At 35.9% G+C, this 288358-nt stretch overlaps 3 protein-coding genes across 4 annotated transcripts; 2 read left to right on the forward strand and 1 right to left on the reverse strand.

The window, feature by feature from the left end:
- The first annotated feature begins 20975 nt into the window (after positions 1–20975).
- Positions 20976–133784, forward strand: LOC149086485 (uncharacterized). The gene is made up of 55 exons (XM_089255922.1): positions 20976–21279; positions 54350–54377; positions 63149–63230; positions 64754–64860; positions 66338–66553; positions 67932–68030; positions 69432–69562; positions 69767–69977; positions 70280–70422; positions 71353–71557; positions 71915–72084; positions 74582–74753; positions 75493–75672; positions 78580–78945; positions 79557–79733; positions 80478–80585; positions 81158–81252; positions 81517–81738; positions 82265–82427; positions 82539–82730; positions 83283–83462; positions 85689–85913; positions 86102–86293; positions 86455–86595; positions 89879–89979; positions 90227–90427; positions 92039–92240; positions 92722–92973; positions 95263–95721; positions 99060–99271; positions 99362–99623; positions 100352–100510; positions 102145–102315; positions 103772–103936; positions 106112–106306; positions 107925–108200; positions 109115–109677; positions 110028–110221; positions 110834–111213; positions 112015–112180; positions 114293–114541; positions 114660–114860; positions 115459–115703; positions 115837–115932; positions 116387–116599; positions 116851–117118; positions 117222–117412; positions 117708–117881; positions 118702–118863; positions 118973–119131; positions 119334–119630; positions 120779–120980; positions 128114–128316; positions 128629–128742; positions 132350–133784. The coding sequence occupies exons 1-55, from the start codon at positions 21199–21201 to the stop codon at positions 132373–132375; spliced, it is 10644 nt and encodes a 3547-aa protein (XP_089112048.1). The 5' UTR covers positions 20976–21198; the 3' UTR covers positions 132376–133784.
- Positions 133785–134283: 499 nt separating this feature from the next.
- Positions 134284–158857, reverse strand: LOC149086486 (outer mitochondrial transmembrane helix translocase-like). The gene is made up of 10 exons (XM_089255935.1): positions 158581–158857; positions 155652–155693; positions 152015–152192; positions 150432–150500; positions 145858–145946; positions 143468–143510; positions 140005–140201; positions 139034–139084; positions 136353–136498; positions 134284–135331 (listed from the first exon to the last, which is right to left on the reverse strand). Exons 1-10 carry the CDS (start codon positions 158740–158742, stop codon positions 135187–135189), a joined length of 1122 nt encoding a protein of 373 aa, XP_089112061.1. The 5' UTR covers positions 158743–158857; the 3' UTR covers positions 134284–135186.
- Positions 158858–171123: 12266 nt separating this feature from the next.
- On the forward strand, positions 171124–210251 carry LOC149086487 (phosphatidylinositol 3,4,5-trisphosphate 3-phosphatase and dual-specificity protein phosphatase PTEN-like). Of its 2 annotated transcripts, none has more exons than XM_089255941.1 (11): positions 171124–171687; positions 176398–176484; positions 177868–177952; positions 178082–178126; positions 180148–180322; positions 184714–184821; positions 188345–188480; positions 194249–194412; positions 196745–196962; positions 200289–200403; positions 206700–210251. In XM_089255941.1, exons 2-11 carry the CDS (start codon positions 176406–176408, stop codon positions 206904–206906), a joined length of 1332 nt encoding a protein of 443 aa, XP_089112067.1. In that variant the 5' UTR covers positions 171124–171687; positions 176398–176405; the 3' UTR covers positions 206907–210251. The 2 variants fall into 2 exon arrangements, with proteins under 2 accessions (XP_089112067.1, XP_089112066.1); XM_089255940.1 differs by having other exon boundaries at positions 171124–171282; positions 206700–207156.
- The last annotated feature ends 78107 nt before the right edge of the window (positions 210252–288358 follow it).

Here is a 288358-nt window from a genome sequence, read left to right on the forward strand (position 1 = left end):
GGGGTACATTCTGATGGTATATCTTTAAATGACATAAGATTTTATAAGTGGTTTTTTTCAAAAAGTCTCATAAAAGTGGCCAGAATATATATATATTTTTCATATGAAGTATCTTAGTCATTTAAAGTTATATATAAAAGCCAAAACTTCTCATTCTTACAACATTTTCTAACCTTTGGCTACATTCTGATGCTCTATCTTTAGCAAATTCATGAATAAGGATTGCATCACACATCTAAATGTAGTGGTGTATTACATATCTCACAGGGTTTCTTTTTCTATTCACAAAGAAGCAGCAACAGTAGTGACACCATCATGCTAGGGGCAGGTGGTCCTATAATCCAATAAAGACACCAGCTGTCCTTAAAGGACAAAGACTAGTGTACTAGTTGTTACATTACCTCACATACATTTTCATTCCCATAAGAAGTAGCACATCTACTGTATATCTCCCAGTCTTAATATTCAATAGTTGTTGTTTTATACTTTCACACACACACTGTTAAGCCCAGTTAATCAAGGTTCTACTGTATAGTAGTAACAGATTTATTAAAAATAATCAGCTATATACAGGGTGATTATAATTTAAGTTTTGATTCCAAAACTATACAATAAGTACTGATCGGAATGACCTGAAAATTTGCAGGGATACTCCTGAAGCAATGGACGTTTCTTTTGCAAAAGAAAAAAGTGCAAAATGTGCAAGTAGATGATGCTGTACTTGGCCAGCAGTATAATCTATTTTGTGCAACCACATCATTTCGGCACTTCCACAGCATCAGTGTGTGGATAGAACTTCTATCAAGATGCACATTGCAATACCAGCAAAGCAGCTGCTGAAGACCCATTTTGACAGGATGCACCTTAACCCTTGTAACTACTGGCTGTGGGGGTACCTCAAAATGTTATAAACAGTGGTCAGATTGCAAACTTTGATGAATTGTAATCTCCAGCACATTCCCTATATGTTAGAAGTTCCTCATTCCTCAGGAATATGAACGGGGGAAAGGGGGCGCGTTTGGTTTAATAAAGCTGAATTGCAAGCACATCCACATTATGACCATGGCATATTCCGATTCTGCTGTTGAACAAGAATTTTTGTGCTTTCAACCTCGTAGCCAGAACACGCAGTGGACAACATATTTAACATTTTTTGAGTAAGTTGTAGTTATTTGTTCAATTACTTCATTTTTTTTGTGATGTTTCCGTGAATTATGGACTCGTGCAATGCTATAATTAAGTTATAATTTTGCCTTGACTGGCTATCGTTTCCATTCTGCGAGCAAATTTCCCACTTTTTGCAAAATAGCTTCGTAATTAAGTATACTGAAAGTAACTGGAGAAAAACCTTTATATATTATGTGATTAATAATAACATTAAAAGAATTTTCAAACACACAGTAATCCATTGAGTTAAGCAAAAAATAATTAAATGGCAAAAGTTGGTTTTTGTTAAAATTTAATAAATATTTATTGATTAATTAGCATGGGAATTGTGTTAATTACATTAATAATCATTTTATTTTTGATAATTATTGGAAGTTTGAATGATTTTTCAGAAATTTCATTGTTTTTAATGTTAATATTATTTAAAACAAAAAAACCGGTTTAAACCAAAAAAACCTGGTTTAAACCAAAAAAACCCGGTTTTTTGGTTTTTTTCAAAAAAACCGGTTTTTTTACCAACCCTGCTTAGTTACAACACCAGTGTTTGGGATATTCAAGAAGTCTTTTATAATTTAGTCTGCAGGAATTTGTTGAAGTTTGAACCATCTCTTTTTATATATAACATATTTTAATGAGTGAAATTCTTAGTCGTATAATATTTTCAAGCGTTAAAATCATTTCAATACTTTATATAAATGGAATCGTGTGGCCGGAAAATTTATGGTTTTCTGGAAAAGTAGAACTTGTCAAACTTCTATAACAGTATTAACAATAATTAAATCATTAAATTATTTTTTAACATTGAAATCTGTATGATTGTTTTGCTTTCTTTTAGCATGTGATGATTTAGCAGTATATAGATATCTGTCTTTTGTTGAAATGTTCGATTTTTCTTGCATTTGAAGAGTTTTTCAGCTGTGTAATTTTAATTACACAGAAATTCGCAATATTATATCTTGTGTGTGTGTGTATATATATATATATATATAATGTGTGCGTGTGTTTTTTTTTTTTTTTTTGTCTTATTTGTGAAATAACTATATGTCATATGTCTAACTTTTGTTATGATGCGTTAAAGTTTAATATTCGTTCTTTGTTTTTAATGTTTGAGATTTGATTCTAGTGTGACAAGTTGTTAAGTGAGCTTAGATATTTTCTTTTAAAATGGTTGTAAAAAAAAATAAAAAATTATTCGGGTGGGCCTCGCATATAAATAAAAGTGTGAAGTGAGAGTTTTCATAGAAAACTATAAATTTTACCTTTTGTAGCTCTTTTAAAATGTTTTGAGTCTTTGGAATGGCATTTTTGTGAACAAAATGCAAAGTAATAAAGTATCAGTTGTATTTTATGAAAATTTTCTGCTGTGTCTGTTGATTTCTGTTTCATTTCCAGAGAGATTATTCTTGCAAACACACATGATGATGGCATTACATCTTATGTGAAATAGTAGTTATCTTATCGATGAGAGACTTGATCTGGAAAATGAATTTTGATGAAAAATACCCGAATGTGTGCATAATGTTTGAGATAAAATAATATGATGTGAATTTTATCTCTTTCTGCTTTTTACCCCCAATTAACTTGAAGATGATGTCAAGGATCAGGTGTGTGTGCACATGTTGCCAGTGACCTCAGAAATAAAACAAGCCTTAACTAGGTTCGATCCGATCCGTCTGATCTTAAAGGTCCAAAGGCGTGTTTTTTTGTTTTTTTTTGCTCAAGTTGTCATGTTCTATATACATATATGCAGAGGAAAAGATCGTATGTAGATTATAATTAGGAGAAAGCGCGCGCAAAGAATGGGGGGAGTGAAGAATCTGGCTGTAGTGGATGCCATTGACCCGTCGCATTTTTGTTACCGAGAATGAGGAAGAAGTGCTTTGACGAAGTTTTAATTTATACATGGTTTTTTTCTTCCCTTATTTCGTTATACGGGTTGAAAAAATCATTGCACTGGTGGAATCCAATCGCCAGAGTTATAAATTACCTTAGAGGAGGTACATAGGAGTACTTCTACTCCTCTTCTAAGGTTATAACCCCCCTTCACTGTATATTCGATATTGTTCGGAACCGGGAACATCATGATTATTACGTCATATTTATATACTGTATATGAATCTAAAACAAAGGTGATTGATCGCGATTTTTTTTTCGCGAAGGGGTGGGGGCTTTTTGCGGGGAAAAATATCTCGCACCTTTATTTCATAAGGCTAACGGATGGCCTTTGGTTCAATGCATTCTATGTTTCATCTTGAGAACACCCAACGTGAAAGAAACATTGGGGAAGGGGGTCGCTAGTCTTGGGTAGTGGTTTCCGAAGTGTGAGAGTCACGATCCTTAATGAACTAGGGAGACATAGAAAGAACTATACAGGGTGTTGTTAATGGATCGGCAAACTCAGGGTTGTTAGTAGGCATAAAGAGGAAGAAAAATTGCAATAGAACATGATATCGCAAACCACGCTGAGAGAGGGTGAAAAACGCATGCAAGCCTGAGGTCCAGAGGAGATAAAAGGTGTATGTTAGTTGATCGCTGAATGCGTTCGTGGGTTCGCTCACCATATCTGACGTAAGCAGCGTCGCGAAACGCATGCTGGGGTAGGATCACGCGTTGCGGACGACGTAAATTATGCGACAGACATCAGAAGCATACCTGGTATCTTCGAGCGCGTCCAGGAGTCGTTTTTACGTCGTTGTAGACTGCAATAACGTCAGCGGCCGCACTTTCAACAACTCTTGTAATAATTAATCAAATAATACTTTTTGTCGTTCCAGCGTGACGTAAAAACCTGCATGCGTTTTTCGCGATTGTCACCCTCTCAACGTGGTTTGCGACACCATGTTCCATTGCGATTTTTGTTCCTCTTGATGTCTGCTGATAACCCTCTGAGTTTGTCGGTCCATTAACAAAACACCCTGTATAGAAAGGAATTGGGTGAAGCATTTTTGGCAAAAACTAATTCTGAAGAGTCACATGCCATTATGTCTGAAAAGAAAAGTGTTTAATCAGTGTGTGCTACCAGCATTGGCGTACGCAAAGGGGGTTAAACCCTTCCCCCCCCCCCCAAAGCCAAGATTATAGATATTATTTCGTAGGAAAAAATGTAAACCTCCCCCTTTTTGAGAAGAAAAAAAATATTGAAACCCCGTGAGAAAATTCTGCATATGTCTATGGCCACCAGCAGTGACTTATGTAACTGAAACACGGACACTCACAAGCAAGACGATACAAAGGCTACAGACAACACAAAGAAGCATGGAAAGATGTATGCTAGGCATCACAAGAAGAGACAGAAAACGAATCACTTGGATAAGGAACCACACAAAGGTATATGATCATGGAAAGAATTAAACGTTTGAAATGGGCTGGACATATTGCAAGAAGACAGGACAACAGATGGACCACAAGTATTCTACAGTGGTACCCCCGTGGTGTTAAACGTCCGATAAGGCGTCCCCACGAAAGATGGATCGACGAGATCAGAAAAGTGGCTGGAGTCAACTGGATTTGGTAAAAGCATCAGCAAAATGGAAAAATTTAGAGGAGACCTTCATCCAGCAGTGGATTGAAAATGGTTGTTGATGATGATATAGAAAGGAAAGTTGCGTCTGGTGTATAGGTTAGCGCGCTTGCTCGGCATGCAAGATGATCCGGGTTCGATTACCGGAGGAAACAGCTGACTTTTCTTTCCTAAGGTTCGAGTCGGCGTGACAACCAGAAAAATCTATTCTCAAGTTTCTGAGATCTGTTCATTCAGGAAATTGAGCGTGAGTTTCAGGATGCTGTGATGGTGTATGAACTATGTACAGGTGCATACAGCACTGCAATATACTAAGAATAAATTTCTATAAATTACGGAGGTTTTCTTCTCTAATTTTTAAGCTATAGCTTCAATCATTTTTTCACAAGGAAGAAAAAGGAAAAAAAACTAATTCACTAATGGTGGGACTTTTTCCTACATGAGGGGAAAAAGAGAAAGAAATAGCTTTATATTGCACAAGCCTAGTAACGGACATGAAGAGCATTATACTTGCGTAGTCGCGTTAAATATGGCCGTTAGACTTGGAAAATGAGAGAGAGAGAGCTAATGATCCAAACGCCCTACAACCGCAAAGTGTGTGTTTTTGTCGCTTTTTCTTTCCTTCACAAAAGACTCTCCTAAATTCAAGGTGAGAGTTCAATGGCCGAAGCCAACATGTTCGTCTTTCATTTATTCGGTTTTTACGCGCGTCAAATTGTAAGGATTCGTCAAAAAAAACTATTAAAATTAATGGAAATTATCACAAGGAGGAATTCAGTATTTTATTAGTGTTTAAAAGATGTATTTTCAAACTTAAAAATTTGAAGTTTTTCCAAGTAGCAGCCGCTAGAGGAAACGTTCTCCAAACGCAAAAAGAACAAACGACTTTTATGATTTTACGTCACAAAAGGTCCAAAAAAAATGCGGTTACAATTTGTGAGCTAATTTTGTTGGACTTTCCAAATCGTACTATTAAAGCAAGTTTCTACAGTGCTTAGCCCTTTATCAGTGGCGTAGCCGGGAAGGGGTGCGGGGTAGCAGAGGAAGCGATGACTCTCCTAATAAAAATTTCACTTACATTGGCGCCTATTCTTAGTGATTTTTGTTCTATCTCTCAAAAAAAAAAAAAATAATTAAAAATATTGAACACTTCATTTTCTTTCTTCATCAACTAAAAGAATGAATATCGAAATGGTAAATAGGAAATATAAAACCCCTTCATATGTCCGTCTTGAAATTTCACTGTGATTGATTGGGTTTGCATTATTCATTTCAGAGAAAAGGGCGGAAAGATTTTTCTTCTCACCGTTTTTTAAAATTGTTTTCAAGTTCTTCGCCTAAGAGCACGTGCTATCTATGGGCACCTTGGCTAAAGTTTGAGCTCCTAGAAATACCACCCTAACTGAACACACGGTGAGGCAACCATGAGGTACGGAAGTGCATAATAGGGGCCATTCCATTTTTGACCCCCCCCCCCCGTCAGCAAAATTTCGTCAGCAGCTTAGAATATTTCATATCTTCAAAAAAATGTAGTTGATGACGTAAGAAAACTTCAAACGCCCCAGCCCCTTGTCATCAAAGGTCAACAAATCCAAAACCCTCCTCGATGTTGAGGTAATACTTGAATTGTTTTGTTCTACACAGCACATATTCAAGCAATGAGACAAAGAAGAGAAAAAGAGGCCATTCAACGAGGTACGGGAGTTGAACAAAATTGTTTGTTTTCACCTCGATCGGCTGATTGGTCCGTTTTCCGTTTTTTTTCTTCCCTCTTCTGTGGAGGGAGATCCCACATTTCAGAACCCCTCAGGCCATATTCCCTATTCTCTTCCTCTTTTGGTGCTTTGGCTAGAGTTCCTATACCACCTTATCTGTAGGCGCAGTGAAAAAGTAAATAAATGTAAAAAATATATATTGTATAACTATAAATTTTAAAAAAACGTTCGGGCAGTTTTGGAAATGAGTCTCAAAAGTTTTAGAGAAGAGAAGCAAGCAAAAAAAACGAAAAGCTCATAAATTAATACGTGGACGAGGAGGGAAGACATGATGCGTTTTCCAGATGAGTTGTCATCTCCTCCGAAAATCCTTCCACGTTCATTGCCACACGTTCAATCGAGTGCAGAAAGAACTTATGAACCGAATATATTCTCAGAAAGCAAACGAAGATTTCGTTGTTCGGACTTTTTTTCGCTCGAATAACTTTTTCCGTTTAGGCTTGCGACAAAGAAGAATAAACATCGATGGATCGGATAGAAATTTAATGTTTCAAAGGAAAGAAAAGAATTCCTGAATCTCACGATGAGACGATCCCCAGAGAAAAATTCGCGACGCGGCGAGATTCTCTAGGAATGAAATAGATGCTTTGAACCGTGGAATCTTCGAATTAGAATTGCCGTGTTATGGAATCGAAACAAATTCTAATTCGGGAACATCTTTCTACCGAACGACAAATTTTTGAATAAAATAGTAGGAAAGAAATAAGTAAGCATTTTTCTAGTGAAAAATGAAAAAGAAGTACTAAGAATGCAGGAGAATTGAGTCGAAAAATGTGGAACCGAAATCATTGCCCGTAAAACTGGATTGAATAAGAATTAAAGTGTCCCCACCCCTATTCCTTCTTATATAATGCGGTCAATCGATTGTTTAAACTTTTGAATGTGGGAGACAAACAAGGGTAATGCTTAATCTTTGAATTCGGTTTGAGGCACAGCATTAAAGTGGCGTCCAGTCAGTTTTTCTCGCATGCACTTACTTACAACCAAGAAACATTGAAAACGATATGATTGGACCAAGCTTAAGTTTTTTTCCTTGCCGCTGAAACGAGTTTCATTTATTTCTCGTTTTGATATCGCAACTTGAAGATATTTTAATGTTTTAAGTTTTTTTTTCCACTTTATTTACGTATTGACTCATACTTATTCCAGCTTATGCTCAGAAAGGCGCGTTAACTTCTTTCTTTTTCTCATTTTAAATCAATTTTGAATGTTTCCGCTGCTGCAGTAAAAAAGCCCTGAAAAGAAACATTCTTTCCATACAATTGTTATTGATATTATTATCTCGACCCATTTATAGTTAAACGCTAGTTACAGTATGAAAATTGGTTCGACTCAATTATATAACATGAAAATTCAAGCATTTATCATCTTCACTTCAAAATATAGAAGACAGGTGGCATCACAAGCAGAACACAATACAAGTTCAACTGTGACTATAAATACCGTTAGGAGTCACTCAGAACACACATTCTGGCATATACCGATTCGTTAGAAATCCCGCAGAGTAATGTACAGTTAAAAGTAGTAGCAGAGTAATCAGCCTCAATTATTACTTAGCATCGAAATAAATAATTTATTCCTGCAAAATAAAGGAGGGGGAGTGATAGTAATAACAATAACCAAGCAATATAGTCTATTGCGGTCTCAAGTTTAAAGTCCACTTAAAAAAAGACTAGTCAAGTATTAGTATAATTTAGCAGAAACGGAGGGAATGAGACAAGTCAGAAACAATGAAGATCATGTTGAGCGTTTATAAATATCTGAATGCAATCAAGTTTTGCGTTTACAAGTAAGCAGTGTACATTATACCTCCATACAGAACAGGCAGACAGATGGTTCTTGCAGGGGTGGGGCTGACAGAGCTCTAGCTCGAGGGCCCGGGACGATTCTTACAAATTTTTGCTTTTCACACTATAGATTCACTATAAAGGGTCGTGAAAAGTCTGATCTCGGAGCCCGCGAGAGATCCTAGTCTAGAGGCCCTATTGCAGAATTCAGGGCCATGGGCACACTCTAGCAACATTACACTATACTTACAAAACATTCATTCAGGCATCTCCCATTTTCACTTCCAATTTGAAAGATAGGTAGCAGCGCTTTGAACACAAACCACGTACACCAAAGGCATCATAAAAATATGTTAGACACACACACAACACTTTCAGGCATGAACCGATTCGTTAGAAATTCCTCAGAGTTATGTTTACGAAGTGCGAGTACAGTTTAAATGCGTAGTTTGAAAATAAAATATTACAAATTTTTTTGTGACAGCATGGTACAGTAGATTCTCGCTAATCCAGTGAATATCAGGCCAAGGTGCGCCGGATTACTGCAAGTAAATCGAAAAAGTCCATTTAAATCAGTGATTCCCAACTTTGTTTCTTCCCGCTCCCCCAGAGCAGTGCGACTTGCCTTCCCGCACCCCTTGGATAATACGTTTTTTACGTGTTACAAAACCTGCGATCATGTCGCCGTTTCTGTGGTACCCCTGTCAGGAAAGTTTTCTGACAAGGACGAACTGGGTATTGAACTCGCGATGGTTTTTTATGTGTGTGTTACAAAATTCGGGTTTTTTTTTTCTGTAATTGATTACATTAATTGTCCAATAATTAATTTCTATGAATTCTTTTACTTATTGTTTAATGTCTTTTCGGCTATGGCTAATATTTAATTTTAGCTGCATTTTTTTTAAAGTTAATTCGAAAACGAAACTAAAAGAAGTTATTTTTTTTTAACACTTGGGAAAAAAGATTCATTGAATTCTCCGGAATCGATTTCAGCCGCAACAACTATAAATTAATGTTTCTTTGACGCTCGACTGAATTTTTTGACGTTTTTCTTGAGTCGTGTGTTCACGGCAGTATCAAATCTAAGCACAACATACTAATAACACGAAGTACCAATGTAAACAAACCGCTAAATAGTTTAGGTAAATAATGGTATTTTTTTCTCAACCAAAATGGAAAACAAGTACGACCGCTAATCCAAAAAGATTCGTAATGAAACATTCGTATGAAACATTTCTGCCAGCAGAAGGCAGAAGATTAGGCGTCAAAATATTGTAACGATTCATATTTTTTTGCGAATTAAAAAATTAAATTTTTATCACCATTTTAATTTTCCTCAATAATCAGTCAACATGTTGTAAATTTTTTTCCATCTCGCACCCCCAAAAATGCTCTCCTGAACCCCTAGGGGTGCGCACGATCCCGGTTGGGAACTACTGATTTAAATAATATAAACTTTTGCGGGGGCGCGGTAGCCCAGGTCGATAGATGATCACCTAGAGTACCAAAACTTTCCTGATACAGGGGTACCACAGAAACCGTAACATGACCGCAGAAGGAGTCCCACGTCCAGGGGTTAGCGCATTAACCTCTCGATGAGAATAAAAAAAACTTGCCGTGGAACCGGCAATAAATTGTAGGTCCGGTCTAATTACCTCTCGTGTGCAGAAAATGACAGTGGTGCGACAAAAATGATCAAATAAACTTTTGCGTACAGACACAGTTATATGTTTTCGTCTTCTATTCTCGAAGAAAACCCTCCAAAAAACGCAAGATTACTGGATGGGCCAGGTTAACGCACAGCCGGATTATCGAGAATCTACTGTACATTCATCATCGCACGATGTGTTAATTTTGAACCATACAAGTACCTCATAAACATTCTTCTGAGAAATGTTAGTATTTTTCATGATACGAGTATACCACGAATATGTTGAACTTCAATGAAATTCATTAACTTTAACTTCAATATGTGAATTCCGACTCGCTCGAAGGCACTGTGGTTCACAAAAGTTCAGAGAACCTTTCTATTCCTCCAATAAAGTGAAAGTCCACTACGTTCTTCCGCCTCCGTAATTCAAATATGTATTTCGATTATGAAACGATACGACTATCAAACTAACTGAAACGAAGATTAACCGGGCCATAACTAGGAGTCGGGGTCATTTTTGTCAGAGGACGAATGTTATTTTGCCCCCCCCCCTCCACTGTAATGATTTTATGACGGTATTTTTAATTGTTCCCCTAAAATTTGCGGCCTTCTCAAGATTGCAGCTCCGGGCAACTGACTCTTCCTTCCCTAGTTCTGGTTCTGTTAACGTATACGTCATTTTGTTTTCACGCATCTTTATTTTGTTTCGTTTCAATCTGGGCAATATGAATGAGGGTGTGGCTTTGGTAGGCCACGTCTGAGGCTATTAATGAGAAGCCCACATCGTCGTAGTCCTTAAAGTTCAACTCGACAAGTTTTCCGAATCAGTGCAAGGACGTCGAACTCGATTGGGCGGTTTTTTGAGTGGGAAACATCTCATAGGAGAGAGCAAAGAGAGATGAGAAGAAGCCCGTGCATGGAAATGAGTTAATGACGTGCATCAAGGCCAACTCGTTTTTGTTTTCATTTCTTCTATTTTTTTAAAGAAGTCAACCTGCTGCTTATCCTTTATCAGCTGTCGCCTATGCAAAACACGCGTGAAAGTACCAGTTTTTAAAAGCGCTTGTCACAGGATAAGATTTAGTGACTGATAGACGAATCCTCGCATATTCGATCCGAAGGCAACTTGAATTCGGAAGCAGGTCCCGACCCTGGGTAACGACAACATTAAAAGGCGATTCGAATGAATTACGAGCATAAATGATCAACCACTGGACATTAAAATTAAAACTGATTCGTAGCGAACGAGACACGCGGCACTCGATTCTAAAAATAAAAGCCAACGGGATTTCGTACGAATCTAGCAATATTCCTTCTCGTACGTTGGTTATTAAGAGAGTGTTGTCTGGATGGATGGCTCGAGGCTCATCGATGTGGTAATCAGGCACAGTGACGAATTTATTATAAATTCCGTTTAACCGTTATCTGAATGGCGCTTTTTTAAGGTCGCGACACACATTCGCTATTTGTTGCGGTCAGTGACGAGTCCATTGGAGTTGAAGCGTCGGTCGTTTCGATATCCTTCTCGTCTCGTTTCAAACGAGCGTTTGTGGCGATTTTTTTTCTTTTCTTTTTTTGCTCTTTTGACCACAATATACTTTTGTTCGTTATCCAAATTCCGATGAGTTTTTCAAATGCTATTCCGAACGATAGTCAAACTTCCATTAGTCGAGTTTTCGATATCTCTTAATAATTTTAGCCATATTTTCAGAAAACAGAAGCACTCTATCTCGAATTTTCGATAACTCGAAGTATGTCATATTGATGACCGAAGGCACGTTGAGATATTGAAGTTCGATTACTACTGCTACTTTCCCACACATTCCTCTGTGGAATTTCTAACGAATCGCCAGAATGTGTGTTCTGAGTTTATCTGTGATCGCTAAGGTATTTATGTTGTCAGAGTTGTGCTTGTTTCGTGCTCTTGCAGTGCTGCCATCTGACTTACACCATTTTTAAATGAAGATGGTAAATGCTTGAATTTTTCATGTTGTGTAAATATCATGTACAACATGATATCTGCCAATATCTCATCCACCATGTGTGTGCAAAGTGTGACGGCAGTATTTCCGCCTTTTTTTAACGATTAGACGCCACTTCGAACAAACGGAAATCTAGTTTTGTCACTCAAAGATGGGGTACGATGAGACCGCTTGGATATTTCAGGCATCTTAGGTAAGGCGCATTAGAAAAGGAAAATGACGCTAATGGGGGAAGAAAACTTACAAGTTATTGCTTCTGTTTCGAAAATTCTGGAAGATAAGCATTGTCTTGAAAAGTTAAGTGTGAGAGTTGATTCTTTTTTCTTTCTACCGTTAAATGGGTAGAGATTCAGTCAACGTTCCATCTAGCTTTTAAATCCTTCGATATTGAGCTATGAGGAGTGAAACCTTCATATTTCATGAATTGTGGTGAAGAATGCACGTCAATAATGAAATAAGCGTTATAAATGCGTAATAACCGAATTTTTGGATTCGTTTATAACAAATGTGTGCGTAGTACTTAAATATGTATTATATATGATGCGGCCACTTAGAAAAGTGAGAGAGAAAAGCCGAAATAATGGGCTCTCAAAATTCAAAGAAAGAGAGCGAGAGTGGACGTAATCGCAGAGTTCGTGACACGGTTGGTCATCTGTAGACGCAATAACCCAAATTCTCTTTTGCAGCGTTATAAAGAGACGAACGTGCACTTGGCTGCTTCACAATAATGCCGAATCTGTGCCATGTTCCCCCCTCTTTCTCGTTCAAACACACACACACACACACGATACGTACGTAAAGCCTTCGCGAAAATCAACTATTTTTATTCTCACGTACCCCGTTTTTACCTTTCACGCAGCACAGAAAAACTCCAATGATGACTCTTTCTGGATTATTTTCTCTCACACATGAATCGAACTTTCTTTTTTCAAATATCACACAAAACAAACAACTTTCAGTCTCCATGACAAAAATCTCCATGAATTTCTCTAAATTGGCGTCTTTAAGCATGAGTCGTAAAACAGTTATATTACATTGTATTCATTTTTCGAATTTCCCTGCCCTATTCTATTCATTCATTCATTTGAATGGTAAACATTTGTTTCGAGAACCCAAAAAGACTTATTTTCCATACAAGAAAGCATCAGAACTTGCACTGGATCAAGTTAGGTATCATATTGTAGTACATTTATTAACGCAAGATTCCTCGAAAGACTGGTTATGTTTTTGGATATGCTGATTACAAGGAAGAAAATTCATCTCTGCACTCGAAACCCGGTCTCTACGAGGGATCTATCAACAAAGCAATGGAAACAGATAGAACATTTCTCCCTTAGAGCGTATATATATGTTGAAAGGCTCAGTACATAGACATACATCCGTACATATATATATACGCTTCAAGGGAGAAATATTCTAGCTGTTTCCATAGCTTCGTTGGTAGAGCACTCGTCTGGTAAATGAGAGACCAGGGTTCGAGTGCGGGGAGGGAAGATGAATTTTCTTCCTTGTAATCAGCATCTCCAAAAATATAACCAGTCTTTCGAGGAATCTTGTATTAACAAGTGGAGAGGACACATTTCTACATACATTTACTAACGTTGTTTTTTTCTCGCAAGAAAAGTTTGTTACAAACTATTCGTTGTGGAATCCGCGTGTCATTGTTTAATTTTTAATTCCGCTTTAAATTTTCAATAAGAAGTTCACTAAAAATAGTGTTGTTTGTAATTTGTTTTTCGAGAAGTAGTTTTTAACTCTTACAAAAACTTGAAGCCTCCTTAAAACCCTCTTATTTCGGCAATGACGAGCCCAGATAAGTTCCCGCTTCTCCCAAGAACATGTTTTTCCCAACCCGTCAGATCAACTGCCTGTGGGCGAAGTCAGCTTCAGTGACGTATTTACAGAGAGGGGTGTGGGAGCAAGCTAAGTCCCGGAGCGCCAAGTTCGGAGGGGCGGCAAATTTGAGGAATGATCTGTCAGAAAATTATTAGAATGGGAGAAGGCTGGCAAAATTTATATAGCCCACCATAGATCCGCCTTTACCTAGAGAGTGAAGGACTAGGTCAGTGAATGATCAAAAGAGTGCCCTAGAGCAGTGGTTCTCAACTTTTGGAAGCCCGCGGCCCGGTAATAAAGTTTTGTGTAATTTCACTTACACAAAATAGTGAAAGGCCCGGTCATACACACAACTAACGAGAAATTAATGGGAAAAATTAAACTGCGAATCACTCTCGGCCCGATGTGACTAATGTTAGGGGTCGGTACTGGGCCGCGGGCCGGCGGTTGAAAAACACTGCCCTAGAGCGTGTGCAAGCATGTGAATGACTAAATGAGTGACCTAGAGAGTGTGTGAGCATGGGAATGACCAAAAGAGTGACTTAGAGACACTGGTGCAGTAGTTCCGGGGGGGAGGGGCAAGTGGGTTATAGTGCAAGTCAGCGAATTCGAAGAATGAGTGGTGAAGAAAATGACTCTGGGGTGGGAGAAGGGCGACAAAATTCACGTAGCCCACAGGCGGCAAAACCATAAATCCGCCTCAAGTTAGCTTTTGTTGACATTTTGATAACAGAAGGAGAGGGGGGGGGGTGTTTGAAATATATACTTTTTTCCTCCTTCCGTTTGTGTTGGTACAGGAATGTGATATGCGTACAGTATACATAATAGAAAAGATAGAGCACCTTTTCCCTCGGAATATTTTTCTCGGAATTCACAAAATCCGAAAAAAAGTCTTTCTGAAAAAAATATGTCATTTCACGCAGGGTTTTGTTATTTCATCTGTGCCAGTTATAACGGGAGTTCGAGTGGTTTGGTGGTAAGATGTTCGTGTACCACCGTGAAGCTTGCCTTCGGGTCCTGGGTTCGAACGAGGGGAAGAATATAGATAAGATATTTTCCATAACGACCAGCGATAAATGTAGCCTTCATTTACAACCCAACTAGCTAACGGCAGTAAATTGCAATATATCGATATGGCCGTAGTTGGTGTGTAGTGAAGTACGGTTATAATGAGTATCAATGAAGTTTATAAAACCGTGGAAAAGGGTAACGGCCGTGCTGTTTAAACTTTTATCCCTCGTGGTTCTTTTGCCTTAATCAACGTCTATATCTGCGCAACCCACCCCCAATAACATAGCAAAGAATAACTTCAAAGCAGACCCCTCACAAATCAATATCAACGTGACTCCCCTGACAATGGTTGTGGCACCCCTTAGAATCACTCGCGGCGCACGTTTTGAGAACCACTGGGTAAAGGAATTGGAATTCTCGCGAATAACAATATCATTTGCGAATGAAGTCTTTCATGGTCGTTGCATGATGAGAAGATATTCTATGCTTTTAATATGTTGGTACAGAGTGTCCCACAATCGACTGACGGTTTTCAAAATGGGAATAACAAGAAAACTGTGACAGATATTTGAGTCATTCTTGCCGAATATAAATGTGCTAAGAGTCAGCCGTTTCAGATACGTCATTCATGTTGCACAGATATGTGTATAATTATTGAAATAATAATAATAATTTTTTATACGGGCACCCAGTGACCAAAACCCAATAAGAAAGTTGTTGCCCTGTCTTTCCTGATGCCAAAAAAAAAAAACAAAAAAAAAAAACCTCACGTTTCTAAGTGCAATATTCGCAGAGATATTTGAATTCCAAAAGCAGAGGAAAGTTGAGAAAGAACCCAATAAAAACTTGCGGACAACGCTTTTTCCTCAGAGATTAGTTATTTGCTGCGTCCTTTCCCAGCTCTCCTCCGTTTTTGAATTCAAATATCTCTGCGAATATTGCATTTGGAAAAATGGAATTGTTTTGTTGGTGTCAGAAAAGACAGGACAACTTTCAAATTGGATTTTTGGCCACAGGGTGCCCGTATAAAAAGTTATTTTTTTTTCATTTTAATTATTGAACAACCCCTTGCAACATGAATGATGTATCTGACTTCTACGCGTTATTTGGATCCTTTCAAAATTGGAAGAATGCTTCTAGGATCAACGGCTCGCCAGTAAAATGCCACACGCTATAGTACCTATGCATCCCGTATATGCATCGTGAGTGACGCATCTGACACCATAACTGAATGGACATAAGATTTAACTAAAGATTATTAGAGCATATATATATATATATATATATATATACAGTCGAATCCCGTTATAACGAACGCCAAGAGACCGGAAGAATCACTTCGTTATAAAGGAATTCCAGGTTACCTAACATTGTTTTTATATAAACTTATTTGGGGGATTAGAAAAGTGTTCATTAAAACGAGATTTTCGCTATAATGGTATTCGTTAAAACGAGATTCGACTGTATATAGTCGAATCCCGTTATAACGAACTCAAAGTGACCGGAGAAATCACTTCGTTGCAACGAAATTTTGTTACAAAGGAATTCCAGGTTTTTGCATTGTTCCTATATAAACTTATCTGGGGGATTAGAAAAGTGTTCGTTAAAAAAGGATTTTCGCTATAACGGTATTCATTAAAACAGGATTCGATTGCACACACGCACCGAGTATGTCTAGAGGAGTCGTGGTCCAGTGGAATTCGAATTCCGCAACGTTTCGTCCTTATCTGCCGTTGACATCTTCAGTGGTGGCGGGTAGCTACTATCTCGTTGACTGCTCTATTCTCTGCACAGCCAAGGAGAGCACAGCGACTTCACGTCCGAGATCACCGAAGACGTCCTTCACAAAACGTCTGGAAGTTTAAATTCCACTGGACCACGGCTTCTTAGCCCGCAACCATTATCTAATCGTAGAAAATTTTATTTTGTTGCGTTTTCAGGGCTTTTATCATCCAGAAAAATAAGTAAAACGAGTAGAATATGCTCGTCTTTACATTTCGGCTCTTACGTTCTTCCCACGAAGAAACTGTAGTAGAATCATTTATTTATTACATATCATTATGATCGCGTAATAAGCCAGTCTATACAGGCACCTATAAATAAAGAAACGGCGCTGAACTTGAAAAACGGGAAGAATTGTTCACGCGCTGCTGAGTGTCATGTGACGAATGAAAAATATGGCTGTCGAATAATCCAGGAAGTTGTTATAGAGTGAGATTGGGATGGAGAGTATATTGCTCATCACCACGAATCCCTCGTTCGTTCATTCGTTCGTTCGCATAAAATTGGAAAAGAAGTAAGTTACTGGGACCCCACACACATCTCGGAGCCGAAACAACAATACGGTAATGTCACGTACATTGCTTGTGTGTGTGTGAGAGAGTGCGCAACTGACCGTATGACAACAAGCAGTCGGGTCTTTTAGTCGAGGAATGGATCTGCCCCGCAGATAATGAAACCGGAACTGTTGGTCAATTGCGAGAAAAGCCAATATTTTTCTCATCGCGGTTTTTCATTTTCCGGGTCATTTATCGCAAATACGCAAGGGGTAGTGGGTAACGGAATTCTCAATCAGTAACTTCATCAATGTTCGAATGACTGCAAAAATAAGAATGACTTTTGAAGGACACTGCGTTCAATCGAATTTTGGGTACTCGACTCAATAATATCATTTTCGGTTCAACGACATCACTTGTTGTTGGTGTAGTTCTTCTTCATCTTGGGGGGGGGGGGGAATGGAGTAACTTTGAGCAATTCAAATAGTTTAATTGCGGTGTGAACTAGGCCCTCGTGAGCACAAATTAAGGCACGAGTACCGAGCACTCTTGAGTGCTCCAGTCAACGACAAATTCAGGATTGCTCGTTTTACTTCTGCGAATGCTTTCATTAAGGTATTTACGGTTGTGGGGGGGGGGGGGGGGTTAGAGGGATATAGTAACACACCTTCTAGAGCAAGCTACCTCTGCTTTAGAAGGTTGGCTATAGTCTAGGACGACTAGTTCAGAGGGGTGGCAAATTTGAGGAATAAGCGGCTAAGAAAATTAGCAGAATGGAATGAGGAGGGCGAAATTTGTACAACCCTCGATAAATCCGCCTCTACCCAGACAGCAAGGGACTGGATCAGTGAGCGGCCAAAAGAGTGACATCTAGGGAGTTTGCAAGCATTTGAATGAGCAAAAGAGTGACTTGGAGCAAGCATATGAATGACCAAACGAATGACCCACACAGCGAGGGACCAGATCAGTGAGTGACCAAAACAGTGTGCAAGCATGAGAATGACCAACAGTGGCTTAGAGATACAGGTATACTTGCAGAGGGGGGGGGGGCAGGAGGCCGAGCAGTTTATAGCACAGGGTGGCGAATTCGAGGAAAGAGAAGTGAAGAAAATTAGAATAGAATGGAAGAAGGGGGGAGGGGCAGCAAAATTCTCATAGCCCACAGGCGGCAAAACCATAAATGCGCCTCTATATGCTTTGGTCTTTCCACTCAACTCATAACGTTTGGACAATTAGCAAGTTTTCGGCATTTTCAAGCGATACTCTCGACCGAACATGCACTAGATGAGTCGATAAATTGTATCGGTTTCGAATACCGGGGAGCGATAGATATTACGAATTATTGAGTCCTCGTAAAAAGGACGTTTAGAGAAAGAAATAGGAAACAAAAGTCTGTACGAGAGGTGAACGAAACGAAATTCGAAAAGTTGTCGAACCACCGGTTGGTTACTCATTCGTGAAAGTGGTCGATGAATAAATATGTACATCAATGTCGTAGGCGAAAATGTTCTCGTCGACAAAGAAAACCCGATTAGAGACGGAAAAGGGGGAGCGTCGACTCGTTTTCATCTCGCCCACACATTCATTCCTGATATCAAATATGTAAATACCTTGACGCGAAACTTGAAGGTTATTTTTTCAATACATGCGTTAATATATAATTAATAAACTCGGATGCGAAAGTCGAGAGTTTCGATAGTGTTATTTGCACTCGAGGATATTTTCCAGAAACAGAGAAGTAAACAATTAATCGATAATTCATTGAGCGACGAGTGGCAAATGAGATGCTCAACTCATCAGCGAATCACGAATGGACTGATGTCAAAAGACGATAATTAACGGATCGCGTTACACGTAAAGCGATGCATCCCCTTGGTGCAGCAATTAATTATTCGGTGAATCGATTCGATCGGATTTTGCCATTCAAATCCATCGATGGTTTTCCTTTTTTGAATTAAACGTGAGCTTCGTTGATTTTGCCAACATTTTGCCTTTTTCGTTGGGAAAGATTTTGAAATATCAAATCGGCAATCGCTAATTACAAGTTGATTAGGCTTACAAATGAAGTGAATGAGTTGCTGAATGGGGTATTTCTCATCGATTAATTCCGTTTTGCTCAACTTCTTTCTCGGCATTCACGAAATATCTCACCTAACTTGATTCTTTGTATTTCGGCAATTACGAGATATTTCTCCCAGCCAAAACCCTTTGAGCGGTATATATATATATATATATATATTGATAAGACATCTCGCCTCCTTTAAAGCCTTTCATTTTAGCATTGACAATCCAGATATTTTGTGAAGTTGATGTGTTAATGGGACATTCCCTCCCTCCTCCCAGTGTGCACCTGCTGAAAATCGGAAGAAAGCTCATTTCATTAATAAAAAGGTGTGGTATTTTGAAGGGGGTTTAGTAATTTCTGCTATGCTAGTTTATGGGTTAAACCCCTCTTCTTTCGGCAATGACGAGCCCAGATACTTTTGTGACTTCGTTTCTCCTGCGAATAGAAATAGGTTTTAGCAGAGCCGGCGTTAGGCATGAGGTGACGAGGCGGCTACCTAGGGCGGCATTTTTTTTATGATAGATTTATTATGACGGTGTGTTCACTCTTGTGTATGCCTATTTTTAAAATTTTTACACATCGAAATAATTTCGAAGAGAAAGCACGAGTGGATAAATAAGCGCAGGTAAATGCAACAGTTTTAAATGCTCTATTCAACTGTTCTGCTCTCTTCATCTCAACAAACCTCCTTTCTTGCACTTCCCTATCTCTAGAGAAGCTCGTTTCTCTGAAAAAGAATTAGGTTCCTTCTTTTTTTTGTTAACAATCTTTTCACTCTTTCTCAACATTTTTCCAATTGACTTTCCTTTCTTAAGTTGAATCCCCCGCTACAAGCTTGGATTGTTCTCAGGATATTTCTTTCATTAATTCTGAAATTGTGATCTCATTAAATATGAAACTTCATTAACTCTGTGAATATTTCTTTCGTTAATTCTCAGAATATTTCTTTCGTTAATTCTCAGAATATCTCTTCCATTGATTCTGTGAATATTTGTTTCAAAAATTTTGAAAAATGTTTTTTATCAATTATGAAAATTCTGTTTTCCCTCTCATTAATTTTTTTAATTATTCCTTTCAATATGTATGAAATATTTTCCCTCATTAATTCTTAAGTTACTTCTTTCAATGGTTCTGAAATTATTTCTAATTAAGTTCTGAAATGTTTTCTTGAAGAAAATTTGAAATTATATTTAATTATAGTTAATTTCTTTCGCCAATGTATTTTGACACGTATTTTCATTGAGTGTTTTTTCCCATCATTTCTGTAATTCTAATTTTTTTGCATTGATTTCTAAATTCTGCAACTATGTAAGCTTTTTCGTTGGTGGGCCAGTGCAAAAAGTTTCGCGGGCCAGATGTGGCCTGCGGACTATGCATTGAAGACCCCTGATTGAACCAAATCTCATACCAGGCGATTAGTTCACGCGTAATCCACTTTATGATCCTTTGAAATTGCTACGAGTCTTTTTTAGAAGGTACATAATAACCGACTGCTAATGACAATGTGACCGACCAGGTGTTCGAGTTGACGCAACTTTATTAAGGTTTCCTTATACGTAATAATTTACTCGTTTGAGCTTGCTGACCCATATTTCCTGTAGACACGAAGACCGAAAAGAAAACCGAAAGGATGCCCCCTATCCTCTACACGGGTTCGGGAAAGGAAATGAATTGTTCAACTTTTAACAAGAGTTTCTATACTTGGAGAGAGAGCACTGGCATTTAATATAATATACGTAACATTGACAGCTGAAGAAGGGCGGCGGGAACACAGGTGTACGTAAATATAAAAAAAAAACACTCAAGCAGGCAGTGAATAAGAGAGAGAGAGAACCTGTAAGACAGGTTTATGTGCTCACAGCCCCGTCTTCTTCCTCCTCCAGAGGTTTGGTTTCTTCTCTTTGTACGATTTTACTTGATTGAAGAAGGAACGATCTGAGGATCAGTCATTGTACTTTTGACGTCGGATGCTCGGTGACTGCAGTTTTGTTTGTCGTAGCAAATACGGAATTACATACGGTGCAAATTATTTGGTGTTATGCAGCGCTGACCGGAATCGGACGCGGACGACGCGTGTGTGTTTGACGGCCCCGGATATCCTAGAATTCACTTCCAAACAGAAAAAGACATGCTTTCTCCTTCGCGGAGTTATTGGATCCCGTTGTTGTTGCTGGAAGTATTCATCTGGACCTCGGCGGACGCGGCCAAAGTAAGATTCATTTCGCTCTTCTCGACTGAGTTAGTTGATTTATATTTGTATCCGTTATAACTCAACACACATTTACGTACGCGACCGAGTCATCGACGCAGCTATAAAGTTATTGGAAATATTTAGTGTGTGAGTGTGAAGAGAGGGGGGGGGGGTTACGCCTATGGGGTCATCTGATCTCATTGCATCCAAAAATGTTCCTGAAGGCAAAAGCTTTTCCTTGAAGGAAAAAAAAAACAGAATTTTTCCAATAGAATGTGTGTATTTTTGGTATTTTATGGTTGTGAGAATGAAATTTAATTTCTAAAGACGTCTGTTTCATTACAAAAACCAATTATGCATACGCATACCCCCTGTCTGTAGGAGTCAATTCGAATAATGTCGTCACAGTGCGCGAAATAAGGAAGGCAGGGCCGCGTCTACAGTGGTGTCGACGAAAGCTTGATCGAGGGCTGTGTTAAGAGCATCATGGGCCCCCGGGTCAAGCAGTGCCGTCTTAAGGCATGGGCCCAAGCGAAGAGGGGGGCCTCACAAAAATAAGATCTGGTTGAAATTTTCGAGAATTTGTTGGGTAGGGCCTCTGAAAAATCAATTGGTCCGGGGGCCCATGATACTCTTAAGACGGCCCTGGGGTCAAGTTGTTTTCTGAGGCCCTACCTTGTAAATTCTAGAAAATTTCAACCGGATTTCATTTTTGTGAGGCCCCTCTTCTCTTTAGGCCCCCGAACCGTGCCCGGGTGGGCCCATGCGTTAAGATGGCACTGGCTTGCTTACCCGGAATGCAAGAGGACCTGGGCTCGAGTCCAGGCGAAGACCAGATGACTTTTCTTTGCGAGTTCACCTCGGCATAAAATCCAGAAAGAATTGGTTTCCTTGAAGGTCGGCAAAGTTTAATTGTTTGCCTGAATTATGATCGGTTTTCGGGACTCGCATCTCCATTAAAGTGGTAGTACGGTATTTATATTTATGACTTTTTCCATTCACCATCCGTTTTAAATGTTGAATGGGCGATTACTTGGCAAGCAGTGTTTTCTTACAGCATGGGCCAACCCGGTATGGCCGGGTACACCAACGTGTCAACTTGCAATTAACGTATACCTATTTTTTTTTTAAATTTTGTGTCACAAAGACATCTTCCTACGCACCACACAGTATAACATAGGGCCATATATAATGGTACAATCAGCATATTTACCGTGGAAAACAAAAAAATATTATAATACTTTGTACGAAAGAGAAAAATGGTTTTCAAAGAAAATAAAACAATAATAATGATAAAAAATAAATAAAAAGAATAAAAGTAAACAGAAAAAGAAAAGATTGAAAAAATAATAAAAAATAGAAAAATAATAATGATATAAAAATAATAATATAAAGAATAATAATATAAAAATTAAAAGAATAGAAAAAATAATAAAAACGTATACCTCTTGGATTATGAATTCTAAAATGTTTGGATTCCCCCCCTCCCCAACGAAAAAAAAGCTCTATTGAAAACTGTTATTAATAAAGAAGTTGTGTTATGCGTAATTACACATACAATGAAGAAAGACCACCATACAACATCAATTTATCTTTCGGAAACCATCACCTGTCTTTCTGAAATCACGTGCAACTGCCTTATACCATAAAAATACCATGACTAAGAACGCCAAAAATCTTCGTGGCTGTGGGTCTGGAAAAATCTGAAAAACAAATGTCTGGCAAAAAATTTCAAAGTGCTAAAGCATAATGAAAAAAGTTTCACTCGCTGACCTTACTGATATACCCACTTCTCTAAATGGCCCCCACATCCCCGATCGAGGCCCCTAGGTCAAGATTTTTGGCTGGTCTTCGTGCCGAGACTTTTCGAGAGCCCCTTATATCTAGGGAATTCGTAGTATAAAAAATGTGTATGATTGATCTCCAGGATAAAGCCCCGCTCTCTAAGTTTTAGCATCTGTGTTTAATTTGTCCCCATCGCCTCCAGATATCGGCACGATGAAACATTTGAACCCTTTCAATACGAGCAGAGCACGGTTAGTACGAAAAATCACAGCTAATATATTTATATGTAGGTATTTCTAAAACCCAACACATTTTTGGTTACTATTAGAAATTTCGCTCTTTTTTTTATGCGAGTTTTAATGGGGAGAGAGATAGTGGCCCCTTATGCACCAACCTATCAGCGAGCGATAAAAATATTGTAGAACATTCGCGGAGTTGCATATAAATTGTCGGTCGCTCGTTAAATACCGAGGAGGGACAAAATAAATAAATAAAAAATAACAAACTTCAGGGACTAACATTTTCGGAAGCAGAAATAAAAATAAAGAAATCCTCAGTCCACTCCGCACAGGGGCGGCTCTTCGGCCATACAATCCGTGCGGCCGCACAGTGCACCCCCAAATTCAAGTTAAAAGTGGGTGGGGATAAATCTTTGTCGACTAAAAAAAACGTGGTCGAGGGGGAACGCCAAAAATGGGTACCGCACGGGAATAGAGATTTTCTATAGAGCTGCCCCCGACACTGTGTGTAACGAAAGGTGGTTCATTAGCATGCGCTAATTGAAAAACATAATATATTGGCCAGGCTGGACAAATCCCAGACGCCAGGTAGCAACTGAGAAATTAGTATTGGCGCCTAAGGTTTTTTTATGTTTGGTTACTAATTTGGAATCTGAAGACCATACAAAAGTTTTGGAATTTATGTCGTCGTACCTATCAATGGCGAAGGCGGTAACTATTTTCTTGAAAAATCGAAATATTATTTTTGACCTGTTTTTCGCGGAAAAAATGTTTTTTCGCCTAAAAAAGTATTTTGGTGCCTAGATTTCTTTTGGAATTTGTCAAGCCCTGATATTGGCAGTATAATTCCATATGCAATTGGTACATGATGTATTTTAACTCGTAATTATGATGGTTCAGTGGTTCTCAAAGTGTGCGTCGCGGTTGTTAGGGAACTCATCAACCTCTGTCAGCGGCGTCGCAAAGAGTTGGTGTATTAATTTGAGCCTGTTCAGAGTTTTAGAAGGATTCTTTTCTCTGGACTCTTCTAGGAAGACGCTGATAAGGCCAAAGAAGCCGCTGATGGAAAGAGTTTGAGAACCACTGTTTCAACTCATCAATTCGCCGATTCAATGAGTAACGTCAATATATAAAAAAAAGCAAATGCTAAACTTTTTCATTTATTATGTTGTCACCAGATGGGTTACAAATAAGGAATAGTTAAAATCAGGGCATGAGGTATCCCGGGTGAGATAAGTCGCCAGGGCGACTATAAAATCGGTATTTGCACCTGAAATTTTCTGTAGGTGAATTGCTAAATTGGAGTTTATGAATGACACAAAATTTTCCGATTTCATGACACAGTGTGTCTTTTAACATGGGAAAAGGATATGAAGTCCCAGAGAAGTTGAGAAAACATTATTTAAGGCCAGAATTACACTATAAAAGTTTTATGAAAGTTCTTTTATAAAACTTGAAAAATGCAACCAATACGAGTATCAGCGGCTATATTCGACCGAATGCAACCGATAAGTTCATTGTTATTTTTTTCAAGGTTTGTAAAAGATCTTTTATCAAACTTGTATAGTATAATCGCGGCCTAAGACCGTTTTCCTTGAGATTTAAATCATTCTTGGCTCCTAAAAAATTCGGCAGGGGCACCTGATTCTTTTTTTTTTTTTTGATTCGTCAAGCCCTGGTTAAAATGAATTTACTGTATCACAGACGTGCCTCTTCCATTACGGCAAAGCATCTGGGATTTTTCCAGCAATGTGTGTGTGTGGGTATGGGAATAATTTCAACAACGTATTTAAAAGGTACCAAATGCTGTTTGCGTTCTATCACCTGAACATGGATAAGACATGAATTTTTGTTATATCCTAATCAGGGCCGGAACTAAAGGGGCAACTGCCCCCGGCGGCAGAATTTAGGGGGCGGCAGTTTAAGGTGGGAACAAAGAACACCGCTATAAAATTAACGAATTTTAATGTTGTGCGGGGGGCGGGGGGGGTGACAAAATCATGTTTGCCCAAAAATCCTAGTTACGACCCTGATCCAAATACACCATTAGGAATTTATTGTCGGTCTTGTTGAAATTTATGGTGGATATGCACGCATCAACGTTCTACTTCTTCGGGTAGTGCGATAGTGGTTCAGAAAAAAGAATAGATTTTATAGGATGTAGGTCCATAAATAAAACTTTCCGCGTCGCTTGGTCATCTGACCCTAAAAGCCCATAACGGAACTCCGCAACATTATGAGAACGTAATGCGAAGTCATAAAGGAAGCCTTTCACTTTCTGTCACAGTGTGGACACGGGAAATAGATTCTCTCTCTCTTCCCCCCAACATGGATTACCGACAAGAAGACAGCTCTCGTGGTCGTTTTTTTTTTTTGCTCCAACTCGTTTTTTGTCGACTCAAATTTTAACGGTAGGACGGACGATGATGCGACAGTAGATTTTTATCGAAGAAAATGGAATCATTGAAGATGAGTTTCGAATAGTTAACGTTTCATGTAGGACTACTCTTTTTGCAAAAATTCTTCCGTTATAGAAAGAACCTGACTTCGAAAAAATATAATAGCCATTTAAGAATAAAGCTGCAGGCCAGTGTTCTTCAACCTGTGGTCCACGGGTCTCTGGGGGTCTGTGAGCACTTGGTAAGGGGTCCGCGGAGGAACATTTTCATTTACTACCGTTGAACGAATGACACATTTAGTGCTGTGAAATTGTAATTTATGACTCAATTTTTCATGATATGCAAATTATAAAAACAATACATTTTGGACTTTATGGGAACGGGGGGGGCGGAGCATTGACTTTCACTACGGGGAGAGAGGGTCCGCTATGTACTGACTTTTTTCACAGGGGGTCCGCGACATCGAAAAGATTGGGAAACACTGATGTTATTATGCACCATTAGGAATGGTGGTCAAAGTATGAAATCTGGCATTATATACAGGGTGTTTAAAAAAAAATCACCAAAATGAAAGGGCAATTGAGGCATTCGATAACAATCCAAAACCACATAGGAACATAGGTGCCCAAACGCCATGTAGAAGCAGCAGACGTTATTTCAAATAATGCGTGATACAAGAACGGCTAAGAAGAATCCTTCTATAATGATTTATTGAGCTACTACAGTACTATAGTATTGATACTACTACAGTAGATGCTCAAAGATTTTGTCAGACGCACTGACACACGCAATTACATCGATGCTGCATGGTCTGCCCGCATATTCTAAAAAATACTAGGTGTATGGCAACCAGGTGTATTCGCACGTGTGTGACGCAACATCTTCTTGTAGCGGCTTCGGATGGCGTTTGCGCACCATGTTCCCACGTGAATTTGGATTATTATCGTATGCCTGAATTGCCCTTTCATTTTGGTTGATCGTTTCCAAGCTTTGTACGAAATATGAGTGTTCGCGAATTATAGAAAATAAAAACTTTAAACATATATATATTTACATAGATCATTGTTTCCCAAACTTTTTGTTCCATCGCTCCCTTCTTCAAAGAATTTTTTCTTCTCATCGACCCCCAACTCAAGAAAACTCATAGGATACTGTACAAAACCTAAAGCAACCACCACCCCCACTCACTACTAAAAAAATTGTATTAATAAATACAGGCGGGCTGTTGGATTGGGACAACAGCCGCACCCCGTTCACTATACACACCCTCGGTTCGAAGAGCTTGTATCTACTAATGGCCTTTGTTGGGGTGGGTCCTTAATTATCTCTGTGTTTGATCAAGATATCCTCACATAAGTGCTAATCGAAAAATTTTGTCCTATAGCATTTGAAATCCAGTCTGTGATAATGTCACCGTTTCTGTTGTACCGTTGTGTCAGGAAAGATTCTGACAAGAATGAACCGGGTATCGAACTCGCAACACCTCTAAACATCCTTTGGTACTTTAGGCGAGTATCTTATCGACCTGGGCTATCGTGCCCAAAGCTTTTATACATTTGTGTATGCGTCAAACACTTTAATGTACTCTGACAAGTGTATTTTCTCCTAATATGACCACCACAGTGATAAGATAAATCAAATTCCAAACGGCCCAGAAAAATGCAGCGCAACTATGGGGGGGGGGGGAAACCAAAAAAAAACGACTGTCTATTGACAAAAGAGAAAACAAAACTAGCCCCATTCGTTTTTTCTTTATGGTTCCGAACTCAAAAGCGTTTTTCAAAACGAAGTAATGAGCAGCAGTTTAAAATCTCTCCGGATCAGGAACATTTTTGTGGCATCGTGTTGCTCCAGACAAAAGTAACGAATCGAGTCCAGAACAAAAAGTTAATTGGACGGAAGAAAACCCCGCCGATAACAAAAGAAGAGAAACTTTCTCTCGTGTGAGTAAAGTAAAACTCTCGATCTGATAACCAAGTGAGAATGAGGGCTGCGCTGCCTTCCCCGTGGAACATGCAAACGGCCGAGACCCCGATTCGATCGGGAATATCACGTGGTTTTTTGTTAGTTTGCGAAGAAACGGGTCTACCCAAATTCTTCCGTCAGAGAACTTATTTCGAAAAATACTCCACTACATGAACCAAATTACCAATTGTTTCGGTATGAATAACTGAAACAGGTGGAAAACAACTTATTTCGACGAATTAGGAAGATATCGAGAAACGCATCACGTAATTATTATCAACTGTGCGTATCCGATTCCAAATGTGTGAAAAATGGTATTAGGCAAAAAAGATTTGTATTAAAAATTATAGGGACTTCGAACACGATGCGAATATTTAGAACTGATTGAAATGAGGAATCATTTTCAATTGTTTGTGGTTTGGTTTTTTTCCTTTTAACCCTTACAGTTCCGAGAGTTTTTATTAAAAAAAACGTCATGGGTTTAAATGGGGTAGAACCAGAAAAAATTGAAGGCATCGATTCTCTTGGAAGGGAAAAATCCTGAATCTGTTTCTGCTACGTCGAATATAATTTTTTTTCGTCTGTGTATTCGAAACCGTTTTTTTAAAAAAGTTAACTGGTGGGGTTTTTTTGGGCCACCCGTAAAGAGAAACAACGTTCGTTCGTCGGCTGTGGTCTATTGTTTTCCCGTCAATGATTATGATTCCCATATGCTGTTGAACGCCGTTTCTTCAAAGTGGCCCACCAGCCCCAAAGCAGAATGTTTTGCATTATTCTGCAACAAGCTCTGAGCCAACTAAAAATGTTTTGCAGTAATAATCACCATAATATAGTGTGTTTACTACACTTTTCTTAAAAATTTTTCCAGATTGTTCTGCGACACGTCGCAGATTTCAGCATATTCTGCTTTCGAGTCCACCAGTTTGAATTTTTGAAAAAATTTTCCTGGTGTTCCTCGGATGTGCATATTCCGAAACATTCCAGATTTCGTTGGGCCACCTTTTGCCTTTGCGTTGATTACAGCGTTGATTCTTTTTGGCATGGACTCTACGATGCAATTTGCTTCACTGTTACTGTTCACAAGTCTGTATACTCTTCGTTCCGTCCGAGCATTCACCAGTCGGTAACAACCATATGTTGCACGTTGAGACCTTGTTTTTTTTGTCTGGCAGTCTAGTCGTCAAACGCTTTAACTACGGCTGTTCTTCAACATTTCACATATGCGGTGGTTTCGCTGATACTCGCTCCATGGCTCCAAGCTCTTATTAAAATTATCCCACGCTATCAAATTAAGTCTATTCAAATACAAATACAAATACAACGCCACAACAGGCAAAATGCCCAACGAGGTGGCTGATAAAAAGATGCCCATAAAAATATGGTTGTCATATGTTTCAAAAATACAGCAACCCAATTAAAAATGCAATTAACACAAATTACAAACAATATATACACATGATAAAATATTATACAATGCCCATAAAGAATACTTATGGTTGTCTTATTCTAAGAATGGATAGCTTCTCGATTTACCCCAACATGTTTATCGTATTTCTTTTTAAACGTGTCAATTGTGTTACAATTTACTACCTCCGGGGGTAAGCTATTCCATTTATTAACAACCCTATTGGAGAAAAATTCCCTGCGACACCATAACCTTGCATTGTCCCTCACCAATCGATACTGGTGTCCCCTTGTAAAAGCAGTCGATTGGCGGTGTACTAAAAGTTCATGGTCCATCCTATCCATCCCATTGAAAATTTTGAACACTTCGATCATATCTCCTCGACACCTGCGTTCATCCAATGTAAACATATTCAAAAAATGAAGTCTTTCTTCATAACTCAAGCCCTGTGTGCCAATAAGGACACGCGTAGCTCTTCTCTGCACCCCTTCAACCAAGTCTATGTCCCTCTGTAGGTATGGTCTCCAAAACCTTACAGCATACTCCAGTCCAGGACGAACTAAGCCTCGAAAAAGCGGAAGAATGACTTTAGGAGAACGCGAAGAGACCTTTTTGAAAATGAGACCAAGCATTTGACCACCGCTGAACAATGTTCAGAAAACTTAAGTCGCTCGTCAATGAGAATTCCCAAATCGGTGACTCTAGTTGCATCCGGGATAGTGACACCATTCAACTCGTAAGAGAACCGTGGGTTGTTCGAACCAAAATGAGCGACCACGCACTTATCAACGCTAAACGTCATGCTCCATTCATTTGCCCATGCTGCAATCTTGTTTAAGTTGGTCTGGAGCAACTCCCTATCGCTTTCATTTCCGATTAACTCCATTAGCTTCACATCATCTGCGAATTTGCTAGTAATTCCATCGATACCCTGATCGAGTTTGTCGATAAAAAGTGAAAAAAGTATGGGGCCAAGGACACTTCCCTGAGGAACTCCACTTGTGACGTCTGTCCAACCAGAGAATTCCCCGTTCACCATAACTCGTTGCGACCTATCTCTTAACCACGATTCTATCCAATTCAGCAAGTTGCCCCCTATTCCAATCTCGTGTAAACGCTTCAAGAGTTTGCCATGTTGGACCCGATCGAATGCCTTCTGGAAATCAAGGTAAACAACGTCGACATTTTTGCTCTTACCAAAAGCCTTAGTCACGTAATCATAGAAGCAAAGGAGGTTAGTTACACATGACTTCCCCTTCCTGAACCCATGCTGATTATCCGACAATACATTATTCTCGTCTATCCACTTCACAAACTGCCTTTTGATGATAATTTCCAAAATTTTCGAGAGGGAGCTCGTCAAACTCACTGGACGATAATTAGACACCACTTCTCTACTACCCTTCTTAAATATCGGAACAACGTTAGCCAGTTTCCAATCTCTCGGGACGATACCTTCAGCAACACTACTCCTGTATATCTGTGCGACTGGCCCCAACAATTCATTAGCACCTTCCCTGAGAACCCTGGGATAGATATCATCTGGTCCTGGTGCTTTGCTTGCACATACATTTCTTAGAAGATTTAGGACCTCCACGTCTTCCACTTGAATATCGTTGAGCGTTTTATTACCCCATGCAACACCCGTATATCGAATATCATTATCTCCATTAAAAACCGACGCGAAAAAGTCATTGAAAGCACTACACATGCCTACATTGCTCTCTACTTTTGAGCCTCCTATCGAGAGGGGGCCAACTGTCCCCTTACATCCATTATTGACGTATCGAAAAAATGATTTTGGGTCAGAGCCAATGTTATCTGCCAACCTAGATTCAACTTGCTTTTTACTATCCCTTATCGCTTTCTTCAACAGTCTTCTTTTATCAGTAAACAATGATAGGTCACCTCGTCCACTTTTATACTCTCTGAATGCTCTTTTCTTTTCAAGATAAAGGTTCCGCACGCTATCCGCACCCTATAACAATTCACCTATACTACTGTCACAAGAACTAAGCTTTCATTTTCTATACTAGCCTTTTCTAAATTAACCTCTAGAGGCAACAGTGTGACGCCATAGCTCATTTGTTTAAAATTGTCAAGTGGCCATGATAAAGTGTATACTCAGTGTAGGCCTATAGTACAGAAAAGCGAACCAAGTTTTTGGTTCTTTGAAAATCAATGTAATGGGCTGGCTGTGTGCAGAGTATTTCAATTTGTTTTTAAATATCGAAACTATGATTAGTGGCATAGCTGGTTGTTTCATTTCCGGCCGTTTTTTCGTTTCTAATATTGCTTTGGAACAAGGCAAAGAGAGAGAGCGAGAGAGAGGCGGAGAACGGGGAAAAGATTAAATATATACACGCACATACAAAAAAAAATTATATATCAATCAGGAATGTGGTTGTTCGCCATTCAGCAGGTCACGGCGGCCAACTTACCCAGAAACCGGCAGCAAGAGAAATAATGCCGCTCGAAATCGTTTTTCTCTCGACCAGGAAGACTCTCCACAAGGAAGCATTCGACTCTCTTCCAACAGCCAAAATCTATCTTACACTTTCCGGAAAAAATTTAAGTTCTTTACGTGTTTTACCTTTGATACGTTAAAACACATGAATTTGTGTATTTATTATGCATACTGTACATTTACCCCTCTATACATGTGTATTCTATCTTCGCTGATCATATTTATTTCATTAATGTATTTTTTATATATACATTTTATTTAAAACCACGATGTAGGACAGTTTTTTTTCCTGACGTATATTGCAGTTGTCTTACCGGATTAATCAAAATTCTTAACGTTCACACGCGTAATGGTGATGAGTTAAAATAATTTAAATACCTCACAAGAAGAACCCCCCCCCCCTTTTTTTTTTAACTGAAAAGATTAATTTTCGTAATGAAATCGATTAACTCTTCAACGCGAATGGCTTGGTCCATATTTTCTATTATTGTTTCAATGCATCGTTGAACATGTGTTTGAATTATATCGTTCTTTCATGATGGCCGATATTAATCTCGATGCTTCCATAAGCACAAAAATCATTTCACACTATTTATGATTTTTCTATTTATTCACTGGCTTTTTTTTTCTTGTTGTGGTAAACTTTCACCGTTGACCCCGTTTTGAATACACATTTACTTATTTTGTTTTTCGAGTGAAATTAATATTGTGTAAGAAACTTTCTTTCATCGAACCGAATTCATAACTAAGAATATTTTAACATATTTCACTCGCGTATTGTCAAAACGTTCACTCGTGCGACTGGATGACTTTTTGGGCGTGCTACATATATCATATCGCAACGATTGGTACAATAGAATTTTGAATTCTATTCGCAAACAATGGCTTCTCAAACTCATCGCAAAGAGAGAAAGAAGAGAAATGTCGCGAGAGAAATCAAAACCATAATTTTCACACATTTTTCTTTTATTTATTGAATCTCATTGTCTTATCTGTTCTATTTCCGAGTTTACGCTGATCAAAATGACCGCAAACGAATTATTAGATGAGTATTCGTTATGGGGTTATACTGGGCATTTTTTCTCTCATGTTTCGTCCCAGAAAAGGGGAGGGGGTCGCTACCATACAAAGACCTCCAAGATATTATGGCTGAAAAAATACAAATTACACTGGTAAACAAGGTTTTTGTTTCTTGGACGCTGAGTATTGTTTCTTATGTATTTTTCTATGCTGATTCTGAAACCGTCGTCAGAAATCGTCCATCAGGCACCAGTTTTCCGCAATTGCATTTTCCATTGTTGCGGGTTAGCCTAACCAGCCTTAATACTCTATACTTGGAAGATCAACATTTTTAGCCTAATAATGGGTATTATGAATATTAAAACTTGCCTCATCTGACTAAATATTATGGAATATTACATCAAGATTTTTTTGAGATACCTCTGATCATGTGCTAGCCCATGGGGGACGAGGGAATTACGAGTCCCTTTCACCCTTTCTAGGGAATTCTTGACCAAACTGTCCAAGCTTTGCTCCTTGACCAAAGCAATTTGTGCACCTTTTTTTCGAAGGAAGACGACTTAGTCTATTGCAATGGTGTTGATGCTCTGTACATTGCATTGGGGCATCAATATAATCCCCTAGAGTGGAGGTTATTCATAGATTCCTCTAAAACCAGCTTGAAAGCAGCACTTTTGCACAATGGTAACGAAAACCCCTCCATTCCCATCGCTTACGGGGCCCACATGAAAGAGACATATGGAAACATGAAAGTTTTATTACGGATGGTTCAGTATGAAAGACATGCCTGGCACTTTTGCGGAGATTTGAAAGTCATTGCCCTTGTACTCGGTCTTCAACTAGGATATACCAAATTTTGCTGTTTCTTGCGCTTGTGGGACAGCAGAGATAGACAAAACCATTATGTAAAAAAACAATGGCCACCAAGAAGACAACTCGTTCGGAGAACCAACAATGTCGTTAGTCAGCCCCTGTTGGATCCCCAGAAAGTCTACCTGCCACCTCTACACATTAAACTGGGATTGATGAAAAATTTTGTTAAAGGAGTGAATTTTGAAACGGTGACGGTTTTAGCTTTCTAAAAAACAAATTTCCAAGGATCAGTGACGCTAAAATCAAGAAAGGCATATTCGCGTCGGCCCTTAAATTCGAGAATTAATGAACGATACTGAGTTCGATACCACCCTAAATGAGCAAGAAACACCAGCATAGGAGTCATTCAAGAAAGTAGTCAAGAACTTTCTTGGAAATAACAAGACGGACAAATATAAGGACCTTGTGGTGGAATTACTTCAGAACTATAAAGCTCTTGGTTGCAATATGTCACTGAAGATACATTTTCTTCATTCACATTTGGATTTTTTCCCAGAAAACCTAGGTGATGTCAGCGACAAGCAAGGTGAGGTGAGCGATTCCACCAGGACATATCCATCATGTAATCGCATTATCAAGGCAAGTGGAGCCCAAACATACTGGCCGATTACTGTTGGACATTGAAAAGAAATATTCCTGCTGCAAAATACAGAAGAAAATCATGTAGCCTTTTGAACTGCCATTAATATTAGAATTTAAGCTATTTCAAGTATTTGTAGTTCATGCCTGACTTACAAATTCTAAAAGCAGATTCGGAATCAGTGGGGAAAATACTATAAGAATGGCCTTATTTGATCAAAGAAACACGAAAAAAGTGAAATTTTGTTTACCAGTGTTATATAAGTTTATTTCGATTGCGTATGAGCATTCAGATATAGAGAATATAATTTGCTTTATTAATACTTATTTTTAAAGGCTTTTATGATTTGAGCGATAATACAAAGATGAGAGTGTTTATAGCGTTGCCGTTAGAACCAGTTAGCGTTATGTATGTTCAATCGACGCTCGTTACACTGTAACCGTTTCATTATAACGACCGGTGCTAATAACGACCCACAAAGGTAATTGAATCCAATACAACGTCGAAACTCGGCTCTGTGCCCCGACTCTTTTTTGAAAAGAAATGAACAAATTCTAAGTATTCCGTTTGCCAAAATGGTATTTCGTCACCTTATAATGAAAACCTTGTTCATCAGTTTTTTTCGAAAATGACTTTTTGATAGTTTTAGATTGAGTACATTATATATCGCCTACTACAGCTTATGAGGAAAAAAAACGGCTGCCCTATAGAAAAAAATGAACCCTCCTCCCTTTTGTGTGTTTTATACGAAAAATTGACTTTTTTTTTTCAATGGAAATTGGTGCTTGTCCAATGGGATGACAAATTCTTTTTTTTTTTTGCACTTCCTGCAAAGTTGGGAATTTTTTATATACGAGGTTTTCATTATAAAGTGGCGATTTGACCTTGACATTGGAAAATTCGGTGCATAGGTGGATGCATTTAATTAATTATTACAATTTTATTATGAATTCTTAAGAAACATTTTTTTTTCGAACTTTAGGTATAATGAACTCCCAATATAACATCCCTTTTCCTGGAACGGGGAGGGGGGGGGGGTTATTGTGATGAACTTTTTGGCTGTATTACGAAGAACTCAGTTCTTAGCTACAAGGGCATGCCGGCATAAAGTACTACAATGTTTGATGTTTAACCTTTTCACGATCACTAGCGTAATATTACGTACAAACTCCAGTGGAATAAATTCAAACAATATCGCTGTGTTTGCTTTCCTCTCCCTTCACCATCGTGAAGTTTTTTAGCAACCCTATTATCTACGGAAGATTTTTTTTCCACACATATAATGTATCTTTCTACTATATACATGCAAGAGCGAAAGAGAACGCGTAGGGCGAGGGTGAAAAGAGGACTCTCTCTCTCCGCCCCCCCCCTCTCACCATACATATCATTTTGATAACATACATCCTTTATCATTTCGTCGTATGACCGGTTATATTAGAAATTAGAAAAATGTATTGATGTGCAATCCTCACACCCTCCTCGAGGACTAATTTGACAGTCGCACTAGCTTTTCGAAGTAGTAAAATGGACATAGGGATCCCAGATGCAACTAGGGTCACTGATTTGGGAATTCCCCTTGATGAGCGGCTTAGGTTTTCTGAACATTGTTCAGCGATGGTCAAAAAATCGAACAGAATGCTCGGTTTCGTTCTTAAAAAGGTCTCTCCGCGTTCTCTTAATGTCATTCTCCCACTTTTTCCGAGGCTTAGTTCGTCCCGCACCGAAGTATGCCGTAAGATTTTGGAGACCGTACCTAAAACAGAGAGACATAGGCTTTATTGAGGGGGTGCAGAGAAGAGCTACGCGTGCTTTCGTTGGCACAACCAGACTTGAACTATAAAGAAAGACTTGATCATTTAAATTACATTGGAAGAGCGCAGGTGTCGAGGAGGGGTGATGATTGATTGATATGATTGGAGTGTTTCAAATTTTGATTGGGATGTTGAAATGGGATGGGTAGGAGAAACCGTGAGTTATTAATACACCGTCAATCAACTGCTTCGACAAGGGGACACCAGTATCGTTTAGTGAGAGACACTTCTAGGATGTGGTGTTGCATGGAGTTTTTCCTCTAACAGGCATGCCAATAAATGGAATAGCTTACTTCCGGGGGTAGTGAATTTTAACACAACTGATATGTTTGAAAAGAAGTACGATAAACGTAGTGGGATTAATCGAGAAGCTATCCATACTTAAATAAGACAACAATAATCTTTTTATGGGCAGTGCAATATATAGTATTAATTACCAGTTTTTCTTTCGTGATATATCCTTTGTATTGGGTTGCTGTATTTTGGTTATACTTGGCATCCATATTTTTTATGGCCATCTTTTTTCAGCCACCTCGTTGGGCATTTACCCATTGTGATCTTTGTGCATATACTTGTATTTATAACAAGTACACGTGATATTGATGCAGGCATAACCAATCGAAGAAGTAGAACGTTGATGCGTGCATATAGACTATAAATTTCAACCAGACCGACAATAAATTCCTATTGGTGTATTTACATCAGGGTCGTAACTAGGATTTTTGGGCAAACATTATTTTGTCACCCCCCCCCCCCACAACATTAAAATTCGTTAATTTTATAGCGGTGTTCTTTGTTCCCACCTTAAACTGCCGCCCCCTAAATTCTGCCGCCGGGGGCAGTTGCCCCTTTAGTTCCGGCCCTGATTAGGATATAATAAAAATTCATGTCTTATCCATGTTCAGGTGATAGAACACAAATAGCATTTGGTACCTTTTAAATACGTTGTTGAAATTATTCCCATACCCACACACACACATTGCTGGAAAAATCCTAGGTGTTTTTCGACCGTTTGCCGTAATCGAAGAGGCACCTCTGTCATACAGTAGATTCATTTTAACCAAGGCTTGACGAATCAAAAAAAAAAAAAAAAATTACCGTAGGTGCGTGCCGAATTTCTTAGAAGCCAAGAATGATTTAAATCTCAAGGAAAACGGTCATAGGCCGGGAGCCGGGATTACACTATAAAAGTTTGATAAAATCCCTTTTATAAACAACACAAAAAATCCAACCAATAAAGCTCAGGTTGCATTCGAGCAAATACAACCAATAAGCTTATTGGCTGAATTTTCCAAGTTTTATTAACAGGATTTTATCAAACTTTTATAGTGTAATACCGGCCTTGTATTACACTATACAAGTTTGATAAAAGATCTTTTACAAACCTTGAGAAAAAAAACAGTGAACCTATTGGTTACATTCGCTCGAACGTAACCGATATGCTTATTGGTTGCATTTTTCAAGTTTTGTGAAATAACTTTTATAGTGTAATTCTGGCCTTAAATAATGTTTTCTCAACTTCTCTGGGACTTCATATCCTTTTCCCATGTTAAAAGACACATTGTGTCATGAAATCGGAAAATTTTGTGTCATTCATACACTCCAATTTAGCAATTCACCTACAGAAAGTAGGTGATTGCTAATTGGAGTGTAGAGGTGACTTTTATTAAGAACTTTATTTTAAGGCGTTTCTAATGCCAGATTCATTGAAAGACTGATTATTTGTGGAAATGAAGATTTACAAGGAAGAAAATTCATCACTGCCCCCACGGGGACTCGAACCTCGTTTCTCAATTGCCGGACGAGTGCTCTATCATCTAAGCCAGTGGTTCTCAACCGGGGGCCCTAGGATGTTCCAGGGGGACCACGGATGAAAATCTTGCAAAAGGGGAGCCACGGCTACTGATACGGGGGCCACGAAGAAATTTGCCACATTAAACTTTTTTTAGTCACTCTGACTAAAAAAATTTAATTTCAAACAAAATGCATAGAATATATTTTTCGCAATTTTTCCCCTATTCAAGTAACATTAGCATGAGGAAGGAAATAAAAAAAGTGGTTCATGTAATCTCGGTGATTTACGACTTGGGGGTGACAGTAGGCCCTGACACTAACTATAGAAGAGGTTTAAGCAAAATGGAATAACTGTAAAGACAGAAAAGTGTGTGTGTTGAGACTTTTCATTCAAAGAGAGCTGCCATAAAGAAAACAAAGATTTGTTGACCATTCATTGACATTCTTTTGAGTGCTGGTAGTAAATGTAATCCAGGAAGTAGATAGGTGAAAAATGAAAGCTTGTAAAAAACCCATCGTTTTCATGCAATTACAGACGGATAGCCATTTAGTTTAGCACAAAGCTATCTTCAGCCAGCACTGAGTGGTCTGGTGGGGAATATATTTATAAAAATCGAATAGAGAAAGATCCCAGCCTAGGGGCCCATACCCTCACTCAGAATTTGATCCACAATAGTCAAATGAAGGCAAAGGAAAATTTTGGTTTTTCACTTGTCCGGCCCCTGGAATACCAGAAACACCTTTGAAAAAATTTCCTTAATAAAAATTACCCCGATAAATATCATCTTTACAGGATAAGTGATGATGGCTCACAAAAATAAGTGCTCTTTTAAGGGTTAAGTTATCTGGCATTTATTAAGAATGGTAAAATAATTCTATAACAAAAATTTTTCTACTTCAAAAGCGGGACCTATGGTCACGCACATTTTGCACGGTAAACAATTGTGTGCGGCTTTCTTCTGAAAAAAAATCAGGTTTATTTCCAGGTGCCCTTCACCGAAGCCCTATCAGCCTCCTGGCAGGGTCGCCAGTAGGAGCAGCACATGAGGCTTCGCACCCGGGCGGCAGGTAAGCTCGAGCCGCCCCTGTATTGGGACTTCCTCTAAGATTGACACCACATCTTTAAAGTTTTTTTAATCGATACTGTAATGCTTCCTTTTAACTGCCCTACTACTGGCCTGCAGCATCCTAAATTATTTCAATGCAATTTTCCTATCCTGCAAGAACAATGTTGTGGACATTAGAAAAAAAATTCTAAAAAGGCGTATGACTACATTTAAAGCAATTTAAATCCGTTTATTAGAGACTCACTGCATCTGCTGATTTCTAAAAAAAGTGCAATAAATTCACACGTAAGTCTTCACTTTGGTATTTCTTTCCATTAATAATATTTCAACCTTAACTTCAATTCATCGAAATTCGTTGGTTTCAGTCGATTTCAATAGACGAGACGTTATCGAGCAGTTAAAATGATAATGGGAGAGACCTCTATATAGAAGAGTGACAAGTGTGTTTGAATTGCTATTGAACGAGGACAAGTGTATTTAGACTTGTTTTTTTATTTTTCCTAGAATCCACAAATCAATATCTCCATCACAGTATAATTCGTACATCGGTATCTGCATCGAAATCTAGCGTAGCCTCATTATTACTAATGAAACTGTTGAGTCAACTAATTAAGAACTGGCTATTATGCAACCACGCCACGTCTTTTCATCGTATGCAATCGGAAGAATGAACGGCTTCTTTGGACAAGAAGCCGCTTCATTTCAAGAACATGGCTGAGGTGCAAGGAAAAAGGTTGAGGGGTTGATTTCTTCTTTTAAAACGATGTTTGTTAAAAAAGATATTTATTTTCTGCTGCGAGGACGAATGAGCTTCATAGCACAGGATCAACAATTCAGCGCTTTATTATATGTAATTATATATAGTATTAATTTATTAGATCAATCTTTGCTAGAACGTTCATATTTTCGTAGATAATATTTAGCAATAGCGTGTGTGCATGTGTGTTTGTCCGATTCGGTAAAAATTGATTAGAGGATTAGGGGTTTCCTATTCTTACCTACCTCGTTTGTTTTTTACGTGTTACTTGCAATTACCATTTTTGATGCTTCGCGCATATCGCAGAATGATATTGTACAATTACGTTGTAGGAGCACCAAAATCGAACCAAAAAAAGAATCATAAAAAAAAGAAAGAAATTCAGTTATGTGTTGCTATCAAAATTAATCTGAAACTGATAACGTTATTGCAGTCTTGCGGCAAAGTAACGAAAGTTACTTTACTTCGATGATTATGTTTGTTGCACAATACGTACAAGCGTAGAAACTGTTATAACACGATTAAATATTGTAACTACATTCTCTTTTAAATAAATGAGGTTGTAATAACGCCGTCTTTAAACGTGTTCTATCAATTGCATGATTTTTACTTTCGATTCACCTTTAGTTAATGTTTATCGTGAATTTGCGAAGCTGTTCAAGACCCGAATCATCGCACCATATTTCAGATTTCACCTTGATTTCTATCCACACGAGAGGATAAATCTTCTTCGATTGCTTCGCTTAACCTTCCAACGGGGCCAATGTTCTCAATTGAGAAACATTGGTTTTATTAATTCGAAGAAAAAAAAGTATCGTTCGTGAAAGCACTTCATTTTTCCCCCCGAAGGTGTGAGATTCCAAATTTAATTTAGAAAACAAAAATTTTATTAATTTCAGCACTTTTTTATGTCATAAATTTAATTTTTTTTAAATCGCCTATTTTTATGGAAGAAAATTTATTTATTTTTAATGTTTCTATTAGACGTGGACAAATCTAGAAAAACATGTAGAAATTTTTTTTTCACGAATATGTTTTGGCTAATATCTCTAAACTAAAAGATGAGAAGGGGGAAATAAGAGGTATAAAAACGATGAAAATCAATCTAAATTTGTATTTGACCGTTAAAAAGGTTAATGCCGTAGTTATTTTATTATTTGTAAGTTAAAAAAAAAATATATATATATATATATATGTCGTTGTGTGTTGGTTTTGCATTGGATCTAAAATAAATAGATAAAAACAATGCCGATTCAAAGTTTTCAAAATCCGTCTGTAATTGAACAACTCGATTGCAGTGAATATAAATTTAACGGAAATCATATAATGTGTCTGGTTTAAATACGTATTATAACTACAGATTCCTCGTCTAAGACCGTGTTTCAGATCCAATACTTCTGTTTCTTTCTTTTTTTAGTCTATAGTACAGATTTATATGGATTGAAAATGCTGAACAGAAAAGGTGTTTCTGCATTAGTCCTGGCCTGGAATTCGGAAATTGTTCCACTTTTTTAAAACTTTTCAAAATTCAGGCAAAAAGTAAGAAGTTCTTTTTTGGTTTTCAAAGGTAAATAGAAAATGCAGCATAAAACAGTTGCCTGAAAAGAAATAGTTACGTCGGTTCAGTTTCAACTCTTTTGTACGACTTTCGTTCTCCCGTCATCAAAGAATGAGTACTTATTCCGTATTTTGCCGATGACCAGTAAAAATATAACGGTGACAGTTCACGGGGCCTAATATCATGCGTTCATTAGGAATTCGAGTCGTGTAGAGTAGCAGCACTTATACCGGCTTTTTAAAGAGCACATGTAAGACAGAGAGGGGAGGAAAAATGAGCTAACGAGGAAAAATATACGAAACGGGAAGTTGAAAAGACGCGACCTCAACCTTTACTCTGGGGCGAAACTGCATCGACGAGGTGAAAAAAAAAGAGTATAATAAGGTTTCATCAAGGCACAGGTACGTGGAACAACAACAACGTAAGGTTAGCAGTAACTAGTTACTTCTTGAATTGACTGGGGCTCACTCGCGAGGTCGCTGGGGCTCTCCTGTCATTCTCTTTGTTCTTTTTTTAAGCTGAATATTAGATGAGAGTGATGATAACCCGAAAGTATCATATAGAAATGTCATTCTTTTGTTGAGACGAAAAAAATAATAAAAAGTTTTCTTCTTTGGTAAAATTCATAACACTAATTTTTAACTTAACGTTGTAACATTTCATACAATAATTTCCTTTTATCACACAAGAGAAGCATTACGAACCAAAAAAATGGTCATTGCGTGCAGCAGGCGCAGTCATTTGAGGTATTATTTGGTATTATTATTATTATGCGATCTTCGATTGTTTTACTCGAGTTCTTTTCTAGATGTAGTAACCGAATTCCAAAAACACATTCCGAGCGGGTGGGGGGGGGGGGGCCTAAAAAATACACGAATCTTAATTTCGATAAAATTCAACCTCGCTACTTCCGTAATTAAGCACCAGATACCTTACGTACTGGAAAGGTTGATTTTACAAAGTGAACAAAAAGATATGCAGTTTTTACAAATTTACTATTTCATTGTTGCTATAGATTTATTAAAACATTTTCATGCATGGAATACTATTAATAAACTCAGAATTACATTTTAAGCGCTTGTTAATGCAACTTATTATGAATTGTCAGCATGTTTCCCCGTGGTGGCCGAATCATGTTTGCCCGGGTGGCAAAAGTCCTAGTTAGGCCCTGGACTCAAGAATAAATATTTCATAGTTGATCCTTTGCATATACTGTACATGCAGTTTTGGAAATTTACGTGAACGCGCGAAACGTGGGAATAAGTGTTCTTCGTGTGCCCAGCTAACAGATGTTTTCGAAATAATTACTTGCTTAGAAACGGTATTACCAACTTTAATCAAGTACTAAGAATAAACACCACTAATATTAAACAAATATATTATTTCTTTGATAATTGTTCATTAGACACTGGCTTCTCTATGCTGATCTATTCGAAAATTGTAACTAATTTACCAGATTTATAATCAGTCTAGAGTCTTGCGCGAGTCTTGAAAAATTTCATGTATTTATTTTGTGTATTTGTCTTGATGTGTATGATTTTTTTAGTTCTTCTTCCGCTAATTTTGTGTTTGTAATACAATTGTATAATTTTCACCTTTGGTACTGCCAAATTTAATAAATTATCTTGTCTCTTAATTTCAAAAAAAATAATGATTGAGAAATTTCGATCAGATCAAGGATTAAAAATTTAGCGTAATATGATGTGACATCAACTGTGAAGACGTGGAGAAAACTTTTACAAATACCTATCAATAAATTTCGGCTTAATCAAACTGCGTAATCATGATTATAGATGAAGGAAATCTATTTTTCTAGGTCGAATTGATTTCTTTCCGATATTTTATTTTTGCACTCGATTATTATTCGGTGATCATTACTTATTATTATGATTCGCATGCCACGTGCTCATACGTATTTTACGAAATTAGGCTGAATGGTTCAGTTTTTACTTTTATCATTTACACGAACGAAGACGGTTTTTTCCTTATAGAAGGGAACATTTTTTTTCTCACGGAGTTGAAAAAAAACCCCACGCTCTCTTGCATTTTTTCAATTATATGTACAGTGTATGGAAACTTTTCAACATCGAATACTTCCTTCCCATTATTCTAGCGAGTAAGCGACCCAAAGAACTTTGACACATACATATCTTTCATGGCGCATAAAGAGACACAAAATCATTTGCAAAAAACTGAATTAGCTTCAGAAAATTGCGTCTCGTCCGACGATTTCTTTCTCGGTTGTTTTCTTGTATTTTGGAAACAATGAAATGACCTTCATAATGTGAATCGTGACGAATTTTCTCAAACTACATGTGATAAAAAAAAGAGAATATTATTCGATATATTCAGAGAAGCTTTTCCATTACTTGTTGGAAATTTCCTTCTAATCATTGATATTCATATGTTCGATAACAAAACAAGACATATTCCCCCCAAATTTGTTTTATTTTCAATGACAGCATCGCTTTCGTAAATTTAACGTATCGAAAGTTGTTCTACAAGTGAAGTTTTTTAAATATTTACATCATTTTTCGTATTTTGATTTACTTTCATGAGGTTTCACGCGACGTGAATCCAAGTAATTACGACCCAATTTAAAGCCAGATGAGAGACAGCTTATGAGAGACAAGGTCGCCATTTATTCAAACACAGCCGAGGAAGGAAAATTAATGTCCCTCGTAACTTATATCATAAAATTTCGAAGCGAAGTTGATTATGCTGTTCATCATGTATACAGAACTTTTTTGCTGCGTGCGAGAGAGGCATTTTCCGATTTAATCCCCCTACCAAAAATGAGTATGAAAAAAAAAAATTCTATTCGGATTAAAAAATAAATAAATAAATGAATGAATGAAAACTATGAGTACGAGTATGCTAATAATTTCTTCAGAATTGTCTTTATTTAGTCACAAATGAGAAAAGAAAAAAAATCTGCATTATTTTGCAGGAGAATGACGTAAAAATGAGTTGAAGTTGAAGCTTTGATACTGGAACATTTGTCTGTTCTTCATGTATCAGATCCATTTTGTTCAACGGCCGTTAAAACCAGATTTTCAGAAATACTCAGTTGAAAAACTCAGTTAAGTTCGAATGTTTTCCCTCATATCTTATAAATTAAACTATTTTTCGCGTTTGATCAAATTTCTCGAAGGACACCTTTTCCTCGCTAAAAACGAAGGTCGGGTTTCTTCCCAAAGAAACCTATTTCTCCGAGACAGTGGAAGAAACTAGAAAAAACCGGAAGAAAGGGAAAGAAACTGGAAGAAAAAAAATGTATTGATTATTGTTAGATTAAATAGTACTAATAACAATCAAGGCTTGTTCAATTTCACAAAATTGCATGCGAAATAATATCAAACAAGTGTTTTACAAATAATAACAAATATGTTTAACTTTAGTACAATGAAATATCTCTTCCCAAAGTGTGCAATAATAACTTTCTAACGAAGCTCACAAATAAAAATGGATTATTCTAATTAATATATGGAATATTAATCTCAGTATAGCAATGTTATACAAGTACAGTTAATTAGTACACATTTTCGCAAAATAATTGTACTGCATCACAATTTTATGGTTTAAATGTGCCTATGGTTATAATATGTATTTAAATGTGTATGTATATTTTATGGTTGAAAAAAACGAAAAAGTTGGTTAAATTTTTTCATTAGTGAATTGAGGATGCTCATTGCATTCAATCTGTCAGCTCCAGAGAGATTGGGCAAAAAGTGCTGGTTCTTGTAACGGGGCTTTTTACAAAATGTTGACTTGACGCCTTATTTTAAAGTCATAAAGTTAAGATATGGAAGAGGCCATTGTTTCCTATCATTTGTTTGCATACCTTCTTATCCATCCTGAGTATTATTACATTCTGAATAACGACAGGTGGCAAGCAACTGTTAAAATACATAGTGATTCGTGTTTTCCTTTTTAAACTCCACTTCATCCTTCATGCTCTTCATACACATTCCTCTGATGAATTTCTAACGATTCGATGCATACCGGAATGTGTTGCATGTATTTTGTAACCCTAGCATATTTGGGTCATTCTCACAAAACTGGAAGAAAAAAAAATTATCGAAAATAAATTTTAACCAAAAAATCCTAAAAAATTCTTAGACACTTCTTTACCTAAGCTGATAAATAAAATGTAGTAGTCATCAGCGAAGTTTGTTCAAAATTAATGGTGAAAAGAATTCATTTATATTTAACCATGTTATACAAGAAGTAGGCATTTTGTGTTTTTCGCTACTTTTTCGTAAAGTTTAAGATGCACTCTCAAGCAAAGTCTTTAGATGAAACATCACTGCAACTTGAATGTTGCAACCAAGAAATTTGGATTTCCTTTACTTCCATTCCTCCGCTTCCAACTTATGATCAAACATTTACTCTGATTGCCTAATGCCAGGACAAAGACATTTTTGCATGTTTTGAAACCTTGATAAAAAACTAAGCTTGTTGAAAGCATATGTGTTTCAGAAATAATAGATGCCTCTGAACTGAAACATGTGCTAAGTGAAAATAATTTTCAGTTATATATATCTAACCAAAAAGTAGCTAGGAGAAAGACATTTAATAAAAACTCTCGCCTCTTTTTTCGCGAATATAAATCTAATTTGTGAAATAATTTACAATTCTAATTGATTTGAAGAAAGTTCAAGTGATGGCTACATTCTTCTTAACCTTCTCAATACAAAATTTGATGGCAACTGGTGTTGTAGGATTTGAACCAATGTTTTCCAAATGTCACAAATGGAAAAAAAAAGCTGGGAAAATTTTGATTTGGCTATAAACCATTGATAAAAATATTTAAAAGTGTAAAAAAAAAAGATGAAATAGGAAAATATACTGGCCTTAAAAATATATATTACTGAAAAATATACATACATATATTTTTGTTTTAAGATAGAAAATTATATCATTTTAAAATTTGCAAAATGGGGACAGCCAGGAGGAGGACATCTCCTTAACAAATAGAAATTTGCTCTGGAAAAAGTTTAAAAATCTATTGATGAAAAAAATTAAAAACAGAGTGGCGACTTTTTTGAAACTGAAATGTAAATAGAAAGTGACAAAAAAAAAAGTTCTGCGTCAAATATATTTAATGCTGGGGACACAATTTAAGCCAATTTCGTGAGAAATTTATGTCGTCATAATTATGCATTTTTTGTGTTCTAGTGGTGCTGCCTTGCAGTAATATGGTGGTAAAGAATGCATTAAATATCTGAAATTTTCAAAAAAGCTGAAAGCTGTAATTGTGTTGAAATGTTTCCCTGTTTTTCAGCACGTTTAAAAAGTATTTCTTGTTTATTTGGACTTATCCACTCAGCATTGATACAGCCTAACGGCTGCCGTAGCAAAAAAAAAACAAAAAAAACCGATTTTGTTTTGTTGCACCCTGTTGCACTGAGCTGATAAAAGTGAAAAGAATTAATTTTAAAACTGTTTTATTTCTTGTCAATGAAAGAAGTTTCAAATTCATAGTAAAAATCAATAGCACTTCAAACAATCATAGTTCAAAATCAAATAAAAAATTCATACATAGATAAAGGACTTTCCATTTAAATATACAGCTAATAAAACCTTTGAAGAAAATGTGTACTACAATCGAATCCCGTTATAACGAACTCCAAGAGATCGGGAAAATACCTTCGTTATAAAGGAATTATAGGTTTTTACATTGTTCCTATGTAAACCTATCTGGAGGATTCAGAAAAGCGTTCGTTAAAACGAGATTTTCGCTATAACGGCATTCGTTAAAATGGGATTTGATTGTATATTAAAGGAAATCGATACTTCCCTAAAGTAATTCTTCCGTTTTTCCGGATCTTAGCTCTTCATGGACTAGAGCGGTGTTTCCCAAAGTGGGCAATATCGCCCCCTGGTGGGCGATGAAATGGAATGGACCGGGGTAGGGCGATAGAAGCTACGGACCAATGCTGCATTAAAAGATTTCAAGCGGCTTTGCTACGGACTCAACAAACTCAACACTCAGCAGGGGTTGGACAAAATAATATGAACACCTGTGAAATGAGACAAAATATTTATTAATAGGCTGTCATTACCGTCGACACGGTACTTCTCCCGACACCAACAAGAGTGGCCGTTTTCGTTATTGTGGCCCCGGCAGAGACGGGCTCCAACAATCATGCCTCTTTCGAAATCTTTGAGGTAAGCCATAAAGTTTTATAACGCCACAATATACTACAGTCGAATCCCGTTATAATGAACTCCAAGAGACCGGAAAAATCACTTCGTTATAAAGGAATTTCAGGATTGTTTGCATTGTTCCAATGTAAACTTATTTGAGGGGGTTAGAAAAATGTTCGTTAAAACGAGATTTTCGCTATAATGGTATTCATTAAAACGGGATTCGACTGCATTTCGCATCCGAACGGTATCACTGCTACGACTAGACTGTGTGCACATTCTCGCCCGCTAGGTGGCACTCTTCCACACTAAGAGGGTGGGAGTATACGGCAGGTTTCCTCGAGTATTGTTTTTTTCATAGGTGTTCATATTATTTTGTCCAACCCAAAGTTGGTTAAAGAGTAGCCCTCTTTAGCCCAGCTTTGGTCCAACCCCTGTAGGATCCTATGGGTTCACTTAAGTTGTGAGGTGATGAGAGGAAAGAAATTGCTGATGAAGGGGACGACGAAACAAAAAAGTTTCGGGAAATATGGATTAGAGGGTGTGTGCCGTAAGGTTTCGAGACCACATACCTACAGAGGGACATAGACTTGGTTGAAGGGGAGTGAAAGAAGGAGCTACTCGTGCTAATGTTGGCACACAAGGCTTGACTTATGAAGAAAGACTTGATCTCTTGAATTTGTTTACATTGGAAGAACAGAGGTCTCGGAGGATATGATGGAAGTGTTTACTATTTTCAATGGGATGGATAGGAGGGACCATGGGCTACACAACATCAATCAACTACTTTGACAAGGGGACACCAGTAATGTTTAGTAAGGGATAACTCCAGGTTGTGGGGTCGCAGGGAGTTTTTCTCGAATAGGGTTGTTAATAAAGCTTACCTCCGGGGGAGGGGAGGTGAATTTCACACAATTCATACATTTAAAAAGAAGTACGATAAACATAGTGGGATTAATCGAGAAGCTATCTTAGAATTAAGACAACCATAATCTTTTATGGACAGTGCTATTATATATATTATTAATTATTGTCGAGATATATGCTCTTGTATTGGGTTTCTGTATTTTGGTTATATTTAGCATCCATATTTTTTATGGCCATCTTACTTCAGCCCCTTCGTTGGGCAATTTGCCAATTGTGGCCTTTGTTTTTGTATTTATATTAACATTGTAGTGGATTAACTTCTTTTAGCAACGGCAGTAAATTATGTGACTGCATGACTACGAAATAAAATAATTTTTTATTATTTCAATTTTCATTCATTTTGAAGAAACCTATTTCTTCCGGCTGGTTTTTTCCATGGTTTCTCCACCTCGGAAGAAACGTCCCAACACTTCGAAACGCTTCCTTTTATTATTTTACGTTCCCATAAGACACGATCAAAAAACCTAAAATATCCATGGCGTAATACGTAAGTATTTGTTTATTCAAATTATATAGTGTTGTTTCAAAATACGTTTTATTAATTTGGTAAGACTGTATTTTATAAATACGTGATTCACCGAAAGTTAGGTAATCGTTAATTCTTACATTGACATCATGGAGAAGAAAAAAAAAGTGAAGAATCTTTTTTTTGAGGAATGCGTTTTCTTTCTTTTCCTTTTTCTTCGTTTTGCACGCTCAGTGACATCAAGGTTATGGCTGTATGCTTTTGCGTAACTGCTCGTTATATGCTCCTCGTTCCACGCGGGGAAAAATCATTAGCTGTGTACACTTAATCATATACACGCTGACCTTATCTGATGGGGGGGGGGGGGAAATGACTCGATTGTGCTTGTGCAAAGTCATCGAGCGAATATGAAACAAAGGCCTATGTAATATGGAAGGCGGGATAAAAAAAAAATGAAGAAAGAACCAGGGTTTTGCATCCATAGCTTCGAATGGGCAAAAAAAGGGAAAGCGACCTCCACAATGTATCATCGTTCTTTTGAATTTCTTCTTTTGTGCAAAAAAAAGTCTTTTGTTTTCCTGAGGTGCTAGCAGTACAATTAAGAATGAATGGTGGACAGAAAACATTTTTCTGTCTTTGTTCTATAACATCTTTGAGAATCATTTTAAAAGCAAAGAAATAATAATCGTCAGCGAGGATGGAAACCACAATAGCATTCTATATTTTTCCTCCGGTTCCAATGACTCTCAAATTATGTGTTGGGGCCATATTAACCGACGTAATGAAATCGTTAATTTAACATTCCGATATCCAAAAGTTATTAATTTATAAAATTTGATGAAGGCTTATGTGTAATATTTGCTGTGATATCTGAATTCCAAAATCGGTCAAAAGTTGGGAAAGCACTGCATATAAATGAAGGAAAGAAGCGTTATCCGTTAGTTTCTGCTGTTCTTTCCCACATTTTCTCCGCTTTTTTTTTCAATTCAAAAAAATATCTCAGCGCACTTAGAAAAGGGGATTTTTTTAAGCCTCAAAAGAGAATCGGCAACAACTTTCTAATTGGATTTTTGAGCACGTGGTGCCCTTTTTTTAAGAATTGCTATGTTCTTTAAATGCGTATGTAGCAGTTGAACGAAGTATATATGATAAAATAAATGAAAAATTACAAAAATGCAGGGTGATTCTAAATTCATTCATGGGGCAAACTTTAAGAGGGGATATAAGACTCTTAAACAAGCATTTTTCATCATAGAATGTACGGACGAATCGCAATAGCAGAGGCGGTAGAGGGTGTTTTTTAGAGAGTGCTCAACAGCACTTCACCAAAAACAAATATTTTTCTTACGTATTTGCTGCAATATGTGCTATCAACCATTCGAGGGTGCATATGAACCTTCGGATTGGATTGCAGTTTGTTATTTATTTGGTGCAAGGACCATCAAGATTACGCTGCGCCAAACAATGATCACGCAGTATGATAACTTGTGGTACAATTTGCGTTACTCAGGTTGCACCATGAGAAGGCCTACCACATTACAATACCTTGCATTCCTAGAATGGTTGATTCACTTATTGCTGCAAATCCGTCAGAAAATTATGATATTTGCTTTCGGTGAAGTGCTGTTGTGCACTCTCTAAAAACATCCTCTACCACCTTTGCTATTGCGATTCGATCACATATTCTAAATCGTGATCAAAAATGCTTTTGTTTAGGTGTCTCATATCACCTCCTAAAGTTTTCCCCATGAATGAATTTAGAATCATCCTGTATACAGTACAGTCTGCCCCCCCCCCCGTATTCGTGTTTTATCCCCCTTTTATTGGATTTTTTTTTTTTTTTTTTGCAACACTCAGAAATCGTCATTCATGTGTTTTGTTTGCAAAATTTGAGTTGTGCATGTTTAGGATTACTCATTTTTGGATGGCTCGCAAATGACATTACTGTGGTCACTAGAGCAGTGGCAGCTCCCAAGAGAGAAATAGTCACCTCGGGTTGGATTAACTTTTGGCCACAATGTGCGCTAAAGGACACGACCATTTCTACAGAGCAAACTGAAGAGACTATAAAAGACATTGTCACGTTAACAAAACAGGTGGGTGGAGAAGGGTTCAATGATATAAAAGTCGAAGAGCTAATTAATAGCAATTCAGAAGTATTCCCGAGAAGGAATTAATTCAGTTAACTGCTTACTTCAGTTAACTGAAACTGAAGCGGTACCAGATGAAGATCGAAATGAAGAAGTAGAAGACAAGTTCATCATGAGTAACATAGTGGAAGGGCTTCGCACGTTCAAATCAGTAACAGATAGTTTTCATGACATAGAACCCACTATGATACCCTCTTCACATGTAGAAAAATTAGTAAAGGAAGCCTTGTCATCATATTCCAACATCCAACATACTTGAAGAAGAAACGGCAAACAGAAATCACAATGTCCTTTCAGAAAATATCGCCAACAATCGCTGTACCTTCTCTTTCTTTTACATTCCATTATACCTCTGCCTTAACCTGCTCTTCTCATGCTGTTCAATAAACGAGATATACAAGGAAAAACTATGGTTTCGGTTATTCGCGGGTTACCCCCGGAACGTAACACCGCGAATACGGGGACCGACTGTACTATATTTCAAGTTTTTGCCTGCGGTATAACATCCTCCATTTTTACTAACCAATTTGTATGTCATAAAAATTAATGCATCGCGCATTATTATGAGCATAAAATTCTCTAGGAATATTATGATTTTATAAGGGACATCTCTCTCTCTCTCTCTCTCTCTCTCTATATATATATATATATATTTTTTTTTTTGAGGCATTGATTTTTGGCAATAAATAATTTTAAGAAATAGTATGTTGTGTGGTGGATAATACATAATTTTCACAATGACAAATCAAAATTGTGATACTTTTTTTCAAACATTCAAAAACAGTTTTAATAGAGTGTATTGTGACCGAAGTGCAAGTTCTGCATGGATTTTTCGTTTCTTAGTCACGATAGCGATGTTCTGTATTCGCACTGCATTGTGGCATTACAGCTCGTTTTCATGCTTTTCATTCAATTTATTCTAAAGAAGTAGCACGGTTAGTGTAGTGTGAACAGTCATCTGGGTTGCACAAGTTTTTTCAGTCAGTTTTTTCGCACTTATTTTTTTATGTTTATTCCTTTCGAGAGAAATCCATTTACGTTCATTTATTAATAAGCAATTTTCATTAGTTGCCGAATTGTTTTTTCTCAAATTCTGAATTTTTTAATTAATTATTTCTTTTATTAATTCTGACATTATTTCTTTCAGTAATTATAGATTATTTTTATCGCTTTTAATGCTGCTTTTTATCAATGCTGAATCCCCAAATTCTTTCACTAATTTGGGAATTACTGTATTTCTTGTAATAATTTTGAAATTATTTTTAGTATAATTCTGAAATTATTTTTTAGTATAATTCTGAAATTATTTTTTAGTACAATTCTGAAATGATTTTTTAGTACAATTCTGAAATTATTTTTTAGTATAATTCTGAAATTATTTTTTAGTATAATTCTGAAATTACAAATACAAATACAAATACAAATACAACGCCACAACAGGCAAAATGCCCAACGAGGTGGCTGATAAAAAGATGCCCATAAAAATATGGATGTCATATGTTTCAAAAATACAGCAACCCCATTAAAAATGCAATTAACACAAATTATAAACAATATATACACATGATACATTTATGCATGATACATGATACATTATTACACATGATACATGATTTTTAGTATAATTCTGAAATTATTTTTTAGTATAATTCTGAAATTATTTTTTAAACATAATTCTTAAATTATTTCTTTCATCAAGTATCAATTTCATTAGTACTTCTAGAAATAATTTCTTTCTTTCGATAATTTTGAAGTTATGTTTCACAATAGTTCTGAAATTATTTCATTAGGCCAGGATTACACTATAAAAGTCTTATAAATGTTCTTTTATAAAACTTGAAAAATCAAACCAATAAGCGCATCGCTTACATTCGGGCGAACGTAACCAATAGGCTTGTTGTTTAGTTTTTTTTATAGTTTTATAAAAGGTCTTTTATCATTGTGTAATCACAGCCTTAAAGTGTCTTTTTCAACATTACAGAGACGTTGAAAAGCACTTCAATGAAACTTTTATGAATTCTGAACGAATTTCTTACGCTGTTTTCTCTCTCTCTCTCTCTCTCGGATGCCTCTATCCCTATATATAAATGGCGAATTTCTGCAATATTTTTTATAACCCAACTTGCTAGGAATATGAACGTTGTATAAAATCGCGGAGAGTGATCTCAAAACAGTTAGAGGATAACTCTAACCAAGAACACCAGCAATCTACATAATAGTAAATTTCAATAACTTTCGTTTTTTTTTCCTTTTTCCCCCTTAGTCGGGATAGGGATAAATTGTGTATAAGATTGATTGTCACGGGTTCACGGATCTTGCTCGTCATGGATTATAGGAGGCAACAGTTGTTCACCGTCCAAACTGCTCATGCATTCAAGTTTTAAAACGACGAGGATGATTTTCCGCTAGGAAACCTAACGCTAGTAGTATAATTTCGAACCAAAATATCCGCATTCTTAAGTCAAGGTTAAACAGCAATTCCTTCCGAAGACGTCTACGGAAATGCAGTCCTCCTGCATACAATTCGCCGTGTTTAAATTCGATTGCAATTCAGTTTCTTTTTTTTTTTTTTTTTCAAATCTGAAATTATTTTCAGAAATGCAGATCGTGATTTATCTGGTCTTCTAGTGTAAGCGACTTAACTTGTGCTGAAAATGATCATATGCCTCCACGTTCATGAAGATGGATTTCAAGCAATTATGAGCGAGAAAAGATACAGAAATCCAGAATGTACGATAACAATCATGGATAAGACAATGTATTCCACTTTTGAAGCTTTCCTCCTCTGTTCCTTTCACGGAAAGCGCTTTTAAAATGTGGTGAATGGCTTTTTCCCCCAATTTCGAAAGTGACTGTTGATCGTTCAGGTACTTACTGCAGATTCTGCCACTGTAGAAAAAAATAAAAGATATTCCCATTAACTGCTCAAATACGAACGTAATAATAAAAGAACTTCGTCAAAAAGGGAAACCGTTACACTTCGATGATTTTTGATTATTTAGTTGAAAATAGCGGAAGTATTTTCAACCGCCAATCCCTCTCTAGCTCTTTTTTTTTTGTTCCTCGCACGATTACTGCCAATTATGAATAGTGGCGGGGAAAAATTCAATTAGAAGAAAAGAAAAAGTACTTCAGTCATTCAGGAGAGAAACAATCGTAAGCAAATATAGTAAAAAATTCACTCCACAGTGATGTTGACTTTCATACAAGTGACTAAAACCAGGAGTCTGTCCAGCCAAAATTTAGGTCCGTTCTCCGGACCCTTCACTAAATAAAAAATAATGAAACCCCATAAATTTGACATTTCATTCCTTTTGTGATAGACCAACTAGATTATTTCGCTTCCCACAAAATTAATCATTTTTCAAAAAATTAATGACCCTTTTCATCAAAATAAGGAAAAATTTTCACAAAAACAGGACCCTACAAAAAGGTCTGGACAGACCCCTGCTAAAACAGTAAGTACAGTGTTTCCTTTGTTACGCCGCCCGTCTACTTGGTTTAATAGAAAGATTTCGTGCAAAAGCTAATGTGCTCGCATTGTTTCAATAATCTTCTCAAGTTTGAATGAATCTTACACTCGATTTGTATGTATTTTACATGCTTTGCAATTCTTCCGGAAATTTCTTTTCTTTTTTTTAACGATGTGTTTTTTGTTTTGTTTTATTTCAGGGAGAAGACATCTTGAAATGCCCTGCTGGTAAGAAGCAACGATTTCTTTTTCTTTCTTCTTTTTTTTCGTAATGCCATTTGTATGACCCAGTTTCTCTTTACCAGAGCCCTTGCCGGTAGAACAATGGTCTATGATTCTAATAAGAGCACAATGAAACACCAGTGATGAATTTATTTCCCTTGTTTGATTCACAAAGCTATTCCAATACCTCTGTAATGAAGGTATACAACGCGAATTAGTGACTTATTTCTTGAAACTTCCAATTTACGGCATGTCGACACTATTCGAAACTCAACACTAGTTTGTTTCCTTCATTTTCTCAAATAAAATAGTACGCGTGCAAATGGTAAGTTTTCTTTAGTTCTGAAAAGAATGATGTTTCAAGTTTTCCTTAATACCAGGGATCTTCAACTTTTCTCGAGTCGTGAGCACCATTTACACCCAGCATCAAAAGAGTTACGAGCACGAAGTTGGGAACAAGCATCGACCACTAGTCAGGTTTCAGGAAGCACCAACAAGTTGTACGAGAACAACAGGTTGGAGATGCTTGTTTTACAGTCATTCACTTGAAATACAGATACGTCATTCGGGAAACATTGTTAGAAATGTATAGTATGACGCCTTTGAATGTACTCACGACATATTTTTCCGATATCGCAATAGTGATATAAGCTAATCACCGCTATCAGAGGCGTACGCATTAGGTGAGATGGGAGAGGGGCAGCATGATTATAAATCGAAAATATTTTTGTTAAAAAGTTAAAACGTTCAGCTTATAAGTTGATAACAACCCTGTCGTCCATGTTTGGTGTTGGAAATGCACACAACCCTTAAAATGAAAAGAGAAGAGTAGGGAATAATATATCCGCGGAAGTGAAATTATCCTCGAACTTGTTAATTTGTCCCTTATCCCCGTACGTGGAATAAATAATCCACTTGTATAATACGTACGTAAAAACCTTAGTGGGGAGAATAAATTATACCTCCTCCTAATGTGAAAATCCTTTTTCTTATCAATGCATGGTGATAAGAGCTAAGTAGCTAATTTAAAGGGAGGATGAAAATGGGTTAACGAAGGCTTTCTTGATGTATACATATAAATTTTGCGCCGTCTCGTTCCTCACATTTCTCTTTCATTTTAATATATAAGTGAGAGAAATATATAATTTGTCTTCCGTTTGATCTTCGGGACAAGAAGAGCCCGCAAGAGCGGGAGGGGAACGACCACAAGAACTCAGTGATTAATACAGAACTGAGGTAAATAAAATACGTGAGGGCATATAGCGGAAACCAGTCTCTCGCCACAGAAATGTGTTTCTGTTGATAACACATCCCGATCACGTACCGCCACGCTGTTTCTTCGACTACTGCCTGGAAATTCGAAGCGCGACGCGGCTAATGTTCAGTCAAGATTTGGCCTCTGGGTGAATTCCGAAGAATTTCTCCGACAGCAGGCAGTGGAATCATGCGGAAAGATTCTTCTTCTTCTCTGGATTGCTGTTCTCGCCTATTAAATCTTGTGGATTCGTTCTGCTCCAACAGAAAGAAAGAGAGAGAGAGAGAGAGAGAGAGCAAGCAGAATCGCCTCCAGGCCACTTCAAGTGGGAGACATGTATCGAAAGGGAGAAGAGAACTCCTCCGTAATACCTTTTCCTCTCAATTTTTCTTATCTCTTCCAGCAGAAAGTAATATGTACTTCGGAATTTTACTTTACTGTGGGATATTGCCGAGTACACGGTAATGCTTAAAAGGTTTATGAACTTTCATTTGGAGGTTCAAACCTTCCGTAACATTTCTGTCTCCGATTTGCGCGGTTTTTTTAAAATATTATTTTTATAAGAATCATAACCCCGGTGTTCGGCAATGCTTTCGGAATGGAATTTAAACATTCGAAGATTTGGAAGAGTTTTTTTTCCCCCTCGGATAAATTGAATGATTGTGGAAGACCTATTGCTATAACCTGCAAATAGTTTGGTAAATGTCATCAACCACCAGTGTTCTGACCTAGAGCTTCTTGAAATACTAGTATATTCATCCGCCATTTTTACGCAAAAGTGTGACGTCAGTATTATTGCTATTGACAATTTCTGTTCCTATCCTCCCCTTTTTTTAAGGATTTGCAATAGGCTGCCTTGTAACCACTGTGGTGGTTGAGTGGTCATAGTGACAGACTCGCATCGCGAGCACCCGCACCCGATCATGACCCCGCTCTGTTCCCAGGGGAATATAAGCTAGTCACCCAGAGGGTTTGAGCCATGGCGGAAAAGCGATGCGACGTCCGTAGCACTAATCACCGGCAGACCACCAGCGAACAATAAGACACAAAGTTAAGGTGCATACGCACGTCCCCAGCAGAACTCGAAAGGGGCCCACGAATAACTATATATACACACACACACACACACAATACATATAAGAGAGACGAGATTGTTTATTGACAGCAACGGGAATCAAGGAACTTCATTGTCTGTCACAAAGACATTGTGTGTGAGATAACTTCAAAATATCCCATCTCATGCCAGAGGATCGTTGTCTGAGTCCGATGAAGGGGTTGGGTTGTTATCAGCTTGTGAGGGAACTGAAACACACATTCGTACTTTGTCACTGTTTTGTGACTGTGATTTTGTCTTCGTTTTCTATGACGTATCTATAAGGCTCTTAATTCTTTCCATTCTGGAGTGTTTTTGCAGTAACTGTAGCTTTCAGGAGGTGTAATTCTGGGGCGCAGTAGAACGAAAATGAAAGTCCTTGGTATACTCGCATGCTGTGACATAGTGAAAGACGGTTCCCTCCCCTCCACATTTGCTGGAAAACCTACTCTTATGAAAACGATGAAGGCATGAGGGGAGGAGGGCGTGTTCTGAAAAAAAAAAAAAAATAGCCCAGGTTCGAATCCTCCCGGTGCCACAGTAGTGATCAGCTGAAGTTTGTTTCCTGTGGTTTTCAACTTCGAGGCGTGAATGCGAGCCCATCTCTTCGGTCAAAAGTTTCGCCACAGAGAGCAACAGGCCTACAACGGTACAAATTTTCGATCATTACACTTTACTCATTTCACTTCTGAAATATAGATGGTAGCACTGAAAAATCAGATAATACTATATATGCACTCGGACTATCGGGTATACACACTCACACTTCCGGCTATATTCACTCGGTAATAAATTGTCCATGCTGATAGACCGGAGTTGCGCTTGATTTGAAAGCAAGAAAAGGTTGCCTCTTTTGTTGAGGCAACTTATTGCCTCAACAAAATAGTCTCTTAATTGTTTACAAATGGACGACCGCTCTCCATTATAGCCGCCTTTTTGTTCAGCCAACTCAAGATTCTTGATTTAGGCATGCGCATGTGCTTTTGTGTAGTTTTTCTGGAACGCCTTTGGATAATATCGAATACCTTCGATATTATCCAAATGAAATTTGAAATGATATTTATGGCGGCGTTGTAACTAATTTTTACTTCGAAACGAACGTCGGCCGATTGTCGTGTTTCTCCATGACACTCAGTTATGAGATGTGGTTATAAGCTAAAAGAGACCGGGGCAAAATATCGCAGGCTATTTAAAAATGAGAGAGAAAACACTTTTTTTCCTCTCTCTCCTCAACGTGTATTCAAATTAACTTACAGTTTTAATGAGTTCAAAGAAAAAGATAAACGCATTTCCTATACTTGTGGGAATTTCTATTTCTTGAATGAGGTGCGAGGAGGGTTATCGACTCGCCCGCCTTGTGAGAAACTCCCCCATTTTCGCCGCATAACGTTCGCAACGTCCATTCATGTATGATATGACTACGAGTGTTTATTTTAGTGACCGCGGCAGTTAACTGATCCGTGGAACGGCGATGACCTAGGATTCGGAACATTGATTTTTTGATGACGCGGACGAACTTTCTAGATGCGGACTTGTGATCAAATACAAAAAAAAAGTTACAGTCTTCGTTTATAAGAAGCCGATATTTCGATGATCTCGATAAGAGATTATCGATTGGTCTTTCGTCGGCGACTTAAGCCGCGTGATTGTTTCATTCCCGAACACGTGAAGCTACACCTCCATTGAACTTGTTTCATTTGTCGCGAATAATTGAACGAAAACTGTGCCACTTGGGAACAAACAACGTATCGAAACTCCTAACTCAGCCATCTTCAACCTGTTGCTCGCGAGTGCCGTGGTGATCACTAAAGTACAAAGGCTCCACTATGCTCGCATCAGATTTTGAGCGCTTGATCACCGCTTCAATTAAGCACCCTGTAAAAATTGCGTTGAAGAGTTTACAGATATGCAGATTCCAGCCACTAGTATGTCATGGCCTTCACAACCTGCAGCAGAGCCCCCAAATCTGAGACGTTCGGTAGCCCCCTCCCATAATGAATTTATAGCGTGAAAAAAAACAAAAAATGACGAGAATCGTCCCGAGGCATCCCCCCACCGGACTTTAACCCTGCCAGCCCTGCTCTTGTAGGGGCCAAGATCAAGGTTGCCACGCGGGTGCTCTTCGTTTGATGATGGGAATAGCCAATTCTCTCGTGACTCGAGAAAGGTTTAAGACCCTTGCCCCAATTACTGAGCGATGAGAGAGGATCTCATTATGTGTATCATGTTACTGGTACTTTTGGTACATTGCTATGCTATGATAAGTTTTTTATACAGTAATCGTGTTTAGCATGAGGGCAGTCTAGACGACGGTCTTGTCAAGTTCCGGATTCTGAATCTGAATCATCACACATAGGCAGAACTGTTCCTTTTCAATCTAACTAAAAGAATTCAAAGAATTCAACATCGACTAAAAGAATTCAAAGAATTCAACATCGACTAAAAGAATTCAAAGAATTCAACATCGACTAAAAGAATTCAAAGAATTCAACATCGACTAAAAGAATTCAAAGAATTCAACATCGACTAAAAGAATTCAAAGAATTCAACATCGACTAAAAGAATTCAATTCAAGAATTCAACATCCACTAAAAGAATTCAATGTTTATTCAAAACGGGAAAATGCCCAAACCCTTCTTCGTAGGGCATTCAGGGCATAAACACATGATAGGTAGGTAATGTAACCATTCCCTTCAGGTCGCCTGTGCAGGTCAACTGACGGCTCCTACACACGCTCAGTTGGCCTGTACAGGCATAACTGCGCAGGCATAACTGAGCGTGTGTAGGGCCCTTTAGACACTGGTACTCATGTTAAGGCCGAAACACGCTACACTGACGTGACGTGATAATCATGCAGTGATATCAGTGCGGTGTGTTTCGGCCTCAAGTCTCTATTAATGGTTTACATTAATTGTCTTATTGAAAACGTTGTTATGTTATAAACTAAGTTAGAATCCGATTTGTTACTGAATACTACGGGCTGAGGTTGCAATTTTATTTTATTTTATTTTTTTGTTATTTTAAAGCAGGCATTGCATGTTTTTCCCCCGCCTGTTACGCATGTATTTGTATGTACGACGAAAGATCGACATTTCTTTCAAATTACGGCATTTCACCAAACAAGAGGCGAAAGGAGGCGGGAAGAAACGAAGTCGAACAATCGATGTTGACGAGGTAAGGCAGAATAATGGTGGACTCGTGAACTTGTAAACGGGTTTCGGACAACGGCACATTCATTCGGTCATACTATTCGATAGCTCAAGCCTTCAAATTTTCCTTTAAATTGTGTTTTATAGAAGGACAGATACAGGCATTTCTTTTCTTTTCCGCTGGTGAAAAAGTTCATTCTTCTGGTGGAACAGACAGCTTGAGAGAGATTCCATTATCATCATTTCTGAGCTCACTCCGATGGCATTTTGTCATGCGGTGCCTATTTCTATAATTAGATTCACACGCACTGGAGCAAAACGACGCTCAAGGTCCAAAATAAATAATAAAATAACAGCTGTTTTTTGTTTCTATAAGGTCGGGTACCAAAGAAAACCATACATACATATGATACATTTTACTGTGCTCTACTGTTGTTTCCCCATAACAAGAAAGTCATTTTTCTGACATACCCTTATTCAGTGGTTCTCAATCGGGGACCATATGATACCCGCTCACTAATCTAATGTTAAGGTGGGGGAAAACATGGGAGTTTATAGAGGGAAGACATGGGCAGAGAGGATTGATGGAAAATTACCTGCAAAAAAAAATTTTGAATTTTAAATAAAAATTCCTAAAATTTCAAAGACATCAACAACTAAAACGCTACTGCCATGACCACCCCCGACCCCCCGCAGCAGGGCCCCCGAGTTGGGATCTTCGGCAGGCCTCACGCCAAACGTTTTACTATAGTGGAGTGTTAAAAATACAAAAATAATAAGAATCGCCCCCGCCGGAGCCTTGTCAGCCCCCACCTCTGGCTGGCTATGGCTATTGCTGTCCATGCATGTTGTAACTCGTTAGAAACCTCCTGATATATAATCGCACCCACTAGTGTTGGGAATCGCGTTGAGGAGGATGACGACGCCGTCTGGGGAAACTATCTTTCAATATAACAGACAACAGCTTAATCCTTATCAGTGATTTTTTATATCAACAACTATTTAGTTCTCTTAGTCGCCGTTTGTCTGGTTTTGCCCGTATAACGTTTCCCTTCACGGAATGAAATTCGGCCGCGTGTCTCTTTGATAACATAAAAATCAAATTAAATGAGAATAAATAGCAAGGAATAAATACAAGAGAAAATTTTCATGTCTTTTAATGTTGGCTTTTTTTCCCCCACACGTATCAACAAATGCAAACATAACCAACATTCAAGGCCTGTTTCTAACCAGTTCCTTCCCTGGGCGTATGTGAATTGTTGGGGCCTCTTGTATAGAGTGTTCTTTGAGGCAGAAGCGTACGCAGGAGGAGGGGAAGGGATACTCGTGGGCCGCGTCTAAAATACAAGAGACAGCTGATTTTGGGGCCTTGAAAATTCGTAAGACCCGGGCATGCGTCCCGTTTGCCTATGCCAACATTAATCAATCGAATTCATCATCCTAGACAGCTCATCATTTCCAAGTGATTAAGTTTTAAAATTTTTTCATGCGACTCCCTTAGCCTTTCATCGTTTGTCTGCGGCTCTCCAGAATAGTCTAGAAAAGAATCATTTCAAAGTACTATGAACGGACATATATTAATACACCAACTCCTCGTGACACCCCTATTCCAGACTATAGTTTATGCTCATAAAATTCTCTGGTAAATCTAATTCATTGACAGAAATTAAGTAAATAATATGAGCTGATAAAATAGTACATAATCATCGTGAATGTGATAAATTCGAAATATATGCGTGAACAAAATTGTATCAAATTTATCAAAATCGGATGGTTGATGATCATTCACATCGGATTTTTCACGTTTACCGTTATACAGGGTGTCCTGTAAGTACTAGCACGGCCTTAATCCCATCAACCGCGTGTCATAGAGGTATGATTCCAGTTTAAAAAGTGCTCAACAGGTGTTCAAAAATTACCCTGTGCCAGTTTTGAGAGTGAAAATACAAAGTGTTACAAAATAAAAATAAAAATCTAAATTTTTACACGGTCGCCCCCCTTATGGTCTAACCCAATTAGAAAGTTGTTGCCCTGTATCTCCTGAGGCCACAGAAAGAATTCCATGTTTCTAAGTGTAGTATTCACAGAGATATTCGAATTTGAAAAACGGAGGAAATTTAGGAAAGAACAGCGTAAAGTATGGAAAAACCGTTTTACCCTCATTTAATACTGTTTTCCCGAATTTCCCCTGTTTTTCGAATCCGAATATCTCTGTGAATATTGCACTTAGATACACGGAATTCTTTCTGTTGGTGTCAGGAGATACAGGGCAACAACTTCCTAATTAGAAGTTAGAGCACAGGGGAACCATGTAAAAATTTCGAAAATTTAGAAATAAATTAAAAACTTATTTTGCTACACACTGTATTCTCACTCTCAAAACTGGTACAGGGTAATTTTTGAACGCCTGTTGAGCATTTTTTAAATTATAATCATACCTCTATGATGGATGGTTGATGAGATAAAGGCTTTGTTATCACTTACAGGACACCCTGTATTTAAAATATACAGTAGTTATCGAAGAAAGAGATTTTCTGGATATTAGTGACTGGTGAGCTTCAGAAAGAAGAAAAGGTGGTTGTGTCAACAGGAAAACAACACCTTCTTTTGAAGCATGGGCGGAGATACGGGGGGGGGGGGAAGTGCCACCCCCGTATCTCTGCCCAGCATCAAAGGTGAAGTCGACTGATCTAATGCATATATGTATAGATGAATCAACATCATGATCATCTTGCCCCCCCAGCAATAATGACCGTGCCCCCCAGACTTCCAAGTCTATCTCCGCCTATGTTTCGAAGTTCATCTAGGTACCAATAACCAGAGAAAATATCTTTCTTTAATACATTGTATGCTGTGAAAGTAACATATTTTTATACAGTAGTTGTTTGTCATTTTTACAAAGTACATAATTCAAATGTAATTTTGAAACAAATGTTAAAAACTTCAATAGAAAAGGTAAAAGCAACAAATTTATAATTAAGGTCACTTCATTCAAGAACAAAAATCATGGAAATGGTTGTGAATTAATAAGAGCAGTTGTTAAAGGATTGATTTTTTATCACACATTCAGCAGAGCATCAATTATCCCAACTGCTTTGTTATTTTTATTCGTAAATCGTTTCCACGATTACATAATTTACAGTAGTAAGTTTTTTTTTTATTTAAAATAATATTTGCAATTATAATGTATTTTATTTTGGCTTCCCCCATTCCTTCTTGGAGTGATTTTATGTATGATCCATAACTGATTTTGGTTCATGTCTTGTGACTTTCTTTTTAGGCTGGCAACAAGATGACATAAATTGCTATAGGTTTTTTAATATTAGACATTCGTGGAGGAAAGCGACAGAAGTATGTCGGAGGTAACTATAAAATTCTTTATTTGTTCTTAATTGTTACAAACCAAACAATTCTTTTAAATCTTCAAGTTATTCAATTCCATACGTTAGGTATGTGACTAGTGTGACTGCACCAGGTTTTGGTATGGAGGAGGGGCATACCATGACCCTCATCCTGGAACAGGGCCCCCTAGGCTGGGATCTTCTGCAAGCCAGTCTACAGTGAGCTTATAGTGTGCAAAAACTAAAAATAATGCAAATCACCCCGGGCTTCAGTGCTGAAACCCTGTTAGCCCTACTTTTGTGGGGAGGGGGGGGGGGACACACAGTAATAGTACTAAAGGGAATATATGAATATCAATGTTTTTTTTTTTTGCACCACACAAGGGACTGAACTTTGACTATACAAAGACAGTATAAAAAAATTAATACGAAGGGAACGGGTAAAGTGCTTATTTGCAAGTGTAAATATTTATTTGAACGTGTAAAGAACGCTTATTTGCAGAATGGTAGAAGTGTCTGGTGTTTCCAGTGTCAAATTCACTCATTTTTCAAAATCATTAGAGGGGGGTCACACAATTATTTTCTCATTCAACTGCATACCTGGAAAGTGCAGCCCAAAAGTGATTATTGATTGACATTGGCCACACTCAAAGCTTTTAGATACAGGGTAAAAAATATACATTTTTCTTTCTAAATGGAATTTAGAGCAAGAATTCCGAGCTTAATTCTCAAATTCTTGCATTGTGTTTAAGCCTTGGCAACACTGGTATCCAAAAAATGATAGCATTGAAGGAACTTGAGTTATCAACTTGTACGACAAATTCTTGTAAATATGTGACGAAAACAGAGAGGGTTTCAGAAAATCATTTTAGAGCAGTGTTTCTCAACCTATAGTCCGTGGACTAGAGGTGATCCATAGGCAGACTTGATAAAATTATTCACACATTGTATAATTGGTATTAGAAAGAAAGAGTAATATCCATAGAGTTCAAATAAAACTATATCTTCATATACTTAGGTTTACCATATATATATCATTGAAGAGAATGCAGGAAATTGTGATCCTAAATATGGGATATCACTAAATTTTGCCAAAAATTGCTATTTATTGTTTTTATGCAATTCGCTAATTACTGCTGAAATTGCTAAAGGGTGTGGAAATGTGTGCTAAAGGATTCTAGAAATCGTACTAAAAAAATGTATTTCTCACGAAAGAAATATATTGAAATCATCTGATATTCAATGGAATGATATTTCATTGAGAAAATTTAAATTCAGTTTACAGGAATCTTAAATAATAATCTGTAAAATATAGAACATCACCGTTGTCATCAAAAACATTGTCAGAGGCATAATCATCAATGGTAATTAAAATTCCAAAAACATTAAGGACAAAACGTTAAACTTGACAAATATGTGAGATGAATGTTTTTATTTTTATTTTTGCCATAATTATCAAAATATAATTTATATTATGAAAACGCTGTGTAAGCGTTCATTGTTCATTTATATGAATTACGAATATCTTTTTTTTATATATATAGGTATGGTGGAGATCTAGTTTTAATAGAGGATTATGGTCAAAATAACTTTACTAGTAGAGTAGCATCATCTAGTTTAAAAGATTCTGGTCTTCGCTCGTATTGGATTGGTAAGTTGTTTATAATGAACACATGTGAACATATACAGTCGTTCTTCTGTATTGACAAGGGTTACGTTCTAGGGGGGTGACAGCAAATATGGAAAATTCGTGAATGACCCAAACCATGAACTTTTGTTTTTTAGGCATCTTGCTTATGCACTTAATGCCTGTCAGTCATTTCTTTCAAATTCCAGTTAATTTGTTAGAGTATAGTAATAAGGCTTCCTTCACCAATTTTTCTACAGATGAAAAACGTACACAGATGGTTCTATTTCATGTAAACAATCCATTGACGATTTAAACTTATGAAGCCTTTGCTAATGAACTGTCTTCTAATTCTCAATCTTGATCATCTTCATGGGGTATCGCTTTGGTTTTATAAGCAGTCACTTGGGTTAATCCCTCCTCCATCGATTTCTGAATTACTGTTAATTAATTTTATAATTTCTTCTATTCAGTTTATATTTTATATCAGTAAACCTTTCTCCTTTAACTTTTCAGAGAAAAGGAATACTCATAGCCCAAGTTTTTCTGTTGTTCATAAAAAATATTGGGAGATGTGACATTCTTTCTCTCAATGCTCACAGATTTGCAGATTTAATAATGACAGTTACAGTATGCAAATTATGAAGCACATTAGCTTGCATATCTTTCTATCTCACCCACAGAACAACAGCAATTTCTACATGAGAAACATATGGATCCAGGGCAATATAGTAGCAGGTGTAACTACAGCTTTGGCTGATTGAATTTTATGTTTTTATTTCTTGATATATATGACTGTAGATTCATTGATGCCATAATTATGGGAAACCACAGCAAAATGAAGCTAATCTCTGCCAGTATTTCAAATTTTTCTCTCAAGTTTTTCACTTTCAGAATCATTTAAACAACAATCTTGTGGAAACATTTGCAGAAGCACCAGAATAACCTTTAGAAAAGATTTTTTTAATGTTTATTTAATGCATACAACTTATATTTTGTTCTAATACAAGAATTGTCACTGCAAAAGTCTTCCAGAAAACTGGGAAAAAGGCAGAAAATATGTAAACTAAGAATACCGAGGGTCAACTGTACATCACTATTATACGTCACTTCTTAAGAGCAATCAAAAAGTTCCCATCTATTGAGATCCAGTTTTGCTTTACTTTCTGTACTTATATATTTAGTCATTTTTCATAAAATATGTTGCACAATTCATTCTTTTTGGTTCAACTAAAGCAAATAGTGATATTATAACTTTTTTTCACCTCAAACAAAGAATAAATTCCAAGCTGTTTTATATTCAAAACTTTCAAATAAAAATTGTAAAAAATGCTTTTACATTTAAAGTCATGCTCAAGGATTTCCCCCTTTTAAATACTTTTAAATACACCTGAAAAACTCAATTTTGAATTTCAGCTATTATCAGATTCCATGTTTAGTATTTTCATGTAATCTTTTTTTCAGTTTTATGATGATTGATTTAACCTTCTTTATTTCAAAGGGTTGGTATCAGTCGATAGTCTATCAACGAATACATTAGAGTCTGCTAGTGGCGCATTTGTATCCAAATATGTGGGTTTTTGGGATCTTGATCAACCTCAACCTCAAAGTGGTGAATGTGTTCGAGCAAAACTCAAAGGTCAATCTCAAGTGTGGGGTCTCGTTCCTTGTGAAACACTGCTTCCATTTATTTGCAGTATTAAAGCTTGTCATAGAGGCAAGTATATATTTTAAAACTATAAATTTTAGTTTAGAAGAACTGAAAATGTTTAATGAGGTTAGAATGAAAATTTATAATATGAGATTGTTAACTATAGAACACAAGAACCATATAATTATGTTTCATCAAGAGCTAAGAGTATTCTTAGTATTGCCATACACTTTTAGATCTCTGAGAAAGTTAATTGTAAAAAATCAAATCCAGCTCAAAAAAGAATAACTTTTGTTTTTATTTTCCACTCCTGTGTCATCATTTGATCATTTTTGTCGCTCCATGGTCATTTCTGCACACAAGGACTAATTAGACCGGGACCTACAATTTATTGCCGATTCCGAACAGCAGGCTTGTTTTTTATACTCATCGAGAGGTTGGTGCGCTAACCCTTCGATGGGGTCCTGTGTCATCAGCGTGAGATACTATTTATACGGTAATATTTTTTTATTATCCTACATTGAAGGAAACATTTAATCATTCAATATTGATGAACAATGAAATAATAAAATCCTAGTCGGGTGTTTAACTGAAATTCAGTGTATCCCAGTGTAATGGCTCTTGACAGAATAGGGCGTGGTAGCCCGGTCGATAAGATGCTCGCCTAAAGTACCAAAGGATGTTTAGAGGTGTCGTGAGTTCGATACCCAGTTCGCCCTTGTCAGAAAACTTTCCTGACACAGGGGTACAACAAAAAACGGCGACTTGACCGCAGCAAAAATTGCTACCGCAGGGAGTTCCCCCATCGAGGGGTTAGCGCACCAACCTCTCGATGAGTATGAAAAACAAGCTTGCCGTTCGGAATCGGCAATAAATTGTAGGTCCCGGTCTCATTAGCCCTCGTGTGCAGAAAATGACCGTGGTGCGACAAAAATTATCAAATGATCTTGACAGAATACAGCATTAATGTGATACATATACACACACACCATATTTATATACAGTAAAAACAAAAATTAATATGCATGTAATGGAATTTGATATAGAAGGAACACTAATTTCACAAAAATATTTTTTGGAGTACAGTAGATTCTCGATAGTCCAGCCATGGGCTCTTCCTGTACTCCATCATTTTTAGGCCAATTTTCTTCAAGTATAGAAGAGGAAAACATGTCACACTGCATGTCTGTATGCAAAAGTTTATATTATTTATACCGGCTTTTTTTAATTAACTTCCAGTAATCTGGTACACCTTGGTCTGATATGTGCTAGATTAGCGAGAGTCTACTGTAGTTAATTCTTTACAAACATGGAATTTTATTAACATTCCAAACTCACCTGTTTTAGAAATTTTGCATTTCTTTTTCTATGGGAAAAATTATATTCTACTTTCCTGCTTGAACTACACTTATCCAACTATAAAATCATTCTTTCTTTCTCGTAGATTCATTTCATTGCAATAACGGATACTGCATCAGTAAGAAGTTTCTGTGTGATGGTGAAGATGACTGCGGAGATGGTTCTGATGAAATGGATTGTCCCTGTGAGTTGATGAATATTTTGCTATCTTGAAGGTTTGAGTTAGTTTTAAAAGAAAGTGCCTCATAATAAAGTGGTACCTTGACCACAGTAGTGTATCAGCTTGTGAGTAACTCATATGTGAGTAAATAAGAAGCCCAAAACATAAAATGAAAAGCTCATTTGACACACAAGAGCTTAAGGTCTTTCATAAAGTCAATCACCCTGACTCCCGTTCGCTCACCATAGCTTTGTTTTGCAAATTCGCTATGCTCTGGCTCTTCTTTTTCTTTACTCTCCCACTGTCAATCTGTATCTGACTGCAGCCTTGGCTATACAAAATCATATAGAGACCCAACACAAGCTCCTTTGTTGAATCCATCATCGGCAGATCCTTCTAGGTTTGGGGTTGGTCTAGTGTGCTTTCCTTGGCTCCCAATGAAATATTTTGTGACATCTGTACATATTGATGGGAAATCTCAGCAAACTACTCAAGGACAACGTGTAGTGTGCACACACAGGGCTACAACTGGAGGGGGGAGCAGGCGGCTCTCATGCCCCGAGTGCTAAACCCAAAGGGGCGCAAATTTCATTTTGAAACCTCTCCTTCAATATTACAAGAGGGTGTCAAAATGTGCGCTTGTCCCAGGTGACCAAGCATCTAGTTGCAGCCCTGTGTGCACATGTAGACACAATTTTTACTGTACAATGGACTGCATTTGTCTTACAAGCAAACTACTTTTCTTTTGAGAAAACACAGGAATGAATGAAGCATAATGACTTTTTACATGAGCAATAATATATTGAAAGTATTTGACAAATAAACAGATCTCTGTTTTTTATATGGGTAATTACCATATATTATTCCAGGTTGTGGTGTCGCAGGGAGTTTTTCACTAATAGAGATTAATAAATGGAATAGCTTACCTCCAGAGAGGGATTGTGAATTCTAACACAATTGATATATTTAAAAAGAAGTACAGTGTAGACACAGTGGGACAAATTGAGAAGTTATCCATTCTTAGATAAGACAACTATATTATGGGCAATGAATTATGCATTAATTATTATTATTATTTTATTTATTTATTTATTTTTTTGGTGATATATTCTTTTGTATTGGGTATTTTGGTTATATTTGACATCCATATTTTTTATGGCCATAATTTTTTCAGCCACTTCGTTGGGCAATCTGCCTGTTGTGGCCTTTGTATTTGAAAGTGGAATTTGCAAAGCAAGATTTTCATGATACAAAAATCTTTTAGGAATAAATTAATCTAGTAGACTGATGAACAAATGTATGAATATAAAATATATTTTTACGATAAAAATATCTTTTAATGACATATCACAGCATAACATTTAGTTGAATAGCAAAAAAAAAGAAATTTGTTTTATTGTAATTCTTGTGCTGTATTATTTTCAGCCTCTTGTCATTTCCACTTGCAAAGCTCTGGAGATGCCATTCAAACGCCCAACTACCCCAACAGATATTATTCAAATTCCAAGTGCAAATGGACTTTGGAGGGTCCGATTGGTACAGGTATTGTTTTGCAAGTAAGCAAAAGAAATTCATTTTGAAGTTACTCCTTTCATTAAAAAGGAAAAAACAATTACCATACCACATCTGTTTCAGAGTTTCTCCAGTTATAATTGATAAAAATGACAAATTTATTGTTCATCACAAATATTCAGAAATATGTACCTGTACAGCTTCAATCAATGGAATGTTCAATCTGGAAAGTGAAAATATTTTATCAGTTTTCAGATTTTGATACAGAGTCAAATTTTGATACTGTTCAAATTCAAGTGGGTGGAAGAACAGAAGAAAAAAGTGTATCATTGGTAACATTATCTGGAAGTCAGGATCTGTCAGCCATGACATACACCACAGCTTCAAACCTCATGATAGTAAAATTCCGCTCGGATGCATCTGTGGAAAAGAAAGGATTCAGAGCTAGCTGGAAAACTGGTGAGTTACTATCCAATGATGAATTGTTGAAAGTTATTTTACCAGAATTTTGTATCAGAAAGCCTTCACAAAAAGTTGACTGAAAAACCAATTCATGAAAGTGTGGTTTCATAGCTTGTAATAAAATTCTTTTCCGTTTCAGAATTTCTCTAATTATATTAATGTTAATCCTGCCACAGAAGATTTTGTGGATTTGTTGACAGCATTCGTGGCTGTGCGTGTCTTTGTTTTAATGTTTTTAAATATGTATTCATCATAATTTTTTAGGGATTTGCATTAAGAATGAAAATATCTTTTTCCAGAACCTATAAGATGTGGAGGAGAATTATTTGCTCAGCCAACAGCACAAGTATTTACCTCTGCTATGTATCCCCAACCATACCCAGGAGGTCTTGAGTGTTTATATGTTCTAACTGCTCCACCGGGAAAAGTTTTGAGCTTAGAGGTGAGAGATTTATGTCTCTCTTTGAGTTGTGCAAGTACATAATCAAAAAAAGTCTAATTTTCTAGTATAGTGGATTCCGCTTAATGGAAACTGGTTTTCTTTGATGTTTGGTTTTTGGAATTTGAGTCTGTTTCAATGATTAAATTTAACAAAAGAACTATGTTCTCCTTACTTTTACCTTCCACGCACATTTAGTGTTTTTATCATGTATTCATTGAAATCATATTTATTCAATGCTACATGAATTAAATTACTTTGAATTGAAGATTTTAAATAAAGCGCTAATAATATCTATTATTAAGTTTAAACATTCCAACAAAGTTCTATAAGGGCACAGAGCTGATTCATAAGCATTAAAAATATTTTCTTCACTATGAAATTTTTCTAGAATTTTTGGTTAAACATTGATTGAAGATTCAACAAAGGGAACAATGCAATTTTATATTTTTGAAATTTTTTGCACATGCTATATTATTCCGCTCTTTCTATCATGATAGCCAGCCATCCGTATAACCAAAGCCATTGTGGTCTAGTTTTTCAGCAAAAGTTTTCACTTTTCAATCTTTTATTGGTGCATTATTCAGCCCTGTTTTCTTAAACTATTTGAACCCTTTCAGCAGTATTTGCACGATATTTCATCTCCTTAAAAGCCTCTTATTTCAGCAATGACCGGCTCAGAGATTTTGTAGAGCACACTTCTCAATAAAACATTTTCCCACCCAGCCCTCACCTCTTTACCTTGTGGGTTCAATGTCAGTAGGTGGGATCCTTCTTCAATTCACATTTTGATCACATTCAATTCTCTTGATTTCCTCCCAAAAGTCTATATTTTTGTGAAACTTTCACCCCATATATGATTTTTTTTCCTGTGCCAGAGCTTTTTCTCTCGTACAAATTCATTGATCTGATTAAACATAAATTTATTTTCAGATTCTAGATATAGATTTGGAACCCGAGAAGGATTTCATTCACATCAGAGATGGACCTAGTCCTTCTGATCCTCTTTTGGCTATGATGACTGGAAGCCCGCTTGAAAATTCAAAATTTGTTGTGTCTACTGCAAACAGAGTCTATGTCTATTTTCATTCAAGTTTTGGAGACAGTCGTAGAGGGTTTGCGATTCGATTCAGAGCTGGTAAGATACGTCATACATTTACTTTGTTTTTCTTATCATTGAGGTCATCAAACGATGTTTTGCATTGATACATCTGAAAATTGATTTATCATTTCATAAATTTCAGATTAGCTCATCAAGCTATGTTTGCTGGAAAATCATCATTATAAAGGAATTAAACCTCATATTATAACTGCTTTTCTTTCCAAAAATTCAGCCAAATGTAGGCCTATGCTATGTATTCTGTCTAATGATGTATTTTATTTATTGATTGGATTGTGAATAAAAAGCAATCAAAGAAGGATTAGTTGTGAATTATGAAATATTTGAAATTTCAAATTTTTCATTTTTATCATGGACTTACTTTTTTTTTCACAGGATGTGAAGTTGAGGAAATAGCTTTGGCTGGCAATTTGTCATCTCCTGGCTATGGGATAATGAACTACCCAAAAAACCAATTATGTTCTTACAGAGTCAGTTTACCTGGAGGAGGACCAGTTTCACTGAAATTTACAGACTTCAATGTTGCCTCAGATGATTTAATTCAGGTAAATCATCATATACATGAATGTTTGCCAAATTGAGCAATGAGAGCAACTGTAGCAGTGGATGTATATAAATACAATCGAACCTAAAATCACAGAATTGCTGAATATGATTGAATAACGAAGTCGGAAAAACAGCAAAACTATTTGTTATACCCATACCAACTTGAAAAAAGATGTGTTTAAACAAAATAAAACATTTTATGTGCAAGTTATGTATTTTTCAGTAATCTGAACATTCTTAAAACGAACAGATTAAAATAAAGTATTTTTTTAATAAAAATTAAAAAATTAGTTAAAATCTCAAGTACAATTGAATACATCAACAAAAATATGTGTGTGTGTGTGTCAATCATTGCCCCCCGACAAACCAGTCACGGCCCAGGCTCTGTCCTTCCAGGGATATAAGTCTTTCACCCTTGCGGGTTGGGTCGCGCTGGGGATGTTAATCATTGCCCCCCGGTACATTTGTGGACTGAGCGTTTTGAGTAAATCATTTTTTGCCAAATAAGCATGCAAAATGTGAAGTCTGTTCTCTTACTAAAAGTGCACGCACGCACACACACACAATTTAATCCAATTTTTTTTTTTTTTGATACCTCAGTTTTTTTTACCCACATTTTTGACTTTCAACCAATTGTATAGCTGCAATCAGTAGTGTTTTGAATTCTCAAAATTTATTTGCAAACGATGAAACTACCACAACCACCTTTCAAATTTTGCTTGAGAATAACAAATTTGCACTAAAGGTGGTTTGCAGGATAGATTCTCTTGGGAATAAATAACCTCAATCCTTTTTTTCCTAATGAGGTTTCTACAAAAAAAAAATTTGTAGAGAAAAATAGGAAAAAGTGAAGCAAAATAGGATTTTACAATACTCAAAACAGCTTACTAGATGGTCTTCCAAGGAAAGAAAGGAGACATTATCAGTTGCACACAGGTAAATTTACTGATAAAAAGATTTAGATAAGATTACAAATAAATTTGTGACAATTCCACATATGAAAATGGTCAAAAATTTGTTATTGGCATACTTTGCTGAAATATGTGTTCTTAAGTGCTCGGAAGTTCAGGCAAAATGCCATAAATGTTTTTTTACCTGTTTTCAAACTTTTTTGGTAAAAATGCCTTTTTTGAATTTTTCCTGCCATAAATGCCTGTTTAGACATTTTTTTATGTTTATTCGTGAATTACAGAGGTCATACTCTGCACAACTTAAATTTATTTAGTATTCAGAACTTCAAAGTATATTGCTCTTTCTAAAATCTTCAACCCTTCGCACCAATTCTTATCAGAAACCCTCCCCCCAACCCATTTTATAGCCATAGCCTTTTTATCTCTGTTTCACATACATATTTTTTTTTCAGGTAGAATCTAACATGTATTGTCAAAATTGCATCAAGATTGTAAGAGTTCTTGTTTACACAAACAGAATTAATTATGAGACTAATTGAAAATATTCACTAGTGCTTTGGCCAGATGGCATTAGGCATGAATGTTTTTGTTTCAGACAAATGCAACTTATGTCTGTGAGAAAGTTGTGAATGGCTACAAAGTTTCTTTATATGCTCTTTGTGCATAACATGTCTTGTTCACGCATAGCACAACATTTTAAAATAATAACTGACCGGTCCCAGGAGCCCACCAGTTGACGTCATGGCTCCAACAGGGTGGGATCAGCTCTGACAGGGTTCTAGCTCCGGAGTCCATGTTATTCTGATTTTATTCTTTTAATCATAAATGTAGGTATGCAAAAATCATCTCTGGAACTGGAGCAATCTTTTAAATCTATACAGACCAACTGAATATAAAGCTCAACATTTGAAAATTTTGAGAAAATATATTATTATTATTATTATTATTTTTGAAATAGTTCCATATGTAAACGTTATCGTTTTGGTATAAATATTCTTTAATTTTAGTGAGCATTATTTTTTATATGATAACTAATTACTAGGGCTCGGATTTTTTATGCCCCTAAAGATGAAACGTCGTTGCTAATCAGTAAATTCAGGTTTTTTAACCTATCAGCTACAACGTTTCATCTTTAGGGCATAAAAATTTGAGATCTACTAATTGCATATTAAGTTTCGATGTAATTTGATCTTTTGGGGGGGGGGCACAAACTCTTATTTCTTTGTATGGTTATACAAATTTAATTTGGTAGATAATGCAGTTATTATAATATATTATTAAAACAGTAGATTGAGTGAGTGCAGTCAATTTTTTAGTCCATCTTTGGACCCTTAATAGCTTTAGCTTTTAGTTATTTTTCCTTTTTTCCATTAATTATAAATATCCTTTTTTAGTGCTTTTTTGCCTACCTATTTTTCTCATTTTTCGTGCCTAAACTTCCAGGCTCTAGTTATAAGCAATCAAAATAGCATAGATAAGCAATACGAAATTCACGGAACATGGAAAAACTTTGTTATATGTAAAAATTCATAATATCAGTGTTCATTATAAGTGAGTCCACTGTATACATTTAATTTTTTCGCAGGTCTATGATGGAGTAAGTCAGGAACATGGTACCCCTTTACATCCCGGAATGGGATTCAGTGGATTAACTAGGCCAATGATTACACTTACTGCAAGTTCTGGCAATCTTCTAGTCATATTTTCTAGTAACCCAGTTAACATTGCTCGAGGCTGGTCAGCTACTTTCAGTGCAGGTAGAGATGTCTTTTTATTATTTTATAAACAAATGCATTCAAATACCAAACAATCCTTTTCCCGCTCCTGTGGTTAAGGCATTGACAGATACTTCCTCTTTACAAATTTCTATGTTAAAAAAAAACAGTTCCAATGAAGTTGCATAACTTCACAAAAAGCTTGCACTTGTTAATCCATATGCAGGGTGAACATACCCTGGGAAAATTTAGAGATATTTGGAAATGTAGAGTCCTTTCTCTCTGTGTGTGGGTTCTCAATACAAATCTTTCCACCAATCTTTCGAAATTTTGCAAGTATACAAAACAGCCCCACAATTTAAATAATTGGCTCTTTTAAAAACTTTGAACTTAAAAAAGTAGTGTTTGAAATTATCAGGAAACAGCTGAACCATTGTTTTCCTATTTATTAAGGTGCATGAGGAAAGGCATTTCCTCTCACTAAAAGGTAAGGAAACCCATTTTGAAGACACATCCAATGCTCGATAAAATGCTTCCAGCAGGAAGAAAAAAGTGGGGGGGGGTTGTTTAATGCTTTTAGAAAGACAATATCTCCCACAAGCAGAGGTCATGTGTAGGGAAGAATATTTTCAAGGTTTTTTAATCAGTGATGTTCACCTCTTACATTGGTTGGCTTTTCTCGCATTTCACTTGAATGGATGCCCATTATTTTATTGGCCTGAACTGTGAAAGATTTCCATAAATGCCTATAATAGTATTTGTTTATTTTTATAAATTTCAGACTGCCCACGTATTGCAGTTGGTCAAGGAGCTGTAGCTTCCAGCCGAGAACAAACATTTGGTGCAAAAGTAAAATACAAGTGTCCTCTTGGTCAAGAATTCAGTAGTGGTGTGAAAGAAATAGAAATTGAATGCCTACAAAGTGGACAGTGGAGCGTTTCACACATTCCTCGGTGTCAAGGTATCTATATTGTCATTGTTTACCCATCCACAGTAATAATTCATTTGCTCTATGTGTTTCTATGGGTAGCATGATAAATTGACATCACGAGAACCCAGGTTTGATTCTTGCATGCGGCACACTGGTTGTCTGCTGGAGTTGATTTTCTGTGGTTTTCCAGATTTGATGAATCAAGTCAATCCCCCATTTAACAAAGTCTCTTCACAGACAGCAATCCTGCCTACAACATTTGAGATTCAAGTAGAATTTGAGCAAGCAAAATAACCTGCTGAATTGTTGCACCTCCTAAACATTTCCTGAAGGATTTTCTAATGAATCAGTTCATGGCGGAAATTATTGATAAGTTCTAAAGTACTGGATAATCCAAAAGTCACGCAACCCATTTTAAAATATTCATTTTTAAAATGCTATCAAAAAATAAATATAAAACTATATAGTTTGAATAATGCAACATTTGTGGATACAAAAACACAGTTTATTTCAAAATGTTACGACATATATTCAAATTGTGAGCCTTTTGCATGAATGGAAGCTCTCATTATTTTTGCCAGGTTTCTGGCAACTTTTCTCAGGACACTCACCTTTTCAATCTTCGATTGAATGTTTTTTTTTTAGTTAATCAATGAAATAGGGATTATTCTTGTGCATTTGTCTTCAGGTGTCCCCACTAGAAAAAATCAGAGGATGACAGGTGCAGTGATCTTGGTGGCCACAATCCTTTGAAATAAGGTGATCATCGAAAAGTGTGTGGAGTAATCCATTGTCTCATCCAGATGTATGTATGACAGGTTGCTCCATTCTGTTGCAAAAAGAAAAAATTTTCATTTCATCCAACAATGCAAGGAAATACAAAATAATATAGCCTTGTACAGTTTCCCCGTCCCCCATTTCTTAAAAAAATAGACATACAATTTCCTACGGCATGAAATTGAGCACCACACACTGATTTTGATTAAATGCAGTGTCTTTTCATGATAGGCATGCAGATTTTTGGTGCACCAAATTCTGATGTTTAATTTGATCTAGAGCTTTAGACTTTGGAACGACCCAAACATGACAGGCACTAAACTCCAATTTCTTTAGGGCTCTGTGAATACTACAACATTTCACCGTTTTGTGCCTTTAATTCACATATTCCATGTTGGCTGAGTACAGGAGGAAGCCCACTTTGCCTGCAGTCTTCAACATTTCCAGTTTATCAAAAATGGGACACCAATCAGAAGATTGTTGTCTTATTAGGCACATAAACATTTAGAAATTCATTTTTAATGGCTTCAAACGAATGAGTTAAAAAATATTGTTTAATCATAAAAATTCTTTGCTTCTGGAAAAAAATATCTTGATCATACAACAAAGATCCACAGAGAGTATCAGTGAGCATGGAAAATAAAAAATAAAACGTTTTTCCATCCTGAACAGTATAGTGCTGCTGTCTATGAAAAAACTTTTCATTTACTATCAGTAGAATTTGAGAAATTAATTTTTTTATAACGGGTTGCGTGACTTTTGGATTATCTTGTATTTATGATAGGAAATTGAGAAATCATGTTTAGTGTTTAGCGTCCAAGAAACACAGTCTCTGTCTTCCATATCGGAAGTGGAAGTGGCAGATGCCAATATTTTTGTGCCTGAAACATACATACTACAGTAACATACAAAGATCACTTGCAACATCAAGTAAAAATGATAAGAAACTTTCATGGTTAGTGTAAGGATGGGTCCAGATTACATAGAGCTAGATAAGAGAGGTTCTACTGTATTTCAGTATTGATGATGGAAGAAAATTTTTTAGGCATATCATTTGGATTATACGAAAAAAAAAACTTTAACCAAAACATCAGCAATGAAAAAGATGTTTACTATGTAGCAAAGATAATGTAACAGATCAAACATGTCAAAGTGGTTTGTGAAAATTTTGTTGCATGAAATTTTTTGCCAGAGGATACTCTACAATCATTTTACAGCTGTTGATATCAATCAAATGCAGGTCAGATTCAAACAGACCCAAAGAATGCAGTCACACCTGGCTGCAAAATGTTATTAATCATTGAAAGTGATTAACACTATTTTGCATTGACTATGTATTGCATTTGCAATTACTGCTTAACTGTACATGTACCCTGTACACATTTATGCATTTGCAAAAAATGTGTGAATTTGCATTGCATGTGGAATTTAAATGCATTTGTAATTGATTGCATAAAAATAACTTATAAAATGTTAAATAATGAAGTCCTAGCTTAAAATTGCAATAATTTATATGTATGTATCAGAAATATGATTCTTGCACCATATATTTTAACACACACATATGTTACAGGATCTACAAATTGTTTTTCACAGAGCTACAAAACACTGAGCCCAATTCTGATTAAATTGAAATTGCTTTAGAACATTTTGTGTTGTGCTGGGCAGCAGATGATGCACCAAGTCAGAATATTCAAGTTAAGTCTTAAAAACTGTACCCATCTGTTTAGTTATACAACCAGTTTAATTTTTTGAGTTTTGAGTAAATAAGTAAGTAATGAGTAATAACAATGAGTAAATAAGAACATTTTTAACTCCATTTTCAACATGCAATTTTTATTTAAATTTGAAGACTTTGTTGCTGGAATGAATTGTGTTGATTCTGTATACAAATTGTGAGTCAAGCAAAATAACATAGCCCTCATGTCATAGCCATGACAGCACATCAAAAGCCCCAGTCTTCACTCATAAAAGTTGATGTCTAGGGTTGTTTAATAGGGTCAGAATTGGGACATCACTAACACTTTATCTTTATTAAAAGCTTCTTTTTTTTTAATCTTTTGATGTGATGATAATTCATAGGAAAAGAATCAATTATATACTGAGGTTTTTCCTTAATATAAGCATTAAAAAAATCCTATTGTGTCTTTTTTTGCCAAGAACGGTACTGTGGCCCTGTTCCTCAGATTGATAATGGTTTTGCTGTTGCATCTACAAATGTTACATATAAAGGTTCAGCCACATATCAATGCTATGCTGGATTTGGTTTCCCGAGTGGAATGCCCACAGAAACTATTCATTGTACAGAGGAAGGAAAGTGGGAGAAATTGCCAGTCTGTCTTGCATCATCTTGCACTCCATTACCCGAAACTGCACATGCTACACAAGTTGTACTGAATGGAGCTGGACGTAACTATGGCACTGTGGTGCGTTTCGAGTGTGAACCAGGATATTTTAGGATTGGAGCACCAGTGATTCTGTGCATGAGTGATGGTCAGTGGTCTGCATTCCCTCCACAGTGTGAAAGTATGTGAAGATCTTTATGGATTATTACATTTTGATTTGATTAATGTTTGTGAAATATATTTATGTGTTTCATTCAATTCTAAATTGATAAACATTTGAAGGGAAAAATATCCTGTAATTTTGTAGGATATGCGAGTTATATAATCTTTTGTCTAACCCTCAAACTGCTCTCATAAGAAATAGATGAATCATTGTGATACGGAAGGGCAGGGGATTTTTCCCTTGCTCATTATGAAATGGTATAGTTCCATTTATATTAATATGGTACATTTGAACAGTTTCAGGGTTAATGCTGAATAATAATATTTTACACAGATTGTATTAAACATAGGTTGGCTGTTGTTCTCACCAACTAATTTTACTGAACACAAATTTAAAAAAAAAAGTGGAACAAATTATAGCCAAAGTTGGCTAAAGTACTTAGAATTAATTTTGTCAAATTGAGTATGAAAATTCCAAGAAAAAAAATTAATTTCAGTGACAAAAATATCAGATTTGAATCAATTCAAATTCCAAAGTTTGCACAATGAAAAAGAAAGATAATTGCAAAAATTAATTTGGCTGTTTTCTTTTTGTCTTTACTTTATTATATGATTTTTTTTTTATTTCAGGAGCTCAGTGTCCCCTTTTACCAACCATAGAAAATGGATTTGTTGTGGAATCACAGAAAACATTTTTCTTTGGTGACATTGCCAAAGTACAATGCCATAGAGGTTATCGACTTGAAGGCAGCCCCGTCATAACTTGTGGACCAGACCAAAACTTTACTCAAGCACCAATTTGCGCTGGTAAACTAACATATTTAATAGCTTGTTTAGTTAAAGCATTGAATATAGTAAATTTAACCATTATCATAAACTGTCAACCACCTTTTTACTCATTATTCATTTATAGCAACAACAACATGATTAAAGGATTAATTTGTGAAATTAAAGCATCTTTGATTAGTATAAACTTCATTCTGTGCAACAGATTTTTCAAGCTAACTTGTGAGGATATGGAGCATAATATATTTGACTAAAAATTCTACTGTAGAATGAATCACTTCTTTGGAGAATACTTACAATAGCTAAAAGAATGAGAATTACTATGTTATCGTATGCTCGGTTCATTAAAAAAATGGTGAATCAAGTTATTAATTTGTCGGCCTTATATAGAGGGGAAGCTCATTACTTATTTTTCATGGAGACTCAATTGATTACAATATGAAATTGCCTGCACTTACCACCTTCATAAAAATTTACACATATGTCTATCGGCACATTAAGGTTTGAGACCACTGACTTATAACTTATATGATTAGCAGAATGTAAAAAATTAATCCAATTTGTTTGTGGAAATATTTATTCAATTTATTACACACACACACAAAAACCCTGTCTTTTAAATTTTAGTCTAGTGAAATGTTGACCTTCCCTGACTAAATTTTCTGATGGTTTCATTTATCTTTAAATTGTGTTACTTATTATTAAGTTATAAAAGTAACAAGCTGTAAAATGTGACATTTCTTGATGCTCAAATTATTCTTCCAGATATCAATGAATGTTCAGCCTCCACTTGTGATGCAGCATCCACGGTTTGTACTAATACTGCTGGTGGATTTTTCTGTAAATGCAAAGAGGGCTTTGAACCAAATTTCGGTAGGAATTATTCACCACATTCTCTGTATATATTTAGTGTATGGTGTGTGTATATTTTATACTAGAACATTGTGATATTTTATATTATTGCACAAATGTTGGGCCTTTATTGGATCCCAGTATTTATAATTCATGAAGACTCCTTTAATCAACATCCAGGATCTGTGAAGATTTTTTGTGTTTTACTGACCATTAAAGAAATGTAGATTTTAACCAATGTAGATTTATAAAATATTCACAAAAAATAAAATAAATAAATAAATAAATATATATATATATATATATAACAAAACAAATTATGTTAAATATTTGATAACAAAAAACAAATTTTGCAAATCCAGCAATTAATATATCATTTTAATGAAGGTCACCTTCCATCAATAATGTGCATTATCAAATAAATATAAGAGGAAGTAAGAAAATAAAGGGAATTTTCAAAATTTGAACCAGGTCATTTGAAAATAGAACAAAAGGAAATATTTCAAAATTAAGTGAATTTAATTTATTACCTGCTTTGAAATAAAAAACATATTGATTTGGCTGTTAATTTGTAACTATGTTATTATGCACAGATTGTCGTCCTGTTGGAGATCTTGGCCTTAGTTCTGGAGTTATACCTGACACAAGCATCAAAGTTTCAGGAACTGAAGCAGGATACCATAAAAATGTTTGTCCTTATTTTCAATTGTTATATTTTTATGAGTTTTTTTCACTCATGTAATTTTTTGTGGCTCTTGTCGAATTTTATATGTGCTATAACACATGTTGCGCACATTTCAGGCAGTCTCTGACAGCAATGCTATTATGCAATTTTTTAATTTAAATAAACAAGCTTCACACAGAAGTTTTGATAAATCAGTTAAATAAGTTTTCTTAATTTTTTTTTAGTTTGATAAAATTATTTTTGGATATCATTTTTGTTTATTTTTAGATGGTCAGACTGGATAGTTCTGGAGGATGGTGTGGAAATATTCCCAGACCTGGTCATAATTGGGTTCAAATTGATTTACGGGCACCAACTGTTGTCCGATCACTTCGCATTCAGTCTGTTATGAGGGCTGATGGAGCTCAAGCTTTGCCAATCAGCTTGAGGCTTCATTATACTGATGATTTGACTGATGTTTTTAGAGTATATAGTGATAGCTCTGGCAGAGTAAGTAATTATTATTATTTATTTATAAAAATTGTTTTTTTTTTACTTATGTCTGTAATTATTGCTGCAATGCCTACTCACAGCTTTGTTTTTTTCTTTTTTGCCACTCAATGAGAGAGAATATATGGAGGGTTAAATTTAAAATATCTTAAGTATCATGACAATGAGAGGATAGTTTTAGACTAAAGATTCCAGACGTTCTGTCCATATATGTGGGGTTTGTGTGTGAATGTATGTTTGTTGGAGGGGGGGGGGCTGCTATCTTCAGTAGTGGCAAGAGCATAGTAACTGTGATCTTATTGGCTGTTCAGAGATGATCAAGCTCTCTCATTTTTCTCCAGTTTAAGATACACTTATTTAGCTGTTACACATTTTCTCAATTCTTCCTTAACTTGTCTTATTTTTTAATAAATTATCTTATAAGGAGCCTATTTCTATGTTTTTCTTCATTGAATGGGGGAAACCCAATAGAACCTTTTTAAATTCAAAAAGAATGTTTAATTTTTTTTCTGTTTCAATATTACAGCCTATACAATTTCGTCCAAATCCTGATGGGAGAACAGGTGCATCTGTTGTACACCTTCAACAACCCTTGGAAACTCGTTATATTAGAGTTGTAATAATGGAATATGCATTGTCACCCTGTATGCGTTTAGAACTAATGGGCTGTTCAAGACAAGACTGTGTTGGTGAGTTGTATAAATGTTCTTGGTATCTTCTCATTTTCCCTTTTTAGAATGATAAAAGCAGGCTCATAAAACATATTTTATTTATTATTATTATTTTTAAAATTTTCATAGATATTAATGAATGCTTGAAGAAAAATGGTGGCTGTGACCAACGATGTATAAATGGTCCAGGAAGCTTCAACTGTCTGTGCAATGTGGGTTTTGATTTATATGTAGCCAATGGCACAGCAGACTTTTATATCCCTGGTAGTGAAACTGGTATGAAAGACGATGACATTTATAAAATTAACAAGTCTTGTGTCCGTAAGTATCTACTATGCTTTCTCATATTAAAAACATAAATCACATGCTTTGCTTCAAACTTGATATGTGTTTACATGCTATGTGTAAAATATCTGACATGTATATCAATGCTTTGAATGCTTAATTAACTTCCCGATGAATTTTTTTCACACAATTTTTGTATACCACATTCCCCTGCATTAGCTGCATGCCGGAAAATTTGAGTCACAGATTGTGAAGAACTCTTGAATATTTTGACTCTTAAGCTTATATTAGTTGTAATCCTGCATTGTATCCTTGTATTAAATGGCATTGATTATCTATAAAATAATGAAATTAATTTTTTATTTGCATTTTAAGCAGCCTCCAGTGTAATGTGAAAGAAATTTATCAAATGAGTAATTTTATACTGGCATAGGAGGAAGGGGGGGGGGGAGGATGAGAATTGTTATTTTTTTCTATGAAAAAATCTTACTCTCCCCCCCAGAGAGCATTAATTTGGCAACTTCATTACTTACTTTCAGGTGCTAATTTATTGATTATTTTTATTGATGTTAATTTTGTTCTTTGCAGCCAAGATGTGTCCTGCTCTTACTCCTCCAGAGAATGGGATTATATTGTCCACAAAGCAATCATTTCATTATGGGGATGTCGTTCATTTTCATTGTGACTTCGCATTTGTGATGGTAGGAAATCCTACCCTTATTTGCACAAGTAATGGAGCATGGAATGGCACTGAACCAACTTGTGAATGTGAGTTGTGAATAGAGTTAACAACATTTTGTTATAATCAGCACTGTTTTAATTATACAATTGTTCAATAAGTAATACATATCCTACACACAACCAAAATATTTTTGGTCCTTAATTATTAATTAATTATTTTATGACTCGTCTAAATCATCAATTGTGAAAACAAATTTTGATTATTTGGCAGTTTGTTTTCATGACTAACCCATTCCAACTAGAATTCATTCTTTTCCTAAGAATCAGTTATCTAAAAATCATCTTTTTCTAAGAATTATTTTTCTAAGATTGCTAATCATGAGTTGATCTTTTGCATCAAATACTAAATTCAGTGATGAGTTTTATCAGAGACAAAGGCTCATTGAAAACTTCATGGCAATAAGTTGTTGTGGCATAAAGCATGTTACTTTAATGGTTATTTACAAACAAATGCAGTACTGATGAACATGATACATTTTTCAATACACTTTGTGGAGCTTTGATAAGAGTGATTTTCCTTGTGGCGTATCTGAAAGCAACTGCAGTTGTAAGTCAGTCTCCCATTTGAAAAAGTCTGTCCACAGAGAATAGGCAGACCTTCAACATAATACTTACATAACATGCAAATTCAAGCATTTACCATTTTTACTTAGAAATATGGAAGCCAGATGGAAACACCAGCAAGAACACAAAACAAGCACAACTCTGAGAACATAAGTACATTAAGACCATGCATATACATACTCACAGAACGCATTCCAACATGTACCAATTTGTTAGAAATTCTGCAGTGGAATGTCTATGAGCTGCAAGTAAAGTAGTAGTAGTAGTACTGTTGAAAGTAACGTTGATACTGATTTGCAACAAATGATTATTGCATTCCTGGATTCTTTTTATGATCCACAGACAACAAATTGAAAACAAAAAACAATACATTCCATCAAAAACTATTTATTATTAACAATTAAATTTCCCTTTCATTTACATTTTGAACATAAATTCAATGATCATCGCAAAACAGCTCAATCATTGCCCACAAAAAATAACAATGAACAATCTCACCAACATGGAATCTCTGTCTATCTCAGATTTCAGACACACATTCAACTAAATCAGATCGAGTTCAAGTATCCAGAGCGATTTCATAACTACACAACACAAATCATCAGTTTGCAGTAGATTCATTGGACTATCCCTTGCTTTGAAAAACACCTCCAAGATATCAGAGTACAACAATCAGCTGACAGACTGTTACGTTAGACTCAAGTCTTGAGTGTAGAATGATGATGGTAGTAGAAGCAGCGCATGACTCTGATTGTAATTAATACTTATACTTCAGATCATGGACAGTTTTCTAGGCACAGCTAAACCCCCGAAACTTTCCATCTCAAAGTGAAATAAAATGACATCACCAAAAATCAAGTCAGGTGGTCTGCCTCTTCCCAGTTGAAAATAGTCCAAGTCTGTCGAGTGATGCGAACAGCAATGAGACAACTCTGTGATTCATTGTAAGTATGGCGAGACTGGACCTACACAAGGATCTCGAATATAATACTAATTCATTGAATGATATTCAACCGGATCCATGGTAATAAATGCACAGACTATATAAACTATTCCATTTTAGCTTTAAAACTTTAACGACTGAAGGTTGAATGTTACGTTAGACTCAAGTCTTGAGTGTAGAATGATGATGGTAGTAGAAGCAGTGCATGACTCTGATTGTAATTAATACTTATACTTCAGATCATGGACAGTTTTCTAGGCACAGCTAAACCCCCGAAACTTTCCATCTCAAAGTGAAATAAAATGACATCACCAAAAATCATTGCTATATGAGAAAATATTTTCGACCAGAAACACTGATCAATCTGCCGCAATCTCCAAACATGCTATTATCATGGCCGATTACAGAAGATCAGATAAATAAAGGGTAATTTTTTAATACATTTTAGCATTACTTTAAGAATTATTTTAGAAAATATATACCTTTAAAGAGCACTTCTTCAAAACATTTATGTTGGTAACGTGGATCATGTTACAGATACAACAGTTGCTGAAGAAAAGAACAAAATCTAGACATATCCATACCACAGAATATATGTGTAAAAAAATTATGAAATATAGTGTTACAAAAGATACATTGTGTCAAAATGTTTGCTTTACCCTTCTCGGTACAATTAATTTAAAAAACAAACATAATCATTTTATATTTCTATGAGAGTTTTCACCATGCTATATATTTGATAATAGATGCGCAGTGTGAGCGACTTGTAGATAATCCGTCTGAAGGGCTAATATTCAACTCTGATGTAGAAGGAAGACATATCCCCTTTTTCAACAATGTGACAGTTTCATGCCATGAAGTGGGAAGACCTTTGAGACCCACTGCATCTTCAGGCTTTCGCCAATGTGTTTATGATCCTCAAGAAGGCAAGTCTCACCATTGGCTTTCAGGGGCACCACCATCCTGTCCTAGTAAGTTTCATGACAGTATTAAGAAATTACTGATCAAGAATATTCTGCATAAATGCTCATTTATGTAATTTTCTCACTATAATTTAGTTATATTAACTATCCTGTCATTTATTTCATATAGCAGATATTTTATCTATTTTTTTATTTCTTTGTTGATGTTTAATCTTACAAATTCTTATGCTTTATAGGAACGGATTGTGGTTCACCACCAGAGACAGTAGGCTCTACTTATGGTTATTATGCTGACACAAGATATAAAGCTAGCTTTTTCTTTGGTTGTGAAGAGACTTTCACTTTGGCTGGCAAAACATCTAGAAATGATAACGTTATAAGGTGTTTGGAAGATGGTACTTGGGATTTTGGAGATCTTCGATGTGAAGGTAGTTTTCTTCTTGTATATTTTTATTTATTTTTATTTTTCTGTACATAGTTCAGAGAGGAGAAATAAATTTATATTATATGTTTTATAAATTCAATTTTACTTTTAAGCAACTGGTAATGACAGTCTAATGAAGATTTTTCTTTTCCCTTCTATATTCAGGCCCTGTTTGTGATGACCCTGGTAGACCACCAGATGGCAAGCAAATAGCTGTAACTTATGAACAAGGGGCTGAAGTTCAGTTCTCTTGTTCTCGATCGGGTTATGAGCCTCTTACAACTGATCCTATCCGGTGTGACAAAAGTAAGAAAATGCATTATGTTATACTGAGACATATCGCTGATACAATTTAAAAATCAGAATAGATTTTTAAATTGTAATGACAAATATTACTGTCATTACCGACTGCTGTCTCCACTCAGTGCTTCACGCTACTAATGCTTGTTATAAGGAATTGAAAAGTGTGTCTCTAGTGTATTGGTTAGCACACTTGCCCAGTATGCAAGGGGACCCAGGTTCGATTCTCGAAGGATACAAATCACTTTTCTTTAAAAATATTAGTTTCAGCATAACATCCAGAAAATTCAGTTTCTCAGTATATTTCGGGCCGAAAAAATACTATCTCTTAATGCATTATGCTATGTTTCTTTTGAAGACAGAATCAGGTGAAACTTTTCTGTTGTTGATGATTAGTGAAAATTCTTATATTCAAACCATTTATATCAAGTCTTTGTGTAAAATACTTGATGGGAAATGATATTAAAAATTTAATTATGGTTGATGACTCAGTTATGTAAATGTACCTAGAGTTGTGAGTCTAATCTACATTTCTGAATATCATAAATATCACTCATATCATAAAAACTTGTATCTTGAAGCCAACTTTTCAATTCAAAATAAAGTAGATCTCTTTCACTTTTTCCACATCTCTACAGAAATAATACATTCATAAAAATTGTTTAACCAGTGACTGGCGTAATGGGGTCAAAATGACCCCACACATTCTTCATCTTGCCACCCCTTGAGAAAGAAATGGATCTGGAGAGATAATCTTATTTTCAGTACCTTTCAAGTTAGTTGTTTGCATGTGTTGGACAAACTTATGATGTTATTCTACTTTTTCTTCCCTCTGTATCATTGATCAAAGTTTCTGTTGGGTCAAAATGACCCCACCACACCACTTGCGTAAGTTTTTTTTGTCTGATAGCGTGAGTGTTCAGATTGAAATGGCGTGAGTGTTCAGATTGAAATGGCGTGAGTGTTCAGATTGAAATGGTGTGAGTGTTCAGATTGAAATGGCGTGAGTGTTCAGATTGAAATGGCGTGAGCACCAGTTCTCTTGATAACAGTTTCCAATTAGTCGTGAAACATCAGATATCTGAGGTGAGCAGCAGGATAGTGTTGTTAGTGGATTGTATGTACACTATGACATACTGATCTGTGTGATCAGTATGTCATAGTGTTGTTTGCACATACTGTGTTACCGACTTAGAATAAGATTAATTTTGGTGCTTGTGTAAAAATATAGAAAATATTATTTTAATTTGTAAATTTTATTTTTTAAGTACATTTCAATCATATCTGTTTATTTTTTAATCATGAAATTTGTGTTGAAAAAATTTAATAAATGATTTAAAATATTTTTTTAAAAGTCATGTATCCCTCCATTTTTTTTTATGTGTTTTAATAAAAGAAAATTACTAAAGAAATTTGAAAAAATATTTAGTTAATCAATTCACAGATGAATGAAGTCATGTAAAAAACCCATTGCTTTTATGAAGACTCTTTTTGTTGATTTTCAAAATGCATTAATACTTGCTGGGGTCAAAATGACCCCATGATTCCAGTTACGCACAAAGTTTTCACAATGCCAGTTAAGGGTTAACAAAGTACAGTAGTTGCTCTTTACAGTTTTTATGCTCTAAAATGAGCTCACTAGTAGAATACTTGCTGTCAAGTTAAATTATTTTTTGCTTCTAACATGAATTTTTTATGAAATTCACATGAAATTTCACACTGAAAAATCAAAGTCATCTCTGTAACCCTTAAAAAAAATTCAATTTACACATAATTTCATTTGCATATGAGAAAACTAGTACCTCCTCTAATAAAAATCTTCTCCATTGGCATCATATTGTGCTTCTTTTCTTTACTGTTCAATTTATTTAATGAATTTCATGTCCCAAATCAATTTACCAGATAACTTGTTGAAACACTAAAAAGTAATAAGTAACTTGAAATTTGAATTATATTTTCATTTTATTTGAATTCACTCTCATTAATAGAGCCATGAAGTTTAGGCACTAAAAATGGTTGAAATAGATAGGCAAGAAGGCACTAAAAGAAGGCATTTATTATTTTTGGAAGGAAGGAAAAATAACTAAAAATACAAAGATATTAAGGGCCAAAAACTAGCTTAAAAAACTGGTTCCACTTAATCTGTCTATTGTTTTAGTTATAGTTTATAATAACTGCATTATTAACCAAGTTAGATCGATTTCATGCCCAAAATAAAATGTTAGTAGACCCTTAGGATTAAGCCAATTCCAAGAAAACCATTACCAGACGTGAAGCCGGTAGAGAAAATGATCTGTGGGACTCCCTCGAATTGCAAATAATTCTGGTTTATTTGTTGTATTATTTGAAATAATCATTATCATTTCTATAGTTGAAACATGGCCATCTTATTGTATTTTTGTAAGAAAATGTTAACTTCTTATGTATTACCACATATGACTCCTTCAAGCGTGGGACCCTGTGTGGCCGCATCTGTCACACACTCCTGAGGGTGACTCTGGTGTTATGTTATCTAAAACGTTATGTTTGTAAACGTAAAATGTTATCTAAAACTGAATATATATGTTTTATAAATAGTCATGGCTGTTTGCAGTGCATTTATGGTGCAAAAAAAAAAAAACAATATCAAAACATGGGGCCCCAGAGCCTTGTCTGCTCCTACCCCGCCTTGTATGTGCCATAACATCAATTTGTGATCTCTTACAACAATCATCGGTCCACTATATACATACAACACAGTCCAATGCCTGAGCGAGACATATTATGTGAAGCATGTGAAGAAACAAAAACTTCTGATTTTCCTCTGCTTTTCTAACACGGGCTGCGCGTTCATGTGAAACAAATTCATTCATATTCTAATGCCATCCGGTCAAAGCAAAGTTAATGCATGATAACACCAATCTTTCAAATCATTTGTTTGCATCTGAATAAAACTTTAAGGGAGGGGGTGCTTTCTGATGATAACAAATACTGAGAGTTAGAAAATTTCTAAAAGAGCAATTCTTTTGAAGTTCTCAATGCTCAAAATATCTGTTTTACAGATTATGGCCTCTGAAATTCACTAATAAACTTAAAACTATATTAAAATAGGCATTTATGGCACAAAAATTTCAAAAAAAGGCATTTTTACCAAAAAATTTGAAAATAAGCAAAAAAAGGCATTTATGGCATTTTGCCTGAATTTCCGGGCTCTACTCATTAATAATATCATGGAGGATTTACTGACTTTTAATATAAAGCTAAAAACAAAATTCAATATTAATCTCTTTTTTATATTTTAATATATTAGATGCAGAATGTCAAGTCATAAGACCAATTGGACTTGCTTCTGGTGCTATTCCAGACTCTGCAATAAATGCTACATCACAGAGAATAAATTATGAGGCAAAAGTGAGTAATGATTCATTCTCTCCAATTTCGGTCAGTTGAATTCAAATTCAAAGTTCAAATATTTTGAGGTTTTTTCTCCTTTCCTGAAATAGTGTAAATTTTAGTTGAAAATTCTTTATAATTACATGTCGGGTTTTGATTTATTGCATATCAACTCCAACAGTTTGCACTAAATGAAATCCCATCATTTTAAATTAATAGTCTCACTTGGTTTAAAACTTTAAAAATTGGTTGTTTTTTTTTTCAGAATATTAGGCTGAACAGTGCTACTGGTTGGTGCGGTAAAACTGAACCATTCACATATGTGACTGTGGATCTGGGTCAAACATTCATTATTACTTCTATTCTGGTAAAGGGTGTAACAACAAATGATGTTGTGGGCCGACCAACAGAAATTCGTTTCTTCTACAAAGTCCACGAAGCTGAAAATTTTGTTGTGTATTTTCCGGTAATGACTTCTCTTTCAAATAATAAGTGACATGTTTAACTCTTTAAAATTTAAAAAAAAAATGCCCTTAAAGCAAAATATACAGCATAATTCCCCTAGAACAATGGAAGCAGTCATTTTGGCTGCAAAGCTACAAATACAAATACAAGGCCACAACAGGCAAAAGGTCCAGCTAGGTGAGAATTTTGCTACTTTGACATGAGATTACACTCAAACTATTTATTTCAGATTGTTGAAATTTCATGACTTTTCTCATTTTCTTAAGGCTCTAGAATTCCTAAAATATAAATGTTCTAGGTTCCTCAGTTATCCATGCTGAAATAGACAGTCTTCTTATGTGAATGTTAATATTGAAGACAAATAAGTGTTCTATCATGATGTTTGCTTTTCTCCAGTATCAATTTTTTACCATTCAAAGGTACACTTTTGAAGAAGCACACCATCTTACGTTATTCAATTCATTTGCCATTTCTATGGATCTTTGCACTTTTACTGCATTGCATTCACAGGTATGATGTTGCATGACAAAAGGAATCTTCAGTTTTCATGATTTTATCATGGCTGGAACCAAATTCTATCAGTTTTTTGTTTCTTCACACTATAAATTCACTACAGAGGGGGCGCCTCCCCAAAGGCCCTATCAAAGAGCCCAGCCTAGGGGCCCTACTGGATGATGTGAGGGAGCCATTATTTTACCATATATCATGCTTTAAACTGAGCAAAAAATAATTCTACTGTTGTAATCAAAGAAAATTATGAGTGTCATGCACACACAAAATTGAAATCGCAGGCAAATGAAATTGCTGCCAAAAATTATGAAATTTTATTACTCTACTCATGATGTTTTCAACAAAAGAATTCATTCAATACACAATGCAATTAGCATTGAAAAGCTGTCTCATGTATGTATTTTACATTCCTCAGGATTTGGCTGCTACTCGCGGTTGTTTCATTCCGCACGTGAAATCTCTTGTCAAAGTTCTCAAGCATATTATACTTTAAATCTTGTTAGTGGATTGCCAAGTAAAAGTGAAGCCATAAATTACAAGAGCTCAAAAAATCATAGTCAAATCTTTTTTTTTGTAACAAAACATGGGATAAGTCTTTGCCATAACAAAGACTTTTGTCAAAAATTCCAAAAAATCAGTACACAAGCAAGAGTTTATTGCAAAAATAAGTCAAAGAAAATGAATAGATGCTGTTTTAAGAAATTTTGGTGAAAAATAAAATTTATGTTGATATTTTCCTATTTCGGTTAAAAGGACATCACATCCATTGTTCTGGGTAGTTCAAAATTCCCATCGTTCTAGTGCAAATAAAGCAGTCTGACATTTATAGTTTTTTATGCTTGTTACAGAAAGCTTATGGAGAAAATTTGTGGAAGAGGCTAAGCTAAAAATGTTTCTATGTATTTGAAATTTTCTATAGATATACTTGAATAATGCTATTGACATCTGCAATTAATACTTTACTATTACTTTTCAACAACAATGCTAAATAAGAAGCACGACTAGATGAAACTTGGTATGAAAAAGTTGTCATACAGCTTTTTATTTTGATATTTCTCATAATTATGTTTTTCTTAAATTTGTCATGCTTTTCTATTTGTAGAATTTTAACTTGACAAGCAAAGAAAATAACTTTGGAGAGCTTTCCATCATACCACTTCCTCTCAGTGTTCGTGCAAGATTTGTCATTCTTGGTATTGTGTCATATAACAGAAATCCTTGTTTGAAATTTGAATTGTTAGGATGTGAAGAACCAAAGGAAAAAGTTCTTTTGGGCTACAATGCTGGTTTTCCTGTCTGCATAGGTAATATTATTTTCATACAACTTTGTATGTTTTCTTACATTTTAGATTCAGTATGCGAATTTCATTTTGTTATTCCTCTTCTTTTTTTTTTCTCACTGAAAGTAAATAGATGTAAATACTCATTGGCATTTGTCATGTAATAATGGAAGGCTATCCATTTCAATTAATAATTTTTACTAAATGTTTTGCTCATTTAGATGTGTACATTTTCTGATATGAAAGAAAAAGTAATCCTCAAAAAATAAATAAATAAATAAATAAAATAAATAAATAAATAAAATAAATAAATAAATAAAATAAATAAATAAATAAAATAAATAAATAAATAAAATAAATAAAATAAATAAATAAATAAAATAAAACAAATAAGTAAATAAAATAAAATAAATAAATAAATAAAAAATAATTGATTAATGAAAATGTTGATTCACTTTATGTGTTCAATCATATTTGATAATTTTCTTTCATGTCTTTCATTCAGATAAGGAGCCACCTCAGTTCATTAACTGCCCTACCCATCCAGTGGTTGTGATGAAATCAATAGCTGGTCTGTACCCAGTAAATTTCACAACACCAGTCGCTATAGATAATTCAGGATTTGTTTCTCGTTTTGAGATTAGACCTCCTGGTTTCACCGTTCCCTCTGTTGTTGTAGAAGATACAACAGTTGAATACGTTGCATATGATGCTGATGGAAATTTTGCTGTATGTATTGTCAATATCTCAATACCAGGTAAGCAAAACTGATATCCTGGCTGAAATTTTTCATGCCGCTACTTTCTAGTATTTGATTTCTAAAATAATTTGATTTTTTTTTGAGGCAGCCACCCACTTCAGCTTCAATCACGTTGTTATATGTTGATAATTATTAAAATAATTTTCCTAGAGATTTTCATGTTTAAATAAGAGTTATATGTTTGTGGTGGAAAGTATTTTTTTTTGTATATTTTAATATTAATTATAATTTTTTTTTCAAATATCATTATTGTGCATAAATATCATTATAAGCCAAGATCACATCGATAAAATAACAAAATGGTTAAAAGTAACAAGTTCTATATCAGCAATTTTTGGTGCAATATTTTTATTTTCAACTTACAGTCCACCACTGGGTGGTACCAAACATATTATGTTTTTTTTTGTTGAAAATTTGTTAATTTTTTTTCTTGCAACTACTGTCAAAAGGCAAGTTGAGTATTTGTCTTTTTGCATATAGAACATAAGTAAAGTGCTTATGAATGAATATATTATGAAACAGGCCTTATAATATGACTTTTATTTAATATAATGTTCTACATGTCCTAGCATGCCATATCCCCAATTGTTATTGGGCATTTGCATTTCCCGATGATGTCAGAAGGGAAGAGGAAAGAAAGAGAAAAAGGGCTTAATTTTTTATTGCGTCTTTAAATAAGAGTTGAGATTAAACATTATAGTTATGTTTATTTTACAAAAAAATAAAATTTTATGTTTAGTTTTGAAATTATAAATGGTTTCTGAAAAAAATTTAATTTTTCCCAGACTTCGCTTTCTTTTGCCCACCAGGCATAGGAGTAATGCTTTAAATACGACCCAGAGAGAAAATGTCATTACATGTTTTTCTCACGTTGTAATAGTACTATAACTAATACCTTTGCCTACTACTTATTATATATTAATATATTACAGTAATACCTCGGTTTTTGTTGGTTATCGTTGGTTTCGGTTTTCATCAATTTTTTCTGCAATAAGTTTGTCTCAGTTTTCATCGGTTGCTCAGATTTTGTCGATGGGCTCACTTGACCTTGCTGCTAATTTTTGTTCTCTTGCTCAGCATGGCAATGTTTCTTGTTGTGTAGCATCACTTTTTGCGTCTAGCCAAACAATTCTGTTTAACCAAAGAAAGTTTCCAGAGTCAGCAGCCCTTCGAAGAAGAAGGCCAACAACACGATCCAGTTGAAGAAGGAAATCATTGAAAAATGTGAGTGGCATTAAGATTGCTGTGATCGGCAGCATGTATGGGATGTCGCCATCCACGATAGGTTCCACTCTGGCAAAAAAGGAAGCAATAAAGAAGGATAATGTAGTGAAAGACGTGAATATGCTAAGGAAACAGAGATTGCAAGCAATTGAAGATGTCAAACAGTTATTATTAATGTGGATCAATCAAAAACAGTTAGATGGTGATTGTTTCAGAAGCCATCATATGTGAAAAGGCCAGACAGTTGTACACCAATCTCATTAAGAAAATGCCTCGGACGTGTGCTAGTGTACTTACTGATTTTAAGGCCAGCACAGGCTGGTTCAAAAAAGGCACTGGCATACATTGTGTTACTAGGCATGGCACAGGTGTGAGTTCGGACAAGTCTGGGGTCGAAAAATTTGTGTCCAAATTCAAGTGAACTCAGATAGTGCCCCAGAAAGTGACCCTAGATAGTGCCTTGATACCTAAGGTCCTTATGGAAGGGATTCTTTCTTTCAAACAATGATATCTGCACCTCCCCACCCCCCCCCCTCCTTCTCGTCGTCTACCATAAGCCTAAAAGAGTTTTTAGAAAGGTGTAAAAATGTAAATTAAATGTTCATTTATTCTTTACATTAGTCTTTTATATTAATTTCTTATTGTTTTTAGCATTAAACACTATATTTATTCTCTATAAATCGTGTTTTTGGTATTACTTTGGAGTGTCTAGAACAAATTAATTGGATTTACATTGATTCATACAGAAATAATTGCCTTGATTTTCATTGGTTTTTGAATGGATTATCGATAAAAACCGAGGTATCACTGTATTTTGTTTGAAATTATTATACAGTTGACACTCGTTATAATGACCCCATATGTTATAGCAACCATTCCATTACAAACACCAATAGGATAAGTCCCAAATGTTTTTTTAGACAGACTATCATATATGTTTTACTTTCGATATAATGACCCTCCCAATATAAAGTCTGTTTTCAACAGGACGAAGGGGCGTCGTTATATCAACCGCGCATCTACTGTATTATAATTTCCTCAATTCTTCCAAATGTTTTACAGATTACACTCCACCATATTTAAGTTGCCCGCAGTCATATGTTGTAGAGCTTGTCGAAGAACAGGAAAGCTATCAAGTTAATTTCAATGACACCAGACGTTTGATCAATGCAACAGATTCTTCAGGTCCAGTTAGCATCACTCTTATTCCAGACACTGCTCTCATACCACTTTGGGGTTATAGAAATGTAACAGTCATTGCAACTGACATTCATGATAACCAGGCTCTTTGTCACTTCCAAGTAGCAGTTCAGGCTTCTGCTTGTGTGAAGTGGTCTCTACCATCACCAGCAAATGGAATTGTGAACTGCTTGCCAAATGAAGAACGTAATGGGTTTCGATGTCTTGCAACTTGCAATGTCGGCTTCAGGTTTCCAGATGAACAACCAGCCAAAACATTCACCTGTGTGAGTGGTCAGCCATGGGCTCCAAGTAGCATCGTTCCAGATTGTGTTTCTGAAGGTGAGTAATTTCTCTCTTTTTTTTTTAACAAAAGTTTTGACTCACCTTACATAATGTATTTAAGTCCTTTCATTGCTTAGTGACTAAATTCATTTGTGCATGCATGTTCTATCATTTTTGTTAATTTTGTGTGAACATTATTCTACATTATAAGAAAAGCCCAGAGATTCAGGAAAAATGCCATAAATGTCTTTTTTTTGCTTATTTTCAAACATTTTTTTGTAAAAATGCCTTTTGTGAATCTTTCCTGCCATAAATGCTTATTTTAACATTGTTTTAAGTTCCATGCTGTATCTGGAGGGTTTATCGACAGGGTTGAAAGCCCCCTGTTGGGAAAGATAGAAGGCTAGTCATAGCCCACATTGGAAGCGATAGTGGTTTCATCGAAGGCGGCCTACTGTTATTCGAGTCCAAAAAGTCCAGAGATTAGCACAAGGACATTAATGGTGAAGTTTTCGAGACCTGGTTTGAGAGCATACTGCCCAAACTTTATCCAAATAGTGTCATCATGATGAACAACGCTCCATACCACAGTGTTCATGTGGAAAAAAAACCGGAATTCGTCTTGGAAGAAACAGGATATCATCAACTGGTTGAAGCAAAGAAACAAAATATTGGATGACTACCTCATAAAAGTTGAATTGCTACAGCATGTGGAAAAATACAAAAGTGAATGTGATAAGTATGTTTTAGATGAAGTAGCAAAACATGCAGGTCACAAAGTTCTCCGGTACCTCCATACTATTGGATGCTGAATCCAATAGAATCAATTTGGAGCCAAGTTAAGGGATTTGTTGGTCAAAACAACAAAACTTTCAAACTCCTAGAAGTCAGTGAATTATTAGCTACTGCTTTAGATGGTGTGACAGCGGATAATTGGCGAAATGTGATTTCTCATACCATAGAGGAGGAGGAGGAGAAGCTATGGCAACTGGACGTTAAGGTCAATCTGACAGTTGAAGAGCTAATCATCAATCCATCACAGAGTACATCATCCAGTGAAAGCAAAATGGAAGGAATTTCACCTCCTCTCTCTCTACCAGTATCCATATTATAATCTCCAACTACACTATCTACCAATAAGTATTTGGGCACCTGTGATAGAAAAGAAAAACTAACTTTATTCAAAATCAATAGTTGGTAGAGCCTCCACGAGAGGCAATTACAGCGCCAACCCTCCGGGGCATACTTTCCACAAGTCCTTGTGTGACGGCTAGTGGTATTTTCTTCCACTCGGCTTGGAGAAGACATGTCAGTTCCTTCACCGATTTTGGACGGGTAGGGCACCCCTTAATTCGGTGATCCAACTCGTCCCAGAGGTTCTCGATAGGGTTCAGGTCTGGGCTCTGGGCAGGCCAGTCCATTCGATGAACCCGATTGGCACCATACCAAGCCTTGGTTAACCTCGCAGTATGACAGCTGGCATTGTCGTCCTGGAAGTAACAGGGGTCCACCCCGTAAAACTGCCACAACGTAGGAAGCACATTGTCATCCAAAATAGTGCAGTAGGCATCGGCGTTGAGCTTACCATGAATGGGGACCAAGGGTCCCAGTCCATACCAGGAGAAACACCCCCAGACCATAATTCCACCTCCGCCGAACTTGACTGTTGGCACAATGCATTCTGGCAGGAGACGTTCTCCAGACAGACGCCAGACCCAGACCCTGCCATCCGAACGGTAGAGGGTGAACCTTGATTCGTCGCTCCAAAGAACCCGTTTCCACTGATGGTAGAGCCTCCACGAGAGGCAATTACAGCGTGAACCCTCCGGGGCATACTTTCCACAAGTCCTTGTGTGACGGCTAGTGGTATTTTCTTCCACTCGGCTTGGAGAAGACATGTCAGTTCCTTCACCGATTTTGGACGGGTAGGGCACCCCTTAATTCGGTGATCCAACTCATCCCAGAGGTTCTCGATAGGGTTCAGGTCTGGGCTCTGGGCAGGCCAGTCCATTCGATGAACCCGATTGGCACCATACCAAGCCTTGGTTAACCTCGCAGTATGACAGCTGGCATTGTCGTCCTGGAAGTAACAGGGGTCCACCCCGTAAAACTGCCACAACGTAGGAAGCACATTGTCATCCAAAATAGTGCAGTAGGCATCGGCGTTGAGTTTACCATGAATGGGGACCAAGGGTCCCAGTCCATACCAGGAGAAACACCCCCAGACCATAATTCCACCTCCGCCGAACTTGACTGTTGGCACAATGCATTCTGGCAGGAGACGTTCTCCAGGCAGACGCCAGACCCAGACCCTGCCATCCGAACTGTAGAGGGTGAACCTTGATTCGTCGCTCCAAAGAACCCGTTTCCACTGATCTACGGTCCAGTTTCGATGTGCTTTGCACCACATTAACCGAGCAATGCGGTTGGACTTTGCGATCAAAGGCTTATGGGCAGCAGCACGCCCATGAAAACCAATCAGATGTGCTTCCTTACGGATGGTATTCATTGAAACAATACTCCCGGATGCCTGTTGAAACTCCTCGCGGATGAGGGCCATCGGTTGGGTGCTGTTCTTCCGAATTTCTCTGGACAGCACCCGTCGGTCTCTATCTCCCAGTTTCGTTGGTCTGTCGACTCGGGGCAAATTCCGACAATCACAGTTCACCTTCCACTTCTTAATCACATAGGCCACTGTCGATTTTGGGTACTTCAGCTCGCTAGATATGTCCCTTAAGGATCGGTCATTTTTGTGATACCCGATAATTATACCTTTCTCGAAATCAGAGAGCTCCGAACTGCGCGGCATCTTGCATGCGACTAATGCCGATGTTGTTTCCTACACGATATATATACCGGCGGAGGGCGTGACGTATCTCAGGACCGCAGATATCGTCATTTGCATAGGTGTCCAAATACTTATTGGTAGATAGTGTAGTAGAATATTGAAATGCCCTAAAAAAATATTGACCCATAAGTAAGTAAAAAGATGGGCAACAAAAGGGTAAGTTATTCATAATTTTATTTCATAATGTATTTGATAAAATGTTCGGCCCAGAAAATCATGTATGTGAATTAGTTTAAAAACAAAATTGTAGAATTTTAGTGGGGGGGGGGGCATCAGAAGTGGTTTTAACCTATGGATACTTGCCTTGAGTTTTATGTGGTAAATTTTTATTTCTGAATCAATTTTGAGGGGTTGCTCTAGCACCCACAGCACCCCTGCCTCTGCCATTATAAATGGGTTTTTTTTTGTTTTTATAGTGCCTATTTTAAGCATTTTTAGTGTTCATACTTCAAGACTTTAATTACAAATAAAGAAAATACACACTTTGTATTCAGTGGATGAAAAATTCACTTTTTTATGGGGTTTTTTTTTCATTTTTTGCATGTAGATACTAATGAAGCTGCTTATGATGTACTCGCTGCAGTTGGCTACAAAGCAACAAGTCCTGTGCCACTTGAATGCTTGAATTTCTACACAAACAGCATTGCTACTTATTATGACTCTCTGAATGGAGTTTTGTCTGACAGGTGTTCTGCTGTAAACGTGAAAATGGACATCACTTTCCATAATACTTCCATTCAATTAACAGATGAAAATGAGGTATAACAAATTTTATGTATGACAGTTGTGGGAAAAAGAAAAAAAGTTCAGTTTTTTTTATCAAATAACTTCATTTTCTTCATATTTCAGGTATCCGTGGCATATACGTTACGCATTGACCCTGTAGTCAGACAGACTTTGCTTTATGACCTCTGTGGTTCAACATTAGGTCTTATATTTGACTTGAGTGTGCCAAGTACATCTGTTATTATAGAATCAATTTTGAATGTTACTGATCCAACTGGCTATTGTCCTAGTCTTCAAGCTGTACGATCATCAGTTGAAAGAGGATTTTCTTGTGAAGAAGGAGAAATCTTGAATATGCTTGGTGATAATCAAGTTCCAAGATGCTGTAAGCATGCATTGATATAATTTAAAATCCAAACTGTGCTAATTTTTTAAAAATTTTTTATGAAAATGCCAAAAAAGGGAAAATAGCAGAAATTAAATCATACATTGATTCGTTTTATTCTTATTAAAATTCTATTACAAGTCTATTTTTTCATTATTTCCTTAAAAATCCCATATCCCGGAACAAAAATATTTATAAATAAAATAATCAATTTTAAAATTTTAGTTCTTAATCTGCAACCCCTTATTTTAGCTTTTTACAGCTCTATAGATATTTGCTCATATTCAAACAGGTTTGGGATTCCTTTACAGGTTTACTCACAGATATCAGTTCAGTATTTGATGCATTCTAAACAGTTCAGGTTTGGATACTGAACTGTGCCTGACGAGTGTAAATGAATATGCTTCTAAGAAGAATATTTTTCTGAACTGAATCGATGCAGATCTCCCAGAATGGAGACACTGTGACTGATGTATGTGAATAGACCTTAATTCATATATGGGGGGGGGGGCCTTCACTATATTATTATCATCATCTAAATCTTTTAATTATATTAATATCCATATTATCATTATCTTTGTTCAGACAATAACCATTGTGCATGTTATCATATCATCACTACTTATCGATCACAAGACATCACAAGGCAAAGGCCAAACTAAAAATACCTTTCATCTTTCTACATGAAGTATTGAATGACTGAAAAGAAATAATGAATATTTTTTCAGTGCATTGTCCTGCTGGTACATTTGCTTCAAAAGATAATTTATGTTTACCATGTCCTCATGGATTCTATCAAGACTTGACCAAGCAGGGGTCTTGTCGAAGATGCCCTGATAATACTTTCACCAAGCATGAAGGCAGCAAAAGCTTAATCGACTGTATTCGTGAGTATTTTTTCTCCAGAATTTTCCGTTGTTGAATAAAAAATATTAAAAAAATCATCTTATTTTCCAAATTGCTGAAATTAAGAAAAACAAGGGTTGAAAGAGCCTCAAAAGTCCTTTATGATATAAAAACTAAGAATTCACATATTTCTGTTGATATATGATACTTTGAATTTTTTTTAGTATTCTATAGGTTTTTTTTTTGAAAAACTTAATTGACTCTTAGTGGCAAAAAAGGGACTAAGACTAATAGTAGTAAAAAATTAATTTTTCCTTTACATTTTTTTTCACCCATGTGAAGTTTTAGACACTAACTCTTTTTAGCTGAGTGCATTGATATAATAAGATAGTCTCTTCTAGTTGAACCCCTTTACGATCATGGGCCAAACAAAATATTTTGTTCAAATGCCAGTGAAATAAATTCAATCCAGTTCTCTGTTTTATTTCACCTCTCCTCATTATCCTGAAGCTTTATTGTAAGCTGCTGTGGTGGCCGAGTGGTCATAGTGATGAACTCGCATTGTGGGAACCTGGGTTCAAGCCCCAGTCTCCACAATGGTGGTCGGCTGAAGTTGATTTTCTGTGGTTCCCAACTTCAAGGCGCAAATGTGAGCAAATCTCTCCATTGAAAAGTCTCACCACAGAGAGCAACAGGCTTACAAGCAGTACAAGTATTCAGTCATTACACTTCACTAACTTCACTTCTGAAATATAGATGGCAGCACTGTAAAATCATACACAACATTATATACACACTCAGACAGTTAGGTGCACACACTTACACTTCCAGCACAACTCACTAGATAGTAAATTGCCCATGGCAATAGACATGAGTTGTGCCCAGTTTGAAAAAATACGTAAAAAAGCTTTATTGTAACCCTATGAATCAAAGTTGCTGTGTTTCCCACTCCCATTCTTTTGTACTCCTGTTAGTGATTTTTTGTTTCTTACATAGTATAGTTCTCATATGTATAGTTAGTTCTACTATGAGTGTGAGAGTGAAAGAGAATTCATAGGGTGAGAGTAAAAGTGACTCTAAAAAAATATTCCCTTATCTACTTATTCTATTATACTGTTTTTCCTTTTATATTTTTTGCCCCTTTCTTTCTTTCTCTAAGGTGCCATTAGGTTAGGAGAGGGTTACCAGATTTATTGCCAATTCCTCAAATAAAGATATTCCAAATTGACAAAAGCTTGCACGTGAAGTGGATAATTCTCATTTCACATGCTAAGAGTCAATTTACAATTTCTTTTATGAGTTTTGGTGAACGATTCATTCGTCTGTTTTTCTTATTACTTGGATTTTTATTTACCTGTGTGAATAAGACCTGTAAATCAACAATTTCATTCCTACAATAATATAATTACGTACATAAGTTTTTGAAACATACTTCTTTTTTTAACAGTTTCTGCTGTAAAGTATGATATTATTATGTACAAAGTATACTGTGCAATTTTATGTTAAACATTTTTGTTTTTAGTTGAAACATTTGTCAGTAATAGCTTTCACTAAAGTGTCAGCTCTTGTTTCAATAACTGATAACAAGTATTTATGTTATACAAGTTAATTTTTTTTTTGCCAACTTGTTACGTTTATTTATTTTCTTTGAGACATTGAGATATAAATTTTTTAGCTGTCTGCGGTTATGGCACCTATTCGCCTACTGGTTTAGTTCCATGTCTTCAGTGTCCAAGCAACACATTCAGCTCGATGCCTCCACGAGATGGATTTAAGGAGTGTCAGAGATGTCCAGCAAACACATTTACTTATATGCCAGGTGCTAATTCACTTGATGATTGCAGAGGTATGTGAACTACTCAAATTATGCTAAAGTTTTCTCAATTCACATTATTTTTTTTAGAACAAAAATTTATTAATTCAATTAAAAAAAAGACAATTTTCAAATTTTATTGTAGTGAGTAAAACAAGAATGACATCAAGGTGGTTACCAATGGTGATATACAGGGCCATAGTTAGCCATTCCTGTGCAAAAAAATTGAATTTAGACCCCCTTCTGGCCCATTTTCGGGCCCCTTTATACCCATTATGGATACCTTTCCAAGTGGGCCCTGTGCGGGTGCACCTGCTGCACCTGCCTAGCTACTGCCCAATACACTGAGACAAGGTTATATAGAATTATGAAATTTCTATACACGCTGATGATGCAAATATGAAATTTCAATGTCGTTCTCAAAATGTGGACAATGGCATCATAATAATACACTGCCCAAAACAGAATGTTTTGCATTGTTCTGCAACCAACGCTTGACTGACTGGAAATGTTCTGCAGTAAAAATTCCCATAAATGTGTTTTTTAAATTTTTCTTAAAATTATTTCAGATTGTTCTGCAGTAGCATTGACTGCAGATTACGACATATTCTGCTTTGCGGAATACATGTATTTCCTAAATAAGTAGGTTGTTACACTGGATTCCATTGAAAAAATGATTTGTCTTGGTATGGGGTATTACCACTCGTATGATTTTGGTGGTAGAATTCTGGGACACCCTATACGCACATGATCAAGTATACATACACATATTCCCTGGACAAATTGTAAATATCTCTTGGGAATTTGGGGGGATCACATTATTAAAAAAATATATATACTTTTGATTTCAAAAACATATTTGAACCCAGATGCATCACTGAAGAGTGATATCTGCTGTAACGGTTGGGAATTTTTTTTTACCAGAATTTTTTTATTCCAGCAGTACATTAGTATACAATGACCTGAATTAAAAATCTGAACAAGTTCTGTTTATTAATAAAATTAGTTTGCCTAATGAAATATGTTTTTGATGAGCCCAAAACAAGATTAGAATGAAATAAGGTATCATTAACAAACAAGCATATAAAAGATGTTGCTTTCTGAAATTTTCCTGTTTGCAAATCAATTTATGCAATGCATTTGCTTCATTGTGAAATATATATATATAATGAGTATGATACAAAACATAGTTATAATTATATAGAATGTTGTTATTACAATTTTTCAATCACTTTTTGTATTTCACTATATCCACAGAACTTAATGCTCACCCTGTTAATTTTCAAATACAGACCAATTTTTTTTAATGTAATTAAATATTTTCTTATAATTGGCTTCTAAATTTTCTGCAAGGGGTATTTTCTCACTGTTTTCAAAATATTGAAAAAAGTCATGAAAATTTGAAATTGCAGTAGCATTTTAATACCTTTGGTAATAGTTAGATATTAAACAAGTAAACAGATTGTAATATTGCTCTTTATTTAATCAGCCAATTGCCCTGCTGGGACCTATTCTGATACTGGGCTTGAACCTTGTGCTCCATGTCCCACAAATTTCTACCAGCCCTTAGAAGGACAGACAAAATGTGAAGAGTGCCCTGCCAGCCATCGAACTTTGCGTCCTGGTGCACTGAGTCCAGAAGCTTGTACTGCGGGTATATTTATTGATGGTTTTTCATTTTATTTTCATCAATCTTTTACAAAATTTTCACCAGTTGTTAAGTATAACATTTTCTTTTTGATTACTTCTTTTTATGTGTGGAGGTTCATATTTTGGGGATTTTGTAACATACGTAAATTGGAAGGGAACCATTAAGATGACAACTGACTATATCTTGAATTTTGATTGAGTCTTCTTATACATCTTCAATATTGTTCTTATATCAGTTTCTAATTTATATGTACAAACAAGTGTTCAAGCATATTTATTTCCCATTTAATTGAGTTTGACCATCACAAGAATTATTTAGTAGGCCCAAAAATGTGATTCATTCTATGGTTCATTCTGAAGTTAAAATAAAATACAAAAAAGTGATCAGCTAGAAATAATATATCTGTAATTGGCAACACCTTAAAATGACTATTGGAGTAAATACTGAAATGAAAATTTCTATGGGGCCTCTGAAATATAAAGTAAAAAAAAAATATTTGTGCCTGCCATTATTATATAATTTTTTTCTCTATAACATTTAATGTTATATTTTCTGAAATATCAAATGTCAGAAATTTTGATTCAAATTTTTCACATGCTGAAAGAGTGGAAATTTGAACTATCATAAAAAGTAGTGTTGATTAAGAATTTAAATTGGAATATTACAAGGGGGGAATTTCTTTCAGGGGCTGTATAAAAATTTTGATTGTTTCTCCCCCCAGCACTCAGTTATTTTAATAAAGAGGTATATCATAGCTAAATTCTTCTATATTTATTGGTAATTTTTCATATGTTACTTCAAGAATAAACTGCAAAATTTATGTTAATTTCCACAAACATTTTTCTGAAACACTCAGCACATATTTTAAATCAACCATGAAAAGTGAATCAATAAAATTGTTCACATGACAGATAGAATTTTTTTCTTGAAGATAATGCACATTATGTGACCTTGAACCTTACAAACCTGAAACTAAATATGTGAACTTGAACATTAATGGTTATAAAGAATTTTATTCATTTTGCCATAGTTGTAACTTTACAAACAATAAAAAGTTTTTTATAATGGTATATACTTGTGTATGAACCTTCTTTTGTAAAAGCTGAACACCCTGTATCTGCACTGGAGGACCATCAAAATGGAAAAAAATGAAAACCTGTGATAAGTCCTAAGAAATATGCATGTTTTGGGGAAAAAAATGTTTATTTCTTACAAGGGTTATATATACATTCCCAAGGTATCTTATCTATACAGTGATATCTTGGCTAACAAAGATGATTCATTCTGGAATCATGTTCATTAGCCAAAAAGGGATTTCCCATTCGTTTCCATAGAAAATTGTTTGATTTGTTCCAGGACCGACCTGCCCAAAATTTAAAGACAAGTTTTTAAAACACAAAGGAGCACTTATAGAAAGACATATACTGAGTGAAGGCTAAAATGAACAGCTTCAGAATTGGATAAATGAGAATTTTCAGGTAGACAAGATGCTGAAAATGGTTGTATTTTACACTAATGTACACAACTAACACCAGCTTCAGTCTACTAAAGCTGGTGTTAACACAACCCAGTTGAGTTTGTAGGTGACCCCATTCATTTGTGATTTGGTCAGCTCATTTCTGTGTCTGATACATGCAGATAGAAAAGATAATCTCCTAGAATGTCCATACTATTCAGTTCTATGCTAGTCTTGCACTGAAAGAATGTGCGCTCTAAAAACATAGCTCTTTTCTTAATTCGTTTTCTATTAGCTAAATATTTTATTGTACATGAAATGCTGCAAAAACATTCAAAAAAGAGAAGGGGGGGGGGTACATCTGGAAAAAAATTCCAAGGTAGACATGAGTTAATCTGACTCAAATGAGAGTAATTCTGATGATGATTGGCGCCAAAATGCAGCTCAAGATGTGTCTGTTTTATGTTAACGCATGCATCCACGTCAATGGAAATGTTTGTTAGCTGAATCCACATTTGTTATCTGAGGCAGAAAAATCACAAAAAATATATATATATTCGTTAGCTGGAAAATTTGTAAGCTGATGCATTCGTTAACCAAGGTATCACTGTATATGGTATATTCGCTGCGATAAACTGTTATTTTGGTTATGCATGCACATTCAGTCAATTTTTTGACATTTATGAAACTATGACTTACAGACATTTCATTTTTCAATGCAGTTCAGTGTAATGCACAGTCATGTCAAAATGGAGGAGTCTGTCTTGTGCAGAGGCACATACCTAAATGTTATTGCCCAGCTGGATTTTCTGGTCAATTTTGTGAGATTGACATTGATGAATGTGCTAGTCGCCCTTGTTATAATGGTGGAACTTGCGTTGACCTTCCTCAAGGATACATGTGCCAGTGCCAGCCAGGTATAACACAACTTTTTTTAATAGTTATCTAGCATAACTTTATGAAGATATATGGTTTACTAGATAGATTGTTCTTAGATATCCATATTAGAAATTTTTTGGGTTAATGTAAACAGAGCAATACCCCCAAAGCTATACTATAGGTGGGACCATGAATAAGGGCATTCGGGGTTGGGGTATTGCAATTTTACATACTGTTGCTTGTTTTACTACATATATATCCCCGCCTAAATGGTAAATGTGAGGAGAGGAGCTGATGCTGGAAAGAATAGGAAAAAACTACTGTTCATAATGGAGACAATAAATTTTAGCCTTCGAACTCAATTTAAACTGAAGTCACCAGCTTTCGTTGAATCAAATTGCATTTCACCATACTAAAAAATGTGATCAAAATATTGATTCAAATATTTTTAAATATGGTCATTTATCCACTATATGTAGGTACATAATTTAAGACATCCAATTAGTTTCATTGAACAAATCAAGTTAAATTTAAAACTTTTAATCAGATTTTAATTGAATTGATCGTGTTGATTAACTCAACTAAAATTTTTAACTGCGATTAACAATTGACCAATTAATTGGACCAGCCCTAGTTATTATGCATATTTACCAATCATCTTGGTAAGTTTAATAAATTTATCACTTTAACTGGTGAGTATGTATAATACCCACAAAACTGTCATTGGTAAATTTGATAAATACTAAAAACATTATCACTTAAAGTGGAGAGTATGTATAATACCCAATCGCAGTAGGTAAATTTGATAAATACTGAAAACATTATAAATTTTACCGATGACTATGCTTAATAATCCAGTGTTGATGGTAGATTTGATGAATATTTGAAATTTATCACTTTTATCAGTGGTTATGCATAATATGCTAATGTAATTAGTGAATTTGATAAATATTAAAAATTCCAAATGAGTCTACTATATGAGATGAATATAATCGGACCCCAATATAATGATGAGGAATTTCATGATCGCACCCCGATGTAATGATACAATGCATGTATATATATATGATACATGTATTATGTATATAGTATATCATATAGTATGATTTTTCACGTTTACAAATGACGTGATGCTTGGGTATTATGCATAATTGCCATTAAAAGTGATAATTTTTTTAGGACTTATTATATTTACCAACAATGTTTGTGGGTACTATACATAATTGCCAGTAAAAGTGATTAATTTAGGGAAATTTATCAAATTTACAAATGGCGCTTGGGTAATATGCATAATTGTTGGTTATCATGTATAATAACAAGATTTCTCACATTTACTGTGCAACAGATATATTTCACTACATACTCAAAATCACTTCTTTGACCCTAGTGAAATGTTTTGGTTTATCAAAATCATGGTTCTACTGGTGGGAATTTTTGCCATTGATTTGGATTGAGCATTTTTAATTTAAAAAAATTTCTTTGCTCTGAATTCACCTAAGTCTGGATTATCATATAATCACCTAAGTCTGCATATTAGTAATCTGTTAAATTGCTATGACATTATCTTTGTGCTGTAAAATTTATCCATGTGTTTCACAGTTTATTAAGTATTGACAATAATGAGTATGTTTTTTTTTTGTTTTTTTTTGCTCACAGGGTATAAAGGTCTACAATGTCAAGAGGAAATGAGTGAATGCACAAATGGCTCATGTCCGGAAAGAGCAATGTGTCAGGATATGCCAGGATTAGGTACTGTCAATTGCTTATGTAGAATGGGTTATGAAGGTCCATCCTGTAATATCACGGTTAATCCCTGTACTAGTGGTGACAATCCATGTCTTGGAGGAGCAACATGCATTCCCCTTCAACAAGGTCGATATAAGTGTCAATGCCCTCCGGGTCTAACAGGCTCCAAGTGTGAGGTCAATATTGGTAAGAATGACTCATTCGATTTTTATAAATAGTCATATTATCAGCATGAAATTAACAAAAAAGGTAATCACATCAAATTAGCATGAAATATATGGTGTGAATGTTTTTATATGAACTTTATTCTATATTTTCTGCACATTGCTTATCAGGTAGTTATGGAATGAAGTTTAGGTTTTCATTTTTTTTTCAGTATTTCTGAGTTTGAATTATGCATTTATTTAAAAGCCTTTATATTTATTTTTTAATATAATCATACATATTTTTAAAATACATTTATTTACATATTTTTTGACAATATTTGGCATGGAGTATTTGGGAATGCAAAATTTTTTTGCTCATTTTTATATGTGCCATGTATGCTTGCATGCCAGGAATTATTTTGAATTTAAAATTAGTACAATATAATAGAAAATAGTAGTTCAGTATGCAAGGACAAAATAAAAAAAATTGGTTCATGACAAACCATAAAATATGGCTATAGCGAACATGGTATGGAAACATTTATTACAGCTATTGGTATTTTGAGGAAAAACTTTAGACTTTTCTCTACGATTTTCACAGAAATCAGTTTAGAAGTCGAAAGCATAGGACAGCCTATTTCTGCCAGTGCAGTTTGTATGATTATGTGTTCTGAGATCAAGAGTTAGTATATCAACTTCACTTGATCCCAGAGTTTACACACTAATTGGTTTACTATTCTGCTGAACTGAACACACAATGCTTTCTAGTCAACACCATGACTGAATCAAGAGTTTATGAAGTTGCACATCCTTTTGATGTAAGGTGGCAAGGTATCCATCTTAACGAATTAACCATTGGAAAAACTTTGAATTTAAATGAAAGATGACATGATACATGTAACAAGAAATATTTTAAGTAATATGATTTTAAAATACAATTTTTCTTTTACGCAGATGATTGTGCCGAGCAACCATGTTTACTTGGTGCAAACTGCACAGATCTTCTGAATGATTATGAATGTGATTGTCCTCCTGGATTTGGTGGAAAACGATGTCAGATGAAATACAATCTTTGCGCTTTTGGTCCTTGTGAAAATGGAATCTGTATTGATCATTTGTTTTATTATAATTGCATATGTCAACCAGGATGGGCAGGTCCTTCTTGTGAAATTAACATTGATGACTGTACAAGCAATCCTTGTCTCAATGGGGGCCATTGCACCGATTTGGTCAACAGCTTCCAATGTCAGTGTGATGCTGGTTTTACGGGATCAAGATGTCAGCATCCAATAGACTCGTGTGAATCTGCACCCTGCCAAAATGGTGGAACTTGCTTTGATCTCATTAATGGGTTTGCGTGCCAATGTAGACCAGGTTATGTTGGTCTACAATGTGAAGCTGAAGTTGATGAATGTATCAGCAGTCCCTGTAATCCTAGTGGCACTGATCAGTGCATTGATTTAGACAACTCTTTTCGCTGTATGTGCAATCCTGGATTTACAGGTGAACTTTGTGAGGTAATTATAAATTTAGGCACATTTTCCAGATACCAAGTTAAACAATTCAGAAGAAATAAATATAAATAAATTTTACATGATCGCTCATTGTTTTGGTTTTTATAGAACCATGAAAATTATCTATCTCATTGCTAATGCAGTAAAATCCATCAACTTGGACACCTCTCTGTACTGAAAGGTATCCATTGGAACTAGCCGTAATCCTATCCACCTCTGTAACTTGGACAGATTTTAATGGAACCATAGGTGTCAAATGTAGACAGGTTTTACTGTAATTGTGGTTTTTTTCCCATCCATACTATCATATGCTAAAACCTTCCAGTAACAGTATTTGTCACTTTTTTTTTCAGTTTAATATCAATGAATGCATGTCTAATCCCTGTATGAATAATGGTATATGTACTGACACCGTGAATGGCTTCAGATGTCAGTGTCCTCAAGGATGGACTGGTGATCGCTGTGAGCAAGATTTAGGGGGATGTGGCAGTGATCCTTGTCTCAATGATGCCAAATGTATCAACCTGTTCCAAGATTATTTTTGTGTGTAAGTACATCTTTTTATAGTTTTATGTTTTGAGTTACATCTTTCATAAACTGTTATAACTTTTAGTTACCTAATGTTAACTATGATAAAAGAGGATTCAGGCACAGAATATTGTGATCATGAAAATGTTGATATTTTTCATTCAATTATTACCTGTATTTGTGAAAGTACTTAAAATATGTGGGAGTGGAGCAGCAACTTGAGAGCACTGAATATATATATGACTTATTTACTTTCATGTTTCAGAGTCTTGAATATCCAATTACATTAATCTCACTAACAAACCTAATATTTGCTTGAAAGTGAAGTTTAATATATTTGGGGGAATAGTTAATGTTTGGGAAAAACATTAATGCCCTAGTTGGGTACTTGTTGAATCACAAACACATTTGTGAATACATATACAGTCTATGTTTGTTTTTATGAAATTGAACAATTAATTCATAAGATCAAAATTTTGTAAATGGGAAAGTTGTTCCAAGAAATGGTATATTGTTTGGACAAGAGGATTAGTTCATGATGACGTGTCATTCACAAAATCGAGTGGCAACTCAATCAAATATCTATTTTTTGTCTTATATGGATTTTAAAAAGTTTTCTTTTCTATTTTAGCTGCCCTTCTGGTACTGATGGCAAGCGTTGTCAAACGTCACCAGAACGGTGTATAGGAAGCCCTTGCATGCATGGAGGACAGTGCAATGATTATGGAAGTGGATTGAATTGCACTTGCCCACCAGAATACACTGGTCTAGGTTGTCAGCTAGACTATGATGCCTGTGAAGAAAATGTGTGTCAAAATGGCGCAACATGTGAAGACATTGGTGAGACTTTCAAATGCATTTGCCCACCTGGATTCACTGGAAGCTTTTGTGAAGATGATGTTATAGATTGCTTGCCAAACTCTTGTCCACCATCAGCAAACTGCATTGATTTGACTAACGGTTTCTATTGCAAATGTGCTTTCAATTTCACGGGTGAAGACTGTCGTAAACGTGAGTGTTCCATTTGTGAAATAGATTTTGAAAATTTGAAATTTTTTTCTTGGATTTATCCTTTGACTGGTAACATATCTTTGTTTTTTATATTGCAGTTTTACATTAAATTTTTTTTTAATGTGGCAACTGCTTCAGTGTTTAATAATTTCAGCTAATCTACATTGTTTGGTTGCAGAATTTTTTTGCCACATCATGAATTTTTTTCCCAAAATATTTGGTATTTATATTATTATTGTTTTTTTTTTTTTGCATTAATTTACAAATTCAGCTGAGAATGAATGTACAAACAATGCTTTGACTTGTGAGTCTGGTTGATGAGCTTTGATTGCAAGAGTATTTTTGAATTTCAGATTTGCACACTCTAGGCTCAGAAATCATTTTTATTTTTTTAAATGGGTAAAATTATTTAAATACTTATTATATCTGATGCTATGTGATAAAAAATGAGAGCCAGACTTTTAATTGTACAATAGAATAGATTCTTTGATGAGCAAAAAAATAAAATAAAATAAATGTACTTGATAAATCCAAATTCCAGCATATATGGAAAACTAATCTGACAATAATAAATACTTTCTTATACTATTTATTATTATTAATTTCTTAGATAATTATTGTGAGAAGAAATTACTTTAAAGCATATAAGTATTTTGTATACACTGTTCATAACCCAAAACCCAACCCTGATGAATAATAACCTTTATTTAGAAAGTATGGTTGTCTATACACTTAAATGGACAACCTGAACAGTTCCAAGTCTTATGTAAAGATATTAAGAGTCAAATTTATCTATTTCAGCTATCAGCATTGACTATGATTTATATATCAATGATGAAAGCAAGTCTTCAAGTGTGGCTTTGGCTGCTCCATTTGATCTTGGTTCATCTAGTCTTTCAATAGCCATGTGGATTCAGTACAACACTCATGAATCTACTGGTGTGTATTTCACCTTGTATAGTGTTGAGTAAGTAGTCATATTTTTTTCTCTACAAATTTGTTACTTTCTGCAAATTTTATTTTCATATGTATAAAGTATGTTACACGTAAAAATTTGAGCATGAATTTTAAGCTGTTGATGCGTGATAATTAGAATAAAGAAAACAAAAGCAAGAAACATCGATGAAAGTTTTAGAATTATGTAGAATGATGCAGTAAATATACCGGTTGATCTGAAAGCTATAGGTGAAAGTCAAAATTTATTAATTCAAAAGTATACACTTAACTGCATCATGCTACTTACTGTAGCATGATGCATTGTTTTCATAAAAATGTGCAGGATATGGAATTTTTTTCAGCACTGACAGGTGACTCAGTAGTGATTCCATAACTGCTGCTTGTTGCCATTTAAACATATCTGCCACGCTATAGCCAACTGACACCATTGACATACAGCTGTTAATTTTGTGGATCAACTGGTATATTGTTCAGTTACTTTAAGTAGAATACCTTATCCTTTTCAAAAAAGGTATAGATTAGAAGAGCTAAAGATATTGTTTGTAACTTATGTTGGTGTTGTTGAATGAACAAGAATAAAACAATCTGTAATTAAATCCCACAGGTTATTTTAAAAAAGTTTGGTTTGTGTTTGAGATCAGCTTATAAATTTCTAGAAAATCCCTGAATAGAAAAAAATGTCCATTCTGCTTTCCCTCATTTGATTCAGGAGAGCTGTGAATGCAGCCAAATAAGCTTCATTAAAATAGCATAACTAATTGGTTTTAAGGAAACAGTTATTTTCTGGATATTATGCTGAGGTGAATTTGGAAAAAAAAGTCATCAAGTCTCTGCCGAGACTCGAATCCAGGCCCTCTTGCATACCGGGCAAGAAAATAACAACAAACAAACAACTTGCCCAGTATGCAAGAGGGCCTGGGTTCGAGTCCCGGCGGAGACTTGATGACCTTTCTTTCCGAGTTCACCTCAGCGTAATATCCAGAAAATAACTTTTTCCTTGATATCTCGGGCTGAGAAAAAAAGCCATCTATCTCACTCTAATTGGTTTTACTTGGGAGATAGCTTTTTCCTCAGCCCAAGATATCAAGGAAACAGATATTTTCTGGATATCGAAAAGAAAAGTCATCTGGTCTCCATGGAAGGCAGGAGCAGGATCATGTCTCCAGTGGTGTAAATGGTAGCATGCTTGACTGGTTTGCAAGAGGGCCTGGGTTCGAGTCCTGGCGGAGACTAGATTATTTTTCTTTCCAAATTTACCTGAACATAATATCTAGAAAATATATATCTGCGTTTGAATTTATTTAATTGTATTTTTAATGATGTTTCCAGTAAATTTCAGTTTTTTTTTGCCTCCTGAAAAAGAAATAGGCTTATTTTATTTGACATGAAATTATAGGCTTTGCTTCTATGTGTTCTTATAACTGTATTTTAAAGCAGTTCTTTTTCTCACAATGTGGCCCAAAATGGTTTTCATTCTTTCAATGCAGCTGAAAAGATTGTAATCCATTGAAGTAAAATGTATCCAACTGAAAGATTTTAATGCTTTCAGTTAAAGTGTAAAATCCTTTTGTTTAACAATGCTATCAAAATGTATGTGCTCCAAGATACTGGTGCAAAGTTTCTTAGCTCAATTCATGTTGGCAATAATCAGTCACAAAGGAAATTAGAGTTGATCATATCATAATTATTAATAAAGTCAGTAACCTTGTATATACTTAACTGAAATGCCTGTTCTGCTTTTAATGTCACTCCCCCCCCCCCCATCACAATTCATGTTATCTCTTCCCAGAAAATGAACAATACCAAAATCATCTATTCCCTGTGCACAGCAAAAAAAATCAATTTTGACCAATCAAGAATATACAGTTATTCAACAAAAACTCATTATAATTACAAATTAAATATGTTGTTATTATTATGTTATATATCATTTGATGTTATGTATCAACTGAGTATCATTGTATTTTCACATGGCTTCTTTTTCTTTACCATTTGAGAAATTATAAATTTTTTAGCACGGTTTTTACAGATTATTTTTTGTGTTGAGAAATAATAAAATTCCTAAAGTGCTATTTGTATAAAAACACATTCAAGGCACATTGATATGACATTTTTATTTCAGGTCTTTGCACCTCACGGGTAAAAAGGTCCTTGTGCAAGCAGATCAAACTGGTGTATTGATATCATTGTTTTCTGATGTATCAGCTGATGCTTTCATACCATATCTGAAAAATGTGCCAATCAATGATGGTCAATGGCATCACATTGTCATCATGTGGAATGGAAACACTGGCACTGTGTCTGTTATCACTGATGCTGCAGTAGCAGGAACTGTTACAGGCTATGCTCAAGACGTTGTTTTGCCAGAATTGTAAGTTATGATTCATGCATTAAACAATATACTTAGTGAAGGTAAATTCAAATTAAAAGTTTTCTGAGCGCCATTTTTATTTTACTAAATGATTATTATGCTATATTGTGTTTTCAAGTGGATGGGTAAATCTGGGATCACCACTGGATGACAAAAATCGTGCTACAACTTCTGCTGGGTTTCATGGTCGTATCAGTCGAGTAAACATTTGGAATAGACCTCTTGATATGTCTTATGAAATACCAACACAGTTCCGAAGCTGCAAAAATGCACCAGTGATTTTCAATGGATTACTTTTACGATGGACAGGCTATGACAGGTATGCATTTTGAAATTTGTCGCATTTAAATGAAACTTTGCTGTGCAACTGTATTTTGAAAACCCACAAAAAGTATTATTTTAAAACGTTAGTGCCATTTTATCAGAAAGAATAAAATAAAAGTTACATTCAAGCAATAATAAAATTAAAATTTACATTAATAATATAATGTAGCAATATATATAATTGAAATTATTTCAAATGAATTCTATTTTTTATTTCAAGTGAGTCAATTTCAAATAATTTCAAACCATATCTTGTCAGTTTCAATGCGTGTTAATTAGCATAATGTAGAAATTTTGATACAAGTGAGTGAAAAAAAATCTTGTTGAAAGTATGCAATTCACCTTAGTCACTTGGTTATCATTTACAACACTGATTGATCATCATTGAGCAATTTACTACCCTTTTACCTCTGAAGTGACAGAACAAAGTTTCTTTATGGATTCAAAATATGTGTAGTTATTTATTATTTGTATTTTTATGAAACACATTAAAAATTTTAAAATGAGGTAGAGATGCTCATTCAACATTGTTCAAACACTGATTATTGTATATTACTATGGTTCTACTTATATAGACAATTTCAAAATTTCAGAGTGGATGGCACAGTGGAAAGAGAGGGTCCCGGAACTTGTGGTGAATATGTATGTCCAATCGGTTACACTGGAGAATCATGTGTTATTCAAGCGCAAGATAAAATGCCACCAAAGACTCTCGAATGTCCTTCTGATATTTGGGTCATTACACCCAATGCGAGTGCCAAAGTCACATGGAAAGAACCAGCTTTTGTTGACTCTGTTCCAACACTTTATGTGATGGAGCACAAAGGACTCACTCCTGGTGGGCAGTAGCAATGCACCTTCTAATTAATTACAACTTAAAATCTGTTTGATTTTCAGCATAATTTTTGATTGCAATAGTATGATTTTGTATTTTTTAGTATTGAAATAGTATGTCTTTTACTCTGATTTAGGCCAACTTTTGAGTAGAGGAATCCATCAACTTTCTTACATTGCCAAAGATACAGAAGGAAATACAGCCAGATGTGACTTCCGTATACATGTTCTAAGTTAGTGGATCAGCATATACAAACTTGTTATAGCAGTTCTCAAATTATTTATTTTTGTGCTTGTTGTGGATAAAATGTGTAACACAAGTAATATAGCAACAGATAATAAAATTTAATTATTTCTATGTCTGCATTTTCAAAATTAAAGTGATTTAGAACTAAATTAAAACTAAACAAATAATTGAAAAAAAAATCTCATATTCTATCAAATTACATTAAAAAATAGATCAAAAATCAGTTCCATACAAAACAGTTTTTTTTTTCTTTTTTTGCTGTCTGTTTTGTTATGCATATAAAAACGTTTTATCGGTGAACGGTAGTATAAGCTGTAGCGCGTGTTTATTAGAAAAGAAGTACACATATATAATTTATCATGCTAAATTTTTTTTTCAATTTTAATTTATTATTTTTTGTAGTATTTTAAAATTTCTCCTCTTTATTCTAAATCTTGTAGAAGATTTCTGTCCGCTCCCAAAGCCACCACTGAATGGCCAACATCATTGCTCAGACTGGGGACCCAACGGCCGTTTCAAAGTTTGTACCATCAATTGTGATATGGATTTGGAGTTTTCACAGCCAGTAGCAAAATTTTACATATGTGGAGCTGATGGCATATGGCATCCGCATTCAGGAACTGGTTCATCCCTGGTGTTCCCATCATGTGCACGTAAGTAGAAAAAAAAATCATATAGGGATGTAAAAGAAATATTTTTTGACAATCCAAGAGCAAGTTCGTCTGATTCTTTATATCAATTAACCATGCACATGCACATCATTTTCGAAATAGTGAATTACTAAAACCATGGACACAAAAATCCTACCGTATAATGAGTACTAATTTCTAGCTTCAGGATTGTATATGTGTATGCAATCTAAACAGTTTTCCTTTAATTTTTTTTTAAATCATTTTTTGAATAGCGAAAAAGCCAGCACAAAAAATCTTCAAGATAGCTATGAATTTCCCATCATCAGTTGTATGCTCTGAATCTGGAAGGAAAGTACTCATTTCTAGGATAGAAAGTAACTTATTAAAAGTCAACAGAGACTGGAGAATTTGCACTGATGAGATCATGGGATCTTGTTCTGGATTACATATCAATGTTCAGTGCAGTAAACAGGGTATAGTGAAACGACAAGTGAACTCAAATGAAGTTTACATCGTTGAAATCTCTTTTCCAGCAAATAAGTAAGTTCATTTGCTCATTCATCCACACAATATATCGTTTTTATCTGAAGATAAATTTTTATTTTATAGCACCTCACACTAAACTTTCTGATTTTTAACATAGGGATCCTGTAATCAATATTAATAGTCAACAACAATCAACTATACAGAGAGTTTTGGAGTCAGCTATTCTTCAAAACTCAGCTTTTGATATTAAAGATACTTTACCAAATGTAGTTCCTGATCTCACATCCCTTCAAATGGTTACTGATTATTCTTGTTCTCCTGGTCAAGTGGTTGTGGCACCTTTCTGTGGTATGTTTAAGAAAATTAATTAATATAGATACACGATTAATGATACACGATTAATGACTCAAAAATACACACACAATTTTTTTGAAATATAATTCTAAAAAATAAGAAAAATAATTTATTAGTTCTTTTTCAATAGATGGTAGCTAATAATTTAGTTTATAATTTCATTTATATCTAGTTTATAATTTCATTTATATCTAGTTTATAATTTCATTTACATCTAGTTTATAATTTCATTTATATCTAGTTTATAATTTCATTTATATCTAGTTTATAATTTCATTTTATTTTTTAGTTGACTGCGGCCTTGGCACATATTATGATAATAACACAAAGAACTGTCTTTCTTGTCCGATGGGAACCTACCAGGATGAAACTAGTCACCTTACATGCAAATCTTGTCCGATCATCGATGGCACCCAAGGAATAACATCATCCACTGGAGCCAGGTCTATAGAAGAATGTAAAAGTAAGTTGTTTTAAAGGAAAATCTGAATTTCTCATGTGCATTTTGTATATGATCAATTGAAGAGCTTATTTTCAAAAGGGAACATTTCCCTTTTTAAAATTCATTTTTTCATTCAATTTTCGCTTTCCAACTTGATATTTAAATATTATTCTACTTCTATATGCTACCTTCTGGACTATTTCCACTTTTGTAAAGCAGTCTATTTCATAAGTATGTTTTTTACTTCTACTGCATTTTACTGAACGTGGAAATGTTCCTTTTTGAAAATAAGCTCCTCAATATTATCATAGTTGAAAGTTTATGCGGTGTGAAGCAAATTCATAAATAAAAACTAGTACTGGTGTGGATATCTTTCAAAAACTAGTATTACTGATAAACACTTTAATATGCAGTTTTGTATTCACTAGCTCTGGAATCTGAATCAAATCAGCCCATAGGTGAAACGCACACACATTCCTACGCAACACGAGTCATTTTCCTTGTTTTTGACAGCATAAAATGCAACTTGTCTTGCTGTCATAATAATAATTAACGTAACTAATGTTTTGATGCTCTTTAGATGCATACCATACAGTTATTTAAAACAAACTCATTTTCACTTTAAATAAAACATATTTTCTGTTAAGATAAAAAAGAATAATATTTAATAAAATGAAACTAAACTTTAAATTCTGAACTTTAATTTTTCAAAAAAATCTGTAAATGTGTATATCCAGAGTATCTTTGTGTTTATTATAAAAATATGATAAAAAATGCAGCAATAACATCTTTGTAATTAAAATTTTATAAAATTGAATTTTATTCTTCCATATTTACATAGAGCGCTGCTCTCCTGGGAAATATTATGACGAGATCACTAATCTCTGTCGTCCTTGTGGTTACGGGTTCTATCAACCAAACACTGGGGCTTTCGACTGCATTCCATGTGGGCAGGATTTGACAACCAAAAGCAATCAAGCTGTATCTTCTCAAGAATGCAGAGGTATGTTTGCCACAGAAATTCCACTAAAAATTTTCATGACAGTTATTTTTTTTAATAAGAAATTTTAATAAGCTACATAAAGTTAAACAAAACTTCTAAATAATTACAGAGGAGTGTGAAGCTGGTTACCAGCTTGCAATGGATGGAAGTTGTGAACCCTGCAAAAGAGGTTTCTTCAGACCAAAAGGAGCTCCTTCTTGCTTTAAATGTCCTGAACATCGGACTACACCTTCCATTGGGGCCAAGTCGGAAGCTGAATGCTCAGAAGGTAATTATAATCATATATTATGATAATTTCATTTGATCATTTTTGTAGCACCACAGTCATATTCTGCACACAAGTAACATTCCTCTGAGAAATTTCTAATGGTTTGGTGCATACTGATATCTGTTGGGTGTGTATCAAAATCTCAGTGTACCAAAAAAATAGTTTTTTCGTGCTCTATTGAAAAAGTTTTTAATTTTTTCAGAACTTTGTGGTCCTGGATATCACATGGACAATACCAGGCACTGCCTTCCATGTCCTAAAGGTACATACATGGATTATGAGCAACAAGATTCAGAATGCAAGCACTGCCCACAGGATACTACAACAGCTGGAAGAGGTGCAATGTCAGCAAGTAACTGTACAAATCCTTGCCTTGTGGATGGACAAATGAGACTTTGTCAAGCCAATGCTTTCTGTGTGTTCAGAGAAGATACAGACACATATGCTTGCGAGTGCCAACCAAAGTACAGGATTGAAAACAGAACTGGTGAATGTGTTTGTGAGTAAAAATTTGAAATTGGTTTTATTTTAACCCTCTCACTATATCACATTATGAAAAAACTGAAATAAATAGCATGTACATTTTTTGGCAGGTCAATCTAGTTCTAATTAAAGCCTAGAAATATTTAAAAACTTTTCTCTTCAAAAAATTATTTATTACACAACAAATTTATTAACCTGGTACTTGAAAGTTTTAGCAGGCACTATACGCTTGTGATAGAAATAAAAAATATGAATTCAAAGGTGTGAATAATTTAATTGTAATACATTATAATGAAAATTTATTTTACTGCAAATGAAGCCATTTGTTTTACACATTTGTTAGGAAACATTTTGTAAAAGCATTGTTTTACTAAATTACACTTTTGTAGGAGTGAAACATCTAATTGAATTTCTATAGCTAACATATTTAAAAAAACTAGTTGCCCGCCACACTTGTGCTGTCACCTGGTAATCATAAAGTAATTATATGGCCTTTATCAAAATACCTACATCCATGTAATTTACAGCCCATCAAAATACCAAACGCCTAACAATTTATGTAGATGTTATGGAGTTAAAAAATTAACTTTAAAGTACCGTCAGCAATGTGAAAGGGTTAAATGCACACAAATAGTATATATCTTCCACAAAATCATTATCATAGTCATATGTACTCTACATGTGAATAATATAATTACAATTTCTAAAAATGTTCATATTAGAGGTGGTTGTGATCATTATTTTAATTTTGTTCTTTTTATTTCACCCTATGTTGAACAAAATATCACCCCCCTCCCCTCCTTTCTTTTATCATAAAAGTGGAGGGGTTGTCCTTGTATTTGAAAGCGGGTTCAAAAATACTTATTGCTGAAACAAGGAAGAGGCCAATGTCCAACAGTCTGGCACTCCATAAACTGGCTGGTGCTTGAAGTCCGTTCAATGTATGGTGTGGCCAGACTTTGGTGGTAACATATATAAAAATTTTTGAAGTAAAAGACTTAGTATGTATGTTGTATCAGCATGACTTGGAAATAAAAAGTTGAAACTCTTACTTCCAACTCTGAAACTTACACTAAGAGTTTTTTTAAAATCAACAATGATGTAATTGATTATTCTTGAAATAATTCAACTTCAAAGTTTTTTGTTCTAATGTCTCTTTTATAGCTGTTTGTGAAGACTATTGTATGAATGGAGCGACCTGTGAAGTCAATTCTGAAACACACGAACCTGTCTGTCATTGTGCCACAAATTTTCATGGAACTCGCTGTGACAATAAAGCAGAGTTTGTGTACATAGCCGGTGGAATAGCTGGAGCTGTGATATTTATAATTCTATTAGTTCTATTAATCTGGATGATCTGTGTCAGGTTAGTAGTTTTTAGTCATGAATGCCATGACAACTCACAGTTAATAAAAAAAGTACAGTGAAGCCTGTCCAATATAAATTCTTTATGAAATGGTAATACGTCTTGAATGGAATCAACAATGTCTTGTCAATGATCAGTACTTTTTCAGTAGCAGGAAATTTTAACCCTGTTAATTCCAGGGTTCCTACAACTTTTGACTGAAATATTTCCCTGACTTTCCTTGACCATCAAATAAGTTAATATTTTCAAATTGATCCAGTATCATCCCTCTCAAAAGTTACATGTTATACAATAATACGTGGAAAAAAACCCATTTTATCAAGATTTTCATTTGATTAGGACAGCTAATGATATCTGTTTCATCCAAAACAACTCTTTAACAATGTCAGTTTGTTTCAAATGAAACTGTTCAATTTTGAGATTAAGTTTTTTTATTATTGCATTTCCCAGTGTATGCCGGGAAATGAGAGTTATATACAGATTCCAAGCAATTCTTAAATATCTGAGGATGATGCCACTCTCCGCTATCCATACAAAGGTTTTTAACAGCTGGCAGATGCAAAGATATATTTAGGAAAGTGAAAATTCATTTGCCTTGCAGGGAAACGAACCCATGTCCTTTCACTTTCCGGGTGAACGTCCTAGACCACTATACTACAAAGGCAACAAATATCTCAATCTTTCCTTGAAGCTTGTGTGCACTGAACAAGATCGTACATGGACGGTCTCACCTAATTCGGGTCAAAGCTCACAATTTCTTAGTCTAGTGGTCTAGGGCATTCACCCAGAAAGTGAAAGGACATGGGTTCGATTCCCCGCAAAGCAGTTGAATTTTCTCTCTTTCCTAAATATATCTTCGCATCAGCCAGCTCTTAAAAACCTTCGTATGGATAGCAGAGAGTGACATCATCCTGGGATAAGTTGCCATCTGATGGCAGTCTGATAAGCCAGAAATTGTGAGCCTCGGCCTGAATTAGGCCGTCCATCGATGTATGGTCCCATTCAGTGCACTCAAGCTCCAAGGAAAGATTGAGATAGTCGTTGCCTTTGTATTCTAGTGGTCTAGGGTGTTCACCCAGAAAGTGAAAGGATGTGGGTTCGATTCCCCACAAAGGGAAATGAATTTTCTCACTTTTCTAAATATATCTTCGCATCAGCCAGTTGTTAGAAACCTTCATAATTCTTAAATATCTGGAATCAATAAGAATTGATTGAATTGACCAGCTGGAATGTTGTTTCTTGGCATCTTAAAGTACTATCTGTTTTATTAACTTCATTCAGATAGGTTAAGCTTCATTTTTTTTTTCTCTGCAATCATGATTTCATATTTATTCTTGTAGCTATATTAGCTTCTAAATTAAAATAAGCGAATTATATAGCTTCTAAATTAAAAACTCAAATGCAATTTGATGAGTTAAATTAAGATATGCGTGGAACTGCAAAGTATTTTTCCCCCTTGATCAAGTGTGAACATTGGATAGTGAGTGTGATTTTTCAGCATGCAAAATTTTTCAAAATACAGGATTCTAAAATCGAAAAAAAATTGGGCGATATGACAAAGAAAACTTATAAATAAAACTGCAGACCAATGAAATACTAAGAACCCTGTTAAACAAATGCAAAATCAAACATTAATGGAGAGAATAGCTCACAAATGAGATAGATTTCACAAAATCCAAAAAACACTGTTCTGCTCCATAGCAAAGGGGTCGTTCAAGTATTACATAAGCAAATTTTTAGCCATTTTTGACCCCCCCCCTTGTCAGCAAAAGTAAGCAACACTCTGACCCTCTCCCCCGCCCCTTGTCAGAAAATTTCGTCATCAGCTCTGCCCCTCTGAAACCTAACGCATATTGGTGGGATCAGAGACGTACACGGGGGGGGGGGGCATATGGGGGTTCTCTCGTGTCCCCTTTCCATGGTCAAAAATTTATTTTTTTAATGCAAAAAAAATTTTTTTTTTTAAATTGAAATTTTGAAAGAAAATACCTTTATATGCTATTATAATCAATTTCTGTTAATTTCAATGTTATTTAAAGGCTATGAACTCAAAATTTATCTTTAATACATTCATCGCAACCCACCCTCTAAGCCATATAATGATAAACCGCATAAAGGCCCTTTGCCCATGGACCAAATATGGCTCTGGGGGGTTATATGATGCAGCCTGCCCTTCTCAAACCTAATTTCGTAAAAATGAACTAAGTGGCACATTTACAGATCGCTTGTGTCCTGTGGTACAATTCCAGAACATTTAAGCGGCCCGTGGCATATTTTCAGATCACTTAGATGACCCGGAACACAGTTCCAGAACACTTAAACGATCCGTGACACATTTAGAGATCCCTTGAGTGACATGTGACGTAGTTTTAGAGCGCTTAAGTGGCCCCCAGTGTGGTTCTACATCACTCAAATTACCCGCGGCACATTCTCAGATTTAAGTGATGTGTGGCACAGTTCCAGAGCACTTAAGCGGCCCGGGCACATTTCCAGAGCACTTAAGCGGCCCGGGCACATTTCCAGAGCACTTAAGTGGCCCGGGCACATTTCCAGAGCACTTAAGCAGCCCGGACACATTTCCAGATCACTAAAGTGGCTCCTCTGTAGTGGCACTTATCAATAGGAGGAATGTTAATTCAATTACCCACAAACTATCGAAAGGTTTCTCCTCATTTTTGGCGCACCGAGAAAGATGCCATTAAAAATATTTCATATTTTCATAAAAGGTGGTTGATGACATAAGCATTATCCAAACCCCCCCCCCCTTGTCATCAAAAGTCAGCAAATCGGACCCCCCCCCCCCCCCCCCCATCGATGATGACGTAACACTTGAATGGCCCCTAATGACAGTTCAATAGGTAAAAAGGCTGCTTAGGAGAATGATTTACGAGTTTAAAAAATCACAAATGGTAAAAGATGACATTATAAATGGAATGAAAAATCTGGCCTAACTAGAGAAGAAAAGAAATATGTAGTAGAAGTAATTATTGCATTGTATCTCATATCAGCACAATTTTTAAATTTGTGAAATAAGTGTGCATTTTTGGTTTTAGGGAATTTCTGGTAAAGCAGGGTTGATAAAAATCAGATTTTTACTTTTTTTTTAAAATTTTCCCCTTAAAATGTTAACATATGTAGAATATGAAGCGCAATCTAATTTTTATTTTATTAACAGTTAGTGGTTTAAATATTATTTTTAAAAATATGACTGAGAACAATGTTAAATTCTAAAGATAAGTATACTTAAGTATAGAAATCAGACCAACACTAATTTTTCATACTATATTGAACTTGATAAATAATAAAATAAGTGCATAGTCATACATGGAACTGGCATTTATTTATATGCATAGAGGAAAAATTGTTATAACATTTTTGCTAATTTTATCCTTTATTAAGTCCAGGGTTGATAAAAATCTTGATTTTTTAAAAATTAAATTCTATATTTACCAATTTTAATTCCAAGTTTGAAATGTTAACTTATTAGGAGTATTAAATAGTTTTCATAACAGTTATATTTCTCATTTTTTAACCTATAGACTATATTAAGCTCGCTTTGAGATCTCGCTTTAAGAAAACCATTAGCATACTATAAACTACTAAAAATCCCATTTAAACTAGAGCCCGGATTATGTGCATATGCATTTGCATATTTTGGCTTTTTTTTTGCATTAATGCATATAAATGCATAAAATCAAAGTATTTTCAGAATAAGTGCATATTTTTTTTTTGAAAGTTTATTTAAACTCGATCACTTTTTTAAAAATAATTTTTCAAATAAATATAGCTCAGAATATTTTCATAACATTTTTATTTTTTCTGCTGGTGGGATTTAGTGAATTTAGAGATGTTTGTATATAATACTGTTTATTTTCCAAATATCAACCGTTTTACAAAACTTGGAAAAAAACAATCAATAAGCCAGCCATCTAATAATAATGGTTGCATTCGCTAGAATGTAACTGATACGTTTATTGGTTACATTTTTCAAGTTTTATAAAAGCACTTTTATCAAACTTTTATAGTGTAATCCCGGTCTAAGCCTATATTCCTAGAGATATGTTAAAAAGTGTTAAATTTTTTCAGAAAAATTGTTTTCTCACTGGTATTTTGTTACTGAGCAGCTACAACAAAGAAGAAATTAAAAATGTGTAAATATAAAAAATATGTAAAGTTATTTGCATATGCAGTATATACTGTACATATGTAGGTAGGCCTAAATATTTTTTAAATAACTAAGAAATAGAAAATATTCATTTTTAAAACATCCTTTTTTGCATGATTGTTAATGCATATGTTCTCAGTTTTGATACATATTCTGGGAATTTTTTTAAATTTTCCAATTTATGCACATTTTGGGTTTTTCCACGGTTTTCATTGCATATTCTGGCAATTTTAGTGCATATTTTTAAGTGACAGTTTTAAGTGTATATTTGCTTATTTTTAGCCACTTTTTTAGTGTGTATAATCTGGGCTCTAATCATAACAATGTCATCTAAGAATAAATCATTTTAAATTTATAACAGTATTTAAATTTATAATTTATAAAAAAAATTCAAAAGTACAGTCATATTATGCAACTAATATTCATTGATTTGATCAATTTAAATATTCTGGAAAAAAATATTTATAAAATATTACTGATACTTACATAAGTTTTTCCTTGAAAAATAACCACCTTGTATGAGCAAAAGTGTTCATTATGAGCTATGAAACATTTCTCTATGTTGTAGCATGATCAAAAAGCATGGAAGGGAAAAATTAGAGTTCTCAAAAAATGATTTCCACAGATAGTGTATTGCCAATTTTTACAAAAATCCTGTAATAAATTTCATTCCAGGGATAAAAATGTGTCCATACAGTCAACACTCTCTTAAACGACTTCACTTTTTTCTATGGGAAAGATTCTTGGAATGGACTGTAGAAACCTCTCTCTGTAAAAATTTTCTAATCTGCTGAAAAAAACTGAACTAATTCTACAAACCTGACTCTCATCACCCAAAAAACAAATAGCTTTGCTATTAAAAATTAATGTGCAAATAATTAAAATATGCATCTTATATTTAACTATCTATAATACCCGGCGTTGCCCGGGTTTTCTTCAGTGAGGCTTTTTGGATCACGTGATATCTCCCTCTTTCTTTGACGGACATGCAAACCGTGTCTAATAGTTAACCAATATGGCGACTTCCTGCGCGACTCATGAAATAAATGAATCCAGATTTAAAGAAACGTAGAAATGAATATATTTTCCCCCCTTTTTTAAGGGGCACTGAGTATTTCGATCCCCCCCCCCCCCCGAACTTCAAGTTATCCATCTGCCAGTTTCAGCTTTCAAAAATGCTTAATTAAAGCTGTGGAATTTTTTCGATGTACTTTTTACGGGCCCGTAATTTTAAAACATCCTAAACCATATGAATTTATGCAGACACAATACGGAGACATTAATTTTCATGTTTGAGAAGATCTAAATAAATGGTTGAAATCAATGTTATTGCATGAATGTCCAACATTCTCAAAGTAGGTCCGGCTAATCACTTCATATTAAATCTAGAATTCAATAAAATTTTTAAAATTATTGATGTGGAGGAAAACCCCACAGAATTTCCGCATTTCTACAGTAAAATTGGCAATTTTAACACTGATTTCTATGGGGATCATCGTTTGCCTGACCCTCAAAGTGATGCTGATAATGATTATGGCATCTATTGAAAAAGTCTCATTACTGGGAGGATTGAAAATGTGGCAAACCATTATAAAGGCATAAACTATTATACATATGGTAACAGGATTAGAAAAGTGACAAACCATTGTAAAGGCATATACACGTCTGAAATGCATTGCTAGGGAACCACGGTAACCAAAGTAAACGTTCGGAAAGTGATTGTTGAGGCTCAAAAATCATTGTTGCCCGACAGTTTTTTTGCCCGTTTGGGGTATTTGCCCTGCTCTGACGAAATTTTTAAGTAGCCTATCGTTCAAGTCGGGTCCCATTTGGTATATATGCAAAATTTGCTGACGATCTATCTAAAATTGTAGATTTGTATAGAGAACACAGACAGACACACAGAAAATAAATTTTATATATATAGATTATACTACATCATACAAGTTCAAGAAAATCATATTATTCAAAATTGTTTGAAGTTTCAAAAGTATCTGATTTAAATCAGTGATTTAAAAAAAAAATCATGTGATTTAAATCAAGCTGTTTTAAATCAATATACCGTGGTAAAGTATGTTCAAATTATAAAAAAGATATGTAAACTTTTTTTGTATTACTGGATATTAATATATTGAATGCATTGAGTGATTCTTCAATATAAACCTCCCGTTTTACCCAACAGGCTGCAAAATTTAAAAATCTTGTGTCCAAATTTTGTGAAAGTAAGAAAGTAAACAAGAGTGGAGATGAAAAAACAACTGTAAAAATATATAGCAGTAAAAATAGAGGGAGAAAAGGTGAGGGATATCACTCAATATGTAGAAAGGGATATAATACTGTAATTATGATAAAGAAAGTAACTGAATTTAACTAAAAAGAAGAAAAAAGAAATTTTTCTTTTTTATCAGTTTTTTACAATCCAAATATTCTAGTGTTTAGAAATTTCCCTGACTTTCCAGGTTGTAGGAACCCTGAATTTATAGAAGGAAAGGCAATGCAGAATTGCAAATACTAGAGCTCTTTCAAGTTAAATGAACTTGCATTTTGATGTTTGTATCTCTTGTCTCATGGAATTTGAAATGAAGCTTGGGCATCCCTTAGCAATCATTCCACAAGACTAATTTTTGAAAACTCCAGCACAGAGGGCTTATACAAACTCAAACTTATTTGACTGCTTACAAAAAACATAAAATTCTTAATGCAACTAGATAGTGAGCCCAACACAGTTGTAGAAACTGCTTTCAACTGTTTGTATTATTAAGCGAGTTGCACAATTAAAAAAAAAAAGTCTATTGAATATAACAGATAATTAGCCCTCATGTGCAGAAAATGACCATGGTATGACAAAAATTAATGTGAATAATACAGAACTAAGTAATATTGTATTATAGTGAGCAATTATTGTCAAAGTGTATCCAATGGCCTTATAATTCCAATTCACTTATAAATCTTTTCTGCATGTTGTCAGATCTTCCCGTAATAATAAGCCAAAGAAAATACCAGAGCCTGCCGTGGATCTGAGTAGCTCACAGACCAATTTCTACTATGGAGCACCGGCACCATATGCGGAAAGCATTGCCCCATCCCATCACAGCACATATGCACATTATTATGATGATGACGATGATGGATGGGAAATGCCAAATTTCTACAATGAAACATACATGAAAGGTAAGAAACATTTCTATTTCTCAAAGCATATTTCATATTCATTCATATGGCACGCTGCCCCTTACCCTAATCAACGCATATCTTTGGCTCCCCCCAGAGCAGTTTAACAATGAATTTCTTCGAAAAGCCTTTGTCTGGCCACTGCTCCGAGGCACCCCTGACAAAAATTAGAGGCGCTATTAATTAGAGGCTAGCGCTACAAAAATTAGAGGTTTCTATTAAGAAATGAAAATTTAACTACAATTCAGTATTCCTCTTATTACTACCATGTTATTGACACATCACCAAAAAAGCTGACATTTTATATTCCAGATAGTTTACACCACCCAAAAGGCAATGGATTAGCTCATAGTAATGCCAGTGTTTATGGAAACAAAGAAGACCTGTATGATAGGCTACGAAGGCACCAATATCAAGGCAAAAAAGGTAATATAATTTGTTCTACTACACAAATATTTTTTCATTTTAAAATAAAACCAATCGCTGATATATACTGAACTTGAGTTTTTTGTTTTCAATAATTATAAAATCTTTATTAATTTATAAAATAATGAGTAATAAATCTGTTTTTTTAATAGCTTTTCTTTTCACCGTAACAGTAAATTTATGTAGCCAAATTTTTTGGAAAATTTTCAAGATTTAATTTCAAACATAAACGCTGCTATCATTAACCCTCTAAGCCAGTGGTTCTCAACTGGGGGTCATATGGCCCCCTAGTGGTACTGGGATACTTCAAGGGGGCCACAGAGGAAAATGGAAAAAGGGGCCATGACAGGTGGTTTGGAGGACTGCAGAGCTGAGAAGAAAAATTAAGGTGTGAAGAAATAAAGCTTTTATATTAGTGCCTATTTTACAGAATCCAACAAAACCCACCCATAAAACCAGGGCCATCTTAGGGCATGGACCTACCTGGGGCCTCACCACCTGCATTTTGCAACAAGTTCCCTAGGATTGGGTTTTTCGAAGGTCCCTTTTAAAATGCCATATCTTTCTTCTGATTTTCAGCAGGTTAATGGAACACTTTTCCACCGAGGGAAAAGTGTTCCATTGAGAAACCAACTTTGCAAAATATTGGGGCTTGTCAATACTTGAGTGGCTTTAAAGGAGCGTAAGTATGTCATCAATGTCACTTAAAGGGTAATCAACTACGAGTGTTTATGCAACTTGATTCCTAATTTTCACAAAATCAATCTACCTAAACAATGTTGTATTAGCAGTTATCTTCCATTCTCAAACAATATTTCATGAAGGAAAGAGACTTTCTGGATATCAGTGACGAGATTAACTTCAGCTGTTTGTCTCTATTAGGAATCAAATCCAGACCACCCTATAATGGGGAACTGGTGTAATAATAAAACTATCTTTGGAAGTAGACCATTTTAACTCACCATCGATTCCCCCACCTCCAACTCTCTCTCATGTTCGTGCCATCTCATCACATTTGTCATTTCTTTGTCATCTATACCTTATTCAAGAATAAAAATATAGTAAGTAGCTAGTATGCTTTTGCTTGTCTTTTATTTCAAGTAAAACCAACATTTAAAGCATTTATATTGTTTTTCGCATAATTCAAATTTTTTGATTAATTTTCCCATAATGACCTTGGTCCCATCCACCTCTGATTATTGACTACTGTATAAACATGCATAGTAGTGTGATGCACTGAGTGGAGACGTTGTAGTCTCCCTTCATCTTTTCATGCCATCTTCCAAAATATTTCATATTTGTGATTTTTGTATACATTGATACCTCGGCTAATGAACGGCTCCGCTACAAATTTTTGAAACTAACAGGTATTTTTCAGCTAATGAATATGGATTCAGCTAATAAACATTTCTGTTGATATCGATGCACCTACAAACATAAAATAGCTAGCTGCGTTGTGAGCTGAATTTTGCTGCCAATCATCATCAGTAGAGCCCGGAAGTTTGGGCACTAAAAATGGTCCAAATAGGCAGGCAAAAAAGCACTAAAAATACCTAAAATAGGCACTAAAAGAAGGCATTTATAATTCATGGAGGGAAAAAAATAACTAAAAACAAAATATTAAGGGTCCAAAAACTAGCTGGAAAATTGGTTGGATTAAATCCCTCTGCTTTTAATTATAGTTTATAATAACTACATTATTGTCCAAGTTAAACTGATTTCAAAACCAGGATAAAATGTTAGTAGACCCTCAGGATTAGGTTAATTCCAGGGCCAGCATTACCAGATGCAGAGCCCATTGAGAAAATTATCTGTGGGACTCCTTTTCGAATTGTGAATAATTCTGATATTTGTTTTATTCTTTTGAATAATCATTATCATTTCTACAGTTGAAATGCAGCTACCTTGTTCTATGGTTGTAAAAACATTTCTTTTTTTTATGAGACTCCTATATACGAGACTCCTTCAAGCGCGGGTTTTGCATGGCCGTATCTGGCTCACACCCCTGAGGGCAACTCTGGTCAATTTAATCAAATACTAAATATGCATGTAAAATAAACAGCAGCGGTTGTTTGCAGTGCATTCATGGCATTTAAGAGCAATATCAGAATAACATGGGCCCCAGAGCCCTGGCTGTTCCTACCCCGCTTGTGTGAGCCATGACGTCAACTGACGATCTCTTGGGACAGTTATTGGTCAGCTATACATATATGCAATACAGTCAATGCCTGAGCGAGACATGTGAAGCAAAAATTTCTTGTTTTCCTCTGCTTTTCTAACATGGCCTGCAGTCATCTGAAGAAAAAAAATCATTCAGATCTAACACCATCCAGTCAGCAAAGTTAATGCATGGTACACAACACCGATCTCTCAGATCACTTATTCACGTTTAAATAGGGCTGGTGGGTGTGCTTTTTGATAATTAGTACCAAGAGAGTTTGATTCTTTTGTTCTCACTGCTCAAAATATCCAAGTTTCACAGATAATGGCCTCTGAAATTCACTAATAAACTTGAAAATATGTTAAAATAGGCATTTATAGCACGAAAATTTCAAAAAAGTCATTTTTGCCAAAAGAGTTTAAAAATAGGCAAAAGACATTTATATAGCATTTTGCCTGAACTTCCAGGCTCTAATCATCAGAATCACTTTCATTTGAGCTTGATTAACTCACGTCCATCCTGAAACCTCTTTCCAGATGTACCCCCAGTTCTCTCTCGGATTTTTGGAATTTTCTCATGAACTATTTCATGTAAAATGAAAGATTCAGCTAATAGAAAAAGCATTAAAAAAAGGGGGGGGGTCTATGTATTCAGAGCAAGCATTCTTTCAGTGCAAGACTCTTAGCATCAAACTGAACAGTTTGGACACATTCTAGGAGCTTATATTTTCCATCTGCATGTAGATACAGAAATAAGCTGTCCAAATCAAAAATGGATGGGGGACACCTACGAGCATGACTGTGCTGTGTCAACACAACAAACTAAGTATACAATATGTTGGTTGTATACCTAGTGTAAAATAAAAAGATCATCAGTATCTCATCTTCCAGTAAAAATTCTCATTTATCCAATTTTGAAGTTGCTTTAGTTTTTGTCTGTTTTATAGTGCACTTCTTTGGTGTTAAAAAACATATCTTTAAATTTTTGGCAGTACCCGGGGAACAAATTATTCATTTCTCCATAGAAACCTGTGGTAAATCACATTTTGGCTAATGAACATGATCCTGAAACAAATTATTTCAGTTACATAGCTGAGGTTTATATATATCACACACTGTACAGTGAATATCCGTTAAAAATATATTACTCTCTCGACCCGATGCACCTTGCATATTGTTAATATACTCCATCTATAATCCTTCATAATGTTATATTTCTCCAGTCCCATATATAGCATCATGTAAGCATTTCACTGTGTATGAAAATCAAAGATATGAAATATGTTTTTATATAAAAAATTCATTTTTTACACTATTCAATCGATTAAAACATAATTTACAAAATAAATACTATTCTGATTAGTTCTATATTTACAATATTTGTAATGAAATTTAAAAATGTATGCCTAAAATTTCCTACAAGTTAATTAAAACTTATATTTTACAGACAGTGACAGCGAAGACCAAGGTTGAAGTTACTTCTTAAAGAATTATGAACTATTTTATTTGTGTGGCAAATAACAATTACAAAACAAAAAACAAGTTAACACCTCCAGAAGAACTGTTTTTTTTTTCTTTCGATGCATGCAGGAAACTTTCTTGATGTATGCACGGTTAGAAAAAATTAGAGGAAAAAATATGAATTTTTGTTCCAATGAAAGAAGTAAAATAAGCTTCTCTCTTAGATGTTTGTTTCGAACCCTGATTCAGTTCATGCATGTGGGGCAGGAAAAGTCCTCAATCACCAGAGCTTGTTTGTATAATCTACTTCAGGTTCAGTTGCAATTATACTTTGTGAAGTTTCAGTGAATAGAGAGAAACATTTCTTTCTTCATGAAATTTATATGAGAATGATATATGTGCTTTACCCCTAGTGCAGTGAAAACTTCTACATACTTTATAAGAATACTAATAGTACAGAGTGTGTACGTACACATTACATACTTTATACAAATGTGTCTCATTTCAATGTAAAATGTTTTTAGAATGTTTTTATATTTGTATCTGTGATGAATATTTATTACTGATGTTATACATTTTTAAATTAAGATATATATTAGAGATATTTTAGCATAAAAAAGCTGTGTTTGGATTTTTTTTCAATGTTTCGAGCATTTGGAACTTGATATTAACTATAGCAAACTTGCTAAATATATTGTATATATTTATTCATACATGCATTTCATCTAAAGCTGGTGTTAATTTCTGTATTTCTTGTAATTAAGTGCTGCGGTTCTTATACAAGCGTGGGAAATGACTCTGTTAAATGTAACCAGCTCCAGAACTAATAGGGAGACTAAAAGGTCATGCTTTGAGGCAGTTATCTTGACAGACCAGTAAATTTTAGTAAGAACAAAAAAGTGCATAATACAGTTCAAGTTACATTGTTTCCAAACCTTTTGCCATCTTTTTACATTTCATGTCTATATGAGCCACAGAAAGTTGAAAATTTTAGGGGTATTTTTGTCAAAAATAGAAGTACAGCTATCATTCAATTTTACATATAAATGCAAAATTGCATGATACCGCAGGAACAGATATTCCACAAAATACAGTATCACTACTTCAAATGTTTATAGTTTTGCTCAATTTTAAAACACAAAATGTAAATGATGAGTGGTCTAATAAGTGTTATGAGGTTAATATTTTTAAGGAAAATGAAATGTGCGTGTATGGTATGAATTGACAGAAAAGTTGTTAAAACACTAAATACATTTGCAGTTCTTTTATGTTCATAAATTTCAAACAAAATTATTCATTTTTTATTTTGAAATGTTTTATTGTTGTACAGCTTTGTTTTTTTATTTTTATTATGTGCGTGTGTGTATGTTAACACAGTGCGGGTTACTGCCAGTTTGTGAAATAAAAGCTATCCAAACCTACATTGAATTGAATGAAATTTGACGTTGGTGTTCGGTTTTATTTGTCACAACAAGAGGGGTGTTGAAATGTATGAAATCAGTTTTTATACATTTGAAAAGATGTGCTGAAAGTGAAAAAATTTACAAGAAACACATAAAGATGATTATCAGCCAAGTTTCATCAACAAAACTATCATTACGGATCTAATTAATTATCCTAGACCGAAGTTTATGCATAATGTTTGATAAATTCATTGACAATTTATCATATTCACCAATACAAGAAGGAAATTGCATCATTTACTAGTGATTTATTTTGTATATTTTTAGCACATAAATTTATCAAACCCACCAAAATGATCAGTGATTATGCATAATCATTGCATGTATCACTTTCACAGCAATGTACAATGGATCCCGCTTATAACGTTCCCACTTGGAAAGTTCTTTCTGTAAAGTCTGTAAAAAATCCAGCATTGAGTTTATAAAAGATTACACAAATCAATAAAAAAAATCAAAGCAGGTTTCAAAATTTTGAAAATTTAATTATTCTTTGTGTATCATTCCATTGTTATTTACAATAATTGTGACACTAAAAATACAAAAAAGAAGGCATTCTATGAAATTTTGTTTATTGGCCTCCTTATATTTTATACCAAAATCACAATATCTCTCCCAAAAATTACTAGACGTAATATGAATAACATGCATATATTTTTCATCGTACCTCTTTTCAGTTTATAGGTTGAAAATTCCTGCTGATTTTAATTCAAATAATGAAAATTATAAAGCAGAACTTTGAACTTGTGTCTGCTTTGAATTCTAGGTTTAATGTTAGGGGTTTTGTTTTTGCTAATGACTTCAATATGATTTCAACAGAAATTGTTTCTCAAGTCTATACAAATATAATTTCTTTAATTGCTCATGTAGCATTGACAAGTTTGAGATTCTTTCCACCAGCAGATGAAAATCACAGGTATTGTTTTCAGGTTCAACTTGTGTGCTTTAACTTAATTCAAATAGTTTTCACTCAAGTTTTAAAAGAAAAAAAAAGTTGCTCAAGCTCTGCCTATACTCAATTTAATTTTTTTCACCTCAATAAAAATGTATAATGCCTAGATTCAAATTTAAAATGGCTTGGCTAGTAAATGAACAGAAATCTCAAGTGAACTTCCATTCATGATTAATAAGAAATGCATATGAAAAACCAACATAAATTTAGACAAATTTATGAAATTTTCACCTGCTCCTTTGAAAAGGTTTAAAACAAGTTTTTATTTTTACACTCTTGTATATCAATAAATTTTGATTCACTAAAGCAACATCTATGATATCCACATAGAATTGGAGGAATATTTGACAAAGTGTTCTCCTGCATGAGTTAGACTATTCATAAACGTCACATAATTGAACTGTAATCTCACTAGTCGAGAGAAATAGTACTAGGTTTAATGTGTCCAGCTCTAATTTTTGAATCCTTCATCCTTGATAAAGCACCACGAAAATCTTCCATAGATATTGGCCTTAGAGCATCATGATAACACTCACCATCAGCCGAAGCAGAGCAACTGCAATTAAGAAAAATGCAAAAACATTGATTATTCTATGCTACTATAGAGATAAAAATGGCATGGGGGGGGGGGTGTCATAAGTTTAAAGACAGTAATAGCCTGATGCAATTTTCTGCAAAAAATGATTAACTCTTAAAATTCAAGCAACAGAAATACGTGAATAAACATAATAACCATCTAGGCGTAAACTGTTATTGCTGAGATGGATATAATGCTTTCCTTATGGTGCACAATGGAACAATATGACAATATAGCTTAGCTGTCCAGTCCATTAGACCATCATATGTAGCCAAGCTAAGCTGATTTCTAAGATGCTAAAAGTAAAAGCCAAGGAAGTAGCTAAAAATGGAAAAAAAAAATTGCTAGATATCTTAGTCTCTTGCTTAAGATGTTGACAAATAATGTTTTGGCCAAAATTTATACACATTAAAGTTTGTTTGACTAAGAGGATTTGATTATGGTTTCTCATTCAACAGATCCCTCTTTACATGTGAGATAACATGAATGATACTGCACAAAAGAAAGTTTGGTCAGTCAATGTTTTTTCTTCGTTCAATATGGTGATTAAATACAAAATATTATTAATTATTGATGCTGCAATATCAACAACTTATCTTTTTTTTTATAAGGGCACAATCTTTTCCATAATACAATTAGTTCAGTTGTATTATTTAGCATATTTATCTACAATTTAACAATCTCTTAGTTAAAATTGCATAAATTCATAATTTTAACATATTTTTTGAAGTTGAGCTGCTAAAATGAAAACTCATTTGATTGTCAACTATAAAATATATTGATCTGCGAACTACTATTTACGTCATAAATAGGACGAGGAAGTACAGCACATTTTTTTTAAAGCTGCACATTTGATAAAGTTATCTTATCAAATTAAAAAAGGAAAATTAACAACAAAAAAGCATTTGCATGTAAAAAAATTATTACTAATTAGTAAACAAAGTAATGCTTCTGATGGTCGTTTTCATTTATTTCACAAATCATAAATGCAGCCACACACCTTGCACTATTGTTAGGACAATTTTCTTCTTTCAAATAATCTCTAACTCTATATAATGCAGCATTACGGCAAAGCTCTCGAAGATCACTGCCAGAAAAGCCGTCCGAAAGCTTGGAAATATGCCCCGTATCCACATCTTCTGCAACCTAAAATATCAGAAGCAAGCAGATACTGAGCCAATTTGACCAATATTTAAAGAATTTGTCTCAAACAACTTAACATGCAAGAAAAACATTTGAATATTCAAAGAGATATAATTTCAAGATAACATTTGATTAAGCATGTGCAATATACATATATATATATCAATTTTATTCCTTCAAAATTTGGTTGACAACTACAAAAAGGCAACACACACACACTAACATAAAAATTCTACTTAAAAGTATTGAGAATTCAGAACAATATCAATAATATGGTGTGAAGTATTTAAGTTATTTTCTGCAAATAGCTGAATTATAAGGGATTTCCTACAAAGCGATGTTTTCATTATTTTTTGCCAAGTGACTATTTCAAGAACAAGCTTGTTTTACGCAGCCAGTTTTATGCAAATAATCAAAAACATTTATTTCATGCTCTTATCATCTGTTTTCCTGCTTTTGTTATAGCATCACAATGATTAAACCACAGAGTAAGAAGAAACAAGCTGCAGTTTTGATTAGAGATGGGACGAATATTCGGCCCTTTTGCCAAATATTTGTTTCAGTTGAATATCTGTAAATTTAAGCAAAACAAACTATTTTAAAAAAATTACATGAATTAGAATTTTTTTACATAAATTAACAAGTTAATGATTATATTTATTGTCTGATTATATTCAAGTCTGTGAATTTCTAGGATAAGTAAAACATTAAACTGAAAATAGAATACCTACGGCAATAAGGTGAAAGTGAGCATAAATTAAACAAATTCACTAACTAAAGGATGTACCTACACAAGAAATGTATTGAGTTACTGAAAGAGGTAAAGGACATCCAGCATGGAAAAATAAGTCGTAAATTTTATGACGCATTAATACTTGAGAGTAAATAATGGTTGACATTTTCTTAATTAGATGTAAAATTATAACAAGTGCTGAAGAAGAAATTGGTTCTGTAAGTAAAGTAATAACTTGGCTAACAAATTTTCAGGTTAACGAGGATTTTTTATTTTTCTGCTTCAACTAATGAATAAAGATATAGTTAACAAACATTTTCAATGATATGAATGCACACTAACATAAATCAGTCAAATCATGTGCTGAATTTTCACACCAATCATCGTCATCAGAATTAATGTCACTAGGACACAATTAACTCATGTTCACCTCGGAATCTTTTTTCAGATAAAGCTGCACTTCCTCTTTCTGAAAATTTTTGAACCATTTCATATAAAATGAAAAATTCAGCCAAAATAGAAAATGCATTGAAAGAAAAAAAAGGTATCCTATGTTTTCAGAGCATGCGTTCTTTCAGTGCAAGACTCTTAGCATCAAGCTGAAGAGTCTGGGAGATTATCTTCTCCATCAGCATGTATCAAACACGGAAATGAGCTGACCAAATCACAAATGGATGGGGACACTTATGAACTCGATTGGGTTGTGTCAACACGAGCTTTTTAGTAGACTAAAGCTGGTGTTTTGGTTGTATACATACGGGAAAATAAACATATCTTCAACATCTCTCATCTTCCTGTAGATTCTCATTTATACAATTTTGAAGATGTTCATTTTAGCCTTCAATCAGCTTTTGTCTTTTTTGTAGCATTCCTTGGTAATTTAAAAACATATCTTAAAATTCTGGGCAGAAGCTGGAATGAATCAAATGATTTTCCATAGAAACCTATGTGAAATCACATTTTGTCGAATGAACGTGATTCCAGAACAAATCATTTTCATTAGTGAAGGTATATCGCTGTAATATTAAAATACAATATATCATCATTAAATTTGATTGTCAGTATCATGACAATAATAATCTTTGTTACCAGTTTTTAATTTTAATTAAATTATAAATTGTATAATTTCACACACACTATCAATTATTTGAAATTACCAACAGATTTATTTTAAATTAAAAATGGCAATTTTATTTTGAATTGTGATGAATTTTAAGAAAAATTGATATTTGGCCGCTGAATATTCTGTATTGGGCTATTCGTCCCATCCCTAGTTTTAATTTTAAATATCAGTGAACCTAAATATACCTAATACCTAGTGAACCTACATATTTAAATTACAAAGGAGAAACAGTATGCTTCAGAAAATGACATACATGAAACATATTAATGAGTGCAGCAGCAAAATCTTGTCAAATGCTACTTAAATTGCCCAACTGCATGAATCAACATTGTTTCAGACATTCAGACTCAGAAGATAAATAAACTATTTGTACACACACCATTGTGTTATCGGATGCTTTGTAGGAATGGAATTTTACTAATGGAAGGGAGATGCTTCAGCAGACCAGAAAATTTAGCATATTAAAATAAAAAATTGTAACTTTATGTAACTAATGGCTATTTCAAAATTTGAAGCATTTTAATCCACATAAAATTTTCTTGTTATGTAACATATCTATTGGAGGTAGGGGAAGTATATAGTTTGATGAAATTTTTGAGAGTTTAAACCAGCTTTTGGCACTAATTACATCAAAAACCCATCACTGGTAATAACTAATAAGAGGGGGGGGGGAAATATATACCACTTCATTTTCCAAAATCAGTTCTAAAATTCTTTTTCGCTGTTCTTCACCCTACAAAAAATAACAAAGGAAAATTACTCATTTAAAAACATTTGCATGAAAGAATAAATGTTGGATCACCTAATTCTAAAAATTGAATCATGGTTAATTTTTTTTGCGCTACTGCAATTCTATGAAAATGCAACAAAACTTTACCAGATCACGTCTGGAACATAGTTTCACGCCCGTACAGTGACACACATTTATACTCTTTCAGGATTTGTATTTAGAGTCTTGAAATCATAAATTACATATTTTAGCATTTTCCATAATGTGATTTTACACTTAAATTTTGTGATTACTCTTTGACTAGATTCAGCATTTTAAATTTTAATTTCTACTGATAAATCATACATAACAAATGTCTTCTTGAATTCTGCTTAAAGCATTAGAACTTCATTCATGTCATTTGGTCCTAATCGCCAGATAGTTCTTGAGAAATTTAAGCATTGCGAAATACCACATTTACCATATACAGTAATGCTCTGACCTGCATCACCTCACATTAACTCTTTCTTGTCATAAATGATTGTTTTCAATTGGATGCATGTTGGGCAAATCTTGAAGGGGTTTAACGCTGTGTCCTCTGAATGTAAATGTTTCCCCATGAGAGTTGCATAAAAAATTAATAGATAAGAAAGAAAATATGGCACATTTACCTCCCTTCTCCCGAGGAAGAAAGGGCATTATCAACAGAAAAAAATTACCTCAACTTACATCATTAATCTTGGAACAAATTACTGGTGAAAGATGCATCATTACATATAAATATACAGAGCAAGGGAATAAATTTTATATTGTGGGACTGGGCAAGGCCTACTTTTACGTAGTACCTAAGAAAACCTCACAGCAAAAAGCTCAATGGTTGCAAATCATCAAAAAGCAGAATATTCAGACTAGTTTTTAAATGAAAAGGAAAAATAAATACGAACCGGAAGACCAATATGAAACATTGCTGGCATACGGCGCAGAATAGCTCTATCCACGTCTTGTGGTCTATTTGTAGCGCCCATCACAATCACTTGACACCCTGCATCAGTAATCAAACCATCCCATAAACTCATGAATTGAGCTTTCATCATGGCAGTGGCTTCATGATCATAGCTGTCTCTGGATCTTAAGAATGAATCTGTATGAGAAGAAATGAGTTTCAAACAAAAACCTAAATGCAGAACATGACGCACCAGGTTAAGAATCCTAAATACAGTCAAACGCTGTCATAAACTCCAAGGAACCAAAAATTTTGTCCATTACATACAGAGGTGTAACATATATTTGATCAATAATAGAACCTAAGGATGGGACCACAGGTTGCAAAATTAAATAGGTTGGAAATTAATCCTTTCAAAAACTTTATCGCAAATTCTCCCCAGAATGCTTCTATCCCTAATGATGCCGAACCATCTTTAAAACTGTCTTTCCCCGTTTACGCAAAAAAAACATGTTTGTGAAATACAGGAACAGTTCTGTTTGATATTTTTTATTGTTATCAAATAATAGAACCTAATAAATAACACCTTGTGATATTTTGTGATCATTATTTGCAAATTTTTCACCAACATAAATACCTCAATTAAATCTTCCCTAGTAGTTAAAAGCAAATCTGAAATAGTGTCTTATCTCTGTGGTTCCAATTCCAGCTGAAAAAAGGACATTATGTAATGTCGTATTCCAAAACACACCCATCTCTTGTTCTTATCTCTGATACCTTCTCCCAGTTACTCGAAGGAAAATCAAAAACACTGAACAAGATTATGTATTTTTATATAAACATTTAATTTCTTTATCAACCTATGCTGTATATCAGGTGCATATCAGCCTTCTCTATGACTGTAAACTACACTATTTCCTATGCAGTCAATGGATAAGAATATTAGAAGCCTAGAAGTTTTGGGTCATGCTAGTTCATCTGCACTCCTCATTGGCTGCATTCGCTGACACATATTCCATAGAACATTATTGGTGGAGGTTTTGACGTATAGAGTCTCCAGATAATCCCAGATCAGCCACTGAAAATTTTCGAATTTCCTTATTTTGGGACCCTCTTTCTCTTTTACCCTCTACAAGAACCCCCAACTTACCATATATAGTGTTGTCTATGAATTTAAGCTTAGAGTGCTAGTATTGCTTTTGTTAATCTTTTTTTATGTAAAACCAACATTAAAAGCATTTTTTACTTTTTAGATAATTTGAGTTTTTCAATAATCTGATGTGGCCTCAGTGCCATCCACCTCAGATTATCGAGAGTACTGCCATTCCCACATGTTCAAGCCATGAATTTAAGGAAAAACTGTATAATTAGAAATATAATATTCTATATTTTTTTTTTCTTTAAATAATTACCAATTGTGCATATATATTTTTTAATGAACAAGTGAGCAGCACTTTTGTCATGTAAAAAGCTATTTTAGCTATTTTGTCGTTTTCTATCTTTGTATCTCTAGATTTTTTTCACACCACAATTTTCGTTCCCACTACCTATATAACTGCTGGCCACCGTAAATGCAACACCCTGAAGGAAGCATGCAAATAATGTGAAATTTACAACATGCATTAGCGGAGGTGAGATATGCAAATGATTAGAATTTCAGCGCAGACGCACATCACGCGCGCCTGTGGCGGCACTTCAAAGCGCTATTTAAGGCTTGGAGATTTCGACGATTTGAAGTACGGCAATTGTGTTTTTCTTGTGGTTTTTTCAAAAAAACGATCAATTATGCCTCGTAGAAAACAGCGATCATCTTTTGATCAAGTATCCGAGTTCGACAGAAGAAGGATAGTGGCCTACCGAGATTGTGGATTATCTTTCAGGGAAATCGGTAGTCGTGTTGGACGAAACCAAACAACTGTAATGCGGATATGTGATCGTTGGATGCAGGAGGGTACGACGGACCGACGTGTTCGATCGCATCCACCTCAGTGCACCACTTCACGTGATGACAGGCGTATTATGCGTATGGCAGTGACGGATCGCTCAGCCACATCACGAACCATAGCACAGCACATTCAGTCTGTACCGCATCATCCAGTGTCTGCGCGTACCATTCGACGCTGTTTACAGCAGAGTGGTCTGTCCGCAAGACGTCCATTGCTTCGTCTACCCTTGACGCAGAACCACAGACGTCTCCGCCGCCAATGGTGTGATGAAAGAAGGATGTGGACAGCACAATGGAATGAAATTGTCTTTACTGACGAGTCACGCTTCTGTCTGCAACACCACGATGGTCGGATTCGAGTCTGGAGACACCGTGGAGAGAGGATGCTGAACAGCTGCGTTATGCACCGCCACACTGGTCCTGCACCGGGTATTATGGTATGGGGCGGTATTGGATATCACTCTCGCACTCCTCTAGTACGCATTGCCGGTACTTTAAAAAGCCAGCGCTACATTGTCCAAAGGTTCTTCGTCAATCGCCAGATTGAATTGCTTCCCTGGCCAGCTCGCTCTCCGGATCTTTCGCAGGTAGAAAACATGTGGTCCATGGTTGCTCAACGATTGACCCAGATTACATCCCCAGCTGCCACACCAGATCAACTTTGGCAACGTGTGGAAGCTGCTTGGTCTGCTGTACCCCAAGAACACATCCAAAGTCTCTTTGAATCAATGCCGAGGCGTGTGGCAGCGGTGATCTCCAACAATGGCGGCTACTCTGGCTACTGATTTTGGCAGGAACCACACTTCATAGAAGTCTATAAATTTAATCATTTGATGCTTGGTCAACATGTTATCTACAAAATAAATATTGTTGCGATATCTCTTGTCTTTCTTGGTGTTGCAATTTGGGTGGCCAGCAGTGTATATGAAGGAGATGAAGGGCACCATGTCACAAAAAGGAAATTTTACAGGAGAGCAGTTTAAAGTTTTTATTTTGTTTATCTTTCTGTACAGCTTGATTGTTTTATCAAGTGAAGAATATCTGTTATTCATTGAAATAGGACTTAGTGTTTCTATACCCCTGCATTATTTTAATGTTGAAAAAATGGACATGATGCTCTCTTTTCATGTCAGACATACAAATATATGCTTTTTATTAATAACCCGACATGAAATTTTACGTGTGGATAATTAAAAAAAAAAGATTTACGAGCATATATTTGTTTACTGCAATCAGGGCTAGACAGAGAAAAAAATTTAGGACCAGAAAAAAAAAAATTCTCAAGAACAAATGGTCAAAATAATTTTTAAAATTTTTCTGAAACCCCTTCAGAAGTTGGTACACACATCGACATGAATTCTAAAAATTTTGTGTTGTGAGCAGACTAATTAAGTAATCATGTATAGATAATTCTAGGCAGAAATTTAAAAATTTCAGTCACCAAGGCAAACTGGGACTTGGGACACATATCAAACTCAGACAGTAGTTATGCTACATGAAAATACAAAAAAAATCATACCAATTTCATCAATGAATATAATGCAGGGTTGAATTTTCACAGCCTGGAAGAGGGAAAATATATATATACACATTTGTTTTAAATCATATATACATTTGTTTTAAGTTAAATGGGTACGAGAAAAAATTTTCTCAAAAAAAAAAGAGAAAACATTTATTTCTCCACTTAATTTTCAACAAATTTACAATGAGGTAAACCTTAGTCTCAGACTGTGCAGATGCAACTTCCTGAAAAAAAAAAAACTCACCCCACTAAATTTCATAGATGATATGAAATATTATATATATACTTTACAGACAAAAAAACCAGTCTCCCGATATGTTTAAGATAATAACTTCAGGCGTCTTCACATAAAAAGAAAAATCATGTTACCTTGGAATTGTGGAAAGGGATTAATAGTATGTGCCATGTGAGGGTGAATAAAATGCAGTCTACCTTGTCTACTGTGTGTGTGCAATGGAGTGTCATTGAATGGAAAAAAAAGAATGACTACATTTCGGTTTGCCAGAAGCTATTGTGCTAGGTAATTTAATTTGCAGGTACAGTGGAACTTCAGTTAGTGAGCTTAATACGTTCTGCCAACATGCTCATTATTTGAATCAAACTTCTCCATAGGAAATAATGGAAACTCTGATAATTCGTTTCACAATTATTCATTCACATAAAAATGACTAATAAAAGCATTCAATCAATAATTAAACACAATAATATAATAAATAACACAATAAAATATGTATATAATATAAATACACGCCATAAACAAACATACAATATGGTAATGTTTACAAATTAATTTACTCTAAACAACGAGAGAGGAGGGCGATCATTTAGGAAGATTTACGGACTCACTGTTGTTTGAAAACATATTCTTTCTGTGTAACTTCGAAAAAGAACCTTATCCAAATGACACTTGCTTTTGCCCTTTTTTTTAGGATTTCTCAGAAATGGGAAATTGCAATGTTCGTTGGACAGATTCATTACTTGCACACTTCTACAGACAGGGTAGTTCTTTTCTACAGAGTTTTACACAGATTCCACATTCTACACCTCTCTAATCTCATTTTATGTCAGGGACTTCTTACTTCTCTCTTCCTCAGACGAGATACCGTCTATAAACTCTTGCTGTTTCGTGCAAAAGAAATCCTTCACTTTATCTACTGTCAACACCTAGATTTGTTCCACCACTTGCTCTTGAATGCCATCCCTATACATCTCTAGTCCATGGTCTTCCCCAAGCACACGACCTCTTCGACAACTGGTGGCTTTTGTTCTTTAGCTAGCCCCTCCGTCACGTTCAATAATGCAATCAGCCCAGTTTTCTCCAAGCGCAAAACAAAAAAACCTCAAGTACACATATGCATGGTTACAATGCTACATCTAGTTTCATATTGTAAATATTCACACTTGCACATGTGTTCACTTTCTGAGTGAGGCACGCTTACCAGAGATTGCAGGGGAGAATATTACCCACAATTTTATAACACATGCGTGGGCAAAAGAGAAAAGCCATTCATCTCAGGTATGATAACGTGAAAATACATTAAATAAACCAAGTGAAAAATTTTTGCTCATAATACGAATAATCACTCATTAACCGAGTCAAAATTTGTTAAAAAATTTTGCCTGTTATGTGAATTGCTTCATTAACCAAATTATTCATAAACCGAAAAGTTTCACTGAAAGTAGAATGGTTATAGTTGACAAACAGCTGTAAAAATTATGGTCTACAGAAAATTCATCAAATAATGACTGTAAAACACAACTGCTGGGGCGGGACTACCTGCACGTACCAAAATTTGTACCTATAAATTCCTTCTCTGACACAGCAATTGACATATGTTGAGGACATGCATAAAACTTCCCAATAATATGTGCTAATTCATTATGAATTCTCCAGTGGAGAATTGTACAATCGTCTCCTCTTGTGAGGAGAATGCAGTAGGTATTGTCAAATCCAGGCAACTAAAAAAAAATTGAATTGGCACCCAAAATTTTTCATTTGTAAATCAAATTGGAATCTGAGGGCAACATAAAATTTTCAGAATTCATGTCAGTGTATCTATTAACAGAGAAAATCGTCACCAAGGCACAAGTGGGAGAAAAATTTATCCTGGATAATTTTTATCCTAGTTGGAAGAATGCTCGGCTCCAAGGAAATCTGGCCGGCATCTAATTTTTTTTTATCTATCAAGCCCTGGTTTACAGGATGATGTATGATTTAGTAGTAGATACTCAATTAGTTATACTGAGTAGCGATAGCATTGATTAAAGATGTGGAAAATCTGAAATCATGCAAAAATGAGGGTTTCCCCCTCATTTTTTATTGCAGCAGACAATTTAATTTTAACTAACTGATGTGTACAAAATATCAAAGAAATGAGTCAAACTACCAAAGTGAAAACAGCAGCAGCCAGTTTTTGACTTTCACCATACCATTTGTCAGTGAGAGATGATACTTCTAAATTAACGAATCTCGCACCTAAGAAAAATTAAAAATTGTAAGCTTAAAGTTAAGTGCATATGTAAAAATTTTTTTTTATAAGATCATGATACAAACAATTATTTCAAAACAATTTAATAATCACTGAAAATTATTTTAGAATTAATAGGAGAAATAGTTAATAGAAAAATTTCATAATGTGAAAAAATTATCAGAATGAATGAAAAACCATATTTAAAGATAAAAATTATTTCAAAAGAAATAAGCCTTAATTGGTTTGGGAAAGTTTTAATTTGGACAGCAGTATTTGAAAGATTGAAACACCTTAATGTGGACTTGGTTTAAACAGTCATAAATCCGTACAGATAAACATGATATCTAAATTAAAGTCATCTCAATTTAAAGAGAGTGCCAATAGTATAGACAGATTTTTATTACCTGGAATGTGCTACAGGCTTGAGGAAGTAGACACTATCTATGAGAACAATGGTCAGAGTTGGGAAACAAGATATATTTCTTTTCAAATGTAATAATTAAAAACTTTAGCAACACAATTCTAATTCTTTCCCTTCCATGCTTTTTTGATTATGCAACAAGACAACAGAGAAATGTTTCCATAGCTTGTAATGAATGCTTTTGTTCATTCAAGGTGGTTCTTTTTGATTTTTTATAAAGTAAAAATTTCCTTACTGTTTTTAACATAGAATGATTAGTGCTTAGATGGCATCGGTATGATGTCATCTAAGCACCTAAGATGGCATCGGTATGATAAATTTAATTTATTGTAGTTTAGGTATCCTAATGGGATTTTTAAAGCAAAATCTTTAGAGCTTAATATTGTCTAAAAGTTAAAAAATGATAACTGTTATGAAAACTATTTAACATCCCTAATAAGTTAGCATTTTCAACTTAAAAAAGTAGGAAAAGTAGGACAAAACTGAGAAAGTAGGACAAAAGTAGGGCATTTTACCAAAAAGTAGGAAAAGTAGGACGAGTGGGAGCCCTGTAAATGTAAAAACTCAGATTTATTTGATTTTTGTAATTCATGGTTTCATCAACCCTGCAGATAAAACAGTCAAAAAGCAGTCATGTGTCGAAAACCCAAACACCTTGCTTTATACTTGAAGTATTTGACTGATCAAGACTAATATTTGCATACACATGAAGTTAACATTTTTGAAAGACTTCAGGGATGGGATTGCTGTTGACTCTTTTCGGAGCAGTTTTGGAGCAGTAAATTTAGTGTTACGGAGCAGTGCGCAGAATCATACCTTAATTAATATTACCATTAATATTACCTTTGTCAAAAATGAAAATTTTTTGAACCGCGAAAATCAGATTATTCAATTTTGAACATTTTAACCAGTTATAGGGTTCCGGTGTCAAAAATCAGTTTTATATGTTTGATAAAACTTGCATCCACTTGTAGGGACGTAAAAATTATAAGTCATAATCCAAGCTGGGCGTAAGAAGAAAAAGTAAAAGTTTACAAATCAAACAAATAAGCATACATTAAAAAAAAAACCTCATGACATTTTGTTGACTAATGACTGTTTTCCTCCAATTTCTCAAGAACACTACACATTTTTTTCTTTCTGTGTTTTCAGACGAACTTGCCCACTTTCGATGTCTACAAAGTTTTTTCTCTTTATCCCCACTTCTATCATTTTCTCTGCAGTGTTCGGCATAGTTTTTGATGATGACAACTGAATTTCCAACTCCCTTTCTTCTGCTTTTAGTCTTTGATTCTCATCTGGTCGTGGAACTTTCTTATCAAAAGTTTGTTGGTGCTGAAGTCTGTCTTGGTACTTCTGAAGTGAGCTGTGAACAGCTTTCACAGAAGATTGGCATCGACATCAATATCTTTAGAATTTCGAGAATGCTGTACATAAGATTTTATTTGCCTAATGCCATTGATATTTTCAACCGAAAAATTTGATCTACGTTGCAGGAAATGTTTGTTTACGCTGAAGCCCCTCTCGCAGTCTGCATTTCCATGTGGGCAAGACATATTAAGGCTTTGACAAGCACAAGCAAATTTTGAACTTTGCACGTCCATCCAAGTTTTTCAGATCAAATATAGATCCCCAATACCTATCTAACCTTTGATAACTCACATGTATATCTTCACACTGCAGAGAAATCCATTTATCCAAGAGAACAGGAGTATCTCAAGGACAAACTTGTGGTAGCTTTGAAACAATGTACTTAACACATGATGAGTTTTCCTGTTGGAAAATGGGATGCAAATACTTCATTTTTTCCAGCATGGTGTTCTCAAAAGGTAAAACTTTGAGAAGTGCTTGATGATCTAGCACCTAATAGAAATTTTTTGTTGAGAACATTCCCCCAACTCAGCAAGATTGGATTCCATTTCAGCACCAACAACCACATTTTTCCTCCAGTTCTCACTGCTTTCTATAGCTAAATTCTGAAGCTCAGCAATTCTAACATTCTGAATATGTTCAGATTTCAGGAAACGTGCCATAATTTTTCTAACAAGAGCTCCTAGCTCATCATACAAATGTGTATGAGGGGCTCCTCTTTTTCAAATAATGTCAGAAAGCCATTCAAAAAGTTCTGATGCTTCTTTCAGAAACAAAGCTTTTACCAAAACACTTTTATCTGAAAGGACTTCCTGGATTTGATGCAGTCGAGATGAGTCTGATCTGGACTCCTTACTTCTGAATCAATGCTGAATTATCTCTTTCATTAATTCTGGAATTCTCTTTCAATAATTCTGGAATTATTTCCCTAATGCTGAAATTATTTCTTATTAATGCTGGAGTTACCTTTCATTAATTACATAATTTTTAATTAATGCTGGAATTATAACTTTCATTTATTGTGGAACTGAAATTCTCTCTTTCATTAAAACTAAATTTTTCTTTCATTAAAACTAGAATTTTTTTTATTATTAAAACTAGAATTTTTCTTTCATTAAAACTAGAATTTTTCTTTCATGCTGAATTCTCTCTCTCATTAATGCTGGAATTATCTTTCATTAATGCTGGAATTATCACTTTCATTTATTTTGGAACTGAAATTATCTATTTCATTAATTCTAGAAATTTTCTTTCATTAATTTTGGAATTTTCTTTCATTTATTTTGGAATTATCTCATCGATACTGAAATTATTTCTTTCATTTATTGTTTCAAACTCCTATTTACGCCATAAGAAAATAACGGGGGATTGTGCGTGTTTTCACCGAGTCACGTGATCTTCCGACGCTGTTCTCAGCAATGCCAAGGCGAAGACAGCTGACGTCATACTCCCTCCAGCTTGATGGTGCAAACATAGTGCGCACGCATTCCAGATTCCGAAAACCCGTGTCGTCTCCGATAGGTTAAAAAAACCCAAACCTTTTTTAGCTCGAAATTCGATTTTTTAATCAGTCGGAGGCGACGCGAGTTTTCGGAATCTGAAATAACGGACGCACTATTTTCATACCCAAATGCAGGAAACCTTGGCAGAACCGGTTATCTTGATGAATTCTACAAAAAAAACCGGAACATACACAAAGGTTTTCTATAAGTTACAGTAGCACGCTGCGGTTGACGTCACAGCATGATTCAAATGACGTAATCGAAAGTTGAAGAGGGAAATATCGGAGAACCCCGGTTGGGGCAGAAGCGCCAAATTTTCTCGGAAAATCAACGTTATCGCGCAGTATGTAGCAGGAAATTGCTAATGGCGCAGCAATCCCATCACCGAAAACTTTGTTAAATAAACTGAGGTGACGTTAAAAAATATTGTTTATCTACATGCATCCAGATCAGTAGGTTTCAGCTAATTTTCATGTGCAAATATAACAGGCCACAACAGGCATAATGCCCAATGAGGTGGCTGAAAAAAAGATGCCCATAACAAATACAAATGCTATGCAACCCCTTAATATTTATCCTCTAAATTTATCTTTAAAAACCTTCGATTTTTTGCTATAAAAGAATTTTTTGCTTTCACGAGAATGAGTAGACAAAGCCAGCAGATACAAAATATAACTGGTTTTGAGAAAAAAATGTGATAACTTCATAGTCTTCTTCAAAATAGGACCATGAAAATGACTGTTGTTCAAGTGTTTCAATCTACATATAACAAACAGGACTCTACTTGAATGGCACGCTACTTTGAAACTTTTTCAGACATAAATAGTGAAACCTGTACAAAACGGAATGCGAGGACATTGAAATAATATTCCATTTTAGACAGATATCTGTTTCATAAAGGTGCACATCCAAGCACTAATCATAAAATAGACTATCTTTTGATTCTGTTCAAGACAGGTTTTGGTCTCATTCAGAGTTTGTCTTAGATAGGTTTCACTCTAACAGGTTAACAATTGTCAAAAAACTATTATATAACAGTGATTTATCATCAGCAAAAGAGGCATTTGTATGTTTTCCCTCTAATTACTATGGTTCTTGAACAATCTTTTTAATAGATTAAAAAAAAAGAAAGAAAATTGATAGAAGTACAAAAATTTGAAGAAAAAAAAGGAAGATTTTGATAAGATGAAATTTACCTGCTTCTTTAGCAGTGGCTTTTGCTATCATTGTTTTGCCACAACCAGGAGGTCCATGTAAGAGGACACCTAAAAAATCAAAAAGTGAAAATCTATATATATATATATATATATATATATATATATATATATATAATTGATTTTCTGCCTGTTCTCTATACCAGTGTTTCTCAACTGTCGAGCCATGAATGATTTACTGTCTCATTTTTCCCTATTTATTCCCTATTAGTTATGCATATGGCTGGGCTTTCCCCTCACAAAAAAGAAATCAACCAGGCCGCAGGCTTCCAAAGGTTGAGAACTACTGCTCTATACAATCTACAATTTTAGATCTTTAATCCAGAAATTTTGTATATACAGTAAAACTTTGATTAACTGTCACTCGTTTATCTGTCAGTTTGTTATCCGTCATTGTTTTAAAAAAATGTCTGAGTGTCAACAAACAGACATCTTTAAAAATTGTCCACAGATTACTTTCATACCCTAAATATAAAGCTGGAAGTGATATACTGTATGATGGCAGAAGTGTTGAGCTTGAGATTTAGAGCACCACAAACCTATCACTAACCAGTCGCTATTGTGCTATATACTGGTCTCAGTCTCAGAGTAGCCTGTGTGTTTCTTTGAAAATTCAAACGATGATGAAATTGTTTTCAGTGTGACTACCATTGAAAAAGAAATTTATAACAATGAAAGATTAGTTCTTAACGAAAAACCTACAACTAACCATCCAGAAGCAGAAACAATGTTATCAAAGTACATTGACTGGTTTGAAATGATAGAGGAGGCAATGCAACTCAGATCATACTTGTGCATTAGATACGGAACATCGCAGTGCAGAAAGCTTGAGCCTCAAAGACATAGGAGATGATGACAAATTGTTTTGAAGTACTGTAACGTAGGTTTATAGTATTACAATACATTTCTGTACATTATTGAAGTTTATATTGATCATTTTGTAAAATTAAATACAACATTTATGTATTATTCACTTTTAAAGGATTTTATTTTCATTTTCGTCCTACGTCCGTAGTGAAATCACGTTACTGTCCATATGCATTAACAGATTTCTATTATCTGTCTATTTGGTTATCCATCACAGACCTAGTCCGCACGGTGACAGTTAATCGAAAAGTTTTACTGTATACCAAATGGTACCCAACTTGAACAATAGGATACTTTAAAAGTTTGCCAGAGCTGGGCAAATGCCTGAAATGGGTGAAAAACTGCTGGCAACAATGGTTTCTGGGCCTTAACAATGACTTTTGAAATGTTTACTTTGGCCACAGTAGTTCCCTAACAATGTGTTTCAGACAGACAAAATTACTTATCTAGGGGATTAGAAAAGTAGAAATGAATTACCTTTTGGGTTTGATTATACAATTGAATAATCAACGTTAGATTAGAAAAGTGTTCAATAAAATGAGATTTTCGCTATAATTGTATTTGTTAAAATGGGATTTGACTGTATATACACACACAACATTTTCCGACATGCACTAATTCATTAGAAATTAAAACTTTTAATACTAAATAAATTTTAAAAATTTTCACTTGAAAGAATAGCAAATGTTTATGCAAACCTTTGGGGGGCTGTATCAAGGATGAGCCAGAGAACAGCTCCCTTTTCTGAATAGGCAATATAACAGTTTCACGGATCTCTTGAACAATATCATCTAGACCTGCTATATCATTCCAAGATATGGAAATACTTCTCGGATCCACCAAAGATGCAGCGATGGACAATTCATACTCTGAAAGCTACAAAAATAAAGTTATAGCAACTGGAAAATGTTATTCTCACATGTAATGCTGCAAATTAAATCTATATATATATTTGTCTTAGTTCATAAGCCTATTTTACTTCTTTTTACAGCATTGAAATATCATATTGTACAATTTTTAGTTTACTCTTGCACAATAGCTACCTGTTTTTTTTTTTTAAATTTTTCATAACAATAAATATTTTGTTCTATTGTACTGTTTTGTTACTACTGTATCTCCCCAAATGCCGCAATATTCAAGGACTGAAATTTGAGCCATTGGTCTATGCATATGGCATGCAAAGAAGAAAGAAGTTTACAAGGATTACTGAATAAATTCAAAATACAGATACCTATTTATGTTAAGTAATAGACAATAGCAAATAAAACCAAAATATGTTTTACCTTTTTCGTTTGACAAGAAATTTTACAAACAAAATTGTACATTCTATTATTGTACTTATTAATCCTGCTAGTACAGACCTACCAACCTAAAGAAAGTAAAAATCCTTTAACTTTCTTACAGAAATTCAGCAACAGGATCTAGAGCATCTGAGTGGTGCGGTGGTAAGATGCTCGTCTACCACGGTGAAGGTTGCTTTCACGGTTCAAGCCCAAGGGAGGATATAGATAAGATATTTTCCCCAACGAGCTTGAAGTGACCATTGATAGATAACGCGTTCATTTCCACCCCATCTTATTAACCCTCTGGCTGCTCATCCCGCGATTTCCACGGGTAACTCAAATGTAGCAAAATCTGCTCATCCCGCGGGCACGTGTTTTTCTTCCTTTATTGAGGAGCGCATCCCGTTTCCCCCCCCCCCCCCCGTTTAACCACTGAAATAAATTATATACAGTATTAGACGTTTCATTTATGTTTTGGCCAACAGATGTCGTTAGTTGTCCACTAAATTGCGGCATTTGAAGGCACGTGGTATTACCGCTCAAACTTCACTTTTTGAGTGAAAAAAATTTAGGCAATTTTTGAAGCAATTTCGGTCCAAAAATTGAGCAGTCAGAGGGTTAATGGCAGTAAATTGCAATATAATGATATGGCCAGAGTTGGTGGTTGGTAAAATAGCATCAGAACCTGTGAAGGTTTTAAATTTTTTATAGGAATAATAACAATTATAAAAATTGGAATAAGTAGTAATGTATAAGGTGACCATAGACCATATTACCCATATTTTACAAAACAGCATAGCCGTATTTTTTATCATTTGGTGTCCGACTATTCCAAACAAATGTCCATTTTTTTTAAACGATGCTTCCATGAATTTCTGATATTTACTGAACATCAGGGGCATCGGAAGTGCTTCAAACCTGTGGATGCTTGTCTTGAGTTTCATGTAAGAAATTTAAATTTTTGAATTAATTCTGGGGGTGCTTGGACCCGTTCTATAAATTTTCGTAGGCATTCAAGTACCAACAGCATCCCTGGCTCCAACACCACCACTACTACTACTTAACCATACATGCACCTCGTATACATTCCTCTGCGGAATTTCTAACAAATCGGCACATGCGGGAATGCGTGTTCTGAGTGTATGTGTGACCCCCAATGTATTTATGTTGTTGAGTTGCGCTTGTTTTAGTGTCTACGTCGTCATCTGTCTTCTATTTTCTGAAGATGGAAACAAACTCCAATACCACTGCTAGACATTTTCGTCATGTTAATTTTTTTTCTGCAAAATCATTATAATTGACAGAGATTTGAAAAAGCCCTCAATTTCCCACCCATCCGCAATTTTCAGCAACAAATTAATAATTTTGTCCATAAATAGCAATGCCCTGTATTTTTCATGTATAGATTGATTTTTTATAATTTCCGCTATGAAGTGTGGTCAGCATAATAATACATAGAGAAGAAAATGGTGATTGAATCATCTACCAACAATTTTACAATTAAACATGTATATAAGAAAACATTTGACGAAAACATGAACGAGCTGCCATGTTTGTTTACATTCATAGATTTACATGGTTTTGATCACCTTTCACGCAGGCTACCGTGGCTAGAGTCTGATAGGTGAGATGTCGCACGAGCTTCTTCATGTAATGGGATTATTGTCTAAAAAAGTAGCAGGCAAAACTCAATATTTCTTCCTCTTTTCAAGTTTATTCTTTTTAAGTTGATGGCGATAATCGAAAAACAGCAATATGAATTTATAATCTGGAAGCCCTGAGAATGTCGTGAAATCTGGAGAATTGGCAGTTCTACTAGTATGTGATGCTGTATATATATAAACCAGGTCAATACAATACTCGCCTACTGTGCCAAAAGATGTTTGGAGGTCAGAGTTCAATACCCGATTTGCCCTTTCCAGAATATTTCCTGACACAGAGTAATAAGAAAACGGCAGAAATACATCTCTCACTACCACAGAAAGTTCCCCCAACGAGGAGTCAGCATGCCTAGCGCCCAAGATATATGAATCAGCAACATAATATTCATATATATTATACGAAGTAAAAAAAATAGCTAATTATTCCTAGACCAAAACCAATTCCTAGATCTGAATGACAGCACATGTCCAACACTTTCTTTTTTCTTTCATATAGACCTGCCTTGCTAAAGAGTTGGTGCGCTAACCCCTACTCCCTACAGTAGGAATGCGTTCTGTGGTCATTTTATCACAGTTTCTTATTTGCCTGTCAGGAAAGATTCTGATAATGAATTTGGTATCAAACTCATTACCTCCAAACATCCTTCCGTACAGTCGACGATTATCTTGCTGATCTGAGTTATAGGGCTCCTCTGGAGCTTTGTTAAATTATGTTTGACTTTGATGTATGCCTTATTTGATCATGTACATTTACCAGCATCAGTGTAATAGATACTTTGGTTTAATTCCCAATTTATGGTTTATTTTTTTGTTGGCAAGTATTCAACTATGCCAAAACAGCAATATGTCGTACAATGCAACCCACCCAGGCAGGTTTCCAAACATTATTGGTATTGTTACCATCGTCCCATAAGTAACCCTACAAAACATTGCCAAATCTGGTGTGGCAACAAAAAATAGTTGCCAAACAGTGGTGTACCATATATTGGGAATTTACTAATACTTTAATTCAGCGTATCACCTTATGGTAATTTTTGAATTGTTGGTTGCCACTCAACTTCATATCACATTATTTTTACTTTGAAAATTAGCAGTGAAAACAATTCTCGGAGAAGAGAGTGCAGATTGGAATATCAAAGCTGTCCCAAAATGTAATGGATTTGTGATCATTATAAGTAGAAGTTTCTTTTATCTTCTTTTACAGATTTAATGGCATACTGTTTGTCTAGCTCAGTGGTTCGCTGTTTCTTCCACAGAGTAAGAAATTAGTCTCCACAACAGTAATTTATGTCATCCATAGAGGTCTATGACAGTTCTTGAAGTGTGAATTTATTTCATATGCAAATTCTACAAAATGATAGGTTTCAAGAAAATATAACCTTTTAACATACCATAACATTTTTCACTCCAATCCTGTCTAATATTCTTTCAGCCTAAGAGAGAGAAAAATTAATGTATACTTTTATTTTGAAATACAAAAAAAACAATTTCAAAAAAAGACCTGGAATAGAAAATTTGTCAAAAGAAATTCATAACATAAAGATCAAATGAAAACGGAACAGGAGCCACAGTATGAAAAATAACACATAAATTATTTAAAACACTCCAAAGCTGAAGAAGCACTTGTCGCACTGTTTCACCAAGCAGTGACTTCCCTCTCACACAAGTCCTTTGGCTGAGATTGGAACCAGTTTCAAACAATGTCTTTTTCATTGGACCAAAAATGTGAAAGTCACATTGCAATAGATGTGGGCTATACGCTGGGTGTCCCAGCACTGTCAAATGTTTTCTGCGTAACAGCTGCTTACGGCTGCTGCATGTTGTCATGCAATAAAACCACTCTCCAGCTGCCAACAGGCCACACCATTTAGCCTTGATTACTGCATCACACTGATGTAATTTTTTGATCAGGAAGGACATCTCCTTCAGTTCCTGGACTGTGGTAAAGTGACTACCGCTGCTCAATACTGCAATAACCTGCACCATTTGCATTCAGTAATCAAAGAGCCTGGGCTGTTGTCTATTGGAGTGGTTTTACTGCATGACAATGTATGGCCACATATGGCTGCTCTTACACAGAAAACATTAGCGAAATTTCGATGAAAAGTGTTGGAACACCCACGGTATACCCTGATATCGTGATGTGACTTTCACATTCAGACAGTGCAGTCATGGGCACTGTTGGAACCGGTTCCGATCTCAGCTGAAGAACGGAAGATCTATAATATGATCCTTTGGCAACATTTTTTGATGATTTTTTTTCTAGCCTGTTGAAACTTTTCTTCATGGCCTACGATGGTCAACCATTTTCTGTTTTTGGTGTGTTTTTCTGTCTACAATTATTCCTCTGGGCTTCTAGTTTGTCATTTCCTTTTGTACTGTTGGTTATCCTCTGGCGGTAAGGTAAGGTCGCTAGCAATAAAAGGGTTTTGTACAGAGTGCAGTTTGAAGTAATTGAGTCCATTAGCATTTCAACGCTTTTTTTTTTGTTCATTATACATTGTATCATGCATATCATTTTCCGAGCATATTACATTTGATTTTGTTTTTTTTTGGAATATCTCTTGGAATTTGTTCTCGGGATTGTGTTTGGATTCACTCCGGTTATACATTTCATATGTCCATTTTTACTGAACCCAGAGAGCCCTGACCATTGTATTATTTAAAAGAGTCCCGGTTTTTATTATTTTCGGTCCTGCGTCTGGTCTAAGGATGTTTTATTTTTAATAGTTTATCGTCATCATTTCATTTTAACAGCCATCCTTTTTAGCAATGTATTGGGGTTTCTTTTTTTTTTGGAAAGAAAGACGCCTGAAAGCACACAACTCCATTTCGCTCTTGGCAACTTTTCATTATGCTTTGACATTTTCCTCCCCAAAGAAAAAAAAAGCCAACACTTTGCAAAAAAAAAAGGGATTATACTATATCTGTTCCCAAAGAACTTTTACAAACAAGGTATTCACTGATAAAAATTGTTTTTTCGGGTTCGAAGACCGTCGTCCGTTTGAGTTTGTTCTCAACGTTTCCCCAACACTAGTGGTTGGCATCTTCAGGAGAATTGATAAACTGGATCAAAGTCAAGTTTTCCGGAGTCTCAGGTTGTATTTATGCACATAAGTGGCTTGAACTACACTATTGTTTTGTGATTGGTCAGTTGATTCTATGGCTGGCAGCGTATTGTAAATAGTTGTTATGCTGGTAGAACCTGATTGGCCGAGAGATGTGGAGTTATCTGATTGGCTGTTGTCATCATTCTGTTGCTGGACCTTGAAGGGGAAGGTTCTTGTTCTTCTGAGAGCTGGTGTCCAGGATCTGCTCAATTTCAAAGTTTCTTCTCTTCTATTATAGCTGTTTTTGTGCTTGTATATTTCAATAGCCTCTCTGTAGATTCGTGGGAAGAAGTGGTCAACATTAGCTATTACCTGTGTTTTGCTGAACTGTACACTGTGGTTGTCGTAAAGCGCATGCTCTGCCACCGCCGACTTTTCTGTTTGGCCCATTCTGCAGCATCGTTCGTGCTCTTTTATTCTCGTGGCCACAGATCTTTTTGTGGTTCCAATATATACCTGACCACAGGTGCACGGTATTCGGTAGATCCCCGGTGTTGATAGAGGGTCACGGTGGTCTTTTGCTGATCGTAGCATTTCACATATTTTTCTGGTTGGTTTGAAAATGGTCTTTATACGATGTTTTTTCATGACCTTGCTGATTCTTGCCGTCACTCCGGGGATGAAAGGCAGCACAGCTTTTCCAATTGATTGTGACTGCTCATTTTCCGTTGGTGATTCCTTGATGGAGCGTAAGGCTTTCTTGATGTCGTCTTTCGTGTACCCATTAGAGCGGAAAACTGATTTCAAGTGCTCAATCTCTTTACCTAGATCTTTTCCTTCACATAGTATTCTTGCCCTCTCGATCAAGGTTTTCAGTACGCCTCGTTTTTGGTGAAGATGATGATTGGAGAGCTTATGCACATACCTGTTGGTGTGAGTAGGCTTACGATAAATGCTGTGGCCTAAACGTATATTCACTAAAGGTATTCACTGTTTGGTAAAACAATGGGACAAGTGCTTGTGTAGCTTTGAAGATTACGTTTGAAACAAACTGTTATATCATTCTGTGGCTTCTGTTCCATTTTCATTTAACCATGCTAACCAAAGAATTTTACTTATACACACGAATGTATTCACATGCAAGACAATATTAATAGATATAATTCATTGATTGACAAATAAACGCAAATTTTCCATTTTAATGGAAATATTTGGTCTTATTATGCGAACAATTTTTAAAAACTTGGAGAAAAATTGTTCATTTGCTCACTCGTTTTCGGGATTCAAGCTTTTGTTTTCTTGTAGGATCGATTGCTTTCACCATCATCTTCACGCCAAAGTAAGTCAAGGCACCGAAAAGAGTCAGTCGAAAAACCAACCCTATTATTTCATTTCTACTCAACTGGGAACTTAACAGTTTCTCGCCACCCATTTCTAATATTAGGGAATGGTCTCACGGTGCGTTCTGAATGAAATCAAGCGTCTTTGACTTTAATAAGACGAAAATGAAGTTCGGTTCCAGTGAACAAGGACGAGGTGAGAATAAGGCCCCCTTTCACACGGAGCGGATGCGGGTCCGCATACCCTTTCAAACGAGCGCTGAAAACTGTTTTTTCGCAATTTTTGTAATTGTTTTTCTCCTTCACCCCTGATTCAGTGCACATAGGCAGCCTAGAGACAGTTGCTGTCTGCTTTGATGGTTTAATCTAGAGCCACATAGAATATGGGAATAAAGATGTCTTCATTTCGATCCCCACAAGTAGTCGATGGGAGAAAATGTCTTCAAATATTTTCAAAATATTTTGAAAAAAAAAATCCGTCTTTTCGGAAAAATATGGAAGAAAAATTCCAAAAACAGCCAATGTTCGAAAAATCAAATCCAAAAACATCCAAAACTTTCGATGTTCCAAAAAAAGAAAAAAAATTCAGGAGATATCAAAGAAATTGCAAGTAGTAAAAAAGGGAAGGGGTAGAGACGTTCAAAATGCCTGTGCTTAGAAATATTCACATCACAATTCTGTCTTAGGCCGGGATTACACTATAAAAGTTCGTTTATAAAACTTGAAAAATGCAACCAATAGGCGGATCAGTTAAGTTCTCTCGAATGTAACAGATGTGTTTATTGGTTACATTTTTCAAGTTTTATAAAATAACTTTCATAAACCTTTTAGAGAGAAATCCCATCCCTAGATTAGTCTCACTTCTGAAATATAAAATTTCATTTTTTCAGTTTATAGACTGAATATAGAGTAAAATAAACTTGTAGGTATCGGGGGAACCACCAAAAATACTCAAGTGCTAGGGTCTTCAAACGTCTTAATCCGGCCCTGAGTGAACACCGTACGTGACTGACTGACTGACTGAGGTAGATACATTTTCTCAGGGCGTACCGAGTCCCATAAGCTTCCCTGTTTGATGCTGCTCCGTACGAGCTGGATACCGTACGTGGATAACGTTGTTTAATAAAAGTATTTTTTTTAAAGTTTAAAAAAATTAACAGATTAAAAATTTAAAAAAATAACAAATATTTAAAATAATATTTCAGATATTTATATTTTTAAATACTTTTAAAAATTTAAAAAGAAAAAAATTAAAATTTTTAAATTAAATTTAAAAGTTATTAAAGTATGTAGTCAATTAAATATTCGTAATGGCTTATAATTTTGGTCCCGTCAGTGGCCGTTGTTGGCAGGTTTTATTGTATAAAATTGTGAAATATGGACAAAAGGCAGTTAAAGTTGCTATATCTCCATCTCAGAAGGAAACGGAGGGATAGACGTATGTAGGTACATTATATTAATGAGCAGGGACCATCATATGGTGTTTTTAAGGGTATTTATGACAAATAATTAAAAAAAATTCGGTGAAAAATCACCTTCAAAAAGTAGCCAAAGATGCGGACGAATTCGCTCCTCATCCGCATCGTGTGAATAGCTCCGAATAAACCTATTGTCAAAACTTCTATGTGCGGATGCGGAGCCCGCACTTAGGTTTTGACACATGCGGACGACGTCCGGACCCGCATGAACATTTCCTAGGTACGGAGATTTTTCGGCTCGTGTGAAAGGCGCAGTATATTCCAATTGTTAAAACTTCTTCCGGACCCGCATCCGCTCCGTGTGAAAGGGGCCTAAGTTGGCGTTTACATCGGATAGATACTTTTTTCCAAAGCTGTATTAAATCTAAAGTCGCTTTGCTTTTTTCTTTCAGGAGGGTTTTTCAATAGACGTCATAATCATCATCAGCATCACTCTGAGGGACAAACACTATAACACTATAGATCAGTGGTTCTCAACACAAGTTCACCATATCTACAGACAAAATGTTCGAGATTCCAGATTCAGCGCCCTGATTGGGCGAAACGAAGGCTGCCGGAGCGCTGTCTGTTTGGCTACTTTCCCTTTGCTTGGCTAGTTTTTCTTTCCATGTCGTGTCATTCTTTATCAGTGATGGTAACTCCTGGGAAATTTCCCATATTCGTTAGGCTGACCATATTTCCTCCAGAGAAATACGGGAAATTGGAATTCCAAATACGGGACATCGCCAATTATCGCCAAGAACGACGCCAAAAGTGCACAAAGTTGCCAACTATAGCTGAAAATACAGAAAAATCGAAATGGCGGGAAACGAAGTGTTACTGCGAATTGCAGTGTATTAAAATGAATTCCACGAAATAAAACGTTCAATAAGACAAATACGGGAGATTAATGTTCTTATTTATAGTTGTAATTATCATAACATAATTTATGAGATGAAAAATAATTTCAATCGTTGACTTCAATGAAGAATAAAAATCCAAGTAGGCGTCATGTAAAAAAAGGAAAAAACCGGGACATTTTTGCAAAAAAGTCGGGAGGGCCAGAAAAAGGAAAAAAACCGGGGCTGTCCCGGGAAATACGGGACGTATGGTCACCCTAATATTCGTGGGGAAAATTGGCCAAAATTTCATCAAGCAAAAAAAAAAAAAAAAAATATTAATACAGTGCAATATTTTTCTATTGTAAAATACTTGACTAATTTTCACCGGTAGATCGCAGCACATTTTTTGGAATGCGTGGGAAAAATTTGGTCAAAAGGAAAATTTTTGCGAGAAATTTTGCTGGGAGAAATTTTTCTTACCATCACGTTCTTTATACATTTCTATCGGAAAATTTTCTCGCTTTATTTTTCCCCTTTTCGATTTTTATCTTTTAAATTTTTAATCTTACGCTTAATTTTATTAATTTAACAAAAGGCGCTTCTCAGGACCAAATCACATTGATCGCAATGGAGGATCTTCCTAGTAATTACTGTTATAAAGTAATCAGAAATGACGAGGAGAGAAAAATCGTTGTTTTTAGAGTAAAAGATGTGATAAACAAAGAAACCGCTATGGAATTGACTTTATAGCCTTTCCGTTATACCAGGGGTGTTCAACGTGTGGCCCGCTGATCATTTTCTGAAAATAGTTGAAAACATTGAAAAACGATTTATTCCAGAGCATTAATTGAAGAAATAATTTCGAAATCAATGAAAAAAGTAATTTCAGAATTTATGCAAGAAGAAATAAATACTGTAATTTCGGAATTTATAAAAGAAATAGTTCCAAAATAAATGAAAGAAATAATTCTAGGGATGAATGAAAGAAATAATTCCAGCAATGAATTGAAGAGATCTAATATTTAGTTAAGAAACTATTCCAAAACTAATCGAAAATTTAGAATTAAGATAGAGATAATTCCAAAATTGATGAGAATCCTGCATTATTAGAATAAATAATTCCAGAATCGATTCAGAAATAAAAAATTTCCTATGTGAAGCTCAAGACAATCACCCACATGATTCAAACACTTCTGACACCATGGAGAAGTGATCAGCCCAGTGTCCCAAACTTTAAATTTTTTCCTCCTTGTCAAGCAATAACTTCTGAGGGGGTGATGAAATGGTCCAGAGGAGCGAAGGCTGTAACGAGAAAATACATGTATACTAAAGAAAATTTGAAGACGATCCCGCCAGGCTCGGGTGAGTTTGTGTTAAGATGACACTGTTCCACCTGTGTAAGGCATACATAGACAAGTTCTGGGGGAAGGGCACGATAATATCAATATATAATGGTCACCATGGCCCCGCAAGGTTAGGTAGGGCCCGGGACAATCATTTCCCTTCATGCTACAAATTCACTGTTGAAGGGCCCATGAAAAGTTTGGTCTGCGGGCCCACAAAATATCCCAGCCTAGGGGCCTTGCTTCAGGCTGTGGGGGCCATGATGGTCCATAATCACCGGATTTATTACATTTACGGTAACTTACACAAAAAATGTATAGGTTACCCCACATCAATCAGCTGAAATCTTTGGCGTCCCATCCCCCACAGTAAATTTGTTCTGTGAAAAATATAAAAGAGTTAAAAGAATCATCTCCTGAGCTCTGTCAGACCCGTAATTGTGGATGGACATGGGTCACCAGCATAGGCGGAGAAAGACTTGAACATCTGGGGGAACACGTTGACATCAATTCATATATTATATATATTTGCCTACGGCTGGGATCTCAGGGCCGCAGCCACGGCCCCCACATGGGCGGGGCTGACAGGGCTCTAGCTCTGGAGCCCGAGACAATTCTCATAATTTTTTGCTTTTTCACGCTATAAATTAACTATAGAAGGACCCGTGGAAAGTCTGACCGGGGGGGGGGGCGTAAAAGATCGCAGCCTAGGGGCCCTACTCCAGGATGTGGGGGCCATGGCTGCAACTGGGGGGGACAGGTGGATCTGGTGCCCCGGGCGCTGAACCAGATGGGGGCGCCAAATTCACCTTTTAACTGTTTCTTCTACATCAAGGGGCGCCAAAATGCCGGCTTGCCCCGGATGACAAAGTATCTAGTTGCGGCCCTGCTCGGGGTATACACCTCAGGAACCAAATTTTGCAAGGGCCCCACGAAGGTGGAGCTGACAGATCGCCAGCCCTGGGGCCCAGGAATATGGACGAGATGGCCTGGGACGCTTCTCAGTATTTTTCACGTTATAAATTCATCATATAGGGGCTCGCGAAGGATCCCAGGCTAGGGAGCCCTGCTCCAAGATGTGAGGACCATGGCCTTGGGAAAAGCAGACATTAAATAACCCCCCCCCCCTTCAACTTGGGGAGGGAATTTTTTTTTCATTATATAATCTGCAATAATAAATCCGCGTGAACCGAATAGGACCATTTGCGGTCGGCAGAAACGTAAAAAAACTTAATTATGCTAGGTGTTTGTATTTTCCTAGCGTGGCGCATCTGTTCCATCGTTTGCATATCCACATATTTTTGCCTTTTTACACAATAAAGAAGGAAGGGAAAAAGCGATGATATGAAAATAAATGATTATTTCTTGCAATTGATATTCATATCACAAAAAATCCAATGAAAATGAGGGGGGGGGGGGAGCTTATCTTTTCAATAGTTGCTCTATTCCGCTTCAAGTATTTTTCTCCCGTGGTATTTATGTTAGGATGTTTGCTAACGTTATTATTTTGTCGCCAACGATAAATGGCCAGGCCTGACCACCCTCTACTAAATTAACCAATCAGGGAACAGAATACTGGCTTCGAACATTTTGTCTGTAGATATCGTGAACATGCATTCTCAACCAGGGGCCACGGCTGAAAATCTCCCTAGGATATTCCAGGGGGGGCCACGGCTGAAAATCTCGCAAAAGGGGAGCCACGGCTACTGATACGGTGGCCACGAAGAAGTTTAAGAAATTATTTTTTTTTTTAGTCACTCTACTAAAAAGATTTAATTTCAAACAAAATGCATAGATTATCTTTTTCGCAATTTTTCACTTATTCAAGTAACGTTAACATGAGGAAGGAAATAAAAAAAGAGGTTCATGTAATCTCGGTAGTTTTACGACTCGGGGGTGACAGTAAGCCCTTACTAGGCTGACCATATTTCCTAGAGAGAAATACGGGAAATTGGAATTACAAATACGGGAAAATATGGGACATCGCCAATTATTGCCAAAAATGACGCCAAAACCGAACAAAGTTGCTAAATATTGTTGAAATTACAGAAAAATCATAATGACGGGAAATGAAGCATTATTGCAAATTGCAGTGGATTAAAATGAATTCCACGAAAAACGCTCACCAAGACAAATGTGGGAGATTAATATTCTGATATACAGTTGTAATTATCATAATATAATTTATGAGTTGAAAAACAATTTTTATCTTTGACTTCAATAAAGAACGAAAATTCACATAGGCTTCGTGTAAAATACGGGAAAAACCGGGACACTTTTGCCCAAAAGTCGGGACAACCTAAAAAATATAAAATACCGGGACTGTCCCGGGAAATACGGGACGTATGGTCACCTTAGCCCTTCCCTTACACAAACTATAGCCCTTCCCTTACACAAACTATAGAAGAGGTTTAAGCAAAATGGAGTAACTGTAAAGACAGAAAATTGTGTGTGTTCGAAGACTTTTCATTCAAAGAGGGCTGCCATAAAGAAAGCAGACAAAGATTTGTTGACCATTCATTGACATTCTTTTGAGTGCTGGTAGTAATGTAATCCAAGAAGCAGATGGGTGAAAAATTAAAGCTTCTAAGAAAAAAACCCGATAGTTTTCATACAATTACAGATAGCCATCTAGCTGAGCACAAAGCTATCTTCAGCCGGCACTGAGTGGTCTGTTACGGGATCAGAAAATCGAATTAAGAATGATTGCTCTGGGGTATTTTTTTTTATGAATTTTGAGGGGGGGGGGTGCCAATTCATTGACTCTGCTGAAAAGAAATAAAGTCGAATCCAGTTATAACGAACTCCAAGAGACCAATTCATACATGAGGAAAAATACCCGAAAAATTTAATTTTTTAAAACTACATTTGTAACAGGCAAGCTGTTAACAAGGATGTACAGTAATACTTTTATTCACGAGACACGTGAGATTTAAGTTGTATCGAGAGACGAAGACATTCTCGAAGAGTTTGATTTTAACCTTCATGACGAAGGGTTGTATGTTTCGCAGGTTAATGCAAAATAAAGGAATGCTTCATGTTCGTCGCTTCGTATACACCTCACCAATCGTCACACATTGCTGTACAACTTAAGAAATTGTAATTGCATAAAATTACTGTTATTTCAATCACAAGTGTTCATATGCCATTCCTTTCAATTTAACAGGAAAAATGTAATTTCAAACATATTTAAGACGGTCTTAACGTAATTTGGTTTGCTGATTGGTTTCTATATGCAATCCAGGCAGATAATGTATTGGGACTTCCTTTAAGATTGACACCACACCTTTAAAGTTTTCTTAATCGATACTGTAACTTAAAGAGTTTAGTCGATTCCTGTTAACTGCCCTACCACTTAAGCCTGCTGCTGGCCGCAACATCCCAAATAATTGCAATGAATTTTCCCGTCCTGCAAGAGCAATGTTGTGGACACTAGAAAAAAAATTCTAAAAGGGCGTATGACCACATTTAAAGCAATTTAAATCCGTTTATTTGAGACTCACTGTGTCTACTGATTTCTCAGAAAAGTGCAATAAATTCTCACTCAAGTCTTCACTTTGAAATGTCCATATCCGGCTCAATGCGTCTCTTTGTATCTGTCAACCTAAAATTTATAGTTTTTAGTGTTGATAATACGCATGAAAAACCAATTCAGCGATGCGTTTTCACAATCTGCAAAAACTGCATGGATTTGATTGTTAGAAATTATGTTGGAAATGCCAAGGATTTAGAGTTCAAGTCAAAATGAAAATGTCAAATAATTGAAATTGCGCTTGGTATAAATGAAATATTTTAATATTGGAAGATCTATGTATAGAGATTAATCGTGATTATAGTCAAACGTCTCATAAATGTGAAATTTTGTCATAAAACTGAGAGTGAGGCACAAATCCCCTTGCGCACGAGTGAAATTTCAAGGCATTTACGCACAACCGAGCCCCTCTTGGCCATTTTTCTTTTTTCTTCCCACCCTTTCTTCCTTTTGTCTCCTTCCTAAATTTATAAAAGTGAAAAAGGACATAATCATTATAAAAAGGACTGTTTTCAGATCAAATTGCCGAAGTTCAATTACTTTACTGCAAAAATGTCAGATTTTTTTTGGAGAATACAGTCAAACTCCATTATAATGAACTCCGAGACCAGAAAAATCACTTTGTAATAACAAAATTTCGTTACAAAAGAATTTTATATTGTTCCTATGTAAACTTATCCGGGGGATTAGAAAAGTTTTCGTTAAAACGATATTTTTCTCCGTTATAACCAGAGTCGACTGTATTTTGTCTCAAACTATTTTTTTACGTGAATATGCAGGCTGCGTGGGTAACAGGGCGTATGGCACTTTACTGGCGAGCATTTAGTCTTAAGGCCCGTATACACTAGCGATCGGATCAAGCAATGAAAGCATTCGCAAATGGTTGTTCAGTGATTTGTACGGTGTTGTGAACGATTCTTGAGCTGTTTTCACTGGACCCACCTGGAATCGGTTTTTTTAACGAACACAAAGGAAGTTTGTGTAGCCACGAGTGGATTGGAACCGCTGCAGGGGGTCGTGCATTGCACAATCGGTGCGCTAGTGTATACGCACCTTTAGAGACATACTTCCAACTAGAAAAAGTATCCAAATGCCGTGTCCAACTGAGATATGTCATTCACGTTGTAAGGAGTTGTATAGTTATAAAATAAAAAACAACTTTTTATTCCATCCCCGTGTGCCAAAGAACCCAATTAAAAAGTTGTTACTGTGTCTTTACCGATGCCAACTAAAATAATTTCACGTTTCTAAGTGCAATATTCACGGAGATATGTGAATTCGAAAAACTGAGGAAATTTGGGAAAAAAACACGTTAAAAAAACGTTAAATGCGGGTAAAATGGTTTCCCCACATTTAATGCTGTTTTTTTTTTCCAACTTTCTTAGAATATCTCAGTAAACATTGTACATAGAAACGTTGAATTTTTTTGTTGGAGACAGGGAAACAACTTTCCAATTGGGTTTTGGGGCACAGGGTGTCCGTGTAAAAAGTTAACTTTTTTAATTTGATAATTATGCCACCCCTGGCAACATGAATCAAATATCTGAGGTACTACACATTATTCAGGTACTTTTTCCAACTGGAAGTGTGCCTCTAGGACCAATGGTCCGCCAGTGAAATTCCATATGCCTTGTTACCTATGCGCCCTGTATATTAAATATAGTGCGGACTGTTATGTGAAATATTGTGTTTAAGTCAACAAACTGACAATTTTCTTATTTGAAAATCAGATTATTTATATTTTCCGATGAGCTTGAAATCCTAATAATGAATCATTACATGTTCACATGAACAGTTTTGTCACTGCGCACATACATGATCTCTCTGGAATGAATGGTTCAAACAAATATTTAAAAAATTTTCACGCGTATTTTAGTTCATTTTTTTAAATTCATAGTAGGGCTACAACATGAACCTATATCCTTGATACATGTATTATTGTTGAAAATGATGTGAAAGGTTGAACTTTTCAACTGTGATTCATTTGTGTGGCTACGCCCTCCTTACTACTTTTATCAGCATGAAGAGAATAAAATTAATAAAACTGCTTGCTTTTGCGATTTTTTTCGATCCACTTTTTGCGATTTTTATCATTATAAGAATGCGTATTTTGGAAGCTACAACTCACATTTCTCAATGAAACCATAATTATTTACACAAAAAAAAACAAACTAATTTGGAAATAATACAAATTTCATCCAGTACAGTAACTGGATGATATTGTGCCGTCTTCAAGCTCAGAGTTTACATTGATTGAAAATAATTTATTCTAATTTTTTACTGTATTCTATTATGTTTATTTTGTTTTTTCGTTATTTTCATAAATTAAAAATTAATCAAATTCTAACATATTTACACTTCTTGAAAGGGGGCCATGGACAAAAAAAGTTGGGAACCACTGCACTAGATGATCCCCATAGAGATAGATCGATGTTAAAGTTGCAGATTTTAGTGAAAAAATGCGGAAATTTATAGGGGGTTTTCCGCCACATAAATAATTTTAAAAATCGAATTGAATTTTTGGTTTTCGAAATGTTGAGTTCGCTTAGAGATACGAAGCCCAGAAAATAAAATATAAAATAATGAGCTTGAATATCCACTTTTGAGGTCGATGTTCATGCAATAACATTGATTACAAATTTTTATTTATATCTTCTCAAGCGGGAAAATGAGAATTAATGTCTCCGTATTGTCTTATACAAAAGTTAATTGAATTCTGTTCATCAAATGATCTTTTCATTGCTAATATTTACTTTAAGCAGCCTAAAAGAAGAATGTACACATGTACATCACCAAATGGCATGTACAAGAACCAAATTGATTACGTAATTGGCAGCAAAAGATGGAAAAGCTCTGTGACAACATGCAAGACTCTGCCAAGTGCTGAATGTGGGTCTGATCACCAGGTGCAGGTTAGATAATGTACCAGAGGAATATAGAATTTCAACATGAAACCGTTTTGATGGCCTTGATCTGATAGAAAGGGAACCAGAAGAACTCTGTATCGAAAATATACTAAAAGATGAAGCAAAAAGAATTATTCCAGTAAATAAAAAGAAGAGAACACTCTGGCTGTCAAAAGAAGCTCTTGAAATCGCCGAAAAAAGAATAGCTAAGGCTGCTGGAAAAGTAAATGAAACCAAGGAATTTGATGCACAATTTCAAAGACAGGCACGGAAAGATAAAAATACTTTTCTTAATTCAAAATGCAGACAAATTGAAGAATACAACAGACTAGGGACAACAAGAGATCACTACAGGAGGATTAATGAAATCACTGGCAATTTAATCCACGTTTCGGTATCATAAAAGGCAAGAGTGGAAATGTCTTGAACTCTGAAAAAGACATTGTAAACAGATGGAAAGAATACAGAGAAAATCTTTATAAGAAATAAAATGGAAAGATAATAAATAGCAATATAGAAATAAATCATGAACCACCAGTTACAAAGGATGAAGTCGTGATCTTAGAGAATGCTCCAATTACAGAACAATCTCCCTAATTCCACATGCTAGCAAGATTCTACTGAAAATTATTCAGAAAAGACTCGAAACCATTATAGAAAGAGAATTAGCAGTGGAGCAGGCAGGTTTCAGAAGAAATAGGGGAACTAGAGACCGAATTGCCAATATAAGATGAATAATGGAGGCAACAAAAGAACGTCAAAAGAAGTTATATTTTTGTTTCATCGCTTATACAATGGCCTTTGACAGTGTTGATCATGATAAGCTTTGGGATATTCTTGGAACAATGGGAGTGTCTAATTACCTCGTCCGCTTGATCAGAAATTTATATATTAATCAAGAGGCAAGTGTAAGAACAAACTATGGCTTAACTGAATGGTTTGGAATTGAAAAAGGAGTTCGAAAAGGATGCATCCTTTCCCCAAACTTATTTACTCTGTATGGAGAATATATAATGAGAGCATCTGATTTAGAGGAATTAGAGGCAGGTGTTAAAATTGGAGGAAGAGTGATCAACAACCTTAGATATGCTGATGACACAACTGTGGTGGAAGAATCTGAAGAGGACCTGAAGAACATTATATCAAGATTAAAAACAGAAAGTGAGAAGCTTGGATCTACCTAAATATGAAAAAACAAAGATCATGATTACAGCAGATATTCAGTTTTTAACTAGATGGCGAAAGTTTGGACATTGTGGACAGATTGGATTGCCTAGGATCAAGAATTGTAAAAGAGGGAACTTGCACAGAAGAAATAAAAAGACGAGTAGCTCTGTGTAAAACAGCGATAAGAAAGCTTAATATAATAATGAAAGACAAAGATGTATCAATGAAAACAAAAATTAGAATTATAAATGCGCTGGTCTTTCTTGTCTTTATGTATGGATGTGAGAGCTGGACACTACGGAAAGCAGATAAGAAAATAATTGATTCCTTCAAACTTTGGTGCTGGAGGAGGATGCTGAGAATTACATGGACAGCTAAAAGGACTAACAAAAATCGGTTATCGAAGAAGTCAAGGTTGACTATTCTCTAGAAGCAACAGTCATTAAAGAGAAACTCTCTTATTTTGGCCATGTAATGCACACAGAAGCTCACTAGAAAAAATGGTAATGGTTGGAAGAATGAGGGGAATGAGAGGGAGAGGCAGACCAAGCACCAGATGGATAGAAGAGGTGTTGCAAAGCACTGGAATGAAGCTGGCACAACTGAGACATGCTGTGAATGACAGACCAGCTTGGAGAGCCATAATCTATAGAGTCACCAAGAGTCGAAATCGACTCAATGGTTCCTAACAACAACAATTGTCTTATATTATCCAATTGCACCAATCCATACAGTTTAGGATGTTTTTAAATTAATTATGAGCTCATATAAATTACATCAAAGAACCGCAGCTTTAATCAAGCATTTTTTGGAGGAAAAACAGGTAGATCGATTCATTTCTATGCTTCTTTCATTTAGATTTGTTTCTTTCATGAATCGCACTGGAAGTCGCCATATTGGTTACCTTGTATGTCTCCCAAAAAAAAGGGAAATATCACGTGATTTAAAAAGCCTCATTGGTCAACTTTGTTTTTTGTCGACATTTTTCGCGATATTTGGCGATGTCTCGTATTTTGCCGTATTTGGAATTTCAATTTCCCGTATTTTTCTCGAAAAAAAAATAAAATGGTCAGCCTGAGAAAAAAGGAAAAGGAGAAGCGGAATAGTGCGCCATCTATGTATATTATCACCGAGTAGGATCCATAGACAAGTATGATCCTTCTATACCGATAGTATATATGTGTATATACATATATATTTTTTTGGTAGTACGCGCATGTTCTCTCGTGTTTGTGTGTGATTACTAGTGGAGATTGCTACGAGTTAAAGTGCTCAATTTTTTATTTGATCAGTTTTGTAATGAAATCGTCGAACTTAATTTTTACTAGAATAGTGATTTATTTTTGTGGATCCAACGCAGAGAGACCGAGGAGTGGAAGAAATGTGTAAGAATGATTCGTATTTAGGAAACTCGAGATTTTCGACGCGACTCCCCGATAGTATTTAATAACAAGATACATACTGATGTGCCGCCCGAAATCGGACGTATTCGAAGGTGTACGACTAATTAGGTTGGCAAAAAGTGTGCTGAACAGTCAAAGTGTTCTCGACGTTCGTTTGACAGTGTTTGCGCGACTTGAATTACAGTATTTGTGTTCGCGAGACCGGCGCGCTGAGACGGATATTTCGTAGTGTTCGTTTATTATTTCGCGATGAGAGATTTTGCTTGTGATCGGACCTTTATCCTTCGTTTGTGATGAACGACAAACATGTTTGGATCGCCACCGTTTTTAAATTACACTACGATTGTTACTGAACAACAATCAGCGAAAAAATACAGGTTCTAAGAGGTATGATCACAATAATTGTTTTTCAGCCTTTTACTTTGATGCAATTCCATCCAATTTTCAATTGTTGCGTGGTGAACGTGTTAGAAATCCAAACTTCTTGATAAATTTCAAACAAATATGCACTTTGCTTTTAATTATTGGAAACCCATTTCTTAAAATTCCTTGGTCATGGAAAATGCGACTTATTTGTCATTTTAAGGTTATCGGGAATTGTCACATTCTGTGTGTGAGGATATCTAAGAATTTGCTCATTTCGTAACACCCACGTCATTTCTATTGATGTGAAAATGGTGGAAACCATTATTAACAATGGTGTTAGCTGTAAGTTCTATACAGGGTTGGCAGGTTTGTGACACGTGACAGTTTTTGACAGATTAAACTGTGGTTCGAGTGGTCACATCAAATATCTCCAATATTGCTTTTCAATATAGAAACTCCCATTGAAAATACACACATTGATTGCATGTAATGTTCAAAATTACTATGTTATACGCAGAATAAAAATTTAATATGATTGTAAAGTAATTTTCTGCTCTGTACAGAATTATTTTTGACAATTTTTGTATTTTTTATTGTAAATTATGTAATTTGAATAGAACATAACATGAAAGCTGAATGGAAAACTATGGAACTATTTGATATTCAAGACGATTCTCAGCATTCCAAAATTTCATCAACTTTTTATATAGGGGCCTATGTGTATATAAACATATGCTGTACTCTTTTCATAACAGATAGGTGTTTAAAAAGTTCTTGTATGCCATGTATGCAATGTTGATTTCTGTTATTAAATTATCTAGATAATCACTGATACTTAAAACGATACCCTTATTGTGTGTACAATATTGATATTCATAGTATATCTAGCAATCAAAATACTAAATTTTAGGATTAAAATGTCCTAAAATTTGGCAGTGCTGATTTTATACGATGCTTAAGAAACTCCTATAACTTATTCTTTGTGCAAAAGTAAGAATCACCAAGTGTGACTATGATATGATATATTTACAATTGGTATTTTCATGTTTTTGACAAATTGTACCAGTTTTTGATGTTTGCCACATCAAAAACCCAACCCTGGTTCTAGAGCTTTTACCATCATGGGTTAAAATTCTGATGAACTCGTATATATTCGGTTGAAGTTGCTTTCATCTATCTCTCCTGAATCCTTAGAAATGCTATAGCATGTTATGGATTTCACTGTGTGTATCCAGTCTATCATTTATAACATTCCCATTTAGAATGTTTCCCACTTATTACGATTTATTTTGATTGTTCTAAGTAATTCTCAAGATTTCGTATTCAAAGTGGTTTTTTTCCTCTTAACTTTTTCCCTCCGAAAATGTTTTTTATGACAATATTTTGAAAATCATTTTAAACGGAATCCACATTGTAAACATTTATTTTGGTAATGATTGAATTATCTGAAGTTGATAACATTGAACCATGATTAGTTTTGATGGAATGTATTTCCCCAATGCGTTTAATCTGATGTATTTTGAACTTAGGCAGGGTACACACTCAACTGATATTATCCATGATGCAAACGAAACAAACACAGATTGGTTGAAACCATGAAATCAATACTGGTTTCATGTTTTAACTAATTTGAGCTGATTTCATTCACTTTGTTGATCATATTTATTGTCGCATGGGTCCAGTATATAGGCCTACCCTGCCTTAGACTAGAAGCTTCGACTATCTCATCAAATGTATTAGGCCTATTTTACTTTGCATGCATATTGTTTAAAATTCTGTTTGTGTACCTATTATACTGTTACAAATTTTGTTGGCAATTCATAGTACAGCAAAACCTGTCTTTCACAAGGGACCAAGATTTTTTTCGTTGAGCACAGGTTTCCTCTTAATAGAGGTTCAATTGATCAAAGTACAAAATAATGAAACAATCTGGTGTGTGATTGAATTAAAATAAAACTAAATTGAAGATAAAGTAAATTTAGATAATTTGATTAATAGATAAAATAAATGAATAAATCATTAATCTATAATTACTAAATACCGTGTTTAGATTTTGATAGCATCTGTATAAAATTCCTACCCCTACACTGTTTTCCTTCTACACTAACAGCATTTACGTTCTTTTTATAACTTCCTCAAAAATTCTCAATCGGGCTGTCATTATTTGTTTCATTCAGGTTCAGTTTATTGGCCTACACTATCGTCTATATTTTGCAACCTTCCATTTGTATTATGTTATCTTCATCATCTGCACCATAACCAAAATTTTTGTGAGGGAAGGAGAGAGAGAACAACATGATTTTGCTATCCCTGACACTATGAAATTTGATGATTTTAGAGCGGTATTTTTGTTCTCATCTAAAATTTGCCACCCCTTAAATTTTGCTGCCAGGGCTTTTGCCCCCCACCCCTGCCTGTCTCTAATTAATGCCAGTCCTGCTCAGCCCTGTGATCACGGAATGCACACAGTTTACACAAACTTTTGTAAGTGTTGCATATCATTTGGAAATCCAACCCTTACATTGATTTCTAACGTGGAAAAGCCTGTTTTTAAGAAAAATTTTATTACAATTTCAGAATGCAACTGCTTTACTACACATGGCTTATCAAAATAGTTATTAATAGGTAGTAAATTGTAACACAATTGACACATTTAAAAATAAATACGATGAACATGGGGTAAATCAAGAAGCTAACCATACTTAGAATAAGACAACCATAATATTCTTAATGGGCAGTGTATATATTGTTAATAATTTTTGTGATTGTATTTTTAATTGGGTTGTTGTATTTTTGAAATATATGACATCCATATTTGTTATGGGCATGTTTTTCTTAGCCACCTCGTTGGGCATCTTGCCCATCTTTGCCTGTTGTGCGGTTGTATTCGTATATTTTTAAAAACACAGTGTCAGTACAGAAACGGTTTTTGCTAATCTAAGGGTGGATGATGAGCTCACATTTTCAAGCATAGGTTGCATAAAAAATTTTGGTGGAACACTTTTTACATTTTGTATGATCCTTTGCTTTATTAGTCTCCAAACACTCACAGTGTTTGTGTGAAATTTTCCGTTAAAGGGTGCAATTTCCCTTTCCATTTCCGCATTAGACAGGTTCCGTTTAATCCAGGTTTTTTAATGTGTATGTTGCCATTGAAATCACGGGACCACAATTTTTTTCTGTTAAAGACAGGTTTTTGCTTAGTACAGGTTTTGTTAAAGACAGGTTTTACTGTAGTTTTGTCATGTAATTTGATTATTAGAGTGATGCTATGGACTTTGGTAATAATGTAAAATTTAACAGATTTTTACTTTGTAAGTGAGAGATTTCTTGCACTATGAGTATTAACATAAACCAAAACCTTTTAGATGAGGAAAGGAGAGCATAAGGGGCTAAGTCATTTAACCTTTTGCGACGTGCAGATTACTGATAATCTGTTTTTTCCATTTGGGCAACTTGTTTATTGCATTTTTATTGCAATAGTATTTTGTTACAAAGAGCAGCCACTTCGTGAGATAAATTTTCGTGCCAATCAAAATGAATTTAATGAGTTATCGTAGCTTGGGCAGATTAATTTATAATATCATTTCCACTTCAAAACTACTTTTCAGATATGCCCATGCTGCTCTTAAGACAGTCATGATGGCAAGGCTCTTGTCTTAATATCAAACTGGACATTCTGGGAACTTTAAATCACATTTTTTATCTGCTGGTGTGTGAGGAAAAAGAGTTATTTATATTGCACAGCTAACCACCTCGCACCTTTTTCTTTTAACTATGGCTTAAAAAACCAGTACATGATGTAAAATGAAAAAGTGTTTAATTTTTCACCTTCCTTTAAATTCTTCATCCAATTGAATTCTGAAGTTGTTCCTCTCAGCCTTCTGTCAGTATTTCTTTTTTTTTTTGCTGTGATTTGTTGTTCCCATTAAAAAGTATCGCCACAGACAGCAATCAGAACTGAACAACATTTAAAACTTCACGCATGACATGAGAAGCAAAACTTAACAATAACCAACAAGTTGTCTGCTTCTAAATTTGGAAGACAGATGGCAGCACTATTTGAGCACATCACTAGAATTTCTAAAAAACTTCACGTTGGGTTCACCACATGTACATGCACATCTCAACATGGATGAGGTGCATGTGTGGTTTGGTAGTACAGTTGAATCCTGTTATAACGAATGCGTAAAAAGACTGGAGGAATCACTTTTTACGCGTTTTCATTAAAACAAAATTTCATTTTAAAGGAATTGTAGGTTACCTAGCGTTGTTCCTATGTAAACTTATTTGGGGATTAAAAAAGTGTTCGTTAAAACTAGGTTTTTGCTATAACGGTATTCGTTAAAAAAGGGATTTGACTGTAGTACTGCTTCTTAGTGTTTTTGAAAGTCACTCGGAAATTTTGAGTGGTTCCAAAAATGAATTAAATGATTTTACATAGAAACCTATAGAAAATTGTCATTTAAACCCATTTTTGACACTTGTCATGTTGCAGTCAGACCTTGTTAAGGCAAACATATTTAATACAAATTTTTGCTTAATACAAATGAAATGTATTTCACATTGGATATAATCAAATTGATTTTTTATTGACTAATTGAAAATTCGGATAGTAGAAAATATTTTTGAGGTTTCTTTGATTTTGTCTTAACAAGGTTCATCTGTATCTCTGTAATGGTTTCTTGTAAGAATCGCATCCTCATGTAATTTTTGTTTTGAATTTTATAGTATTCAGAATGACATCCCAAATCAAGAAAATTGTTAGTAAGCAGAAAAAGAGGTACCGTCAAGATGGATTTGATCTTGATCTGACTTGTATCCTTACTCAATTTCAGACTGATTTGAATTTACTCACACAAGCATCAGTGCATGAGGACTGAGGGTAAATGCACACAGATATACTGTATTCACTTGCATAGCCTATAGGATGAGGTATGATTTTAAAGATCAAAATAATTGAAACTAGATTTATTAATCCAACTCTTTTTTTCATTTATTCACAGATAATAATAATAATATATAATAATAATAAATAACGTGATCTTCACGTATTCCCAAGGGATCAGCATGATCTGGGGAATTTGTTATTGTTAGTAAACATCCATGCTTGAACCGGGATTCGAACCCAGACCTGCACAGTGAGAAGCTAGTTCCCTAACCACTCGACTGCCAGGCGGGTAATAACATAAGATTTTTAGGGTGAGACAACATAAATGGTGGGCAAAATGTCAGTGCGGGTATTATTGTACAGGGACTTCTAAATACATTTTGGGGGTGCTCAGAATGGTATTACAAAATACTGTGGGTGCTCAGAATGGTATTACAAAATACTGTGGGTGCTCAGAATGGTATTACAAAATACTGTGGGTGTTTGAGCACCCATTATGACCCTGGCTCCAATACCACTGTTGGGATCCCTGTGTTCGGTTCAGCGCTCGGAATCAAATGCCTCCCACAAAGTACTGAAAACTTTCACCACATCTGAAAATGTCTTTCCTAAATTCTGGATATTCATTAATTCTGAAACTTATTCTCATTAGTTTTTGATTGCTTTATAAATAAATTTTTTATTATTTTACTCTTTGATTCAGACTTATTTTTTCATCGACATTAAATTTTCAATGATTCTCAAATTATAGTTTTTAATCAGTCAAAATTATCATCATCTCCAAAATTATTAAACTAATTTCAATTTTTCATTGTTTTTTAGTGGAATTTTTTGTTTACATATTCGTTTGTTCATATAAAATAGCCTAGATTTTTAAAGCAGTGAAAAGTGGATAAAAACCTTGTCTTATACGCAAGTAAATACAGAGATTTCAGGATAATACAGAGGTAACAAGGTTTCTTGTGTAATAAAGTTTTTAATATCCACACACATCAGATTTTGCGTTGCTTGCCTATTTTATTTTTACTGCTTATAACAATCTTTCTTTCGGAAGGAACACATTTAATAGGCTATATAAAACAAAATCTCACCGATGGCGAAACTCCACTTCACTTATATAGGACGATGACGTGCATTCCTTTCTCTCTGCACTCTTCTCGACATATTTGTTTGCAGCTGTAAACAATGATTACTCTATCTGACATCATATTCTCATTTTAATTTTTAGAAATAATTCCAGTTATATATGTAAACATTGATATTAAATTTCTTTGTCATAAAAGTTACTGATTTCTTAACAAAGCATTCAGATATATATGACAATATTATTGCAATGGGTTTTCCCGCTGAAAAACTAGAAGGTGTTTATAGGAATCACATCGATGACGTAGTACGGTAGGTGTCATTCAAAATTTTCTCTTTTTATCCCAATTTTAATCCTATTATTTTCATTATCCCATATTTAAATAGATTTTAAGCATAATTATTTTTATGAAAAAAAACTAAAACCATTTTTTCTTCCAGGTTTTTAGATAGAAAACATGCGGATCATTACAAAATATATAATTTGTAAGTTGACGTTTCTCTGAAATTTTTTTTTCTATAATGGATAATAGATCCATTAAATGAAAAATTCCATTATTAAATATTTTTTCTGGCTGGTATTGTTTGTTTTGCAAAATTCAGATGTATTTATCATAAATCAAACATTTCACATAAACTGTTTCATAGATTTTTTTAAAGCCTTACAACAATTATGCGTAAATCCCAAATGAAGTTGGTAAGTGTGATAAATATGGAAAATTATGCGCTGTTGGACAGTTTGTTGTATATACAGTTCGACTTCTGTGTATGTGTATTCTGGATAAGATGATAAACTGGTTATGCAGGTAACTGTTTATGGTCCGATCGTATCTCTTTGCATTAACATGGGAAAAATCAGGTACAATCAAACTCTGATTTAACAAATTGGAAGAAATGGCAGAAATTTTATTCATTAAATTAAGGAAATTGTTAAATTGGGATCAGGAGCATAAACACACTCGAAACTTCAACAAATTTTAAAAGCTACTTACTTTGGGGGGTTCCTGTTACAACTTATTTCTGACAAACATTTTATTGAAAACAAATAAAAACAACATAAACTTAAGAATACAGTCAAGATACATGAAAAAATTGCTTGATTGAAGTTTGATACGTTCAGCATTTTTATCAAATTATGTCAAAATCACCATTTTTTTTCACTAATCTAAAAAATTTCCTCTTCAAATTACCTGCTATATTTTACTTGTCAAGGCAGAGCACAAACTTGATGAGGTTACATTATTTTTACTGAAATCTATATATATATTGTTACTAACTATGAACGATAGATGGCGCAATTCTTTATCGCAATCTTGTGTTGGCAACGAGAGTTAATACTGGTTTCGGTTTATTGGAGAGGGATGCGATTGGTGAGAACATTCCAGAAGGTCCCGCCCTTCCAGACAGTAGTTCCCACTCCTCCATACAATGGTGTTGCCGACTTGGAAATGGTAAAATAGAATTTTTTGGAATGTTCTTTTTCTCAAAGTTTCTACCAGGGTTATAAATAGGGTGACACTCACAAGATGGCAGGCTCAGATTTAGAGAGAGACTGTGAAAAGTTAGTCGTGATTGAAGTTTGCGAGAAAAATGTTAGCTCTCTGATTAGCTTGTAAATATGTGTAAATTGCTGTTCTGTAAATAAATCTGTGTTTGTCTGTTGAACCACTTCTTGTTTTGCAATCTCAGTCTTGTGGAAAATTATCCGGAACAATATATCCATGCGAATAGCACAATGTTTTATGATGTTGGTGTAACACTGGTTGCTGAAATCTTTCCAAGAATATTCTGAATAAGCTTTATTGTCTCCTTTACTCAAAAAGAAACAGATTTCTATTCCCCTTTTTTTTTCTGTTTGTCTCTAAAGAAGGGCTGAAGGTCAATTCCTGTCAAGTCAAATCTTCGGATTGTGGTTTTGAGTGGCAATAAATAAAATTTTTTTTTGGATTCTTCAAAAAATATTCATTATATCTAGGTTTTTTATTCATTAAATAGGTTTTTGAGCTCTATTTTCATCAGAATTTCTGAAAAAAATTAGTTAAATCAAGGAATTTGTTGAATCAGGGTCTGACCGTGCATAAATAACGTTTAGTGGATAAAACTACTTGAATGGGAATGCCTATTCTCCATCCAAAATTAAAAAAAAAGAAGAAAAAAGTAACACTTGCTGAGTGGGGGCTGGATTTTTCTATTCATTTTATTGTCTACTTTTTGCATAGCACCTCTGAGAAGCATGTTTATGGTTGAGATGTACATGCAAAAATATTATATTTTGATAATTTTGTAATTTTTGTGATGTAAAGCCTTATGAAGTAAATTAATTTAATGTAGCTATTTCATTGTATTTTGCATTGCTAGATGAGGAGATACTGCTCTTCTGGTTCAAACTGTATATTAAAATTATTTAAAATATTATATTATTTTTAAGATATTTAGATTAGTCTTTCTTTGACTTTTTGTTAAAGGGTCCATTTTGTTTATTCAAAGGAGTTCTTGCTTTTTAATAGATGCTCTGAAAGACATTATGACCCAATGAAGTTCCACCAAAGAGTAGCTCATTACCCTTTTGAAGATCATAATCCTCCGAGTTTAGAACTGATGAAGCCATTTTGTGAAGATGTTGATGATTGGTTATCTCAAAAGGAGAATAATGTTGCTGCAATTCATTGTAAAGCAGGAAAGGTGAATTATTTCATTGTTTTTAGTGGAATATGTTATTAAGTTTCAATGTGTGTGTTCATGTGCATGCATAATATTTGCATGATTTTTAAATAAGAGCATTAAAAGTTTTGAGTTTAAAATTTGTAGCATGAATTGTTTTTGCTGTATTTCAGCATGTATCTATAATTTTTGTTATGTGCTGCACAATTTCTTAACAAAACGTGTAAAGCCTTATTATTCATATTAAATTCTTCAAATCTCAAAATTAGTTTTGAGACTGAAATTTTGTGTTGTACTGTTGATTATACAATATGAAAACTATATTTTGAGAGGGTGCTGAGAATGTTTTCTTCTGGGAAGGGTGAAAGAAGGAAATGGTAGACCTCTGATATTCAATAACAGAGACTCATCTATATGGCTAGTTATATTGACAAGGTCCAATAATCATGCCTCGATGCATGATTTTTTCGGCTAACAAAGACTTTTTTATAAAAGGGTTTTTTTTTAAATTTTTGTGCTTCGGTAATGAACATTTTTGTTGACAGGAATACACATGCTAACATAAAATAACCGCTTTATGAGCCAAATATTTGTGCCAATCATCATCAGCATTGCTGTTGCTAGAACCCCATTAATTCATGTGCACCTCAGAATCTTTTTTCCATATGTACCTACACTTCTCTTTCTGAAATTCTTGAACCATTTCATGTAAAATGAAAGATTGAGCTAATCGAAAATGCATTGAAAAAAAAGGGAGCTCCTGTGTTTTCAGAGCATGTGTTTTTTCAGTGCATTATTCTTAGCATGAAACTGAACAGTCTGAGCGATTATCTTTTCCATCTGCATGTATCAGACACAGAAATGAGCTGACCAAATCATAAAATGGATGGGAACAGAAACAAGCAGATTGTATAAAAATTAATTTTTATTTTTTAATAATATTTTTTATTTTTAAATAATTATCCCAGCTTTAGCAGATTATATAAAAATAAATGGTTCCTTGTTTTTGAAGGACCAACTTTGATATTTTGATAGAAAGGTTAGCAGGAGTTTTCAAAGATCGGTTGGAATCAGTCAGGGTGGTAAGTCAATGGGAAGAATTTAGTATCAAGCTGTCCTCTGTTTTGCACGACATCATGCCCTTTGTTCGTAAAAAGTGTGTTTGTACAGCATGCTCCCTTTGGTTCGCGGATAACATGTGTAATCTTTATCTTGAAAAGAAAAAAGCATTAAGAGAGTATAAAAGTGGCTGAGGTGCATTGTCTTTGTTTATTAATAAAAGACGGGTGTTGAAGAGAGGAATAAGGTATAGTAGAAAGGAAGTTTAATCTAGGTCAGCAGGTAATATTAGCTCTTACCCAAAATCATTTTTCAGGTATGTCAATAATGGATGTAAGGGGGCAGTTGACCACCTCTCAATAGGAGGGGTTAGGGTAGAGAGCAATGTAGGCATATGTTTCTTTCAATAATTTTTTCGCGTCAGTTTTTAATGGAGAAAACTGTATTCAATGTACGGGTGTTGCATGGGGTAATAAAACCTTTAATGATGGAAGATGTGGAGGTCCTAAATCTTCTGAAAAAAGTATGTGCAAGCAAAGCACTATGACTAGATGATATCTATCCTCGGAGACTGCTAATGAATTGTTGGGGCCAGTTGCACAGATTTACAGAAGTAGTGTTTAAGCTGAGGGTATCGTCCCAAGGGATTGGAAGTTTGTTCATGTGGTTCTGATATTTAAAAAGGGTAGTAAAGAAGCTGTTAAGTTATCATCCAGTGAGTTTGGCTAGCTCCCTCTCAAAAATTTTGGAAATTATTATCAGAAGACAATTGGGGAAGTGGATAGATGAGAATAATGTAGTGTTGGATAATCAGCATGGGTTCAGGAAGGGGAAGTCATGTGTAACTAACATTCAAGAAGGTTTAATGTGCTAAACTCTTGAAGTGTTTACACGAGATTGGGATTGCAACTTGCTGGATTAGATAGAATCATGGTTAAGAGATAGGTCACAACAGGCTATGGTGAACAGGGAATTCTGTGATTACACAGGCGTCAAAAGTGGAGTTCCTCAAAGAAGTATCCTTGGCCCCATACTTTTTTCACTTTTTATTGATTAACTCGATCAGGGTATCAATAAGATTGTTAGCAAATTTGCAAATGACCTGAAGCTAATCGGGGTAGTTGGGAATCGAAGCAATAGGGAGATAGCATAGCTCCAAACCAACTTAAACAGAATTAGAGACAACTTAACAGAATTTAACTTACATTTTTCTTACGAGTTGAATGGTCTCACTATCCTGGATGCAACTGATTTGGGAATTCTCATTGATGAGTGACTTAGGTTTTCTGAACATTGTTCAATAGTGGTAAAAAAATGAATAGAATGCTCAGTTTCTATTTTTTTTTTCCTAAAAAAATCTCTTCACTTTCTCCTAAAGTCATTCTTTGGCTCTTCCGAGGCATAGTTCATCCTGGACTGCAGTATGCTGTAAGGTTTTGGAGACCATATCTACACAGAGGGATATGGACTTGGTTGAAGAGGTGCAGAGAAGAGCCACTCATGTCCTTCTTGGTACATGGGGCTTGAGTTATGAAGACAGACTTCATTTTGTGGAGATGTTTACATTGGAAGAAAGCGCAGGTGCCAGGGATATGATCAAAGTGTTCAAAATGTTCAATGGGATGGATAGGCTGGACCATGAATTATTAATATGCCGTCAATTGACTGCTTTGACAAGTGGGGGGGGGGGGGAGGGGAGATACCAGAGAAAAAGTGGTTGGAATCAGTCAGGGTGGTAAGTCAATGGGAAGAATTTAGTACGAAGCTATCTCCTCTGGTTTGCATGAAGGCATACCCTGTGTTTGTAAAAAGCATCTTTGTACATTGTGCCCCTTCTGGTTCACGGATAGCGTGCGTAATCTTTATCTTGAAAAGAAAATAGATTGGTAAGGGACAATACTAGGGTATTGTGTCACAGGAATTCTTCTCTAATAAGGTTGTTAATAAATGGAATAGCTTACCCCTGAGGGTAATAAATTCTAATACAATTGACAAGTTTAAAAAGAAATATGATAAACATGTTGGGGTAATTTGAGAAACTATCCATACTTAGAATAAAATAACCATAAATATTTTTATGGACATTGTATAATATTTTATCATGTATACATAGTTTTTAGTTTTTATAATTTCATTTTTAATCGGGTTGCCATATTTTAGAGATATATGACATCCATATTTGTTATGGGCATCTTTTTCTCAGCCACCTCATTGGACGTTTTGCCTGTTATGGTCTTTTATTTGTATAAAGGGGGTGTTGGTTGTATACATACTGGAAAATAATATTTTCAGCATCTCTTATTTTCTTGTAGATTTTCATTTATCCAATTTTGAAGCTGTTCATTTTAGCCTTCAATCAGTTTTTGTCTTTTTTATAGCATTACTTGGTGTTTTAAAAAGCTTATCTTCCAATTTTGGGCAGAAGCTGGAATAAATCAAACAATTTTTCATAGAAATCTATAGGAAATAATGTTTCAGCTAATGAACATAATTCCAGAATGAATCATTTTCGTTAGTTGAGGTATCACTAATTTGAAAAGCACTGATTTTTCAAATAGTTTTTGCTCACATTTGGTTGAATTTGATTGTTAACTTGGAGTTAAACAATATTGTTCTCCTCATGCTAGAGGCATGAGTGTGCAAATTTTCACTTTTTTTTTCTGAATCAGCTTCATACCTTATTCTGAATACCTTATTTTGCTAAGTTTTAACACATTACAAAACATTTTAGGAAAATAACTTGAATAATAATAAAGTAACATGGGTAGTAACATTCAAACGTCATTTCCAGCATTCTTTTTTCCAAGGACATTGCACATTCATACTTGTAGCATGAGGAAGAATGATTTATATGTAATATCTTAAAAGTGCATAACCTGCCCCCTTTTAATTTTTGTAAAACGAATGCAGATGATCAATAGTTGACCTTATATATGACCTTCAACCAAGTTATTTTTAGAGTTTTTATCCAAATAAATTATTAATTATAATCATTATAACATTTTTCTTTTTCACTTTTGATTTTTTCTTAATTATTCATTATTATACTTTAACTGAAAGTCAAAGGGATCAAAAAATTATTTCATTCTAATTTTATAAAAGGATAATATCCATGTTATCCTTCTATAAAATTTACTTTGATCAGACCTCATACATGTTTTGTGCAAAGCAGTATTGTGTGTGAATGAGGTTTGACTATACTATAGTTAAATACTCAATATGCATATTAATGAAATTAAATTGTAATTTTTGTTTTCAACTTATATGTTGAATTTTTCGGATACATATTGTTATGCTTTCATTCAGCTACAAAATTAAATAAAAATCTTTTTTATTTTCCTGATTTTCCAAAGGGTCGAACAGGTGTTATGATTTGTGCATATATGTTGCACAAAGGCACTCATAGAACAGCAGAAGACGCTCTGAAATTCTATGCTAATGCTAGGACTCATGATGCTAAGGTGATTATTTTTGAAATTATTGTATTTATTATTATATTGCTTTATTATGCGTTGCTAAATAGGACATTACTGTAATCCTTTGCTTTTTGACCACAGGAAGAAAAATACTCATTGAATTTCTGTGTATATATATATATATATATATATATATATATATATATATATATGGGCTCTTTACAGAGAAAAACACACAGCATCCGTTTTCGAAATATTTATTACGAGCACACAAAATAAAAGATCACAGACAGACATAAAAGAAAATGTGGCCTTTCCCACCAACTTCTCCCGGAAAATTCACTGTTGCCAATCCCAATCTCTTCATAATAATATAATATTTCCCTGCATGCCACAGCCCTGCGGCTCACTGACCGTAGTGACATTTTAAATTAACACAATATTCATACAAGCATGAAAAATTCAAAACACAATATAACTCCATCAATTGAGACATTATAAATATAATTTATGACTACAGCTGAGGCAGTAATGGTGATAAGACCCTGAATGTTCACAGACTTGACCTCAGGTCTGTCTTTAGGATTAACTTTTGTTACCTCATACGGACAGAAGAATTTGGGTCTCAGTTTCAGTCCAGAACTGAACTCAGTTCTTTGTGTAGCCTGTAGATCACCAATTTGATAATTGTGTGATTTTTCTCTTCCTGTTATAGGTCTGCCTCTTATCAATCTGAGTCTTGTGAACGGTTTCCTCTGCCTTCCCTCTGATGGCATTTCTTTGACCATGAAAATCCTGCTGGACAAATTTGTGTCTCTCAGGGGAAGATGGGTGTCGAGACCCCTGGTCAATAGTCTTTTCGTCATTGAGAACGATTCTCCTCAAAACATTTGTTTTTTCTGGCTTATGTGTCGAGACAGTTTCTCTTAATGTCTTGTTAATCTCTTCATTACAAATTTGATCTGTGATGATCAAATCCCTTAACTGATCGAATGTTGTTATTCTTAAAGTGGATGTCCAGCCATCAAAATATGCACATAATTCATGATGAAAGTCTTACCAAGTACTGGTCTGCTTCTTCTGATGTGAGGAAAAACAGCTGATGAAACCTTTCTGCCATCAATTTAAATCTTTTCATCAACAGTTCTTTTACAAAGTAAAAGAACTCAATTCTCCACATTCTCTTCGGGCTCTCATGCAACCAGTTGATTTATCTCATGAGGTAGCAGTCCTAGAAGATGAGTGACCCATTCTCTCCTCCTTTGGTAGCAATACTCAGTGAGCTTGTTGCTCAAAGAGCACTAGGTAGAGATTTATATCATCACTCATATCGAACCTTTGCATCAGATTTTGGAACTCTCTGCTTGGACTTTTATCGTTTTAAACTGAGTCCTTCTATCTGATCAGGATTCTACTTCAATTTTCGGTTTCTCTATTTCCAGTCTCATACGTTGTTCTTCCATCGTGTCCTTCTTCTGCTGCGCCTTGATCTCATCTTTCCTCCGATGCTCTTACATTACCATCACCTAGCGTCTCTCCTCCTCTGCTCCTTAATTTCATCTTTTCTTCACTGCTCCTCGATCTCAGCTTTTCTCTTCTGCTCTTCCTTTCTTTCAACTATGATAGTTTTCAGCAACTCTTTGCAAAAACTCCTCATCATATTCTTTGCTTTCAAGAATGGCCTTCTTGAGATATATGATTTTGAAATTAGGAGGAGTGTCCAACCCTAATTCACTCGCGAGCACTTTCAAGTCCTCTTTGATACACTGTGCCAAATAAAAAATGGCAGACTTGTGTTAAATGCTCAATTTGTAAAGATATATGCAGATGAGTTACAAAATAAATGAAGACAATGACATATGTATATACTCAAAATGCAATTGGGAACATCACCATGAGGTAAACTCAAGTCAATTACCTCTAACTGACACTGCAATGTACTTTAGGTTAGAAACACTTTTTTCTCACAGGTGCGAAACACTTATCATTATTCACATTTATCACGGACACACACTTTTTGAGTCTGGAAGACCCATGGTGAAGATGAAACCGATAGCAAAATCTCCAGCACAGTATTGCTGTACTATTTTATTAATAGTATGTTCCCAATTTACGTTCCCCGTACGTTTTAATGTTACCCAACATTGAAATAAATTTGCGAGTGACAACAATGAAATAAGGCTATTTTTCCCCCAATATCATTTATTAACAATATAAACCTGTTAAAATAGTTTTAGGTTTAAATTAATATGACAAACAAATTTTCCTTTAAGACATTAACATTAGAAAATACCACAGAATTTTTATTGAAACGTTCTCACCAAATCGTCTGTCAGGGCATACTTCATTCTCTGAGTTTCTCACAACTTCAGTAATGGAAGAATAGTTCAGATCATCTCCCGATGGCACAAGTTCAATGAAACACTATGCCAGCAAGTCTAGGATGGATGTAGACACGTTACAAAGTCTGTCAGCAATATTCCTTCCCTGATGAGAGGGCGTCCCCTCTTGATTTCACATGCTGACCATTGGTTGAGCATAGAGACGACCAACGAGAAGAGAAGCAGAGCTACTCCAGCAGCATCACAGCTGGAAACTGGTCCATCAACTCATGACAATGAAGGAAGAGTAATCCTTCACATGGAGCAAAGTGGGACGAGACGTCTCAACTACGAACCTCTATGCAATCGAATACAGAACTCAAAGCGTGTCGATACCTAGCACACTGCTGGTGTATATGGAGAAACCCTTCATTATCAGATATCATAAGAACAAATCAGAACTGAGAATTGACGATACTGAAATTAACAAATCTTTTAATGAATAATGTGTATTTGCATATTTATACGGAATAAAACATTATATTTTTCAATTATTCATAAAAATATAGTATATTACAAACATGTTATTTTTTAATTTTGGAGATATTCATTACCAAGTAAAAATAAGAAGTCATTTATTATAACTAAGAATATTCTCGATAATCTTTCAGAAGATTATTAAAAAAAAATTTACATCTGTAAAAATAACTCGAGAATATTCTTCTCAAGTTATTTAAATAATAGTTGCCTTCCAGAGAGTATTCTCCAGTATTATCCTCCATGAGAATATTCTCAAGTTATTTATAATGAATATTTATTATAATAGACATTAATATAAATAATCTTGAGAATCTTCTGTAGGACTATAAATAGCTAGAGAATATTTTCATCAAGAGTAATAAAAATATTCACAAGTTATTTATAATAGTAGTCCTTCCAGAGAATATTCTTCTAAAGATTATTCTCGAGAATTTTACATCCCTAGTCCAGTTAAACAACTAATCCGAGTAAGTCATTATCAAAGATGAGTTGTCTATAAATTGTAGCGCTTTATTTCATGATTCAAACAGTTTCATCTGATATATCTTGTTGATGCCAGCCACTGGTGTTATAGAAATGTCGGTGATTTTTAAAACTACAATAACCCCTTAATCTCAGGGACTTATTAATTGATTATTTTGTATTTTCATCTTTTTTTAAAAAATCATATTTATTACCTTTATGAAGACATTTTCTTATTTTTTCAGGGAGTAACAATACCAAGCCAACGTAGATATGTCGATTACTATGGTCAACTAGTCAGAAAAAATTTGATGTACAGGCCTATCACACTCATGCTTAGAACCATGATGATGGAACCTGTACCCACCTTTAATGGTGGAAGTGAGTTACAATAATTTATGTGGCTTCTTTTTTTGTTTTGAATTCATAACTTTCCATATATGCCCTTCTTTCCAGGGTAGCATCTTTATTATGAAGGTTGCTTCTCAAAAGCCAAGAATTTGACTGCAAAAAAAAAAAAAAAAAAATTTCAAATTTGATAAATTCATACATGTAACTTTAACTGATTTGTTTGGTATCTGTTGTTCTCATCAGTAGGGTTCGGATTTTTGTGACCTAAAAATTGTGAAAATATGCAAGCATTTATGACCTAAAAAACATGAAAATATGACCCTATAATTTTCCAATTGTTTCATCTCTCATTTTTCAGTTATTGCTTTTTATCTTATTGAGTTGAAAAATAAACAAAAATTCATTAATCTACCATTTTAATTAAAATTCACCTAATTCGAATGAAAACCATGCCTTTCTTGGGTGCAATAGCTGTTCCTTAGGACGTTCTACACTGCTTGAAAATGCTAAAGAACAGTGTTATTTTTCATCATACTTAACAATAAGCATCCTTCAAAGCAATGATACTTCCCATACTTTAGTAGACGTCCCAAAGTATTTTTATAATGATATATGAAAAATGGATATTGCCACATGGCAAAAAAAAAGATAAGCCAGAGAAAAAAAAAACCTCCTTACAACGATTGTAAACAGTTACAAAAAGTGCTTGTTTTGGAAATAAGGACAGATATGAGTTCGTCAGTATGAAGTGTGACCTCCTTGGACACTGATACTTATTTGGCATTTGTTGTGCATGCTGTCCACTAACATATTGAGGAGGGATTTTGTCCCATTCCTTTAAGTTGGTTTTGAGTTACTGTATGGTTCAAGGAGGGTTGTGTGTTTTAGGAATACATCCACCAAGTGCATCCCAGGCATGCTCAATAGGATTTAGGTCCAGTGAATATGCAGGTGATCGCATGTGCTCAATATCTCCACTTACTAGTGTGTTGGATACTTCATTTGTCCTGTGTGAACAGGCATTGTCATCTATGATAATATACATTGGAAAAAAATGTCAGTAAATTGAAATATGAAGAGAACAACATCTAGATGCGTTTCTGAACTATATCAAATTCCTTCTTCAGTAGCTAAGAAAAATAGAAAGACAGAACACAAATACTCCATATAGCAGGAGTTATTTCATTTTGACTCTATGTTTAACAATGAATAACTCATTTCTTCTCATTGTTTTGAACAGCGAGTAACCCCCCCCCCCCCCCCATATGGAGTATTTGCCTTTTTGCTATCTTTCTATTTTTCTTAGCTACTGAAGAAGGAACTTGATATAGTTCCAATATACATCTAGCTGTTGTCCTCTCTGTATTTTGGGTTCACTGACGTTGTTTCCCTATGTATATTATTTCACAGAAGAGGTAATTTATTCCTATTGTCATCTGTGAACAGAAAGTGTGGACCAACTGCATTGGCGAAAAGACAGACATGATCCGGAGAATGTCTATGCAATACCGCTGTGATTTTACGATATCTCCATGAAAGATATGAAGCAGAGTTCTGTCATTGTGCATGACATCCAAGTACACCATCACTCCTCTGCCATATTAATCAATTTCTTGGACACTCTGCCGATTTTAACTAGTTCCCTGCTCTATCCACATCAGTTCTCCAGAGTCACTGTTGATGCTGAAGCATGATTCATCAGAGAACATGACTCTGGACCACTGTTGCTGATCCCAACAAACACTGCCATTACACCAATGTTATCTTTGTATTAACGTTATCCAATGTACTCGAAGCAGAATGCATTATACAGGCATTCAGTGACCAAGAAACTCAAAACCTCGTTGAAGGACAAATGGGACAAAATCCTCTCAAGCTCTTCTTAACAATTTAGTGGATAGCATGCTCAACAGATGCCATGTGTGTATCAATGTCTGAGGAGATCACACTTCATACTGACGAACTCATATCTGCCCCTATTTCCAGAAGAATGAGCACCTTTCATAACTGTTTGCAATATTTTTTTAATGCTCCATGAAAATGGTTAATCATAGAGCAGGCATCTAGTTACTGCAATCTCGTTGATTGTTTCTAAAACTGAATTGCAATGGTGCTTTAAATCAGTTTTGTGCTGGAACTTTTAACACATTTAACAAAATAAAATACAGTGTTACTATCAGTCCTTTTTTTTTAACCAAGCACAACTATGGTCTACCATAATTGGATTGATATAATATTCTAATGATATAATATTTTCATTTAAAGCCTCTCTAACGAAATGATGTCAGATATTGATGTGTTTTACATGACTATGATGTACAGAATTTTTGGCTAACTTTATGGAACTACAATTATCAACAAACATTTTAGTTTCAGATATAACATGCATTCCTAACTCTGAAATCACTTTTGGTAAATAAATGGCTTCCTTAACTCCTTTGTGAGTGCCATATATTCTGCTTCACTAGAACTTAAAGCAGCAATCTTTTGCTTATATGGAATTCCCAAGAAATTACATTTCCACTTGGTACAAAACATGAATGAATGAACGCCAGAACTTTGCCCCTATAGTAGAAAATAATATTCAGTATAAGATTTCCGATCATTATTATCATTTCCCCAATCTGCATCTGTATAATTATACAAACAATCATTACAACGTTCAAAACATTTAACCATAATTAATTTTTTTTCTTCAAATATCCCAATACACATTTTGCAGCAATACAGTGTGAACTATCAAAACATATTAAATATTGACTTAGGTTCCTGACTGTATGAGCAATGTCTGGTCTTGTACAAACAGCTAAATATATCAAAAGCCCCAACTTATTCCCTGTAGGGAAAATCAATTTCTTCATTACCGTCAGACATTTTGAGCTTTGTGCTACTGTCTATTGGAGTTGAAACAGGATTACAATCAGCCATGTTAAAACTACCTAAAAGATCCCTAATATATAACCAGATTGACTGAAATTTTTTCATTTTTCTGATTGAACTCCACACCAAGACAATTTTTGACTAGTCCCATGTATTTAACAGATAATTCCCTTTTCAAATGCTCATTCAATTTAAAAATATTCATCAATCTTGAGAAAATACCAGAATATCATCCACATATACAATTGAAATAGTTAACTTACCTTTATGTGACATAAAATATACACAAAAATCTGTAACAGTATTATCAAAACCAAAACATTTCAAAATTTGATCAAGTTTCAAGAACCAACATCGCTCAGACTGTTTCAAACCATGTAATGCTTTGGCCAATTTACATACTTTGTTACCACTTGATAATTCATTCAACATATTTTTAGCTTCCACAACTAAATCATGATCCTTTTCAGAATTAACAATATCGCATAATATCAAAATGATGCACATTTGCATCTTCAGATTCCTTGCAAGCACCATCATTGGAGTTGATCTGGAGTAGTGGTACTTCAATTTCATGATCTTCAGAGTTTGGCCAATTTTTGGGTTGGAAATTCTCAAATCGCCCACCAGCGATGTCTGTAAAAGTCTCCAAAAACTTGACGCTTCTAGATATTTCCATTTGATTTTCACGAGTCAGCCAAATATGAAAAGTTTTTGATTCTTCGGAGTATCCAACAAATATACCTGGTTTCACACAAATTTACCTCTGTTTTTACTATTATTCTAAACATATTTTTTGCAACCAAATACTTTGAAATAGCTTGCATTAGCCATTTTCCAATAGCTTGCATTGGCCATTCCAAATTTTAAATGACGTCTGATAATCGAAAGTATTTGAAGGACATCAGTTTTTGATATAATTTGCCATCAATATGGCTTCATCCAAAAAAGAAGCCGGCAACTTCAATTGAATCAAAGAGCATTGTGCGACGTCTAAACAGCATATAATTTTTCTCTCAGAAACTCCATTTTGCTCAGGAGTATTTTTAACATATAATGTAGTAGTTCCTTCACACTCTTCAAATAATTACTGAATTCCTCACTTAAATATTCACCACCATTATCTGATTGTTGCACTTTAATTTTGTAACCAGTTTTCTTTTCCATCAATGCTTTAACCAATTTGTGAAAGCAGCAAGCCCTTCACTTTTATGCTTTAAAAATCTAACCTCACACCAACATGAATGATTGTAAATGAAAGTTATGAAACATGAAGCTTTACCTTTTGATTGTGTTCACTTAGGACCACAAATATCCGAGTGGACGATCCCAAGCTTCTCTAAACATGTCACGTCACAATGCGGGAACAGTGCTTGGCTCAGTTTTCCGCTAATGCAGGTTTCACACACAAAATCGTCCGGAAAATTCATGTTTTCCAAACCACAGCTTTCTTGATGTCACAAACATTTAGATGGCCCATTCTTTCATGCCATCTCGCAGCATCCACTTTCCCTCTGGTTGGCGTGTCGAAAGATTCTCTCGTAGTTGCCACTTCACTACTTTGTAGGAAATACAAGTCTCTGATTCTGTCAGCGATGATGCACGTCTTCGAGCCAGCATTCCATAAGACAGCTTTTCCCTTGCTGAAAGTCACAGCAAAGTTCTTGCTGCAAACTTTCATCACAGACATCAAATTTGCGCTCAGGTCGGGAACATAAAACATGCTTTCCATATAAACCTCATGATGTAATAGCCTCCATATAGGCTGCATGAAGTAATGACTTCAGAAGAGTTGCTTTATGAGCAGGACCTTTCAACTGATAAATGTAGTCAAACTTCTGCCAGATATACTTGGCAGGGTTTCACATTTCTTCACTTGCTTCAATTCTGACAGGCAGGTAGACATGACTGCTGACTGCCCAGAGAGACCATCTTGGAATGGTTTGTGTTCTTTCCCAAAAAGATGGACAATCGTAGAGAGCAAAAAACAATTTAACTCTGACAGCTGAATTAGAAGCTGATGTCTGCTTTCGCCTTTTCATCACCACTTCCCATCTTGAGATTTTCGCTTGCTTGGTAAGTCGTTCATCCGTGACGTGCGTCCATTATTTGTTTTTCACTAGTAAAGCTTTCATTTGTATGTGGCATGTCTCATAATTGCTTTTACCCAGCACTACGATTTTCCAGAATGTAACAGCCTCCATCTCTTTTGTCACCACTTTGTTTCTTATCTCAAAAATGTATCCTCGCTTATTGGTCTGGGCGTATGTCTGGTGCCCATAATCTCTCAATGTCAGTGAAAGAATCCATAGACACACATTATGTATAATATAAACATTTACTACACATAATAAAATTAAGCATTACAAAGATACAAATGTGTGATCTGCAGTACGGCAAAATAGCAACTACGGGGCCATTCAAGTATTACGTAAGCAAATTTTTAGTCATTTTTTACCCCCCCCCCCCCCCATCAGCAAAATTTCGTCATCAGCTCTGCCCCTCTGAATCCTAACTCATATTTGCATAGAGGGTGGCTGATGACGTAAACATTATCTAAACCTCCCCCTCCCCCCTTGTCATCAAAAGTCAGTAAATCGGAACCCCCCCCCCCCATCGATGATGACTTAATACTTGAACGGCCCCTAACCATTAGTTCGACTCTGTGTATAAGGGCGTTGTGCTCAATATGAAAATTGCATTCCGTAACATCAACAATTTAATGGTCTAACTGTGCAATGTACTAATCTTTCATGTCATGGAGAAATAATTGAATAGAAGTTCATAATACAATCGGGCTATTCAATTTTTTGGAATTTGTTTAATCCGCATCATTTTTTAGGTGGAAAGAAATATTACAATAGTATATCATTGTCGAATTGTTTATTAAAACAGCTATGTTATTTTTCAATGTTTAGGTCCCTATTTTGTTGTTCATCAGTTGAAGACAAAACTATATACATCACCTGTGTTGGAAATTAAAAGAAATCAGAAGTTCCTATATTTTGAGATTCCTGAGCCAATTCTTTTATGTGGGGATATTAAAGTAGAATTTTTCAACCGGCCAAAAATTGGCAAAAAGGTATTTTATATTTGCTGTAAATCGATTACATTGCCAGCCTGAAGTTTATTCAAATACTCTGGTGTTTATTTTGTCATATACTGTTTTTTTAAATTGCACGAGTAGAATTTACATTTGATATAACAGGGCTCCCACTCGTCCTACTTTTTGGTAAAATGTCCTACTTTCTAGTTTTTGTCCTACTTTTCCTACTTTTTTTTACCAAATCCTATCGACAAAATTTGTGTAATTGATTTTAATTGAGCTGGAAATCATCAATATATTGCCAAATATTACAAATGTTGGAGAATGCAATTAATGATTCTGCCAAAGCAGAAATTTTATTATTTTTAAGGTAATTTAGGGGGCGGGGGTGACAATTTGGTTGATTAATTTTTAATTTGCTTAGTTTGAGGGTTTAACAAGTATAGTAGTCATTAAAAACTTCTGTCTGGATGGAAAAATAATTTTGTATTTATTACTTCATGGTCTTGGACTGTAACCAACATTCATCATTCAAAATTATGGTGCAAATAGGTGAAACAACAGTTTGCATTTCAACGCAGTTGGATACATAGGCCTATTCTAGGTTTGGTGATTCTGATGCTACCCAATAGCATTCAGTTGTCTTCTGTATTTGTCATGTAGGCATGAAGTGGCATAAACAATATTTACAATGCTCAGCAAAGAGCTAGAAATGAAAGTGCTTCATTTGTCAAAAGCAATTACACTGACATTGAACAGTGAAATGTGAACAAATCCCTTTAAAAAATGATGGACAACGCAGTAAAACTATCTGGTTCACCTTGTTTTATTTACATCGGATCTTGTAATCTACACATTTTGCACTATGCTTTTGAAAGTGGTCTCGAAGGAGCATCATTATTAAAAAACGTATGTCTTCAAAATTTGCTGTGCATTGTCGAAGAGAGTTGACAAGCTCTGTTCAACAAAAATGGCAACAAGACCGCAGAGGTAAAATAACCTGCCACGTTGTTTCTGAATTCTGTAGACAAGTGGCAGCACTTCTTGAACACACAACAAGCATATTTCAGAAAAAACTTCACATTAGGTACACAGCACATTCTGACATGCACTAGTTTGTTAGAAATTCCTCAGAGGGATGTTTATAAGGTGCATGTGTAGTTTTAGTAGTAGTAGCACTTCCTGAACTCAAAACATGCATAATTCTGATATTTTGAGTTTGTTAGGGCTACACATAATATACACATAAAACTTTTGGCATGCACCAGTTTGTTAGAAGTTCCCCTGAGAAATGTTTATGAGGTGCATTTTATGTACAATTTAATAGTGGGGTCAAGTTTGATTTAACAACGTTTCATCCTTCTTAAAACGCTGTAAATTTTGTTGGCATATCAGAGATCCTGATGGGGAAGGGGGAATAGATCCACTTACAAATTTTTTGAACATGACCAATTCACTATTTATATCGCTGTGCTGTTAATTTTGGTACATTCAATTGAGTGGCAATGACCCTGATGCCCCAGGTTCTCATTTCCTGAAATAAACCTTGAATTTTTGTCTTTATTTTCTTATCTTCTCTTGCACCACCTTTATGCTTACTATCATCTGTATATCCTCCATTAATCTTTGGCATCCATTATTACATGTTACATTGAGCTAAAGACTTTTGGGTTGGATTGGGTCGAATTCAGTCTATTTTGAGAAAGTAGTATTTAGTATTTTCCTTTTAGGATGTACCCTTTTCAATGCTGAGTGGGGTGACATCTGTTCACATTGTACTTATGTTCCCATTAGAACTTTAAATTTCAGAAAAATTTGTTGATTTAAGTAAGAAATATAAAAAAATTATTTTATACACTTGTATTCCATACTTTGCACATTGTTGAAATGATGCTGAAAAAGGTTACAAAGGTTTTCAAGTTACTTTGCGACTGTGTTTGCAACTGGAGCTCTGGTTTCAAATTTACGAGTGATTGGAAATAGATGAGTTTGAATGAGACAACTTAATATTATTCAAAATATTATACCCAAATTCATGAAACTTTTGATGTGCCATCAGCTGTATGTGTGTGTGTGTGTGTGTGTGTGTGTGTGTGTGTGGGGGGGGGGGGGGTTTAATTTCTTTTTTATAAGGTGCATAAATTCTTTCAATACATTTTTGTAAAATTTTTACACACTTGTTATAAAATTTACTTCTGATTTTTGTCAGCATGTCTCTCTTTTATTTAAATTGAAATATATTTTGTCATATTAATGGTGCAGTGCTTGATGCATTACATATTTTTTAATCGTTACCAGTTATGATCTAAAATCAATCTGTTGATTTTTGTGTTTCTTAAATTTTTATGCCATGTTTTGTTTTCTATAGGAAGAAATTTTCTTGTTTTGGTTCAATACATTTTTTGTACAAAATCCAGAAGAAAGCTGTGATGAATCATCTCGAACAAATGGTTGCTCCGATCCATCTGTTTCTGCTTCTCCAGTTAACTGGAATAGCAATTCTGAGAAGAAAGATAAGTTTGAAAAGGATTCAAATTATTCGCTTGGTAGATATAGTCCATTACCTTATCAGGGAAAGTACAAAAGGTAAGCCCTGGACATTGATATATTTTGCTTTCTTTTTTTCTGTTCCTCTCATAAGTAATATATTTATCACATATTGTGTGTGTGTGCATGCAAAATGTCATATGTAAAAACTGCACTTTTCAAGGTACAAAAAAAAAAGTAATAGCTGATTGGCTTGTATGCAAAGGACAATTTGTATCAATGCCATAGCTGGCGCTCTATTGGTCAGAAATATTTGACAATTCTAAAGTACAATGAAACACTCGTGAAGAGGCCTAAAAAAAAGAGAGAATTTTGATGTATGACATTTTGCACATACATTGGTGGTACAATCTGGAATTTGCTGAAAAAAAGAATGAAAAGTTGCACACCTATTACCACTTGGTGTTTGATATAGATTAATTAAACACAAAAGGCAATTTTATATTATATAAAGACAGTGGCAGACACTTGACTTTCTCAAGGGGAGGGGGCTCAAACATTTTTTCCCCCGAGGGGGGGGGTTAAGTTTCTTACGGCAAAAACATATAATCTCTTCTCGGGAAGTTATGGTGCATCTTATAGCTCACAAAAAAGTGGTGTATACACTGTATAAAGATAATAATGCAACAACACTTGTTTGCCAAATCCCATGAACTACTTCTTTGAACTAAGCAGTCCGAAAATTTTGATAGGCTGCTTTGTATTGCTTGGTTTGATTTTCAAAAAGGTCTCTTCACGTTCTCCTAAAGTCATTCTTCCACTTTTTCGAGGCTTAGTTCGTCCTGGACTGGAGTATGCTGTAAAGTTTTGGAGACCATACCTACAGAGGGACATAGACTTGGTTGAAGGGGGTGCAGAGAAGAGCTATGCGTGTACCTAATTGGCACATGGGGATTGAGTTATGAAGAAAGACTTCATTTTTTAAATATGTTTACATTAGATGAGCGCAGGTGTCGGGGAGATATGATCAAAGTGTTCAAAATTTTCAACGAGATGGATAGGATGGACCATGAACTTTTAGTACATTGCCAATTGACTGCTTTTACAAGGGGACACCAGTATTGATTGGTAAGGGACAATGCAAGGTTATGGTGGCGCAGGGAATTTTTCTCTAATAGGGTTGTTAATAAATGGAATAGCTTACACCTGGAGGTAGTAAGTGTAACACAATTGACACGTTTAAAAAAATATGATAACCATGTTGGGGTAAATCGAGAAGCTATCCATACTTATAATAAGACAACCATAATATTATTTATGGGCATTGTATCATGTGTATATATATTGTTTATGATTTTTGTTGATTGTGTTTTTAATTGGGTTGCTGTATTTTTGAATTATATGACATCCATATTTGTTATGGGCATCTTTATCTCAGCCACCTCATTTGGCATTTTGCCTGTTGTGGCGTTGTATTTGTATTGAAAAACTAATTATGTAACTAGAATATATGTTTATTTTATTCTAAAATGACTCAATTATTTATTAGTATAGATCATTAAAAAAATATTTAAACTGCTGTTTATTATTTATGTACATACAGCTATAGCATTCGTTACAACTTTGCTGAAGAAAATTTCGCTCTAAAGAGCCTTGATGAGTGAAGTTGAGATAAGAGGGCACTTTGTAGGTCATAAAATGTTTCTAACACTAAGGTTTGGAAATCATTGCTAAAGTGACTCATGGCAAATTCACTGCCATCCAAATCACTTTTAAGAAACCCTTTCTAAGGCCCTGGGAAACGTACTTCACACCTACATTTATACTTCTTCTTAAATACTCCTTTGGAAAGTGCATATTACACTATAATAGCTTGAACTTGTTATTATACGGATCCAATATGTTCAATAAAATAAAAATTGTTTATTTATTGATATTCTCAAGAATAAATCGAAAAAAAAAAGAGATTTGAAAGAAAAAGTCTATGAAAGGGTTAAACAACAGAAACAAACTACTTATGTGTTGTATATTACACTATACAAATACTATTCAGAGATTAGGCAAGAAAATTTATAAACTAATAAAAAACTAGATTATGTATTGCAGACCTAATAAGAACTTACATATCAAGAATTACTGTACTATACACACACGCTTAGCATAAGCAGAAGGGAGAGAGAGAAAAGGGGGGTTCAAACCTCCTCCTGAACTGAAATTGTAGTAACTTTTTTGCAGTAAAAACAAAACACCCTCCCCCTGCAGGAAAAAAAACCACAACTGAAATAGCTCCCCCCCCACCCACCTTGAGAAACTTCTGCGCATGCTGCACACACACATACATACCACATTAACATCACTTGCAACTATTGTTCTCTTTGACTGTGATTGTGTGTAGAGACACATGGCAAAAGTGCTCACATGTGACACACTTACAACGCTGAGGGATTCTTTATATAATTTTGTATAAAGTGTTTTCTGCTGAAATGGTGGCAAACAGACAAGTTGTAGTAGGCATCAAGAGAAACAAAAATTGCCTCGGAACATGCTGTCACAAATTATTTTCAGTTTGTGAAAAATAATAAAATACTTATGCTGGGTATCTAACCCCTTCTTAGTGAGCCTTTACATCATAAAATAAAACTACTGACCAAATTTCATAAATATTGCTCTTGTTGTTTTGGCTTGGTATGATTTCTCTATGTAACCTTTGAATCCCCTTATGACCCCTCCCCCTTACATGTCGAATTTCGAAAAACTCTTTCTTGGGGGGGGGGGGGGTCTTCACTTAATGAAATGAAACAACTGACCAAATTTCATATTTATAACTTCAGTGGTTTCAGCTCAGTGATGATGATTCAGTGAATCAGGACATGTCATCTATATATATAAAATTATTTCTGTCTGTATGTGTATGTTCTCCATACAAATCTACAATTTTAGATCGATTGATTGGTTAACGTGGTCACAGTTTGTATGTCCCTCAAAGAAAGAGATATCACATGATCTAAAAAGCCTCATTGAAAATCCGGGCAGCGCTGGGTATTATAGCTAGCTATATATAGATTGCCAACTATATTTTATTGATTTTAGGACCAATCATTATGACAGAGTTAGGTAAAAAACCTTACATGATAGAAAAAAATGGATTTCATTTTTGGAATCGGCACTGAAAACAATATAAAAATCAGTGGCAAAAACTAAAAATTTTTTTAAAAACAACTTTTTTGTAGACCTGTGTTGTTAAACACCAAGTAAGGAACAGTATTTTTTTTTAAGACTGGTGTAGGGAAAGATCTTGTTAAAGGAAGTTCTATACAGAAAAATATTTTATAATAGATGAAATTTTGTATTTAGCCCCATCTTATTTGCGAAAAATTTTACATTTATTTTTATTCTGCTATTTTTTTTACTTCTTTTTGATCAAGCTTAAGGTTTGCTGATGAAGATTGCAGTAGTGTTCCTACATTGACATTACAGAAATGTGAATTAGATAAAGCAACAAAAGACAAGTCCAACAAACTTTTTAGCCAGGATTTCAAAGTAATTTGATACTATGTACTTCTGTTTTTGCAATAGATAAACTGAAAATATGTGTATCCAAAAGTTTCTTATGCAGAAAATTAATATTAATAGTTACAATGCTGAAACTTTCTACATTCTTCCAAAACATGACCCCTCCTTTTTCAGGAATCTGTACTTTTGTGTCCTTCTAAATCGTTTCTTAAAAGAATTCTAGAATTCCCCAGCTGACAGGTTGTTTGAAATATCACTCATCCCATCAACAACTGCTTGCACATCTGCAAGTCACTTTTGACATAAAGTTGTCTTCTTGATTTAAGGCAGTCTCCCAAACTTTTTGTTCCATTGCCCCCTTTTTCAGAAATGTTTTTCTGTCTTCACCCCCTAGACTCAAGTGAAGCCATAGGATCCTATGTTATACTCGTAGTTTCTATCATCCCCCCCGGACCATTCCATCGCCCACTTTGGAAAACTGATTTAAGAAAACAAACTGAGCAATCAAGGATTAGATTTTCATTGTAGGGTGCACTCAGCTATAATTGAATGCTTGAAATGGTTAACAAAATAAAAGTTCTGAGCGCAGGGATACTATGTAAAAGTCAGTCCATGTACCATGATGCAAAACAGTCCAATGACTTTAGTCACTACTCCTTGAATTTCATTGAACATAGTTGCCTGAACCTTCACCCTGCCATTGTGTGGTAAAAGTGCATCGTTTCTAGTGTGGGATTGCAGGTACTGCTCATTCAATTTTTTTTTTTGGAATTGTAAGGAGTTTAGCGATCTATGAGATATGGTCAAATTTGTGTTTTTAAGAACCTCTATTTCAAACGTGTCTTAAACACTTTCAGATTCCTATTAGTGTTCTATGGCTGATGTATTTTATTTTTGTATGAATTCAATTTTTATGTTTAGCATGAATGATTTCATACTAGTCATTTTTAACTTTCTTGTGAGACATCTGTTATCATCAATGGCATAATTTTCTTGTGGATTTTTCACAATTTAATCTTGATCTGTGTTTCCTCGTACAAATTTTCTTTTGTAGCATAAAATATTATTAATGCAAGATAATAGGGTTTTTACTCACTAGAGATAAGTCACGTAATAATTTTGTAGCACTACAGCGCAGTGGTCCAAATCGAGAAATTAGCTGGAAAAAGTAAATAAAAAATTTCTCGCTTCAGAGAAAAACCATATGGGTGTGTAGAGGAATATCTGGTACATCTTGGGGGATATTTGTTTACATTGGGGGGGGGGGGGCACGAGGGGGTCAGGGGGGGGGGGTGATGACTTACTTAGATGGGACTCTCACTGAAATGTGATGAAAAACTTAACTTTTTTTAGCTTGTTTTGTCATTTTTTTAAATATTATTTGCTCTAAATATCAGTGATACATTGATATTTTGAGTACAGCTAGTCGAAAAAGTAGGCAACGTCAATAAATGCTAAAGGTATTTATTAGAAATAAGTTATTATGGCATTAAAATGCAAAGAATAGCAAAAAACATGATAATCATGTTAAAATAATTCCAAAATTATCGAAAGCTGTTATCATTCAGTTATACTTCTGGGGCTGTATGAATGTCTATTTTTGATGTGAAGCAAAAAGAATTTTCCAAAAATATACATTAGTTTTCAAGAGAATATTTTTTTCCTCTTAAATTCACCATATGGACCACTGTGCACTGTCATTTTAAGCACACAAGAGCTAATTTTGAGGAGCAGCTTTTCTTCCATGTCTCTGAGAAAGGAGATGTCATGTTTGGAGTGGAGACTTGGCGTATATTCATGTGCTTTTTATTGCATGCATTGGGAAATTTTCTTTGTACTTGAAAACTTTCGTTTCTCAGAAATCAAAAGGATAGCTTTTTTGGCATAATCAAGCAAGTTCGATGGTAGAGAAGGGTTTTTGTCCTCTATAAAATATCAACATGAACTCTACAAATGTCACTAGTAACTCTACCAGTCAGTACAGAAATTTCCTGTTTCAAAAACTTGGGTTTAGAGGCCATTCAAGTATTAAATTCAGCAGATATTTAGTCATTTTGACTTTCCCCAGTGTCAGAAAAAGTGAACAAAACTCTGTCCCCCGTCAGCTTTTTTCCCCACCCCATAACACATATTGGGATCAGAGACGTATGCAAGGCCCTCCTCCCAAGATCAAAAATTTATTTTTGATGCAAAAAAGTTTTTTTAATTTAAATATCAGAAGAAAATACATTTATATTTATAATCAATTCCTGTTTATTTCAATGCTATTTAAAGACTAAGAGCTCAGAATTTCTCTTCAAGAAATTCATTTTGATTCACCCCCTAAGCGTTTTGCATACCCTCCTAATGTCAGTTCTGTACTTTTATGATTAGGATTGTGCCCCCTTTGAGAGAATATGTGTAGGGGGTCTGATTATATATGACACTGCTGAAGTGAACTTTGCTATGTATGCACAGGGATTACTTTTTTTGAATATGATTATAGACTGAACATGCTATATTTTTAGCTTGTGTTTTAAGTTTAATAATTATTAGCTTGAGTTAAGCATTAATTTAAGGAGTGATATAGATAGTTAGTTGGTGAGAAGTACAGAGCAGTGAGCTCCCATCTTCTTCATCTTTGTTTTTCTAAATTCCAGAGATGATCAGATGAATTAATGAATGACGCGATGGTTAAAAACAACTATTTGAGTAATTTGAAAGTAATTCCTTTCTATTTAGCTATTGATGTGATTATTGGAATTATTGCAGATGTGCCTTGTCTGGGCTAGCCAATGATTATAAATTTTTTTCCGAATGCATGGTGGGCCCACACCACACGGAATCAAGTATTTCAGGGGAATAGTAAATAAGTACACCAAAAGTTTTTTTTAAAAATATCCCACATACACACAAACCAATTGCAGCCACAGCTTCACAATCCTACAAAAAAATTGTTTTCACGAATAGTAGTTTCTTTGCTTGTCCCATGAATCATGGTAGCTTGTTTTCTCATTTGTATCATACAGTAGTACGGACAGTGCAGGGGGAGTGAAGTCTGCTATTCACAAAAAATTATATCATTAGCAGAGGTGGCAGAGCAAAAGTGGGAATGCCTTGACCACCATGCCATGCACACCCTCAGTGAACCACATCAGCCCATTCAAATAGCACATATCTGCTTATGTATGGGAGTCCAGCAAATCACTCAAGGACAATGCATGCGATGCCCTGAGTGGACACAAAACAGTTTAGTCCACACCTCCATAAGTGAGACAGGATGGGGTGGGCAGTCTGTAGAGGTTTACTAGAGAAGGAGGTCTATATAAGACATCAATGGGGGGGGGGGGGTGAAAGAAAGGGGTTTCTTGTTTTTAGCTAAATTCCCAGTAATTAAGAATATTTCATATTTTCGTAAAGGGGGGGAGGGGGGTTGATGACGTAAGCATCATTCAAACTCTGACTGCCATGTCAGCAAATCTGAAATCCCCTCCCACCTATTGATGCTGACATAATACTTGAATGGCCCCTTACTACCTTGTACAAGCTGGTATTGCGTAGTAAATTTTTGTTAATAGATGCGATTCTCTGAGCGATATGGTTGGGTTACTGAAGGTTGGAGATGTTGTTTGTTTTTACCAACACTTGTAGTTCACAACCATAAGATTTTTAATATAAATGACAACCAAATTCTAACTCAATTGACACACTAAAAAAAAATGATAGGTTTTTATGGCTCTTATTGGGTTGCTATATTTTTGATGTAGTTTAGATATATTTTACATCTATATTTTTTATAGGCATCTCTTTTTCAGCCACCTTGTTAGGCATTTTGCTTATTGTGGTCTTTGCAGCGTTCCCCCTGAATTTTTATCAACTGAGAACCTTAGTCAAATTGACATGTCATAAAATGCAGATTCCAGAACAACTTATATCAAGTTCAAGATGGAAAAATAAATCAAAATGCAAATCATATACAAATAAAAATTGTTTAATATAAAATGTAAATTACAGTATAAAAATATTTTAGTTCTCAAGAATTCACCAAGATTTTTTTGCTGCCCACAATTCAAAAGCATTTTTAAAATTGAATGTTGCCTGCTGGGACCATTAACATAAAGAGAAGTACTGTTATTTGTATTTTTACATTCATTCTGTTCCGCAGTGGTGTTTTAATGAGGTTATAAATGATACTCGTCGAGTAAAGGGTTCAAACAATAGTTTTTTTTTGCATGTAGGCTCTTGGAGGTAAACTAGTCGCAGTTCTAGACGAGATTGATTGCCTGTGTCAATCCCCCCTTCTCTGGAACTGTACCAAAAGTTTCTGAACATTGTTTGTGATTGGCCAACAAAAGTTTCACTTCCTTATTTTTGCACAAGCGTCAAATGGACGAATGGACACGCAAGATTTGTTGAATTTGATCCTTTATTTGTTCGCTAAATGAAAAATTTTGTCACAAGGCGGTGCAATGGGGATCGGCAGTGCAAATCCTGGGCATTTGTATACCCTTTCCATTTTCATTTTGGAAATAGGAAGATTCTTCATGAAAGATGGGATAATTTGTATGAACTTCAATTCGCTACCAGGATAATAGGCAGATAATTTCCAAAATCTTGCTGATGGGTCACCAAATATGATGAGGTTTTAGTTTTCAACAACACCAGATTATACTATTTCATTTCTTTGTGTTGAAATTTGTTTTTATTCATAAATAATACATAATTTAAAAAAAAACAACTAATTTAGGCATTGGTTGGTGTAACAATTTGGTGCTGTTTGACAGAACTGCTGATTGAAAATTTGTATTGTTAGACAGGGTTGCTATTAAAGATGACACTATATCAGGGTTTGACTTTACTGAACATTAACTTTACTGTCGATCCTGCAATGCCCTCTGCAAGCTATGCACTAGCGTGGCTGTGCCAAGTGCATCTGTGTGTATGGAATTTTTGCTGTGCAGTGGGAAATTCACTACAATATGCAAAGACTTCACTATATTATCATACCACATGGGTTAAACAAAAGGTTCCGTGCAGGCGAAAAAAATACTTAGTGAGAACGTTGGGTCCGGGTCTAATTGCTCCTATCATACAAAAAATGGCTGGTGCAACAAAAATGATCAATGAGTAATTCTCATGCTCCACTTTGATACAAATTGAACAAATTGATACAAATTGCAAGGTTGCCTGTGCATATTTCTGAAGTTTAGCTGTGCAGCTACAAGAAAACAGCTGAGAACCCTGCTATATAATTGTATAGGGTGGCTAGATGTTTAGATTTTTAGTTAATAAGCACAATTTCTCGAACAGTGCTTTCAAGACCCTTGTTGTTTGTCCCAGTTTTTTTCTTTGCATAAGTAAAGATTTAATGAAATCTAATAATTTTTCATAGCATTAAATTAACAAACTGTTTTATTATAGAACTAGCTTTAATACCTGGTGCTGCCGGGGCTTTCTTCAATTTGGAGGATTTAAAAATTGACAGGATTGAAATTTGAAAATTTAAATTGAATTTATGAAAGGATGAACTATAATACGTAATACTGGCAGCATTAAAGAAGTGACAAACCATTGTAAAGGATTATGTATGTCTGAAATGCCTTGCTAGGGAACCAGGGTAACCAAAGTAAACATTCAGAAGGTGATTGTTGGAGACCAGGAACCATTGTTACCCTATGTTTTTTCGCCCATTTCAGGCATTTGCCCTGCTCTGAGAAACTTTTGAAGTAGCCTATCATTCAGTCTGGGCCTGTTTGGTATATATATGTAAAATTGAGTGACGATCAATCTAAAATTGTAGATTTATATAGAGACCATACAGACACACAGGCAAAAAAATCAGTTTTATCTACGTAGATTTGAATTTACCAGCATGCTTTTATAATCTTAAAAAGCCTTGCGTTCGAAGCACTGATGCTTTCTTCTTGGGGTGCAAAAAATCAAATGGATTGTTCCTCATTAACTAAAGATTACATATGAATGTGTACATGCATCTCATGTTTTGTTATAGTTAATGAGGGCCAGCCTCTGGTATGCAAACTTGAAGACAAATCCACATTAATGAGATATTGATGGATTTGCCTTAACAAGATATATTTCTGTGAAACATTATCAGATATTAAAACAACTTGGTTCCTTTTGCCTTGTTTGATGCATGAAATCAAATGTCCATTTGTCATTGGTTTATATTGCAGAAATTGTTTGCAATGTTTACTAAAAAAAGCATTATATTTTGTTGGTATTGATTTTTTTAAAAATTTATAATAATTTTTACATGTATTTTACTGATTTTTTTTCTTCTTATTAATAAATGTATATTAAAAATAATTTTTACAATTTAATAGGTGAGACTACAGTTTGCAAATGTAAATAATACTCCAAGTCGTACTCCTCCAAACATAGACTGTAAAAGACTCTGTTGTCCCAGCCAAAATGCATGTGACAATGCAAGTAGCAGTCAAGATGACACTAGCAGTGATAATGACATGCTTGACTCAGACAGTGAAACTGATGATGAGGATTGGGAAGGAATAGAGGCTACTCATGTTTGATGCCAGCATGTGATGTTATTTAACTTATTATTATTTTCATCTGTTGTTTGTCAGCAGTATGTTGCTGAAGGAAGGGAAGTCACATTGCTGTTATTGGATGATCTATTTTTTATAAGTTGATTATATATATATATTTTTCGTGGTTTGACAAGAAGGAAGCAAGTGTTTTCCACGTGTGAGCATGAAAATTTTTGCTTTCATCCTCTGAGGAATGGAATTTTCTTTTGAGAATAAAAATGATGAAAACTTGTCCAGCTGGACAGAATTGTATTTACATTTTTCAAAGTTACGTTGGGTCATCAGTGAAACTTTGAAAACCTCATAGGAATGGCAAGTGTGCTGTTTCCAGGTGCCAATATTTTGACCCAATCCTATGTGTTTGCTTAAAATGGAAGCAATATCTGGGAATTATTTTCTCATGGGAATTTAAACGAGTTCTAAATATCAATTTGCTGATGACAAATGTGTTTTGACTGCAGTTCTCTGAAATTTCACATTAGTTTTTTTTTTTTTTTGATTATAAAACATGTATGAGCACATATTATATATATATAGCAGGGCTTGACAAATCATTATGTATCTACAAAAATGATTAAGAGTAAAGCATTGCTTTTTTCCAAGCAAAATGATCCTAAATAATGCTGTTTCAACTGTTTTGGTAGTTAATGACCTCTTCCCATGTAGGCACTGTTGTTTAATCAGAAAGATTTTGCATCATCCTTAGATATCAGTCCAGTAGTAATCATATTTAGAAATATTGAGAGAGGCACCAAGATTGAATATTGAATAACCAAGCAAGTATGGCATTGAAGTTTCACTTGGAACTTCTAACGAACAATGATATTTGCCAGAAAAACAATTAAGCCCTCAAAGGCACATCAAAACCACCTAACTGAATTTCCATCTCAGGATAGGGCAAGGAAGAAGCATCAGTAGTATTAATAGTTTAAATGTAGAATGTTACATATTATTTGACAAATTTGGAGAAAAAACATAATTATAAGATAAAACAGAACTGTGTGTATAAAATGTAGACATTGCATAGGGGGCACCAGAACTGATTTTGTAGTTGCCATGGAAATCTGGTACCTGGGATTTGTCAAACCCTGATGTATAGTTTTATACAAGATTGTATTTGCTCATTTTTGAGACACTTATTGAAGGCAGTAATCAAAGATGAAAGTAGTTTCATGATGCATTTAATTTAAAATTCAGATCAGAATCTTCAAATTTGAATTCAATTATTGGAATTTATTCCTTGAAATAGATGTAATTTCTTTAAGCTGTGATTGAATTTATGCAATTAGAATTTTGGGATAGGCACATTCATTTGTTACAACATTTCATTAAAAAGTTTTATTTTATTTGTGTGAAAACATTGTGTCAAAATTAAAGTGCAATATTAGACTTAGGTTAATTCTGATCAGTACTTTCTACGAATCAGATAACTTTAGATCAATGTTTTCAAAACTTCCAGTCCTTTTTGCATCAACACTTTTTATTAAAATACTTTTGTGAAATTAACAAAAGTTTGGGGAACACAAAAAATTTAGCCGCTTTTTTTAATCGAGATGAAAAAATTGATTGAAAGGCCATAGATCAAACATAAATTTTTTTTTAATACATATTTATTTTTAAGTGCTGAGTATATTACATTTCTGCATCAAATTGAATTTTTAGTTGAATCTTAAATTTTAATATTTTGCCATTAATATACTATTTAATGTGAAGTACAGGTCATGAGTGTGTGCTTTACATCATTGTCCTTTATGTTCAGTCAATCATGAAAACAAATACCTTCTTAAATTCTATGCACACAAACTTTTCTAGGAAGATAATGACAGTAGTCAGTTGTTGTTGTACCTTGATGCTCAATGTTTTGAAGTGATTTCCTAATTTCTTCTTTAGTCCCTAGAGGGTCACTCTCATCAATATTTTAGCTATTTAGTTTTTATTTCTCACACTAATACTTGTTTGCAGATTAATAAATTACACAAAAATAATGAAATTTATTTTTAGTGTCAAAAAAAATTCATATGATCTTAGTTGTACAATACATAGTCATAACAGGTCAGTGACTAAACTAAGAATATACCCTGAAGTTGTTGAACTTGGTTCTATTTTAACATTTATTTCCTTCTATGTACAGAAAGTTTAATTCAGACTATTTGCATAATTAGAGGTTAAGGTGTGTTTACCTCTCATCCAAAGTCACCCACTTGGATATTTATAAACATCTAATTTATTTCTATGTTACTTTTCATTTTAAGCTTTGATGTCAGTAAAATATAATATTATTAGCCTTAAAATATTGAGATATATTAGTATTTAGAATTTAATACGTATATTGTGAGTTGCAACAGTCGTACTAAATCCATCCATCTGGCTAAAGATCTTAACTGCAGTTTATATTAAAAGTATCCTGAAAAAAAATGCTTGGGTTTATCATCTGGGAAATTATAGCATGTTTGTTAAAAAAAAACACAGCAACTTTTACTGTATTTTCCAAATTGTTTCATGCCTGATTTGTTAACGTGAACCTCCATACTTGCTAGCAATGATACCAGGATTAAATCATGAATTTCAAAAAATGTTTGTAAGAATATAGATGTAAAGTTATTAAAATGAGTATGGAGCATCAATATTGCCAATTCTAGATATGTTACATCCAAGTTTCGATTTCTGAAAAATATTAAACTCCTATATCATTGCTGTATCATATTACAAACTACTCCAATCTGAGTGAAATACATTTTTACAACTGAATCTGTTCATTTTAGAATTGGCAAACAAGTATGAAATGTTATTTTGAGGATCACCCCCAGTTCTGTCCTGTGCAACCTAAATTTAAGATTTTCTGATTATGACTTTCTGCATCCTCTGTAAATACTTTCAATTTCTCTACTTCTGCAATACCTCTTTCTGGTTTTATTTAAGCTATTTCTATGTGCTAACATACAACTTGCAAGAACTGATTATGACTATTTCAGTCAACTTTTTTTAGTGTGAAAATTTAAGCATAAAAACTAAAAGAATAAAAATTAAATTTCAGGACGATGGCAACTTTTTTTATTTGTGAAAATCTAATTTTTACTCTTGTCAATGTTGCTTGATTATTGCACAATGATAAACTGGAACAAAATCATTATATTTACCTCAGTAATTTCTTTATAATAGTTGTCAATAATGTAATTATTAGTCATCATTCATTTCCATAAATAGCATGATTTCATATTTTTCATCTGATTCAAGTCAAAGCAACATTTAAATTTATTGTAATTCCATGTTAAGCAACTTTTTACCTGGTATCAAATGCTGAAAATAATGTTTCACCCTTTGCTGCCGAAAAAAAAAAAAATCTGTAAAACATCAAGGTAACAATGTATTTCTCTCTACCAGAGTATTTTTCTAGCTCATGAGTGTTGACAATATAATTTTATGCTCCTCGAGCAAATTAGTTCTTTTTTATATAAACACTAAAGTCAACGATGGGGAAAAATAATTTTTTTAAAGTAACGTTTTTTTTTTGAACTCATTAACAAAATCAGGTGTTGTAAAATATAAATTATCTTTTGCCCTGTGATATTTATTACAAACTACTACATGTAACAAAGAATAAGTGAAGGGGTTTTCACTCTCTGTGCTTAAACCAGCAATTATGTTCAAAACACTATTCTCATTGGTGAGCTGATATAATCTTGAAAAAAAAGAGATCAATGCGAAGGTGAAAATTTTGTACCTGCAGTTTGTGAGCTCTTGTCCCACGTCACGCACAAAGCATAGTTTTTTTTTCTATTATCTATGATATGTCTGTCAATAAAAAAAATATTTCCTCTGTGTGTGTGTGTGTGTGTGCCAGTAATATTTTGAAAGATAACTTTTTTTAGCATCATACTGTTCAAAAATTTGAAAACCACCTGGTGATTATATTCATATTATATATATATATATATATAGAGAGAGTTATTCATTTTTTAGTTGGATCATTTGATGTTATTTCATCAGTCTTGTAAATAGTATTTGTTAAGTTTATTGTTTATTTGCATTTGTCCTTATTGAGTTTGTTCAAGATTGAGAAAGCTTTCTAAATTTAAGTAGAGCAATGAATCCAATGGGGGAAAAAACAAAAAAACAAACAGGCGGAATGAATGCATAGTGGCATGGTCTCCACAAACGTGGAACTGACAGGGCTGGGGCCTGGGCAATTATCACAGTTTTTTGTTTTTCATGCTATAAATTGACTACAGAAGGGTCCATGAAAAGTCTTTGTTTAGGGCCCTGCTATAGGATGTGTGTAAGATGAAGTAAGATTTTTTTTGTATTTCAGAATCTTAAAAGTGATCCTCCTACATTTTTACATGGGGGAAATGTGAGGAATATGTGGAGTTAGTGGATGAAAGAATGTAATATTTTTAATGTAATTTCTTATAAAAAAGTACAGAAAATTTTAAAACGTTTTACATGAGATACATATAGCCAATTTTCAGTACAGATGTTAAAAACTGCTTTTAAAATTCAGTAAATAGACAAAGGAACCAAGATGTGTATTTTCTTTTTTACTGCATGTGATGCAGTGAGGTGTAAATTGTAGAACTTCAAACAACTATTTGTATAAAAATCACAATGTGTACAGGAAAAGGATGAAAAAATGCACCATTTATATTGTCGTCAGTTCTTTACGTATGATGTTGCTTATGACAGCATTGAGTTACTGAATTATTTATTGAAATAAAATGTAAGATAACTTTTTTTTGATTTTTTCAGACTTTTTCTGATTTCACCTCGGCATAATATCAAGAAAAAAAGTCTCAGTCGCAATAAAATTTGCGTGAAATTTCTTGAGACAGAATCTGATTTATACTTTTTCTGTCATAAATCAACTGAAACGAATAGTAAATTCTTACATTAAATGGGAGGGGGGGGGGAAGAAATTGACAGTTGTTTTTTATAGTTCTAAGGACATCTGCTAAAAAAAAGAACTTTTTCTTATTGTTTGAAGAATTTGATAATGCAAATTATTTGGTGATATATATAGGGGTCAATTCAGATTATCTTGGAATTGATCACACTTTTAATCACGTGGTGAAGAAGGGCAGAAAAAATCAAACTGTTATTCACGATTTCATACATATTTATCATATATTTCATGATGGGTTTGTTTCAAGGGAATTACTTTAGTAATTAGTATTATATAGCGATTTCTTTTGATAAAATCAATCATTAGATGAAAAAGAGGGTGAGACTCACGCGTGCGGGATGATCGAGTTAATTGGTATTAAAAAATATATTTGTTTTGCTCCGCTTATATTTAGAAAGCAAAAAAAAAAAAAAAAATTTTCTTTTTGTGTGCGTGTTTTTTCGATTTTTCTAAATATAAAAAAAGAAAACAGAATCCCAGTGTATATAATGTTGACAGTTAATAATGATAATAAAAAAGCAACATGTGATTTTAAATTTTTTTTCTTATTGGTGTCTTTATATTCGTTAAATAAAAATCCATGTGAAAAAAAAAGTTTTTTTTTAAACTTGTGTGTGCGTGCCTCTTGCATTTCATTAGATTACCCTACATGAAAATACTCAAACGCACTTTATTTTTATGTTTGTATTATTGATGTATCCTACATGTATCCTACGAAGTTTACTATTCTTTAACTTCTTTCTTGAAAAAATATTTATTTTCAATTTTTTCGCCAGAAACTATGCGCTGAGTTCATTACAGTATATATCTTTGATATTGTACAGTATGCTTCTATGACTATCTTGCAATGAATTAAGTAGATGGCAGTAGAAGCAGTGAATAATTGCCCCTACTGCCGTGTCAACAGCATCATACCCGAGAGCAAAATGAAAGATGGCTTAGCACCACCACTTAATTTATTATCATAAATCATTGTGCCATATCTTATTGTGGAAGTCTGTCTCTACACAACTGAGGTTGCCGTGCGGGTGGGACTCAGGTTAATATGACTCTGGGTCCCCCGCAAAATACACGTAATTTTGCAATTCAAGAATCCTCACTATCAAGAATGTAACCCGTGGCTCCCCAGAGCCCTTAAGTAGATATTTTTTCTTTTTAGAAGAACCATTTCAAAGCTTAAACAGGCACATAAAACAACTCCAGCTCGTCGCGACACGCACTTTGAAAAACACTGTTAAGGTAAACCTGAATGGTGGGGATGCACCGGAACTTTTTAGGAATATATATATACCTGTGCGCCAACACCAGCTAAAGCAGATGGTCTGGTGTTGCCTGTGCAGGCAAACTTGAATGTTCGTAGCGACCTTCAAGAGTTCTAGAGTTTTTTCTTCATCATTTTTTGAAAATTGGAAAATGACAAATTTTTTTTCTTTTGAAATTCCGTCGTTTTAAGGCCGGGTTTACACTATAAAAGTTTTATAAAAGTACTTTTATCAAACTTATAGTGTAATCTCGGCTTAATTCTAGTTGTTGAAATGTACGGTCTTAATTAAAGTGATTTTTTTTCGACAATCGAAAACGGGGAGGAAGAAAAAAAACTTTCTGTAAAAATTCCACGAGTAGTAAAGAAAGAATTTTTTTTGGAAGGAGGAATTTCGCCTATAAAACTCGAGGGCAGAATAAAGTTTAAATTTAAATTCTCTAGGATATTGCGACCGCCGCTTTCTTGTCTCGGGAACTATTCTGCATACCAAAATTCCGGATGCAGTTTTCGATGTTTTCAAACTTCACACTTTCGAGATTGAAAATAGTTGACGCGCGTAAAGCATTTACCGTTATTGGAGTCTGTCGAAATTAACGTGCAAAAGAAATATCTAAGTGCCCCGTTCAAAGTATCGTCGTTTGAAACGAAGAAACAAAATTCATTTTAGAATAAAACAAAAGGAAACGAATGAAATTCACGTTGAAATCAACATCATTGTTACGTGTTTACGAGAATCGTGAATTTTATTGCTATTGAATGCAAAGGGGGGAATTTAGAAAAACTGTTTACAGCAGGGGGAAAAATGCCTTCAATATTCGAGTAATGGAAATATCAGATCGTTTTATTGGACTGAAAAGTACTGAATACAGTAGAACCTCTTTATATCACGTGTCTGAGAAGTTGACCTGTATATTGGCATAACATAAGTGTGGTAAAAGGGTATCTCGTAAAATGACAGGAGAGGTGATGGTGCTAAAGTTATTTTCGATTCTGCGGTACCTGTACTGAATCGTGTTTGAATGTCATTTTAATGACGGCAATCACAGTAAGTTATTGTCCCAAACACCGTATAGTGCTGCAACCCCACAATGAAAAAAAAACTACTGCAGTAGTAATATATATAAACTAAAGAGCCAAAAAACTGGTACAAGCATGCGTATGCAAATAAAGAGATATGGAAACAATCAGAGTTAGATCGGTTACTGCTGCTACAATGGCAGGTTATCGAGATTTAAGTGAGTTCGAACGTGGTGTTATAGTCGGCACATGGGATATAGCATCTCCGAGGTAGCGATGAAATTTGTATTTTCACATACGACCATTTCACGAGTGTACCGTGAATATCGGGAATCCGGTAAAAAATTAAATCTACGACATCGCTGCGGCCGGAAAAATATCATGCAAGAACGGGACCAACGACGACTGACGAGAATCATTAAACGTGACAGACGTGCAACCCTTCCGCAAATTGATGCAGATTTCAATGCTGGGCCATCAACAAGTGTCAGCGTGCGAACCATTCAACGAAACATCATGGATATGGGCTTTCGGATCCAAAGGCCCACTCGTGTACCCTTGATGACTGCACGACACAAAGCTTTACGCCTCCCCTAGGCCCGACAACACCGACATTGGACTGTTGAGGACTGGAAACACGTTGCCTGGTCTGACGAGTCTCGGTTCCAATTGCTTCGAGCTGATGGACGTGTACAGGTATGGAGAATCATGAATCCATGGACCCTACATGTCAACAGAGGACTGTTCAAGCTGGTGGAGGCTCTGTGATGGTATGGGGCGTGTGCAGTCAGTTGGCGTGATACGGGACCCCCGATACGTCTAGATACGACTCTGACAGGTACGTAAGCATCCTGTCTGATCATCTGCATCCATTCATGTCCATTGTGCATTCCGACGGACTTGGACAATTTCAGCAGGACAATGCGACACCCCACACGTCCAGGATTGCTACAAAGTGGCTCCAGGAACACTCTTCTGACTTTAGACACTTCCGCTGGCCACCTAAATCCCCAGACATGAACATTATTGAACATATCTGGGATGCCTTGCAACGTGCTGTTCAGAAGAGATCTCCACCCCGTCTTACTCCTACGGATTTATGGACAGCCCTGCAGGATTCATGGTGTCAATTACCTCCAACACTACTTCAGACATTAGTCGAGTCCATGCCACGTCACGTTGCGGCACTTCTGCGGGCTCGCGGGGCCCTACACGATATTAGGCAGGTTTACCTTTTTTTTGGCTCTTCGGTGTATAACGCAGACCTTTTTTTTTTTTCAACACGATACTTACGTAACATGAAAATTCAGGAATTTGTCATTTTCCCTTCAAAATACGTAAAACAGGCTACAGCACTAGTATAAAACGGAATGCGGTGGTCGAGTGGTCATAACGTTGAACTCGCATTGCGAGGTCCCCGTTTCGAACCCCACCATCACCACAGTGGTGGTCGGCAGAAGTTGGTTTTCTGTGGTTCCCAACTTCCTGGAGCGAATGCGAGCTGATCTCCCCTTTAAAAAGTCTCGCCACAGAGAGTAACGCGGACCTACATATATAATTCAATTATTTCACTTCTGAAATATAGATGGCAGTATTGAAAAAAAAACCACAAGACTAGATACGCACTCAGACTTAGGTACTTACAGTTCCGGCACAAATCACTAGGTAGTAAATTGCCTAAAGGTAGCAATCTTAGCTCCCGGAGCAGCGCCCCTAGGCTACTTTATCGCACTCCAACTCCTGTTATACGTATATATCGCCATACGGCAATTTCCAACTAGTGGCATTCGATGGCGAACCAAGTCTCTATCCATCGGTAGTCACCACAGGCTCGGTAGGTAAAGAAATTGTTTCTGATGACTTTGTCCGGATTCGAACCTGTGGATCTTGACGGTAACCTTCGTAGTGGAAAGACGAGCATCTTACTACTGCGCCACTTGGGCATAGAGCCCTGGCTGGGCTCTTTTGCGAGGCCCCCGTTCAGACTTTTCACGGGCCCTTCTGCAGCTATTTATAGCGTGAAAAAAGCAAAAAGAAAAAAAGATAAGAATTGGATAGACCCTGTGTCCTCTCTCTCTCAGCCCCGCCTTTGTGGGGGCCATGATGGCGATAGACCTGAGTTGTGTTCGGTTTGTAAAAAAGTATAACACGGAACAAGTATAACTCAACATAAATACGTTATGGCTACGTTATAAGTGCACATACACAACACGTTTCCGAAGAGGACTGTTTACGAGGTTGCATGTACGGTTAAGAGGTGTAGTAAAGTTGAGGTGTATAGTTGGAACGAAGGTGTCCAAATGAAACCCTCTTGAAGCATGCTCAACGATGGTCGGTCAGTTGACTCGGAAACATGCAAACGCGATATAAGCTTCATTTTACCAACCATACGCAGCTCTGGTTTCTGGTCACAGTCACAGATGCAATTTAGAGGCGTAAAATGAACTTTCTTTCAATCATGACACAGCCCTGGTCCATTTCCAGAAGCAATTTACTACCATCGTAAAAAAAAGCCGAGAGGCTTAATAACAGCACCGCTATGGCAGTACTGTAGACATAGCTATGGCTAGCGTTTGGCTGACTCACTGGCTGATGCACCACCTACCACATCGTTACCGAGAAAGGCGGAATTTGAATTCAGATCTTCGAATAGCATTTCAGTTTATTGTATTTTAATGAGCGTTTCTATGTAATTTGTTCAATTTCTTTGTATTTCGTCATACCAGGCTATTCCTTGATGCAGTCAACAACGCTATCGAGAATATGCTATTTTTCTTGGAAGAAATCAGTGTAGATAATAACCATTTCTTTCATATATCGTCTTTCTTATACTTATGCTAAAAGCATGAATGTGCAAATTTTCACTTTTTTTTCTTAATCATCTGGTTGGATACCTTATTTTGCTATCTAGGTTGTGTGTTTGAAACGGAAATGTGTATGCCTATTGAAACACGTTACAAAGCATTTTAGGAAAATAACTTCCGTAGAGTAACATGGGTAGAGAGTAAACATTCAAACGTCATTTCCCCTGCGTTCTATTTTTCTAAGGACATTGCACATTCATGCTTCTGGCATGAGGGGGACGATATGCTATGAATCGAACTGAGAAAGAATTAAAATAATATCTAGATTGCATACATACTGTATATAAATTTGTTTTGGCTCTTCTGAACGATTCGTTTCTTCTTCTGTGAATGACCTCAATGCCTTATAGCTGAATAGCTGAAATTATAGAAGTCTATTAACAGCAAATACCGTAGTTTTTTAATCTGCTAGATAAAATTTGAAGTAGTAAGTGGTACTAAAAATTAAAGATAATAAATTTTACGATTAAGAAATGTTGGCAGTTTTAGTGGTTTTAATACCAAATAATCAACATAATTAATAACAGCACTTTATGTGTGTCAGGCCAAGAATTTACATTCAGCATATGTATTACTCGAAGGTCGTTAAATCACTACTAATGGCAACTTCAAAGAATCTAATCACTACAGCATACTCTCACTATAGTAATGGGGGAAACATACGGAATGAGGTGGGGGGGGGGGGGAAGAAAGAATTTTTTATGGCCACAATAAATTAAAGAATAATAATGAATAACAAAACATGCAGGGAACTTTAGTTAAAGAAAACTGTCTTTGAATCGTTTGTTGCAAAAAATAATGGCAATTTGTCAAGTTTCTTAGTTTTTTTCTCTTCGGAGATTCATTTAAGAAGTTCTTGTTACATACACGTGTATTTAATAGATATGCTTGCAAAACAAAGTGAAGTATCGACGCCATTTGTGCAGGAAATGACTCGTTTTATCCCACAAACAACGTTGTTTCAATGAAACAATTTGATTTCAAGGGCGGGGGGGGGGGGGGGGAGAGGAGCAAAAAAAAAAACAAATATATAATCAATGTACAAACAAAAAATAATCTATTGAAAATGGAATTAAAGTTTTAAAATATATATTGTTGTCTGGAGCTAATTAACCACATTTGCATTTAACATATACCCAGCCAGGTCGGGTTTTTCGATTTTATTAGTTCTGTAAAAATACGCATTGGCAACTCTCACATGCAAATTATGTGTGTTTCATTCTTTTAATTGTATATATATATACACGTCTTTAACGTGTATATTTTCTCCGGGTCTCGCTTTTCAACGAGATGGTGAATGTCTTAGCTTTTGCCGATGATATTGTTCTGATGGAAGATTCCAAGCGTGGATGCAGAGGTTGATAAACAAACTCGAGACTTATGTTCATGAATCCTACCTTCAGGTAAACCTGTCTAAATCCAAGATTGTGGTTTCTGAGAGGTTTCAGGTTCCCTGGACACTTTCAGATGGTCTTTTCTTGGCGAGGAGATAAAATTGGTCAATCATTATGAGTATTTGGGGGATTAATTTCCACTCCAACGGATCTTTCACAAGTATGTAGATCGAGCCTACTCCTTTTCAAAACTGCGCATCAATAAACTCTTGTACTCTTCCCCCATTGAGACATATGCCAAATTTTAGAGACAAAATCAGAGAGTTTTTATTCTACTCTCTCATCATTTCTCTTCGGCTCAGAAATTTGGAGTGTCGCATCTGATGCATTTGACCCTCTTCAACTCTATTTCATTAAGAAGTTACATTATCCCGATGCACACCACTTTCCATACAATCTACATGGAGTTCGGAAGGCTCCCAGTTCCTTTCAATATGTTTAAACGTACTCTCAAGCGGTTGGATAGAGCAAAAAATTCGCACAATTTTTATACTGAAACTGAGTATAAATTGGTGTCTCCATACCAAACAGCGCTGGAGCAACCGGCTTTGCAACTTTTTGTCAGAATTTTTTCTCAGCGAATTGCGTAACTTGGAACTGAATGGTACACTTTCTTCCTCTGGACCACTTTTGGAATCTCTAATTGATATTTATGTGAAGAATTTTACCTAAAAATTTTCAGTTAGCAACTCTAATCTTCTCTACAGATATCTCGATTCATCCTTCTACCCTGTGCGAGCCGTATCTTAACAATTCTAATAATATAACAAGACCTACATATCAGCGCCATTTTGCAGGCTCGCTGCAGTTTTGTACTGGGTTGCAGCCATTTCAATACTACTCCCCCCCCCCGTGACGGGCGATGTCCAGACTTTTTACATTTCTTTTGCCCCTGCCCTATATTGATCTCCCTACGTGATCACCTTATCGATACTTCTTGCCCTTCTCTTTCCGATTTAATCAGTTTCTTGAATACCCAACCAGGCCGGGTTTGCAATTTTATCAATTCTGTAAAAATACGCATTGGCAAATCTCACATGTAAATTATGTGTGTTTTATTCTTTTAATTGTATATATTTGATGATTTGATGTTCTTCTCACCAATGTCTTTAACGTGTATATATCTCAACTCCCCCCCTTTTTTCTGTTGTTTAATGTAATTTTGTGTTTGTTTGCTCACGGGCTTTGGCCTAAAGCAGAGAGAAATAAAAAAAATATTACTATTACATATACTTATCGGCAAATCTGAAGCATTATATGTACGCATTTTGAAAGCGTGTCTCCATATAAGCTACATAAGTTGTTAAGCTTAAAAACATCGAAATTCTCTTGAATTTTTTTCGCCGAAATCGTTGCTCAATGCCACTGATATGAATAGACTAAACTGATTATTGCTTGATGCTAGGGTCTAATTTTATTATTAAATGCAGACGCAGCACAGTTTATGATCATGTATTGGAGGTGACACGACAAGCTTTCCCTTTTTTCATTCGTTACCAGTGATACCAAGTGTCAGTCGGAGTGTTTCGTTGAATTTTGGTGGAAATGAAAGAAGTTAATTTTAATACAACTCGAGAAATATAAATGAAACCACTACAAAATATCAAAAGTTTTTTCATTAATGCTGAAGTCGTTCGGACGCAAAGTAATTTGGATGTTTTACGATTTACTATGATTGAGCTTCAAAATTTGATTATTCATCGCGATTTACGAAAGCACAAGAAAATAATGCCAAAACTATTTTCCACAGTGAGATTCGTTTTCTACCCAGTCTCCGTGACTCTGGAGAAACCGGAAAATGTCAAAAATCATTTTAATATGATCGCCGAGAAAACATTTACGCGTCTGAGACATAGTACGGGAAACCGAAGAAACGAATCTGCTTTTCGACAGAGTTTTTAAAATTGCTTTCGCGCCGCCAAGATATTTGCTCGAATGGGCTCGAGTCGTATACGGGAGTAACTTTTCTTTAAAATTTTTGTAATGCAGTTTCAGTCCAATCCAAGCATCAATACTACGAAAAGAAAATCAAATTTTAGTTAAACTTGAAGCAATTTCGTTCTGGTGAGACCATTTTTCAAACTATGAGTGAAATGAGTTCCTTATAATTTCCGATAAATCCTACGAGAGAAATCGAATTTCTTTGTGTATCTTCTTTATGTACAAGATGTTTTCTGGATTTTCTTTGCCTTATTTAAGTAGCAGTTTTTAACACATAATGAAGAACTTGGTTTAAAGGAAAACCCAAGGACTAAAATAAGAAAAAAGAGCGATCAAACATATTTAATAAGTCATTTTCAGCGTATTTTCTTGTGCACTGTTGCAAATACGTAGGTCCAGCTTGGTAACGCACAGGTTAATGGAAATAACATGAAAATTTAAGCATTTACCACCTTTACTTCAAAATATGGAAAACAGGTGGCATCACCATATATTAGGGTCTCGCATACAACTCAGAACACACATTCCGGTATGTATCAGTTCGTTAGAAATTCCGTAAAGAATGCGTACGAGGTGCACGTGCGGTTAAGAAGTAGCAGTAATTGTGCAGGTCGATAAGATCAAAGGATATCGCGAGGTTATAATGAGTTAGAAACTGTTTCAGTCAGCGTCCAGACCAGAAAAAAGAATAGAATTCCGCCCGCGTGGAAAAGAAATGGTGATACCAAGAAGGATGTGGGTACAATAAGATCTCATGCCCAGCAATTGGCGCACCAAACTCTCTGTGAGACAAATGGAACTATATTCTTTCAGAATTAGGTTGTACACTGTTGGTCCATTTGTAATTATCCTTCGCGCGCATAAAATAATGTGTTTGTTACCATGTAAAAGTGATAAACCCCGGTTATTTTGCATAATTATCAACAAGATACGTTTCGATCATAAATAGGTGAATTTATCAGATTTACTGGTGATGCATGATCACAATCGTCTCAGTAAGTTTAATCATTTCCACTACATTTATCACTTTTACCGGTGATCATGCGTAATTGATTCTCAATTAATGTTGGCAAGTTTGATAAATAGAGAGAGAAAAATTTATCGTCTTCGTTTGCCCACATATCAATTTTTCGCGCACGCGATGTATACGATTTTGCACTAAAAATTAAATTAAATGCAAATAAGTAAGAAAGATAAGAACATAATTTTTTTTTTATAATCTTGCAATATTGGCTCTTTTCACAATCATCAACACGTGCACAAACGCACGTGCCACGTGCAACCAATATAATCGATCAAATTCATCTTCCTAGACTACATCTGATACTGAATTTTATTCATATTGTACGCTAAATGCAAGTAATTCACAATCATGATTTATCATATTCACCAATAAGAGCTGAGGGATTGCTCATAATCACCGGTAAATGTGATAAATTCATAATGTATGAAGGAAACCTATTAAACTTACCAGAATGGCAAGTGATTAGGCATAACCGATAGTTATGAATAATCCCCGAATTTATCACCTTTACTGTAACATTTACGTAACATATACATTACATACATAAGAAAGCAATGTTTCAGGCCCAGGTTTATCATGCAGTGCAGTATAGCGTTTCTCAACCTATGGTCCACGACGATGGCATAAGTTTTCTGCACGCATACTTGATAAAATTATTCACCCGTTGTAATTGATATTAGTAACATTCATATGGGTTCAAATAAAATTGTTTAAGTACCTTCATACGTAATCATCGAGGAGAATGCGGGAAATTGCGATCCTAAATATGGGATACACTAAATTTCACCAAAAAGTACAATTTATTGCTTCAAATGCAATATGCTAATTACTTCTAAAATTTCTGAATTGTGTAGAAATTCAGAGCTGCTACAAATCACAGTAAATATTCAAATGATCAGATGACCATATCTCATCGGAAAAGGAAATTCGGTAAACTGGGATCTTTTTTAAATAATAATCCGTAAAATACGAGATGATACCAATTGTTAGTTTAAACCATTGTCAGAAGTAGGCACAACCACCAATCGTAATTAAAATTCAAAGAAATTGACAAAACGTTAAACCTAACAAATTCGTGAGATGAATATTTTGTCATAATTATCATACTCTGTGTGTGCGTATCCCCGACTTTAGTAAATATTACAAATTTAAATACACGTATCGTTGAAAAACAGCACATATGTATAAAAAAATTGGAACAACGAAAATTACAGGAATGTCCCATAATACGGGACACAAGTGGTTCGTCAAATTGTTTCGGACATTTTACTGGTCCTCTTTTTCAGAAAGGTTGAGAAACACTGGTATAGAGTATATTATGACGTGTTGTAACTTGAGAGGTGAGCTTCGAATCCCGATAATTTTTTTTTCGGAAACTTCTCTCCTGAAAATCTGTCGTTATTTAGTTCTTTCGTTCTTTCGTGAATTATTGACTTTTCTTTGATTCCGTAAAAATATACATATTCATATATACGCGAGAGACGAGATATTAACATTAATTACTCTGGTGGCCCTTAATTTTTTCGATTGCCGGCAAGAAAGTAATAAATGGATACGTATATAATATGCAAGCTAAAGATCTCATTCGCTTTTCGTTTTAATTTCTGCTTCTCAGTAAATCTCTTTCAGGCATTTACAGCCTCTTAAGCGCTACATTAACTTGAGATAATTAAACACGATGTTTCTCGAAGTCATTTCGTTTAATTAATGGACGCAACGTCCTTTTTTTTCCTCTCTCCAAACCTTCTACATAACTATAGACACAATTTCTGTACCATCATATTTGAATGGAACACTTTATTCTTATGATATCCAACGCCATCTAGGAAGTATCTTAATTCCCAAAAATAACGAATTTAAATTTTTTAAAAAGTATGCACTCGTTATCCGCTTGTTTCTAAAGGACACATTTTTGAGAATTTTTATTATAAACGTATTCGGAATATCATTAAACGTTTTTTAAAAGGCCTCGCGTCTTTTGGTTTTTGGAATAAAGTAATAGAATGAAAAAAATTTTCATAAATAAACCATCGTCTTCTCTAGTAATCATCACGTTACTTAATTCACGATATGATATATTCATAGAAATGTTCTCTTTCCATCATCTTAAGATTAATTTAATTCAATTCTTTTATTAAATCAGTTAATCTATATATATAAAATTAATTTTCTGTCTGTCTGTGTGTGTGTGTATATGTTCTCTATACAAATCTACAATTTTAGATCGATCGTCACCAAATTTTGCATATATATCAAATGGGACCCGACTTGAACGATAGGCTACTTTAAAATTTCGTCAGACCAGGGCAAATGCCCCAAATGGGCAAAAAACCGTAGGGCAACAATGGTTTTTGGCCCTCAAAAATCACTTTCCGAACGTTTACTTTGGTTACCGTGGTTCCCTAGCAATGACGTGTATATGCCTTTACAATGGTTTGTCGTTTCTTTAATACTGTACGTATATGTATAATAGTTTATGCCTTTATAATGGTTTGCTACATTTTTAATACTGCCAATAATGAGGCTTTTTGAATAGACGCCATAATCATCACTTTGAGGGTCAGGTAAAGGGTGATCCTCATAGAAATCAGTGCTAAAATTGCCGATTTTAATGTAGAAATGTGGAAATTGTGATGTTTTCTGTCACATCAATAATTTTAAAAATTGTATAGAAGTCTTGATTTTTGAAATATTGAGTTCGCTTAGAGATATACGAAGCCCAGAAAATTAGATATGAAGTAATTAGCCGGACCTACTTTCGAGTTGGATATCCATGCGATAACATTGATTTCAACTTTTTATTTACATCCTCTCAAGCATGAAAATTAATGTCTCGTTATTGTCTTTTAATATTCAACTGCATAAATGGATATAGTTTAGAATGTTTTAAAATTAATTATGGGCCCGTAAAAAGTACATCGAAAAAATTCCACAGCTTTAATTATGCATTTTTTGAAGCTGAAACAGGCAGATTTAATAACTTGAAGGGGGAGGGAATCGAAATACCATACCTAGCACCCTTTAAAAAAAGAAAGAAGAAAAAAAATTTTTTTTTACGTTACTTTAAATCTATATTTGTTTATTTCATGAGTCGCGCGGGAACTTGCCATATTGGTTAACTTGGACACAGTTTGTATGTCTCTCAAAGAAAGAGGGAGATATCACGTGATCCAAAAAGCCTCACTGAAGAAAACCCGGGCAGCGCCGGGTATTATAGCTAGTCTATATATATAAAACTGATTTTCTGTGTGTATGTTCTGTATGCAAATCTACAATTTTAGATCGATCGTCGCCAAATTTTGCATACGTACCAAACGGGGACAGACTTGAACGATAGGCTACTTTAAAAGTTTGTGACTTGGACAAATGCCCGAAATGGGCAAAAAAACTGTCGGGCAATAATGGTTTTTGAGCCTCAACAATCACTTTCGGAATGTTTATTTTAGTTACCGTGGTTCCCCCCTAGCAATACGTTTCAGTCATGCATATGCCTTTATAATGGTTTTTGTCACTTTTTCAATCCTCCCAGTAATGAGGCTTTTTGAATAGACGTCATAATCATCATCAGCATCACTTTGAGGGTCAGGCAAACGATGATCCCCATAGAAATCAGTGTTGAAATTGCCGATTTTACTGTAGAAATGCGGAAATTTAATGGGGGTTTTCCGTCACATCAATAATTATAAAAATTGTATTGAATTCTCAACTTTTGAAATATTGAGTTCACTTATTGATACGAAGCCCAGAAAATTAAATATAAAGTAATTAGCCGGACCTACTTTTGAGTTGGATATCCATGCAATAACAGTGATTTCAATTTTTTATCTTCTCACGCTCGAATATGAAAATGTGTCTGTATTGTCTTTTAATATTCAACTGCGTAAATTCATATAGTTTAGGATATTTTAAAATTAATTTTGGGCCCGTAAAGTACATCAAAGAAATTCCACAGCTTTAATTAAAATTACGAAAAATATTGAACATAGGCACTTAAGATTAATTTTATATTACATGGCTAATCATGAAGTTTTTTTACAAACGAAATTAAAGGTGCTCAATATGTCCACCTTGGGATGCACTGCATATGTCTATACGGTAGTCAAATTCGTACCAAACTTTTGCGAGCATGTTTGCATCCATTGCTTCCACGGTTGCTGTTATGCGTGTTATGCGTATTTTAAGTTCGGCTGATGTAACTGGAAGGGGAGGCACATAAACGTAGTCTTTTATAAACCCCCACAAGAAGAAATCGCACACTGTGAGGTCCGGCGATCGTGGAGGCCACTGATGTTTAACTGAATCGTCAGGTCCCGAACGGCCGATCCATCGTTTTGAAATGCGATTGTTCAAAAGTTCTCGAACGTCCATGTTCCAGTGTGGTGGTGTCCCGTCCTACTGGGAAATGAAGTCATTCGAATCGGTTTCCTAACTGTGGGAAAAGCTTCACAAACACTGAAGTGGCCGCCGAAGGAAGAGCGTTAGCGCTACCTGCCGGCAACTGCGTGAAACTCGAGATTTCCCTCTTTTTATCTATACGTTATTCGATCAAAACGGATTAAAAGCTGAATAGGTATGATTTTTTTAAATCGGATGATTCTTTTTGAAACACCCTGTATATTCATTTCTACATTTCTTTAAATCTAGTTTTGTTTCTTTCATGAGTCGCGCTGGAAGGCGCCATATTGGTTAACTTAGCCACGGTTTGTATGACCCTCAAAGAAAGATTGAGATATCACGTGATCCAAAAAGCCTCGTTGAAGAAATCCCGGGCAGCGCCGGGTATTATAGCTAGTCTATATATATAAAATTGATTTTCTGTGTGCGTGTGTATGTTCTCTATACAAAATCTACAATTTTAGATTGATCGTCACCACAAGTTTTGCATATATACACCAAATGGGTCCCGGCTTGAACGATAGGCTACTTTAAAATTTCGTCAGAGCAGGGCAAATGCCTGAAATGGGCGAAAAATTGTCGGGCAACAATGGTTTTGGGGCCTCAACAATCACTTTCGGAACGTTTACTTTGGTTACCGTGGTTCCTTAGCAATGCGTTCCAGATGTGCATATGCCTTTACAATGGTTTGTCATTTCTTTAATACTGCCAGTACTATGCATGATAGTTCATGCCTTTGTAATGGTTTGTCACTTTTTCAATGCTCCCAGTAATTGAAGAGAACCCGGGTATTACTGCTAGTCCCATAATAAAATCAATTGTTACACATGTTTGGGCGTGACAAAAGAAATAAAAGACGGAAATTCGTCAGCATCGCATCATAAAATCCAGATTTTGTTTCTTTATTGTTCTTGATCTTTCTCTCTTCTCACACATAATCGTCAAATTACAGTAGGTACTATAACACCTACGTGTTTTTTTTTTTTTTTATCCGGACAGTCCAGTTTTATTTCTTACTCCGAAATTTTCCGATTCGGGTTCTAAAGCATCAATCCGAAGGGCTATCGTTCCACGGGTAGTTGGTTTGGACCTTATACATTCGGCTGCCAAAATAAAAAAAATAAATAAAAAAAATACACTGCTGGCCACCCAAATTGCAACACCAAGAAAGACAAGAGATATCGCAACAATATTTATTTTGTAGATAACATATTGACCAAGCATCAAATGATTAAATTTATAGACTTCTGTGAAGTGTGGTTCCTGCCAAAATCAGTAGCCAGAGTAGCTGCCATTGTTGGAGATCACCGCTGCCACATGCCTCGGCATTGATTCAAAGAGACTTTGGATGTGTTCTTGGGGTACAGCAGACCAAGCAGCTTCCACGCGTTGCCAAAGTTGATCTGGTGTGGCAGCTGGGGATGTAATCTGGGTCAATCGTTGAGCTACCATGGACCACATGTTTTCTATCGGCGAAAGATCCGGAGAGCGAGCTGGCCAGGGAAGCAATTCAATCTGGCGATTGACGAAGAACCTTTGGACAATGCGTGCTACGTGGGATCGCGCATTTTCCTGTTGAAATATGGCTGTGGGCAAGCCCTGAAGGTAAGGAAGGACAACTGGCTCCAACACCTCGGAGATGTAGCGCTGGCTTTTTAAAGTACCGGCAATGCGTACTAGAGGAGTGCGAGAGTGATATCCAATACCGCCCCATACCATAATACCCGGTGCAGGACCAGTGTGGTGGTGCATAACGCAGCTGTTCAGCATCCTCTCTCCACGGTGTCTCGAGACTCGAATCCGACCATCGTGGTGTTGCAGACAGAAGCGTGACTCGTCAGTAAAGACAATTTCATTCCATTGTGACGTCCACATCCTTCTTTCATTGCACCATTGGCGGCGGAGACGTCTGTGGTTCCGCGTCAAGGGTAGACGAAGCAATGGACGTCTTGCGGACAGACCACTCTGCTGTAAACAGCGTCGAATGGTACGCGCAGACACTGGATGATGCGGTACAGACTGAATGTGCTGTGCTATGGTTCGTGATGTGGCTGAGCGATCCGTCACTGCCATACGCACAATACGCCTGTCATCACGTGAAGTGGTGCACTGAGATGGATGCGATCGAACACGTCGGTCCGTCGTACCCTCCTGCATCCAACGATCACATATCCGCATTACAGTTGTTTGGTTTCGTCCAACACGACTACCGACTTCCCTGAAAGATAATCCACAATCTCGGTAGGCCACTATCCTTCCTCTGTCGAACTCGGATACTTGATCAAAAGATGATCGCTGTTTTCTACGAGGCATAATTGATCGTTTTTTTGAAAAAACCACAAGAAAAACACAATTGCCGTACTTCAAATCGTCGAAATCTCCAAGCCTTATATAGCGCTTTGAAGTGGCGCCACAGGCGCGCATGATGTGCGTCTGCGCTGAAATTCTAATCATTTGCATATCTCACCTCCGCTAATGCATGTTGTAAATTTCATATTATTTGCATGCTTCCTTCAGGGTGTTGCATTTACGGTGGCCAGCAGTGTAGTTTCATTTAAAGGTGCCTATATACATGTGCTAACTCGATTTGACCGTGGTAAAATAAATAAATACACCGGACTTTTGCTTTCTTCGTTATTTTCTTCTCTTCTTTTTCCAGTCAGGGACAATCCGTTCGCGATCGCACCGTTCCAGCCTTTTACCATACTAGTTCCTAGAGGCACAACGCGGGTCTCTTCGATGTAGCGACCGTCGGCGATTATCCCAAGTTGGACATTTCGTTTAGTGAGCGTTGCTTGGCTCACTATGAAATATTTCGCGACATCCGTACACACCGATAGGAAATTTCATCAAACCCATCAAGCACAATACGTAGCGTTATTTTTCTCATTCGATCGCCTTGTTGGAAAATAACAGGATTAAAATAACATAGTACACGGATGCAGACAAACTTTGAAAATATGTAAAAAAATTTGAATTTTTTGCAATTTAATCCAAATAATAATACTGCATTATGCAATCCTATTATCAAAAACTCCGAAGAAAGTATAAATATGTACGCACATGTAACTTTCAACACCAAAGGTTATGTTTCAATAATAGATATTTCTACAGAGTAAGATGGCGGCTTTTCCTCAGCCTAAATACATCAAGGAAATAGATTTTTTTCTGGATATTAGGAAAGGTCTATTTCCTTGATGTAGGAAAGCTGTCGAACTCTCTCTTTGCCGTCCAGCATCGGGACCATTTGCTGAAGTTATGAGAAGCTACTAATGCCTCTACTTCAACGCATCATGTCACATTGCTGTGAAGTAGGAAGGCAGAGCCGTTGAATTTTGAATTCGACTCTTTCGTCTACAACAGCGAGTAACTCCCGCTATAAAGTGTTTTTCTTCTTTGTTCCTGCTACTGATGAAGGAACTTCATATAGAGAGATATAGATGGCTTCTTTCTCAGCCAGAGATATCAAGGAAACAGTTATTTTCCGGATATTATGCTGAGGTGAGCTCGGAAAGAAAAGTCATCACGTCTCCACCGGGACTCGAACCCAGGCCCTCTTGCATACCGGGCAAGCATGCTACCATCTACACCACTGGCCACCGGAGACGTGATGACTTTTCTTTCTGAGCTCACCTCAGCATAATATCCGGAAAATAACTGTTTCCTTGAACTTCATATAGTTCCGAAACGCGTATAGCCGTGGTTCTTTTGAAATTTTTGGTTCATCTACGCCGGCTTTCAATTGTATTAGGTATAGCCGTGTTTCAAATGACGTGTACGGTAGCGTACTTGCCCGGTTAGCAAGAGGATAGCCTGGGTTCGATTCCCGGCAGAGACCAGATGACTTTTCTTTCCGAGTTCACCTCGGCATAATAAGCAGAAAAGCTTTATTTCCTTGATATACTTCTATGTTACATATTTCACTTTAGTAATTACTTGAAATAAAACCAAAAAATGTTTTAAAAACTTCATGTGAAATTTGCAAAATTACACGCATAACTCAAGTAATATTATGTCACAATATGTAGACATATGACATATGACTCCGTCATTTTCATATTCTGAAACATACTTAAATTCACATATTAATTTTATAAATTGCGTTATAAATGATTCTCACCACTGATATACAAACGCGCAACGATATCTTGACGATTTTCAAGCGAAAGTAAAGTTCAAAATCATTTTGATTCGAACTATATTAAAATTACTGGTATGTAAAACAACTCGCATTTCCGTCGTTAACCTTTATTTCTAAATGAAACGTATTTGTCGTTGGAGTAAAAAAACGAGTAAAAGGAAATCATTTCTGTTGGTTCTCATAACAAGAAATTTATGATATATTGACGGAATCTGTGGGTAATTTTCAACAGTAATTTCCTGAAACATGCATACATGGTCGACGGGAGAAAAAAAAGAAGATAAAACACGACACGTTCTCTTGTTTTAAAGAAAAAATAAGAAAAAATTGCAGCGGATGCAAATCGCAGACAAGATAATCTCAAAAGTATGCAAAATCTTTCTTTCGAGGAGAATAAAAAACGTGTTGAAAGTGAAAAAAAGGAGAATTTTTCGTTCCATAACAATTCGGAAATTTTAATAATGTTTTGGTTCGATGCTTTTTTCCTTTTTTTCCTCGAATTTTATTTCACTTTTTTTTTCTTTCAAACGCAGGCAAACAGCGATGCATAAAAATATATATGTATAATGGCAAGAAAAGCAAACGAAGAAGAGAAAGATATTTACACCGAACATACGACGGTTTTACAGTTCATCTGAAAAGAGGTTTTGGATAATATCGGTTAATACACACTGTCACGTACTCACCATCTCTACCAAGAATTTCAGCCATTATATCCGCGGGCTTTAAAAACAAATATCTTGAGCGCCTCGCTCTCTCTCGCTGTTGTACGATGACTCGAAATACCATTAGCGTGAAATTATTTCTACAGATATGGACCGTAAAAAAAAACTTTATTGTCGGAAAGTCGTATATAGTTCTCGCTTCTTCCGGAAAAATTTTTAATGCCTTCAGAAAAGCGGAAGGCGATAGCATATTTGCCGATGGCGTCTCGGGGCCACTGTTTATTCGTTATCCACGACGACGTTCGGTTCAATTAAGAGCGTCATTCAGCTGCGAATTCGGATGAAAAGCGAGTCCAGTGAAATCGAACAAACATTCCTGTCGCTCCGATGTCTAATCGATTCCTGTTTCTACCGGAAGGTGGGGTGCAATATTTTTTATTATCATAACGTACAAACGCACATTTCTTTCTCCGAAGAGCAATTATGCGACTAATGATAATCAAAAGTTCTTGTATGTGAGTGTTAACCGTATCAATCAAAATTGAATTTCAACATAATTTCTTAGAGCGAAGCAAATAATTCATTTTGCTTCCCCCTTCCAATACCGTATCATATTGTTACATATTGAAAAACGTATTTAGCACCTGGATACCCTGTACTGTATACACGCACAGGGTGTTTCAAAACTTAAGGCACAAACGTTAGAGGCGGAATAGAAATAGACCAGATAAGCACAAAACACTCTGCAATGCATGTTTTACACGACTCAAGGGGTGAAGTGCTAGTCTTGTTGTCTTAAACCGGTGATTATTACAATAACTCTGCAAAAGCGGCCATCAACAGTGCCGCAAGATTCACAACATCGATATAGTGACCATCGGACACTGGTTAAAACACAATGTAAAAAATTTATCACGCATGTTTCAAGCCATCATAAAGTCCTTGGTAATGCCGTAGTAGTGGAAACCTTACAAAATATCAACTCGTAAGAAAGACTTGGCCAAGCCCGTGTGCATAATAATACTTTGTTTGAAGAATGATTGGACTTGAGCAAAGGACGAAGTTGTGATGTATGAAAGTTTTTTACGTAATTGGGATTCGAGATGCATTTGCTTGACTCTCTGAAGTCTCTAGGCAACTTCACAGATGTTCCGTGGATCATATCGGCTGAATGATCATCGAAACCAGGATTGAAACTTGAGTGTATTCTGAGTATGAAAATATGTATCCACCACCTCTCAACTGTTTGACACATGATGGCACCTTTCAGGTCACGGCTCCTTTACTTTGCGGGTGTAATGCGATTATTCATCCCCTCCATTCCCTGTCTACACCCAAGAGCTTTGCAAGAGCTCGTCCATGGATGTGCTCCAAGAAGGGCGGCAGAACACTAATGAATTTGACAGGTGGAAAAAGCTAACCCGTTCATTCACTTATGATGTGAGTGACAAGGCTCAGAGCTTCAAACAGTGGTACATATGGTGTTCATATTAGAAATCTGCGAAAAGACGTGGATGGTACTACGAGAAGGAACAGTGATGCACTACAAAAGTTCTCCAAAACAGTGACGACGTCCACGTTCCAATCACTTTGTCTCTCATAACTCTGCCAGTAGAGGCGTCAAGGAAATGGAACTGTTCATAAAGGAACTGTTCATAATCAGGAGCAATCCACAACGGAAAGTGACGTTCTAAGATTTCCACCGAGACTTTTCAACACTGACTGATGTTTACTTATTATCATGTGCTATTAAGTAACTCAATGCGTTACTTATAAGTTGATAAGTTTACTTTCTCTGAGTAACCCGATATAAGCGAAACCTAGTCGTCGCACTCGGAATCGTTGCGCCATAGCATGTGTATTTGTTTCAGTTTCATCGCAAATGAAAAAAGTTTGTGAAACAACAAAATCAACGTGACAAATGATTGATCACTACACGTGTATAAAACAGAGGGCCTCGGGTTACATAATGACCATGTCGTAAATTTTAGAGTTAATATTTCTGAAATATGGATGCTGACCCCATTCCTCCGCTTTCATTGGAGATCGAGCATGTTCATTTAGGTCTGGACGCGATGGCCGTGAATTCTAAAGAGAATTGTGCTCGGCAAACAGCTATCGTCCACTCCAATGCCGGTGAGTGTTCAAAACGAACCTTCGAGATTAACGGAATATCTCGTACGAATCCCCCTGTTGCATTTAACCTCGCATCACGTTTGTAATTCGATAGTTCTGTTCCTCGTCTCGACACCAAGTTTTCGTGGATTCGATAGGCGCAGTGCGTCATAACAGAAAGCAACGCTTCCCGAATTGGCTGCTGGGATTATTATTAATTAGTAATGACCGTTATCCGGCGATTGGCTCTAGGCGTATGTGGGCAGGGAACGGTCGTTACCGAAGAGATAGAAATTATTATTATGCAGCAGGGACAAGATTCCAACCGATTTACAACACATCGCTCGATTCGATTATTCATCTATTCTCGTTAAGGGATATGAACGATCGCTCTTTCCGTGTTTCCGTAGCCGATCGAGCCTCCCACAAAATCCCTTCTCATTAAGTTGAGGAATCGCATAGCATAATATCGCATGCATATCACATGCAATATGCGCGTGTATTTTTGATATGGAGAGATCGATTGAGCACACAGTATGCGTATAAACAATCAGACTGAGTAGAGAGTATACTGAGTAGAGTATACTTAGCACTTTTCTGAAAGAGGGTGTAGTTATTAGCTATCGATTACCCCGGCGGCGTTAGATTTTTAATAACAGTAATAATAATTCAAAAATCTCATGTGAATTATATGAATCCTAATACTATTCTATATTTTTCACAAAAGAAGTGATAGTTTTGATCTCACTGATGTAAAAAGGGGGAAAAAATTGTGGAAATTGATCGCGGGGAGTTTTTTTCCATTCATTGAACGCGGAAAAATCCACCGCGACTTCTTTTTTTTTTCCAGAAAAAATCTATTTTTCTCATTGACTTGATATTTTTTCCCGTAATGGAAAAAGTTTCCTTCGATATTTTTATTTTTATTTCTCGCATCTTTTGTTACATACCTAAGCGTATATTCCAGTGAAAGTTAATTTTGTGGCAGCTGCGCCGTACGACTCTCTCTCTCCGAAAAATTCGATACTTTTGATACTTCTTTTTTTTTTTGTTGCCCGTATACAAGCGGTAGAACTCAGCAATTGATCTTCAATAGAACGATCGAATTCTTCATCCATAACAAACGAAATACGCGAATTTTTCCTCATATTTCGGAAAACAACTCTCGGTGGATTTCGTCTGTCAGCCGCCTCTCGTCTCTTGGCTTTCGTTGTCGATAGCCCCGCGACATCGGAATGAAGCTGTCTGATTGGCACGTTATTTGAAATAATCAAATGCAAGATCTTTTTTCGCGTAAATATTGCAACGTGACTACTCGAATATTTCTTTATTCGTGAAAACAAAGATTACGTCACGAGAGAAAATCGTTTTGTGTTGTACTACTACTACACTGCTCAAAACAATTAGGGGAGCACATGGTTTTAACAAAATTACGCAAAGATGTATACCGATAAGTAACATAAAATGAATCATCCATAATTTAAAGCCTAGCAGGAAACGGAAGAAGAAAACTTCATATGCAAATCAAAGTTCATGACGTCAAAAATCAGAAAAAGGAGATAAGGGCAGAAATCGGGATGTTGCAGAAACGTCTGTTTTACTGCCGTAACTGAAATTCGATTGCGCAGTATTTTTTTTTTGAGACAAGGTGACTTGAGGATGTCTCAACAACGTGATTTACCGGAATCCATGGCATGATATAGGCAGACTGGAATCAGGGCAAACACAACGTAGTGTCGCGGACGCTGTTGGAGTCGCCAGAAGTGTTGTTGCAAGGCTGTGGAATCGATTCCAAGAAACAGGGCATGTTAGACGTCGACCAGGGCAAGGTCGGCCACACACCACTACAGCGACTGATGACCGGTATATACGGTTAACAGCCCGTCGAAACAGAACAGAGAATGCTACGCAGTTGCAAAGACGGTTGCTCTTGGCAACAGGACGAAGGGTGTCCAACCAAACAGTACGTAATCGGCTTCATGAGGGAGGGCTCTATGCACGTAGGCCAATGGTCTGCATTCCGTTGACCCCACGCCACCGTGCGGCCCGAAGAAGACGGGCTGCTGAACATCGAGATTGGGAGCAACATGATTGGAGCCAAGTGCTGTTTACAGATGAGTCCCGATTCAGTCTGGAGTGTGACACCCGACGTGTTCTGGTATGGAGGGACAGGGGCACTCGAAATAATCCCGCATTCGTTCGTGAAAGGTCACAATACAGACGAGCTGGTTGGATGGTATGGGGTGGAATCAGCATAGGTGGACGTACGGACCTGCATATCATTCGGAATGGCACTTTGACGGCCCGAAGGTATGCAGACGAGATACTGCGACCTCATGTCATCCCTTACGCTGGAGCCATTTGGGATTCCTTTGTTTTCCAGGATGATAATGCCCGACCGCATAGAGCTCGTCTGGTGGAGAACATGCTTGAAGCTGAAACAATACAGCGTATGGAATGGCCAGCGTGCTCTCCTGACCTGAATCCAATCGAGCATGTTTGGGGCATGCTCGGACGACGCATTGCTGCGCGACCAAGGCCGCCTGTTACTGTCCGAGACTTGCAGATTGCACTTCTTGAGGAGTGGAACAGTATTCCCCGAAGTCTGATCGATAACCTCACCGCATCCATGGCAAACAGGTGTGCAGCAGTCTTAGCTGTTCGAGGAGATATTGATACGCATTGATACGCGTGTACTATCCATTGTATGCCAATACGTGGCTGTCTCGCACGGTTTTCTTCACTTTTTTGCTTGCTCTCCTAATTGTTTTGAGCAGTGTATTAAGGTTCGCAGTTGCTAATTAGCTCTGGATAAGTTGATAAATTAAATTTATTTAAATTTATTTATTTGGTATACAAACCTGTGAAAGGCCAACGGCCTCCGACTTCACTAGGGTGCACAATACAAACAATCAATGAAAATGGAAAGAAAAAGCAGGGATATCAGTAAAAACACTAAATTAATCAGACACACGAACATAAGTAGAGGGGAAAATGCATAAAAATGCTGACGCTACTAAATATGTTAAAAGAATCCCCGAAAACACAACAACCAATAAAATACACACATGTACATACAAATAAAATTCATTATATGATAAAATTATAAATTAAAAAAGAAAAGCTGCAAGTAATTTCAAAGCAAAATAATATCACTCGTGGGAAAAAAGCAGCAATATCAGTAAAACAATAAAATGATTAAACTCAAGAAACGCAACAAAGGGGAAAAACACATAAGAAGATGACACCTATATAAATAGGTTGAAACTATAAATAAATAAAAACAAAAACCGAACACAACATACAATAAAATAAACATATGGACACCGATAAAACTCAATATGATGAACTAAAATGCATATCACGTTAAAAATGATGAGAGATCAAAAGCGTTGAGAGAGTGACAAAATCTGTGATATGTGGATGAACACACGAGATCTAGTGGAAATCTCTTCCATACTCTTCCAACTCTGCATCGGAAGCAATAAAATTTAGTATCACCTTTCACTGTTGGAATTTTAAATTGTAACGTCTTCTCAGTGATGGTCTGGCAATGATTTCAAAGAATGAAGACGACTGATCCGTATAGACTGAGTTGTGTACAAGTTTAAAGCACAGTTTCGATTCTATGAATTTGCGCATGCTGGAAAGTGTCGCGCGTGTTTGTGTGCCAAACGCATTTATTATCAGAGTTATGCGCATTCGGCGTTTGATAAGTGCTGGCATCTGTCTTCTAAATTGGAAGTAGAAGCTGCAGATGACCGAACAGCAACGAAGAAGCGTGAAACGCCAGATTGTAAAATTTTCAGGCAATTTAAATTTCTTCCCCGCTCATTTAGTATTAGCGCCCTCTGTACGTGCGAAGTAACATGCGTTGTACATTTTTTTCCCATTTAACGAATTTCGTGTAGTTCCTTTGAGTTCATTCAGTTTTACTTCATTTCACTCCTGTGCATCTATCAACGTTCCGTCCGTACCTTCAGTAAGGTTTTTTTTTGCATTTCAATTTTGCATGTCGGTTCAAACTTTTGAACGGACTTTTTCATATACAGTATATTGAAGGGGGGGGGGGGGAGTGCCCTAATCTTTAAAATTCTAATCTGAAGGGGGAAAAAATTCCGTGAAAACTATTTTTTTGTTTGTAGCTCTTATGGTACACTGAATATAATCCTTTAAAATTGATAGTAGCAAAATTTTTCTTTTTTCGAAAGAAAAACCAGCACCACTAATAAGATCGTGGAACTTTCAGAAATTTTTAGCTTTCATTCGTAAAAAAAAGTCGCCGATTCTTTTTTTTTTTCCTTTTTGAGATGCGGGAATTGAACGAGAAGAAAATAAATTTTTGCAGCACCACCTGCGCCGTCCGCCGTTTCTTCATGCTAAGAAATGTGGCCAAATTTAATGCGTGAGAATATATTATGTATCAGAATATTTTACGACACAATAGATTACAAAAACTCCCGAAATAAAAATTTTCCGTTATTCGAAAATTCGCTGTTTTTGTGAAAAAGAAAGAAAGAAAGGCATCGAGAGCTTCGAAGCGAAGGATAATTAAATAGCGCGATAAAAATAATAGATGAACTTTGTATCTATCGGCTTAGTGTAAGTAATTGACTCGTGTTGACAAGGAAAGATTTTCAAATATTGAAGAATGAAGGCGAGAACAACCGTATATGTTACGATAAATGTGATAGATCGGTTATTATGCGCACTTACAAATTGTCTTGGTTGGTGAAGTTTGATAAATTTATCATTTTTACCGGCGAATATGCATAACACCCAAGCGTCATTGGTAAATTTGATAAATACTTGAAATTTATCACCCTTATCTGTGATTACGCATAATACCCTAGTGTAATTGGTGAATTTGACAAATATGAAAAAAACATTCTTAGTGAGTCTAGCATGTGTGATGATTACAGTCGGACCCGGATATAATGGCAACAAATTTTACGATCGATGTAATTACACAATACATGTGTTAATTATTGTGTGTAGCATGTAATATAGTAGGATTTATCATGTTACCAACGACGAGACGCTTGGATATTATGCATAATCACCGGAAAAAGTGATAATTTTTCTAGTAGGCCTAATTATTAAATTTACCAACGACACTTGGGTGTTATGCATAACCACCGGTAAATGTGATAAATTTAGAGAAATTTATCAAACTTACGAAACTGCTTGGCGATTATGTATAATAACAGCAATTATCATATTTACCGCGTAACATATGCATAAAATACTAATTTTGACATTTAGAGAAACAGAACCGATTAAACTGAAAAAATAAAATAAAAACCGGGTGGGTCGGAAATGCTTAGTAGGTGCTAGTCTTGATATTTCCGTAGCAAATTTTGATTTCTAAATCAATGCGGTAGGTGCTCAAGCACACACCATAAATTATCGTAGGTACTCGAGCACCCACAGAAACCTACAGCTCTGAAGCCACTGAAAGAATATCTGGAGCAGCATCAGCACACAATTGCATTTTTAATTGGATTACTGTATTTTAGAAATATATGACATCCATATTTGTTATAGGCATCTTCTTCTCAGCCACCTCGCATTTTGCCTGTTGTGGTCTTGTATTTGGATTACACATTACAGTAGACACCGTGCTACGGTAAATGTGATGAATCGGTTATTATGAATAAACGCCAATCGTCTAGGTAGTTTGATAAATTTATCACCTTTATCGGCGATTATGTATAATAACCAAGCGCCGTTGGTAAATTTAATACATACTTGAAATTTATCACGTTAAACCCTAGTGTCATTTTGTGAACTTGATAAGTACGAATAAAATCGCAAATGAATCTAGCATGTTTGATAAATATAGCCGTAATACTTAATCCTTATATCGGGTACGATCGTGAAATTTGTTTAATAGGAGCTCATTATATCATGGTCTGGTTTCAGGATTCGTCAAACAGGAACATGGACGCAAGACTAGCTCCCTGATTATCTAAAACAAGTGATCTTAATCGTTTGTGTTTCACGTACCCTTTGTGCAAATAAGGTAAAGGCCGTTTGTCAGTAAGATCAAGGCTACGGATCGCTTCTCAGAATAATATTATATCCCGGACCCCCCTCACATGTAATACAGTCGAATTCCGTTATAACGAACTCCAAGAGACCGAAGAAATCACTTCGTTATAAAGAAATTTCCAATTTTTAATATGCGCAAAAAAAAAAAATCGTTGTAGCAGAATTTGATTCTAGCAGGAAAAAATACTTATTTACGTTCTAGATAATAAAAAAGATGAAGTTGAGTTTTAAAAATAATATAAAACAACTCAAATCAATTAAGCATTGGAGTTTTTTTGCATAAGTTTTACTTAATTAACATTTTAGAGGCAAATAATCCGTAATTATTATTTCTTTTTTGCACAAGTATTGTGGAAGCCAAGGAAACAACAAATTCCGCTAAAGTATACGCATGCTCAAAGAAATGGTCTGGAAGGTTCTTTTGATCTGATGAATATCGTTTTAGAGTTTCAAAAAAAACAAAAACAACAACACTAGCTTGATGGTTTTTGGCCAAACTTGTACGTCTTTAGGTCAGCTGATGCAATTGAAACTTCGGAGCGCATTAGCATTGCATTGGAAGGCTTTAAACGCTGTAAGTAGCAAAGCATACTCTGGGGCAGCGGTTCTCAACCTTTTTTTGACTACATAATTTATATGGTGGAGCCCTGTAGGCCTATTTTTATTTCTCACTTTCGCTATTTCACCAGCTTTCCATTCATTCACGTTTTTCATATCAATTGAATTTGCTTCCCCGCAAATCTGTTTTGCTACCACACCATACCATTCTTTGAAACGATTCAACCGGCGGACACTTGCTTGAAAGTTTTCGCATCCAACAGCACGTGTGAATTCCAAAACCTTTTCTCCTATGAGTGGAACGATAACTGGCGCATTTCGGGAACGAAATGGCCTGAAACCAGGTAAAGACAGCTGCATCCACATCTTGTAAATTCGAAAGTTAGATCTTTCTCCTAGGAGATCCAATAACTACTGTTTGAATTTGCAATATTTCGATTTCGTCCGATTTTTTCAAAAACGTTGAAAGAGTAGATGGAGATTGACTGTTGTTTTTCGGACACTTGTTTTCGAGTTCCTCTTTCCATCATCTTAAGATTAATTTAATTCAATTCTTTTATTAAATCAGTTAATCTATATATATAAAATTAATTTTCTGTGTGTGTATATATGTTCTCTATACAAATCTACAATTTTAGATCGATCGTCACCAAATTTTGCATATATATCAAATGGGACCCGACTTGAACGATAGGCTACTTTAAAATTTCGTCAGACCAGGGCAAATGCCCCAAATGGGCAAAAAACCGTAGGGCAATAATGGTTTTTGGGCCTCAACAATCACTTTTCGAACGTTTACTTTGGTTACCGTGGTTCCCTAGCAATGCGTTTAAGACGTGTATATGTCTTTATAATGGTTTGCCACATTTTCAATACTCCCAGTAATGAGGTTTTTTGAATGACGTCATAATCATCATCAGCGTCGCTTTGAGGGTCAGGAAAATGGTGATCCTCATGGAAGTCAGAGTTAAAATTGCCGATTTTAATGTAGAAATGCGGACATTTTTGGTGGGTTTTCTGTCACATCAATAATTTTAAAAATTGTGTTTTTGAAATATTGAGTTCGCTTAGAGATATACGAAACCCAGGAAATTAAATATGAGGTAATTAGCCGGACCTACTTTCGAGTTGGATATCCATGCAATAACATTGATTTCAACTTTTTATTTATATCTTCTCAAGCATGAAAATTAATGTCTCCGCGAATTGTCTTTTGATATTCAACTGCATAAATCCATGTAGGTTAGGGTATTTTAAAATTAATTATGGGCCCATAAAAAGTACATCGAAAAAATTCCACAGCTTTAATTAAGCATTTTTTGAAGCAGAAACAGGCAGAGATGGATAACTTGAAGTTCAACGGAGGGAATCGAAATACCTAGCACCCTTTAAAAAAAGAAAAATATATATATTCATTTTTTTTTTACGTTTCTTCAAATCTAAATTTGTTTCTTTCATGAGTCGGGTAGGAAGTCGCTATATTTGTGAACCTAGACACGGTTTGTACGTCCCTCAAAGAAAGAGGGAGATATCAAGTGATCCAAAAAAGCCTCATTGAAGAACAACCGGGCAATGCCGGGTATTATAGCTAGTAAAATATAATATGAGAATATAAATGTGTGAAGTATGATAAGTCAAAGAAGAGTAAGAAATGTTCTTTATTATTATTGTAATTATAATTATTTTTTCATGAGTTCGCGAATTATTTCTCTCATTAATGCTGATCCTCGATAATTTTCAATCGATTTCACCGGTCCGCAAGTATTAAAATCTTGGAGAACATTGCTTTATTGGTCCTAGTTAGTCCGAAAGTCGGAGCTCCTCCGTATGTAACCTTTGTCTTCTAAAATCAAGGATTATGATATAACAAACAGACAATTTATCCTAGAAAAGATTCCGTTTAAAATTCTAATAAAAGCTGCAGCAATACATCCATTCACAAATAGCCGAATCACGCCAAAAATTGATTCACGCGTTTCAGTTTAACCCATTTTTTCTAATAAAGACGTCAAAACCTTAACCGCATCTGATCCCGTCCAAATTTCTACACAATTTCGTAAACACACACATCGAAAAACTCTCACCGAACTCATGAACTACATTTATAACATGCTCCGAATAAAATACGAATTCTAGCCGATTTTCAAAACTGGCGTAACCAAAAGAAAATCTGTGCTCGTACAAAATATCATGTTTTATATTTCGTGAGCCCCACACATCGTTCATTCGCACTTTTGACATAAAACAAAATCGTTCAACATTCTTTCTGAATTTGTTGGCTTTCGCTCAAACTCGCGATATCGATATTTCTGATTTGAATTTATTTTGTCCATTTTTCTTTCTTCTTTAAATTTTTTTTTTTTTTGGCTATTGAGAATTCTCTGCTGGGTTATTTCTAGGCGGTAGCTATTCATCATCCTTCTCTCGTATACGTATACTCATATACGAATATATACGTATGTATAATACATACATGGTATATTTGGCTTTGTAAACCTTCGCCTGTCTCATTTTATTTTATTCCAATACCTCTGAAGCGCAAACTCTAAAAATCCTTCCTTTCAATGGTTTTTATTTTCCGTTCCTTTCACATACTTCAAGCACTCCCCCTCCCCTTTTATTATTTTCATCGAGAGTTGGCCAGCTTTGAAAATAGCCAGACGGAAGAATGATGTAGGTCCAGAGAATTGAAAAGACAAAGAAAAAAAGTTGAAAAAAAAAAAAGAAGATTGTTGGTCATTTTATAAAGACATCAGGTTGCACAAGATGAAATATGAAGTTTGAAAGAATAGCAAAAAGATTTACGACTTCGATTGTATATTCACTGCACAAAAGAAATGCACGATTTCGAGTGAATATGCTACGGTGAATGAGATAAATCGGTTATTATGTGTCTCGGCCAATAGTCTCTGTAAATTTGATAAATTTATCACTTTCACACCGGTGGTTATGCATAATACCCAAGCGTCGGTGGTTATAATTAAAGGTTGTTAAATAAGAGTTCATTACATCGGGGTACAATCGTAAAATTGATAAAATAGGAGTTTGTTATATCTAGGTCTGATTGCATAATTCGTCGTTAATTATATCGGGGTCTGATTGTAAAATTCGTTAAATAGGAGTTTGTTGTGTTAGAGTTTGTATACGCACAAATACTTGTACAAATTCGTTAAATGAGAGTTTGTTATATCGGGGTGAGATCGTAAAATTTGTTAAATAAGAGCTCGTTGTATTATGGTCTGGTTTCAGAATTTGTCAAATAGGAACTAATTATAGGGGGGTTATTTTGGGTGTGTTCGGAAAAATTCGTTGAATGAGTTCATTGTATCCGGGTTCAGACTATGACTCAGAAGTACGGTCATTTAAGTTAGGTATATGTCTTATCACGGCAATTGGGACCGATTTTAAACAAACGGAAATGGCGATTATGTTTAATTACCGACAAATGTGATGGATTTTGCATGATTTGCCATGTTTAACGACGACGGTGGTGAAAGTGATAAATTTGAGAAAATTAATCAAACTTACAAAAATGGTCGGCGATTATGGATAATTTTGAACAATTATCATGCATAATAACCAGATTTATCCCATTTACCGTAACAACTATAACATACAAAGGGTGGGGGAGGGGGTTGATAATATTTTTAGCGCAACGATTCTGTTCATTTGATAAAATGCTTTAAAAAATTTACACGAAATTTAAATCGCAGAGATTTTATTATTGATCCATTGTTTCATAGCACTCGGCTGGAGTCGGGACTCACCACTTTAAATACAGCAGCTACGAATACATAATCATCGTATGCGCCAGAGCGATAATACACAACTCATATCGTTGCCATCACCTCTTTCATTTCAGCGTTGTTGGTCTGATTAAGTTCATCGTCATTTATTTGTCCAATCATATTTCGGATGCAGAACACGGAAACAACACATAGGATTCTCGTTTAAAGAGAGAGAGAGTATGAATAGATTAAATTGCACATTGTTCAGACACCCTTATAAATACTGCAAATACTATCTTGTCATCGCTCGCTGTAGGAAGTTGTGAGAGGGATGGGATAAGCTGCTTCAGCCAAAACTAACGAGTTCAATTTCAGTGGCTACGATGCTTATCACTCGTAAACTGAGGCCACAGTGCGGTCGTGTGAGTATTGTCTGGACTTTGTGCCGAGAAAACTCGGGTTCGAACCCAGTGATGGTGAAACAAAAGTATTTCTCTGAGTTCGAGGCGCAAAAATGCGAGATGATCTCCCTTTCAAAAGAAGTCTCTCTACAGAAAGCAAGGACCCACAAACACTTATATCATTACAAAACAGAAATGCGTGCATCCTGCCACTTCCGATTTGAAAGATAAAAAGGCAGCACTTCGAGCAAAATTCATACAACACACAATCATGAGTACATGAAATTAATAGGCTTTCTGGATGTTATGCCGAGGTGAACAGTTAAAAAAAGTGTTATTTCTCTCCACCGGGAATCGACCCGAGGCCCTCTTGCATACCGGGGAAGCACACTTACCATTACATCACAGAGAGAGACAAGCTTTTTTCCTTAAAACACGCACAGTAGCGTGCATTTTTGCTGAGTAGAAACATTGCACCTCTTTTTAACTTCAGCTGATGGCTTCCATGTGGCGGCAGTAGAGAATATCGAGAAAACCTATTGTTTTCATGTATTTTATCCGAGCAAAAAAATCACCATCCATCAATCATGAGTACGTTATAGATATACAGAGTGATTACTCATTCCCCTCCCCCCTCCCTCTCTTACGCATAATATTGTCGAACCGTTGATCCTAGAGACATTCTTCACATTAAGAAAAAGTATCCAAATAACGTGCGGAACGCAGATACGTCAGTCATGTTGCAAGGGGTTGTATAGTTATTAAAATAAAAATGCTAACTTTTTATGCGGACACCTTGTCCCCAAAAACTCAAAAAGAAAGTTATTGTCCTGCCTCTCCTGAGGCCAACAAAAGAAATTCTACGAAATAGAATAAAGAGAATTTCTTATATGATTGATGGATGGTGATTTTTTTGCTCGGATAAAATACATGAAATCAATAAGCTTTCTGGACTCTATTCTCTACTGCTGCCACCTGGAGGCCATCAGCTGAAGTTAAAAAGAGGTGCAATGTTTCTACTCAGCAAAAAAAGCACGCTACTGTGCGTGTTTTAAGGAAAAATAGCTTTTCGCTCTATGGTGTAATGGTAAGTGCCCGGTGGAGAATCAGGAACCTGGAAAGGTCCCTGATTCTCGTTTTGCACACGTTCACCTGGACATTGTAGGACCCTTGCTTCCATCTAAAGGGTACACATATCTCTTGACATGCATTGATCGGTAGACACTATGGCCCGAAGTGGTGCCAATTTGTCTAACCAAATCGCCGAAACTACAGCTGAAACCTTCTTTTCTAGAAATCAGTGTTGAAATTCCCGATTTTACTGTAGAAATGCGGAAATTTGGTGGGGTTTTCCGCCACATCGATAATTTTAAAAATTGTATAGAATTCTCGATTTTTGAAATATTGAGTTCCCTTAGGGCGGTATTCACCGACATGGGTTAAACTATAGTCACAATTTTTTGATACGAGATCGACACGGATTGGTTAAATTCAGGGTTTTAACCAATCTATGTTGATCTCTTATCCAAAAATTGTAACTACAGGTTTAAACCATGTCGGTGAATACGGCCCTTAGAGATATAGCCTATATATGCAAAAGCCTAGAAAATTAAATATGACGTAATTCGCCGGATCTACTTTTAAGTTGGATATCCAGGCAATAACATTGATTTCAACTTTTTATTTATATCCTCTCAAGCATGAAAATTAATGTCTCGTTATTGTCTTTTAATATTCAACTGCATAAATTGATATAGTTTAGGATGTTTGAAGTTAATTATGGGCCCGTAAAAAGTACATCGAAAAAATTCCACAGCTTTAATTAGGCATTTTTTGAAGCAGAAAAAGGCAAATGGATAACTTGAACTTCAAGGGGGAATCGAAATACACTTAGCGTCCCTTATGGAAAAAATGGAAAAAATATTCATTTCTACGTTTCTTTAAATCTAGATTTGTTTCGTTCATGAGTCGCGCAGGAAGTTGCCATATTGGTTAACGTGGACACAGTTTGTATGTCCCTCAAAGAAAGAGGGAGATACCACTTGATCCAAAAAGCCTCATTGAAGAAAACCCGGGCAGCGCCGGGTATTATAGCTAATACATTAATAAATTGTTACGTTTTTAATGTTTTTATATTCTGACTACATGCAGCGTCAGGATAAATGGGTGCTGTAGTGCGTCATAGAGTCGTGAAACTTCTTTTGTTGGCCTCAGGAGATACAGGGCAACAACTTTCTAATTGAAGGTTAGAGGATCCGTATCAAAACCTGGATTTTTTATTTTAATATCTATCACAATCATCAACAATCACTTGCACCATAAATGACGTATCTGAGTTCTACATGTTATTTGTATACCTTTTCTTATTCTTATTGGATATTAGAAGCGCGCAGGCGCAAACGCACACACACACATTGAACTTAAATCTGTGAAGTAAACGCAAATTAATTTTTCATTACTACTGGCTGAACATCATACCGAGCAGCAATACCTGATGGTAAGCTTGAAATCAAAATAAATATATAGCAGAGCATATTACATACATTACATACAGGGTAATTTTGTTACTGCTGAAAATCAATGGGAAATCGTATAGTACTGGCAGTGGTGTACTGTATTTGCACCGTACAGAATCGCGCCGATTCTGTGTGTGGCAATTATTTCTATTACGTTAGCGTACATGCACGTCGTACACATTCCTTTGCATATTTTCTAACAAATCGGCACATGCCGAAATGTGTGTTATGAGTTGTATGCGACCTTAACGTATTTATATTGTAAGAGTTGCGTTTGATTCATCTTCTTGCTGCATTGTCATCTGTCTTCCATATGTTGAAGGGAAGATGATTAATGCTCGAATTTTCATGTCATGTAATTATCGTGTGTTGAAGGTCTGCCTGCTCTTTTCTGAGAGACTTTGGATTTGGACACTGATTCCCTGGCTGAATGTCTACGGGAGAGGGGTAATTGCCAATTATATTCCATGGCATACATCACTGAATGTTACTCGTGTATCACCGATAGTTTGCTTCCAGGTTTTAGCAAATGCCCTAGCAAATAATACTAAGCTCGTAACTTGGATTACACGCAAACCGAGACATTCAAAAGTCGAGGCATCAATGCGCAGCAGTTTTTAAGAAAGCAGAGTTAGTTATGAGCAGGTCCGAAATTAGGCAACAAGGCATTTTTTTCGGAGGGGGGGGGGGGAATCAAATGCAATGCTAATGCAACGGTGTTTTTTGTAACTCCCTTTCATTTTTACAGAGAAGGGGAATTTCATTTGGGTATTTTTAGTAGACGGTATTTTTTACGGCAATGGGATGACGTGTGTGTGTATTTGTGTAAAAGCAGGTATACAATACTGTCAGAGTAGTGTGTAGGGGCCCTAAGTACAGCGAATGCAACTGGAAGGTCATTCTACTCCCAGCGTCAAAGGGGGGGGGGTGGGGAGAATTTGCACGTTAGTGCTGCAATTGAAACTATATCGGTGATGCGGAAGAAAATGTTATAGAAAATTGCTGGCTTTATATCGCAAAGCAACTGTGAGGTCGTGTGGGCATCGTGCTGGACTAGCATCGGGAGGATTCAAGATCGAACCCCGACGTCACCACAGTGTAGATTGGTCGAAGTTGGTTTCTTGCAGTTTCCAAGTGTGTATGGCATTCCCATCATCAACGATGAACGAAAGAAAAACAACAGATGCGATATAACAGCTCGTCGCGAAATGTCTCTGCATAATATATGCATTTTGTAAGTGTCAATGTTCGGCGCGTTGCCGGCTTACCACTTGCACCGAATCAAATAAAAAAGGGCGCGTCGAATATCTGGAAAAATGATAAACCTCTATTCGTTCGGTTTAAACCTCGTTCGTATTAAAATGTTATCGACGACCATAATTTATAAGATATGCTTAGGTTATGCTTGGGAATGTAGCTTTCTTTGATTTTGATTCCAGTCTAGATGAAAGATATTGATGATGGCGTCTGACCGCCGGAAATCCTACGAATAAATGTGACCGTATCCTTTTTTCTTGCCTTCGTAGCTTTCATTTAAGACAACGGATTTTTCTTTCTGTCTTTCGAAAAATCTACAGCTTTCTTTCTCTCTCTCCTTTGGGATTTTCTTTATAGGTAATATCGACCAACGAAAACAGAGAGTTCTTCACCCCCCCCCCCCTCCAACTTCCCTCAAAATAGAATATGTCGAAAAAAGGACGATGAAAAGAATTCGCAAAGGCCGAGGAAAGCTGAAATGAGAGAAAAAACTTTTTTTTTTTTTCTGAGGGCATTTCTTTTTATTTCAGTTCGCGCGTTTCTCATAACATCAAACAACAGAAAGAGGGGGGGGGGCGGACACACACACACACACACACACACACACACACACACACACACACACACACACACACACACACACACACACACACTCATATGAGATATGTTGATAAAAATAAAAGTGAATCTCTTTGAAGGTGACCGAATCACCTCCCTCGATATATTATTCATTCATTCATTCATTCATTCAGTATAAACACTGTGGACACACGAACGCTACTTTCAAGTAGTGAAGGAGATTCCATAGATTTTTATTTAGATAAAATTTTGTTTTATGCCTCTTTTCAAACCGATCACTTTTGTCTTCCATATTTTCAATTAAAGATGATAAGGAATGAATTTTTCATGTTATGTAAGTGTCACGTTGAAAGGTCTCTGTGGAGAGTCTTTTTCAAATGGGCTCGCATTCGCACCTCGAAGTTCGAAAACAAACATCGGCTGACCACCACTGTGTCGCCAACGGAGTTCGAACCTGATCCTCACGATGCCTACACGAACACTTAGTGGCTAATTTTTAGTGTTATCATTTATTTTTCAAACTATGAATGAACGGAATGATTGAATATTTGTACCGTTGTAGGTCTGTTGCTCGCTGGTGTGAGACATTCTAATAGGAACATCGGCTCGTATTCGTACCTCGAAGTTGGAAACCAAAGAAAAGCAACTTCAGCCGAGCATCCGATATGTTTTCTTCAAGTGTAAGAGAATTTCTCAAAAGTTATGAAGTTATGATATGTGAATATTGGATGTTTAAATCATGCCTATCATTATTAGTGTTCGCGCAGTGTAAACGCGTCTCATGTTTTAATCTTGTAATTTTTGTCTTTTCTATCTTTATACTACCTTGATATTGCATGTTTCTCTACTTGTCACGATTTCTTTTCTAATTTTCTTAGCTCCATCTATGAATCATTTTTGTCTCGAATTTCCGTGTATATTATGTATTTTCCGTATGTATTGTTCTGTATTGCGCTTTTAATCATCATTAGGCTTGTCTACGTATATTTTAATTTTATTGAATTTCTGTTCTCTTGTACATCTCTATAATTGGACAATGCTTGCTTGTTGAGATGTGTATAAATAACACCGTGCCACCGGCGGAGCTCGACCCCGGGTTCTTGCTTTGCGACTCCGTTACTATGACCACACGACAGCACAGCGGCAGTTTTACGTCCCTACAAAATTTGTCGTGACCGTCAATTTTTTTAAATACACCATGTTAATTTTTTTGAAATATCAATACATGGGTTTTAGTGATCGATCATCTGGGTAAAGGATGTAAAAGAAATTATTAATATAGCGTTGTTATAAATAGCGGAGATTAAAAATTTTCTACACGTTAAACTGTACGCACTCTGAAGAATATTATCTCGATAATTTCAAATCACCGTAATTTTGTTTTGCTTGCAAGTAAAAAAAAATATCATTCTTTTTCAATGTCTCGTCAATTTACAAAGAAAGTCCAAAGAAAAAATCTGTCGTTTCACCCAAAAAAAAAGCAATTTCTTTTATCTTGGAAATTGTTTTTACTGATTCATTTCACTTGACGTTTGCGCTGACATAGACACGTGGTGGAGAAAAAATAGAAAAGCTTCAAAGAATATGATGTCTAGAGAGGGTAAAATAGAGCACGAGAAAAGCGACAAATAATGTCGCTGTGCATTACATTATTTTCTTGAAGATCGTAAATTAACAAAGGTTTCTGTCACTGACAGTTTGAGTGTCCAGAATTAGAGTCCCTGCTATAAGTTTTAATTATTATGCGAGAAAGAAATTTTTTGAAAAAGTGTTTTTTTTCCTTACCTAGTTGTTGTTTTTACGATGCCTTTTAAATGCATTCGCGGCCACGAACGATAAAATATTTTTTCGCTTGATTTAAAAGAATAAAATTAATTCTATGAAAAATGCACTTTTTTTTTTAAATACCGCGAGTAGATACAGGCCTTTTGAACGGGGAAGGAGGGGAAATTTTATGAAAATTTGTCGCCTTTTGGCAACAACTAAGCTTTGAAGTACACCATACCCTGTATATCCAAGTATCGATTTTGATTATGGTTTCATGCATTTAAGCGTACCAATTTGAAATCGGCTCCAAACAGTATGCTCTAGCACAATTAGCCATTGTGTGCATTAAAATAGCTGTGTTGAAATAGTCATTATCAACAAAGGGGAACGCTGAAATACTTCGGACCTTTTTGCCTTTGAAAGTGGTACTGCACGGTATTACTTACTGTTGAAAAATTTCTGAAGAAAAGTTGTTTAGTTAATTTTTCTATGTGTAAATGATGAAACGTTTCATTGTGGGAAAAAGATCATTAGGGCCGAAATACGCATTTCCCTCTAAATCGCGCCAAGTTGGCAACGAACTTAACAATATCACGGTTTTAATGACGTCATGATGTAAGTGGAAGGTTGCTGATGATACGGGATTCTGTGAGAATGTTCGAGATTTCTATCGATTACTCGTTTCCCCAATATAAGGGCTCACGCCAAACAGCGGGGGAGAGCAGAGAAAGTTTCTCTGCTCTCCCGATGTGAGTGGTAGGTCTCCTCTCAGTGATGGTAACCTCTTCCAGCAAAATTTCCCTCAAAATTTCCCTTTTGACTAAATTTTTCCCACGCATTCAGAAAAATGTGCTGCCATCTAGCGGGGGATATACGTAATCAAACGTAATCAAGAATTTTACAATAGAAATGTATTGCACTGCATTAATTTTTTTATTTTTTGCAAAAATTCTTTTTTATCGAGGGACCCGGGTTCGACTCCCGGTAGAGGCAGAGATGAGTTTTTTCCTTCCTTAAAAAATTAACATCTCAAATAATAAATATCTTCACAACATCCAGTCTTCTGTACATCTTGTATTAACAAGTGGAGAGCGACATTCATGTCATATGTATAGCCCTCTGGTGGCTCGTCGTCCATGAGCTATTAGCTGATCGGTTTCACCGTCCATTGCACGGTTCCGTTCGGCATATATACGCTCTAGCGAAGGAAAATCTCTATCTCCTCTGTAGCTTAGTGGTCAGAGCACTCGTCCGGCAATCGAGGGACCCGGGTTCGACTCCCGGTAGAGCCAGAGATGAGTTTTTTCCTTTCTTAAAAAATTAACATCTCAAATAATAAATATCTTCACAACATCCAGTCTTCTGTACATCTTGTAAAAATTCTTTTGTTTGATGAACTCTCAAAATTTCCCACAAATGACAAGAAATTTCCCACTTGGGTGAATTTTGTCCAATTTTTCCCACGAATATGGGAAATTTCCCACGAGTTACCATCTAAAGAGAGAGAGAGAAAGAAAGAGACGGGTTTTCCTAGAAGTAGCATTTCAGCACCGGGTTCAGCGCGAAAACGCTGATTGGCTAAAAACCTCAAATTTAGGTTTTTTTTGACCAATCAGCGTCTTCATGCTGCGCGCGCTGTAGAAACCTGCTCCTAGGAAAACTTGGCTTAAAGCCGGGTTTTCCTAGGAGCAGGTTACCTGCACCGTGTGCAGCGTTAAAGCGTTGATTGGTAAAAAAAACGTGAATTTCAGGTTTTTAACCAATCAGCGTTTTCGCGCTGAACGCACCGTAGAAAATCTTTTCCTAGGAAAACCCGGCTTAAAGGCTGTTTAATCTCTTTGATGTTGTGCTTGGCGCTTTGGCTCGGTGGGTGGGCGTAGTTTCGGAGGTGATGTGTGGCGGCCCTGCTACTTTTTTTATAGCAGGCGACATCAGCATACGATTGAGAGAAAGAGAATTCTCGCTTATGGTGGTGTTTTAGTGCACCAAGTATACGGATGTAGTATTTTTGCAATCTAAACTAACTATAATACCCGGCATTGCCCGGGTTTTCTTAAATTACTGGGAGGACTGAAAGAGTGACGAAAACCATTACAAAGGCATAAACTATATTATGCCTTTAACTATATACCCAGGATTAACGGTGTGACAAACCATTCTAAAGGCATACACATGTCTGAAACGCATTGCTACGGGGAACCTGGGTAACCAAAGTAAACATTCCAAAAGTGATTGATGAGGCACAAAAACCATTGTTGCCCGACAGTTTTTTGCCCATTTCGGGCATTTGTCCAGGTCTGACAAACTTTTAAAATAGCCTATCGTTCAAGTCGGGCCCCGTTTAGTACATAAGCAAAATTTGGTGACGATAAGTCTTTCTAATTGGAAGTTAGGGACTGCACAGTCGGACCGTATAAAAGTTTATATTTTTGTTACACTGTATTTTCACTCTCAAAACTGGTACAAGGTGATTTTTGAACGCCTGTTGATTTTGAACGCCAAAACTGGAATCATACCTCTACGACGGACGGTTGATGAGATAAAGGCCGTGCTAGCACTTACAGGACACCCTGTATACACAACAGTGCGTGACTGTACAACACAAATAAGTAAAAATAAAAAATTAATCAGGGGCCTGGTGTGGGACCTAAAGGACCCCGAGAGAAAAAAAAAAGTAATGTACATTCATCTACAATTTCAAAAACCCTATTTTCTTCCAACAGGGTGTCGGAACTTGTGGGAGCTCGTCTTGATCTCTGCATATTAAAAATATAGATTTCTGAATCAATTCAGCGCGCGATCGGACGCAGATAATAAATTTCCGCTGTGGTAGTCGAGTGGTCATAGTGACGGACTCGCATCGCGAAGAAAAAAGATAATTAAAAATTATTAGAAAGTTCAAAAGATAATTGAAATTTTCTGAATAGAGTTGACTTTCAATTAACTCAATAACAATTAACTAACGTACGTGATTCAACTGAAATAGATTAAATGTTCTTAGCGGAAGTCACCTCATAAACAAATGCAAAGTTTCTTCTTTTAAATGTTTAAATGGACGAACGAAGCAAGCCAATAAATATGCAAATACTAACGGCAATAATCGAAAAGATAATTTTGGAAAAAAAATTTAGTAAAATGGGCAGTACAACGATTGAGCAAATTACCGTAATTAAAAACGTAGCAAAGTGGTCGCACTCGGTTCTGCAGGGGAATATGACGTCAGCTGGTACCGACTCCAGCAAGTCGTGAGGCAGCCCTTGTTATATGGCCCTGGTGATTTTTAGGTATGTATTCTCATCACTGCTGTAATTAAGCTTAAATTGCTGTTATGGAAGTAAATCTGTGATGTCCCCTATTTTATTTTCGTGCTTTTACAGATCTGAAGTACTTGTGAAGACATAATCCGAAACATTACGAAGAAATGGGAAATTTTCCATTGCCCATTATTTATGCAAAATTGCAAGTTGATCGTCCTCCGCTGAATAGCTGTTCTTCAGTGCAAGATTTACGTTTGTGAGATTCGCGTAAGAAGTGCACTAAACTCCAAAAGTAACAAAAACAGCCACTTAAATACAACGAGTGGTCAATTCATTATGACCTCCAGTTCAGAATTCGTCGGTATACTCTTTGACTTTAATACTGCATCGATTCTTCTTAGGCTCCACGAACGGAGGGGGGGGGGGAAGATCGGTGGTTTGTGGAATCTGACACCATGATTCCCGAATGCAGCGGTTTCCTCGATACTGGCTCCCCGACTTCGAGGTTCTGCGATCAAAATCTGTCAAATCACGTTGTTCACTCATATCTTCACAAACGAATCACTTCTAATACTCCCGCAAGCACTTTTCATTTCAGCCTCGCCTTTTAGTGGTAACAGCGGGACGTCATTGCTGATTAGCTTAAAACTGTCAGTTAAGCATAATAAATTGGCTGCTGAGTGTGATTAACAAGTTTTTTTACACTGCGATGAAAAAAATGGAACGAAACGATGACCAAAAACGTATTTTGACGATTAAGAACGAAGAAAGGGGAAAAAAATTTGTTGAATAAATAAGCGGAATGATAATGAAGGAATTTCTTTGCGTAATTAAACGAGCATCTGGTATTAACGGCGTCAAATTGATTCTGACGTTCAGGGGATGTACATATTCGTATTCACAGAAATTATCGGTAAATTGTGAAAGATAGTTCGCGTATTTCATAACTGAAAAAAAAGAAGAAGAAAGAACTGCCCATCCTCGTAGCTATATATATATATATATATACGCCTTGAAGAATGCAACTAATGGAAATCACCGACGGTCATTTAAGAAGGAAAAACAGTAATTATTTTTCGGCGATGATTACTCTGACATACTATACATACGCAAGATCGGAAATCACTTCTTTCGGACTGTTTCCCAACAAAATTCCATTACTTTGAGAAGCTTCTTCAGTAAAACGAAGAAAAATCCATTAAACACTCCGGGCATTAAAAATAATTGCTTTGTGTTTTTGGGAATACTTCATCAGCGCTACTCTACAATAAGTTGACTCGAAATATATACACAACCGTGAAAAATAAAAATAAAAAAGATTCTATTTTTTTCTCTCCTTCACTATAATGTCCGAATTCTCGGTGCTGGTTATTAATGATTATAACGACTGGGGAATTCTCCTCCAGCCGACAGATTAAAAAAAAAGGAAGTGGTTACGAGGTTTTACTCATAAAGTAAAAAAAACAAGAAGGAGGAGCAGATTCCTTTTTTAAATTCCCTTCAATATCGAAGAAGTAGTTTGAGTGCGAGACAGAAAATACGATAAATAAATGCCTTTATTTATTACGTATTCTGATCAAATATGAACGAGTTTTTCTTTTTCAATCGCAAACGACCGTTTTAACTCTTAGCAATCTGTAGTAAAATGTTGTTTTCTGCTGAAGTAATATGGAATGTTTATACCCCTGAAATTCGAGTTTTGTAGTAACAATCGCCATGAGTGTGTGGATCGATGCAGTTGTGCAATTCATTGCGAATTAGTTGTTTTCCTTGGAAATGAAAACGTGAAATGCATAGAAATTTTGATTATATTGTGAGACGGTCGACAGCAACACGATGTTAAATTCGCAAATATGCAAAGGGCATAAAATGTTTTGTGATGGCCAAGGGAATGTCGAAAAATCCTCGTCAACCAAGTATCGGAAGGTATACACCTACATCAATCGCAACCTCATCGTTAATTACAGTTTTCTGGAATTCGAGAGCTGATTGCGTACACAATTTTTATTTTTCGTTTTTTTAATACGAGGGACGTACCATAAAAGCTATTACATACTTTACTACCCGCACACCGGCCTATCGCCAGAGGCAATTTACTACCATTTTACCCAGATGATGGGTGTGGCAGAATCAATTATTTTGGAATCTGATTGTGCAGTTTCATGCATGCTTGCGTTCAAATGCGGCCTTCATCATCTACAGATGAAACTGGCGATGAATGAATACTCTTATAAGAGCTATTCAAATGTTGTAAAGCCCGTTACTCGTTGTGGCAATATTTCTCAAACAGAAGACTGGTTCGTATTAGTGCCTCAAAGTTGGGAAACCACCTACTAAAGCCGACTGGGGTCTAGGGAAATCGAATCTGCGATCTCGTGATGCGAGTCCATAACTACCGCACAGTAGTGCTACGTGATTGTTGGAAGACCTATTAAGATAGCCTACACCAGTGATTCTCAACCTTTTTTTGTCCATGGCCCCCTTTCACTCATTTCTCATTCCTGTGGTCTCCCTTGCAAACACGAATAATTTTCTACTCCCCCTTCCTTCTCCCCCCCCCCCTCGTTTTCCGATTAGAAGATAGTTATTCAAAAATTGTCTGAAGTATAAATATGTTTGAATTTAATTTGATTAATTTTTAATTTACAAAAATAATGAAAAAGCAAAACAAACATAATAGAATACAGCAAAAAATAGAATAAATTATTTTCAATCAATGTAAACTCTGCGCTTGAAGACGGCACAATGTCATCAAGTTACTGTACTGGATGATGAAATTTGTATTATTTCCAAATTATTTTTTTTTTGTGTGTAAAAGATTATGGTTTCATTGAGAAATGTCAGTTGTAGCTTCCAAAATACGCATTCTTATAATGATAAAAATCGCAAAAAGTGGTAGCAAGCAGTTTTATTAATTTTATTCTCTTCATGCGGATAAAAGTAGTAATGAGGGAGTACCCACGCAAATGAATCACAATTGGAAAGTTCAACCTTCCACATCGTTTTCAACAATAATACATGTATCAAGGATATAGGTTCATGTTGTAGCCCTACTATGAATTTAAAAAAATGAACTAAAATACGTGTGAATTTTTTTGGAATATTTGTTTGAACCAGAGAAACCATGTACAGTGACAAAGCTGTTCATGTGAACATAATGATTCATTATCAGGATTTCAAGCCCATCGGAAAATATAAATAATCAGATTTTCAAATAAGAAAATTATCAGTTTGTTGACTTCAATTTCGATACGGTGAAAATCTGATATTTCGTTGGATGACAAGCTACCTTCAAGTGGCTTTTTGGTTCATAATGTGGCCGCTCTCTCTCAGGCGAAAGAAGCAACGTGCGAGTTGGCTTAAACACAGGGCAATATTTCACATAACAGTCCGTACTATATTTAATATGCAGGGCGCATAGGTAACGGGGCATATGACATTTTACTGGCCAACCATTGGTCCTAGAAGCATACTTCCAGTTGGAAAAAGTACCCAAATAATGTGTAGTACTCAGATATTTGATTCATGTTGCCAGGGGTTACATAGTTATTGAAATCAAAATGTTAACTCTTTATGCGGACACCCTGTGCCCTAAAACCCAATGTGAAAGTTGTTTCCCAGTCTCCAACGAAAAAATTCGACATTTCTAAGTGCAATATTCCCTGAGATATTCGAAGAAAGTTGGGGGGGGGGGGGAACAGCATTAAATACGGGGAAACCATTTTATCCGTTGCTGTTTTTTCCCAAATTTCCTCAATTTTTCGAATTCGCATATCTCGGTGAATATTGCAATTAGAAACGTGAAATTATTTTAGTCGGCATCGGGAAAGACAGAGCAACAACTTCTTAATTGGGTTCTTTGGCACACGGGGATGATATAAAAAGTTTTTTTTACTTTATAACTATACAACCCCTTACAACATGAATGACATATCTGAGTTGGACACGTGATTTAGATACTTTTTCTAGTTGGAAGTATGCCTCTAAGACTAATGGCCCGCCAGTAAAGTGTCATACGCCGTTACCCATGAGCTTGCATATACACGTAAAAAAATAGTTTGGGACAAAATAAAGTCGACTCTCGTTTTAACGAATACCGTTATAACGGGAGAAAAATATCGTTTTAATGAAAACTTTTCTAATCCCCGGATAAGTTTACATAGGAGCAATATAAAAATCTGTAATTCCTTTGTAACGAAATTTCGTTATTACGAAGTGATTTCTCCGGTATCTTGGAGTTCATTATAATGAGGTTTGACTGTATTCCCCCCCCCCCCCCAAAAAAAAAAAAAAAAAATCTGACATTTTTTCACTAAAGTAAATTGAACTTCGGCAATTTGATCTGAAAACAGTCCTTTTTATAATGATCATGTCCTTTTTACTTTTATAAATTTAGGAAGGAAACAAAAGGAAGAAAGGGTGGGGAGAAAAAAAGAAAAATGACCAACAGGAGCTCGGTTGTGCGTAAATGTCTCGAAATTCCACTTGTGCGCAATTGAGGGTATTTGCGCCTCACTCTCAGTTTTATGACAAAATTTGACATTTGTGAGACGTTTGACTACGGTCACGATTAATCTCTATATATAGCTTTCAATATTAAAATATTTCATTTATACGAAGAACAATTTAAATAATTTGACAATTTCATTTTGATTCGAACTCTCCAAATCTTTGGCATTTAGACATCATTTCAAACTATCGAATCCACGCAGTTTTTGCAGATTGTGAAAACGCGTCGCTGAATTGATTTTGCATGCGTATTATCAACACTAAAAACCATAAATTTTAGGTTGACAGATACAAAGAGATGCATTCAGCCGGTTACTGACACTTCAAAGTGTCGCCTATCGACATTTCGTACTGATGAAGACTTACGTGAGAATTTATTGCACTTTTCTGAGAAATCAGCAGACGCAGTGAGTCTCAAATAAACGGATTTAAATTAATTTAAATGTGGTCATACGCCCTTTAAGAAGTTTTTTTTCTAATGTCCACAACATTGTTCTTGCAGGATAGGAAAATTGCATTGAAATTATTTGGGATGTTGCAGGCCAGTAGTAGGCGCCTATCGACATTTCGTACTGATGAATATCTGATCAACTTGTAAAAATTGAGATTATATATATTATATCTCAACAAGGCTATGACCACAGTGTCAAAGGACGCTGTTTAGAGCGTTAGTGTTATGGACACTAGTGTTCATCTTCGGATGGAATCAAGAACTTTCGGAAGATTATGATGTAGATTTTATAGTTGATTTTTTTTCCTCCGTATATTATGATCGACATTCATTCATCGATCATTGACGAACATTGATTATGTGTGAATTTATATGTGCACAATCTATGTAATATTTTAATTTATTATCTTCTGAAGATATCTAATAAAATTTCCAGACATACCCATCCTCCGGGAACGCTTCGATATCTCAATGAGATGGGAAGCGGGGTGTGTTTGTTCTTCAAAGGTCAAAGGCCAGTAGTAGGCCAGCAGCAGGCTTAAGTAGTAGATCAGTTAATTAATAGGAAGCATTGCAGTATCGATTAAAAAACTTAAAAGGTGTAGTGTCAATCTTAGAGGAAGTCCCAATACATTATCTTTTTGGATTGCGTATAGATACCAATCAGCAAACCAAATGACGATAAGACCGTCTTGAATATGTTTAAAATTACGTTTTTCCTGTTAAATTGAAAGGAATGGCATATGAACACTTGCGATTGAAACAACAGTAATTTTATGCAATTATAGTTTCTTATGTTATACAGCAATGTAGTTTCAAAAAATTAAATTTCGCGGGCATTTTTTCTCATGTATGATTTGGTCTCTAGGAGTTCGTTATAACTGAATTCGACTTTGTTTTCAGCAGAGGCAATGAATTGGCACCCCCTCAAAATTCATAAAAAATACTCCAGAGCAATCATTCTTTATTCGATATATGAATATATTCAGATCACTGCTGAAGATAGCTTTGTGCTAAACTAGATGGCTATCCGTCTGTAATTGCATGAAAACGATGGGTTGTTTTTACAAGCTTTCATTTTTCACTCATCGACTTCTTGGATTGCATTTACTACCAGCACTCAAAAGAATGTCAATGAATGGTCAACAAATCTGTCTGCTTTCTTTATGGCAGCCCTCTTTGAATGAAAAGTCTTCGAACACACAATTTTCTGTCTTTACAGTTACTCCATTTTGCTTAAACCTCTTCTAATAGTTTGTGTTAGGGCCTACTGTCACCCCCAAGTCGTAAAACCACCGAGATTACGTGAACAACTTATTTTCTTTTCTTTCTCATGTTAATGTTACTCGAATAGGGGAAAATTTTCGGGAAAGATATGCTATATATACAGGGTGATTATAAAAAAACTATCCCGACATATGGGCCCCTAACTATCATACCATTCACAGAAACTGAATGAAATTTTGGCATAAGGTATTTTGAGGTATGCGCTCAAGAATGATATGGGAAACAACAGTGTCACTCTAACAGTTACGGTTACAGTGAGAAAATATCAAATGGCAACACCAAGTTTTTTGTATTTGAATGCGATCTCCATACTGAAAAACACTAAATAGCGTTGGAATGGCACCTGTAGCACGAAAATCCCCGGAGCTAGGCAAGTAAAAAGTAAAAAGGACTTTGCCGTGCACCAGAGCATTAATGTTCGTTTCATTCGTCACACCGTTTCTTCGGCTGAGATCCCAGCCTGATTAGTCCTCGCTCCACAAGGTCATGTGGAAAATTTGTGAAACACAATAAAATGCTTTATTTTATGCTGCTTCTCTGTCCTTATTGGTTGTCCTCACTTTTAGCCTATCTACCGCCGGCCGGTGATTTTCATGCTATAGTTGCCGTTCGAACGCTATTTAGGGTTTTTCACAATGGAGATCGCATTCCAATACAAAAAACTTGGTGTTGCCATTTGATATTTTCGAAATTTTCTCACTGTAACCGTAACTGTTAGAGTGACACTGTAGTTTTCCATATCATTCTTGAGCGCATACATCAAAATACCTTATGCCAAAATTTCATTCAGTTTCTGTGAATGGTATGATAGTTAGGGGCCCATATGTCGGGATAGTTTTTTTATAATCACCCTGTATATGCTATTCTATGCATTTTGTTTGCAATTCACTTTTTTTAGTCAGAGTGACTAAGAAAATTTAATTTCATAAACTTCTTCGTGGCCCCCGTATCAGTAGCCGTGGCTCCCCTTTTGCGAGATTTTCATCCGTGGCCCCCTGGAATATCCTAGGGCCCACCTGGGGGCCATATGGCCCCCGGTTGAGAACCACTGGCCTACACCATAGCAGAAGCCTCCAACGTTTTAGATCGCGCGGAACTTTTGATGGTTATGAGACTATTTCAAAATGATTTCTTCAATATATACAGGGTGATTCCTTAATTCTCTTGGCCGCATTTTACTATCGAATCGTTGTTCTTAGAGGCATTCTTCCAATTGGAAAAAGCATCCAAATAACGTGTAGAACTCAGATACGTCATTCATGTTGCAAGGGGCTGTATAGTTAGTTATCAAAATAAAAATGCTAACTTTTTAATATGCACCCCGTGTTAAATAATCAAATTAAAAAGTTTTTGACTTTCCCGAGGCCAACAAATTGGTTTCTAAGTGCAATAATCGTTTCTAAGTGCAATATTAGCTAAAAGTGAAGGAAAAAACAGCATAATAAGCTTATCCGTTAGTTTATGCCAGTGGTTGGAAGTATGTCTCTAGGACCACCGGTAATTTACGGCGGCCGAGGGAATTAATGAAAATCACCCCTTTATTTTTATTGTATTCTAATGAAAGTTAGCACTCATAGTTTGAAAAACTGGTGGCAGATGGCAGCACTACACATAACAAGCATTACAGAGAAACAACAAAAACTTCACGTCAGGTTTCACTACACGTACACGCACATTCCCGCATGTACCGATTCGTTGGTGGTTCCGCGGGGGGTGATGTGCGCGGGGTGCATGTGTGGTGTAGCAGTAGTAGGTAGGGCCTCCAAAAAATGGCTCGGGGATCCATGATGTTCTTAAGTCAGCCACTTCGTTGGGCAATTTGCCTGTTGTGGCGTTGTATTTGTATTTGTATTTCAAAGATTGAACAGAGAGAGAGAGCTTTTGATTGCGCCGAACCCCCGAAAAGTTTTCGCTGAACTCAAGGGTTGAGTGGAACTTGGCTACGGTCAAAAGGTCCCATAGTCGTGAGACATCGCCATCTACATCGTGCTACTTCCTTAGGACAATAGACCCCAATCCACGACTATTACTAAAATGAAAGAAACGTTTTACGGAAACTGCATTTGAAATACATTGAACGTTGATACGCACTTCCTGTATTACCTAGAAACATCGCAGTGTGAGTATCATTTGTTTGACCGACTTAATGAAGCAGTTGGAGAAGAAAATGTTTTCATACGCTATTGAGATACCAATGACAATTTTGCCAAAATATAAGCTATATACCTTTTGTTCCCTTGAGTTTTCGACCTACATAGAGAGACGTAGTCCCTTTTTTATTTGAACTAACCTCGTATAAATAACGAAGACGGAGATTTTTTGGAGTCTATCGTTAAAAATGTTCCTACGGTGAGACGAAGAATGAAAAGAAAATAAGACCGAATCAAATATCGATATCTTTTTTTTGTACAGAGACGGAATGTAAAAGAAGGACATTCAGCGGAATCGGACTCAAATTGTGGGCAATAAGTTATACCAGCGTCGGCCACGGGTGCTCGAAGCCTTCGCGATTACCTGTCGACTATTTGATGGGGGGAGAGCCGAAGGCTGCACGAGATGAAATATCGCGTTATGCGTTTCAACAATCTCACGTCTAGAGTTATGTCTGCGACCGTTGGCCTGATCGACGCGAAACGTACGAAACGACGACCAGCAATGCTGTCATTTTTTTAACATCTCTATACGAGCACGAGCACAGCAGTGGCAAAATATGAAGTGAAAAATTTGTGTTCCCCAGCGATTAATAAAGCGCGTTTCTTCTGTGCAAATAAATAAGAAGAAGGGCTTGTTATCGCTCCCTCGGCACCGACCATCAATCACCCTGGGCCTCGCGAACAAAGTTTAATTATTTGCCATGACATGTTTTTCCTGTTAAGGTTATTACGATCGCGACAAGCTATTTATTTCGAGAATAATAACCGACCTAAAGTTCATGAAGCGTGAAAACAAAACCACGCGTCCACGTTAAACTTGCACGAGGTTCTCGTTCTTTGTTGCTGTCTCTCCGTTTTCTTGTTTTTATTCAAACTCTTTTCATTCAAACCTATGAAAATGATAGTGTTTCGAAACTCCCTTTTTCAACTTTATAATCACGTTGAGTGAACAGCGAACGCTCTTTCAGAAACTGTCCCTGGAAAAATTGCATTTTATTCGCAACGTTCTTTTTACTCTGGTCTCGGCAGAAACGCATGAGAAAAGAAATAACACAGTACAGTATTCTATTTAGGTGTCGTGCTCAGAAAATCTTTTCTCTCACGGGGCGTATGTGCTGATGTTGGTTTGCACCTGAGCCACCGGTAAACAAATATTCACTTCACTTCTTTTATGATGCAAACGTTGTTAACAAAAAGAAAACAAAAACGGATGAGCCCTCTTTGCACGCACCATGTTTTGCAAATAATTCTGCGCGGCTTTTTCTGGCAGTTTAATTCGTAACATCTGCATTCCTCTCACATGAACAACGTGAAGTTCCTTTCGTTTTTCTTTTTGCACGGCGGTAGCAAATGACTGGACAAGTAATGCAGTCAATTGAATTGAGCTGGTGATCGACTGGAAGCTAATACGAGCGCTATCAAGTCGCGTAATCAGTCGTTCAACAACTGTTGTTGTGACTCATAGTACACAAAACTACTATATTAGTTACTAATGCAGTAGTTTTGCGCACACACGTGACTTGTTATTGCTCCCAGTGGGCAACGACGTTCTAAGATTTACTCTGTGCGTTTTCAAGACTACCTGACCAATTCAAATTTAGTTATATATATTTTTTGTTGCTCTCTTCCACTGCGGGATGGCGTTGATTCGTAGGGTGTTGGGACCGTTGCACCGATTCCCTTCTGGAAGGTTTCGAAATGTTATAAGGGTCTGGAACTTGGGTGCATCTGATTCTTCGGTCTGATTTTCCAGGTTCAGTCAATTGAATTTTATTTGTAACCATTCCCAATATTTACAAGATGAATCTTGTGCAAATACAATTCTCTTGACTGTAAATCGTATATTTATAAACGGTTAACCGTAAACGACTTTATTCAGTCGCGCCATCATTGCTAATTGGAATAAAATACATTTGTGCGCGTGAAAAGTTCAAACGCGAAACTGAATGACAGCTAATGTCATCACAATGACATATAGTATATGGAATATATGGCATATCAAGATGACATAATATAATATATGACATAATATAATACCCGGCGCTGCCCGGGTTTTCTTCAATGAGGCTGTTTGAAACACGTGATATCTACCTCTTTCTTTGAGGGACATGCAAACCGTGTCTAAGTTAACCAATATGGTGACTTCCTGTGCGACTCATGAACTAAACAAATCTAGATTTAAAGAAACATAGGAATGAATACATACTATTTTTTCCTTTTTTAAGGGGAGCGCGCGCGCGCGCCAGGTATTTCAATTCCCCCCCCCCCCCCTAAACGTATCCAATCTGCCCGTTTCAGCTTTCAAAAATGCTTAATTAAAGCTGTGGAATTTTTTCGATGTACTTTTACGGTCTCATAATTAATTTTAAAATATCGTTGCCTGCATGAATTGATGCAGTTGAATATCAAAAGACAATACGGAGACATTAATTTTCATGCTTGAGAAGATATAAATAAAAAGTTGAAATCAAGTCAGGCTAATTACTTCATATTTAATATATCTCTTGGGCTTCGTATATCTCTAAGCAAACTCAATATTTCAGAAATCGAGAATTCAAAACAATTTTTAAAATTATTGATGTGGCGGAAAACCCCACCAAATTTCAACATTTCTACAGTAAAATCGGCAATTTTAACAGTGGTTTCTATGAGTTTCACCTTTTTCCTGACTCGCAAAGCGACGCTGATGATGATTATGACGTCTATTCAAAAAGCCTCATTACTGAGAGTATTGAATGGTAATTGTATTGAATAGTAGTATTGTGTAGTATTGAAAGTGTTGGCAAACCATTATAAAGGCATAAACTATTATATAAATACTCCTACATATACTAACAGGATTAAAGAAGTGACAAACCATTGTAAAGGAATATACACGTCTGAAACGCATTGCTAGGGAACCACGGTAACCAAAGTAAACGTTCGGAAAGTGATTGTTGAGGCCCAAAAACCATTGTTGCCCGACAGTTTTTAGCCCATTTGGGGCATTTGCCCTGGGCTGACGAAATTTTAAAGTAACCTATCGTTCAAGTCGGGTCCCATTTAATATATAGGCAAAATTTGGTGACGATCGATCTAAAATTGTAGATTTGTATAGAGAACACACACACACAGACAGACAGAAAATAAATTTTATATATATAGATGACATAATATAATATATGACATTATATATTACATTGATTATAGACACCGTTCCAATGACATTCGGTCTCATATTTACAGGATTCGGCTATCTATGGTAGAAGTTTTGATCGTCGCACTTTGTGATTCATTTTCCTTTAAAACTAAATATCGATTGGAGATCGGTGGAATGTTAGTATTTCATCTCATTGCGAAAATTTTTACCCATTAATTGCAACCAGATATGAATTTTTGTCCAGAAACATAACAGTAAGGACAGAAAGCATTTGACTTTTATTTTCATTTTACACATTTTACACACATTTTACACACCGTATCTTATATTAGCGATGCTTGTAACGAGAAAAATGCATCAATAAAGAGTGTTTAGGCACCGGTGTGTAGGCGCCTATCTGTAGGACCGGTTGTTCGGCTCCATTATTAATGCTAAGAACAATCAGAAGGTTTTTAAATAAATACATGTTTAATTTGGTACGGACACATAGAAATCACATAACAATGGTTGCTTGCCGACTGCGAGAAAAACATTCGATTTTTTTATCGCAACTTGCGTTGCTAGGTAACAAACATTCGCACAAGAGAATTGCGAAGTGCGACGTCATTAGATTTTTCCGCAATCGGTAAAAGTTCAAGTAGAGGTCGCTACACACTCCCCCCTAGTGTCAACGAAATGTCGTGGTCGAGTATCTGTCGGGGAAGTGGACATGACGACCGGAACGAGTCACAGTTGCTGGTACTGTACTTGGACGGACGGGCGACGTCGAAGGCACTTGGGTGTGCTGGTCACTTGAGAAAGCTGGGATCAACCGATCGATGGGGATTCTCCTGGATGACCCGTTGAAGTCGACGTGACCCGTGGAAATGTCAGAAAACAAGTGCTTTGTTATATTACTGTCCGGCAAACGAAGTTTGACGATCTTCGATGATGAGCTTTGTTGGAGTTCACGTAATTCGTAGTCACATTGAGAGTCGGCAATCGCATCGTAGTCGATTGGTGATGGAGAAGCAATAGTTGCGATGCGTGACAAAGTGTCAGCAACTACATTGTTTGGTCCAGGAATATATGTGATATCAGTAGTAAATTCTGCGATATAATTCAATTGCCGTAGTTTAGTTGTCGAGGCGAAGCTTTGTGCGGGTCTTGTTTGAAGGCATACATCAATGGACGATGGTCACTATAAATGGTAAAATGACGTCCTTCTAGTTGGCATTTGAAATGTTTGACTGCGCTATAAATAGCTAGAAGTTCTCGGTCATACGCACTGTATTTTACTTGAGACTGGGAGAGTGTGCGAGAGAAAAAAACTGAGGGGTTGGATCACACCTTCATGTTCTTGCTGTAACACTGCACCGATGGCATTGTCCGATGCATCTGTGACGAGAGAAATGTGCGCGTTTGGCTTAGGATGAACGAGCAATGTGGCGTTGCAGAGTGCTTCCTTGACATCGGCGAAGGCTTGTGAAGCTTGTTGAGTCCAATTGAGTGGTTTCCGGCTGTTTTTCGCGTGCCCTGCTAACATAGCGGTGAGAGGTCACTGCAGGTCTGCACACTTAGGTATGAACCGGTGGTAAAAATTCAACATGCCCAGAAATCGGCTCAAGGAAGTGGCGGAAGTGGGTTGCATAAAGTTCTTGATAACATCTACTTTGGAGGATAACAGTTTGAGTCAATTCTTGCTAATTTCATATCCCAAGAATTTGATGGTCGAGACGCCAAATATACATTTTGGCACATTTATGCACAGTCCGTATTCGTCAAGTCGACTGAATATCCCAAGTGTTGAAGATGAGTTTGCTCGTCTGGAGAAGCAACCAGGATATCGTCTAAATAACAGAATACGAATTCCAATCCTTGTAGGATCGTATGCATGAATCTCTGGAAGGTCTGCGCTGCATTGCGTAATCCGAAGGTCATATACGGAAATTCAAAGAGTCCAAACGGTGTAGTAATTGCTGTTTTTGGAATATCCGGCTCGTGCACTGGAATTTGTTGATACGCTCTAATCAGGTCGATTCAGGAATATATGGTCGTTCCGTGAAGAATGTGCGAGCAATCTGTGAGGAAAGGAATCGCGTAACGATCAGGAACTGTGATTTTGTTGAGTGCTCTATAGTCTCCACACGGTCTCCAGTCGCCAGATTTCTTTTGTACTAGATGGAGTGGACTGGACCAACTGCTCTTCGAAGGCTGACAAAGTCCTTGTTGCATCATAAACTCGAACTCTTTTCGCGCGACTTTAAACTTTTCCGTGGAAAGCCGTCGAGGTCGGGCAAAAACTGGTGGGCCCGTAGTCTCAATGAAGTGCTTGATATTGTGCTCTTTAATTTTCTTATTTTGGATGTGTGGACGGAGAATATCAGGAAACTCTTTGACTACATCCCGATATGACGATGGTAATTGGTCGATACTGCTCAAGAGAAAAGATGGAGCTGCGATATTCCTCGCAATGGAACAAGTAGCAGGGTCGTTCCATCGATGAGGCGATGATGCTTGCTATCGACTAACAGGTTGAAATGCGATAGAAAATCTACACCAATAATTGGTCGGGTTACGTCGGCTATAATGAATGGCCAAGCAAATGTCCTTCGCAGGTTCAAATTCAATGTTAGAAGTTTGGAACCGTAAGTTGAGATAGGGGAACCATTGGCGGCTGTAAGAATCAACTTCTCGGGTTTCTTGTGGATATTGACGACAGTTCGGGGGACGACTGACACATCAGCGCCCGTGTCGGTCAAAAAAGTACAGTTGGTAGAAGGATCGGCCAGTATGACTCTGTCGACGAATTGGCAGCCGTGGCCTTGGCCGGTGGACGACTGCTTTATTAGTTTCCCGCTGAGGTTTTGAAGGAGCAGGGCTGTTGACATTTCTTAGCCTGAGCTCCGAAATTGGTGTGGTGGAAGCATAAGCCATTTTCAGCTTGTTTGTATTGGGCTCGGCTGTGAAATCGCGAGCGAGAATACCGTTCGCGATCGGTCTAGGCGATCGAGGTCTAGGCTGTCGCTGTGAAGTGTGAATAGCGGCCTTCAGCTCACTCAACTCTTTGGTCAGAGCTGCGACTTGTTGCTCCAGTGATTTTCTGACTGCGTTCTCAGGTCGACTGGATGCTGAGCAGATATTTGGAATGGCCAACTCGGCGATTTTATCTGCCATCGAAGCGAGTTGTTGAAGACCTTCGCTTGAAGCAGCTAGTATACCTTGGACGTTAGCGGGGAGTCGCGATAACCACAACTATTTCAGCAAATCATCACTGAAGTTCTTCCTAGTTCTAACCCTTGCAGAAGCGTACGAATTTTCGATGATTCGCTCTCCTCGTAAACCTGAATCAAACGTGTCTTCACACAGCGCGTCGTATTTATTCTGCTGGGGAGGTTCTAGAACTGAATCTTGGACTGTCTATAAAATATCGGCATCGATACCAGCGATAGTATGGTTGAACTTTGTTTCATCAGCAGTTATCGCTGCTATCGAGAATTGTGCTTCTAGTTGGATAAACCACAAGTTTGGATTGTTTCTCCAAAATGGAGGCGGCTTTATAGCGACGCGATCGACATTCGGCGGATTGTCCATTTGGAACGGATGAAACGATTACTCGCTTACCTTGAGAAGCTTGCTGTTCGAAATCATGGCGCTGTTCGAAATCACGGCCGGCTGCATCAATTTAGGCTCCACTGTTCGAAATCACGTCCGGCGTCACCAGTTTAGGCACTCGTGTAGGATCCAGTGTAGGGCACCGGTGTGTAGGCGCCTATTTGAAGGACCGGTTGTTCGGCTCCATTATTAATGATAATAACAATCAGAAGGTTTTTAAATAAATACATATTTAATTTGGTACGAACACATAGAAATGAAGGTCATCACATAACAATGGTTGCTTGCCGACTGCGAGAAAAACATTCGATTTTTTATCGCAACTTGCGTTGCTAGGTAACAAACATTCGCACAAGAGAATTGCGAAGTGCGACGTCATTAGATTTTTCCGCAATCGGTAAAAGTTTAAGTAGAGGTCGCTACAGTGTGATGTAGTATTGAAAACATTACTACACTTTAAATATGACATTTTAGTGTAATTATACGATAAAGTTTTTTTTATCCTCTCTGGCTGTTCTCGAGTACAGTATGTGCGTGTGTATGAAACCGGTCATGACAAGTCATCGCTGGAGAATTTGTCATCGTGCATACTTGATCACTGATATAGGGTGATGATATTCGATATTTCCGTTCTGTTGTGCCAACACAATATATATATACCAATATAATAGATGCACTCCCATCGTTTGTTTGCTCGGCTTGGATTTCATGACTTCGAGCTCTTTATAGGTGAAGCTTTAGGAGAGATGCTGTCACGTTCAAATGTGAAAGCCGTGGCATGTGTTATGAGCCAACATAGACCGAGCGTTTAAAGCGCTCCGAGGCACTGCATCGTATTACCATGGTTATTCGTAAGTTTCATTAAAATGGAGGACGTGACGATCATCGTTGTGCTTATAACAATGAGAACGAATTGCATTATTTGATTTATCGATAGAAATTTAAGGTCGGCGCTTCTTAATATGACTGATGATAATGATCAATAACTAAGATTTAGTGCGATTTAATGTTTCGTCATTTTATGCTGCGATTTAAGCCAGGGCTGCACTCGTGTCAAACTTGGATCAATAGCCATTCGCAAATATTTGCTTCCAATATTTTCCTCCCCCGATGCAAAGAAGTAGCAGCTGCATAGGCTGGCTACACATTGGCCCAGCTTGGCCCAATGTTCTTTAGTGAATATTTGCCAAGAACACTCTCTATGTTGTGACTCTTGCGTTCTTCGACCAACGTGTGCCCAGACTTATTGGAAGATCGGAAAGAAAGGTAGCTTCTTTGATTTAGGTTTGAGGCTCGCATTTCATACTGTACACCGCCCAGGCTCTATCGACAATTTTCAATTTTAGCCATTGCTCCAGATGAGGGGCTGGGCGGTGTCGGGTGCTTTTTTATGCATGTACAAATTACAAATATGTTACATGCATGCCAATAAAATACATTAAAAGAAGAAAGAAAAAATTACAGATAGCAATAAATTTACAAAAATTTACAAAACAGCATTCGGATATTTCCACCAGAATCCTCATTCAGCGCGGTTGTGTGTTTTTCAGCCATGTCACCAAGTTGCCGGCCAAAGGGACTTTGTGCTGCGGGCTCCCAATTGAGCCCCCAGTGCTCGGTTGAGCGTTTTCGGAGTTACCGACCGGTCCAGCCAACGGGACTCTGTGTTGCGGACTCTCAGTTGAGCTGAGTTAGGTTTGAGGCCAATAATTTTCAGCCCCCAACATTTGATGACTATTACCATAATACTTGTCCCATGAGTCCATGACCGACCTTACGACATATTGGGCCAGCCTTGACACGTGTGTGGTCCTGACTTTAGTCATATTCTTTGGGGATTTCAATCCCGATTACAATTTTTCATCACAGTGATGTTTTTAACTAACTTGTTACGAAAAACCGGGGGGGGGGGAGACAAATAATGCTGATAGATTCTATTACGAGATCCTCAGAACGTTTTTGTGTAACGGGTTCTAGTCGTTGAAATAGTATTTGTGATATTAATGCTTCTTCTCTCTTTGAAGGTTATTGCTACAGCTTCCCTCAGACGATACAGCCGATCTTCTGAATTTCGGAATAAAATTAACAACTCAACCCAGTTGAGGAATCGGAAAGATTTGTACCCTACCAGCTGTGGAATGTAGACTAATAGCCACAAACATCTGAGTGATGCGAGTTGCACCCTTTCCCTGTATAGTTGTGGACGCAAGAAATCACAGGCCGATGAAACAGATCGGAAAAATGAAAACTTGGTCACGAAATTGTTTTCAAAGCTTTATTAGAGTCACGAATTGTTTCCTTATATTTCCACTCGGTCGCAAAGATGAACTAAAAATCTGATCGAATCTCTTTCATATTTAGGCGAATATTTGAATGGGAAATCTATTTAATGACGGAATGTAATTTCGATATTAATTAGAGGTGAGGAATAGAAACGAATCGATCAGGGGCTTAACTAACCTTCCGATCGGAGAGAGAAACTTAATCGTTTTCACGTAAAACCTTTGATAAATGCTTTCTGATATTGTATTAAGCCGGCCGTTGCAAACGTTCGTTATAACGCAAGTGGAACGAACAATAGACTGGATTATCTGTTCGAAATTCTTCAAACGCTGCCTGCGTACGTGGAATTATTGCTTCCTCAAAGAGCATTATTTGTTTCCGAAGCAATAGTTTTCCCGGGTTTCGCGAATATACTGAATATATACAAATTCCGCTGTGCGTGTGTGTGTGAGAGAGAACAAAGGTGTGTTTCATAACTAATCGTGGTTTTGGAAATGGAGGTTTGCGTAGCCAAACGCTATTCGCCTCGAGGAACAAAGGAAACGTCGACTTGGGTTTTGCGCCACAACAAAGATATTCGTGCTTGTCAAAACGCGTGGAATTTGATAAAGTGCCCTCTCACTTTATCAGATAGCGAGCGAGCGTTATGCTCTCTTCGCACAGATGCTACTTATTCATTCATTCGGTTGTTGCAAGCTGAGATAATGGTCCTTGAAAACTCGAATGAAGCAAGCAAGAGAGAGAGAGAGAGAGAGAGAGAGAAGGTGTAATATCCAACTTGGCTAAACGCGAGTTCGAATTTGTCACATGATGTGTGTGTGTGTGTGTGTGAGGAAGTAGTTCACGGGACAGACATGATTCATGGTCTCGTGAAAATCGAAGAACTATTTACAAAATAATAAGAAAGATTCAACGGATATCGGTGAACCGATTGAAAGAAGAACACGTGCTATTCTCATGCGTTCAAAGACGCGGACAAGCGGCAAAACAAAATTATGGATAAGCAAGGCAAGCGATGATGAAAACTCATTTTGAATGTACGTAATATTTGCACGAGGAGGTTCCAGAAAATACATTGCATTCAAGTTGTCTTTGAAACACTTAAAAAGCGTTTAATCACAGTGAGTTCGTTTATTTGGAAAACCTGAACGATTTCTTTCGAATGAACAGAGAAGAAAGAAAAAAAAGTATCAAGCTGCTGATCAAAAAAAAAAAAAAAAAAAAAATTCTTTCCCGCACTGTGTTGATGAACAGAGAAAGAATGAAAATGAAACGTTTTCATTCAAGGTAACTCAACGTAACAACGCATTCAACTGTAAAAAAAAAAGTCCATTATTTACAGTTTTCACATTTCGAAAAATGGTCTAAATCAGCGTTTCTCAACCGCCGGCTCGATGTTCAGCACACGGCGGTCTGGAATGTTTTGCATAGTGAAAAGATATACCCCTTCCACATCCAGAAGGTGCAGCTCCTAACCGAAGACGACTATCACCGTCGTTCGTGAACAGTTCGCGCGCTGGATGCTTGACGCCACCACACATTCTAATCCTCAATTTCCTGCCGCTGTTTTACTTACTGACGAGGCGAGCTTTACGCGTGCAGACATTGCCAACACACATAATGCACTCATGTGGGCGATGGATAATCCCCATGCCAGTGTACCGTCGAAATCTCAACAGAGGTTTGGTGTCAACATGTGGGCAGGAATCCTCGGTGATTATCTCTGGGGGCCGTACTTGCTGCCCGAACACCTGAATGGCGCAACGTATCTTGCTTTTTTTTTCTGCAACACGACCTCCCGGAATTGCTGCAAAGTGTGCCGGCCGCAGTGCAGCGAGGCACGTGGTTCATGCATGATGGTGCGCCTGCACATTTTTCCCGCGAGGTGCGCAATCACCTCGATGTTACATACCCAAGGAGGTGAATTGGACATGCGGGACCCGTTGCTTGGCCTCCACGTTCGCCGGATCTTCGTCCGTGTGACTTTTTCCTATGGGGTCACCTTAAATCACTTGTTTATGCGACGCCTGTAGGCACACCGGAGGATCTCATAGCGCGGATTGTCGTCGCTGCGGCAGATATTAAAAACATATCTGGTATCTTCGAGTGCATCTGGAAATCGTTTTACGTCGTTGTAGACTGTGCAACAGCGCCGTCTTAACGCATGGTCCCACCCGAGCACGGTCCGGGGTCTCAAGAGGAAAGGGGTTCTTTCCAAAAATTCATCTTCGAAATAGCTATTTGTTAAAAAACCTTCGTATGGTAGCGGACAGTGACGTCATCCTTTCATGATTCATACTGTTCAAAGATATGAAAAATTCCACCTTTTTTTTCAGTTCGATCTTCCCTAATAAAAAGTGAACATATAAATTTTTTCCATCTCGCACCCCAAAAATGCTTTCCCGCAGCCCCGATTGGGAATAACTGGTCTAAATGTAAGAAAATTTGAGCACCTGATGCGATATTTTCACTCTAGTTTATTACAGAAATATGTTAAAGTAAAGTATTAAAAGTTACTTGAGGAGCAAAAAAAGAAACATTTCAATTTTTTTTTTCGAAATTTATTTTTATTAACGGTTTCTGAATCCTTAGGATGAGCTCTGACTCTATTCAAACGGGAATATTTTGGTAGAAATCACAATGTAATAAAAATGGTCATTTCTACCGAAAGGGAACTTATCCAACTTGTTTTATTTCGGCATTTTTCATTCTACACGGAACATGACAAAGCAGTTGTCCTACTGGCGCGTTTGTGGCGATGCTGTCGGCAAGAGTGCGTAGGTGTTGCTTTCGAATATCATAAATCTGCCAACACCTCGTTATGCGTGCGCGCCTTTTTTTTTGCCTCTCTTCCGCTGTTCGAGAGAGAAGGCTTTGGTTTCTTTCAGTCAAGATGTCTTTTTACTGTGTGTCCCATGTATTCTTGTTTCGTATATATGTGTTAACGTACCGTGTGTTTCTTCTAATTAATAAACTGTATACTTAACCGTATCTAGAATCGAACAGTCTCAGTGGAGTCAAATCAAATTTAACTATGGATATATAGCCACTTCCATTTAAATGTCATTACTCATCTCCGGCAACCATAACTGGTGACCATATGTAAAGGGATTTTTCCAAAACGGCACATTTTTTTAGAAGCGCTTTCAAAGTAGCATTTTAGAATGCTCCTGTTTCTTATGTTACTCACGAGAGAGGGCATTAAGGGGAACTTTTCTTAGCTAGATGAAACCTTTCGCTATTGACAGGTGGCTTAGATATTTCCAATTTTTTTCAAGCTTAACCAGCTCCAATTTTAATTAAAAGTTATATTTTTTATTTTTTACCATTTCCACTAATTTTTTTTTCCAAAACGGAGCGTTTCAAAAATTTAAATGTAGATAACTCCGACGAATGTTCATCGAGCAACATAGTACTATTTAAATATTCTTCAACCACTTCCATATGCTACCTGTCGGGCTATTTTACACCTTTTTAAAGCCGTCCATTCCGGAGGGATACGTTTTTAACCTGTGCTGTGTAAATTTAGTAATTATGGAAATGCTTCATTTTGGAAATAAGATTCTCACTTGATGTCGAGTTTTTTTTTCAATGCATCTTTTTGAAAATTTTCAGCTTTATTTCTTAACATCTAATTTTAGTTTCTCGTTGTTGATTTGTCTTTGCAAAACTCAATTAAAACAAATTAATTTTTTTTTCTTCCAACATAACATTTATATACAGATTTTTTTTTTATAAAAGATGTTCTTGGTATAACGGTTTTCATTTAAAGTCCATTTCAAGGCTTTTTTTTTTTTTTTGTTTAAAACTTTGTTAGCTAGAGAACGTCTCTCCCAACCTCCGAGAAAAGCATCATCGCTAACAAGCAACTAGCATTTTATGGGCGAATCATCTCTACATTCAAATAAATTTGCTTTTTTCCCCTCCTTATACTCTTATACAGCATCTAGTAAATGGCCGAAAAGCACGTTTCCTCCTAGATTTCTGTATCCTTGCAGTGCGATGCCTCTTCACATTTATGCAAAAAAAGTTTCTTATTTCTTTCTTTTAGGGAAGAAGAGAGGGAAAAAAAAAACACAAACCGCAAAGTTTGTGTGCTCCTGCATCTGGCACGCACGAGATAGAGAGGCCATACAAGATCTCAATTAATTCTTCACATGCCAAATGTGATTGTAGAGCACTGATAAAATTATTATAAACTTGTTTGTTCGACGTAATGAGCGACACTGACTTTTTATTTGATTTTTATGAAACTAATTCAATATTCCAATCAATTCAACAATAAAAATGTATTTAATTTCACATTTCCTACTCAACTACACGTTCTAGAACGTATTTCAAAACAATGAAATGATTTTGAAATTACTTTGGGAACCGGAAAAAAAATTTACGGGATAGGCCAGATTTGTGGCCTTTGGCATATGTCATGTGCTGGAGACAACTGTATAATTTTATGAAGGTTCTTATAACTTTTCTTACGACAAAAAGAAAGTATCTTACTGGCAGATCGTGTCCTGAAAAGCCGAAAGACCTCATCCTCTCTATACCTGGTCAGATGTTTAGTCACCTTGGCAACTCGATTGATTCGAGAGAGTCTCGATCCGTTTTTTATTCCTCACAAAATTACGTCTGCCAACTGGTGAAGACGAAAGTGCTTTTTTTTTGTGACTTCCTTGTAGTAAGAATGATATTGCGAAAATTCTAGCTTTACATGTCTAAGTAAATTCTCAGGTAAGAAGTTTTCTAAAAGGACAATGAATGAATGGACGCCAGAACTCTGTCGCTGGAACTATCCCATTGCCGAGATTGAAGCCAGCGCAATTTCATGGCAGTTTTTTTTTTCTAAAATGACAAATAAATATGTGATTGATTTATCCGATGCAACAAGGACTGAACTGGAGATAATCGTTGCTTGATAAAAAAAAATATGCAGTATTTGAACATTTTTCAATGCTGTAGATGTGTAGATGATCTCGAAATTGAGAGAAAAGGAATCTGGAATCTGAATGTTATATGAAATTCAGTAAGATATATTCCAACATAATTGTAATCGGAGGCAAGTAATTTCTTCAAATATCAGTGATGTGTGACTGCAAGAAGATACAGAATTGCCTTAACGTTTGGCATTTGGTATTTTGAAAAAGCAGAAAATATAATGAAAGATTTCTCTCTAAAATTTCAGATATGATAAATTAATTTATCTTATATTTATTTGAAAATTTGAAAATAATCTAGACATTATTTTGGCACTGATGATGTCGAAAATATATATATCGATAATCGTATCTTAGTTTTGGTAAGAAGCGTTAAAAATAATGACATACGAGAACTTGAACAATGGCGGGGGAAATACAAGAAAGAGCAATGAGTGGGAGTGGGGGGGAGACTGCGATGGTAATTTATATACATATAAAGAAAAGATAAGAAATGAATGTCAGCTTTGAATGGATAGAGGATGGGGGGGGGGGGGAGGAAGATCAGAAGAAAAAATAAGAACTGGAAGAATTTGTATTGGGATCAAATAGATAACATAACAAAGAGGACGTATTCTTGAAGCCGGAGACAAACAAATAACCGAACCAACAACAACAAAAAAGAAAAAAAAAGAAAAGAAGAAAATCAGTTAATGTCTGAATGGTATTCGGCAGAGATTTCTGCGAAGAGCAGCATGACGTATTGAATGCATAAAAGAGCCATTGTTGTGACAAAGCTACTCTTTGTGTATCCATTTGCTTCTCTTATCCGTTAATCACGAGATGTAGAAGAATTCAGAACGTTCTTGGTGGTCAAGACACATCAGCAGGTTGTATTTATGCTACTTCTACTTTTTTTTTTATAGAAAAAACAACGACAAACGAACGAACAAAACAAAACGGTTGAAGATGACGACCTCGTTTTGGCATGCCGTGTACAGCATATATATATATATATATACAGGAAATTAAAATGTATGAAACAGAAATTCGATTTTTCTTTCGAACGATAACATTGGAGTTGATTATAAAAACTATTTGCTCGGGAGGTGAATGCATTCGTTATAAATAAATAGGAAAAATATGAAAATTGCTAAGTTTTCTAATTTATGCGTATAATTATAGGATTTATTGCTGAAAGTTCTCGTATTTTTCTCTGCATTTTACAAATTTGTGTAGAATTCTGAGCTCTATTTTTCTTTAATTTTTTTTACCTTTTGAAGGATAAAAAGTCAATGGTTAAGAATAAATGTTGATATTTATCGCAATTCTGCGATTCATATTCCGCGTAACCATATAGCCACTCTTACGATAACTAATTGGAGACACACGTAAAGTTGCTGTATTTTAACAAATGCTGGTTGTTTTATATAAACTTCACTTAATTTAACAGAAGCTTTTATTTTTATCTATATTTTATTATTTTTCTACTTGGCATTTTTTCATAACTACAATCTGGCTGCTGACCCCTGGGGTCCAGGCACCCCGTAGTGGGGACCGCTGATGCAAACCCATATATGTGCATTAAAAGTTAAGTAACATTAAGTATAATTTTATTAAGCCTTAATTAAATAAATAAACTTGATGAAGAGAAATTATCGCAAATTGTCGTCATTGTCTTTTAATAAATTATTTTTTGTTAATGAAAGCAGTAAAAATATTTGCTTCGGAAGTCTCAAGATCGTTTCTAGTCTCTTCTGTTGTTGGCTCTTCACTTATCTTTTTCACGTCCTTCGGACTCGTGGGGGAGTACTGTGGCGGTGCTGTCGGCAAGAGTGCGTAGGTGTAGGCATTCCAATATTATAAATCTGCCAACACATCTTTTTCTTGAGCGCGCCTTTTCTGTACCTGTCTTTCGTTGTTTTGAGAGAGAATGGTTTCGTTTCTTGCACAGTCAAGATGTCATTTTTATGTGTCCGTGTATTCTTGTTTCGTGTATGTGTAATAACGTACCGTGTGTTTCTTCAAATTAACAAACTTTATATTTAGCCGTTCTAAGGAATTTAAGTATTTTTCGTGAGTCAGATTTACGCTATCTATAGACAAGTTACTACTTGAACTGAAGTGTCAGCACTCAACTTTCTACACTAGTGATATATCCATACGCTAATGCTCTTTCTTCGGCGGCCACTTCAGTGTTGGTCAAGAGTGGCTTTTTCCCCACAGTTAGTGAAATCGATTCGGATGACTTAATTTTCCAGTAGGATGGTGCACCACCACACTGGAACTTGGACGTTCGAGAATTTTTGAACAATCGCATTCCTAAACGATGGATCAGTTAAACATCAGTGGCCTCCAAGATAGCCGGACCTCACAATGTGCGATTTCTTCTTGAGGGGGGTTATAAAAGACTACGTTTATGTGCTTTCCCCTTCCAGCTACATCAGCCGTACTGTAAATACACATAACAGCAGCCGTGGATGCAAACATGCTCGCAAAAGTTTGGTACGGATTCGACTGCCGTATAGACATATGCAGTACATCCCAAGGTGGACATATTGAGCATCTTTACTTTGGTTTGTAAAAAAACTTCATGATTAGCCATGTAATATAAAATTAATCTTAAGTGTCTATATGTTCAATATTTTTTGTAATATACGCATTTCACAAATCGGGTTATTGCTTTTGAAACACCCTGTATTTCCCCCCCCCCCTTATTTTAAGGGGCGCTAGGTATTTCGATTCCCCCCTGAACTTCAAGTTATGCATCTGCCTGTTTCTGCTTCCAAAAATGCTTAGTTAAAGCTGTGGAATTTCTTCGATGTACTTACTTTTTATGGGCCCATAATTAGGCTGACCATATTTCCTCGAGAGAAACACGGGACATTGGGATTCCAAGTACGGGAAAATACTGGACATCGCCAATTATCGCTAAAAATGACGCCAAAACCGAACAAAGTCGCCAAATATTGTTGAAATAAGGGAGAAATCACAATGGCGGGAGATGCAGCATTACTGCTAATTGCAGTGGATTAAAATGAATTCCACGAAAAAAAAAAATTTCACTAAGACAAATGTGGAAGATTCATATACTCATTTATAGTTGTAGTTATCATAATATAATTTATAAGTTGAAAATAATTTCAATCTTTGACTTTAATCAAGAATAAAAATTCAAGTAGGCTTCGTGCAAAATACGGGAAAAACCGGGACACTTTTGCTAAAAAGTCGGGACAGCCAAAAAAACAGAAAATACCGGGACTGTCCCGGGAAATACGGGACATATGGTCACACTACCCATAATTAATTTTAAAACATCCTAAATTACATGAATTCATGCAGTTCAATATTAAAAGACAATACGGAGACATTAATTTTCAGCTTGAGATGATGTAAATAGAAAGTTGAAATCAATGTCATGTTGAAATCATTCAAGTAATTACGTCAGCATCGAGGGGGGGGGGGGGTTCCGATTTGCTGACTTTTGATGACAAGGTGAGAGGGGGGTTTGGATGATGCTTACGTCATTAACCACCCTTTATAAAGATTTGAAATATTCTTAATGTCATCTTATTCAGTGCGGCAAAAACGGAAAAACCTTTTGATAGTTTTTGGGCACCTGAACTAACATTCTACTAATTGATAAGTCCCCTACAGAGCCACTTTAATGATCTCTAAATGTTTCACGGATCCTTCAAGTGCTCTGAAAATGTTTTCGGGCCGCTTAAGTGCTCTGGAACTGTGCCACGCATCACTCAAGTGATCCGTAATTATGCCACGGATCAATTAAGTAATATCGGAATGTTCCGCGGGTAACTTGAGTGATGTAGAACTGCACTGGGGACCGATTAAGTGCTGTAAAACTGTGCCACGGATTGTTTAAGTGTTCCGTAACTGTGTCGCGGGTTACTTAGGTGATCTTTGAATATGAAAGTGATCTTTGAGGCCTACTTCAGAGATCTGAAAATGTGTCCCACGGGCCACTTAAATGCTCTGAAATTGTTCCACGGGTCATTTAAGCGATTTGATATTTGACGCTTAGTTCATTTTTACAAAATTAGGTTTGGGGGGGGGGGTGGGCAAGCCACATCAGATAACCTTCAGGACCACATTTGGTCTGCGGGTCAAGGGTTTACCATATATGGCGTAAATGGTGGATCGCAATGAATTTTTTAAAGAAAATTTTTGAGTCCTTACCCTTTAAATAGCATTGAAATGAAAAGAAATCGATTATAATAACATATAGATATTTTCTTTCGAAATTTTTCCAAAATATTTTTTGCATTGAAATTTTTTTTTTTCGTCTGGAGGCATGAGCTCCCTATGCCCCCCCTCCCGCGTACGTTTCTGATCCCACCATTATGTGTTGGGAGGTGGGGGGCAGTGATGACGAAATTTTGTTTACAAGGGGGGGGGGGGGGTTAGAGTTTTGCTGACAAGGGGGAAGGGGGTCAAAAATGGCTAAAAATTTGCTTACGTAATACTTGAACGGCCCCTAATTACTTCATATTTAATCTCCTGAGCTTCGTATATCTCTAAGCGATCTCAACATTTCAAAAATCGAGAATTCAATAGAATTTTTTAAATTATTGATGTGGTCGAAACCCACTAAATTTCCACATTTCTACAGTAAAATCGGCAATTTTAACACTGATTTCTATGGGGATCATCGTTTGCCTGACCCTCAAAGTGATGCTGATGATGATTATGACGTCTATTTAAAAAGCCTCATTACTGGGAATATTGAAAATGTGCAAAAACAATTATAAAAGGCAGAAGCTATCATACATATTACTGGCAGCATTGAAAGAGTGACAAACCATTGTAAAGACATATGCAATTGTCTGTAACGCATTGCTAGGGGGAACCACGGTAACGAAAATAAACATTCCGAAAGCATGCACGCGCGCACACACACACACACACACACACTACCTACCTATATATACATAAATACAAATACAAATACAACGCCACAACAGACAAAATGCCCAACGAGGTGGCTGATAAAAAGATGCCCATAAAAATATGGATGTCATATGTTTCAAAAATACAGCAACCCCATTAAAAATGCAACTAACACAAATTATAAACAATATATACACATGATAAAATATTATACAATGCCCATAAAGAATACTTATGGTTGTCTTATTCTAAGAATGGATAGCTTCTCGATTTACCCCAACATGTTTATCGTATTTCTTTTTAATCGTGTCAATTGTGTTACAATTTACTACCTCCGGGGGTAAGCTATTCCATTTATTAACAACCCTATTAGAGAAAAATTCCCTGCGACACCATAACCTTGCATTGCCCCTCTCCAATCGATACTGATGTGCCCATGTAAAAGCAGTCGATTGGCGGTGAACTAAAAGTTCATGGTCCATCCTATCCATCCCATTGAAAATTTTGAACACATCGATCATATCTCCTCGACACCTGTGTTCATCCAATGTAAACATATTCAAAAAATGAAGTCTCTCTTCATAACTCAAGCCCTGTGTGCCAATAAGGACAGCTCTTCTCTGCACCCCTTCAACCAAGTCTATGTCCCTCTGTAGGTATGGTCTCCAAAACCTTACGGCATACTCCAGTCCAGGACGAACTAAGCCTCGAAAAAGCGGACGAATGACTTTAGGAGAACGCGAAGAGACCTTTTTGAAAATGAGACCAAGCATTTGACCACCGCTGAACAATGTTCAGAAAACTTAAGTCGCTCGTCAATGAGAATTCCCAAATCGGTGACTCTAGTTGCATCCGGGATAGTGACACCATTCAACTCGTAAGAGAACCGTGGGTTGTTCGAACCAAAATGAGCGACCATGCACTTATCTACGCTAAACGTCATGCCCCATTCATTTGCCCATGCTGCAATCTTGTTTAAGTTGGTCTGGAGCAACTCCCTATCGCTTTCATTTCCGATTAACTCCATTAGCTTCACATCATCTGCGAATTTGCTAGTAATCCCATCGATACCCTGATCGAGTTTGTCGATAAAAAGTGAAAAAAGTATGGGGTCAAGGACACTTCCCTGAGGAACTCCACTTGAGACGTCTGTCCAACCAGAGAATTCCCCGTTCACCATAACTCGTTGCGACCTATCTCTTAACCACGATTCTATCCAATTCAGCAAGTTTCCCCCAAATCTAATCTCGTGTAAACGCTTCAAGAGTTTGTCATGTTGGACCCGATCGAATGCCTTCTGGAAATCAAGGTACAAATACAAATACAACGCCACAACAGGCAAATTGCCCAACGAGGTGGCTGACTTAAGAACATCATGGATCCCCGAGCCATTTTTTTTGGAGGCCCTACCTACTACTGCTACACCACACATGCACTCCGCCCACACAACACTTCCGCGGAACCCCCAACGAATCGGTACATGTGGGAATGTGCGTGTACGTGTAGTGAAACCTGACGTGAAGTTTACTTTTTTTCCCCTCTGTAATGCTTGGTATGAGTAGTGCTGCCATCTGCCACCAGTTTTTCTAACTATGAGTGAAGTGTTATGATTGAATGATTTATCGTTGTAGGACTGTTGCTCTCTGTGGCGAGACTTTTTAACGGGGAGATCGGCTCGCATTTGTGCCTTGAAGTTGGGAACCACAGGAAACCAACTTCAGCCGACCACCACTGTGGGGTTCGAACCCGGATCCTCGCATCGCGAGTCCGTCACTATAGCCACTCGACCACCACAGCGGCCGAATGTAAACAACGTCGACATTTTTTCTCTTACCCAAAGCCTTAGTCACGTAATCATAGAAGCAAAGGAGGTTAGTTACACATGACTTCCCCTTCCTGAACCCATGCTGATTATCCGACAATACATTATTCTCGTCTACCCACTTCACAAACTGCCTTTTGATGATAATTTCCAAAATTTTCGAGAGGGAGCTCGTCAAACTCACTGGACGATAATTTGACACCGCTTCTCTACTACCCTTCTTAAATATCGGAACAACGTTAGCCAGTTTCCAATCTCTCGGGACGATACCCTCAGCAACACCACTCCTGTATATCTGTGCGACTGGCCCCAACAATTCATTAGCACCTTCCCTGAGAACCCTGGGATAGATATCATCTGGTCCTGGTGCTTTGCTTGCACATACATTTCTTAGAAGATTTAGGACCTCCACGTCTTCTACTTGAATATCGTTGAGGGTTTTATTACCCCATGCAACACCCGTGTATCGAATATAATTATCTCCATTAAAAACCGACGCGAAAAAGTCATTGGAAGCACTACACATGCCTACATTGCTCTCTACCCTAGAGCCTTCTATCGAGAGGGGGCCAACTGTCCCCTTACATCCATTATTGACGTATCGAAAAAATGATTTTGGGTCAGAGCCAATGTTATCTGCCAACCTAGATCCAACTTCCTTTTTACTATCCCTTATCGCTTTCTTCTACAGTCTTCTTTTATCAGTAAACAATGATAGGTCACCACATCCACTTTTATACTCTCTGAATGCTCTTTTCTTTTCAAGATAAAGATTCCGCACGCTATCCGTGAACCATAGAGGGTACGATGTACAAATACGCTTTTTTCGAAGAAAGGGTATGACGTCGTGCAAAACAGAGGACAGCTTCGTACTAAATTCTTCCTACTGACGTACCACCCCTACTGATTCCAACCGGTCTTTGAAACCTTCCGCTAACCTTCCTCTCAAAACATCAAAATTAGTTATCCGAAAACAAGGTACCAGTCTTTTGTTATCAACCTTACCCGAGGAAAAGTTACAGTGAAATCTGACGATACGATGATCACTGGAAGAAAACTCTTCCCCCACCGAAACATGTTCAACTAGATCCTCAGAACAAGTAAGAACTAAATGCAAAATAGCAGTACCCCTAGTGGCTTCTGATACATGCTGATGCAAAAAATTTTCGAGCACCAACATATCTCTTTCATACTGATTTCCAGATGAAAGGTTCTCCCAATCAATACCTGGGTAATTGAAATCCCCTAGTATATATATATGAGAACCCTCTTTCGCTTACACATGTAGGAAATTTCATCATGCAAGTTGGCGATGTAGTTTTGATCCTTATTCGGTGGATTGTAACAAACCCCAACAATAAGTTTATGACGTCTTTTGTTCTCAAGTTCAACCCATATGGTTTCAATATCACTTCTCTGCACGTTACACTCTATAGCCTTCAAACAGGATTTCACGTATATCAACACTCCACCCCCTTTCCTATCAGATCTATTTCTCAAAAAAGTATCGTATCCTGAGATGTGTAAGAAAGATTCATCCCCATCGTTTGCCCACGATTCTGTAATGGCTATAAGATCCAAGTCCTCCACAACTATCATAGTTTCTAAAAAATCTTTCTTATTACCCAAGCTCCTGGCATTTATTAACACACATTTTAATTTGCCCGGTGATTTAGTGGCAATCGAGAAGCCATTCAAGTCAGAAATGGGTAATTCCCCGTCAGTACTGTTGTGATAAAGCAATAGCATTATTGTCTAATAGCATTAAAGTCTATTTTTGCTTTAGAAGTGGATGTTGATTGAAAAGAATTTCTGAATGAAGTGGGAATCAGTTCTTTTTACTGACGAAAGCTGCATCCAGTCTTTATTTACGTTGTCTGCCTCAAAACGTCCAAAGTGTGGGACGTAGTGACAGAAAATCTTTATCTGTATGGACTTGTGTTTCTGCCTACAACACCGGCCCTCTGCGTCTCATTTCAGAACGACTGAATGCATATTCATATTGTGACATTCTAGCGCACAGTGTGATTCCCGAAGTATTGGATAACCATTTTCCAGATGGCTTTTTCCACTTCCAGCAGGTAACATATTCATAGAAATGTCACCAATATAAAATTATCAAATTTACCTTATATTATTATTTATCTTATATTATTATGTCTTATATTATTTTATTATTATTTATTTTACTGATAAAGCTATTTTTTTCATGTTTGAAATCTTTTTCGGGATAACAGTCCAATCCATAAAAGTGGTTTTGTTGAACGCTGGATAGAGGAGAATGGTATCCAAGTGCTGAATTGGCCCAGTAATGTTGCAAATCTCAATCCCATTGAAAATTTATGGGGTTTATGGAAAGCAAACGTGATTTCACTGGTGTAAGGACAGCTGCAGAACTATGGAGAGCTACTGAAGAATCTTGGGATTCTTTAAGAACAGACCCAGACCTTGCGATCCGCCTTATTGACTCGATTCCGAGAGGATACAAGAAGTTATCAACAACAACGATCTCACTACACCTCGTACTAAACAACGGGCTGTTTTCATTGATAGATAAATAAATTTTCCCGTCTAGATAGCGTTTTCTGTAGATAAGCGTAAAATTTAAAAAAAAAATTCAGTTGGGACGTTTCTACATTTCCAAAAACTACGTATGACTGATATTACATTAATTCAAATTTTAGTCAGTGGAGTAGCTCTTTAGGGGTGGGATTTTCCTTGCTATGTTTATAACTTTGATATGAATATTTTTCGAAAGATGTAAAGATTGTGTTTCCATGTTTTATATTACGGAATGTTTTTTAAGCGGAAAAAGAATTAATTTGCGATCACAAATGAAATGGAACGGGAATAAATCCAAAAAACGGGTATAAACTATAATATGAATGGGGAAAAACATACATTAGCATAAATTTGAAATATTTTTTATAAAATGCTTAAAAGAAAAGGCACAACAAAAAACATACACACACACGAATTTGAGCGCGTCATTGTAGATGATGATCAAGAATAGGAAACATGAAGTTTTTTCTTCTTTTCACCAAGTTCAAAAAACGTAAAATAAAAAAAAAATGTTTACGGTATGAAGCAATCTTCGATTAATAAATAAGCAATAAAAGTAAATGACACATTTAATTCCCAGATGAAACCAAATGATACAAATTCAAAAACACAATCTCACTCATCGAAATATTCGGTGGAAAAAATAACCAAAAAAAAGTTTTAAAAAGATAGAGCTCTATTGAAAAAAAAAAGATTATGCGGGGGAAAAAAAAAAGTGCCATTAAGATTCACCACAATTCCGCGAAATATATGCAAACATTTTCAAGTTATAGTAAAGCACTGAAAAGTGTTTCAAACTCATCAGAAATAAAATGACTTGCCCAATAAGACGCCAAATCATAAGCTTATTCGATATGGTTGCTTTGGGAGATAGAGTAGACCCTTGATTAATGGGAGGAGGGTAATGGGTTAGGCGTCATCTCGGATAATAAGACAGACATTTAACAAAAACAAAAAACAGGAAGATTTTTTTACAAACAATGAAAACCTAAGTTTGGTAAATGATGTGTATAAAATGTGCGAATTATGTAAAAATATCATTAAACTGCCAGTTTGAATACTTTTCTTATCCTTAACCCCTCCAATGTTTCTATATATATATATATATTCTCGTTCTTTCTTTTAATGGAATGATTTTTTGTTTCCTTCATATCAAAAATTTACCAAAAGTGGAAACATTGTTCATGAGGAAAACAGATATTATTCTATTAATATGAGCAGGTATATAGTGTTTTTTGGCCGACTGATAACAGATTGTTATAAGTTGTTTCTTGTTTTAAAATAAACATCTTTTTTTAAAACGAGAGATTTTTAAAACTTCCTACGTAGGAACTGTTTATATACCTTTGCAGGTAAAACTATTGCGTTAAAGCCATGGGTGCTCGAGCAAAACCCCAGTATTTTTAGCATGTGTACGAGCACACCGGAAATTAATGAAAAATCAGAATTTTTACGTCAAGTTCAAGCCGAGAACCAGCGCCAACGGGTCCAAAACACTTGGGATGCATTTAAATATGATTTTTCCCCGCCCCCCACTTAAACTGGGCTTTTAGATTGCACCATGCATAAATCAGCGACGTGGAATGAAACGTGTATCAAATAAAAAATACAAAATGAGAAATTAATTCTCCAGCGCAATATCTTGTCGAAAGAAAAACAAAGAAACTATCAGGCATAATATAACGAATAGGTAACTATGTAATGCCATATAAACTGCTAGCGAACTATATAATCCACAAGGATGACGTCACTCTCCGCTATCATACGAAGGTTTTAACAACTGGATGTTGCGAAGATATATTTTGGAAAGAGAGAAAATTGAACTGCCCTTGCGGGGAATCGAACCCACGATTCGTATGATAGCGGAGAGTGACGTCATCCTTGTGTAAGTCGCCATCTGGTGGCAGCGTCAGCAGTTGTGAGTGCCTGAGTCTGGTTCGGCCGTCCATGTACGGTCCCTTTCAGTGTACACGAGCTCCAAGGAAAGATTGAGAGATTCGGTGCCTCTGTAGTCTAGTGGTCTAGGGCGTTCACCCGGAAAGGACGTGGGTTCGATTCCCCGCAGGGGCAGTTGAATCTTCTCTCTTTCCGAAATATATCTTCGCAACATCCAGTTGTAAAAACCTTCGAACTATATAATGCCGAATTATCGCAGGCGTAAACTTGTATCCAGTTCACGAGCCCCGCCTGATATTTTTGTGCTCTCCCAATATTTTCAATAATTCTCGCGTACGCACAATAAATTCATTTGTAGGTCCTATTGTACTTGAAATTATTTCTAATCTGGCAACGTACAAGCCAGTTTCAAATCTTCCCTCCCTTCGAAATTATTCTAATATAGTTACATCTCTTCCCCCCCCCCCCCAAGCAAAGACGAGCAGAGAAAAATGAGGAAAAATATTTTCAGTGAAAATACCTTTAGTTACTTTCTTATCTCAAATCGACGCACACACTTGGGAAGCGAAAGAAAGGTGTTTTGTAATTCTTCCATAGAACTTCCGACGTGATATTACGTCAGAAACATTGGACGGGTAAGTGTGTCGCCACGCTCTAGTGGAAGGTATAAGCGACTGGTTTGTTTGGTTTTGTGCACTTGCATTGATTAATAGAGGACTGTTATCAGAGACTATCGAGACCAAGGCTAGAAATCAAAAAGCGACTTTCCGCCCAGATACAAAAGAAACGTTTTTAAATTCACATTCCATGGGATCGTGAATTCTCAGCCTTTTCTTTTTGACAGCGGCCGTGAAAGCCCTCATTTTTCCATCTACTGAAAATACGTACGAATATGAAGGTGCATTATACAAATACAAATACAACGCCACAACAGGCAAATTGCCCAACGAGGTGGCTGACTACATTCAAAGGGTCGGCTCCAACCACACGTTACAGTACTATTCAATAAACTGACATAAATCTATAACTACGTATATACTCGTACTCATATCTATAAATTTTTACGTTGCCGATTAGCATTTTTAAATTTTTACTTTTTTTATTTATTTATTTTTTTTTTATTTATTCATTCATTTTTAGTATATTTTTTCACTTTTTTAGTTTTTATTTTTTTCTTTTTAGTAAATATGTGTTCCCAACTTGGAGGCGCGAATGCGAGCCGATCTTCCCGTTGAAAAGTCTCGCTACAGAGAGCAGCAGGCCTACAACAATACAATTATTCAATCATTACTCATAGTATTTCTCGCTCCATCGTGTTTGTCCATTGCTTCAATTAAAAAAGAACGAAAGAGAAAAATCGCAGGTAGATGGCAACATTACACATAACAAGCATTACATAGAAACAGACTTAACGTTACGTTCACAGCACATACACGTACAGCTTCCAGCGTGACCCAGGTCTTCTTAAACCACCTGCTAAAATCTCTTCATTGAGACAGAGCGGCGGGTCATGATTTGATTAGGAGGAGAAGTACTTGTGAATGTGTTTGTTTTTGGCTGCGTTTCTTCACCTGCTTTTTGCGTTCTTTTTACGACTGAGAGCGCATTCATGGGGTTATAAATAAATGAATAAAATCTGAATCATTAATAACGATACCCACTGCTGATGAACATGATCATTTTTCACGGTACAGAAGAAATTCATTCCGAAATTCTCAAAAACCGGCACGAAACTTGTGAAACTTATACGGCTGTTTAAACAATTTATTTCGTAAGAAGCGAATGATTTAATTTTCCGGAAGAAAACCTAAAGCAATAAAAATGACTCGAAGCGACGGCTGCATCAAAACATAACTCGGAAACGAATTCCTTCGGCGTATCAATGAATGTGACCGTAAAAACCGGGCAATAAAAATCCACACGGTTCAGACGCAGCCCGAATAATATGTGATGCTTCCCAAACATTATAAATAAGTATTTCTCGCTCCATCGTGTTTGTCCATTGCTTCAATTAAAAAATAAAGAAAGAGAAAGCATTTTATATTTTAAAAAATTGTTTTATCATTTGTTTTACGGATCC

This window comes from Pholcus phalangioides, unplaced genomic scaffold (genome assembly GCF_987345545.1).
Source record: "Pholcus phalangioides strain wild (caught in Gottingen) unplaced genomic scaffold, Ppha-v1.0 ptg000004l_1, whole genome shotgun sequence".
NCBI lineage: Eukaryota > Metazoa > Arthropoda > Arachnida > Araneae > Pholcidae > Pholcus > Pholcus phalangioides.

Bases quoted from the DNA above. Each gene is read 5' to 3' on its own strand.
- LOC149086486 (XM_089255935.1), bottom strand. From the start codon at position 158,742: ATGGGTGGCGAGAAACTGTTAAGTTCCCAGTTGAGTAGAAATGAAATA. The intron at 150,501-152,014 runs GTTTGCATAAAC...TTGATTTTTTAG, and splicing joins CTTGATACAGCCCCCCAAAG to GTGTCCTCTTACATGGACCT. The intron at 145,947-150,431 runs GTAAATTTCATC...AATTTTTCTTAG, and splicing joins AGCCACTGCTAAAGAAGCAG to GTGCGAGATTCGTTAATTTA.
- LOC149086487 (XM_089255940.1), top strand. The intron at 177,953-178,081 runs GTAGGTGTCATT...TTTTTCTTCCAG, and splicing joins CACATCGATGACGTAGTACG to GTTTTTAGATAGAAAACATG. The intron at 194,413-196,744 runs GTATTTTATATT...TGTTTTCTATAG, and splicing joins GGCCAAAAATTGGCAAAAAG to GAAGAAATTTTCTTGTTTTG.
- LOC149086485 (XM_089255922.1), top strand. From the start codon at position 21,199: ATGCTTTCTCCTTCGCGGAGTTATTGGATCCCGTTGTTGTTGCTGGAA. The intron at 70,423-71,352 runs GTGAGAGATTTA...ATTTATTTTCAG, and splicing joins GAAAAGTTTTGAGCTTAGAG to ATTCTAGATATAGATTTGGA. The intron at 86,294-86,454 runs GTAGTTTTCTTC...TTCTATATTCAG, and splicing joins TGGAGATCTTCGATGTGAAG to GCCCTGTTTGTGATGACCCT.